Below are 223,899 nucleotides of genomic sequence, written 5' to 3' on the forward strand. Positions count from 1 at the left end.
CCCTTTACTATTCTGAAGTGCTAAGATCTTCAGCATGTTTCTTTCCTCTGTGTGCTGGATTTTATTGGGTAACGCTGAGAGGAACAAAACCTTGGATCAGGTTGTTGTGAAAAAGTAAAAAGAAGAAAGAAAAGAAACAACATTCCCCAACCTTCCCCAACACCCCGCAAATGAAAAACCTCATGGCTTTATTGTTCCATTGAGGATTTATTGTCACATTCCATTTTAGTGATTCCAGACGTCATGATTAAAAAGTGGACATGGACATCCCATTTTACTTTTAGTCAGCTGCTAACACAAAAGTCCTCTGATAGGAAAGTCAATACAACTCCATGAGTGAGTGCTGCTGGGATCTCTGAATGGGACATTACGGCACTGCAGGTGAATCTCATCCTACTAGCTCAAAGAGTAAGTGTGGCTTGTTTCCTAAAGGTTGGAGTTGGGACTGTGGCTGAGCAAAAAGGTCAGTGAATCAGTGAATAATCCTTGCATCTTCATGGAATATTATATTGATGGTCTTTCCTGACTGACCATTGATTCTACAGATTTTAACAAATTCAGACTTGTAGGGTGGAATTCATTCAGTTCAACACTACATATCGTCAAAGCAAAGGACTCATCTAACCTCTTTGGACATCTATTTGAGAATGAGATGCCTCAAATCCTAAATCTGTGATTAAAAGGGGAGTCTGAGCATATTGTTCAAACACAAATTCCTACTCCGTTATGTTTTGCATATGCCCAGGTGAATCTTATTCTGAAAGATTTCTCTTTGTTTAACATTTTATGTTTTCCTATTTCCAGTGAAAAAATGGAAGAGGGAACTTCAGAACAATACAGAAATACAAGTAAAGAAGTTTTGTAACGTCAAAGATAATGGACATACTTTAGAAGAAAACCTTCTTCATTGGCAAGTAGGTAATATTCTAAATGACTTCACTTATTTAGACCCATTTATACAGCCATGGTAGCATATAATCATGGCACTTCAGTTTTAGTCCTTGGAGTTTTAGGAAATAAAGCCAAATTGGCTAAATGTACAGAGGGCCTATTAACTTTAGCTCTAGATGAAACTCTTGTATCAAAGTTCCTGACTGAAAACAAAGAACTTTTTGATGCTGATTTTAATGGCACCATAGTTTCAGCCAAAAAGATTCTAATGTATCATACATAATTTTTTTGATGTAAGAGAACAACATTTTAGGAACCATATCCTAAGAGGACTGTAGAAAACAAAACCTTAACAACTTACTTTTATATGCGTCTTCCCCAGAGTAACATGCAGGATAAGATTGTTGTTCAAGCCAGCACATGTTGTGCCAGCCATCAGTTGATGTCTATCACAAATCCTTAGCAGTAATGTTCAGTTTATAGAAGACTGGAGATTGTTACTTCTGGGAGCATGTATGAGCTTTAATTTTCCCTTCATGTCCATCCATGGATGAGTTATGGTCTCACGCATTTTCTCTGGTACAACAAATTTCATATTCTTCTGGCACAGTTTCCAAGGTTCCTCAGGGGGATCTAGAGTTGTCTGGTAGCTAGTTGGCTACTTGGGGAACACAAAGGTCTGAAAGCAGCTCCCACCATCTGGCTTGAGTGCTAGAGAGAATGTGAGTGTGACAGGACAGAAACTTTTCCCCTGGACATCATTTAAAAGAGCATTATTCCTGCAGCTGAATTATACCTCAATCTAGTTCTGCCAGTTTGAAACAATGGTAAAGGTCTCCACTCAAGGAAATTGCTTAAAATATTTATAAGCAATATCAGAATGGTTCTGTAAACATGGAAGTTTTGGAGACCCAGTAGTGGCCACTTCAGAAGTCTGAAGTCAAAGAGCATGGTACACGTTTTTCTCATGACCAGCTGCTTGAACATGTTTAAAGCTACTCCTGAAGATGAAGACAGGACTTACTGGAACTGATGAAAACAGCCAGTGCCTCAGATTCAGAGGTTTGGTGTACTTTAGAAACCTACATCATGTCTCCACGAGTATCACTGGGCATCTTAAAAGCCCCTTGCATCTCAAACCATTCTATGATTCTATGATCTTCATAACTTTAAAGCAATCTACTCCCTGCTGTTTACTTTCTGTCAGCTGCCTGGGCCAGCAGGTCCCTGGGAGTAAGGACTGTGGGGCATCCCCACCTGGGACAGCCAGGAATGTCCTGGCAGCCCGGTGCCTGTCACAGTTGCAGCCAAAAGCAAGGTAGCTGGTGCACTGAGAGAGACCCAGTGCTGAGCACCAAGTACTTCCCGTGAGGTTTGGGCCTGTGATTGAGCCCAGATTTGTGTTTGTGATGATTCTGCTATGAGTGGTGTGATAGCTATGTGGACATACCACGTGGCGAGCTCAAATCTCAACATGACTTAAATGTTATCTTCAGACAAATAAACTCATCAAAAACACAAATAAAGACATTTATTGCAAAAAAAAAATTCACATTCACATCATTAAATCTTACAAAGTGTAAGGAGGTCATTTTGCAAACTGTGATGTATCTGTGTGTACAGTGGGTACCATTTTCATCAGAACAGCTGCCTGGGACATGCATATATTTATAAGAAGGTGCCAAGGCAAATATCTCTGTATCTACAAAGGTTTTGAATTGGCTGATGACATTGTTCTGACACTTCCACATTTTCATTTTCTCTGGATCTGGCAGTAGAGGCACATAGAAAACACCAAACCGAGAACCTGGAAAAGAAAAACATTTCTGGTATTACTTGGCAGTCCTAAAAATCCCAAGATACAACTGATACACAGAGGGAACATTTTGTTTGCAAATGTCTTGGATTCACATGCAGGCTAAATCTGCTATGCAGAAGATCTTTTCCAACGTAATTCTTTAAGAACGTGATTGTAGCATATTGCCATTTAAGTGAAATTGTTATGTACCACAGGTAAGACTGAAGATAAAATGGGAAATGTTCATTTGTTTGAAAGATGGATTGACTGTGTGAATGGGGAGTGAGTTTCACCCAAGTGAAACTGAGCCATTTTTTCTCAAAATTATTTCCTCTAACAGAATGACCTGAAACTATCAGAGGTCCACAAGAGGTATGATGGAGCAGGCAGAGAGGGAAAGCTAGGGAAGAGCACTTTCCCTTGTCCATTTCTTCTTATTTGATGTTTTCAAGAGGGCAGAGATGGCTAAGCATGTGGCCTTTTATTTGCTGTTACTTGATATGTATAATTTAATATCTTTGGAAAGGCTAAATCTTCAGCGAGTGCGAATTGCCAGCTGACAATTTGTGCCAGCTGAGGCTGTTCTCATATTGTTTACTCTTTCTGTTTTCTAATCTTTTTATGATTGAGTGAGGCAATCACCACAGCAAAATGATAACTAGAGGAAAGGGAAGAATTATAGTCAATGAACCAAAGGCTCTAACAAATGTGACTGCAGTAACGAGAGCAAAGTGACTTATGACTTTCTGGATGGATATATAATTTTATACTTGTTACATTTTTAAAGACCTTCCTTTAATTGTTGTTATATTTATTTCATCTATTTCCCCTCAAACTCTACATACGGGCAGGAGACCTGATCCCTCACATACAGCAACTCAAATAACGTGAAGTCTGTTCAGTCTTCTGTCCTCCTGTCATCTCATAGTGCTGCAGCTGTGTAACTGTTCCTTACTTATAATTATTTTCCTGGAAGTGTATATCAGAGCTGGAGCTTGAGCCCACTCTCATAACATGAGTAACAGCTCTCTGCCAATGATGTTAAGAAGTTTTCACTCAGAATAACAAACTGAACTCTGCACAGCAATCTTCGTCATTCTGCTTTTCCCTCAAACATCCATCTGCAGAAGGGGGGCAGGGGAAAAGGGAAACCACAAAGGAATAGTGAAAAGAATGAAAATGACCAAAGAAAGCAACATGATGAAATCCCCTGCTTCTTTGCCATTTTATCCTAATCAAAGCTTATCATTCATCAAGTAGCTGATTGTATCACCTCATTGTTTTTCGTCCTCTTTCTGGAGGAAATTTTGCATGTTAGTCTCCAATGAATGATAAAGAAATCCAAGTGCTCACGTTCCACATTTTTTTACACACTTGGATATATGGAGCAGTGCAGGTGTGCACTCAGGCACATTCACACATCATCTTGACGGTTAAATTATGCCCTCAGAATAATAATTTCATATTGTAATTCTCCATAATGAGAGTTTGTATTTTACAGACTGCAACGTTTTTGTACAGTTTATCTTTTTCCTCCAGTGAAGAAGGGAAAGAGAAGAACAAGTACTTTGCCTCTTGTGCATCTGAGGCTGGGACTCTGCACATCCCTCTGTCCACTGGTCTTGCTGTCAAGCCACTGCCTGGCTCCAGGCCTGTCTGATCTTTGCAGAAAAGCAGTGTGGTGACATATTTTTATACAGACAACAGGGTGGTCTGGTCCCATTCCAGTTTCTCAGCTCAGCAGCCATATGCAGTTTATAGGAAATAACAGTAAAATCATAGGTAAGATTAGAAATGGTTGTCCCTTGTCTATTGATTGAGCAAACCAAGTGCTCTAATCCAGCTGCTGATGTATTTCTAAGTAGAACATATTGCTTGCCAACCACTAAATATTTTAATAGTATATACTGGTACCTCAATGACTGCCATTCCAAATGCAATTCCCATAATTATGTCCATATTTTTCTTAAGGAAATCGAGAAGCAGTGTTTTACAAGACTGAAAAATAAAATAAAACAGTTAATTGTAGGTAAACAAGATTATCCTGAGGTTATTAGGAGCATATCCTCTAAAATATCTTCTTTCTTCTCTCTGTGTGAAAGAAAAACAATTTGAATTTAATTTGTTGTTAACAACAACGGAGCTGTATGTACCATGTGTTATGAGACAAATATCTAGCTCTCGCCTTCCCAAATATAAAGATGAATTTGACATTATTTTCTCACCAATCTGGTCTTTTAGTTTGAGACCTCAAAACCTGTTAGTAAGATCAGCCTCAACTAACTATAGTTGAGTTTGGATATGAACCCAAGCTTAAATATCATTTTTGACAAATGATTGATGGTTTTGGACTGACTGAAGAGAATGATCATACCTGAAGTATATATATGTATATATATGTGTGTGTGTATATATATATATTTATTAATATATAATTATTAATAATTGCGTGCTTCTGTTCTTGTAAGGCCTACATGCCCTTCAGATGTTGACAATACTCCTTTTGCAAACAGTGAAGCCAAGTGCAGCTTAAATCCATCACAACTGCAGTACTGTTCCAATACTACATATACTACCACAAAACATAATGCAGTTATACACCTTCGCCATATTTCCTCCACAATAAACACATAGGTACTTTCTTTCCAATCCTTCTAAAAATCTCTTATTTAGGCTGACTCAGAACTGCACTTTCTTCCTGGATGACAAGAGTTGAATTTCTTTACTAGAATCCAACACCACTGTGAAATCTGCGTGTTCAAGTGAGCAATATCTTGCACCTGCAATAATTTCACTGATGGTTTCTTATGTGTTCTTTGAGGGTTTGCCTGAGGCCCAGAAGACATAAAATTGTGGCCCAAACACCCTCTTTTCATACATTATTTCCAGATTGGGTTTTGGCATTCTCTACTTAACCAGAGTTTTCCCATGCTTTAAAATAGAATTTGCTTATGTGAGACTACATGGTGAAGAAATCCATGTTCAGGCAAGACTTTAAAAATAGAATACAATTAGCTTTGTACATTTGCTAAAATTTGCTTTGCATTAGATGCAGATCAGTGAGCTTCATGTCACCAGCATTTTAAAATTGCAGCTATCTGGCCTAGTCTTCCACTGTTTTTTCCCTGCTTTTCTTTGCATACACAGAGTTACATTTCCATGTAGAGAGACAGATAATGTGAAAGAAAATGAGATTTCTGCTGCCTACCCACCAATTTTTGAGTATACTTTTTTGTTACACAGCACCAGGCATTTTTTCCTTATTATTATATTAATTGCCACAAGCCTTTCAAAATACCATAGTTGTTGCAGATTACACTTTTAGTGCGCTTCCAGGAAGCCTACAACATATAAAGTGTCCTTCCAGTCAATTATGCAAAATGAGCATGTTTTTTAGTAAAGGGCTAAAAAACCCCAAGGTCCTGTATTTAATGTGGTTGCTTTTCAATATCCCTTAACCTCTGAGTCAACATGTCTAGCACCAATATGAGCTCTGGTGGGAGAATCACCTTCCAAGGGAGAAGTGAGATCCAAAGAGTAGCTGACGCATTGCTCTGATCCAGAGGTATACACTGACCCTGAAGCCATAGTAGCAGTTATAACCACACATAATTCTGGTGTCCTATAGGTAGTGGAGTGCACAGCTGAAACAGAGACATCTCAGTAAGAGGAATAAGCCGTGTGTTTCAGATATGCAAAGTAATTAAACAAAGTTGGTGTAGAGGTAATCCTGTCTGAAAAAGAGAAGTCTTTTGGGGAAGAGACAGAACGGTTGTCTATGCCAGTCACAACTCTCTTAAAGCCTCTTTCTGGAAGGAAAAGTGGGAGGTTGTACTTTACTTACCTGTTTAAAAATATATCTGTCTTGATAAAGGTAGCAGAGGTTTTCTTCTTGATACTTTTTTTCACATTCACAGACTTTTTTGCCATCAAAAACACTATTACTATTTGTTCCCCAGTCATTAATCCCATTGTCCAAACCACAGCATTGACCCTGTAAGAATAGAGGAAATGGGAAGATAAAGAAAAACATGTCGGTTTGCCGTGAGGGGAGGGGAAGAGGGGGAGCTGTGAGGAACAAAAGTTTCCTTTCATCTTTTCCCATATGGACATTTTCCAGATTGATATCTGTGTCAAACATCCCTTATGTTTCCAAACTGGTTATGATAATGTGGAAGTACGAGTTCAAATAAATAAATAACAAGAAGAAGAAAAGAAAAAAAACATCAGGTTGTCAATATTGTCCTGGAGCACCACCCTTATGAGGTAAGCCTGAGTAACTTGGGTCTTTTCATTATGGGGAAAAGAAGACTGAGGAGGGCCTGATAAATGTTTCAAAATATCCAAATGGAGGTGAGAGGTAAATGGATGAGGCTAGGCACTTCTTGGTAGTGTGTAGTGACAGGACAAGGAGTAATGGCTTTTAAGTTGAACATAGGAAGTTCCGTACAAACATTTGGAAGAACTTTCTTATGGTAGGGGTGGAGGAGCACTGGAACAGGCTGCCCAGGGTGGTTGTGGAGCCTCCTTCTATGGAGATATTCAAGACCTATGTGACTTATTGTAGGGTACCTGCTTTAGCAGGAGGGTTGGACTTGATGATCTTGAAGTCCCTTCCAACCTCCACAGTTCTGTGATTCTATGTGTAATGTGCAGTGATCAAAAAACAGTAAGATAATGTAAAGCAAGTAATTATTAATGCTAGAGTACAGCATGGGTCAACTCTAGGTATTTTATGTTCTCAGAATCAAGCCTCCTCTCTCAGCATTTGGTAAGTAACATCTGCAGTAAAACACATCTGGACAAGCCAGGCTGAAAAAAGTAATATTCAGATACAAAAACACCCTGCGAAATCTAGAAAAACAACCACTTTTAATGATAATTAGCCCTTAAAATTAGAAATGGACTGAGGAGACCAGGGCTCTGTGTGGGGTTTGTGAAACTTAAACCAGGTGCAGTTTCACTTCATGTTTCACTTTATTCAAGCCACTGAAGCTCAGGGGCGCAGACTTGTATTTGTGTTTTCCCTCTTTTAAAAACCAGCTGGAAATGCTCATGTTATTTTGTATTAAAACAAAGGCTGTTGGGCATAATAAAGGAAACCTATTCTATTTAAACATTAATAGAGTAATTATGAGATTTTTCATCTTGTTCACCTTTCAGCCATTCCTCTAGGAAGGTGATTATTATATCAGGAGAAATAAATTGGCTCCAAAGCAGAGAAAAGAGCTGGAGATGAAATGGAAAAGAAGCAAGTGTAATATAAGCTGACTAAATATTGCTTCCCAGTTACTTTCCTTTCACACCAGCAGTCTTTAAAAATGCAGGAATCTTTTAAGCCTACAAATAGAATTAATCTCTCATTAGGGAGTAAGAAAAAAGCAACAGACATTTTTCAGTGTATAGAAACAGGTAACAGTAGGAGCATGGTGGGGACATACACCATAAATGATAACTGTGAAATTATCATTTACTCTCTGTGTGATGCCTAGCACCAGGGTGGTACAAAGCATTCACCTTCTGACATCGTGCAGGTGGGAGAAATCCAAATACATATAAACACAGGGAAAATAAATAAGTCAAAACAAAACCTCCGCATGAGATGCACTGCTGGAGTTTTCCTTGCCTAATTTTCTTGCCTAAAGAGTATTGGATAGTTCTTAGCTGGGGTACACTGAAGGAACAGCTTCCCTTCAAAAGGGAGATCTGTAGCAAAGGAGAAAGAAGCCTTCTCATTTAGAAGCTTATCTGACTGTCAGTCTCATTTCCTGGGGACAACTGTAAAGGGAAAGCAGGGCTTTCAGCACTGCAGTGATGAGACAGGCTCCATGTGTGTCCCAGATGCAGAGATGGCCTTGTCCTGGAGGAGAATAAAACCCTCCCCTGGAGCAGGAGCCATCTAGCTCTGAAGTAACACCTCAGTGAGGGCTTGTGGAGGGTTGATTTCAGGCTAGGAGAGAAAGTGATGCTGGGGATTAGCAGAGTTTGCTCAAATCTTATCACCATTAGTTTAGGAATGTCATCATTAAAGGCTCTGTAAATAAGAAGGCTAATTTCTTTAGGTACTAAGTAACTTCATCTTCCTTAACCAGCTGAAAGGAAACAAAAACATGGTAGCTTGAGCAGGAAAGGAAGATCTTCTGGAGGTCAAGAAATGCTGCTGAGACCATTCAGACATTAGAACAGACCATCACCAGTCCAAACCAAAGCAAATGCCATTTTATTGGAGCTAAAATGATCTTTGGAGACTGAAAAATTTCTGCAGTACTTCCAAGAAGAAACAAGTGGTGTACATTTTTTTCCCAATGTGAGCAGAATTCTTTAACTTAAATCTTTAACTGAACTAACTTTATTTAAGTAATAAATACTTCTTAATTAAATTAATCTTCTAAGTTAATCAATCTGGTTGAAGCTCTTGTAGCTCTTCACGCAGATACCTTTTGAACACTGCCAGGGATGGTGACTCCATCACCTCCCTGGGCAGCCATTCCAGTGCCTGATCACTCTCTGAGAGAGTCCAGGTACAGTCTGGAATAAGAGAATAAAACCAGCACTCCAACCCTCCAACCTACCCTTACAATAGCACCTTGCTTCAAATAGATGATTCAGATTGTACCTTGTAGGTAACTACGACTAGAACAAAATTATAAAATGCATAACTTTTACTGTCCCAATCAAAAGTGTGGAAGAAGGACAATGCTAGCATCAAACAACAGACTCATATCTGTAGATTTGTGACCAAGATGCAAATCTGATTACTTGGATATTAATTGCTATCTGAGTCTATGAATTTGATCTATCCCACTCCACGGAGAATTACAGGTTTTAAACTACACTTCCTCTAATATAAACACAAAATTTATCTAGTGAACCGCATTCAGTCTGCTAGAATGACAAAATATGCAAAAAAAAAACCAAACCAACCCACCAACACACCACAAAGAACAAACGCATAGACATGCCAAGTTTTAAACATCCATTACTGATTATGCAGCTCCCGGATCCAGTAGGCATGCTCTACACACTCTGAGTGCTGTAGTATAACCACCAGTGTAATGAGCACCTAACTTAGAAGAAGGAACTGATAACCTCTTATAGTGATGTTACAAACTAAGGGGGATGTTTTATTGGCAGTATTGATTCATGTAAGCAATCTGTAATTTCTGTGAGCACGCTGACAAGTTTATAATCACCAGTGTGAACTTACGAGGTTTAAGACTAAGAAATATTTAGCTACCAATTTATTTTCCCCAGACTTTCAGAAAATTTCAATTAGAGTCACTGAGAATGTCTTCCTCTGTGAGTAATAGGGAAATGGGCTTTTAAAATTCTCCTCAGCAGATCTGCCTTCGTGTTATTTGTCCTGCCTCCAACCCTCTTATAAACATTTTTGCCTAAAAACATCATGGAAAGCCCATGCCAGATTGACAGAAAAGAAACCCCTTGTGCAATGCTATAATTTTTGTTTAAGTCAGAATCTCTCCTATCGCCACAGAATGAAATTCAAATTTATGGCAGAATAGCCAATAAGAATGAAGCTTAGAGACAGAACAGATGATAGCAACAAACCCCACTTTACTTACTACATTTTACTTACCTGTAGCTGAAACTTCTGCCATGACTCTTGAACTTGTTTTGCATTTTCGGAATTACCTTTCAGTAAATCAGCAGCCTCCTTAAGTGTCAGGTTAAGGCCCTCCTCAAGCTGCAAGTCCAAATAACTTGTTAGTTTTCTATGGAGAAACAAAACTTTGGGAAGACTTCAGTGAAAACGCAGAATAATACTGTACCTGAGGTTTGTACACTGCTCCTAAAATACCCCCTGTGACCTGAAGGATCAGGATCAGCAGCAGTCCAATAAAAAACTAGGAAGGAAACAAAACGGAGATAGAACTATAATAATTTTGACTGACTTGCTCTCATTTCTTTTAGGTGAAAACTACTCTTTCATGTGCCTCAACAAACATTTTGGTAGAAGGAATGGAAGTTTCAGTCAGTTCCTTATTTGGATATGAGAAAAGGGGATTCTTGAGACCAGGTTTGTGCCTCACCACCAGGTGGTCATCAAAACAAAGCACACTGTGGAGCAGTGGCATGACGATCAGCATGTAGCTGGAGATGCTGAGTAGGACAAGGAAAAATGTTCCAGGAGGAGTAGTGGGAGATTAACTGACAAGAAATGCAATAGATATTGAGGGTGACTGGTGGAGGGAAAAAAAAACTAGTGATGTGATCAGGCCTCTCTGGACTCTGTCTTCTATTTCATGAGAATACCCACTATTTTTTCTTCACTTGAAATCAGAAAGGGCTCAAGCATAGGGTATGCAATGAAAATACATGTGCATAGGTAAGTGTTTCATTAAATAAAAATGACCCCATTCTCATTTTGGTACTAACAGTGACCTTAATTATCAAATGTACCTGTGGCCTGGTTAAGATAAATAATTGTTTTCCATTCCTACCAAGAGAAGCATGCACCGGCTTTCCTTATGGCACCACAGCAACCAAGAAATCCTAGGATCATAATGATGGAGCCCACAGCTATCAGCACATCAACCCCGACAAACATATTGCTGCTGCTTATGTCCAGAGCCTGAAAAGAGAAAGAAAAAATCTTTCATTGGCAAGAAATTCCTCCTAAAAATGTCTGTTTCATCCAGAAACAAGACAATAAATAAAAAATTCATTTTTAAAGTATCTTTTAGTTTTATTTCTGTTGATGAATCTTTGCTTTTTTTTTTTTTTTTTTTTCTGCAAGTGGAAAAGTCTGATTATCTTGAAATCTCCTACATTAGCCAGCAGTTAAATAAACAAAATCTCTGTTCGTCATTAGAAGAAGTACACTCCTATGGCTTTTCCTGAGAGAACATTTCTAAGAGTAATGTTGGATATATCAGGGAAAGAGTTAGATAATACATTTTCCAAAGCAGTTTGCTTTCCTTCCTTCCTTTCCTTTCACTTTCCTTTCCTTTCTTTCCTTTCCTTTCTTACTTACCTTTGCTTTCCTTTCTTTTCTTTTCCTTTCCTTTCCTTTCCTTTCCTTTCCTTTCCTTTCCTTTCCTTTCCTTTCCTTTCCTTTCCTTTCCTTTCCTTTCCTTTCCTTTCTCTCTCTCTTTCTCTCTCTCTTTCTCTCTCTCTCTCTCTCTCTTTTTTTTTTTTTAGGTATGATCTTTAATAATAGACTCAGAAATGAGGCCTATTTTGATGTCTGAGACATTCTACTAAACAATTCATATACCTCCATAATATTAAATATCAAACTATTGAGTTCCCACAGGACTAACTAAGTCCAAAGGCCAAAACAGAGAGAAATGTTCAAAGAATATTTTCCAGCGTGGCTGGTGCCAAGATTAGAAAAAATATCTGGAAGTTTTCACATACATCTTCTGATGGAAATTGCAAACATATATAGACAAGTATAATCCTCCTCCAAGTTGGACAGTACCTCCTGTTATTTATTCCTAGAAAGATCTGCTCATCTACAGCCAAATCCTTATGGTCTTTTCAATTATTATTCAGGCAAAATGTAACACTAGTTTTGAATGGGAACTTTGCCTGCAGAGAGGCAAAATGTAAGAAAATGCTTTAAATTTTAGTGCCTATTCTTAATCCACGGTTTTTGTAGAGTAACTGTTGTTACTTCAGGAAACCATCTTAGGACACATTTAAGAAAGCTTTTCTGAATAGGAAATTTCTTCAAAATTAAAATAATCTATACTGTCATGGTTCTCAAGCTCCATGGCATTGTCTGAGCCATCATATTAGAGATGGTCATTTAGTAAGCATGGAAACTTTACCTTCTGTAAAATGTGGACTAGGGAGGGAAATCTGTCATTCTGCAGAAAAGGGTGGCTAAGCTGTCCACAATTACCTAATTTACCCAAAATCACAACATTGTTATGAATCAAATCTTCTTGTATCCATCCTCTGAGAGACATGAGGCATCTTGGACAGGCTGAAATCAGTAGTGTCATCAGTCAAATGGAAGAAATACATAAAGCTCTCTTCTCATCCCCAACATCTTTTGATTTCACAGAATCACAGAATCACAGAATGACCCGGGTTGGAATGGATATACTGAAAGAAAAATTACTGTTCATAACTGATGTGCTGTTGTAGAGCAGCACAGGCGTGACTTGCTTACTATATCTTAAAGGCTCAAGATGCAATCTGGAAAAAAATATCTTGTGTAACAACTGATAATTTTTCTCATTATTACAGAGAGGGGATAGAAAACTTGCTAGCAATTAAGATACCAGTGCCAATGAGTGCGTATTTTGCAGAAGGCTGGCAGGGCCCACAAGACTAAAGAGGAGCCCTTGCGCCAACTGGAGCAGCTCCTGGTGCATTTCTTCAAGATGAAGGGACTCCTCAAGGCTGTATTTCTATAGCTTCGCAGGGAAGTAAAGTCATAACATCTGAGGCAATTTAATGCCCAAAATAAAATCCAGGAGGGGGACTCCAGGATTGCTTTCTCCCCTTTAGGAGTCCCACTGGTACATTTCAATCCTATGTTATTTTGAAATATTTCAATGTAAATATGAGCGAAAAGGGTAAAATATTTTTAGGGAGACACTGAAAACAAATGAGAAAAATCCTTGCTCCCTTTCAAAACTACATTTAATGGAGAAATAAGTATTATGTTATTGAAGATAATGATAAAGGTAAAAATATTCCCTAAAAACACATAAATGCAACCTTAGAAATATATGGCTATACTATTCTAATGGAGAAGGACACTGAAAGGTCTAAGATTAAGTTTTTCTCTCAGAGGGTGGTGACGCATTGGAACAAGTTGCCCAAGGAGGTTGTGGATGCCCCATCCCTGGAGGCATTCAAGGCCAGGCTGGATGTGGCTTTGAGCAGCCTGGTCTGGTGGGTGGCAGCCCTGCATATAGCAGGGGATTGGAGTTCAATGATCACTGTGGCCCTTTTTAACCCAGGCCATTCTATGTTTCTGTGATTCTATGATATGCTCATGACATCTTATTCTTTTCTCTAACGCTGAAGTCAGTAACAAAACCATCATTATTTGTCTTTTGAAGAAACAGAGATCCACATTTTCCAACAGAAATCAGTGTGAAACTGCAAGAAATTAGATTAGTAACGCTAGAAAGCCCTCTTTTGTCATCACGTCTGTGCTTACATCAACCACTTTTCTGAGTACCTGCATAATCTTTTTTTCATTAATTTTATAAAATGCATTTATCTTTACCCTCACAAATCATCTCAATGAAAGCACCACACATTTGTGGAAATGCAATTGGGAAATTAGGGTCTACACAGTAGCTTCCATGTTTTTACACAGGTCAGGCATGATTGCGTATGTTTACCTCTTGAGCATCTTTGCTAACGCGTATCCATATAGAGACTCCCAAAATAATGCAACCACACACCTGTGGGAGAAAATAAACAATATTTAGAAAGATCAACAGTTTTTGATTCAAGTCCAACATCCAAATTGCACCAGGAGATGGCCAAAATTCTGAAGTAATTTCTTCAACAAGGTGAAAGAAACATGAATTGCTAGAGCTTAGAAAACTGATTCATATCCAAGAAACTTCATAAGGATAGTTAAAACTTCAGTTATGCACCAAATCCCTGATGTTTTCACCCCAGAGGAACCATCATTTCCTTGATGATTTATGCATGTGGTTGGGAAGCACACAGAAATGCTGTTAGATGAGAGAAGGCTATAAATTGCTATAGTATGTATATAACATGACTGTAAAGAACATTGTTTCTTGTATAATGAAAACAAGAGATTTGATAAGGAATGCTGGTACAACTGCTATTGCTAGAGTTATTCAGGACATATATCTTTAGATGTGTGCTCTATGGTAAAACTATCAGGAGCAATTGTAACAGTCTCCCTGCTTTCTATATTGCAAAAATATCTGGCCATCTTTAACTCTTAGACTATTGCTTGCATAAATTGCACAGCGTGGTAGCTATTATTTTCATTTTTACATAGAAAATAACCTTACTCTGTCTCATACCTGTGAAAGTTAGACATCTAAGTATAAACTTTCTGGCTTGTCATGGGCCCATATCCTCTAATGAGTTGAATCACCCATTGGTGCTACCAATTTCTTTCCTCTGGCTATAAAAGAAACCTGTACTGAATTGCTTTAAGATGTTGAAATCAAGGCAGATGAAACCCAGATCCAGTCATATTCCCTAAACATCAATCGTTCTCCAATTCTGCTGATCTTTGAGGTACTGTTCTACCTTGTGCCAGCCACACCATTGCTTGCTCTGTCTGTGGTAATTCTCTCAAAGAATTTCTCTTTATTAGCAAGAGCTGGAGAAGTGTATTAAGGATCTAATTGTATATGAAGACTGTACCACTTGAGAGGACTAGTAGGAAAGATAAATTATGGGGGATCAGAGTCTAGCAAGATTCAGAACCTGTATGGATTTGATACTTGAGTGAGAAATGGCTCTGAAATGTGGTTATGAGATTCCCATGAAAACTGGGACTATTTCTAACCTTTTAAAATTAAAAAAGCTATTTTAAAATGTTTAAAATAATTCTTCTTAGGAAATGTTTTCCCTCAACAAGACTCATATAATATTCAGCATCAAAAAAACATAACGACTTTAGCAGATTATTTAATATGGAACATTGCCAGCCCTCAGACATGAGTATCACACATTTTCTTGCTCAAAGTAAAGCTCCTACAAGTATGTTTTAAACATGAAAAGGAAAGTTGTACAATCGATGACAGCTATATCATGTTATCAAATTTAACTAGAACTCCCCACTGAAATCATCTGAATCCCACTGAATCCGCCTAGAAAGTGATGGTATCATGTGACTCTGTATTTGGGTCTTGTTCAGCAGCATTATGTGAACCATGTAGCCATGCATCAAACAACATGCTCCTGCTAATGTGAAAAATTTCCACTGAAGCAGCTATTACTGCAAATCCAAACAAAATTTGGCCCACTGCCTTATTCATTATACAATACCTCCCATAAAAAATGCAGCACAGCAGTAGAAGCAAATAAAGCTAAATGTACAGGAGCTTACCAATATTTATTTCCGACATTCAAAAAAATTATATAATTTTAATTTTTTCAGTAATGCATATGTTTTTTAATTATAAAAAAAACTTATTATAGACTTGTAAAAATGTTAAATTTCAGTAAAATTCTAATGCCTTGCATATTTTCAACATTGTATACACAAGGTGTACAAGAACACACAAACAATAAAACTCAGATTCCAAATCAAATAGTTCTCTTCCCAATGATCCAAAATAAAACACTTTGCATTTGTTGCAATACTCCCTCCTAATTATTAGTTTTTTTAAAAAGATAAATTTTCAACTAAAGAATCTTTCACTTTTAGTGATCCAGTATTTTTGTCCAGAATAAAAAGATTCTCATTTTCCCAATGCTGGAAGGGATGTATCAGGCCACAGTTTTGGTATTTTTTCTGATGTAAGATATGGAGAAGGAGTCACTTTGGCTACAGTACGATCTCAAGTGATCAAAAGTTGCTCAGCTGTCAATCAGGTTGCCTCAAACTAGGGATTTCATTTTGCACACTTGGTGTCAAAAATGGAAATTCAACATTTGTGCACAGTGTGGAGTAGCAGAGGCTTTACAGATGAGGGTGCCAGGTGAGGCTGTACAGACTGCAAATGCTGAAGAAAAGAGAGAGGAAAAATCTGACCTAATGGTCAGGTTTAATGTCAGGACTGTTAAACTGTCAGGACTAGTCCAGGTTCAAGGCCAAGCTGGATGGAGCCCCAGGCAGCCTGATGGGTGGCAAACAACCCACAGCAAGGGGCTGAGACTTGCTGGTTTTTAAGGCCCCATCCAACCTAAGCCATTCTATGATTAATTCTACAATTCTATCACTATTAAAAACTTCAGATATGCACACAACTTCAAAACAAAAATCTCCAGAACACACCCTCAGATTCCTTTCCCTGTGATGGGAAAGATGCAAAACTCCTATCTGCAGGGACACACAGTGCACAATGTTTGGCGCCAAGGAGAGCTAGAACAAAGCCACTTTGCAGCTTTGATATTACCGTTTCCAGGGCTTTGACACTCCAGAGTACATTGTAAGAACTACTGCAGAAAAAGGCACAGGAAGGCTGGAAAGCCTGTTCCCGAGCTCCCAGGGTGGGGACACTCCCAGAGAGATCACACAAGGTTTAAAACAAAAGGACACCAGATAAACATGTGACCGTTGCTGTTATCTAGTTAAAGTCACCTTCATTTCTCCCTGTCAGTTTAATTTTCCACCTGCCCAACTTCCTTGTGCACCTGGGTGAGCAGCTGTGAGAGCAGTGGAAATTGCTGTTCCCTGTGCTCCACCACAGCAATTTAATGATTTCCAGGGATTAGAGACAGGAGTGTAATTCAAAGAATTCAGTTTCATTGTACTCTAACCGCATTCCTGTTTGCACCGTGCCTATTCTCCTCTCTCTTGGTAGTGCTGACCCCTCCCTTTAAAGCTGAAGTTAGCTGCATTTGGTGTCCTCCTTGCCCCCATTCAGGCTGCCCAGGCACAGAAAATTCTCCCCAGCATGTCTCACTCTTTTTAATTGTATCACCTTTTTACACAGGAAATGTTCCTCAGGTCAGCAACCAGACTGTGGCTGATAGTTTCACTTCTGATTTTGGTGAAACTCAGGTGAACTTGACAAGCTGGTGGGAAAGCTAACAGTGAGGTGGAACCATGACAGAAATGTTCTTTAACTCAAAACTTCTCAGAATTCCAGGAGCAGAAACTCTTGCAAACTGGCTGAGAAGTGGCAAATAGGCAAATGTGATTTAATCTACCCTGTGAAAGATGCCTGCCATCCTGTGTCAGGCACAGGGAGAAGCTCCCTTTCCTCGTATGCTGGAGGAAGACAATCATTTCAGTATGGCCCCCATCCATACTGCCAGCCCATACCATTTCCCAGAAATTTATTGCCCACCATCAGAAACTAATTATGACACTAAGCAGAAAGCAAAGAACCGCAAAGAAGGATATGAAAACCATTTATCAATTAGGAGGCTAAAAATATAAGTGCATTTTCCTATCTTCTGTTGCAACTATGCTTTCAGCATCGTGTACTTTGTTTGCAAAGAGCAGACAAACAAACAAAAAAATAGCAAGCAAGCAAACAAGCACAAGAGAACAATGTATGTTAAGATAATGGAGAGCCTGTTATCTTCTGACTCAAGTGAGTGATGTCCCTTGAGATGAGGGGCACATTTCAGACAGGGAGACAGAATTCTGGCTGTTCTCCTTTTCAAAGCAGAGGGAAGGTATTTTTTTATAAGAAAAAGAGAAAGGAAGGGAAAAAATAATTAAACATTCTCCCCTCTCTAATTTAGAATCATGCTCTGGTTTCACTTATGCTCTATTTTCTTTATAATTTTTTTCAACTTTAGACTTCATATAATACCAAATGCATTTAATGTGTCACTAATAACAATTTAAACACCAACTTACCCAAAATAAGAAGTTGAAGATGAACATGGAGTACTTCAAGCATTTGCTTACGCCTGCCATTTTCAAGAAGCTGAGACAAAATTGAGAAGTGCTGATGAAACTTTCCTAGCAGTTTGACCTCGATAGAAAGACTGTTCCTGTTTCTTTAGGAAACCTCTCAGACCACATCAAATGCACAGTGCTCTGCTTCTAAAGGCAAAAATTGTGACCAAGGCTTCTACAGTTATTTAAACAGTTTTCCACAGCTAAACATTAACCAGAATGCTGGGGAAGCACTACCAGGTGTTATCACTAAACCTAAGACTCTCAATGTGTCATTGTGTGTTGTACTTTTTAATGGTTCTGCTAGTCTTGTCCTACACCCTGAAAGTAAATAGATGGAGCAGCAAAAGGAGAAGTTGCGAGAGAAAGGAAATTTTAACGATGTGCTTCCTTTATAACATGGAAATGATCACATTTCTTAATGCTTTTAAGATTCAAGACATTCCAGAAAAAAAAAAAAAAAGGAGGAAGTCTGTGTTATACCTGCAGAAGGTATACTTTTGCTGTTCACATTTCCTCTTCCTTATCAAATCAGGACCTTGGGAAACTGAGGTCTGTGGTGCTCAAATTCTCCTGCCATGCAGTATTGTGAACCCCAGCACAGAGATCACAGTTCTGGTGTGAGATTCAGGATGCCTCTTGACAAAAGAAGCTTGATTTGTCTCAGAAAGTGAGGCAATAAGCCTGCTTCATTAGTGTTGTTTTATGTCTTGCTAGTTTGCTTCTGTACTCCTCAAACAAATATCTTGATGGGAGTATAAGTCTGCAATTACTCTGTCTTTTCTATCTGGAGGAGTCTGACATACCAGTTCTTGGAAGGCTAAGCATCAGATACTGGTTCATCAGAAAAAGAAAGGAAGAAAGAAAGAAAGAAAGAAAGAAAGAAAGAAAGAAAGAAAGAAAGAAAGAAAGAAGAAAGAAAGAAAGAAGAAAGAAGAAAGAAAGAAAGAAAGAGAAGAAAGAAAGAAAGAAAGAAGAAAGAAAGAAAGAAAGAAAGAAAGAAAGAAAGAAGAAGAAAGAAAGAAAGAAAGAGAAAGAAAGAGAGAGAGAAGAGAGAGAAAGAGAGAGAGAAAGAGAGAAAGAAAGAGAGAAAGAAAGAGAGAAAGAAAGAGAGAAAGGGAGGAAGAGAGAGAGGAAGAGAGAGAGGAAGAGAGGGAGGAGAGAGGAGGAAGAGGGAGGAAGAGAGGGAGGAAGAGAGAGGGAGGAACAGAGAGGAAGAGAGAGGAGGAAAGAGAGAGGAAGGAAGGAAGGAGGAAGGAAGGAAGGAAGGAAGGAAGGAAGGAAGGAAGGAAGGAAGGAAGGGAAGGAAGGAAGGAAGGAAGGAAGGAAGGAAGGAAGGAAGGAAGGAAGGAAGGAAGGAAGGAAGGAAGGAAGGAAGGAAGGAAGGAAGGAAGGAAGGAAGGAAGGAAGGAAGGAAGGAAGGAAGGAAGGAAGAGAGGAAGGAAGAGAAGGGGAAGAAGGAAAGAGGGAAGGAAAATAGGGAGGAGGAAGGAAGGAAGGAAGGAAGGAAGGAAGGAAGGAAGGAAGGAAGGAAGGAAGAAAAGAAGCTTTATTTTGCAGGTGAGCACAAAGGATTTAAATGAGAGAGATTAAAGACAATCTGGGCTGAAGTGATTTATGAAGCCCAAGCCCAGATTTAGTCTTTTACTGTTAGTTCACTTTCTTCAATTCTGTTCTCTGTATTCCAAAAAATGAAGCACTATTGCATAACGCACCTGTAGATGGTGACAAAAAAATGTTGCTTAGACCTGGATACTTAGGATTTACAGAAAGGAATATAATAAGAAATATTTCCTCTGTCTGCTTTTTAACATAGTTTTTAATGAAGGTGTGATGCTGAAATCCCTTCAGTTGCTTTCTCTAATTACATGACCATTCCCCCTTCTAAGATGGCTCTATACCACCCTTCAGCTTGCTGGGCCCTTTCTGGAGTAATATGCTTTAGTCTAACCCTAGGTGATTGACTCTCTTACTAGTTTCTTTCGCAATAACCACATCCACTCTGAATTTGAGAATGTTCCTAAAAATAATTGCACTCATGAAATACAGATTTTGTAAGGATTAGGAGAAACAACTGCGTGGTATGGTTTAGATCTAAAGCAGTCAACAAATAAGTAAGTTGAGAAATGCGGGTGTCTTTATGGAGAGATGCCATAGCCACAGATGAATCATGAAAGAATATTAAAGGGCCATATAAAATTGTATACAAAGAGCCATGAAGGGTAATAAGAGAATCACAGATGATGCAGGACATGGGCAGATAATCTGCAGTCAGACCATGCAATTGTAATAAAACAACATTTTTACAAGAGTTCAGAAAGAGCATTTGTACCCCAAACTACACAGCTATAAATTGTTACACACAGTATATGTCCTTTAAGGCAGGACTGAGATGTAGCACTTTTTCTCTGTGAAATGTTCAGCCCAGGCATTCAGTAAGGCATCTTGGAGCTAAATCATCCAAGATTTTCAGTGCTATAGGAAGTATGCATAAACATGCATAGACCAGCCCTTCATGAAATGTCAGTGTTCTGGTAAGATCCTAGTTCCTCTGAAACCATGAAGAATGTATCTACATTGTTCACTTTTACTTATCTGTTTGGAAAAGGCAAAAATAGACCTTCTTAGTACCTGCCTATTAATCCTCTGTAAGATGGAAAATAAGAAATAATGTCAAAGTTGACTGTATTTCTTAGTGGGTTCCCAGTGTGGCTGCTGAAAAAGAACCCTGTATCTGAAGTTACTACAAATCCTACATGTTTCATGTTTATATTTTATGGTATTTTAAGTAAAAATGTGTCATCTAAGATTAAAAGCAAACATTGCATTTAGTGACAACTGTTCAAGGTGAATGTTCTGTACGAGTGACTACTTCTTTTTTCCTATCTGCAACATGATTTTCTGTATGTCTTGGAGAAGTGAAGAAGGAGGCAAACTACAGCTTCATCAAGGGAAGAAGTGTTGCGTAAACCTTAACCACTACTTAAGCAAAATGGCTCCTGCTGCCTCTCCACCAGCTGCTGGAACAATCAGATATGCCCTGCTAAAAATAAATCCTGTGTGACAATTTGATCAATGGCAAAGAGTTTGTGAGCTCCCAGTGACTTATCTCCCCACCCCAGAGCTGAGCACAACCTGGGTGCAGTTTGGGTGGGAACCTCTGACGCAGCACTGGCACTCCTTGTCACCACGTGGGAGTTGTGATGACACATGGACTTTGCCTTGTGTGTCATACCAGAAACCAGATAGGGACAGAAATATCTGGGAGGGGAAAAAAAAAAAAAAAAAAAAAAGAAAACTTTAATCTCATCTGATTGAAAAATATCACATGCCATGAGCGTTATAGTCACATAAAAAAAAAAAAAAAAAAAAAAAGCACAGTATTGCTGTCATTGACTTAGAGGAAAACATCTCCTCTTTGACGCTTACCAACAAGGTACGGCTGGTTTTATGTTTTCATCTTCCTTCTTATCCAAGCTTTTAGCCACTTTGAGCCATGTTTCCTAGGCCTGGCAATCCAAGAGCAGCTTCTCTAGACCTCATACACCTCCAGGCTCTCTTCTATGCAATTATTTTCCTGTGATACCATCCTTACAACTTCCTGGGTATTCAAAAATTCCCATTTTCTTCTCAAAAATATTTTGCAAAACCATATGCATATGTAAGCATCCCATTGTCCCATATGTTTTTCCTCCTTCTCTCCAGCCTTAAATGCAATACTCTGCCTTTTACTTCTTCTTCTTTCTTTTTTGTCTTTTTCTTTTTTTTTCTTTTTTTTTCTTTTTTTTTCTTTCTTTTTTTTTTTCTTTTTTTTTTTTTCTTTTTTTCTTACAGCCTGCATCCCCTTGTGAAACATTCCTCCACAGTCAGGTGAGGTGACCAAAGTCTCTATCAGCTGATTCACTGTGTAGTCAGCTATCCCTTGATGTCCAGACTTGAAATAACAGTTTGCACTCAATATCAGTGAGCTTTTCAAACAGTGGGTTTGCAGTTTGTTTGCTGCTGGAATTCCTGTTCATCTTATTGATAGGTCAGAACAGAGAGCTTTACTTGGCACAGAGCTTGAAGCCTGAAATAGATCAGTTGAACTCTAGTTCTACTGTGCAGACAGAGCTCGCTCTATTGCAGCATTCCTTTTTTGGCAGAAGGGAAAGCTTATCTCTAGCAACCTCACCTGCTGCCCTGAGATGCACACTTCCTTTCTGTTCCTTCACAGTAAGTTGTTCACACACACCAAGTGAAACAGTGGATATGATGAGCCTTGACAGTCTTTCAACTGGGGAGCACTGGAAAAAGAAGACTTCTTCAGTCCAAAAGGTAGGGCAAACACCTTTAAAACAATGGAAATGGGAGCTTCTATTTTGGTCATGGGAGGCATTTACAGTAGTGGGTCTGGTTGAGACTGCAATCGATCTACAGCACCTCATGCCTTGAGTTTAGATATAACAAATATGTTATCTTAATGCAATAGCATAACATCCAGTAATACCTCAGTTATAAAACTGAAGTACAGTCCCATGTCTGACTCTTTGTAAAATACTACAGCACTGTAACAGATCATATTTATGGTGAATTATTTTATGTTGGAATATATGTAGGACTGATCAAGACAGTGAATTTATACACAGCTTCCAGAGTCAAAGAGTCAAAGACTAAGACAGAGAAAACCAAAAGCAGATGAATTTTTCGCAAATTTCTTCATCTCTGATGGGCCAAATAACTTGACTGAGTTCCAGGCTGATCCTTCAGTTGACCACATGATAAGGGGAAATGTATCAGAATATTTTCAAACAGTGCTAGGCACACACATGGCTGACTAAGTCAGTTGTGTAGAGTGCCTTTGCAGCTTCTAAGGGGTGATGCAGCTTAACCAAAAATAGGCATGAAAATAAGCCAGCTAAACTATGCTCTTAAACTATTTGAACTATTTCTTTCTTCACTGATCAAAAACTTTTCCCAGATAACTCCACTGAGCTTAGAAAACAGCAGCTCCATTATATGGATCCCACCCAGGAGCCTCCTCAGAGGGAGAGCATCTCTGCTGCCTGGCAGACCCTTTCTGTTGTTAGAACACTCTAGAGGACCTCTTTACTGTCTTTGAGTGATGTAAAAATTCTCTCAGACCTGAGATTTCTTGTAACTCAGCAATGCATAAACCTCACCTACCTGAGCTCCAGTTCAGAACAATTTAGCATCCACTTGGAAAGCGACCTCTGCTGTCCTTCAGTGCTAAATATTGCTACTGCCTTCTCTCAGATCTTCTCCCACTAGTGCACCCTAAACTACTATGAGGATGAACAGAATTGTTGCTCGTAGCAGGATCTGAGGCTTCTCATTTTCCAAGGGTCTGTAAGAGTGAACTGGGCACCCGTTAGTGGCATAGTGGGATCTGGTTTCTTGATGTTACTCCTTTTCCTTTTAAGTAAATAGTGTTCAGTCAGTAACAATGTAACCCCTAATTTTACAACTTGTGTGTTCCTCTGCACCCCAGTCATTGCAGAGGAGTTGGGTTAGATAACCTTCAGATATCTTTCCCAACTCAAACAATTATATGAGTTTATGATCCTTTAAAAATGTGAACTGTTTATGTAAAGATACAGCCCAGTACGAGTTGGTGAGAAACACAGCTCAGAAGAGTCAATGACTTTAAAGCAAACCAAGATGTCCAATTAATATCTGCATATGCAGGGGCAAATCTTGCTGTGATCCCAGCTCTGATCTGGAAAATGAATAACTGGGTTAACCTGGTGCTCCCCCTTCTGTGTATGACCTGGTGAACAGCTGTGTGGAGATAAAATATCCCTCAACCATGAAAGGCTCTCCAGACCAGTACTCCTGTGACCCAAGTGAGTGTGCTGGTGATTGCAGTGTTGATCAAGGGTGCTTCACTTTCTTCTCATGACCAGATTTCTCTTATTAGCATTGGAAATGTTGTTCCCAGCAGGGAGAGAAAACAAGTTTAAATGAGGATATGTCTCCACAAACGTTTTCTATTTCGACAAAACAGTTTCATCAGAAAATCTCTGGGCAGCTCAGCACTGGTGATGCAGGCACTCTGCAGCCTGGTGCCAGCATCATTCACATATCTCTGCTTCAGAAGGCTCAGGTATCTTGAATGTTCTCACTTCTCCTAAAGTAGCAACTCATTGACCAGAAAACAAACCTCATGCAGCACGTCTGCTTCTTATTGACTTTCCTCCCATAGGATACAGCCTCCTCTTCTCTTATGTTGCCAGTTTTCTTCTAAGCCCTTCATCTGAAAACTCCCTGAAAGACATGTTTTTAAGCTTTCATTGATATTTGGCTCATATTAAAATGAGATAAAGACCATAAGTACGAAAAAACTCACATGCCTAACCCACACATTTCTGTTTTTGTGTTCTCCCCTGCCCAGATCTTTTCATTCACTGCTAGCTTTCTTGGCTGTTAGACATCCTTTTTGCTCATTTACATTCCTCATGAACTAAGCTGTTCTTTTACGTAAGGCTCATGTCAGGGATTTCCTATTTCCCAGGGCCTGGTCAGAATTAGTTTAAGCTAAACACCACTGGGTTTAAAGCATTTTGTTGCTTTCAAAATGAGTTTGTCATGAATTAACATTCTAATCAGTGTCAGTAAGGGTTTCACTATCTATCCTGTAAGTATATTATTAGATCTAACTCTGTTAAGATTTTTTTTTTTCCTAAGGAATCAATAATGAATACAGTTTAGAAGATTTGTATTATATAGGCAATGTCCAACATATGAGAGCTGTCACTAATACAAGAAGTTATATCTTCTATCATTAACACTTTCAGTATATCTTGAAATTGTCTATGTCATCAAGTACTGATGGCTAGGGGAAAAGAAAAAAAAAAAAAAAAAGATGCATTAAAAATAGAGAGAACAGCCTTTGTCAAAGATTAAAATGTTTCAAATACATCTTTTAAAGCATCACCTTATTTTCAAGAGGGATGGAGGAGCTTTTCCTGAGCATTTCTCCTGGAAAAAGACATATATATCTTGTATTCGGGTCTAAACACCAGGAACTTGATCCTGATTTTGTTTACACTCATGTAAATCACAAGTTGTTTATAACACAAGTCATTGCCAGCACGGATTAGAGCTTTTATATCCAACTTTTCTCCATGCCCTTATCTTTACTAGGGGAAAGGAATAAAACTACCAGAAAAATGTGACTCTTCCTCTCTGAATTTTCTGCATTCCAGCCATGGATGGAAAGAGTCTCAGACCCAAATGATATGAGACCCAGACAGGTATGCCACTATTGTATGATTCAAAAGCCAGATACTTATATGTTTGAAAATGAGAACTAGTTTATTCTCTTGTTGTCTTATAGACACCAGTTATACAATGCAATGATACAATACATATGCTATATGATTCTGTACTTTTGTACTTCTAATGACATTTGTCCTGCCAGTACTATAACTGTGAAGATGCTTAAGATCATCATGAAGTTCCTTAACATCTTAGATGAAAACCCTACATGGGCAAGCAGACCATGTGGTCACCAGTTATGTTTAGAATTAGTACATGGGAAGTACATTAACATCTGTCATGAAATTTTGCTCTAAAAACAAAAATTTGATATTTTATTTTGACAAGTATATTTCTTCTATCCCAGGATAATGTGACACTCAATCCCCACTCTCACTGAGGCATACCTCTGTTTGGCAAAGTAAGTAAACACATACAAAAATTAAAAAACAAATGTAAGTAAGCAAGTTTTAGCTTTCAACATTATTTATCCCTTAAGTCTTGTTTGGAATAAAACATCCGTGCTGTGAAGGTTGAATGGGAGCTTCTTTATTTTTCTATGGTAGACAGAGCAGTGCTATCAAAATAATGCTACACAACAAGTGAGCTGTAGGCTTCACATCCCACTAAAACTCAGAGATCCTCTGGGACTGCTCTAACAGATGTGTATAGTCTTTTTACGGTGGAGAGAGGCATTTCCATCAAACCTCATCTGCTCACTGACCTTCACGATCCTGCTGACATTAAACTCTGCTGGTCTGCAGTGCTCTGTGGACGCTGGAGTCTCTTCTGATTCAGATAGCTGCATTGCTTTTTTAGTTTAATCGTCTGATACACAAACCTTTCATTTCTACCCTTGAGTACTGTTTTTTTTACTAAGCATGAGTATGAAAATTCTATCATTTGCAGACTATAAGCATTTGCAGAAAAACTCATATTTTCATTCCCACTCATCTTTGTCCCACAAGTGCTATTCATTTATCCCCTATATACATAAAAAAGCTCTTTTCATTCTTTTTCTTTTTTCTTGTTTCTTTTTTCTTTTTCTTTTTTTCCTGTAGCTGAAAGGACAGGAAAAGAACTGAAGGGTATTACTGAAACCTTTATGGTAACTACCAAATAGCAGAGTTAGTGACTATACCTACTGGCAGTGATCCAGATTTGTAACTTGCACATGTGCAATTCACATTCGTACTAAAAACTAATTTCCTACCAAAGCCATTGAAGAAAGATGCTGTAAAGAGTGCAGTCCTCAAAAAAGCTGAGAAGCCCATGCTGAGGGACTGTTGGCCTCTCAAGACTGCAACCATGGCTGAGTGCTGAGCTACGTTCAGAAGAATTTTGGTACTATGCAGCACTAAGATCCAAATGTAAACCACTACCACGTACCTGCTTCTGAACAGACAAGCACATGCAGATAGAATGTCACAGCAGCAGATAACTCTTGGCTGTTGAATAAAGATGATTCACTTCTTTAATGCTACAAGAAGTGTCCAGTGTACTCCTTTACTGAGATAGAAAGAAGAAAGATGCACACTGGGAGAAACAGTGTGGTTTTGTACCTGTAGAAATTCTGAGAGACCAGCTCAGGCTTTCTGAGAGTCCAACATAAATCCTCACTTGCTCACTGATCCCCTTGACTCATTCTGTGTCAAGCAGCGCAATACCAGATGGGCTGAGCTTCTGCAGTCAGTCTCTGATTGCCACTACCCCTAAAGGTCTGTGCACAGTTGTTCTTGGAGATGACTCTGAAACTTCTCTACAGGGGTAGGGAAGAGAGCCTTTATGGAACAACTGTACCTCAGAGCAAACATCCTGCATGGGCAACTAGAGTGGCAAAGGAGGTCTCTGTTAGCTTTCTGGTTAAAAACTTGGGCAGAATTCCAGAGCAATTAAGTTATAAAGTGTATTCTGTTATCAGAATTGTTATGAGAAATACTCATACCTGAGAAAGTATTTGGTTAAGCCAAAACCAAATCTTGAGCAACCACGTTTATAACCAAGGCATCAACTGCAGAAACTTACAGGAAGTATGAATCAAAATCAACACATACTCCGTAATTTAAAATAATCTATGTGGTAGGAGACATCTAAATCAGAGATAGGAATACCAAGAGGAATAAGAGTGAAATTTTCACAGCTAAAAGTGGAACGGGATAATTTTCAGATCATGCCTCCTTTGATCACAATTGCTGTAGTTCTTAGCTGTTAAAATTACCAAAAAAAAAAAAAAAAAAAAGAAAAAAGCTGAAGTCTTCATCAGCATGTGGTTAGGCTTTCTGTCTTCTCTTTGCTAAGCCATCTACCGTCTCAAAATGACATATTTCTTCCTTTGTCATGTCTATAGATGAGTTTAGCAAGCACACAGACATTATACACTTCATTAATCCTTGTGATGATTCATGCGCGTGAGGATCATACTCTAATCCAAGTCAGACCACTAAAAATATTTGACCTCCAGATGGCTGTGCCTGTACTGATTGCTGAAGCTAAGAGTAGTTTGGTCACACCATCTTTCTTTTCATATCAGTGTAGTACAGATTAAACATACTCAGGTTACTTTTATGAAGAGTGTATCTGGCAGTATGCTTCCTATGCATCAAAGGAATCCATTAGGCAAGGATACTGACTAGTTGGAGATTGAGTTCAAAGTCCAGCACCATCAAAATTTGCTCTTGAAAGAGTCTTTGGACACTAGAAAGAAGGCACAACCACACAGTGGCAAGCAGTAAAGTTGTCAGAAGATGCTAAATATAGTGAGAGTATCCTCCTGGATACACACTGTAGATTGCATGGGACCGTGCTTCAAACATACCTGAGATCCTCTGGAAGGTGTGCCACTGAAGTACTACAACCAAATACAAATGTTGCAAGAGAAGATTAACGATGAATCTAATGACTAGCTATGTGTTTGAGTTCATCTTCATACTAGATTTTCATAGTCCAGAGCTCTTCATAAGAAGTCAAAGTCATACCCAGGTCTGAATGGCTTCCTCTAAATGCTCTTTTCCCTGCCACACAGAAGTCAGACCTATGCTTCCATGAGTACTGCCATTTAGTTTTATCTGGACTTATCACTACACTGCTCCAAATTTGTTCCATGAGAGCCACATAAAATATTCTATAAAGAAGGTATTTCTTTTCCAGAACTGACATACAGGATTTCAGCCACCTAAAAAGTAGGTCTGTAATTTTAATGTATTTTCATAAGCGGAAGGAGAGCCATCCCAAGTATATGAAGCAGGTGAGGTGGCTTATCACTGGTAAGTTTTCCCCTCTTTTCTGACTATTGAGGAAACTTAAAGGATGAGCTCACATTCTGTGCCAGATTTAGGAAGCTAATGCTAAAGGAAGTACATACTATCCTAAGAGTATACCATAAGACAAAGTCTGATGGTTTTACCCAGAGGTAAGATATATAGCTGTTTTCCAGCCTGCTGGATTACTTAGAAAATATTTATTCATCCCAGAAAGTCTCTTAATCATATGCATAAAGGATCAGATTCCCACCTGGTGAAAACTGAAGTAACTTCACTGGTTTCAAAGTTGGGCTCAGCAGCTGAAAAAACGTACTACAGGCCACTAACTCCTCCTGAGGCTATTGAAAAGGAATTCATCAGATCAGAATAAATGTAGGAAGTTTAATATCTTCCACTATGATCTGTCTGATGTATTTCCTCATAAAGCCTGTCAACAATGGCAAAAAAAAATATCAGAATCTCAAAGGTCAAAAGCTGTTCTCTGAAACCGCATCTGCACTGCAGTTTCAATAGATGTGCTGTTCAGTGTGGTGGATTCTACTTCACTTCAAGCTTTTAAATTAAATCTGGATACCTTTCTGAAACTATATGCTATAGATCAAAGAAAAGCTTGGGCCTGAAGCAAAAATGAATGAGTGGGTTTCCATGGGCTGCATTACATTAGTGTTCAGAATGGATGATCTTAATGCTCTCTCCTCACCTAAACATGTGAATCCAGTCTCACTTAGACAGACAGTAATTCACTGCCATAGGTATGCTGATTATGTTGAACTATAAAAATGCATCTAATTGAAGAGTCTCACCCTTGAGTTCAGCAAGTCCTCCTGAGATGTGGAAACTAGTCCCTATTTATTGCAGACATCATATTATATCCTTTTTTATAAAAACATGTTTAGTAGCTTGAGATTTGACTTCCTCTGCTTCCATTGCCATATTGGTTAAGTTATTTGAATATAGGTTATTTGAATTTTCAGTCTGAATTAGCACGTGGGTAGTTTACACTTACTCAGTTTATTTCTGTCTTTACTGACAACCCTGTCTTTTAGCTTAAATAGTTGTTTTCTTTCTGCAACATCTCTGTCAAACAAAAGACTGCTTTGCTAAGAAGATACCCCATTCTTCTAGTTTTTCCTCACAAGGTTCATCTGTTCCACTGCTCAGCTTCACCATGTTTATCTGCTCCTGTTTGAGTTAGCTTTCCTGAACACTGGACCCCTAGTACTGGCTGTATCACACTGGCTGTACATGCTTATGCTGGTAAATAATATGCCGAGTTCATAACCTCAGTTTATCTTAACTATTTAATTTCTGGTTTGTAGCAGAAGTGTTTTTTCTATCCTCAGTCAAGCTAAATGTGCAATATTTTGTTTTGCAAAAATCTTCCCCACTCCAATTATCTACTTTCTGTAACTTGGTTATTCATATTCTCAACAATCTCTCAAACCTTTGTGTCACCAGTGCTGTCCAGATAGTTACCCTTAATTTTCACACTGCATGTGAAAATATTAACAAACATGATCCCAGCTCTGCTCCTTTGGTACTCCTACTTTCCTCCTCTGCTTGATAACATTTCTATTTTATGTATCTCCTTGCCCATCACGGACCACTTCTATCTATCACCACTCGTTTAAGTGATAACAACTCATGAGGCATCCTGAGCTATCAGTTTCCATTGTCTACAAAAGTATTTGTCTTATCATGCAGATTTCACTTTCTTCAGAATAAGACCAGTGATTTTCTACATTTTAGATAAAGTACTTATCAGAGAAGCATAAGTCTTAGCATCAAAGAAAGTCTCAGTCTTAAATGAGGGGAAGAATTCCCACTATCATGGGATGAGTTTGGTCTACAGGCAGAGTGTGCAGGCATAATCCACTCATCCCCTAGAAATCAGGTCCCTGTAGAGATAAGAAAGACGGATTCGGGTGACTAAGAAAATAAAGCTAGGTCTGTGTGAGTTTACTCTCTAGGACAATAAACAAACCATGGATTACTTGTGGGATTCAACTACCCTCAGTGTTTGTGCACACTGCTTTAAACCGGTGCTTTAAATTATTTTACAGAAACAGAAGATCCCTGAATTTCTACCATTAAGTATTCAGCTTTGCCCAGCAAACTGACTTCCAATCTGTTCCAGTAATGATCTTGCTCTGTAGATGTGAGCAATTACCCAAATCCCACCAAGACTATCTGATCTTCCCAAGTCCTTCACTCACACTTCCTTTTCAGACAGACAGCAAACATTTAACTGCTATAGACCTACTCAGGTCTTAAACAGAAGTCCCAAATACAAAGACTGGTCTCTTCCAGATGCTGGATTTGAACTTCTCTCCTTATGCTGCATATTATCCTGCCTTCTCTTTTTCTTCATAGTCCTCTGTATTCTTTTTTCTCTTCTTCCCAAGACAGTGGTTGTCAGATGACTATTCTTCTTCCTGTCTTTTTAGAATCTGACTGTTCTATTCCAAATTCCCCTCTCCCACCTTGTCTCCCTTCCTGTTTTTCATGTCACAGCACAGAAAACTCATGCCTCAATTACTTCTGTGTCATCCAGTTGGCTCTGTTCCTTTACATTTATTTCTTACATTTCCCTGAGTCAACTTATCTAGAACAGCACTGACATTTTCATGTCCAGTAGATAGTTGCAAATTGTTTTCTGTGAAGCCTGTTCTTCTACACCCACCTGTACTCCTATTCCTGCAACTGCTGATTCTACAGTCTGCTTATCTCCTTATCTTGAAGTTCTGGAAGGTCATACTTTATGCACATACTATTCTGATCAGAGGTGCTCTGAATGCAATATATGTAGTTCTTCCCCAACTAGTACTGAATCTACAGTTACTTGGATTTCTTCTTCTCCAGCTATAACTGACATCATTGTCCTGTCCTAGTAGTCTCTGCTTTTGAAAACAAAAATAAATTAAGATTTTTCAGACAAAGAAACAAGAGCTATATAAAGTTAACTTTTCACTACTTTCTATTTTTTCCTGCAATAACTTAATTTTGATTACTGGAATGAAACATCTGGCTGAGATCTCTCAGCATCTAACCAGACTTTTGTATCCAACTATTGTGTTCCCAGGCAATGTGTCTCCCAAATTATGACAACATACCAATACAGACATAAAATGTGTTTATGAGTCTTCAACTGCTGTGGAGGATGTGAGATCATTGGGCTGAATACTTAACCACATTAGGCTTGTTTGGGCTCTATTGCAGCTTTCAAGAGAAAACTTCAAGGTAGTTAAACAGCAAACCGTGTGTCCTCTGGGCACAGAGGAATCCTGTCCTTTCACCAAACTGGCACAACTGTTCTGGCATCAGCTCTGCTTATAGAAAGCCGTTGGGAGCATGGCCAAGCAAGAGCAAGTGGACTGCTGAAGCACTGCAGCACTTCATGCTGATGTTTGCAGCCCTGACACTGCTCCAAGCCAGATGCTCTGCTCCAGCATCCGGAATGGGGAGGAGAACAGGAAAACAGAAACAAGGCAGAGAATCAATGACTGAGAAACAACCAGGAACACCAGGGGAAGAATGGATAACGCAGGCTACTTAGGGTAAGAGAAATTAGGGAGGACAGGGGCTAAACATGGGCAATTCTATGGCACTTAGTCAATGAGTCATGGAACAGGAGTTCAGCAGTGGAAACCCTGCTCTGAAACTGCACCCAGCTGTTCCCCTCCCCTCTTCTGTTAAAAAGTAATTTTGCTTGATAACAATTACTATGTGGAACGGTGTAATGGTGGAGTTTTCACTCATATTTACATTAAACATTATCTACAAACACACCTGGGGAGTTGATAAGAATGAGTATGTGATGCTGTGTGTCTTATGGTGACTGGTACTGATTAAGCAAAACATGGGGCATGTACTGTAGCGCACACCTTTGTGGGAGAATCAGGAAGGAAAATGAATACAGCGACAAATAAAATACTCTCCAACAAAATTCTCCTTTTTTTCAGCTTGTGCCCTGCTCTTTATTAGGGTGCAACTGATACACGACATTTCAGCAAGTTTTAGTAAGATAATATTGTACCAGAGACTGTAAACTAAACAGGTTTATCACAGCTCTGGCCACCTTCAAAGGCTTTTAACTCAGTTCTTGGAGGCTTTCTGTCTGTGGGTTATCCAGATCTCTGTACTTCTTACTCTTGAAAAACACAAATAACCTCTCCCTGCTGCTGGCGGCAGTATCTGCATTGCTTCGGACTTTAGTCCCTGGAAACATCCTGTATTTGTGCAGCTCCAGAGCCCAGCTGAGCCCCACTGAGAAACTTTGTGCCCCTGTTCTGCTTGGGAAGGCTCCTTGTCCCTGGGCTGCCTCTGCAGCTCCACACCTTAACCCCTGCTTCTCACTCAGGGCTGCACAGAGACCCCTCCAACTCCACAAACTCCACAAATAATTGATGTAGTAAATGTTTATGTTCAGGAGTGAGGAAGGAAACCTTACAGGTTAAAAACATCCATAAAGGTTTGGTGGAGTATGTTGTTTTCTGTTAAAATGAATTATTGCACAACCACCAGAAACAGCCTTCTCCGTGTTTTGAGAACTTATCACAAGGATTATTTAGCTGGTATTTTCTCTACTTTTATGTCAAAATTATTGCGTCAATTGTAATTAGATGTGCTTAATGACACATAAAAGTAACCCCGAGCAGAAATGGGGGGGAAAAAAAAAACAACGTCAATTTCTTCCTTAACCAAACAACTGTGGTAAGAGGAATTTTATTGAAAACCTCAGCACAGCAAAATCACACACAGAGAGAGGCAGCACTCTACAAAAGGCACAATCATTCATAAAATGTAACACAGAAGGCTGTGGGAAGCAGCTAAGAGAAAGGCCTCTCTATTCCAAAACAAATTTACAGTGTCAGAAATGAAATAAAGATGAGTGGAAGGTAAGAGCAGGCAGAACAGAAAGCATTAATTATGCTGTGCAGGGACAAAAACGTAACAAAAGAAAGGAAATGAGAAGCAGCATTTTGCCAGCAAAGCCATCATATGAACTTTTAGATCGAGTTGTTAATAGAAATTGGCAAGAAAAGGATATTCTGTGCCCATATGTCCAACACGGAGGTGGATGGGGTGACCACTATTTTATCCTCATACAACATTTGTAAATAGAGACAAGAGAGACACATCCAGGGCCAAAATGAGATGAAGAAAAACATATGAGAAACCATAAACTAACTTCTAATGAAAAGTGGAAAATAGCTGAACTCCTTCCACCTTCTCATGTAGTGCTGTAGCTTAGACTCAAATAGCAGGAACAAAAATTGGTAGCTGTCACTGTTTTTGTTGTTCAAATGCCAGCAGCAAATACCTCACAGAATATGTATGTATATATACAACTTGGAGATGAAATTTTCTCAAAAGCTCAAAATGTTATTTACAAACACAAAAATAAACACAACCAAACACCAGTACAGATCCTGGGCTCTCTGAGATGGCTGGCAATGTGATGGATGCATGCAGCTTGGTAGAAATAATGCCACATTTACTTTTCCAGTTATCTTTATCCAGCTTGAAACTGCAGGGACTGGTGTGCGGTGAGATGGGGCAGGCATCCAGAAGGCTGCCTCGTTGAGGGTGTAGGGGTAGCGGCAATAGCAGCAGCAGGGACCCTTCAGAAGGCAATTAGTTCTCCTATCATACACAGCTCTGTCCTTAGGAGGAGTCCGGCTGACATCTCTTGAGAGAGGGCTACCCTTCATTCTGGAAGCTTGAAATAAAGAGGGGGAAAGGAAGGTCCTTCACAGTCCTGCATCCCAGCTGATCAGAGATGTTAACTGTTACTGTGTGCAGTTCTCCTACAGTCCATATCTAAAATGCAGGCATAAGGCAGTTTTCAGTGTCACTGTTAACTGGTCAGAGCAAATTAACGTTACAAGTGAAACCAGGCTTGTCAGACTACCAAAACTGTCTTGAGACATTGAACCATTAATGCTGCAAAAGACCTCTAAAAGCAAGTCCAACTGTCAACTCATTACCACTAACCGTATACATCAGTGCCACATCTACTTGGTTCCTGAACATCTGCAGGGACAGTGACTCCAGCACCTCCCTGAGCAGTCTGTTCCAATGCCTCATCATTCCTTCTGAGAAGTTCTTCCTAGTACCCAACCTGAACCTCCCACTGGTGGAGGTTCCACCATTCCTTCTTGTCCTATCACTGTTACCCGGGAGAGGAGGCTGAGCCCTACCTTGATACATCCTCCTTTTAGTTTGTTGTAGAGAGCAATGAGGGCCTGCATGGTATAAAGTTAACTAGATGAGTAGATGAGTGCATTTTGTTTGGAAGTAGCAAAGCTCCTCAGCATCTCTGGGAATGATCATCTACACAGTCTAACTGAGAAGTAGTTGTTTTCTCACTTCCTTCTCTGTCTGCTTTCTCACTTGTCTCAAAGGATGTGCAGCACAGAGCTTTGAGCGGGGCTTCTGGGTCTGTTGGATGCCTTGTGTCTGACTGGTAGGCAAAGCTCTTGAAGAGCCTCAGCAGGAGGGGTGTGCAGACAGAAAGACAAGATCAGGGTGGGAAGCCCTCAGGGAGAAAATAGTCTCTGACTTTTGTCAGCTGTTCTCTGTCTTCATGTGTGTGCACTGAGAGCAGATGTTTAGACAGGCTTGCCTGTGTAAGCACTTTAATGCGTAATTTAAATAAATATTAATTACTATTGTAAACAATTATTTTCAGTTATTCCCCAGTGAATGACTCGGATCAGGTCTGCTGTTGGGCAAAAGCCAAGGTCCTGCAGTGACCAAAGAGCTGCGTGGAGGCTGGGGCCTTGCTGCCAGGCAGCAGTGATGCAGGTACTAGACATGGCAGGAGAAAGCCCTACAATGGCACCATCCCACCTGCAGAAGCAGGGACCCTGCAGAAGCTCCTTTGCAAGGAGGAGGAAGTCTCTGCGCCTCAGTGTGAGGCTGTCTTTTCAACTGGGCATTTTACAGTGCCTGCTTGGCCCTGGTGCATTATATTTCTCAGACCAGTATAGAGCTGAAGAATAGCTGAGCACTGTCTGAGGACACTAAACGTTTAATCCAGTAATGGACTGGGTGTGAATTTCTCTTTTCACCTTTTTAGTTCATACTGCTTTTGTTGCCACGGCTATTGCTGAGTTTGGATTCTGGTCTTCTATGTCAACCTTTGAAGAGTCACTTTCCAAAAGGATAGAAATCCTGTGAACTCTCAAAACAGATGAAACACTTGGTCTTTTATATGATGAGGCTTTTGTATGACTTATTTTGTATGCTTTAGCCTGGTGCTTTCCTTAATATGACCTTTCTTTGCTTTCTGCTTGCCAGAGTTCATTCGCAAGTTGGTTCCGCAGCATCAGGGAGAGGAAACAACAGCACAGTGCCAGTGGTAGTCCCACTCACTTCCATTCAGTGTAATCCAGGCTTCCAAAGGCTCCTTCCTTTTGAGTGAAACTGATGAAGTTACAAAATCCTTTTATCCACATGATACTTTAGAGAGGAGTTGTTTGATTTTGACAGTGCCTGCAAGGCTGAAGACAGAAGAAGGATTTGATCCTTGAACATCTATTGCTTTCTCTCTGTCCTCCTCGCTTGATTAGGTCTTTAAAAACAAAAGTCAGAACTAATCTGTTCTGCAACAGGTCCTAAAGGCAGTTGTTGAGGGAGGAGATAATACAGTTAAATCTCCTAAGGCAGCTGAAGCCCCCACAGCAAAACTACTGCACGGTGGATTGAATATGAACCTCCTCCCCAGCTCTCTCTTTATTTCCTCCTCAGTTCAGTCTACACTCTCCAGCATCACCGTGTTTCTGGTAAGCTTCTCTTTGCATCCTTTCCCCTACATAATAGGGAGCAGGGTATTTCCCTGCATGTTTCCAGCACCCAGCAGAGTTCCTCACTGTGCTCTACACCACTGCAAGCAGACCTGTGCTCACAACAGTCCTGGGTGACCACAGACAGGAGCTGGGTTGCTTTGGCGTTCCCCCAAAGCCCAGTCTGAGCTCCCACACCATGCCACCCTGTATGTTGCCCGTTGATGCACTCACCCTTGCTAGTGTGGGCCTGGTAATGCAAGATACAAATGGAAGTTGTTTGGGCTGTTAATTAAGACCAGCTGTGTTAATTTTATCTCCACTCAAAATAAAGCAAAGCAAACATGCAGAGAAAGTGTTTGACAAGGGGAAAGAGAAGAAGGAAATCAATAGGGAAATAAATAATGTTTTTAAAGCTTCTAAGAAGGGTACTAAAATAATGCAGATTAAAGAGCAAACAAAAGCTCTGAACCAAGCTGATGGTGTCCTTTTAAATGAACATGTGTACATTTATACATTCACATATGCCCTACAGGTGCACTTGCCAGCTATCCAACCAGACTTTATAAAGAACACGCGTGATTTTCTCTGCTTTCTCTCCACCCCACCAGACGTTTTTGCTCTAAAAGAACCTAAACACGTTTGGCCTCTTCCTAATTAAAACTGTTAATAATTATTTCAAGTATACAAAGACTTGCTGCTTTTCTGTTTCTCAGTAAGATGTTCCGTCTCTTACTCTCGTTGCTACAGCCAGCCCCCCTGACTTTTGGATATTGGCATAGTATATTCAGTAGGAAAATAGAATTACTAATATATCTTCAAATAATTTCCTTGGCTTTTAGACTCTGCTTCTCAACACAAATCAGTGAGAATGTTGTTGATACTGCTTGACAGACATAAAACCTGCTGGGAGATGAGTCTTGGAGCAAATCTGAAGTCCAGCTCATCTTGATGTCTCACCACAGAGGACAAATATTCCACCCTTGGAGTGAGAGTGAGAAGCTGATCATAAGTGCTTACTGACCTTCCCTTCTCCAGGGAGGGTGTCATGACCATCAACCTGATTTGACCGGAGGTGGGCTGGGAACTTCAGAAGAGCTGAACAATGGCCTACTGATGGGATTTAAGCCAACCTGGCTAGAAAGTCATTGGTTTTGATAAGAATTATGTGTCCATCCTTCTGACCAAAGCACAGGATTACATCACTGTGAGCATTATGGAAGCCACAGAAAGCTGCTTTAAGAATACCCAGAACTTTGTCATATGTTCATAGTACTTTGATATCAAACCCACAGATGACTGTCATTGTGCATCATCATACTTTGGCATGACTCTCATCACTGCACTGAAACTCTCATCTCAACATGCAAAACTCACATGTTCCATTATGTCTGGTATTGATAGTAGCCCCCATCAGTATCTTGAGCTTCTGGAGCCACTGCCATTGGATCTGCACTCTTGCAGAAGCATGAAAAACTTTAAATAAAGAAAATAAATATTTTAGAAAGCAAAGCAAGGAAGAACTGCTACAGATGATGCCTATGCCTTTTTCACCTACACGGACATCAAGAGGAGAGGTGGAAAGGGGCAGAAAAAAATTATTTAAGGATCTTCTAGCTCTCTTCCATCTGTAGGTGTCCTCCTTCTAAAAATGAGTCTTTGAAAATGCTCCCAAATTTCTCTTTCTACTTTCTCCATGTAATTCTTATTTTACCATTTCACTTCTATATCTCTGATAATCAATATTGGCTAAAATGGATTTTTCTGTCCACTTTTCCTGTTTTTTCCACTGCACTTTAGCTCACACTTCCTCCAGTTCATGATTAGAAAAGATTTTAGATGCAACTCCCTCTTTCAATCACTGCATGATCCAAGTCTAGCTGCTTCCTCCTACATAATAGCTCACAGACCCAGCCTTTCTCTCAGCAGCCTGCTAAGGCTTATAGCAGGATCCTATAATTTTGCACTTTGTCTGTAATAATCCAGTCTCCATGTTCCAGCCCTCCTGATGCCTTTACTTCCATTCAAAGCACAGATCAGAACCACATTCCTGGCCCATTGCTTTGGCTGCATCACTACGCTCCTTCTGTCCTTTCAGTGGCTTCACATTCCCAAACACAAGCATCTTTGCCTTTGTCAGTTCCACTCCATGATCTGGCAAAGATGACAGCCTTGCTCAGCACATTTGCTTCTTTCTCAGAAGAAAAGAAAGCTACCTCTATGCTTATATCTGCCCATTCCCCTATGCATAAAGAAAAATACCATGGAAAATTTTTATCATCTCCCAATTTGTCTGCAAGCTTCTCTTTCTGTGGACAGACAAATTCTATAATTGCTCTCCTGTACTGGCCAAGCAAATGCAAAGCTGAGATTTTAACACAACTAAGCTGCATTCACTTGATACTTCCTCATCTTTTCATCTGACTCCCACTGTGCACACCCACCATGACTGACAGATAGGAATTGTATCCTCTGCTCATAGAGGATACAATTAGAAATTCACATAGAAATGGTATTAGTGACTGCAAGGAGTCTTCCTCTGGAACTGTTACTAGAGACTCCCAGATCACTTTATTTTTATAGGAGTAAGAAGCCTGGTCCAAAAAAAATGCCTAACTTTTATTTAGATGCCTAATCTCTTCCTAGAAAAGGAAGATCAGTTAATGGGCAGTGTTATATTAATCCCAGATTGCCTTGTCTTGCCTCTTCATCTACTTTCTCTGTCTCATACCAAGTGATCCATTTTCTCTCCTCATTTCTTCTGGCATCCAGTGAATGGCACTCTTGGATAGTAGTATCCCATAGCCATAGTGTTATTCCTGCTTACACAAGTAAATGGTGGCCAATTCTAACTCAGCTTGTACCTCACAAAGTCTTGCTCCATTGATCCAGTTACAAGTTACAAAAAACTTCTTTATTCCCTATACATAGAGGCTTTCCCATTATGGTTGCTCAGCTGTCAAAACCAAGACCTGCCTTTAAAGTAATGACCTGGTCACAGACTTTAGAATGGCAGAGATTAATTTTACTGAACAAAGGTGTTTATTCCCAGCTATCATTATTATTCTGCCTGCCTAGGTCTTGGGAACCTCTTTAGGTTGTTGGCTTGTTGCACTCTGGTAGGGGTTATGATGCTGGATTGCTCAGGACTTTGAGGCAGGCAGTGGTTATTAATGACAAGACTCATTGTTATATAATTGCAGAATATGGGGAGGCTGTTATACTCAAGTAGCTTTGGCCAGCTCTCCTTCTTTCATAGTAGCCAAATTCTTGTACCTGAATTGTTTTGCTTAATAAACCTGTGGTCTTTCTGACCATTCCTCATCTGCTTCTTCTACTGCTATGAATTCTTGGCAATGAACATAGTGTAACAAGAACTGTGATATGGATTTAAATGACAGAGTATGGCAGAGGTTTTAACTTTATTAACTCTTAGCCACCAAAGTGGAATGATACTATATTTGAATTTTTTTTTTCTTTTGATGTTTCTAGAAATCCTGCTGAAACACTGCTGTCTAAAGTTCAGTCACTCATAAAGCTTAATAGATCATTAAACGTTCTGTTTATTCCAGCTCTGATGGAGCTGTAGGTTACACTGTTTTACATGCTGCTAACTTTTATTCCTTAAGGACCAACAAAACTCAGACTTGAACTAAATCCCATAGTTTAGAGTTTAGTTTTGCCAGTGAACAGCCTAGAAAATTAAATTTTACCCCAAAGAAATCACAACCATTCATGTTTAATTTTATTTCCTGTGTGCAGAAGATGAACCAAAAGTGAGATAGAACTGAATCCTTGCGGGTTTTTAAAGTTTTTTCTCCATCTCTTATAGGAGGTGAGAGTGTTATAAACACTTGAAGTTACACTGTCAATTTAGCATTACACGTTTCACTGAGCCTTGTACCCTGACAGCTCACATTTATTCCAGCCCCATTCAGGATGAACAAAGTCCCTGAAATATAAAACCTTATAAAACCTTTGAAATTTCAGACTTGCAAGTGTTACATAAATAAACGGGTAAAACACTTTGTAATTCTGTGACTAAAATCCCACAAAAACCTCTTGTGCTTTGCGGGTGCCTTAGACAACCCAACAAAGCATGTCCACAAGGAGGCAAATCTGCTTTAGACAAAGGGATCCATCATAAGACAGCAAACATAACTGTAATGACTTCTCTTCCACTATGCTGTCGCTATTTGCTTTTTCACTCCGCGTCCATAGACACAAAAACTGTTAGGTTTTTTTCCTGTTCCCCAGTACTGTTCCTGTATACTGGCTTCCATAGACACACAGACCTGCCCCAGGGCAGCGTTTAAGTACAGTCTTCAGCTATGAACAGTGAACAGCTTCAGGAAACTTTAGCTTGCTCTTAACTCTAATGAGCTTTTACAATCAGTGCATTTAAATACTGAAATGCTGGCAGTTCTTCAGATAGTAGCACCAGATAATTTTCTTTGGACTCCCTCCATCTCAGCAGAAGTTTTGCACGGTTGCTATTTTCAGGTGGTCTCTGTGTATAAGAGTGAAAGCTGTCACTGATTTCTCAAGCTAAATTATCTTCATCACCGGTGCACTTCTTTGCTGCTTCAGGTTTCAGTAGTGACTAAAATCACAGAGAAATCTTCAGCTGTTCTGAGGTCCAAAAGATCATCACTGGAATCACTCTAACATTCAGCATGCCCTGCTGATGCTGCTGTTCTCTATAGAAACTTGTTTTAAAAGCCTCATGCTGTAAATTCGCGATTCACTCGCAATCTATAACTCACCAATTTCAAAGGATCTGCTTTCTGTCCAAAAGCTGCATAAATACACTGCGGGGTTTTTTTATATATATATTTTAAAAGGATTACTTTAGAACAAACACTTTGTGTTATGACTGGTAATTAAATCAATAAATCTCTGAAACAATTCACAGCTTTCTGATTTATTAGAGTGGTCAGCGCAACATTTTGTGTTCACATTGTGCTCTTTGAAAATTATATATAGCTATGTTGACAAGTTAATTTTTTCCATGCCATCTCTTTGTCACTTCCTAATGAGCCTGAAGACTGCATCTAGCTCAAATATTTTTCATAATGTACTTTCTGGAGTACTTAGCACTTACATTATGTATCAGATTATATTCCCAGCAATTAATCAGCACTTCAGACCAGAAAGTCCTCTGACACTTGTACACATATTTTCCCAAGATTCACAAGTAATGCATGTAAATAAGCCTACAATATACACACATTCATCAATGAGAGGAAGAAGGGAATATCAACACATTTGGATCTTCAGTTAAGGCAAGCATGCAAAGAGTTGGATGTTTATTCAAAGTCTATCCAAACGTATCTGAATCTCTTGGCTCTGGAAAACAATCGGAAATCTTGCAAGGTCAAACTTTCTCATGAGATTACCTCTAATACCTCCTCAGCTTCAGTCAGGCCAGTAAAAATACCACAAACTCCTCACCTGTCCACTTCTTCTTCCTAACTGAAAATGGAAAAGATGAGGAATGTGAAAATTAAACAATTAATCAAATTTTTTCCGACCCTCAGGAAAAGGCTTGGTTCAGTTCAAGTTTTTTTCAGAAGGTTTCAGGTTTGCTCTTGTTTTATGCAAACTTGTTCACTTAGCTCAAATCTGTACGTGAATTGCACTCATTCTCGTGATCAGAACTATCTCAGTTAGATGTAATGGTCTTAATAACAGGCCCATAGACTTTCAGTCTCTGAGTACAATGTGTACTAGGGGTTCCTATCCTTACATGCAACCACATTCCAACTTTATTTCCACTTCCTGCTATTATGGGGTCCTTTTTCCAACAGCTCTCCTGACAAGTAAAGAAAACATTGCTGTATAAATCTACTTTAGCTGTGCACAAGCCCACTCAAGCCTATGCCTTACACAAATTATACTGGACTAAGTGGGATTTAGTATGATGCAGAGATATTTTGCAGGAATTTTGAGTATCAATGTATCATGCATGGCTTTTTTCCCCATAGATGATTCCTTGAAACATTATATTCTATAGAGAAGGGACTCTAGCAACAATTTTGCCCTGAACTCTATTCTGTAAAGATGTTCTTCAGAACAAGTGACTTTCTGACTTTCTCATTTACCAGAGCCTAATTTTCATGCAGTTTAGGAGCAGTTTTAGATTATTTATCAAACCATACTTTTAAAAATCAATGCAAACCATTACCTCAGCTGTGCATGAAAGCAAACCGCTTCCTTTGCAATAAATAAAATAAAACAATATGAAACAAAATATGTATTAGTATGCAAGTAGTGTTCACTGCCTGTATCTGAAGGAGGTTTTGAATAGCTTCTGATTACAACAGAATACACAGTAACTCCAAATGGAAAGATTCAGAATGGAAATTCTGCTTTATCTTTCTTCATTCTCCCTTGCACTGCTAAGTCAAATGTCAAGAAAACTATTCCAAAATTAAGATTTTTCCAAAATGCACTGTAACCAAAATAGAATAAACATATCATTGTAGAAGAAAGGAAATTAGAGCCATGAAATTGCACAGATTATATTATTGGGTTGTTTTTCTCTGTAGAGAAGCTCATAAAAAAGGTCTGAAATAAAGAACAAGATAATACAGATGCAAGTACAGATCTGAACTTTGCTTCAGCAGATTTGAGAATGCCAAGTTTTCATTTCCAAAGGTGTTTATATAGCAATTAGCAAAACAGAAGCACTTCTTTATGATTTTAATGACGTCTCTGTATATTTGCCCACTTTGAACAGGACTCTTAAAGTCTTATGTATTTGTCAGCCACCCTGCTTTGTTCAGAACACACTATATTTATTTTGTCTGGAGTTGGATAATTCTGTTCTTTATAGTCCTCTATGTCTGATTAGACAGAAAAAAAAACAAAACAAAAAAAAAAAGCAAACAAACAAAAAACACTCACATACACTCTAGCAAGAAAAGAAATGAAAATGACTTATATCAACAACAAGCCTTCACTTTTCTAAGAGGTCAGTAAAACAAAAGGTGTTTTGGACACTCATGATGAAATTGAAATGACTCATTGTACTGAAGTCATTGGTTGGCATGAGGCAACTAGACTGGGACTGGTCCCAGTTGCATTTTATTTCAGCTCCCAGACTTCAGCTGCCCTGAATTATTCATGGTCAGACAACAGAATAAAGTTGTGGAAAAGAAAATGGAGGGATAAAGTTATTTCAGCAATGAACAGAGATGTCCATCATTAATTTAGAAAGTTATACAGCAATGTTTATTTAACATTTTGAAAGACCTTAACATTTTGCTTAATGGTATGCTTACTTTTTCTTCAGTATTTTTTCTCTGCTCCCAAATTACCATTAAATGAGAATATTCTTTTCATTCTCTGAAGCAGACAATATTCAGTGCGATTTCAATTTAAGTTAGAAAGACCACTGAGAAATCATTGCACACTCTCGTGTTTCCCATGCAAAACAATTTAAGCTCACTCCTTGGTGTTCTAAGCTCAAGGGGTTTGATTTTAGGTATTTTTTACAATGTTTACACTTGTAAAATGTTTACAGTCAGACAGCATGAACTTCCCAGAATCATCTGTTAAATAAAATTATTAGAATGCATCCTAAGTTTAGTAAGAGACAACTAATATTCTAACAGATAATGCTAAGGCGTGCCACACTCGGCACAGATCAGTGTCTTTTCCCATGAGAAACATGCACAGGGCTGTCCTGCTGTGAGGAGGAAGTACATTTGGTAATCACAGTTATGCCAAGTGCTATGCCATGGTACTTATCCTGGAGATCGAGATCAGCTGCACATATAGAGGTCAGGGAGTCAGATGTGATTGTTGGGGATGCAGTGGTCAACACAGCCAAAGATGGAACAGGAGTGAATTGCCATGAATGGTACCTGATCTTGAACAACTGCATTTTTTACTATCAAGGACCAAGATATATCTGTTGGACATGCTGGAAAAGTAATGCCAAGGTCTCTGCATGTCAATTGTTTGAAAAGCAAGCTACATATCTTTCTTCATGTACAAGAAAACAAATTCAGTCATGGTAGATGAATCTTAAACAGTGGAAACAAGATGTCTTGCAGATGAAAAATAAATCTGATAATTGTTTTATGTTTAGTAACATCCTCACAGATGACAATGCAATTACATGAGACAGCAAATAACAGGCTGAATTCCTCATGAGACTGGCATTACCTCTCTGTTATGTTGTTTTAAGCAGTTCTAAAATTCGTCTTCCAATAGTTTGTGTATTACTGAGCCACAACAAAATAATTTTCCATTTTCTTTTCTTTTCTTTTCTTTTCTTTTCTTTTCTTTTCTTTTCTTTTCTTTTCTTTTCTTTTCTTTTCTTTTCTTTTCTTTTCTCTCCGCTCTCTCCTTCCCCCCCCTCCCCCCTCCCCTCCCTTCTTCCCTTTCCTCTTTCCCCCCCCCCTTTTTTCTTTCTTTCTTTTTTTTTTTTTTCCCCTTTTTTTTCCCTTTTTTTTTCTTTTTCTTTCTTTTTTTTTTTTCCTTTTCTTTTCTTTTTTCTTTTTTCCTTTTCATATTTTTTTTTTTTTTTCTTTTCTTTTCTTTTCTTTTCTTTTCTTTTCTTTTCTTTTCTTTTCTTTTCTTTTCTTTTCTTTTCTTTTCTTTTCTTTTCTCTTCTTTTCTTTTCTCTTCTTTTCTTTTCCTTTCTTTTCCTTTCTTTTTCTTTCTTTTCCTTTCTTTTCTTTTTTCTTCCCTTCCCTTCCCTTCCCTTCCCTTCCCTTCCCTTCCCTTTCTTTCTTTCTCCTTTCCCTCCCCTTTCCCTCCCTTCCTCTAGTTACAATGATTGGCATTGGTCCTAGTGAAGGATGCTACCAGACGGCATCCTGTCTTTTTTCCCTGGAACTTTGCTTCTTTCCTGTTCCAACAAATCTGCATCATAAAAGTGGGAGGCAACTCTATTAACTATTAATTATTTTAGTCACAAATAATCTCAGCATTTATCAGCTACCAAGAATTTAAACATTTGCCACAATCGACCACAATTCTGTATTTCACACTCTTCTATCCTCAAACCCCAGCCTCAGAAGGTCAGGCTTTCTGGGTCAGGAAAGAGAGTCAGAGTTGGAGACTTAGAACAAAACTTCAGAGCTAGGATTTTTATCTCTGCACCTGTGGTACAGCATGCCTGGTAAACTGGATCCTATATTGGCAGCTTCATGGAGTTGCATTAGGGGCAATGAAGTTTCTGTGATGGGAACAAATTACACAAATAGGAACTGGACTGAAACCAACTACATATTTCATTGGGTAATGTCAATGATAAATTACTAAATTTGGTCACTAGATTTTACAGAAGTATGAATTTTGTATGTGCTGAGAAGATTTAAAGTGAAATGAGATACATTGTGGTAGGAAAGAATTTCACATGGCTGCCACTAGTAAAAATATAGTTTGATTCTGTTGTCTAAGAACAAACATGAAGTTTTCCAGGGTATAAATAGAGTCAGTGGAGTCCTATGTTTATAAAAGGGGAAAAGAAAAAAAAAATGTTCTAAGGTTAGTTAATATAAAGTCCATAAGTTCACTGTCAATCAAATCAGCTTCTTCTGACTGTGTATCGAATGTATGCAGACTGCTCCAGTTTCAGGCTTATTGGTTTGGGATTTTCCAGTGCTCTGTGCTGCTTGATCAGGAACACATGAGACCATAGAAGTGTCAAAGGATATCACTGGCAATAACCCAGTAGCAAATCTTTCCTCTTTTCTTGCACGGTCCATTTAATTGAACACTCATATCAGTGGCAGATTCATTGCAAAACACATTTTTCATTTTTATGTCCTTTTTATGAAAGCTGTAAGGTTATATGCTTTAATGACTTTGGCTAAAAAAATCATGTGAAAACAAATAACATTTGCTTTTCCTAAGCTTAAGGTGAAGTAAGCGATTAGCATTGTGGATATTCCCAAATCTGATGCATTTTTATTAACAGTTCTATTTACAAGCTATTACCAGATGTCTGATGTAAAATGCATTTCTGAAAGATTAAATTCAAAATACCTGCTACGTTTATGAAATTGGGAGAGTCCAACTATTCTTATAGGGCACACTGGAGAATACTGAAGAAAAAGCTGGCTGGTGAATTGTTTTTCTTAATTTTTCTCTTTTTATGCCAACCTGAGTATTTTGTAAATGCAGTACAGAACCAGGAGCTTTCTGTCCACTAATAAGTTCTTAGAACACCAGAACTATTTGAAGTGGTCCAAGCTGATAAAAAAATCGGGGCCAAACCTGAGTCCTCATTTTTTATGGGAGAAAAGCTCCCACTGATGTCAGTGAGAGTTTTGCCTGACAACAAAATAAAGGAGTTGGCCCCAGATAATATCTCCAAAGGGGGCTTCGCTTGCAGCACACAGATGGCTCTTGTGAGCCAGATCTCCAGAATTACATTATTCTTCCCCCACTCCATGGACTTACTGAGAGAGCCAAATCAAGAATAATACCTTTGCTCCAGGAAGTGGGGTTAAATGTGTGCCACACGTTCTGAAGTGTGTGCACAGATTACAATCATGTCATTGTTCTCAGAAGAAAAGGCCACCATGCTCGCTACAGTAAAAATAAGGAAATTCACAACAGGGTTGTCAATGAAATATAGAGGCATAAAAGTCAGCAATGAAAGGACCTATTGGTAGATCCAAAAAGACTTAGGCCCCTTGTTCAGTTCAGTTCACTTTATCCAGCAACTTCTTCATACAATGTACAGAAACAGTTCTCAGAATGTAAAGGACAAGGGTTCAGGAAATTGCCTGCATCTCCCTCTTTCTCTCTGTCCCAGTGGGTCCCTTTTGGCTCCCTTTTTTGCATTTCCTGGGTCAAAATGGACTCAGATCACTTCTCCTTGCTGTCCCCCAGCCAAGGATTAAGGCATTCTAGTGAGAGATCTGAATCTGCCCAAATATAGGTTCTTCACATGTACAGTCTGCAGGAGAATCCTCTCCCCAAATGGAAAGTGCTGAGCCACTAAGCCACTTGTTTTTGTTAATGCTAAGCCCTACAAGATGCTGCAAACTTTGCCAATGGGAGTAACTTCACTTTTTTTATCATTTATGCTTTCTTCTAGAGTTTATTTAATTTGGATGGGTTTTCATCAGGTCTTTGCTGTGCAATGACTGCAGTGTGACAGAGCTAGAACGAAATATGAATTTGGGTCTATGCAATCTTCACAGTGGTGTTTCAGGAAGCGAAATGCAGAGTGTATGTTGTACAGAATGCAGCCTTCTTTGATTAATGAGACTGATGAGTAATTACATATTTTTCTCTCTGATCTTCTTCTGACATCAGCTAGAATATTATTAGAGAATCTGTGGAAGAGTATAGGTCAAACTATGAAAGGAAAGGAGAAGTGAGAACTCTTTTTAAAGGTCACTGAGAACCCACCTTGAAATTTGGATGACTTAAATATTAGAATGTGCATCAGAAATAGCTTATCACTGTGAGTCAGAAATGCTGCTAGGAACAGAACCTTAGATATTCAGCCATGTGCCAATGAGCTACATGGGAACTTCCACTTTTAGGGCCCCTTAGTCTTCTTCTTAGTGCTCAGGCTGTGTCACTGTGGATTAAAGCAAAGCACTGTATTTATTTCAGCAATTGAATGGACTGCTATCACAGTAACACTAATATCTTCCAGGTCAGGAAGAGGGTCATATAGGCAGTCCAAAGAGTAAACACAACACAGCATCACTGTGAGGCCATTCTTGTAGAGACGTCCACAAAGCTTCTCTGGTGTGTGAGTCCTTCCTTCCAATTTTGTGCCTCCCTTCATCCAAATGGATGAGGGTGTTCTCTGCCCTATCATCCAGATCATTAATGAAGAGGCTAAAGTCTTCTTTCTACAGAGTTTACGGAGAGATGCAACTCTTCTCCCCATAACCCTAGAAATGCTTGCTCTTTTCTATACTACAACATGATTCTCAGGATCTATTGATGAATTCTCAACAAGTGGGCAGGTTTAAAATTAGTTCCTAGTTAAGATTAGGTATCTTCCGGGGAGAAAAAAAAAAAATTAGTATATAGAGTTACATTTTGAAAACAAATGCAGAAATTTCCCTGACATCGAAATGGTTGTCAGAAGAGCTGACATATTGGTCTCCTAAAGCTGAAGCAATAGCACATGATTCGACTTTGCCAGGCTTCCTTCACAGTGTACTCCTTGTAGGAAAAAAACTCTTGTCAGCCTTCTGGAGCTGGTGAGCCTATACTGCAGCATGGTTGGGTGACAGCCAGAAAATGATTGTCTTCAGAGGATTGTGGGTAATGCCTTGCTAATTAACTATAATGGTAACCTGGTAATGGTTAATAGTGGGTTCGGCATTGCTTTCCCATCTGTCAGATGTTATCCTTTCAAGGAGAAAAATATTTGTAAGGTGATTTCACTTATGGTTTCAACATATTCTAAATGAACAATCTGTGTTCTCCCACAAATGGTACTGTGTTGGATAGCACAGTTGACAAGGTTTCATAAATCCTTTTCCAAGTTCAGTTTAATTGCCATTCAATATTCTTTTGTTTCTATTAACCCTGGTAAATAAATAGAGTGAACAGGCAATTTTGAACTGTGATCTATGGCATGGTCCCTTATATACTGGCACACATGGAATTCTTGCAGATCACAAATCTGTGAGAAACATCTTTGTGTCTTCCAACAAAATGTCATCAAACCTCTGAAGGAATCTGTATTTATACTTTCCATGGTGCACTATGGCTTCACATTAGGAGCAGGCAAAATCTAAAGCAGCAGTCTCAAAACAGAGGGAGTGGGAAGAGGAAGACTTAGAGAGTCCTCCTCTTTCCAAGTACTACCATCGCAATATATTTAAATTAATATATTGTATGATGAAAGTGATTCTCTTCCCTCTACCCCCCCTCCCCAAAATCATTCTCTTTTCTATGGAAGCACTATATTTGTTATTTATTATAAAATGATTTTCTATTCTTCTGGTTTACTACCTAATACCCCATAACCCTGCTAATGAAATACATACTTCACAATTCACTTTCTCTGTGACGAAAATCCCTTCTAGCTATCTGTGTTGTCCAGTGCTGGGCTGTGCTCTGATCTGTCCATTTAACATGTTTATAGAGGAGTTGGATGAGCAAAAAGGCAGCAATGCTTGCAGATCATACAAAATAAGTCACAGTGACCATAACAAAGATGAATGAAAAGAATTACAGAAGAATTTCAGATTATCCAAGGGCTAAGAGAGGAAGTATATTTTGAAGTTTAGTATTGACAAGTGTAAAACAATTCACATAGGAGAAAGCACCTTATTATTCATTCGTTGATTAGTTCTCAGTGTTAAAGAAATCAGTTCTGGAGTGACAGTGAGTAGCTACCTACAAAAGCAGAGTAATGCTCAGTAATGGTCAAAAAGACTGTTATGCTAGAATGCTAGAGAAATTTTTTAAGAATGAAATATATCAATATGTGTTCAGTGCAACATGTGGTTCTGGTTCCTGGAACGTATCATATGAAATAAAGAAATTAGAGAGAAAATTATAAGAATGGTTAGATAGCAGCAGTTTCCATGCATGGGCAGATCAGGAACAGTAGGGCATTCTAAATCCACAACAGAATCCCAGAGCTTCAGAGGAAAGTATTGTGGGGAGGTTTAGTGGAGTACAATGAGTTACTGGTCCAGAGAAAAGCACATCACTGATAGCGACAATAAGCAGTGATCCACAAAGAGACCTCTTTCTCATGGCGACTGTAATCTACTGAATGTCAGAGGCTGGGAGAGTATAATGGGGAAAGATAACAATACTTGCCTTGTTCTTGCATTTTTCTTAAAGTATGTTCTCAGGCATCAGTTGTTGGTGATGGTCCGGACTAATGTGGTAGTTTATCTACTCTCAGGATCTCCTAAGAAGAAAATCTATTCATCTCCCTTAGGATGAGGGTTTCTACAGTGCAGTAAACTGTCTCTGAAGTTGTCACCAGAGGTTCTCATTATGTAGAGAATTAGGCATTTTTACAACATGATTCACCCAAACTAGTTTAGACACCTACTTTGGAATGAGGTGAGTCACACTCCACAAACATTTGTTTCTTTCCATTGACTACAAAGAGCATCAAGAGTGATTACTTTTATTGTAGATGTTTTTATTTAGTCAGAGGAATTTCATCCACTATATTCATTATTTTTCTCTACTACAAGTGAAATAAAAATGGTTGGGAATACAGCAGAACAGCAGCAAGGCCAAACAGAACAGCAGACATACATTCACAATGAGTACCCAAAATATATTTTGTAGTATGATTTCCAGGGACTGGAAGTGAAGCAGATGGGCTCCTGTGGCAAATCAAATCTATATATGGAAGAATTCCAAAAGATAATCTGTTACTACTGCCTCTACTACGCAATGGAGAACTTTTTGCTGCCCTCCTGGTCAGAATATCTGTGGTACAATGAAACAGTTTCCAGCTATCATGAAAAGCGTGAGAGCTATTCATTTTGATGGAGGTCACCCGATAGCACCTGTTACAAGTTTTACTGGGTTTTATTCACATGTTAAATGTAAAATGCAGTGATGATGGAAGAGTGTCTTGCTATCAGTATATGCAGTAGATCTCCCAGGATTTCTTTTTCCCACAGTAACTAGAGATAACGTTACCTGCAAGTACATTGCCAACACACAGGCTGTAGCTAAATTTTATGATACAAACAAAGCATCAAAAATGGAAGCCTAACTTCTGTTTTAACCAAAACTTTCTACTTAAAATCACTGGGGCTCTGCTTAAAACTGTGACAATAAGGTCAGGTTCACAGAATTTCCACTTTCATTGGAGGTTAATATTTCTCTCATGCCTGAGTTAAAGACAAACAGGGCGTCACTCTCTTTAGGTTTAAAAGAGAGTAGGTTTAGATTAGATGTTATAAATAAATTCTTTACTATGAAGGTTGTAAGGCACTTGAACAGGCTGCCTGGAGAAGCTGTGAATGCCCCATCTCTGGATGTGTTTGAGGCTGGGTTGGATGGAGCTCTGACAGTCTGGTCTAGAGGGAGGTCCCCTTACTGATCGCAAGGCAATGGAATTAGATGATCATTCAGATCCCTTCCAACTCAAGACATTCTATAATCACATGTTCTATTTCTTAAATTTCTGTTCATGTTCTATTGTCTTAAAAAGTTGAAAACTAAGTACTTTTTATATGCTCTTGCAAGGTTTTTGGCCTTCTGGAATCACACTCTGGAATTCTCCACCCTTTTGTTTGGGTGGGAGACCCAAGTGGAACTACCTTTGGCATCCCTGAAGCTTTGGCAATCTGTTTAGGCTAAATAGATCAACAGGGTGGAGATAGCCCAATGTCCAAAGAGGTCAGTGACACTAAAATGGAGAGAGGTGGGGAAAGATTTTGTCTGTTGCTGCCAAAAAACAAACCTTCAAAGGAGGAATTAGTAATGATAAGGAGTGTGTTCTGGACTATTGTGTTGGCTGCTCCACCAGTGGCAGGGAGTCTGAGGCAAATGCAGAAGAGATGTGGCCGAGCCTTGTAGACATGTATGATGTGACTCCAATGTTTATGGAAAGAGTACCGCAGCCAGACATTTGGAATTTGGTGAGCATACTCAGCTGCAAATAGCAGTTCTTTCAACTGGAAAATAGGTTTCATACTAGACATTCTGGACCTTAACTTTCTCCCTAGGCTTCTCTGTGCTCTGTCTTTCTAATTCAGATCTTCTTCCACTACTTAAATTTTGTAAAACACATGCCTCAAATGCTTTCAAGATAGGAAAACTAAGAAACTGCCAGATGCAGTAGGAAGCACACCAGATAACTTATTTCATTCTCTGTCTATAACATGCTTCTTAAGTTAATGTTATTAGAAAAATGTATTTTTATGCAAATTACAGTTCCAGTACTTACATAATACAAGGTAATGATGACTCACTTGGGGATAAATTGCATCAGATATTCTTGGTCATTCATCCCAAATTCCTTCTCATTTCTTTAATAGCTTTAATGAATAGAATGAGGACTGTAAGGTCCTTCTCCAAGTTTATTCTAATCTAATCATGTCATATCAGAAATATCACAAAAATTCTTTGTTCATCAAGCCCACAGTCTTTGTTCATCAAGCATCAAATGTGGCTACATGGTGTTTAATTTGCATTTAGTTATTTAAAAACTACAACGTTCATATATTCAAGTAGCAAATATCTTTTATTAACAAGGCAGACACATCACAGATGCCTATCTAAATATAAAGTATTCATTTGAGAACACATTCACAGTTAAAAGGAAGTCTTATGGAAGAGGTGGTTTGCTTAAAAACGTGACAAGGTGGGATATTAATAGGGATTATGGAAAGACCACAGTGACTATGGAAAAGAGAAACTGACATTCCTGCTACTTTTATATACTTTCAAGGTCATCCAACATAACCATTTCCTTTTTTATTTTAAAGTCTCTAGTGCTTTCTGTCTAGAATCCTGCTGAGCTTATAGAATATGAGACTAACTTTGTTCATCCAACTTGGTTCATTAATAATTTCAGCACTGAAACATAAAATAAAAATGTTAAAAATAAATTGTACTGGCTGCACATCTATATAAATGGATTTATATTTTAAACCTAGCAGTATAGCTTGCATACCCCTAAATTATGTCAGAATTTCTGTCCCATAAACAGCTGTCTGAGTATCTTCATCTCAAAGACCCAATTCAGTGAACAGATTGGTTAACCTACCAATATACGAGCACATACCAATTTTGTGTACCAGTTACATTTGCACTAAAAGTTAGATTTTCCATTCTATCTGGTCTGTATTTTAGATAGTGGAGAAAAAGGCTGAAAATAAAACCCTAACACACCAACAAAGCTGAACAATCAAACCATTGTTTTCACCTCCTTAATCCCAAGAAAGCAGTATTTAGAAACAGATCTTTTTATTTTCCAACTGAATGAAGAGTCTCAGTGTCACCAGTGTCAGGCTGCTCCATTGACCCCCACCCCACTCACTGTCCACATGTGACAAATGAGTTCAGTTTATTTCATGGATGGAAATTTGACCAATGCACAAGACACGTCGATACCTTCATGATCTTTCAGGAGGCATGCAGGTAAAAAACTTGTTGCGAGAAAATCTGATGGTCATTTTAAATTCACTGGTTATTTACATTCACAGATTGTGACTAGTTATAAGTTCTCTGGTTATTTTAAATTTCTTTTATATCAGATAGCAGTCAGAAGGATCTAACTCAAACCAATTCTAGGTGAGGCATGCCACACATTTGAAGAAGTTGACCTGGATATATATTGCAATACAAAGACCTCTATACAAAGACCTCTCTTTTTTTTCTTACAATTTTATTCAGTCTTATAAAAGTAACTATGCATTTGAAGGCTTGGTCAACAGTTCTATGTATAAATGCTGGTTTTCTGAGGTTTAAAGATCAACCAGAAGAATTATCCCCTTCAAGTATGGCACTTGTCTGGCATAACTGAATGTTAGGAAGAGAATACTTTTTATTTACTTCCAAGTTAATAATATTTGCAAGTAACTAAACCATAACAGGTTTTTTTTAAATGGAAGGTCTACGAACTCAGTCTTGATACAGTCAAAAAGAGCTTCATCTTAGAAACAAAATATAGCAGTTGGTTAATCCAAATGTGTACTATAATAATAGGCCACAACTCTTAAAAGCTGGTTGGATATTTGCCTCACTGATGGCTGAAAGAACATTTTGAAAAGCAGAGCAAAGTCAGGTTGGAAGATATGAGGAGAGACAGAGACATGCTCAAGTGCTCATTAAAATTACCAGCTGATCTCAGATTTTGTCTATTAAAAAATTCATTAGCATAATCTAGTCAATCTTTGCAGTTTCTTGTGATTAGATTTTTTTTTAATAGTACAGTTCAGGGGATGTGCCTGGCATCAGCAGTCATGAACAGACACAGCTCTTGCTTTTAATCACATACAAGGCAGAGATGATATGTCACGTTGCTCAGCAGGAGAGATGCCTGCTGCCAGCCACAGGATCTGACGTAGGGTTTCAGATAGTGTGTCTGTTTCACAGTCTTCCACAGCAACACTGGAAAAGAGTTAATTTCCATAGTGGTAGAGAAAGAGAAAAACATTGCCTTGGTGAAGATGCAAGACAAATGAGCATTCGAAAGATCTGCAAACAAATACAGAGTCTAAGTTCTTCAATTGGGAGCATCCAGACCAATTTGGCTATTAGAGCAATGACCAATTGCCCTGAAGTTCTTAAAATGTGTTTACAGTTGTTTACCCAGTGAAACTATTCTTGATCTTCCATTCTAGTTATTGTAATAAAAAATGAGCATATGTTAAACATGATGTTACCAACAGCTTATGTATCATTTTACATACTTGGCATAGTGTCAGCCTGTTTCAAATACTGAGGTCCTTAAGAAAGACCATGAAGTCACTGAGGAAATTACAGACAGACAGTGCATTACAGAAAACAAAATACTTAGCAAATATCATTTTCTTAGGGTACCAAGACCTGTATCAATACTATCATGGGTTCTTTAACAGTTTAAGCATTACACGATAATTATGTTTTTTCCTTGCTATAGGAAGATGCACCTAAAAATAGGAAGAGAATGGTCAGGGTGGGACTACCACCTTTGGAATACACCAGGAGCCGCAGGCTGTCCCTGTTCAAGCCAAGCAGTGGCTTTCTGGCAGGCACTGACACATGCACTGTCAGTGACAGTGCTATCAACCCCTTAGCCATCTTTTGGTGATAATAAGGGAAGGCAATAGGGTTTGTCCAGGCAGACCCAATAAACCCAGTGAGAATGGGCTGACAGTGACATGGTCACCATGAAGCCTAAGGTACAATCTGAGCCTACCCTGTGCTCCTGGGCATGCAGGTAGGATGATGTCCTGGCCAAGCTGCTTGGGGCACACACTGCTATTTGATCTGAACACATTGTGATCTGAAACAGCACATTTCCTTTCAGTCTTCTCCTAGAGAATTTATTTTAAAATCTGTCACAATTTTGTCTCTGATCCTGCATGAAACAAGCTGTTCTCTGTATCACTGCAACATACATTTCCAAATACAGGTGAATGTAACTGTCCAGTGAGCACCAAGGATGTCTTCCCAGTCCCGGAATAGTAGCTCACCTGACCTATCATACCGGCACTTATGTCTTCTTAAACTTCTGCATTGTCATAGAATCATAGAATGGTTTGGGTTGGAAGGGACCCTTAAGATCAGTTATTTCCACCTCCCCCCTGCTATAGGCAGGAACACCTCCCCATAGACAAGGTTGCTCCATGTCCTTCTTGTACTGGGGGCTTCAGAACTGGATGCAGTACTCCAGGTGGGGTCCTAAAGAGCAGAGTAGAGGCGCAGAACCACCTCCCTTGACCTGATGCTCACGCTGCTCTTGATGAAAACTAGGATACGGTTGGCCTTATTATTATATGGCGGTCCTGTGATCAGACAATCTTTCTGCATCTGCTCAGCCATAGTTTGGCACATATACATCTTTCAATGACTCTGTTGTCTCCAGCTACTGAATTCCTAGTTTATAGAATTCATCCATTTTCATCTAGCAGAATAAGTCCAAAGTAATCCTATACAACCTGTACAATATTCCAATCCTGCAGTTATTGGCAATACCTTTCAATTCTATGGCATCATGAAACTTCATGACACTTCCAGTCTTTGTACCAATTTCAAGTACTAAATAAAATCTGTCCCTAAGCACTGTTCTCAGCATTATGTGCTGCTGGGGGCTGCCTAGCACATTTTTAAATACCTTAGAAATATCAACATTTGCTCTGTGAATGTATCAGGGCATGTCTGGTAAAATTATTTCAACATAAATGTTGAGGGATCACACTCAATATATAAATTCGATCTTCAAAATCCTTTCGCAGAATAACGTCTCTGTCATTTCTTACCCACCTTGAATATTTTTACTACTCTCTTCTAGTCATACTACATTTTTGTATTGTTTTACGGCACTTAGAATCTAAACATTCATTTATCTTTCTTTTCCCTTCAACAAACATTTCTCTGTGCATTTGACTCCACTATTCCTCTTTTATTCCCCATAATAAATAAAGTTGTGTAATGCACCATTTGTTCATATTCCTTCACTTTCTTTTTGAGGCTCTTTAGCTGACATATTCCAATTTTTACCCATTTTGTTTCTTCCTGACTGCATTCAATTTCCTAGCAAGATTATGTGATTAAGATTAATCCTTCTAACTTTTTTAATGCATCACCCACTTGACTGTGAGTCTTTTCAATATTAATACTTTTTTAAATTTTTTTTTTTTTACAATAACTTTCAATATCTCAACTGCAGTTTTGCAACTCTTTCCCAAATCTCACTGTTGCTGTGGAACTAAAACCAAAATCAGAGATCATGAGCGTCTCTCAATCTTCTCTCTGCAAATATTTGTTTAAAAGTCTGTTTGTGAATTTACAGTTTAGTTCCAAAAATTAGAACCTATAGAACTTGAGAGCAGCTCAATACTTCATGTTATCATAAACTCTTCTTATTTCACTAGAAAAGACAGCAGTTCTACTGATGTTCTCTGCTTTACTTCTATAAGCTACGATAGAATTATAGCTGGAATAGTGGCAACATAACAGTGCTGTTTTTGTTTCTCTCCATCAAGAGTTTTTGCCAATTTATCTCTACTTCTTTCTGGCTTAGAGCTTAAGAAACAACACGTCTTCTAGACCTCTGGGCCTGTCCTGGTGACAAGTCTATTGATTCTTCTCAGTGAAGAATGCCAGTCGCTTAAAACAGTTCATTTTCCATGAAGGTCGTTCTTCATCTTTTTTGAAACTTGTTTTGTCTCCTCCATGTTTCTTTTTCAAGTCATGACTATTGTCTATTGTCTACTTCTGGCTCTAAACTACATCTATTCTACATACCTTATTTTCTCATACCAGCACTGTCTTCCTCTCTTCCTTCTTCTTCCTTCTGTTTTCTCTCAAGTGACATCCCTCCCACTTCTCTTCTGCATCTTCTTCAACTCTTTTTATATATTGATCTATCCTATTAATTAGCACAGAGAGGATCAAGAGTGGTCTGCGTAAGTGTATAAATAATGGTTTTCAAAAACTGTTTTCCATTTTTTTCTTGTCCTAGTGAAGCAAAAGTTATAATGACTTGGGGAGAAATCATAACTGTGATTTGTTAGTTTTTGTTGGCATCACACCCAAGCAGCACAACATTTTTTCTCACCTGCTCTGTAGAATAGCTAGCATCACAGAACCACAGAATTTTAGAGCTGGAAGGGACCTCTGGAGATCCCTCGGTCCAACTCACTGCTAAAGCAGGGTCCCTACAGTAGGTTACACAGGAATGTGTCCACTTGGGTTTTGAATACCTCCGGAGAAGAAAACTCTGTAGCCTCGCTGGGCAACCTTCCCCAGTGCTGTCACATTAAAAGAAGCTTTTCCTCATGTTCATATGGAAATTTCTGTGTTCCAGCTGGTGTACATTGCCCCTTTGTTCTGTCATCAGGCACCACTGAAAAGAGCCTGGCCCCACCCACTTGACTGTTGACTTTTATATATTTGCAAGAATTGATAAGATGTTCCCTCAGTTTTCCTTTCTCAAGGCTGAGCAGTCCCAGGTTTCTCACCCTTTCCTAATAAGAGAGATGCTCCAGGGCCCTAACCATATTTGTCACTCTCCACTGAACCCTCTCTAGAAGTTCCCTGTCATTCTTGATCTGAGGAGCCCAAAACTGGACACTGCTCCAGTTTTGCCCTCACCAGTGCAGAGTAGAGGAGGAGGATCTTGACCTGCTGGCCACGCTCTTTTTAATGCATCCCCGGATACCACAGGCCTTCTTGGCCACAAGGGCTGTTATGTGCCAGGACACTTAGGTCTTTCTTAGTGGTTTGCTAATTAATAATAATCTGCTAAGAAATAGGTACTAAGTCAATACTTAGAGAAGTCTGGGACACTCTACTGCTAATACTGAGAGATGAGTACCTATGTTGAACCAAGAGAAATCAAGAAAGGTCTGCATAAGTAAGTGTGAGAATCAATCATCTTTGTCATTTCTCTTCCTTAGCTCAGAGCAGATATTGACTCCTGACTTCTACTGTGAGCAGAAAACTCCAATCTAAAGTTTATATTCTAGTAGAATGAGCCACAGACACTTAAAATAATAATAATTAAAAAATAAAATTAGTATAGTGTCTTCGTCTTTTTTGCTTTCAAGCCTTTTATGCCTTTTTCTTTTAACACACCCAGAATCTCCTCTTTTCAAATTTTGAGAAATTAGTATACAATGCTACTTAACAAGGAAGGCATGAAGATTTTTTTCTTCTCTCAAAAGGAGCTGGTTTTGAATATAGCACAATAATAATAATGCATCCATCAGCCTGCTGTGTGACTAAAATAACTGCATCCTTATAACTCTTGTCATAGGAACTGACATAGGAACTGAGCAGATAGCTTTCTAAAAAGAGTGAAAGAATGAAAATTCCTTGTTTGTTAGAGAAATTGGAACTATTTAAATCCTTGTATTGATTTATCATAAGCATCATAAGCAGATGAAACTGCTTATAACAGTAATGATCATGGAAAATGAATTCATTGCAAAATTGAATGTGCAGGTCTCCTATTAAAAATAAGTGAGATTAATCATAACAAGGGGCTTGTGTAAATCAGGAACTGGTTGCTCACATATTAACACAGTCTTACTGCGTAAATATGCAAACAGCTACACTGATTAGCAGGAAGTAGGGACCCAGACCCAGAATTTAAATAGAGGGACTGTGGGAGGTTGTGTGTAATCTGAAATGACTTAACATTTTCTGTCATTTAATGAATTCGGATAATTATGGAATTGGGGAAAGTATCTGTCTATTTTGTATGAAAAGACAATTACATCAAGACAAACTTGGAGCCCCATGCTGAGTAATAAACCACCCATACAGTTTCCATTTTTGACTGCTTGCTTTTGGGGGATGTGTGAAATAAGCTGCAGATGACAGCGAACTGCACAGACTTTGGTAGCTTCTTTCCAATGAATACATTTTCCTGGACACTCACTGCTCTGAATTCTTACAGTGTGAAAATAAAAAGAAACAGTTGTGCAGTTTCACTGAGGTTTCGTTTGAAAGAACTGCATGATGGATTCATTACTGAGATGGCAAGTACAGCTCAATTTAGTCAATATGGAATTTTCTTTTTCCATTCTCGAGATATAACAGGATACAACAGGCAGAGAAATAGGCACTTAGTCACTGGTTTTTTACAAATCTTTTTAATTCTCTTATTGCCCAATCTTGCAGTTGTGAACATGCCAAAATTTCTGTTGCCATAATTCCTGTAAGAGCAGGCATGTGAAATATAACGAAACATGGAACTTGTGAAATATAATGAAAATGACCTTTAGCTGCCTTCCACGGGGTTGCCATCTATGAAACTAGAAATCAAGAAAAACAGTAACAAAAATAATGTGAAATTTGTTTAAAGACACTATCTAGTGTCTCCATGTGTTAATGATTGGTCTGATTCACAGCACTATTGCATCATTTTATTTTCCAAAACAGTTACCACAGCACAGAAATTGCCACTAGCAGAATAGGCTTTCCTATATACAACCCTTGCTTTAAGGAACTAAATTCTGAGTACTTTTCTGAATGGTTCTCAGCATTCAAGTCTAAGCTCCCCACAAAACATAGAATGTTTAGAAGCAAGAGGCTTCTGCCTGGATTCGGAGCCTTGGAGTTATCTTTTTAATGACTGAAAATTTCCTCTATACAGTCTGGTCCATGCACCTGTGCCCTAAGAGTGGATAACTGCCTCACCTTTCCCCTTCTGTGAAGGAATGCCATATTTTTCCCCATGGATCTTTTTCTTTATGTTGCTCTATGAGATGTTTACGGATGTCCAGAATGTCCTCTAACCTTATACCTTCCCCCAGGAAAATTTCCCTACCTTTATATTCCAGAGTCATGGTTTTTCATTCACATCTCTCTTCAGTGCTAAGACTACACAGGTTATGTCTTGCAATAGCCTTATTTATGTGAACATACATTTGGATGAACTCCAAGTACTCTTATGCAATAAGACACACTGATGATGAGTAACAGGATGAAAGAGAAATACAAGAACTTACAAAAGGAATGTAAAATTACTATTGAGAAACTTTCTATTGGTCATCCTGGTCATTTTCAAATACAGCAGAAACAGGTCCAAAGCCAACTATATAAAAAATAAAGCTACTTTCTCCAAGTGAAACCAGGGTCCAAAACTGAACACAGTACTCGAGGTGCAGCCCCACCAGAGCTGAATGCAGAGGGATGGTCACGTCCCTGCTCCTACTGGCAACGCTAGTTCTGATACAAGCTGGGATGCCATTTGCCTTCTTGGCCACCTGGAGACACTGCTGGCTCACGTTCAGCCAGCTGTTGACTAGCACTTCCAGATCATTTTCTTCCTTACAGCTTGCCAGCCATACTGCCCCAAGCCTGTAGCACTGCATGGGGTTGTTAAGACCAAAGATCAGTACGCAGCACATGACCTGGTTGAACACCGTAAAATTGGCCTTATCCTATTTCTCAAGAAACAGGGTAAAGAAAACTCACACACAAAAAAGAGCTTTTCTCTGGTTCTCCTTGATGGCCCCCTGTCTTTGCTGTCCTGGGAACTGTCCTTGTGAACTATCTTTGTGTTAGTACACTTCATAGACAATTAAAGCCTGCACATTAAAAACTGTAAAAACACCACTTTTAATATTTATGATAATGACTACTAAACCTTGAAAGACTTTCATCGGGCTTGCAGAAGTATTGATCCATTTTCTAAATCAAAGGCTCTTTTCATCTTCTCCTATACTTTTCAGAGCATTATTTTTCCTGAGAGTAAGTTGTTCTATGTTTGATTTTAAAGACCCATAATGTATGTAAGTGTTCAGATATGTTTTGCACACTCCAAATACATTCTGAAAAAACTTGGCTGCAGCTTTTTCTTCTCAATCTCTTGCCTTCATACATTTTTTATTAGTGTTGTAATCTAAATATAAAATGAGTATACCATTCACCTAGGCTAATCAGATCTGACTACATCTAAATGATATTTGGGATTTTGCCCTGCATGAGGACACTGACTGCCTCCCTGAGGATATAATTTTACTGTTGAGGTTTATGATCAGGAAGACTAATCAGTCTTGTGATGCATTCTTCAGTATTTCATTATTATAAGATTAATTCATTTATTTTTTTCTAACTGATGAAAGAAACTGGAAGTACAGCTCAATGTTTTGTAAACGTGTGATGGATAATTTCAAGTATTTGCTTTTCCTCATTTTACTTCAGGGACTAAAATTGTGTCCTAAGCAAAGACAGAAGAAAAGCATAAGTTATTTTATGAAGTGAATAAACAGTTTTATTGACTGTGTGACGCCAGTGAGGGGAGTGCACAAATCCACAGTAATTCATGATGGTAGCATGGAAAAAAATCACAATACATAATGTGTTGTGGTCACTTGCCTCACTCCTTCCTCAGGTGACCTACACTGAGAAATATCTGAGGAATCAAATTCCTTTCAAGATCCGCACAAATTTGTTCCGCATGGATGTGTGGAAGAACTTCTTTACAGTGAGGGTGACGGAGCACTGCAACAGGCTGCCCAGGGGAGTGGTGGAGTCTCCTCTGGAGATATTCAAGACCCGACTGGACGCCTACCTGTGTGATGTGGTGTAGGGAGCCTGCTTTGGCAGGGGGGTTGGACTCGATGATCTCTAGAGGTCCCTTCCAACCCCTACAATTCTGTGATTCTGTGATTCTGTGATCCTTGAAGTACACACAGCACTCTTAGACAGTTTCTGATAGAGTAAGAAAAACGTCTGTAGTTTGTTTTCATGTTCTGTAGACTCTAGAAAAGGAAAAGAGAATTATACTGTGAGTTGATCTTATTTTTCTTTGTTACTCAAAAGTCAGTGTTGTCGTCATCCATCCTGACCAATGAAAAATATACCTACGCAGAATCTATTGCACAAGGTCCTGTGAGTAAAGGGCCTGAATTAACAGCACACTTTCACATCCTAGGATTTTTATTTATTTTAAGAGCAGAAAGAGTTCGGGGCAGATAATCCTTTAGCTCGCCCTTAATTTTAACCGAAGATCTGTTATCACTGCTTAGCACAGTACATAACTATGCTCTGAAGCCTCGTATTGGACTGGTTCCTAACAGTGATATGGTTTAAATGTTTGAAGCTGAGTCTGTTTACGCACTTCGCAGAATCACAGTTCCTTATCTTTTGGGAAAATAAAATATTACTTCAGTACACCACCTGAAGCATCACTGGCAAAGAAAAATAAGAAATATAGCTTATGTGAAAAGAGCAGTACGTGCTGAGGGAACGATGTGTTCAGAAGGGCTGAAAGATTATTATTAATTCACTCACATTTCCTTTGCAAGTCAGTCTTCACCATGGGAGCATGGCTGTGGACCGCAGAGCAGAAAGACAGTCTCTCATCCAAAAAACTTACTCCAAAAGAATGATAAAAAGTTAGAGATGACAAAAATCCAGACAGTGTTTCAGAGTTGATAAAAGTGAAACCTCTGTCTGCTCAGCAGTTAAGCATCCTGTCCACTTTTCACAGACATCAGCAAGCGCAAGCTTTGAAGAAATATGTGAAAGATAAAAAATAGACTGCTTTTTCAAGTTTTACAAGGGATCCCTTCCCAGTTGTATGGAGCAACTTCACCTAACAAACATTCATTAAAAAACATTAACAACTGTAAAAGCACATTGCAGTCAAATTTTGTTGGATGACCACCAAAGACTGCAGCTCCCTTCCTTGGTTAACATAAAATGTTGGTAGGTAGCGCTACACAAGACTTTAATAAATTCTTTGCAGTCATTTGGGAAACCATCAGAGAGGAAGATATAAATTATAATATCCACTTATTGAATAGTTTTTCTTCTTCTCCAGTATATTTCAATAACTTCCTTAATATTTTCATCATTTGATCATCTTTATGTAAGCTTCTTTTGCTCTGTTGTCTCAAGTGAAAAATCCAAGATTCTACTCTACTGGTAATCACATAAGTGCAACAGCATCACTTTTGTTTTCAGTATTTGTAGGTGTAAGTCAGGATCAGGTTTCTCGTATTAGAATTTACAAAAGTTGTACGTATAACCTGTGCTCTTCACTGTTCAAATAATTTAGCTGGAAAAAGTTTTTGTTGCTGGGCCTGCTCATACAATTTGAAGTCAGAGGTGGAAAGCAAACAGATAGAGTTGATTTCAAGTTTTCAAATGAAATATTTGCCGTGAAAAAAAAAAAATTGCACATTGTTAGTTCCAGGAATAATAAGAACAGCTTACATGAGAATCTTACTCTTAAAAAAACTCCATCTGTTTAAAAAGAGCAGACACACTACTTTGAATTACGTCTGCAGTCATATTATTGACAGCTTGACAGTTATTCTTTGATACATGTAATTTACAAACAGTGCCCACCAGCTCAGTGTTCCATATTGTTGTTTTCATTTTATTTTCTCGCCTTACAGTCTGTACTTAAAAGTTGTGCCAGCAGGAGTGACTTTTGCCAAAGGAATTAACCCTCTCATGCTGTAGTGTAGAAGTCACATGAAGACAAAACTGCTCCATGGTTCTTTTAGCATCCCCCCTTCACGTTTTTTTTTTTTTTTTTTAAGCATTGAATAAGCACAAGTTCTTCTAATGAAAAATGTTGTTGCATAAAAATGTTGACAGAAATGCCGTCCAGCATGTCTCCAGGTCTGACCCTCAGTAAGATGTGAGCAGCTTGCGGTGTTGGGTCCAGCTGCTCTATTTGATACACCGTGATTTGTGTGCATTTAAACATGAAGTTTGAAACTGCCAGAGCTTATTCTGAAATGTTCAGTTGGATTTGGCTCCAATTAGAAAGATGGAGAAAAAAATCAGGAATATCAAGAGCTGGCACAAGAAGAAATGCATATACAAAATTACAAGTATAATTTAAAAGACAGATTTAAGCTCTTTAGAGCAGCAAAGCAGTTTAATCTGTTAGTCTTGATCACATAATGGCAACTAACTCAAAATACTCTCTCACTCCTAAGGATTATAATAAAGGAAGTGATTCCTGGCCAAAGGATCTTAGGGTGGGTGAGATTTTATCACCATTAGTGCACATTATCCTCAGTAAGAACAGCAGAATTTAGCCAGATACAAAGAATCTGTCCAGAAGAATCTATCCAGTGTTTTTTTTTTAGCAAAATGTGGTATTTCTTAAAGAAAAAAATAAATAAACAAAAAGAAAGCTCTACATACCCGGCGGTTTTGGTGATACTGATCCCCATTCTAACCTCAACTTTTAAAGTGCATGGAAAGATGGAACACAGCAGCTGACAGAAAAAAAACTTACAAGCTCAAACAGGAAGCTGAGAGAAGCAAGAAAAGCAAGGCAATTTCTATTGACTGATCACCATAGTGATCAGCATTGTGTGATCAGCAACAGCATTGTGTCCACTTTCCTCACCTTGAAGCTACTGAACCATGATGACATAAAAGAAATCATCAAAGAAGTAGGAAAAGAATGTACAGTGGAAAGTTCCATGAAGTTTTCTCAGTGCAGATAGACTTTTTACAGAGATGTTCAGAAGTGAACATTTCACATGTATTTTGCCATAAGTACATCCCTCAGGAGATTTACATTAGACTCAAGGATGTCTGTGTTGAATGATTGACAGTAAAAAACTACTTAGCAATTTTATGTTTAATCACAGTAAATACTTTCCTAAGTACTTTTTGGGCACCAATGTGCATTTTGTAGTGACTGACTAATGTCTAACCCTCATAATGTATAATGTCAGCAAACCTGTTGTTGTGGAGTAAAGTCTTTGTTGTATCTTACTTTAATCGCTCAGAAAGCTTGTATTGTTTTTCCACAGTCAATTGCTTGGGATCAGAAACTTTCCAGAGGAGAGCCACAAAAATGACCTAAGGGATGGAATACCTCCCCTGTGAGGGCAAACCAAGAGACTTAAGGCTATTCAGCCTGGAGAAGAGAAGGCTCCAGGGAAACCTCATGGTTGCCTTTTGGTATCTAAAGGGGTGCGGATATAGGGAAGGAGATCCTCCTCCTTGTCAGGGTCTGTTGTGATAGGACAAGGGGAATTAGTTTTAAACCAACTGAGAGATTTAGACTGGATATAAGAAAGAAGCTTTCTATAGTAAGGTTGGTAGGGCACTAGAACAGGTTGCCCAGGGAGACAGATGGTGGGTGACCTGTCCCAAGAGACACCCAAGGCCAGACTGGATCAGATTATGAGCAACCTGACAGCTGTAGATGTCCCTGTTCATTACAGACGAGTAGGACTAGATGACCTTTATAAGTCCCTTCCAAATCAGATGATTCTATGACTTGATTGAGTCTATGACTGAGTCCCTCAATCATGCATCACATTCCTACAAGTAAAGAGACTAATTCATGCCTTATAGCCCTAGTTTGTTGTCCATAGGATACCATATTTTATTTATCTAACCATTTCACTGTTTTTCCATGGCAATAGGAAGCAATGTGTTTATGCTAAACCACATAGGCAATACAGTGGCACTTGGCTGGCAGTAAGCTGATGGATTAGCAACTCCTCCTTGTCCAGTGTGGAATGTAAGCCCTCCCTGATTTCTAATTGACAGTTTTCTATTCTTCAGATGACCTTGGTTATTTTCACTCTTTCTGTGTAAACCATCACAATATTTATTATTTTTTTCAGTAATGTTACTTATCTAGAAAAAGCATTGGTTTTAGGCACAGATAAAGCGGACTGCCATTTTCCATCACTTGCAGGGAGTGGTAGAATAGCCCCAACTTTATTTCTTATGTTCTTTTTATAAGGAGTTGGGGTATTGGCAAACATCTGGGCAGAGAAAATCTCTTTGTTTCTTCAATCAGCAAGGACACCCTTACACTCTCCATTATTGCAGCTCATCATACACAGTAGTAGGCATCTACTAATAAACAAGATCAAATTCACTTATTCTTCATTCATTATTACAGGATAACTATATGAAGATACACTCATTCAATACCAATCTTTTAATAACGTATACATAAAATTAGAAGGCGTGTCCATATATGTTCCATATAGAGTGAGGCACACACATACAAAAGATATTCGTAAATATAGATAACTACTTTTAATTGCTACATAAATATGTAAACAATTTCTTATTTAATGTATTTGTTAGATTAAAAAAAAAAAAAAAAAAAAAAAAGATAATCCACACAGCAAGCTCCATAAAGAGGAATCATCACTTTGTTACTTATAAAGTTGTTTTCTAACAAACCCAAGAAAATTTCTCCTTCATTTAAGGTGGTATTTATCATATCTACTGTCAGGTAACTTTTTACTAATTAAGGGAATAACAGGCAGAAAGTTCAAGTCCACCTATACAGGTTGATTGCTACTGCTTGGTAAAAAATCAATCTTTTTAATACACCCAAACACGAGGATAGAGATACTTAGAACTCACAGCATCATAGAATGGTTTGGATTGTAATCAGCCTTTAAGATCCTCTAGTTCTTTCTTTCGGCTATAGTCAGGGACACCTCCCTCCAGGCCTGGTTGCTCACAGCCACATCCAGCCTGACCTTGAGAGCTTCCAGTGAGGGGGCATCCACAGCCTCACTGGGCAACCTGTTCAGTGTCTCACCACCATGACAGTAAAGAATTTCTTCCCAGTATCTAGTCTAAGTCTACCCTTTTCCAGTTTAAAGCCACTTCCCCTTGTCCTGTCCCTACAAGCCCTTCTAAAAAGTCCCTCCCCAGCTTTCCTTCAGGTACTGGAAGGCTCCTATAAGACTCCCCCAGAGTCATCTCTTTTCTAGGCTGAAGATCCCCAGCTCTCTCAGCCTGTCAAGACCATAAGCCAAATTCAGAAGAGGGATAGTATTCTACAACACAATGTAACTGGAAAACTTTTTAAAATCATAATTATTAACTAACATCTGTTTCCAATATGGTACTAGCAGAACATAATCCTTGAATAGAGGGATGTGCAACAATGTCAGGAGTGGTAATTACTTAGTAATATGGTATTAATGAGATCATTGCTGAAACTCTCTGCTGTCTGCACTTTCAAAAGGATGTGGACAGCAGGAACTCAGAAAGAAGATACAAAAATAGCTATTGTTCTGGAAATAATTATTTTGCAGTGAAAGAGAGTGACAAATTCTATTCATTTCATTAATACAGTGAATGGATCATATTCTACCAGTAGCCATGTGGGAAAAAAGATATTTTTGATAACAAATTCATATTTAGCATAGCAGAGGAAGACATGATAAGACCCAAAAGACATATTTAAAACAGTGAATTGAGTTTCCTGGTTCTCCTGTGTATTGGTAGGCAGAAATCAGACCTTTCATAATCTCTATTTCCAGCATATGAGTTCTCAATTCATGACAAGAATTAACATTTATCTGTTACACCTTACTGTAATATTTTGCAGTTCATGCTGCTGAATCTCATGTCTAATTCCCCAGTCCTTGAAGCGATGCAACCCTTTTAATTTGATATCCTGAGTCTTCTCCATTTTCTGTTTCACAATGCTATCAACAAGTTTGAATCTAATTTCCTCTATGTCTTCCTGTGAAAATATTTCTCCAAATACATATTCTTAAAAATCAGCCTTGAGTACCTCCCCCCAGCCTAATCATTTATATTTCAATATTGCCCTAAATTTGTTACCTTGGTCACCTTACATTTGCACTCTTAAACTCCACTTTCTCCAAGCAAGTGATTTTCTTTTCAGCAGCATAATGACTGCATTGTAGAAAGACAGACAGAATATATCCCCTTCATTTCCTTTCTCTAGAACATGAAGTCATGCTATTTAAAGGGGAAAAAAAGTCAGAATCAAGTTAGTTTGGCACATCCTGCTTTGGTAAACCAATATTTTACTTCCCTTTTATCTGCAGCTTTAGTAGTCTTTCCCTTCAAAACCTGTTTTAAAACTACATGTACTATTGAGCCAGACTTAAAATCCACAGTTGCCTGCACTGATTTCCCCTCCTAACATAACTACACACAATGTTCTTGTGTTCAAATCTAGTACAATCGCTAACGTGGTGGGTTTGATTTGAAATAGTTGCTTTTGGACCTATGTTTTAGTGCTGGTTCTAAAAGGAATTGGTCACTGTTGAGTCTGTTGCACCTTGGCAGAAACAACTCAAAAGTTTCTTTTCACTTCTCTTATAGTTATTTCCCACTGCCTCATTCAAATTTACCCTTCAGTTTTCTCCTAAATCTTCAACTTACCAAAAAGCACAGCAAACAATTTTATTTTATTTTGTGCTAATAGTTAAGGTTTGTTTATCTTCTCTACCGTACATCTTTTATCTTCTTCAGCCTCTGTCTTCATTCCTACATATCCTTTGTGTTTATTGCATCAACACAGTGATGAATTGCTGTAGAGGAATCATTATCTTAACTGGTTGTTTGTCAGCTGTTCCTCTGTGGCTGCCTGTGCTCATTCTGTGGTCCAAGGCAAGGCAGCTCACTGCTTTCAGGGAGATACAAACCAATGTGTTTTTTTATAATTCCTGAGCCTCAACTTCTATCTGGACACTTGTAAAGCTGTTGTTATTTATCAAATGGCAAGTATCTACATGCCTAAATTGGTTATATCCAGCATTCCGAAAGCCAAAATCCAGTTAGAGACCTATGTCTGTACATCATTTCACTTAATTCTAACTGATCTTCTAATTGCCAAAGCCAAGGCAACTTTCTCTATCTTCCTTAAATGCAGTCTGCCCTAAATTTGTCAAATTCTATTGTGCTTAGAATTTGTCTCAGAAATTTTTGGTGAAGAAATGAGTGACATAATTCTATATTCAGGATAGCATTGCCTGAAATAATTATACAAAATAAGAATATCTTAATGACACATTTACATCAGTATTTCTTTCTCTCATATAAGCAATGGACCAAATGACATTAAATTAAAGCAATTAAATTTTATTTTCTGTAAGAGTGGGGGAAAAATTCCTTTCACTTTTATTTAAAACTGTGGGAAATATGAAAATAATCCTGGCTGTTGAGGAGTTGGTTGACTTTCCTTCAACTGTTAAAGCTTTCTGATTCCAGTGGTGTCCAGGAAATATCACATTGCATGAAATAAAGAGGTATGTGTCTAATCCATGCCCCAGCTTAGAAACTGCCTCCTGTCAGCAATTAGACTCTTTAGCTGCCTTTGAATGCTTGTTTCTGAGGCCTGTGGAACCTAAAACTTAAAGATTTTGGACAAATATTCCTGTTTACAATGTGATCTATCTCTTCCTTCCATTTAATAGAGGCAGTTTCAGCCTAAGAGCTGATTTTACCTTCTCCACTTCTGTTTGAGTATGGAAGGTGAAATACGTTTTAGGCCATAATGACTAAGCTCAACCTTGATGCTGATTTGTGGGCTTTTTTCATAGCTAAAAGGGCTTTCCAAAAAAATAACAATAATTTTTTAACACTCGACTCTCAGTTATTAACTAATATTCTCCATAGGATTATGGTTTGTTTGTATTTGACAGAACTACCTACCGGAGTGAAACTATGGCCCTTTGGACATCAAAAGTATGATTCAGTTCCATGAGTGGATTTTACTCTCTGGCTTATGTTTTCAAGGTATGCATTTCAACAGTATATAATGTCCTGTAAGCCCTCTGTCAACATCACCAGCACCACACAGGATAGGACATTTTTTATTGGCATGAAAATCCTGGTACCTCTCTTCCTGTGGTTTTGCTTTTTCATACGTATGCATTTAGATTTAAGTTTGAGGAGAAAAAGATATTTATACATCTACATGTATAACATCTACATCACTACTGTTGCAATACGAATAATGTTGTTAATAAATAACAAGAAAATTATCCTTGTTTTCTAATATTTTACCTTCTCTTTATATTAATTCTAACTGACTCAGTATTGATTTTATCTTTCATAAATGATTTTCTATTTTAAAGTCCTTAGTAGTGTAGGACATTATTAAAGAGAAGTAGTTTCTGATCCTCGTCACAATAGGCATGTTGTCAGTATCAGCAGCCTTTCTGGCACTCTCATTTAAGTACTTATGCTGCATTTAACATAGAGTGGTGAGTTTTACACATTTAGAATGTGTAAGAAAAAAAAAGATCACCATAATATGCATGTCATATTAACAGAATATTTGTTTTGGCCATGATACAGTTTCTATAATGTGTTTTTTTTCTTGGGGTTAAACTATTTTTTTACACCACTGATAAAAGTGCTCATTTTAATCAGAATCTGTTCTTGATTTGCTAGGAAAGAGACCCATAGTTACAAAAAATCCCCACTGGCTTAGCTTACCAAGATGATGGAATATAAAAACATTCTCCAATGCATTAGAGAGGTAGTAATACAAAGAATTTTCAAATGTAATTGAGAAGGGAAAAAAATATGTGGTTTAGCACAAAATTGCAGTTCTCTTTCTCTGGTCTTTTTTTTTTCTTTTTTCTTTTTATTTTTTTTTATTTTTAATAGAATCCTCAATTTAGTAATACCTATTTGTATTTTATGAAATAATACAATTTTATTCTATCAGAATGGCTACATTTTCATACATATAAGCTGAGTCACAGGAAACTGCTTCTTTAAGGAAATAATTATTTGAATTTTTTCTAAAATAGCCTAATCCCTCTCTAAAGTGGAGAAACCACAATGGATAAAGTATTGGATAGATAGTCATACTTAAGAACTTGAGATCAATGGCTCAATAACCGTTGCTGAGTGATCTTCCTCAGGAGTCAGCATAGGAACCAGCACCATTTAATATCTTTATTGGTGACACGGACAGTGGGACTGAGCGTACCCTCTGTAAATTTGCAGATGACACCAACCTCTATGGTGTGGTTGACACACTGGAGGGAAGGGATGCCATCCAGAGGGACCTTGACAGCCTTGAGAGGTGGGCCTGTGCAAATTTCATGCAGTTCAACAAGGCCAAGTGTGAGGTCCTGCACCTTGGTGGTGTCAGATGATTAAAGAAAACTCAGCATGACCCAGCAATGTGCACTTGAATCTCAGGAAGTCAGCCATATCCTGGACTCTCTCAAAAGAAGTGTAGCCAGCAAGGCAAGGAAGGGGATTCTCCTCCTCTGCTCTCAAGAGACTTTACCTGCAGAACTGGGTTCAGTTCTGGGACACCCAACAAAAGGACATAGTCCTGTTGGATTGAGACTAGAGAAAGGCCATGAGGATGCTCAGAGGGCTGAAGCACCTCTCCTGGGGAGACAGACAAAGAGTAATGGCTTTATGCTGAAAGAGGTAGATTTAGATCAGACATAAAGAAGAAATTCTTCACTATGAGCTCTGTGAGGCACTGGAAATTGTCCAGAGAAGCTGTCCTATCCTTGGAAGTGTTCAAGGCTGGGCTGGGTGGGGGTCTGGGCAACTTGCTAAGTGGAATGCGTCCCTGCATTCTACATCCTCTGATTACTGACCTTGTATCTACTGACTTTCTTGATAATTTGCTTAAACTTTATTTCTATATGCCCAACAGAATCATTACTAAAAAGCAGTTATGACTAGACTAATTCCTATTTGTGCAAAACTGCTGAGTTGATTGCTAATTCTAATCAAAATTATTTTTTCAACCCTACTGAAGAAAACACAATTGCATGGAAATCACCAAGAGCACAGTTCACCCTCCACAAACTTATAACTGGTGGGAAAATGTAGTTGCAGTTTCATTATTTGCTCTCAGGAGCAAATAATACAGTACAGCAGTTCCCACAAGTATTTCCCCTAGAAATTGAGCTCTTTCATACTTTTTGCTTGTTGAGGCTCAGGTGAACCTTGTGATATCAGATTTATTCCCTTGTCAGATGAAAATTAAGCTTTAACTATTCTTTAAAATCCCTTCCCAATCCTGTGGTTTGTGAAGCACAAAACACCCCACCATGCAAGCTGCGCCTTCATGTACACCTGACCTACTACAGTTTCCTGCCCTGTCTTCAGAGCTCAAAGAGAATGACAAAAGATAAGTTCTGATACAGTCGAGTGGCTACAGAATACTGAAAGCAACATTAAATAAATGAACTATTGTTAGCTATCAGTCTGACTCTCTGCCAAGCAGCTAAATGAATCACTTTGAAAAATTAAACAAAAAGAGTTTAATTTGACATGACTGTTGTTTGACTTTCCACTTTTTTGTTTTAGTGCAGACCCAATGCTGATTCTATGCAGTGCCAGCCAGAGAATAAAGCACCACATATCTGTCCATTGCCAACCCATAACCAATGCATTAAACCCTTTTATTTTTCACTTGCACTGTTTGCTATTAGAAATGCATGATGCAGACTCAGAGATCTACAATAAAGCCCCTGATATTTCACAGATAAAACCTCTCTGTTCTCTTAAAATGTGTAGCTGTTTGCCTTTGCTCTTTATATAGTAAATAAGCCTGGAAGGACAATGAACACAAGTAGCTAAACAATTTCAGTTCATTTAGCAGTTCATATGTGCCCTTAATCTGGTGGAAAAGGCAAAGGGCCAGGTAGGCAGGGCCATTGCAATAAAGTGTTTTATACAGTGAACTTGGCTTGGCTGAATAAAGCATTAATACAGGAATAAATCATCAGTTTGGAAAGTTAGCTGGAGTCCTGTTGCCTGTCCATTTACAGTTTTGCGCTTCTCCTCCTCAACAGGTTTCTTTTCTTTATAATGCTGTTAATAAACACTCTGTGCCAATATTTCCACCCTCTTACGGCATGCAGCCACACTGGCACTAATTTGGTAATACTGGTTTAACCAGGCAAAAGAATTTGCCCTTCACATTCACAGGCCACCTTTCATCCGAGGATATCAAAGAACAAGTCTGACCAAAAACAAGGTCCAAGGTCTGAAAGCTCCCAAACTTTAGGAAAGTATAGAACCAGCCTTTGCAGACAGATATATTTCAGATCCATGTTTAAGGCACTTTTGTCTTGAATCAAGAGATGATCTGATCACAACAGCAGAAAACCTCCTTTGTTTCTTACGTCAGTCAATCAGTTTAGTCAATGTGATCTATATTCTGCAGCATTCATAAGATGAAAATAAGAAAATGTTCATCACTACAGAAATGAGGAAAAAATCATTGTCTCGAGGCCAAGTGGCTTCCATTACAAGTCTCTTCAAAACATGCCCTTACCTGCTTATGGACCCCAGTTCTGCAAGATGCCCTAGCTGGGCAGAGACCCTTTGGTGATGCCATAGCCTGGTTCAGGTTGTGGTGATGGAAATAACAGGTTCTACTCTTCTAATCTCCTCATAGAGGAAGCAGTGAAGCTTCTTGTGACCTTGTTCATGAGCATACGTGAAAAGCACACATCTTCAAGTTACTAGTAATAGCATTTGTTCTTAAAAAGAAAGTAGAGATGAACACAGGCTTGGGATTGGCTTGGTAGAAGTGAATCTGGAACTGAATTAATTGTCTTTAATTTTACTTTTCAATTTCTCATGGTGAGGAGTGGGGGAAAGGATGATTAAATAGAAAATACCCAAGCAGGGAAATTAAAATTCCCCAGCCTTGGCATCTAACATCACACCCCTCTTCCCTTCCTCGCCCCAACAGACATACACAGCTCAGCTGTGGGGCAGATTTCTTTCCTGAAAGCTCTAAGTCTGCTAATGTCGTCCTAAAATATGACCAGAATGCTAATGGGACAGAGTCAGACTCTTGTTTCATGGACCTCCCACTGAGTTCATGCTTCACCCGCCGCACAAAAAGAAATGTTTTGCACTTAGGCTAAAATTAACTCTTCCTGTTCTTTCCTCCAAATGAAGAAATGGGGCACTCTGCATGATATTGCTGTGTGCCTTGGAGTCCAGTTCCCTCAGCTGCTTCCAACACCAGTGGTCGGGCTGTGGGGAGCAGTACTGCGCACCAGCAGCTGCTCTGCTATCAGCATCACCAGATAGGCAGCTCTGCCAGCTGGAATGTCAGCCACAGAGGTTCCTTCTCTCTAGACTGCCATCCACAAGCTGTTGGAAAGCTGCATCAGAGCTGGCTTCTCTGGCACGTGGTTTTACGGATTTCCATCTGAGGGTCTGAGGGATCTTTTTGAGAGGCTGACCTCCATCCTCAAGTGAATTTTAATTTAATGATGGAAATGAATGGATGGTGAACAGTGTAAACATCTGGCACACTCAACCTGAACCTCTAAAAACAAGACACAGTCTCTTCTCTGTCTCAGAGAGCAATTGCTTTATTATTTCTGTTTTACAGGCTGAAATTATTCATTGAAAATTTACCAATAGACTACATCAATTTTTATTTTTTTTTTGCTTTCTTTGGCCAAGCATTTTAGAAAATGTATGTGAGCTGTAAGCTCTTAAACTCAAAATTGGCTCCTTTCATGTTTTCTAAAGTGTTCAGCAATTGAGAGCAACCAAAGAAGATCAATCATAGACCTTTTAATGCTTTAATGCACTTGACAGACTTACTGTATGTTCTCTGGTTGGAAAGAAGGGAGAGATTTATGAGATGTTTTAAAAGCAAGAATAGTATTTGCAAGCTACTGAATATATTTCTTTTCATTTTAAAATATATGCATGTAATTTTCAATAGTGGTAAAATAATTGTATTTGAAGCTTTCCCAGAGAAAATATAGAACTATTGTATTCACCTTTTAGAACATTTCTTCTAACAAAAGAAATATGTGTACTCAGCTTCTAGGTCAACATCATTCAGAAGAAAGTCTCTGTGTAGTTTTAGAACAACCGCCCTTTCTTTCCCTTGCATTCCCGCTTCCCCAAATCTTAGATTAGCATGTGCTAAGAAGTGGGCATTTTGTGGTGTTTGAGATCACATTAATTAGCTTTACAAAATCTAGTTAACAAGAGCAGTCAGACGCTACAAGCTAACTTCTACTTTACCTCACAAAAGCAATAACAAGACCTCAACAAAATAATTCCAAAGAAACTGAAAACCTGCAAACTCTTGGTAGTCTCTGAGCTATAAGAGCAGAGAAAAAAAAGATTTCAGATCTCAGTAGACCACAACGAACCTATGCTGTTTGCTAAAAAGCATACCTAACACGCACCTAAACATACCCTAACACACCACCTTTTCAAAGACCTCAGTTCATTAGTCCTCAGAGAAACAGAAGGCTGTCACATACTGTCAGCAAATGTGGTATAAGAGCAATACAGTGAGCTCTGGTCTCTGCTTTCAAATAGCTGGAGGATGTCCAATTAAGAAGTTTCTAGATCAGATATCTCAAGTAGAAGGACATAGGTTTTGAAGCTGTAAGTTGGATTCACTACTTCAGCAGGCAGCTAATGATTCCACCATGACCCTCTGGCCATCTCCAGGAAGTTGCCTGTACAGGCTGCAAGCAGATGGTTTGGTTCACTGTCTTTCCCAGTGCTCAGCACAGGTAACACTAGCACTTAGCTAGGGACATGGGATCTAGCCTAGGGGCTGGTACCTAATATTAAAATGGTTTAGCAGGGTTCTGAGCTGAACACATTTATAAAGTTACAAGGGTTTGTAGCTTGCTGTGTTCAAAGACAGACTCTTTAAATAACAGTCTGGGAATAAATTCTATGTTCTTCTCTTCTAGGATCAAACTTGGTAGTGTCTACAGTATTTTGTGAGGCTCCTGTTAGAAAAACCACTGCAAACATTGCTATTCCAGGTCAGTCAGAAACCAACCTAAGGGATCAACTTCCTCACAGAATGTAAACTAAGTTTTTTTCAAAATGTAAGTAAAATGAATGCAACCAAGCAGGAAAAGCCCAGGGTATGTTGCCCTGCATTTAGTCTGCATTTGCAGACTCCTCCAAGGGGAGTACAAGGCATAAGCTCCCAGGAGTGAGAACAGCTCATTCCATATAACCTTGAATCAACTTGCAAGAAGGCCAACCTGTGTTGCTTATTGCCATTTTGGCTATGAGTATAGAACAAACTGTTCCTTCAAATACTCTCATTTCTCCAGATTCTTATTCCACTTGAGCATTGTGCATGCCCGTGTTTGGTGCAATACTTGTATTTCACCAATCAGAATTTCTCATGGTATCAGCAGCAGACCTACCAGGAGATCCAGCATCAATACATCCTTTATAATAAGCTCTAAGAAAGGATGTCTCCATTTATTGCTCTCCCTAAGAAAATCTTTCCACTTAAAGCCAGTTCATGCTAGAGAATTGGAACAAAGTTGACTGTTTCTTATAGCTTCTAAATAACAAAGATTTAGGTTGCCATATAAGATGGGATGTGAACTAAGGTAGATTTGGCAAAAGCTGCATGCCCTCTTCTATGTGTCAACAGTTATTAGTGCTTCCATGAGCTGAAATCCAGTTTTTAAGAAAAATGAATATTTAGGAATGAAAACTTTGGTGGTTTTCTAGCTAAAAGGTAACTCATTTTTCATATTTGGAATTGGGAGACTTTCATGAAACCTCTTCTCTGCTCTTGGATGATTCTGAGGTATTTTTGTTGGGCCTCAAGCCCTATAAACTAGCCACCACTAACAGCTTGTTTCTGTGAAAGTCTGTTTCAAACTACAGCAGAACAAAAAGGTTAAGTGCAAAATAAATCATTCTGGTGAAAATAAATAGATAAATAGCTCCCCTGTAATCACATAATTAGCGGTACAATGCATTAACCACTTTTGTAAAAGCAGTTTAAATGCTAACCATTCACATTGTCAAAAACATCACTGACCCAGTTACTTAAAAGCAATTGCTGAAATGAATGATGGTCTTTATCATAGTATTAATGCTGAGGCAGATTTTGCTATGTGCAGACAGGACCAGACCCTTCATCAATGCACATCCCCTGACATGATTTTTTACTCCCCCAAGAAAATGAAGTTGGGGCAGGATGGCAAGGTTCCATATTTAGCCTAATCACTTTTTCACTAGCCAAACTTCCCACATTCTGAGCATTGGTAGTCATTAAGGAAAATCCTATTGCAGTGGACTCAAAACATGTGGCCCCTAAAGTTTTACTAACGCAATCATACTTTGCAGAACAGAAATGCCCACCATTGAGTGGTTCACTCCCTTTCACATCAGAGAACAACTGAACAAATTATGGGGTTAGATTCTCATGTTTGCAAACCAAATAATATCCAGGGTAGCAAAGGGATTTTTAGGAAATTTTCCACCCTTCATTGGAAAACAGAGATCAAGATGATTAGATCTAAGGATGATTAGGTCTAATTTGATGTGGGAATTCAAACAATGGAAGAAAATACTTTCATTTTAATTTAATCCAAAATCATCACCATTACTGAAAATTTTCTACAGCTTGCAAAATATTTTGTCTTCATAAAAGATCTAGCCCTTATACATGACAGGAGTTTTCCATTTGCCTGCTGCTGAGCTGTTAATTATAGAATAACATTTCTCAGTATATAGAACATTCCTTGGGATATATGAAGGAAGGGATATGGACTAATTTCAGTGGGTAACTCTCTTACAGAAGCTGAGCTTTTGTTACCAAAAATTGAAACTATTAAGCTTGTGAAAGGTGCTTGCAAAAAAAAATGGAGTAATTGGTTCAGAAGCATCTATCTGCAGCTATAAACCTGAGATGTGCACCAAATCTACTGGTAACAAGAGACACTAATGTCTGTACTGCTCACTTTTTCGCTGATGCATGTATAAAAGAAAAAGTACTTTAGTAGGAATCTTTACCACAGTGTTTTTGAGAGTAAGCAGTAAAAAAGGCATGTAATAAGGATAAAGTAGCTGTTTGACCTTAAAAGCTAACAGAAATACTATGGGCTTGATTGATTTCATTTTGAGAGTGAGTTCAGCTTTTAAAAGACTGGGAAGCAACATTACAGGAAACTGTAATGATTTTACAATAACATCAGATAACAGACAACAACAAACAACTGCACCCAAAATACCTGACTTGCTAGTAAATAGCTCTGCAGCCCATGTCTACCGTTCTGCATTTTCATTTTCAGTTCCTTGTCTCTTGAGTTTAAAACAAGATCTTTTTTAAAGTCAGTTGATGGCAGAACTCAGAGAAGAATGAACAGAACTTTCAGAAGTAAATGTCTACTTAATTATACACGTTTCATTCTGCATTTTCCATAAAAACAGAGAGCTCTCTCATAATCGTTCACATAGGTACCATTTCAGGCAAGCAACAAACTAATCAAGACATTTTCTCTACAACCTGGACAAAAAAAAAAAAAAAAGAGAGAACAATAAGAGCAGCTTGTATTATTACAGTTATTCCTATTTTAAAATACTTAGGAAGAACTTAGAGACCTCAGTGATGGGCTGGTTCCTAGGTGGACTGTACAAGTAATTGTGCAGAGAATCACAGCCAGGGCAATGGCATCAGGGTTTGATGTCCACATAAAGCAGTCTGGCACATATAGCTCCTGTGATAGACTTGGAAGCAAGCAAACCAATTTTCCAGGAAAAAACAAGGAATAGTTATTAAATAATAGACTCAACGTTGAAGCCAGTCATTAGGTCTCCAGTGGTTCAAATGTTCTGCCATACTGACCGGGCTTGGAACTCATCCAAGTCATACCGAAGCATTCCATTTAGAATCAGTAGTGAAGATCATGAAAACTTAGACTGGAGCTGCAAGGGCAAATGGAAGAATGTGGTGTAGGATCAGGATTGCCGTGTGCTGTTCTTTTGTGGAAAATAACCTATAGGGTGAGTCTGTCTTGTTATGCAAAGCAGATAATATTTCTGCTCATTTGCTTTCCACTCTTTTTCTTGCCTTAAGTGTTCACCTCCTTTTAGAAAAGTAGAATCAGAATCTACTCAGTGTTCATATTTTTTTTTTAATTACTTAAAACAAACATACAAACAAAGAAAAAAAAACCCAAAAGTTAAGTCCTTCCATAACACTACCATGTAGAACAGAGTGCTTCAATGTGTTGGGGGAGCACAGGGAGAAGGGGAGGCAAGAGACTCATTGTGTTGTTCCGGGCAGGCAGGAAGAAAGATAAGATGCAAGGGATGTGGTTTATTTTAGCTGCAGCTTTATTAACTCAACTCCCCTGGGAACTACTATCAATAACTTGTACAGTGCAGGTCGTCATTCTTTTCATAATTATTCCCACCTGCTGGAGAGCTGTAGTTGGCCTCCTTTCTCCCATCACTCCTCTCCTCCCCACACACACCTCCACAGCTGGTCACCAGCCTGCTACTGACCAGCAGACCCCATCAAAAAGGGTAACAGGGCTGGAAGAGAGAGTTATCTCCTTGCTGTTACAGCAGTTCCTACTCCCTCTCAGTTTCCCTCTCAGCTTTCTCTAAGTCCTCTTGCAGTTCCAGTTTACCAAACATTTGGGTATTCAGGGAAGAAATACCTGTGCTGTGCATCTGCTGCTGGGAGAAGACAGCAATTAGCTTGGCTGAGTTTCTCCACCCTCCTCCCTGTTCCCCAGAGTTAACCATTCACATTTACAGTTATGCATAAAGCTCTGTGTGTACAGACTTAGTAAAGTGCCTCAACTAGAAATAGATGTCATTTAGCCAAAATGCTGATTATCATGACATTTAAGATTGCTGTAACTTTTACTTAGATCAATATTTGAAATTACTATTTTAGAATAGTAAAGGAATTGTTTCTTTGTATTAGTCAGAGAAAGTAAGAAGCAAAGAACATTCCAATTCCCATAGATGTTGTATATACATAAGATGATCTGTTGACCTCACATTCTTGACTTTGTTCTTTAGCAGCTCTAGGAATGAGCATGGTACCAGCAGGAAGAGAGAACTGAGAGCTTGGAATAAGAAGAATGGTGTGTTTCATAAGATCCTGAAAGGAGGTTGTGGTGAGGTGCAGGTCTACCTCTTCTGCATAGCTAGCTATAGGGCCAGAGGGAATGGCATCAGGTTGTGCCAGAAGTTCAGGCTGGTTATCAGGAAAAAAAATCTCCAAAAGAGCAGTCAGGAGCTGAAACAGGCTACCTAGGGAGGTGGTTGAATCACCATCTCTGGAGGTGCTGGAGAGATGTTTAGAAGTTGCACTGAGGGGCATGGTTTATTGGGGAAATATTTGTGCTAAGTGGATGGTTGGACTAGATGATCTTGGAGGTCTTTTCCAACCTTGGTGACTGTATGATTCTATGATTGCATCACACATATGAGAATCAGATGCACCTACTCTCTGCATGCAAGTCAGCCCCTTGGGTTACTTAAACATAAAGTTTATATGAGATGCATGTGTGAATGTGTGATATATAAGTGCATGCATGTACTACTTGAGCCCTTGAGAATGACTTTGGGGTCCTGGTAGACAAGAAGCTGGACATGAGCCAGCAGTGTGCACTTGCAGTCTGGAAGGCCGACTGTGTTCTGGGCTGCATTATAAGAGGAGTAGCCAGCAGAGAGAGGTAGGTGATTGTCCCCCTCTACTTAGCTCTTGTGAGGCCCCATCTGGAGTACTGCGTCCAGGCCTGGGGCCTCCAGCACAAGAAAGATGTGGAATTCTCAGAAGAGGTCCAGAGAAGGACCATTAAGATGATCAGAGGGCTGGATAATCTCTCGTATGAAGAAAGGTTGAGGGAATTGGGCTTGTTTAGCTTGGGGAAGAGAAGGCTCCAGGGAGACCTCATTGTAGCCTTCCAGTACTTGAAGGGAACATATAAAACAAGAGGGGGAACAGTTGATTATGAGGGTGGACAATGGTAGGACAAGGGGGAATGGTTTCAAACTAAGACATGGAAGATTTAGGTTAGATACTAGAAGGAAGTTTTTCACACAGAGGGTGGTGATACACAGGCACAGGTTGCCCAAGAAGGTTGTGGATGCCCCATCCCTGGAGGCATTCAAGGCCAGGATGGATTTGGCTTTGGACAGCCTGGTCTAGTGGTTGGAGACCCTACACATGACAGAGGGGTTGAAACTAGATGATCATTGTGGTCCTTTTCAATCCAGGCCATTCGATGATTCTATGATTCTATGTATTCACTGGCAAGAACATGAATCTGTGTGTGCAGACCGTGTTGGAAGGGACAAAGGATGGGCAATGGGAAAAGATAAGAAAATTCCATTTAATAATCAAAATATTATGGCTATTGCATCTTAAAGAGTAAACAGTCTATTGTTATGCATCTGATCTGCTAAGAATTTTTATTTATTTTGGCAATATGTTCACATGTTCTATGAATTATCAGTGAATGTAGGAAAGGCTTTCTAGGATCCTCAATGCAACAAATTTGATTGAAAATACATATATATTTTAAAGCCACTACAACATGGTTATATGCAGTAGTTCTGCTATCACTTCTATGTCATTTTAGATAAGTATATCCCTTCTGCACACAAGTAACTGTTAATGCAGATTCTAACCACCCCTTCTTCCAAACTGTCTCTTTTTTCCACTCCTAGTGCGGCAGTAACTGAATTAAAATAATTTAAAAATATACTAGTTTTTGATTCAGTATGAGACCAGAAATGAGTCTGTTCACTTTGACTTCAGAGAAAATGGCCAGTGATTCTGGCTCCAAGAATACATAAGTAAAAGTATTTTGCATTTCTTTTTGGTATTTATTTATTTCTTCACACCCAATTAATATATGAAATCAGTTGCATAAAGGAAAAAAATGTATAAATCAAAATAGAACACATTTTCATCCTTTTTTTATATTTTCTGAAATTATTCCCTTAAAAATGAAGCATCGAAACACAAATTATATATTTATTGCTTGTAAAAATATGTCATGGGCAAGATGTTGAATGCTGAACTGCTTAGAGAAATTTACTCCTCTCCATTTTTCACAAGAAGTTCCACTATGGATTCTTTCTGGAACTGAAGATATTTGTCTCTGTTCCTGAATGCAAAATAATGGAAATATGGTATTCTATCATTTTTCTGTACTTGGTCCAGGTCCATTTGATTTTTTTCCTAATGTTTTGGAAATATACAGACATGAAAACCAATGTCTGGCCCAGTAGGAGATAGTAAAATACTTCACAAACACCAGATGGGATTTTAACAATGCTTGTAAAAACATAAAATGCTCAAAGCCTTCTCTGCAAGCCTAAACCCAAACATGTTCCATCTCATTATAAGCCTTTTTTTCACCTAGTGAATTCCTTTCAATTTTTTGTTTGATGACTGATGGTGTAATAGACCCCTGCTGAACAGAAAAGGAACCTCAAAATCAACCTCTTTAGAAACCAGTGTTGATACATGCGATGAAATTCTTGTGTGATGTCACCAGAGTAACTTCTATGTAATCATAATAGCATGATTGCGTGGTCTCAAAAAACAAAAAACAAACAAACAAACAAAAAAAAAAAGCATAATGGTCTTTTTTGTTCCATTATTCTGTTAGATAACAGAGGCATAATATACATTATTATATTTATGTTTTAACAATCAGATAATATTTTAAATGTAAAAAAGCAGACTACTTATCCATCATCACATCAAAAGAAATAATGAGTCCCTACTCCTCCAGGATTAGGAATGCAGCAGAATGGAAAAATTTAAGAAATCTACTATTTCCACAAGGTATACAATGACTTAAACTGAAATTGTCTGGAGGGTGATGAGTCAGTTCAACCAAATTTCTCCCTTAGAAAAAAAATATTGACAAGAGTTATTTAGATGACTTTCCAGTTCATTTTCTGTTTGATGCATTACTTTCAAAGCCTTAGTCTCATAATGTAAGGCAGTTATAGTTGAAATAATACACATTGGAATGGAATTATATATTTAGAAATGATCAAAAAAGAACCATTCATGTCACAACAATAGGTAAGCTCACAGTCATCTCAAATTTCAACATGCTGCATTGACAAAGGATGAACAGAATCATCAAAATCTTGTAAGTTTTCCCTGAAAGGAAAAATAAATCGTATGAAACAATGCAGTTAATTTAAATGCAACATAATATATCTCTTTAGAAGTATTTTATTTTTCTATCAGACCTTTCTTTTTCATGGAGTGGCTTCACCTTCCTGAGCAACAGATGCACAACTCTCATACAAGCTCATGTTTTTCTGCCTTCGTGAGACAAAGAAGTTCTTTCAAGGCAAGATTCATCAATAGGCATAAGTATGTGTTTTGCTGATCCAGGAGCCGAAGACTCCTTTATTCTCTAAGTGGCAAAGCCAAACTTTCTGCTTTCCCTTTGACAGCAGACCCTTATGATCACAGTTTAGCACTCTTCTCATCGTGCTCTGCACTGGGAGCTAACAGCATCAGGAGAAGGGAAAAACAGTGCCTGAAGATAGCTGGGAGTTTCAGCTTCATGGTCAGCCAGGGTCATGCCCAAGGACCTTTAGGCAATACCAGAAGAAAATAACGTTGGGAATTAGCTTTACTGGAATCTTCTTTAGGAATCAGATACCTTATTTCAATGCAGATTCACCAATCATCAACTTTTTAGACATTCTAAGGAAGGAAAGGGGAGATAAACAATAATACAAAATAGATGAGATTAGTAAGATTTAGTTCCAGAAATGCCTGTTTCCATTTGAAGGTACTTAATGGAGTGTGCCATTGTAAGTGTTTTTGCAACACGTTCAGCAGATTTTCTCGTTTGCAATTTATGTTCATTATTTCATTCGAAAGAGGTGACAGTACATGCAGTTTCTAGTTGTGAATCTTAGATGAATTTGTTTTCAAAAGTACAGGGTGACAATTGAAGTAAAGCCACAAATGAGTTATCTTTAAATAAGGAAACTGTTAAGTGTCTTGGAGTTTCATATCCATATGTTCTATGAGCCTAAATTCTGCACCAAGTGTCACAATCACATCTTCAATCATAGATTTAGCTTGAGAAAACAGATGGATATTTGGGTGATTGAAAGCTCAGTGATGACTAATTGAATCCAGTGTGAACATTTCCATCAGTTTAATTGGTATTTATGTTCACATCAGGACTACGTTTTTATTATGAAAGTAAAGATTTCTGTAGGCAGGTACATAAGGCAAGCAGTAAAAGCATGGAGTCAGAAACATCATGACCTCTGGTTTGGTGTGTGAGAATCCCACGCTGAAGATTGTCCAATGAAGGATGATTTCAGCAGGGTCAGCACTGAAACAATCTTTTTTGTTACACATTTTTGTAAAGTTTCTTGTTCTATGACTTGTTCTATAACTGAGATCAGCTACAGATACTGAAATACTGTGCGTTATTTATTGATGGCATTTATTCTCTTCTCCTGTGGTATATTATTGTAGTTCCTGAGAGTTTGATGTGAAATGTAGTTTCTGGGTTTTTTGGTTAAGTGTTTTTAAAGCCCTAATGCTATCAAGGTAAAGAAAAGGAAAAGCCGTAATAGATTCTACTCATGAAAATTTTATTTTGGTTAAGTAATGTATGTGCATCAACTGCACATTTGGCTGCATCCACTTGCAGACAAAATCTGCCTTTGTGGAAATTTATGTGCAAAAACTAGAGACAAACTTTAAAAGTCAGAGCAATTTAGTGGAGATCTTTTTTAAAGGGTCCTACAATTCAAGTTTATCAGTTCCACTCATGGTACCTCCTGGAAACCCACCCTAATTTTGAGTATACAGTCGCAAAAGAACCAGGCATTGTATACATCCCTTAGTGAGAAAGATAGATATAAGCAGCCATCATCCTCAGGGAATTCACAGAATATAACCTATTTCACTATTTAGCTGTGTACTAAAACATATATTTGTAAAATTGTGGTCTTGTCAGTTTTTTTATTTCTCTGTGATCCCATGTAATTTCTATCTTAACTTCAAAGTTAAGGTACGCACAGGGTTCCTTTTAAACATCAGCCTTCCACACCATGCTTGAAATGTACAAGTCAAAGTAGGTTTTCTCAAATTTGTACACATCAGCATCTCCACTAAAAGAAGCTCTGCAGCTGGGCCTCTATTAACAATGCTATTGTGCAAGACTGATAATAAACCAAATCATTCTCATTGTATTTTCTGGCTCTTGAGCTAGAGAAAAGGAACTAAAACATACTGGCAAAAGCAACACCACCTTTGGAAGATCTGCGAGCACCACATGTTCCAGTTGTTGTCTCCCGGCTGCCCACTCGTAACTGCTGAAGGACAGGCTGCAGGCTGCCTGGTGGTGTATCACGTTGGATGTGGGCCTGCGCTGCCTTCCCTTTGCTTGATTTTATGCTTCGGATTTCTTTAGCCTGTACTTGAGAGACTTGGTCTGTCCTGAAGGAGCTGGTAGCTCTGCAGGCCACGAGTTCTGTGGTTCTCTGAATTACGAGAGCTTTGTCATCAGACTATACTCATCCTTAGAGTCAGCTCAGTGAGCCAGCAGGACTCAGCACACAATGAGAGCATGCAAGAAAAAAACTGTACCATCTTTATTGTGCACCTTTGCTTTAATTTACAGTAATTGCCTTCAGAGCTGCATGCTAAGGAATGGCCTCTGAATTTCATTATTTCCCTTTCCCTCTTTCAAATATGGCTATCTGTATGTTACTGAGGCTGCCACAAGAATAAAACAAAAAACAAGTCATATTGAGAGAATATTTTTCCACTTTCTTTTTGGCTATGGAACACAACTGTCAGTTATTTGCACTGGTGTGTCTATGTGTCCAGATGCTGCTTTTCAAGTAACACATCCTACCCAAGCTCCACATAATGGCTCCATCCACATCTACAGCCTTCAACTGCCCTGGGTTTCCACTCCTACCTCCTCTTTCTCATCCAAGAGCAAATCTATGAGGCTGAATGAGTCCTGAGTTATAATCCTTTTAATGGACCCAAATAGTAACTGCCTTTTGTGTGTTTGAAAATTTACATCTGGAAACAATAATAAAGCCACTTTGCCTGTAAGTAACTTTATCCATTTTACTTACAATTTACTGAGCATTTTCTTTGTATTTCTATTTCAACAATTTGGCGAAGAGATCTCTCAGATCCTGGCTAATTCTCCTTGTCTTGGCTAAAGGGCGCAGTGCACCCTTTCAACCTCTGAATGTGATCTTTCAGGCTCTTCTGAAAAGAAAGTTTTTCTTTGAAGTGCTGAGGCAAGACAGTGATGATGGTTCACCCTCCTGCTTCCAGAAAACATTCATAAATTGGAACACCTACTTGACTGTAAAGGACCGAGCTATGGGCTTCAATACAGCATATTTCAGCAACGTTAGCCCTTGTTATTTCAGTAGAAAATCATAAAATGGGATAAATTATTAAAAAAAAAGAAGAAGAATTTATTCTTGTATAAAAGCAGATATATTGAATATAAAAAGAGGTTAGGAAAAATAAAACAGATTTCATAGAATATACTCTGTATTTTAATGAACAGTGCATGCTTCTCCTAGGATTTTTAGGCAGCATATGGAAGACTTTCTTTTTTTCTTTTTCTTTTTTTCCCTTTCATACTAGAATCAAACAGGCTAAAACCCAGATGTCAATGAGGGTAGTACGATCATGGTCATATTTTTTAATTAAATGGCACTGATACTAATTACATAATTGGTTCTCCCGTACTTTGCAAATGTGCTAGAAAATCAAAAAAGAATGCATAAATCTAGCACCTAAAGCCATGCCCCTTATTTTTGTTTTAGAAAGCAGTTACTGTTCAGCAGTGGCCTCAATTCTTCAAGCATATCAGTGTTGTGCAGCATCATCTAATGCAGCCCCTCAGTCATTCATGTGAATTGAGCCAGCTCTGTGACCTGAGGCATTTGGCCTAAAAGACTTGTCAGTCTGTCAAAGGAAATTTGGGTATATTGATATACAAATACACAGGCAGGTAAACAGCCATGCACTGTGACATAATATATCCCATCTGACTCAAAATTTCTACTAAATTTAATTAAAAAAAAATAGCAAAACAATGTGTGAGCTGAAAGATTGATCCCTGCAGCTGAGGAGTCAAGATAATTGTGGAGGGGAATGGGTCCCTGAAACTACACTGTACTCAATGTGAGCTGATCCCTCTACCTCTACTAACTACATCCTAGCTCAGTTAACTGAAATATTTTGGTCACAGAAAAACCAAGTCTTGAACATCATCACTCAAATCCAAATGTGTGGCATCAAGGCATTAAATCATATATAAACAACACAAATTGTTTATTATAGGTTCTCACATCGCTTATATACATGCACAAGTTTTCCTTCTTTATGTTTCCTATCTGCCTTTACAATTTTCCCATCCACTTTTACATGTCAACTAAGTATCCCACAAACACTCTTTATCCGTGCATACAGGTGCTTATACAATTAGAGCCATAGGCCATTTCTTTTGCTTTTCTCTTCTTCTAGAGATGCCCTTGGTTCTCAGCCTTGCTTTCTCATGGTGTTCATCTTGCTTCACAACTCCTGCTCTGAACAGGCTTTCTTGTATTCCCACACAAGTATCCAGACAGAGACAAGTTTCCAATTTGAGGATGCTTTCAAAGCAAGCTCTTTTCCTACAGCTCCAAAAGTAATGCCTCCTGTTTATTTCACAGAATCACAGAATTGTAGGGGTTGGAAGACACCTCTTGAGATCATCTAGTCCAGCCCTCTGCAAGGGTGACCCACAGTTTCACAGCTGTTATGACTGAGTCATTGCTGGGAAAATGTTGCCCACTCAGTCCACTTCTTACCAGTATGAAGAGACAAAAATCTGAAAAGCGTCAAATCTAGACTCAGCGGTGGTTGTGGTAGGACAGTCCAACCAAGACTGGCAATGTGCTCCTCAGTTTTATAATTGGTGTGGGCCCAAGAGTTATTGTGTTGCACCAGAAAAGTTGTCATCTTATCTGATCTGACTTTGAAAGTTCAAGCCTTCAACACAGCATCACGATGTAGTTGTCAGAGTTGATGGTTTGTCCAAGTTCCAGAATGAGCACTTATTTGCTGTCCCAAAAAAGTGTACACCACTTTACCCTCTGAGGGCTGTGTCTTAAACTTCTTTTTCCTCAGTGGGGAATTCAAATGTCACCACTCCATGGAGTTCCATTTTGGCTCCAGCTCATAGTGGTGACACTAGATCTCGGCACCAGTAATGATGCAATTCAGGAAGCCGTAACCTTCAGCCTTGTATCTGTTCAACAGGTTCTAAACTTGCATATGGGGTTCTTTCTGTTCCTGTGTGAATATTCATAGGATTCACCTGGCACAAACTCAGTGATATTTAAATGATGCCACTTCCAACACATTTAAGCCAATATTCAGCTCTGTACACAGTTCCCCAGTTGCAATCTACTGATTCATGTGGATGAGCTGATCAAGACTTTCCTAGTTTCTTGATGTGACGGCTGTGCATGACCATCTGGAACGTGGCTTGTCTTTCACGTCACTGTCACCACTGCTGAAATACACCACCCACCACCTCATTGTGCTCCCACCGTCTGTTTGGTCTCCATAAACATTCAGTAAGCATCAAGGAATGTCAATGGGTACCATTTTTTCCGCATGAAGAAATTCAGTGACACATCTTTGCTTCATACGTATTTCCCTGTAAGATACTGTTTTGTCAGACTGCCCCTTTGCTACCAGCTGTTACACAGCAATAAAATATAACAGGATCTTGGTGGGAAGGTTCAACCTCTACTGCCATGCTACCAACATCTGCCTCTTATGTCATGGACCAACAGAATGAAATACAAGGCATTAGTTTCAGAGCAATCTTCATAATTTAGCGCGGCGAATGGTGTCCACTGGCAGCGTCTTCATGGGCTGAATGCAAGTGAGTTGTGCAGATCTATCTAACATGTGCTGTCAATACAGGGCACCTCTGAAGTAGTCACATTATTACAGCGTGTTCTAAAAATATCCAGTTTATTAGTCTATATGTCATACAAAGCCTTAACAATAAATGTATTCAGTTGCCTTTTACATACCTGAAGGAATACTGCTGTTTCTATGTACTTTTATCATGCCTATGTATGTATCAAAAGGATTTAAAAAGTTACAGTTGTGTTAATATAGCTAAAAATATTTTAAATGTATGTACATTATGCTACAAAGTAAAATGAAGAAGGATTGAGTCTTCTCTGTAGATAACATCTGGTAGGTGTTACAACAGAATAGACTCAATTAGGGGCACATGCCAGTACTATCATTAATCCCTTGGACTGCATTGTAAGTTCAACATTTCGGCAAGTATCACTGATACAAAACAACCTGTAAAACATAAAGCAACTTCAAAGCCAGTTTTGTCCATGACATATTCAATACCAATTCCTTCTGGTAAAACAGACCAGCAACATATTAAGGATCACATGAGGCTTTTCTGGCTTATCTTTGTGCCTTCCCATTATGATATTTTTCTATTTCCTTGAAATTTGTCTAGTGAATCGAGTACTTTGACCAGTGAAAACTAGTTAGTCATGAGGACTTTTGCCATAAAATTGACAGTATGTTTTATATCACCTTCATTATCCTGTTATTTACATTATAGCTGGGTTCATCACTGCTAGCAAGGGATTGAATTGGTCACCCTGTTTCTTAAAGATTTCAAACTAAGGTTCCTTTAGAACTGACCTTCGTGGATTAGGTGATAGTCATTCAAAACAAAAACACGCAAACAAAAACAAACAAACAAACAAAAAATACAACAAAAAACCAACAACTTTGAAATACATTTCATAATAATTCTGATAGCATATTTATGAAAACGACTTCCCTGAAGATTAGTAGGAAAAGCATGATCCTTCTTTTGAGGGTTAGCTTTAGCTGAGATCACAACACGGGCTCAAATAAACTTCATCTGATACATTAATGGCAGGATGATACGGAATCTGTTGTGGTAAGCTGATCTCTCTATTTTCATATCTAATTCAAGCTCATCAGATAAGAACCGCAATCCATTTCAATCCATGGCCTGAAGAAGCAAGAAAATCACATTGGACTCCTGAGTAAAGGAAGGGAAAGAAGTATTTGCAAAAGCTAAGTTTAGCCTTCAAAGAGCAGACTTGCTAGACTACCTTTAGTGTTGATAGAAGAAAACTGTACTGAAGGGCAAAAAAATCAAGAACACCTAGAGCATGGATTTTGCTCTGAATCATCTTCTAAAGAAGCCTCTCTCTTCTGTGAATACTGTATGTGTTTTTCTCCTTCCTTCTGGTAATATAAATTTTCATATAACCTGTGTACTGTTGTTCAGTACTTTGAGGATGGGTGGTGAGCTCACATTCATATATTCTCTCTCCTGTTCAGTGAATGGTTGTAGAAAGCAGCTCTGTGGTAACAGCTGGTCACAACACAGGGTGTTAAAAGTATTCCTTTGCTTTCATACAGAATGTGTATCTTTCTCTCATTGCACAGACATGTTGGAGACCATCAGATGAACCCTCAGTCTAAAACCCAGAGTCTAGGATTCCTTTCCAAACAAGCCATATGGGATTTTCCACAGATTTATTAATAGTTATCAGTTGGTGCAGGGGACAGGAGAGCACTTTCACTAATGACTGAGGAACTCACCAGCCTGCAGCCCTGTACTCTGCACCTGTATTATACTTACCCTTTCTCCTTGCTAAGGTCTGCTGTAAAGCAAAGACATGAAGTGCAAAAAGTGGATCCAGGACTCTCTCTTTACACAGACAGAATGACATTTTCTACCTTGGAATATAAAAGACCATTCAAAATGAACATTGTGTTAAAGGCTGTATTATACAAACCCTTTTTCATAACTTTAATGTTCCTTTCATATGCTACATGTGTTTAGTATTGAAATATGCAACACTGTATGTCAGAGAGAGGAGAGGCTCACAGAAGATATCTGGTTCAATCTTCAGCTCATGGCAGGACCAATTTCAGCTCAGGTTGCTTACGGGCTTATCCAGCTGAGATCTGAAAAGAAATCAAAAGATCCTGATGTAAATTATGCTTGAGAGCATGGGAATGGCTAAAAATAAGTTACAGATGGGATATTCATTTTCTGCCTAGTTTTACACAAGTTCGGGTTATTATACAGCATCCTCTCTTCTCTGCTCTTCCCATCTCTTTTAGTACCTCAGAATTTAACTTTTTAAAACAGACTACAACTCATTTATTTTCAACTGTGACGTTTGAAGCCGTGTTCTGGAGAAAGGCTCAGAACACCACCAGCAGCCAGCAGAGGGGGCCCACGTTTTTAACTTGGCCTGGTCTCATTGAAATAAAGAGCATAAAGCTTCTGCTCAAAAACACGAGTGTTGATTAGAAATGGTAGCCAAGTTACTCCTAATTTGAGCAGAAATCTCTCATGTGCGTGTGCTTTTGGCAAAACAACAAATAAAATTCCCACCTTCCTGTAATCAGTAGTAAGAAATTATTTGCTATGAATATATAATTGTATGGGAATCTATTCAACTTCTTCAAAGATCAACTTATAGATACGGTTGGAATCTTTTAATTAACCCGGAGGTTAATTAAAAAGGCCTCATGTGCCTTTTTGCCTGTCACTACTTTTGAAAAAGTCAAAATAACATCTTCACCTTCTTCACTTTGCTTACCACATTAGACTCCAGCCTTCCCAACATGCAGTGACTTTGTACACACAAGCAGTCCCAAAGAACTTTTGTGGCATACAAAAAAAAAGTGTATTTATAATATTTACATGTAACTTTTCCAGAGAGTTGTTTGTCATTTCACTGTCTTTCTGTAATACTCTTTTCTTGATAGCTCCATCACAGATCTTGTTAATTACCCTCTGTGTGAAAGTTTTAATAAAAAGTACTATATTTTCCATGTTAGGTAAATTTTTTGCAGTATTTTTTCTGCAATTCACCTGAAGGTAATTCTAAGCTTCAGATTTTACTCTGGTGATGTGCTGAGATAAATGGACACCAGCAAAATTGAAGAAAATTCCAACTACTACAAGTCTGAATTAAAACGTACCATAGATGATCTTTTTCTCAGTACCACAGTTAGTCTAACATCTCAAATTGTTCTCAGTTAATAACTCAGTCCTGCAAGGTGAAGACTGTGAAAAATAGTAAAGCCTCAAAAACGAGCAGTTGCATTTTGATAATATAAGTACACAGAAATACATCATTCTGAAGATTTTGGGGGTACAATGGAGCATTACTAAAGAGTAGTAGTAACTCAAATTGATCTGTGAATGATATGCTCGCGACCTAAAAAGAAATTGAATATCATGTTGAAGTATAGATGCGTATTCATAACATAATATATAATCTGACAATTTATCCCAAAACTCTAATGCCGTATGGAAGGCGTAGATTTTGCTCTCCACTACAATGGAATGGGTTGGGCTGCAAGTTGTTGAGAATATATAAAATCTGAAGCAAAAGTGGGTGTCTGAATTCAGTATGGCCACCCACAAACAATACAGCAGCCTTTACGAAGCCTTCCTCTCTTCCCAAGTCATTGAAATTGTGCTAAATTTCCATGTTCAAGGAAACAGTCCCTAAAATCATCAGCCAACAGACCTGGTACTTATGACTTCTTTCCATAATAACATTTGCTAAAATTCAACATTAAACATTATTGTTCTTAATATAAAATGCATTAAGCACATATTTCTTCTACAGATGAAGATGTGTTCCCTGAAAAGGAAAATGTATCATGGAATTGAAAAAGTAGAAATGAAATGCTTTTGACTTGGTGCTTTTGAAACACATTCCAAGTGGTCAAACTTAAAGTAATTATTTTTCAGTACAATGCATTTCTTTCTTCTTTTGTCATTTTCTTCCACTTAGTATATTTTAGATTCCATCTGTTTTTACCATAGTTCACAGAAATATTTCAGAGAAAAATTAAAGCTGACCAAAGGCTGCTTCCTATTCCACTGCTCCCTCTGACAGATTCCAAGTTGCATTAGACCAAAATTATTAGTACTGATTTGCTTTCAACCTTCAGTTTCACCTATCTCAGGGGCCCGTGCTTTGAGCCAAATGTAGACAAAAAAATGTACGTAATCAGAATACTAAGCCTGAGTTTTTTATATTGGCCTTTATTTCTCAAAGTTTCCTCTCTCCTGAGTATAACATCTCAGAGCTCGGCTCTACTGTAACGTTAACTCTAATCACAATCAATGCAAGCTTGCTTTTTCTTGGCAACCTTGGTTTAACTATCCACAAATACATAAAATAATTAATATAAGTGCTTTGAACTACATTCTGGAAGAATCTATAGCTCTTAATCAGCTTCAGAGAGATGCCTAGGAGATTAAATTTGGGTGGTATGAACACTCTCTCCTCATCTACTATCTCCATTAATTACTAAAGAAAAGTAGCCAAACGCTTAGAGGCCTGATTTATTAACAGAAATAAATGCATTGGCTTCCCTGAAACCGTGCTAACACTGTATTGCTCTGAATCTTGCCCTTTCAGCTCTACTATGAAATGAACTTTACTTGGGATTTACAAGAGCTTAACTGAGGTCTGAACCAAGTCCATAGACCATAAATCTGAACTTCTTTTAAATACTTATTTTCTTTAAAAGTCCTGCAGCAGCCATGCATTTGGACATTTCAGTGCCAATGACAGTAGTCTGAGTAATTTCCAGCACTGAAAATCTTGTTAGCCTTGTAAGAGGCTCTAAGGTTTCCTGCACAATCAGTGAACGTTGATAGAGTTTTCTCAGCTTAAGACAGAGCTGGCAAGTGCCACTCAGGAACGCCTTTGATTTCAAAAGTGACAAAGGAAGTTCAGTGATACTGTATCCTGGTCCATGCTTTTGTGGAGTTGTTGCATGTCATGGCTCCATGCTGATACTCCGTTAAGCAGGGTTTATAAATAGAAAGGTAGTTCAAATAAGCTGATTGCCACAGCTCGATACAGCCCTGCCAAGGAACAGAAGAGAAGCAACCTAAGGCATGTTAAAAACATATTAATGTTATATAAGGCTCCGATCCTAACGTTCAAACCAGAAATGTATCTCCATCTTTCAAAAACTTTTAATGCAAATATATAGCAATTACTGGACTATTAACACTATTAAGGGCACAGTTTGTAGAAGAAAGGCCACTAAAAATTGATAGTTGTGTACTTAATAACGACTGCAGGTTCCAAGCCTTTTTAGCTTTTTCCCTTGCAAGTCCTTTGTGAGCCACCTTCCTAGTTCTTCTCTGTAATGACCTTCCTGTGATTCTCATTCCAAATTTCCTCTTATTTCTTAATGTCCCAGAATTCTTCTTTCAAACTCAAGGCTCCTCTAATGCATCCACTCTCCTCTTCCTATAAATATCTGGGCTGTAATCACTCTCCTTCCCTTTATGCTTCTCTCCATAAGGCTCCTTAAGTCTTCAGCTCTGCAGCAGCTGCAGGAACACAACTCCAATTTTTCTTCTTTCTGAATGCATTGCTGTGGTTTGGGGCTAGTCCCCTTTCTCCAGCTGCAGCAGGAGCATTGCACAAGTGTCAGCCATAAAGAATAAGCTATTTTTCTTACACGTCTAAGTACAACACTCAATTTTTCCTGCATCGCTGATAGGCTCTGGTGGAGTCTTTGTGTATCTTTTAGGGGAATAGACCTAAGCTTTAACCTTCCTACTCCTTGTGTCATTTTGCATTACTGTATATGGGACTACATTAACACAGAAGAGTTAAGGGGTGGGTAATGTATCCTTTCTGTTTCTCATAATGGTGTTAAACTTAATGAAGTGAAGATGAAGCATAGGGGCCACAGAAAGATGGATTCTTCAACATCTGCTCTGATTAATTATGTACCTTAAAGCTTTGTTGCTTACTTTTGCACTGGACAATATGCCAACAGTTCTCCAAAACTTCTTAAAAAATAAAACCTTGTAGAGTACCTCCTGTTTGATTGTTCTGAAGACCAGTTCAAGAATGGGGAAAGCACTGCTATCACTGTGATATAGCATGTCTGAAATACTTTGGTCTTATTTGTGACCAAAAAATAGTTGGCATCCCTTTCTGCAAAGAAATCCTCTGTGCTTACAGCTCGGAAGCCAGATATTCAGACAAAAATAAAAAATACGCAACTCATCCTTTTAGAGAGGGATTTACAGGAGCACAAAGTATTAGAGCACATCTAAAGTTAATTTGTCACCATTAAGTGCTTCTTAGATGCATTTCTTCCTTTGGTACAACTGCTGATCCCCAAATACTAAAACTATTACAACTACCAGTGTATAGTGTGTGTGTGTTTGGGGGGGGGGTGGGGGTGGGGGTTTGAAGAAAAGAAAGGAAAAAAAGAGAGGAGGGGGAAAAAAATGGAAAAAGAAGGAAAAAAGAAGAAAAAATCCATTATTGTGAACCCCTTCAAACGACTGCAAAACAATGTATTTGCTCTTTACACAGTATCATGCAAATACACTTCAAAAACCACAGGAACCCCAGGGTGTTTGCCACACAGACACAGCGAAAGAAGGAAGGATGAAAAGAATTGGACAGAATTTCTGTATGAGTTGCTAAATTAAGAAATGACTCTATGCATGCACATGGTATATATCAACTCTCATCTCTACCCAAAGAAGAATGCAGATCTCCACAGCACGTACAGGACACAGAAATACATCATACATCTCCACACACCCACATATTCAAGGGTTTTATGTTTAAAAAATGTAAGGGAAAAAAAATCTCTGCAACTCTTTATGAACTGTAGTTAACTTCCTCACAGATGTGGATGTATTGACTTTCTATTGAAATATGGAGCTTTTGTTGCATCAATTGAGCAATACTTTGTAGAGCTTCCTCCAACTCCCACTAACAAACGTTACTAGATATGGCACTTTCAGGACTCACTATTGTGCTATAACGCAAATCATTTAGTGTTTGACTTCAATATTTGCTGTTAAACTGAATGACTGGCTACACCAGAATGACTATTCTGGTGTAGTGGTAGAGCCCAGAATCTGTGCAATTGAGAAAACATTCACAGTGATTCATCCATTACAACATATCTTTCCAGTGTCACATTTGTTTTCACATTTTTTCATTCTTTTTTGAGCAAAATTTGATACCATTTGTTATTTGGGGTTCAAATCTATCACATGCTTTCCTGCACAATGTAAAAACAGACAAATGCATGTGAAACCATGACAGACCACCTCACTCATAGACCTGAGCAATGGCACTATCAGAAGCATGGTTCAGAAAACCATATAAATTTGGTTTATAGAGGAAGGACACAGGAAATTTGACTTGCCTTGGTGCTCATGTCTCGTGGTTCTTAGAAAGCTTTGTCATGTCTGATGATGATTCTCTAGGGCTATTGTAAGGCAAACTTTGAATGGACAGTTAGATATAGCTTGAGAAAAAAAGACATGAGCAAAGAAGAGAGTTGATGTTTTCAAATATTAGTTGTGCTAATAAGAAATATTACTCCTCTTGTATTGTCTTACCATTATTCATGTACATTTACACACAACATACGTGTTCTCCTCTTGCAGCCTTATATGATATACAGACATACAAAGATACAGTAGCAGACCAATTACTGCTAGAGTTTAAAAGCATCATTGAAAGTGTTATTTAAAACACGTCCTTCCAATTTTGGTGAAATATCCACTTAATGCTTCTGCAGCCTGGCTTTAATTCCCTAAATGATGTCACATCTACCTCAACTCAAAGTAATAGTTTTTCTTTATATAGCTTATTTCCACGTCTTCACTCTAACACATGGATTTTATTTCCTATACAGAGTATTACTGTAATGATCAGCTTTCGTTCTCCCCAAACAAATATTCAGTAAATCTGCCTCCTATGTATTTACATTTCTTCCTCATTTATTTTCCCAAATCACAACCTATTAAATTGTGCCTGGAAAAACATCACTTTTTCACTTTCCGTGTGTGCTTTGCAATCATTTTTTTTTTTTCAGAGTGAAAATAATGTCAGCACATCCCAATTTGCTTCCAAATTATACCAAGTCAACTGTCACAGTACAAATTGTAATAATAATTCTGTTCTTCTATTTTAGTCCCCTCTTCCCATCAGCAGTTTCTCTACTGAAGAATATTTCAGGTGAATCCAAGTAAGCTTCACTTGTCAAATGTGCCATCTTGCTTCTAAAGTAACTTCAGAACTGTTGAGCACAGACTGCAGCTAGATGGCAGTGTGCCAAACAGAAGAATCAACATAAAAAGATGGTTTCTCAAGATTCATGACTGAGCATGACCTAAATAGGACGAAAATCTGAACGCAAACAAGTTAATGGCACATAATCCATAGTATCATTGCAACTGACATGTTGCGGCCATGTGGTTAATAGGGCGATGGTAATTACAGTTTTGTATTTCTTCTAGGTTCTAGGAGCAACTCTGCCCTAACCATTCTCCATTTATTATGGAAAACAAAAATGGTGCCATCTGCCTTGGTCTGAAGAGCACTGCAAATACATGTTTTAACTTAAGATTCTGACTGAAACAAGAAAGGTACATAACGTGAGTGTGAATGTTTACTGACAGGTAAATATGAAACTCAACATAGTATACAGCCTTCTTTTGTACATATAAGAACACCACATAGTGATGGTTAATGGCATACGCAGTCTCTTGAGGCTGGCTAGAACAAAAGGATAAGTCAGGTGTCCTGCAAAGTGAAAAGATGCACAAATAACCATGTAGCTCTAGCACTGCTCTGCAGTAGCACAGCCTAAGGGCCAGTGGAGCTTCGCACTTGCTTAATGAACCATTTCAGTCCAAGGACTACAGCATGCCCAATGAAGATTTGCTCCACCAGTGGTCAGAAAAAGAAATCCCACTGTACAACAGCTTCGTTCTTTCCATGGCCTAACTACATGGTTGAACTTATGTCCTTACCATGGTCAACAAAGGAAGAAACAGGGTATGTTCAGCTGTAAACTACCCTGACCTTCCCAACTGTATTGTTTTTACTTTGGCTCTGTAGTGGACTTGCCTTAATACCTAAGCACTGGCTGCTACCTTTGCTAGCACAGGATCTGTTACCATTTCTGCTTTAAACTCCATTTTGGCTGGGAAAACCAATCATTGCAGAATGAGGTATAACTTTCCATTGTTAAATGCTTTAGCCACACTACCTTTTTTTTTAATCAGTTAATCCAGTTTAAGCTTCCAAAGCAGAAATAGCAGTTAGTTTTATATGTCTGTACTTTAAAACCAACTTTCGCAAGAAATCTAAAGTCTGTCCTGCTGTAATCAATGATCTGCCCAAAGGACACATGTTAAATATATTTATCTACTGTATGAATTGGTGTGATTTTAGTGTGTGTGTAACAAATAACATGTTTTGTTTCTTAGTATACAAGCAATCCAGGAACATATCTTTTCTGTTGAAAAGCCTTAAGCTGGAGGGTCATTACATTATCACAATCAGAAGACAGATTATTTGCTCGAGTATTAGGAAGATGGGAAGAGATTCAGGACAATGTTTTGCTAAGAACCCTTTGGGTTTTGTTTACTACCTTGATAAAACCCAAAGATGGCTGCAGGATAAGTCACTAGGACAGTATGCCAAGACGTGAGAACCCACAGGAAGTCTTGGGGTCCCAACAGCCATTTGGAACAACAGCACCTCCCTAAAACATTGCCAAATTGACAGATGTTTTTTTCCTTTTCTCTTTGTGGAGAATCAGAGACCTGTAAGAAACATAAAAAGAAAATAACTGTGAAGTCTAATTTAAAAGCGCAAAAGTGAGAACTATCCATATCCAATCCTATCACATCCTTTTTCTAGTCCTCCAGCCACTCTTCTTCCAAAAAGCACATTTTCTGTTTCAAAGAAAGTAAGTAACTAGCAGAACAAATGTATTCATGAAAAATAAACCATCAAAGGAGGATTTTTAAAGTTAAATTCTCACTACAAATTAATCCATCTGTCGCACTTTTAGATATCTTGTGCAACTGGATCAGATCCTCAACAGAAAAGGAACAAACAGCATATGCCTTGCTTTCTAGAACAAACAAAACGTTTGTGTAATGGCCTCAGGTTATACTAACAATATTTCCCTACACTTGTGAGAAATATTTACTTCTTTGTTAACTAAAACTGTTCTGATACCTTTGGCAGAGAATGTTTGTGACGTCATGAAGTACAGATGTCTAAAAAAGACTATTTTGCTCCCAGAATAAAGTAAAATATTCAGAGTATCAAGGCATTAGCACTTCTCCATTCAGCAGAACACAGGATCATAAGAATGATTTGGGTTGGAAGGGACCTTCAAGATCATCCATTTCTAACCCGTTGTCAGGGGCAGAGTTGCCATGCAGTTCTGAAACAGAACTAGTGCTACTTTGCAGAAATGAGGGAAGACTGCAATTTGGGGTGGAAAAGATCAGCCCACTGCACACTGATTCATGCATAATTTTTCTACTTGGCCATTTCTTCCTGTAAATCTGTGCTTTCAATGACTGCTCTCATTAGCTGAGAATAAGGTGATGCTCAGGGAAAGCTTCCCACCAGCCCATAGGCCTAAACTGACAAAGCATTCAGTCTAAAAATCAAGATAGTATATTCCTTCTTTATTAGCTTAAATAGATCACTTGAGCTCCAGTGCAAAGTCCTTCTGCTGTTCAGGTTGCATCCAGTGATTGTCTAGAGGTGGGAAAAGGGATTATAACCTGGGTGGTATGTAGGAAACAGTATTTTGCCAGCCTTTTCAGACTTAACTGTAGATTCAGAATCAGCATAGCTGAAAACCTTTGACTAATCCTCCACAGTGCACAGCAAGCAGCTTGACCAACCATCCAGCCACCAGTTTAAACAAGACTTGGGCTGGAACTCGGTTATTAATCCGGTTGCGAGTCCTAAGCGTGATTAGGAAGGGGACAAAAAAAAAGAACAACCACAACACCGATGTGGCACAACAAAAAAAAAAGGCTCAAAATGTTGCCATCCTCGCCACTCCCTCGGTTTTGACGTTAAAGAAAAGAGGGAAAGAAGGGGGGCAACCGCCATTTCACGACCGCTGCCCCGAGTGGAGCCGCTGCCCTGAGGGAGCTCCCGCCCTGAGCCCTGAGGCGCCGCGGCCGCCCCGCCCCGGGTACCCCCCGCCTCCCGCCTCTCCCCGCCCGCCCGCTCTCTCGCACGGCGACGCGGGCAGGGCCGCCGCGCTACGGCGGGCAAGGCTGGGGCGGCGTCAGCGGGCGCGCGGTGCCGGCCGCAGGGCTTTAAAGCAGCGTGTAAGCTGAGATGCTACCACAGACAGCGGCGCGGCGGCCGCAGCTGCTACACGAGCCCAGCCGGGACCCATGGCGACGTCCCGCGCTGCCCGCGCCCTCCTCCTCCTCCTGCTCCTGCTTTGCCTGCCCGCGCTGAGGCGGGGGGCGCGGGGCAGCGGGCAGCGCCTTCGGGGTTGTCCTGCGCCGTGCCGCTGCGAGCAGGAGGGCATGCTGCTCCGAGCAGACTGCTCCGACATGGGGCTGACGGCCGTGCCCGCCAACCTCAGCGCCTTCACCTCCTACCTGTAAGTGCGGGACGGGAGGGGGCGACTTCCATAAGTGCCAGGCGGGCCGTAAAGCGTTTATGGGCGCTCCGGTGTCCGTAGGGGATCGCAGTGCGATGTGCCATTCGGAGGGTAATTAAAAGCGAAAACTCGATTAGATCCGCGGGGATATTATCTCCACCTTCGCTTTTTGGGACGGCGCTTTGAGCTGCGGCTGCTGCCGGTGTGACAGCGGTTAGCGGCTGAGAGCGGCGGGCAGGTGGCACTCGGCTAGAAATGAAAGACGTGACAACATAGGCAAGGTAGAAATGAAATGCAACCAATATAGCTTGAATAGTGTGTTAGGGGAGAGCTTGATTGAGAGAACTTTGGCTACAGACAACTGAACTGCAGTCTTTAAGATGGGCGCATCATTTTTCACTGGTTTCTCAAGCAGCAGGTGAGGATTTGGGGCATGCACAGGACTCAATGCTTTCTCGTGCTTTGGAAAGTCATTACAAGAAAGATAAGTAATGAACGTATAACAGCGTACGTATTTAAGCTGTACATGTCCTGTGTCAAGAAGTAGATCCTCTAAACTCAGTACTGCTTGTAGGAATGCTAAAACAGGGAAATAATAATAATAATAATAAACTTCTGAGATCCTACTGTTTGACTGTTTTATGAAGAAAAGGAGAACATAAATATGCGTGATGATGTCAAACCACCACTGCTGTGGATGTCTGCTGTTCAAAAGCTGTGTGTCTCCAGCAACCTGCTTCTAAGCTGCTTTATGACCTGCTCCACACTTTTGTTTTTTCAACCCTCTTGTCCTTTAGTGGGGAATGTCTTTCTCCAGTCAAGGATTCTGTTCTGCTCAGTAGCGTGTACCCTGAAGTGTAAAAATTCCACTGCGGGGCAGACAGGCTTCTAAATGACCCAGGCTGTTTGCATGCAGTGCAGTAGTCAAGTGGGCAAAAGACTGGCACATGCACTGGTGCACCCACACTTACAAGGCTGTTATTCTTGGATTGATTAATTATTGCCTAATTATGCAGAGCTGTAGCTCCTGCCTGCCTTCTGTACAGAGCTGCCAAGACTCATTTTCTTTAGATGGCTAAGCAATGGTAAATTTTAAAACATGCCTGCTCGTTATAGAGATGTTTCCCTCCTTAAGTTTCATGGTGCCCAACTGATTGCTTCTTGATTTATTCTTTTGCCTTTGGTTTTGTGTCCTGAACACAACAGAAATGTCCTTTTGGGCTGTGACATTTTTTGCTTTAGGAGAGTTTAAAGCTTCATGTTCAAATTAACTCTCTTTCCAGCAAAGAACATCTTCTGTGGCAGATTCCCCTATAGGAACTGCCTGTGGTAATACTACCTTATACTAAGGTTGTGTTTTTGTAGGGTTTTTGTTTGTTTGTTTGGAGTTTTTTCCCTGAATTTCTATCGTTAATGTCTCATCGAAGGCACTTGCATAGGGAAAAAACAAAGAAGATAATGATATCTTGTTGTATGCTGGATATTGTGCTGGGACAATATGTGTACAGATGACGATATGTCATGGTGGCTAGATTCCATTTCTTGTATGAAGGTGCTCTTTGCATTAAAGCCAAATGTAGTCTACAGCTGTACCTGTTTCCGTGTTCTCATACAAAGTTTCAATCCTTGTTTCCCCATCAAAAATCATTTCATTGATGGTTTTGTATCTGCTGCCATGAACTGTTAGACTTTTTAAGTACAGACCAGGAGAATCCAGGAGTTTCTTGCCATTTCTTCATTTGCTTCTAGGCTAAATAATGTACTCAGTGTATGTAACGCAATTCCTGTTGACATTAATGTGAATTCCATGTGCTGGTGAAGGGCAGCACCGAGTCTCTGTTTCAAATTAAGAACATGTCACTTTCCTATCAGTACGCAGTGAAAAGATGAAGCCAGGATCTACAAGTCCGTGGCACATGGGACCTCATTAATTCTCAATCCAAGCCTGTGAGTTAGTGAAGTATTATTACCGTTTATTGTGATGTGGAAAACTGAGGCAAAGAAGGGTTTGCTCAAAGTTAAAGTTTATGACAAAGTCAGTAATTAAAGCCAGAATGCCTTATCCTAACTCCATTCTTTAACCACAGGCTCAGCCTATTTCTCCTACATAACTGCTCATTAAAAATAGCGTATGATTTGCCTACTCCTGCTTAAGAATATTTAATATGACAAGTATATTAAGAAAAAAAAAACTGTTTCATATCTCTTGTAATGACAGTCCAGAATATAGTATTTAATGATTCTAAGGGTCTTTGTTATGTGGTTGGGTAGCACAGAAAAGAAAATCAATCATAAATGCCAGTGCTGTCTGTCAGTTCAGCTGCTGTGTTCTTCAAGATCAGAAACTTTCCATGAGGCCCTTAACAAGAGGAACAATTCTTAAGTGGAATATCTTCATAATGTTAAAATCTTGGATTGATATAGATGTACGTGCATACAGGTGTAACTAGCACAGGATATGGTGTGTTACCTTTTCCATCATGGTTTACTCAATACGTTATTTTAGGATAAGTGTTCATCGCATTTTAAATATGCTAATTTTGAGTACACTGTAAATCTGCATAGTAACATTTAGAAAAATCTGGTTCTCATCATTGTTAATCCCTTATAGGAATCACTCATTAAAAAGATATTCTTTTTAAAAACTATGTTAACACTGACAGTATTGCAGTCAAACCTATGAATATAATAAGGTTTATAATGTATTCCTCGGATAAACTTTGGCCTCCTGTTTCATTCATTTCCATAACGTTGTATTTAATAGTAACTGTTTCTGTAAAGCCCACTCAAAGCTTTTGAGGGTCTTTGAAAGTTTCTAAGAGAACCCCAAAAAAATAAAAGAGACAATTCTAGGAGAAAAAATATTTATCTTTAAATGTTAAAAAGTACATTTGCATAAATTATCTGCACTTTTGAAATGAGACAGTGGCTTCTGTGTTGGGAATATAGAAAAGGTGAAGCCAGACTCTTTGGGGTAATTTTGCCCTGGTTTATTATCACATTCTAATACTGCAGTGCAAACTCAAGTTCTGTGTGCCTGGTCATGTAGCGTTCTATGGGAATGACTACAGTGTTTCAGGGAAACCAATGCCTGCCTTTCCTTAGCAAGTGTTTCTTTACATAGCTACAAACTTGCTAAACCAATTTTTCTCCTTTCTAGTTGAAATGTTTGGCACGTGGTTTCAGGTCATAATCTCAGCCTCGTCCTAGATAAAGATGAAGGTAAATCCAGATTCTGGGTTTAGAATTTAGTGTTACATTCCCTTTTTGTGACAAAAACAAGACGTTTCCTCTCTACTCGTGTCAATGGTCTGTATAGAGACATAAAATATATGCATAGGTAAACCAGAGATGCATGAAAACCAGGGAAATAACAACCTATTTAACGTTCCTGTTCATCAGCTTCCAAGGGGCTTGCTTTAAATTTCAAAACCTAACGTGTCAACTCAAAGTTAGTTTCTTTATGAAGTAATTTAGATTGAGTTTGACAGTGTCGCTCTTCACACTTGAGAATACAGTGCTCAAATTAACTCTTTACACTGCTCTCAGTATAAAGGTTGAACAGCCTTGTGCTGCTCAGAGGGGGAAAAAGGCGCTCGTGCTACCTCTCTCCTTCTTAGCATTTACTGTGTGGAAATGCTGCATAAATTGACAGAGAAAAGGAAGCTGTCTTTAAGCTGGTAGAATACAAGGAGCTGGCAGGGTGGAGGCACCTTCAGTTCGGTTTGGTGTCTGAAGTGCACAGGACAATTGGCCGAGCAGAGGGGGCCCGACTCCAGATGGGAACGCGTGCTCCAGGCTGACCTTCCCAGCCAGCATGCCAGCAGAGATTAGACTTCCCTCAAGTGCTCCCTTGTTAACCCAGTCTTTGCTCCAACATGATTTGTCTTCCAAATGTGTAAAATTGCTACTAGTTTTGCTGTCTAAATTGCTTTCTTTTCTTCTGTGTTTGCTGGCCAAAGATAATATTTCATCCACATGCACTGCTTTCCTAATTCTCTGTTGGTCATTTAAGTGCTCTCGATTAATGCAATTTATGGTATTTTCCTTCGCTTACTTCCTTGAACTGTCCAGCAGATCTGATTCTTTTCTCAGTAAAAATCATGGTAAATAAGGTGTGGTTCCTTTGGCTCTGAGTAAACTGACTGAGGGCAGAACATGATGTGGTGTTTTTGACATACCAAAACAGCTTTAGACTTCAGCTCAAAGCAAATACCCTAACGTCTTTAAAAAAGAACGAGATGTGATCAAAGCATGCTTGCTCCTCAGAGATTTAGCAATTCAAGTGGCAAATCCTTATGCTACACGCTCTGTACTGTTTGCTGAGGAGGCCTGAGTAATGTCTGTGCTCTTCTGCTGATCAGGTGTGAGAAGGTTAATGACTGGAGAACCGTAAAAGAAATAAATGTAGCTGGAGAGGGGTAGGGTCTGAAGTGGTATCACTGTTGCGCACTGAAGGAGTACAGTCCTCTTGTCTCTCTTGGAATGGAGATTTAGATGAAAACTGTACAAAGATCTATCAGCTGCTGCTCGGAAAGAAGCAAGTATTCAAGCTGGGAGAGCATGAGCCCACTGGTACAATGTACAACCACCATAATTAGGTACAACTACCACCTGTTACTCTGAACAGTAAAGGAATGGGATAGCAGTGCAGACCCCTAGGAACTAATACAGGATGTCCCCATCTTGATATGGCCTTTTCAGAGCCAGCACATTCTGTATCACCTTTAGACTGATGATTTTGCTATGCTTTATTACACTTTTTTAGCTATGAGCTTTAGGTTTTGGGATCAGTGGCCACAGCAATAATGTCCACCTTTAGGAAAGAGCAGTGTCCTATCTAGATAATGCTGCAAAAGTAATCTATTCTAAAGCTTAGTGTAATCCAGCAGTGATAATTGTCATAATCAACCACTCCCAAAATAAGACTTTATTGGTAACAAATGGACTCTTAGTTTGGGCCCAATTGTATAATTTGGCTTCAGTCCTGCAAATACTTATCCAGATACTTAACTGTAGTGTCAGGAGTGGTTCCACTGAAATCACACGTGAACGTGATTGTAGGAGCAAAGCCTTGTGTAATTTTAAAGCAGTTCTCACCTTCATTTGCGTGCATAGTTTTATTGCAGTGTTCTTCCACACTGTCTCATTGCACAACCTAAAGCATTAGGTGTATTATAAATAAACAAAAAGCCTGCATTTTCTCTCCCTCCTTCCCTCCTTCCCTCCTTCCCTCCTTCCCTCCTTCCCTCCTTCCCTCCTTCCCTCCTTCCCTCCTTCCTTCCTTCCCTCCTTCCCTCCTTCCCTCCTTCCCTCCTTCCCTCCTTCCCTTCTTCCTCTCCTTTTTCCCTTCCCTCCTTCCTCTCCTTTTCTCTTCCCTCCTTCCGCTCCTTCCCTCCTTCCCTCCTTCCCTCNCCTTCCCTCCCTCTCTCCTTCCCTCCCTCCCTCCTTCCCTCCTTCCCTCCTTCCCTCCTTCCCTCCTTCCCTCCTTCCCTCCTTCCCTCCCTCTCTTTAATAAGTTTTATGTAAAATGTGTACGTAATTTAATGAGAAGAGAACTATTTTGTTGCAAGTAAGCAATTTTATGGATAGATTTTTTATAAATATTGTTGAAATACTTTATGTGGTATATTTCAAGAGAGGCAGGAATCACTTTGGCTGTGGATAAGACACTTTTGCATGTAGGGCTGTGTGTGGGTAGGCAGGCAAATGTGTAGATACTTTTTTACCAGTGTGCCCAAAGCATTTCGGCACCTTACAGTACAAAGAAATGCTGCTTCCGTCACACAAAGTCTCTTGCAGAAGCTTGAATAAATGTTTCTTTTTCTATTAAGTGTACTTAATAATGCTTACTAATGTCACTTAAGTATTAAGTGTTTGAGTAAGGCAGAAGTATTTGTGGAATTTAGACTTAATCTGTATAATGACTGTGTATAAATTGAACCCTTTTCATCTTAAGAATTTTTGTTGTGCTTATAGATACAGTAAAACCTGTTCAGTAGTTTCTTGGTGCTGTTCATGAAGGGAGTGTAAAGATGGTGTTCAGTTCTGCTTGTTTAGTGCTAATACTATTAGTGCTATTTTGGTTATGTTTTTTGCTACAAATTTTGCTACAAATTCATTTACCAAAGACTTCAATGCATTTTGTTGGAGGATTAAACAGTTACAGCACCAGTGTTTGACGGAAATAAAACTTCCCTAGTTCTTGTTTCTGCAGCAGTAAGCATCTTATGATGCCAGTTACACCATGTCTACTGGATCCTGCGATAATATAAATGCTAGTCTTAGTGAATGAGAGAGCAGATGTGAGATGATGTCAGCACTAAGAGAAGTGTAACTGCACTGATTTGGCATTCACTGAGTTTGTAAATGAGTCTCTGTGTACTCTGTGGGGAAAAGTAGGTCATAGCTGGCAAAGGAAACAAGATAAGACAAAGCTCTCTCTCACCCATCTCTGAAATTTACCTGTTGTAAACTACCTTGATGAGTAACTTGCCTTTCGGTCTCTTAGCCCAAAAAGTTTAGCATTTCTTTAATGCCCTGCTTCACAGAGGTTGCCATTTTGGAAGCATGAGGAAAGAGAAGGAACTGCTCCTGCAAACAGGGAATGTGATCAGATAGATATAGCCAGGATCCAGGTAGCAAGACCTTTAGGTTCTGCTGCTGAATATGGTCATAAGTAATTTACAACTTCGAGCAAGTCATACAGCAGTTCAGTAATCTTACTTTATGGGTGAGACAACTATCTACATCTGAGTTTAACTAATTTGGTAGTGACTGATAAATGCTGGAGATCTATAGATTAAAAACATGTAATGAAGTGCTAATTATGAGTATGACATGGTAAAATAAGGTGAAATCCCAGAGGATTTTTGTGTGTGTGTATGTACATCTCCCTTTCAGTTTTGCTCATGGTTGCTTATGTGGTCTCAAATCAGTGATATATATGATTCTTATTGGAACAAGTAAAATCTACGCAGGCATCTGAAAGCAATATTTGACCTGCTGACAAAAAAAATGCAGGATCCATATGTTTGGAAGTATTGCCTGCACTCATGCTGAAGTTGTACAAAGACAAGGATTTGGAAAAAGGCCAAAAGAAGTGCAGGTTCAACCCTGTGACCTGACAAAGGTCTCAGGTAGTAAATTGCAGTCCTGTGGTGTCCCTGGATAAAGCTTCAGTATATGGAATTTAACCTGCAACAGGCACACACTATTTCAGAGGGATTAACAGAGGCGTTAAATGTGCGCTGTGAAGAGAGAAGCAGCAGGTAGCCCAGGAATCTGTCTGTATTGGAGCCGTGGAGCAGTGAAATGTGCCTCTCATCAGGCAGCTCAACCAACTTTAAACCACTGGGAGAAGTGGCAGGAATGGAGATCACAGTTTTCATTTGTCCCAGGTGTCAGCAATAAGATTTTGTAGGGCACAGTTACCTTGGCATAATTATTACCTGAAAAGTGTGTGACTACCTGGACCTACTGGAAGTAACACATAAGTATGGTTGTGGTGGGGTGAAAAGTCTTTGTGCTGCTGTTTGTTTTGAGTATGGGGCACTGTGAAAGTGCAATTGGGAACAAGATTAGGTGTCCACATGGTCAATACTGAGAAATGACAGTGAAAGCTCGTAGTGCTGAGAACAGCATATGGAAAAGCTGTTTCACAGCATATAGTCTACTCATCTGACCTGTTCTCTGTACATACAGAGAGTAGTGTGAACTGCTGAGTGCCAGAACATTTCTGGTTAAGACAGAAGATGTGAAAATAAAGGGCACAATAAACATCATGGAACATCCTGTCTGCCTAAAGGCCAGAGATGGTAAGGAGGGTAGCAGAGGATGCTTACATCGCACTACAATGCTTTCATTATATTTCTTATGGACAGATATTATCCCACCAGTTAGAGTTATCAAATCACATTTGTCCACATATCGGGGCCTCAGTCTTTAATGGCTATCTCCAGTCATCTGTGAAGAATCCTGTAAACCTGAAGCCAGATGTGCTCTGTTTTCTACATTTATCATCTATCACAACTATAGCATCTTGCAGGCATGTAGCTCTGTGTTCCTGCCTGTCTGACCATAGGGCACTGCTGTAAGAGCATCAGATTTCATAAAGAATTTGCAATATCCAAATTCGCTGGATAGTATTATTTTCAGTTTTATATCTCTGTGTGGGAAGCATATAGGGGAAATGCTGCATGCTGTCAACATGCCACTAGTTTAATCTGCTCTGATTAGGGCTTGTGAAAACTAATTATGAACCAGTTCAGTTCCCGATGAAGCTAAAACAGCATCTCCTTGTGAATATATGAATTGAGCTCCCGGAATGTCAGTTAGCTCTACTGTAGTACACTCTATTGGGTCACAGTGAGTCTAATCTTTATCCAAATATCACTGTGTGTTGAGTATGCAAACAGATTTGTTTTTCATATTTGGTGAATGAATAATTGCCTGAGAACACAACGAGAGTAATTAATTGTAAAGTATATTCATTAGTGGTTTTGTTTATCACAGCATTGAGGGCTTCCATTAAAAACGTTCCCAGCTTTTATAAGATAGCATTAAGGTGGTTGTTCTGATCAAGATTAGACCGTAAGGAAATAAGTGTATCATCATGTAATGGTATGAATTCAGTAATGGCTGGCTGTCCTAGCTGAAAGAGAACAATAACAGGAAGACATAAAAGAAAAACTTCTTAGCAGCACAGCACTGTGCCTCTGTTCATTCAGTCAGTAAAACCATTACTAACATTAAAGATAAACAAAATACATATCAAGCTGCAACAGTGTGAAACAAAATCAGAGGTGCACCATGCCTTCTATTTGCTGTTTGCTGACAGCAACATAGTGTTGTTCATCAGAAGCAATTCAAGAATATAAAACATTTGGTAATCTAACATTTACTGCCAAGTTTAGGCACTAATCTGAGTGCGCCTCCATGCCACAAAGTCCATCACAATAAAATGCCTCAGACCATTACTCTCAAGTGTGACTCTGTCTGACAAACACCTGGTATGTTTGCAGACTTTTTGACTCATGGAGCAGCTCCTGGCTTATTAGACAGGCTGAGGTGTTCAGCAGTGTGACAGGCAAACTCCTGCATTGGTCCCCTTGGGTGCAATTAGAGCAGGCCTGTTGCTACTGCAGTGACCTCGGGTGCACTTTGGGAACACGTGGCTCACTGCTGCGTAAGCTGACCTGAAAGAAACAGCCCAGGGCTGCTCCAGGTGGGGAGGATGACACAGAACAAAGGGAACTCAGAATTTTTCTTTATGTACTACGGCAGAATTATTGATGTAGTTGAAATTGATGGAGGTGGAACTTCTCAGTAGTGACAGTGAAAAAATAGGCTTTGAAGTTGTGTACTATGGTGATTCTACAATGGTGTTTCAGAGTGTATCATTCTTTAGTATGTTAATGATGTAATACATATATGTTTCTCACTTCTAATTAAAAGAGTTTTGAATAGTTTCTAAAACATCAGGGCAATTAAGAAGAAATAGTTGAGGCCGAGGTTTTTTATTATACAAGTAGTGAAACACTGAAATAGTTTGCCCAGAGAGGTGGTGGATGCCCTGTCTCTGGTGACATTCAAGGTCAGGCTGGACAGGGCTCTGAGCAACCTGATCTAACTGTGTGTCCCTGTTCACTGCAGGGGATTTGGACTAGATGGCCTTTAAAGGTCCCTTCCAATTCAAAAGATTCTGAGGCTCTATGATTTCAGTGCATGAGGATCTAAGTGTGGAGAAAGGAGTCCTTTCAACATTCATGAATTCGAACTCAATCCTATATCAAGATGTATCTGAATAGATAAAACAGCTCGTGTAAAAACATGAATCCTATTTCCTGACAACATTTTTATTTATTTAATATTAACTATAATCTTGCTGACAAGGTTGTCTCTGACCATTGGATTTAGTAAAAATGGGATCATACACTAATGTAAAATTGCTATAAAGCACTCAGAGCACAAATTGCATTTGTATAATATATTCGAGTATTAACATAAGACATGTAATTGGTGGATTAAAAATTCTAACTAGAGAAACGAAAGAACAAGATTGACCATGAAATACTGTTGATAAACCATTATCAAAAAAAGGAAAAAAAAAAAAAAAAAAAAAAAAAAAAAAAAAAAAAGAGAGAGAGAAAATGAATACAGGCTTATTTCCTACCCAATGTAGGTTACTTAGGACAGCAATACAATTTACAGAGAAAATAGAATATGCTTAAAGGCAGCTTATCCCATTGCTATCCTAGGAGCAGCTCCACGTTTCAGAACTGTCAGGCAGGAACATGAATTTGTTCCATCAGCTTCTGAAGGTGTTTGTCATGTACCACTGCCAGCCTGGTGCTGACAGGTGCGTTAGCTGCATTCACGCTGATCCACAGCTGGGAGAAGTCAGTGATTCATAGTTCCTAAGTTCTGTTAAAAATGAACATTATCTGCCAGATCTATTGATTTAGTTCTGTAGTTGAAATCCTTGGCTTTCCTTGAATCTTAACAGACTTGAATCTATGCTCTTAAACCACCATAAGTAGAAGACCCAACAAGGTTTGCTTGTTTCTAGACAAAGGTCTCTGTTAAAATGGTTGGACTTATTACACATAGTATTGTCTGTTTTCAGGAGACAAACAAATGCAGGCCAATGTAAATTCTTGTATCTTCTTGTTAATTACTTCAGCTGCAATGTACAGAAGCTTATAAATTCTTATCCTCAATATGAAATGTAAAATATATAAAGAGATAGAAGTCATCGTAATTTTTCTCAGTATCTGAATATTTCCTTTTGACAAAGGAAAATTACTTTTGTTGTTCTATTAGATAGATTAGTTCTGTTAGATTAATTAGACGCCAATGTATCATGTATTCTAATATGTTAGGCAATGGTGTCATTTTGAACACAGATACAGACCTACTTATTTTGTGTTAGGAAGGAATGACAGATTATGGTGTAACTTGTGTGACATCAAGTAATACAAATGTGGGGACTATTACCTCCATACTATCTACCCAGTACCAGATCCATTCCCAGTGTTTGCTGTTTGCATCTGTAAGTGCCAGTACTGCTTTTAAGATCTTTATCCCTTCAATCTTGAAACTATTAAAATAGGAAGGAGATGCCTTACAATGGAAAGCTAATAGCTTACTCAAGCTTCTCAGCTTACAATTCCAGATCTAGGAAGAGATTGTTTATAAGAAGTTTCTAGCTATTCTGTCTGAATTTAACCTCCCTTTTATGATGTTAGCAGATAAGACGAAGAATGGATATCAGAAGATTGCCTTTGCAAGTTGAATTTGGTAGAACACAAATATATTTGTGTGCTGGCATGCAGATCGGGAAAGAAGTTCTGACAAATATTTGGGACTTTGAATATTTATTTTTACATTACTTTTTATAATTTATATTGTTTAAATGTGACTGGTGCTTTCTTTGAAGACCTGCTGATGTGGACACATTCTGGCACCTTGGGAGGCCCTTTTTCTTGGAGCACCTCTCCATCTATATTGTTCTTCTTCATAGGAAACTTGTCTTTCTAGGAAATCCTAAATCTGTAACTCTTCACAGCTTACAAAAAAAGTATTTTGTTTTTTTCTGCTTTTGTATGAGGAGATTCTGTGCTGATGGAACCAGAAGAGAATGTGCATAGCTATATCAGGAAACAAAGAGTATAAATCAAGCTTGTACCAAATATATTTTGTAATCACATTTTATATATATTTTATATATATAACATGATAAGGATTTGCATTAAAAGTCTAACAATATGCGCAAAGCTGTATTTTGTAGCTTTGGCTCTCCTACATGGTGTTTAAAGCAAAGAAAACTGCTATATATTCTGTTACAAAAAGTATTTCTTAAAATTGACTTTATTTGTTTTGCCATTCAGAAGACTGCAGGTAGTCTTAAAAGCACGTACATTTCATTAGTATTAAACCAACAAGCAGAACTTCTTTCTGCCATTCTCTGGCAGGATTAATGGATTTTGGCACGATTTTGGCAAGAGTGAAAGCTCTTGCTGCGTAAGCTAGCAAGCTTGACTAATTCTCAGTTGTGCTAACTTCATAAACCTATTTTAAGGTTTTAACTTTGACTAAAGATTAAAGGTAATGACTTCATGCTGCTGCCTTTGAATATATGATACTCTAATACGATTACAGTTAGTAAGTGTAAATAAAATATAGCATATGTATGTCTTATGGTACACATGAAAAAAAAAAAGCATGTAATGGATACTTTACAACTTCCAGCAAACTCTCATGTTTGAGAATTTAAAATGAGATTCCACAAAATAATTGATACATTAATGTTAAACGCATACAACCATTAAAGTGCTTGAAATACTACATGACAGATGGAACTAGTAAGCTTTATAATATGAACAGATGATCTGTGTTTCAAAACAATTTACACTTGAATCAAAAAAATGAACAGTTTTGATTTGATTTGCTCTGATTTAAGGCTGGCTTGCTAAGCAAAGCCATTTTAACCTGTAGAGCATTCCAGAGCCTATCGGGTTTTTCACCTTGCCAGACAACCCTAGAATCAGTATTCAGAAAAGCCTAAAGAAAGGAGAAAAGAGAGGAAAAAAATATTTTCAGCCTGTCTGACAAGACTACATAAAAAGCTCATGATCAAAGGGTCTTAAATACACGTTACTGGTGTGACAAACAACATTTTTGTCCCTTTATTAGATTTATTTTTCTTCTGAAAACTGCAGTGGCCAGTGCATAGCTTGTGAAAGAAAGCTGGCAGGGTTGTATTCTTTGATTCCTAATTAACACCTTCAGTCTCAAAAGAGAACTAACAGAAATACCATAAAATGTTGCAGCTGCATTGTTATTCCGCTTGGTTGGTTTGTTAAAAGTCGGCTGGGCATTGGCAGCTGCAATAAAGGAATAGCTCAATGGATGTTTTGTATTGTGCCCACTGAAGTGAAAGAAGGCAACCATTTTATTTTCAAATGGGCAGCTGCATAGTGATGTTTAAATGGAGCTAAATGTGAGATTTACTGTTAATTTATAGTAATTGGTTATAAATAAAGTAGCGGTATAGCTTGGCTTTCATGTGTTAAAGCCGTAGAACACAAGTTGAAGGGAAACTAGTTATGAAAGGCAAAAAGTGAATCGTAAGATTCTTGAATGGTAGGAAGTGCTGCTTAAAGCAATTACTTAGAAGGAGTAACATCCAGTTTTGCAATGTAATGTAGCAGGCACCTTGAAAGCATCCAGCCAAGTCATTCTTTAGGTTGTGCTATGAGAAGTAAAGGTAGACGGTGCTTTGTCCCACTATAGCGAAAACCAAAATTGAAGTGATGGGATCAGAAGTAAATGCAACTCTGCCTGCAGTGTGTAGATTTGTATTTTGGGTGGTAGAATAAAGGAAGCATTTAACTCTGGTCAGATAAATCTCACTCACATTCAAAAAATGCAATTAGGGAAATATGTAAATCTAGATGTTTCATCAAATGCTAACTGAGGGGTTACCAGTTCTTTCCGTGCACAATGACTGAACTAAAGAACTTCAGTGTCTGTGTAAGAACCATTGTCCCAGCCTCAGGGCCTGTTGGAAACAGAGTCCAGACCGGCCGTGGGAAATACCTACATATTTGACACAGGCCCCATTTCTGAGAGAAAAGGGGGTGGAATAGAAAGTATGGAGATTTTACTGTTGCATTCTAATCAGCCATGATCTGCCTAATTTGCTTTGATCGGGAAGATAAACTAATTTTCCTATAGGCTGGATAAAAGTAATTAGCAATCCAATGCTTTCATGCTTTTGAAAAGGGTGAAGAAAGGAAGAGCAGAAATTGTAATGGTGGGAGCAAAGTACATCTTTTCGGCTCATTTGAAAGCATTGTTCCTTGAAAATAGGATGGTGCCATAAGAGAGAGGCCCTGATTAAGGTGGTTTTGTGGGCCAGGGTATCATTGTACACTGTGATCTGTAACGCTGTGCAGCTAATAGTTTCTGAAGATCAGTTTAACTTGAGTTTTGGAATATTTAGATTCTGTTCTCCTTTATGGGAAAGAATTATCCCTCATAAACAGTGTGTCTGTCATTCTGTAACGATGCTGTTTGATTTCCCAAGGTATTTTGGTGTTTTTCTCCATAGTCATTGTAGAATAATTCAGTGGTTAATTAAAGGTTGGATCTGCTGCTGACATAAGACTTATAAATGAGAGTTTTTAATCCCACAAAGTGAAAGCAAAAAAGCCATAGCCTAACCCAAATTACTGGACACCTTGACTCCTGATTCATGTAGGTGGCAGCTCTGCAGGCCTAGCTGTGGCTGTCAACCCAGTGCACGCATATGGTGTGGTAGAACTCAGCTAGGTTTTCTGGAAGATGTTATTCTTCTTCTCCTTCGCTTCAACTATTCGATTTAAGAATAAATCAAGATGCCCTGAAAAGAGATTAACTTTTACTCTAAAACCATTAACATGCAATCAGCATGAAATGCCAGGGTACAGTCCTGCAGTATTAACCCAAACAGTTCTCACTCATACAATCTTACTGAAGTCCATGGGTTACAGAATCTTCCACTTTTAAGCCCTGTCTTTAAAATGAAGATTGTTCTGGAAATGCCTACTAACCAGCCTAACTAGTACTATACTAAGAAGCCTTCAAAGAATATATGTGCCTGTCACTTTGGAAGCTTACTGCCAATCAACAGTCTGACATTCTGTCTGTCTACTATTGTAAGCAGATCTCTAAATTGTCCATCACATGTGACTTAGAAGAAATTATTGAACTGCTTTGTTCAGTGCTCAGCTATCTCACTTTCACTAATGTGTCTTACAAGTGTATAGAAGGTATTTTGTGGAGGTTATTGGAGTTTAAAACACCCTTTCATTGCAGGTCCAAGATGAACCTTAGGGCCTCACCTTTACACATATACTTTTGTGCTATGTAATAATAATGCAGAGAAATATTATATAACTGTACTAAAGGAAGGTTAGGGATCACATCTTCCCCCAGGCTTCCCTGTTTTTCAGAATCGAGTAGTTCAGCAGGCAACTACAGCCAGTCTGCTTAATAATTCCATCCACCTACATCTTTATACACTGAAAGTTACATTTAAAAGTCAGATAAGCATAAGGATTCTATTTATCATTTGTGTCTCAGTTATATTGCAGTCCACAGTCATAATCAGGATTGTGGATCCACTGTGTCAGGTACAGTTAAAATACAGAGGTAGGCTCTATAAAAGCTTTTCCAGGGAAAGAAAAAAAACCAAAAACAGCTATTTGTGATGAATGGGAAACCATTTTATGGTGTGGGTAGAAAAAAATGGGGCATATGTTCTGTCTCAAAGACGCTCCTATTAAAAAAAATAATATCCTTTAAAGACTGAGTTTGGAAAATTAATTTCCCCTGCCAGCAAGATGTACTGAATAGTGTTTGTGAGGGGGGGGAAAAAAAGTATATTTCTGTATGATGTCATTCATACACTGGTTGACTTTTTATCTCTACAAAATGTTGGCATTGTAAACATCTGCAGTACTTGTATCCTGACCCATGTGATGTCAGCCGCAAAAGCTATGTTAGTTTGAATGTGAGAACATGGTCACAACAATAAAAATTGATGGAAGAATTGCAACAAAATGTGGATTCTTTCATTGAAGCACTACTGGCCCTTCCAGGAGAAGAGGTAGCAATTGTGTCTCAGAACTTTAAATTACATCACATTTTCTGTACAGTGGAAGTTAGAATGCAGATACCTACAGCTCTTTATCCACAAATCAGAGGAAGGATGAGGTTGCCTTTTCCCTTTTTCTGAGCTGCACAGATGTTAGCTTCCTCAGCCGTGGGCCTATTTGGAATAAAAACTGTGAGGAAATAAAAGGATCTGTGACTCCTACAAGAGGAAAACACTGGCCTTTGTTCTGAAAGTCATCCTTCTCCCATTAAAAAGCCAAGTTTTTTTTAAATAACATTCTCATGGCAGTCTGGAAATCCAGCTCTTGTAGTGGTACAGGCAAAGTTTTACAAGGAACACTTTACTCTTCTGTGATACCACTCATTTCTAATCCCAAAGGATTCAATGTGCATTTGGAATAACATCTACACAGATTTTTTCAGAAAGAGGTGTGAACTCTGCCTGTGTTCTGACCACCTGGAAGCCATCAGCAAAACACTGTATCTAACCTTACCTGGCAGGACAGTGTGAATCCCAGTCTCAGAATTCAGTGCAGTTGCCAAAGCATAAGTAACTATAGCACTTAATTTGCCTTAGGGTATTCTGCCTGATCTTCAACTGTGTCTTCAATAGGTAGTGGGTCTTGCTGTAGATCGTAATGTTCTGTTTGCCAGGCCATCATGGATATCTCACATAACTTAGACTATTTCAGATGGCTCTATATTTAGCCAACTAGATTGTTTCTCTGTTCTTTAGTGCAGTATTTAGCTGCTCACACATACTTAACTCATGCAAGTTAAGGTACTTCGGGTTGTCTGACATATCCCCATTGGGTAAAAAAGAAATAATCTGTGCAGGAAGCACATCCCCTATGGTGTGGAAAGTATTTGGAAGACAGACAGGATACCCTAAGGCACCTCACAGAGGAGCCCAGAGATAAAAATCTGTCCCAGTTTACATTCAGTCAGCCAAGAGACCAGTGGCATAGTTCCTCCAGAAATCTTCAAGATACCTTATTGTGATATTATTAACACAGTAACCTGGAGTATGGAGAGGTGCAATTTTTGTTTTGGAAAAACTCTGCTGCTTAGGCGGTGTGGCACACGTCAGGTTAGTTTTGCAGTAAGTTGGGCTGAGCATGGATGATCTGCTCAGCCACATTCATGCTGCAGCTCATACTTAAAAGTATGAAGTCTCTTCAGCTGATAGCAAAAAAAGTGGGGGGCACTTGTCTGCATAGGTTGATAATAAGGTAAACAAAAGAAGATCATATAAGAACTGGCCTTCAGGTATAGTTCATGTAGATGTAAATTTGATTTTACATGCATATGTAAATTTGATTATGATTTTCCCTTATCAGAGAGTGATGATCTCTGTGTATCCTTGTAAGGGCTGTCCACCGAATTCCACTGATTTCTAGTTTGAGTATTCTTGTCACTCACAGTAAATGATCCATTATGGTGAAAAAGTCTATTTGTTCAGGTGCTGAGATCTATCTGGACCAGAAGAAACTTGGCAGGGATGTGTTTTCTCTTTTGTTTTTTAATTTAATATTAAGCAATCTGCCTAGCATTATGTCATTGGCCAATTTTGTTTCTGTTTTTCTTATTTTCTGTGATGCAAAAATATTTTATCTTGATTATTTTAATAGTAATAATAATTAGATGCTTTGTACCATTCAGACTGGAATCACTTACTGGTTGCAAAATGCAAAAAATAAAAAAAAAAATAAAAATCAGAAATGATATAACACCAACATTAATAGGTCATACAACAGCTTAAATAGAAGTGTGTGTGTTATTAAACTTTGCAAATGCATAAAGCTTTTATTAAATATTAGGAAGTAAAAATGTTGAGCTACAATTATTACAGAGTTCTATCTTTACTTTTACTTTAAACAAACAAAAAATCTTCTGATTAAGGGAAAAGTTAAACTGTTGCATTAGATGAAGCAAATCAGGTTGTGCTTTAATCTGTTTCATTGTTGAATTAGAAGAAACATACCTTCCACTCTTAAAATAGTAATGTAATTGTAAAGTTGTCAGTGTGGGGTTACTATTTGAACTGATTACACTTGATAAAAATAACAAGCCATGACAAATAGAGGGGCTAGGTTTCAGTAATTCACTAAAGAATGTCTCTACCAAGTCTTTGTGGCAAAATGTCTTGTTTGCAGGACAAATGCAGAGTTGAAATAACAACCCATGAATACCACTGGTGAAATGGCTATGTACACAAGGTGAATGCTAAAGTTTTCCCTTCTGAATGGACCTTTTAATCCAGGCATTATCTAGGCTCTGAAAAAGTCTTCAGTGGCCTTATGTACAGATTAATGGGAAAAGCTGAGACTCAGAGTTGGGCTATTTGCAGAAACAGTTTTCAAGATTTACTGATGGTTGACAAATGCCATTTAAGCTTTCAAAGCCATCAATATGCTATTGAAAGGGATTTAGAGGGAAATCTTCCCACTATAGAAGACGAGGACTTTGAAGGATCTCGGTGGAAGGCCTTGGTCTCCCCACCCCTCCAAACCTTTCACTGCCTTCCTTCAGCATATAGAGCCTGAAACGCGTGGCTATGGGAAAGGGGGGGAAGGTCCCTTTCAAGGGCGTTTGTATATAACCAAATGTGCCAATCTGCTTTTGTTCAGCCATGAGAACTGAATAGGAGTGTTTCTAGAAAAAGTCTCTTGTGCTCACGGTTAGCTTTTCAATAGGCTTTCTGCTAATAGATTTTTAATATGTGAGCTGCAAATGGTGAAATACAAGTTTGAAAATTTTATTGAATTGAAAATTCCCCAGAAAAGACTGTCTGCTATATAGCATTGGCTATTGATGGTAGCATTGGCTACCATTTCACCATTTCCTTCTCTAATGCTGACTTTTAAATAAAAGTATCCTCATACATTATACATGTGACAAGACAAATCATCAGAGCTTTGATTTTAATTACTTAAAATAATGCCCTGTCTTCTTTTTCCACAGACATTTTAAAACACATTTCTATGTCTGTTCTTTTCTCTGGTTATTTAAAAGCTCATTTACAAACCACATGTCTTTATTAAAAAATGTTCATTATGGGACCAGGTTAGTAAGGAAAAAAAAAGTAAAAAAAGACCTTTGGCTACCATGTTTTTGTTAAAGGGGTTTTAATTTAAGATCTGAATAGTGTGAAGTCTTGGGTTGTTGTTTTTCATGCATTGTGCTGGATCCTCGGGATGAAAATTCTGAAGATTCTGAAAACTGCGAATAACTTAATAAAGCTACAAAAGAAAAAAGAACTTGCCAGAGCCTGTGGTCCTCTTAATAGCAATGGTGTTAATGCATGTAGAGCCATGCACTGCCATCATCTTCAGTCTACTGCAAGTGTGTGAAAGTGTTGCCATCCAAATACCAAAACCATGACTGAGAGGGGAATCCCTCACCTAGCAAGTCTTTGCACCAGCCTGTGGGCTGGGGTAGTCTCTTTGTGTACCAGGTCTGTGGGACACAGACCTGTCTGCACCAGTCCAAGTCCCACCAACCCTAAACACTCATTGGAGAGAAGGCCAGGCTGACTGGGTTCGAGAGAATGCGGGCAATAGGATAGCATCTGTGTTTCAAGATCTGCTTCTGCTTTGCAAATGCTTTGATTTTATTGCTGTCCTATATTTCATTACCACCTGTGTCATCCTCAAGCTGGCATCCTTTTTCTCACCGTGTAAGGAAGAGTTGCTGCCACTTAGGAGATAGGCAGTGTTGTCGTCACTTGTGCAATTTGGCCATCAGAGGGTAAATTAAGCCTTGAGAACATCTCCCAGAGCGTCATAGAGGCTGAGCCTTTAGTTCCAAAATGTTAATTCTTCACACATAAAAGACTATCACAGTGTAGATCATTGTGAGTGGACTTTCTGTGCTCCTGGTAGAGCTGACGGGAAAGCTGAACCTTACATGAGACAAAAGTCAAGCAAAGGCTTGTGAGGAGAAGGAAAGGAAAGGCAACCAGAACCAAAAGATTGCTTTGGAAATAGATGAAGAATTAAAATATAAGTACCCAAATATCTGAAGCAGCCATTACAAGGAGAATAAATAAATGAAGGAGATAAAGACTTTATTGGTGAACAGTATGGAAGTAAAATAAACTGAGATAAACCACATCCTTACATTTTCTGAATCCTCATACTTGGAGAAAACAATAATATTGATTTTCAGCAGCTATTACTGTACCTGTCTCTGCTTACCATTCCATCTTTAATTCAACAGATTTTAGGCATGATAAAATAAAAGGGCTAGAAAAAGAAATGTAAAAAAGGAAAGAAAAGAGAAAAAGGTAGCAATCTTCCCAGTGAACTCAGCAGTGCTCCTATCACTACTCCAGTCAGAGATGTGCTGTTGCATTACTTCCATGACAATGCAGTACTGCCTGTTGATAGAAGCTGGCACGAGGCACTGCAGGAAGATGTCCTGCTCTCATGAGTGTCAGTGGGAGCTCTGCTCCCAGCATCAGTGGAGCCAGGTGTTTGCCCCCAGGCTCTGCTGCAGTGCTGACATTGATTTGCTGTGCTGTAAGTTGTAAGTCATGTAAATAATAGGACAACTGATTCTTTACAGCATTTTTGTGGCATTTGGAATTGCTGGAAAAAAGAACTGAGATCTTGGAAAGTTCATTTTGTGTTCAGAAAAAAAGCAGGACAGGTGCAGTATAGGGAACACACTTATGTCATATACACACCTGTGTGCTTATATATGGCTTTGCTGTCAGCTGCTGCTAGCAAACTCTTGCTGGTTTACATTTGTTAAAGGTTTGTTTTGCTTATTGATGTCTTATAATATTGCTTTGTGTTATCTTCAGGAAGACCCCAGACTGGTATTTGATACTTGAAACTAAGACATAGCGGTGGCTGTGGCTGAACAGTGCCCATTATCCTGAAGAGATTTGCTGCAGATCATTGTAACAATCACAAGAAGTGGTGGGTCACTGGCCTTGAAATGAGGTTGCCAAACAGTAGATTGTATAAACACTGCAAATAAAAGGAAGGAAACAGGAATCATTTAGTCTGAATCACAGTCTGCTAGCTCCACTCAAACTAGGTGTTAGTCCAGCTGATCTCAGTAGAAAGAGTTGTGAAGTATTTTGCCTGCATCCATTTTGCATGTACAGCTCTGGCACTTGTTGTGGTGTGGAACTTTTGGTGTTCGGTTTGCTAGTGACAAATCTGACAGTTCTGTCATTGCACAGAGCTCTGCGGAAGGTGTTGTAAGAGGCTGTCAGACAGCCAGGAGAATGTTCTGTTAGAAAGGGAAAATGTGTGCATAAAAAATGCACGGCTTTGTATACTGGAAGAATATTGAGAGTATTTACATCCAAGGTATAAGACCACCCCTAAGCCAACATGGTCAAATGAGAAAATGTTCCGCTTCAGCTCCCTCATTTGTTTCTCCTCTGCACTTTTTCTTGTGGTGGCATGAGCAGCAATGCAATGAACCAGATCAGAGAATTGATTTGCGTTAAAAGTGTTTATTTCCCTGCTGGATTTGTTTTAATCTAGATCAGATGCAACTTTGATTCAAAAACGTTCTTAAAAGGAAAGGGCAGCGATGGGATGGGAAGAGATCAGGAGTGATTATTCTGGTAAGAAAGTCAACTGAAAGAGTGGGATGTGATTATTCTGGTAAGAAAGTCAAATGAAAGAGTGTGCAGGTAATATGGCACCCACTGGATTGTCCACACAATAAAGAGAAGCTTCTGTAAATAATTATTTCAGCTAAGCAACAGTGCAAATATAGTCATGTGAATAATTCAGACTAGTAGTTGTGATATGGCATAGCATCATTTACTCTGATGAAACTTTTAGATAACTCATCAAATACACAAATTTTAACTGAAGTATAGTAAAAGTAACAGTGCAATTAGGATGAAAGAAAACCCTTGGCATGGTTGAATATACATTTGGCTATTTCCTTTACCAAGCTAAAACCAATTAAGGAATACCAAGTTTATATCAAATACATCTGCTATTGTACCTCACAGAAAATAATGTTGTGTAGAGCCCCCTCCTTGTGAAATTAATACATCCATAGCAGTAGCCTGCTCTATCAGGAATAATTAGCCTGTTTGAGAGCACCCCCCATGATTAAAATAGCTTCCAGCTCCAGACCTAGCTCACTCACCTGTACCTGGGGCTCTCAGCACTGGATAATGTAGCATGTGTATTTCCTGCTCCAAATGCAGCACACATTTCTGGATACTCAGGCTCACAGCGAAATGCATTTGCAGTGGGTGCTGTCAGAGCTGTTTAATGGTTAAATCTTCAGACCTGTGCTATGGAATTGAGTTGGGGCAAATTAACACCAGCAGAAGTTATTTAGCATGTATCTTGTCATAAGTGAAATCAGGCTGACCCTAATTCATTTCTACTCTCAGCAACCTCACTGAAGTTGTACTGGATGTTTTGATGAAAATGAGTTTTACAATTGATTTGTATATTATGATCTATGCTGTGTGTTACACTCCTCTTGGTCAGGAGTCCAATTGGCTGTGTGGCCTATGGCCTCCTTTATGGCTTTAGACCTGTATTTTGAGTCTGTCTATATTCAGGTATCTTTTGAATTCCTTTCTGATGTTGACAAGGTGTAGTGGGCCAGTAAGTGAAGTATTATGTGCTTAGTAGACCCTCTCATATCAGTAGTTGAAAGTTAGGAATAACTTGATTGAATTCTGAGGGGTGAAGTGACAAACTGAGAATTAAAAGGAAGTTGTGCCTAATTTTTCTGAAATAAATGAATGTGTCACGTTAGGGGAAAGAAAAAAAAATCTAAATTTTGGCATTGTTGTATCAAATAGTTGTAAAAATAAGCAAAACGCAGAGTTGCAAAAAATATTATGGAACTAAGAGAGACCCCAGTACTTTTTCCTAGACTTGGTCACTTCTAACACATAACTTTTCTGAAGTTAACTGTGCTGTCCTTCATCAAAAACAAGATAAACAGTACCTGATAAACAAATAGGTAATGACAAAAAACAGAACAAACACTGTAGTAGTCTTCTTCATAAATTGCAATAAAACCTGTTGTGTATTGTCTTCAGCATTTGAACAAGATAAATAGTGTCTGCAGAACTCATATAATCTATTTGAATTAGTGCAGCACAAACAAGTAATAACTCACAAAGTAAAATCATGCTAATGCAATCTGTGGGCATGGGAGGAAGAGGAATTCTATTCAAGCCTCTTTTAATTGCTCCTGCTGGCTCCTGCGCTATAAAATATTCCTTTAGATATTTAAGCTGTAAATTATATGAGTTAAGTACAGTATATGATTGACACGTTGGAATGTTCTTGTAACTTATCCTGCTAATTATTACTTACCAGACTGAGTCTTCAATGCCAAGCGAAGAGCCATGAATCAGCTTTGAAAGTACATGGGTAATTTCACCTAGGGAGCTTTGTGAATTTGATACACAAGAAAAGCACAGCACCAGAATCGTTGTACCTAAAATAAAATGTCAGGTACTTGTCAGATTAATTCAGCACTGTGTTTGTTTGATCTGATCTTTGATCTTTACTTTCTTTTTGACCTTAATTGTTTGCTCTGCCCTGCTCCCTCTGCTGGAGTCTTGGATAAACTGAATGGCAAAATTGTTTCCTGAAAAGATTAATCATGCACGTACTGTTTGCTTTACAAATGTTCTGCAGTCTAGATTTAAGCAAGCCTTTGATGGCTGTTTATATGACAGAATTGCCTACCACATTCAGGAATAATGCATGCTGGTTAAAATGAGGTTGGTACAGAGCTGCTTTGGTGATAAACAATTTTACTTTCTATGATATTAGAGGAATCCAGTGACAGGTGTCAGGAAGTTCAGATTCTGACCACAGAGTTTCATCAGTTCTGTTAGTTTGTGTTGAATCCAGCCACGGCCTATCAACATGATTTGCCAGGATCTGTTACTCAGCATTCACCAGCAACAGAGAAGAGGTGCAAACAGAGCACTCCTGACCTTCCCTTTGATGCTTCTGTAAGTTCAAGCCCTCTATGGGATCCTTCCCATAGGTATCTATTTAAAATTGAAGAGGTTCCATCATCTTTAAGCAAAATGCACTGCTGGAAGTCATACCACTGGTGTGCAGAAGAAAGGGAAGCTAAGTGCCAAGGGTCAGAGGAAAAACTGGCCCCATACATTAGCACAAAGCTCATGGAGGGGTGCCAACACACACACTGTCACTGCAAGCTCTGTTCCGATATGATCTGGAAGATTTTTCTGAATAAAATGTTTGCTGCTTCAAATGTAAACCATGTGGTGGAAATTCACGTCTTAATCATAGTTTCACAATGGAGGTCTTCAAAGATCCACAGGTGCAATTAGCAGCTCGTTTTGAGAAGAAATGTCATACTTTAACTGCTAGAAAGTGCTAGGGCTCCTCCCTGTGCTTCCATCCATGGGTGTGTTAAACATGGAAACACATGCATACCAGTTTGCAAGTTGATTTTGGAAGACTGTGTAATCCAGAACCATCAGACTGAAAATATGGTCATGGTCTTGTGTAGCCATTTTGTGAAGCTGTTGACAGCTCATGCATCCCCATTTGGAAGAGTACTATGGGAATGCTTTGGGGCACATTGGGGATCTAATGGAAAGGGCACTGCACAAATCATTTTGGGGTTAGGTTCCTCGGTGGCATACAACTGCATTTGTCTGACAGCACATCACTTCACCATTAGATGTCTTAGTTTCCCTTCTGTAAAGCAATGATAATTATTCACCTATTTATATATGGAGACCCTTGAATGAAGAAGTACTAAGGAATATATTTTAAGAAATGGAAACTACTAGTGCGGTGTTTGCAAGATTTATCTGCTTTTAGTAACTACAGCGGATAGAGTTGTTTTTAATCTACATAAAGAAGCAATTGTGGCAACAGACAGACAGCAAGCACTTAATAGCTAGCATATTCCTCCATCAAACAGCAGAGCTGGTAAAGTGTTCTGCCAACAGTGAAACCAAGTACACTGCAGTAAAAAAGATAGGCATAGCAAGGGAAAAGAGATAGTAATTCTCACTCCTTTTCATTTTGTATTGAATCACTACTTATATGATAGTGTCCAATTTAGCTGTAAATGGATTAAGGAAATGGCCTAACTTTAGAAGCTGTTCTCAGCTGGTAGGAACTTGATATATTCAGTCTATTGTCAGTATTTTTATGTGAGTGCTTTCTCTTTCAAAGATTGCCATAAAAACAATTATTAATACATCTTGTTGGGGCAAGGCGGGCCTAGAGAAAAGCATAACTAGCAATCATAATAGTAAGGCTTGACCATTTTTTAAAAATTAAACTGCAGCTGTTAAAAAATTATAGACTACAAAATTCATTGTCTTTCATCCTGGATTATTATATTAGCCCTGTGATGGGTAGAGAAGTTTGTACCACTTAGTATAATAGAAGTGTAACCTAGTAATAGATGAATAGGTTGGTGGGAGCCAATAGAAACCTCGCCTATGTCCGAAGATGGATTTTTGTTCTCCTTTAAAGAGCAGAAGAACAATGTGTAAAACTGATTCCAAGGTGAATAGTCCCTGAAACATCTCTTGTAATAATAGCTAATAACAGGTTAGTAACTTGGCCTCCAGACCCTACTGTTATATGTTAACAACTAGTTCACTTAACTTGTTTTACTGGCTTTGGAGAGTTTACTGTGAACTACTCACTTTAAGATGATAACTCCATATTTTTTTCCAGCTTATGTATGTGTGGACAACAAAACTGGGTGGGGGAAAAGACCTGTGTATTTACCCTTCTGAGCTCTGTTTTGCAAATGCTCGTAGTTTGTTCATAGCATCACCAAGAAAAGAAAAAAAAAATAAAAGAAAAAGATGTGGGTTGCAGATTGCACTATTTTCTGTTCTTCAAAAAAATAATCTGCTGCAGAATCACCTGACAATTAAATGACAGGTAGGATTCCTTTCTCAAGTCACCAGAGACACAGCTGATGATTGATTGGTATGAGGTATAATTAAGATATCATTATAATGAGCCATGTTGCCAATGCAGTCATTGAAGTGAATCTTTTTATCTTCTGAAAAGATGGAATTATCAATTGCTGGTATGCTGCTTTTAGAATCAGCAGTTGGCAATAGGCTGCTGGAATACTAATGGGAAAAGTGACAGTATGCTCATTTGACTATTCAAAATAACCTACTGTCTTTCTAGCGCAGTTCTTAAGCTCCTGCTAAGCTTAATTTTCACATATGTTGATCTGATACTATTGATATACAATAGGGGCATTTTAAAACTCAGCATGCATTTTAAACGGTGCAGTTCCTTACCAGCATCAGTGTAGTTTTCAGGTATTTTGATAGTGGAATATTGGAAAGTTTGTGTCCATCAACTCATACAGATTTTTCAATACGTTAATAATTTTAAGTTTTTTGTCACAGTAGCTTGTAAGACTACTGAGTTGGATAAGAATTCTTTGCAGTTTCAACTGTTTCACTTCTTCCGAGTATGTATGCACAAGCACACACGGCAAATTGGGAAATGGATCTGATACAGAAACAGAATAGTTCCACTGGGAATGGTTAAGAGACTTAGTACCTTGATTTTAGTATTTTCTCAACATTACAATGCAAACCCCAATGTACAAGCCATGTTTAATCTCCTTCTGTTTACTAGTAAGAGCAAATTACTGATTTTGACAGGCTAGCCCTGAAAGGAGAAATGAGAAAATCTATTTGATGTGCTTTTTGAAAAGAACTCATTGCATTTGAAGGGCACCTTTTATAGTCATAATCTGTAAGCCTCCAATTTACCAGCTTGCTTTTCCTGGTGGTTAGCTGTGCTTGATCTATCTAGTGGCCATAAACCTCATCGTAGATAGGTCTTTTTGGCAGTATGGTCCAAAGGCTGGCAAGTGAGCTGAAAACCTCCTTTCTTTGTCTTTGGAACACTATGAAGAATTTCTGCTCAGCAGCCAAGACTTTATGGTGTGATCCTCACATGAGATATGATTGGTCGCATTGCATTAGTTCTTTGTGCTTGTCTTGCTTCTCTTAGAATCACTTCAGAAGTAGCTTCAGAGCATGAGACTTCTAAGTCCCGTAGTTCCTTCAGCAAATGAAATGGGATGAAATGCATCCATGGTGATTCTGACCCAAAAGAGTACTCTGAATCTAGGAACTATAAGTGCAGATAAATGACTGCAGTGCCAGTGCAAGTGATGTAAGGTTTTTATGGGTGAAATAATATCATCTAATCAGTCAGTTGGTAAGTTGGGAAAAGCAGAGGTTTTTTATTCTTGTGTTTGAAAGTTTATAAGTATTTCCAGCTGTATCAGCATAATCAGAAGATATTACCTCTCCCTGTAGTAGTCTTTCTGAGATTCTGAAACCATTAAAGCTGCAATAATTACACACTGACAGCACGAACTGCAGCAGTATATTAGTTAGCAGTGTGTAAAAATTAGCTTGGAAAGGCATTACTGATAAAATCTGGAAATAATTTTTGTTTGTAAGAAAAATGTTAAAAATATACATACTTATACAGAAACATGATGTCTGCTCTGAAAGTAATGCCTCCTATTTTATTATGTTGGCCCCTGACATCAGAGGTAAATATTAGTGGCATGGAAATACAGGTTGAATCTTCCCACTGATATCCCACTACATGTTGTGCTGTGTGACAGAAGGCAGCAGAGGGGCAGTCTGACACAATAGTATATGATATGGATGTGCATATGAAGCAATGGCGTGTCACTGAAATCCTCTTTGCAGAAATAATTGACCCCATTGATATTCATCAATGCTTGATGAACTTGTCTGGAGACCAAGCAGTAGGTATGAGTGGTGCTTTGTGTAAATCCACCTATAGGATTTAAAGATGCTTTTAATTAAATTGTGTATTTTTCTTCTGATTTTGCATCAAAGTGTGTAATCAAAGTGGTCTTTTGTTCTTATCCTCTACAGATAATAGAGTGAGTCTGGTCTTCAGACTGCATATGAAAGGTGTTATCAAGTGTAGATCAGGAGTTAAGAGATATGGGGTCCTGGGGATATCACACAAGTCCGGCTTACTACTAATATAAATTAATGTACTATAAAAATAAACTTCATATTTTCCTGATCAGTCATCCTGAACACTGATTAATGCTGCTTGTAGAGTGCCCTATATACTTGCCAGTTTGAAGAAGAATCACTCTCACTTTCAATCTCTGGCTCTTTGGATCTAAAATGTGTTTTGGTACGTTTACAAAAAACCATTAGAACAAACATTGAAATCCCTTTATGAAAAACAGGTTAAAATGCCATTGTTGTCTTCATACTCAGTAATATATAATTCACTGAGCGAGTTTTGCTTTTGCCGAATAAATCCGTGTATTTGTTCCTCTGCCAGAATAAATCCTTTGAGCATTTATCAAAACGAAAGGCTAATAACCTGCTAAACTGTATGGAAGAATTAGGTGATAAAGTACTACAGTAAAGAATAGATTTTGTAAGTACATTTCTGAAATTATAATTTTGAAGTGGATGCAGAGAGACCTCACCCAATAGTGATTTGACAACTGTTGTGAAGTATTAACACATTTCCTTTATTTCTTAAACTCAACATGAAGTATTTCTAAATTACATGTTTTTAGATTCAGTAAAAGATCAAACATCAAAATTAACAATGCTGACTAAAAACATGTATTCTATAATATGAAACAGAGTGAATAATAGAAAGTGGATAGAAAAGGAATAGGAATAGGAATAGGAATAGGAATAGGAATAGGAATAGGAATAGGAATAGGAATAGGAATAGGAATAGGAATAGGAATAGGAATAGGAATAGGAATAGGAATAGGAATAGGAATGGGAATGGGAATAGGAATAGGTGTAGGAATTAGTATGCCTACCCACAGAAGTACAGATAACTTATCTACCTTATGAGCTCTCAACAGCTGGAAGAAATAAAGTTATTCAAATACTATCCAAGGCCACTAGAACCTGTAAGTGTGCTTTCAAGTATATATGTTTATACTGTTTTATTAAAATGATCACATAACATTGCATAAAATATGCCATCCTCTGATATTTTTATTTTAACAGCATCTATAGTAATTTTGACATAGTTGTGTAAGTTTTATCTTCCATGTAGAATTTTATAATGCAGTCTGTTTGCAGTTTTTATTCCTAACGTAATTCAATTGTAATGATAGTATTGGGCATGGGGAAGACAATGGAAAAAATTGAGGAACACCTACAGAATAAGCACTTATTGTATGAAATGTAGCCTGAACCATAGCCTGAATGAGCTCTGACAGAGCTGATATGGCCGGTTGTTTCCTGTGCCAGGAACTACTGTGGAACCCCACCAGGAAGTGTGCTACAGAGAAGGATCACATTACACCCTTGTTTTATGGTTCATTTCATTTATTTAATGCAATTTGAGAACCTGCAAAAAAAGAGCATTCTAGAAGGGGGATGTTTATTTTTTGAAAATATGTCCTTTCTTTAACACAAGGGAATTGGGTTTTGGGGACGCCTAATGTGACACAGGGAAAATCAGTAGGCTCATACAGCAAGTTGTACAGCAAAAGCACACAAATAGTCTGCACCTGTGCAGCTTTGCTTGTCTGCTTTAGTAAACCTACGGTATGCTACAGTGCAACGACAATGAATATCAGAGTAGCTTTCCTTTATTACTCCAAATAAATTTTAATATAGTACAGCGGTTTATTAAAATTATGTAGCCTAGAAGGGTTGTTTAGTATTCTAGCTGATTTATGGAGAGTGATAAAACATTCCAAATTTTTTGGAAATAAGGAACATGCCATAGCTTGTATTGCTTTGACAAAGCCTATTTCATACAAAAGCAGAATGTTTAAAGTGCTAACTAGATAATGATTCATCAGTTCTGGCAGAGGAACTAATTTTTGTTAAGGTATTACTTAAAAATGTGTGGAATGAACAGCTGGATACCACAGTTGTGACATGCCATATTAAGTCTCTGTCTGTTTTCCCCTACAGTGATCTCAGTATGAACAACATTACTAAGCTGCCCTCGAACCCCGTGCACAATCTCCGCTTCCTGGAAGAGCTGTAAGTATCATTGTATCCTTGATGGGCATGGTCAGCGCTAGACACATTCCTGTGTTTGTCTCTCGTACTTACTGTGGGAACCAGATAAAACAGTGCAGGAAAGCTGTCAGCCTGACACTTTTGGCACATGCGGAAACACTTAGTTGGAAAAAAAAAAAAATAGATTGCTTGTGATTCTGGAAGTGAACTTATAAAAGAGTTACCGAGAGGCTACAACTTCGCTAGGCAGGGACAGAGCCAAACAAATTAAAATTTTCAAACAAGGGCTGTTTAAAATAACTGGATTGCTTTTTGGAAATAGTTAAGCAGCAGGATATTAAAAGTTTGAATACTGGCTCATGTTTATTAAAATCGCAAGTAAAGCTATAATCAAAACCAAATCTTGCTGCTTCGTTCTGCCTGTGTCAAGGACAATTGAGTCCACATTTCGTAGTATCAAGGCTTCTTGTCCCAATCACTTTTAATTACTGTTTCCTTACTCTTAAGTTTAGCATCCCTGAAGGCTGACTGTAAAATGCTGAATCCTACACAGCGCTTAGTTAGGCTATCTAGTACATTCACTGAGGGGGAAAAGCACACTGCAAAAACCAGCTGACCAAACACTACATCAAAAGAGGAATGCTGGTTTGAAGTGATGGTGACTAACCAAAAGTGAAATGTATTGTGCATTCTTGAGACCTGGATTTAGCAGTGACCCTAGTTACAATGACCCAAGCTTAAAAGAAAATTTAGGTTCCTGAGGAGTGACTGAGACTCTGTAAATGATGCACCAGAGCTCTTGTGGGAAAAAGCTGGCACCTACATCTGCATCTGCATGAATACCTCTAAAAGTTGATTAAAAGGCATCAACCCCTCCTATGAATCGTGCTTTATAAGCTTCTAAAACAAAAGGCCTTTTTTTTAATAGCGAGTTTAGCTACTAACACACCATAAAACCTACATAAGAAATGCAAAGTCATGATTGTGCACTTCTTGCAAAGCCACGGTATATTTTAAGCTGTGAAATGTGCACAGTCCTCTGCAATTTAAATCACCTTTGGTTGTGTATTGCACTGATGACTTCTGGTGTCCTTGCTAACACTCATTAGAATTCAGACACCTGGTATTTGCTATTGGCTTCTATGAAGGCAAAAAAAAAAAAAAAAGAAAGAAAAAAAAATAAAAAATAACCATTTTGGTGATGCTGAGAAAAAAAAAAAAAAAAAGAAAGAAAAAAAAATAAAAAATAACCATTTTGGTGATGCTGAGTTTGAACAATGCTTTTTTTTGTTGTTGTTGTTCTGTTTCCTTTTCATCTTATATATTTTTGTCTCAATTTTATTACTGGTAGCATTTACATTTACAAAGCATTATTTCTTTTAATTCTGTCTTTTCCTTTGCTTTCTTCCTCAATTTGGTATTTATTGCTCCTGGTGCAGGTTTCAACTAAAGCAGGCGCATAACAAGGAAAGATGTCAAACAACAAGTGTTACAATTTCATGTCCATGTGAAGGGAATCGTGCCGCAAAGACTTTGTGGATGTTTTTTATGTTCATGTTTGCTCACTCCTTCTCAAGGAGAAAAAATCAAAAGTTTGGGCTTTTCCTGGAATGGAGTTTTCATGCATCAAGCCAAGTTACCTTCCCTCTCAAAATTAAATGACCCAAATAGTGAGACTTATATCAATGCTTGAGAGACTATTCAGCAATCATTTCTCTGGTCAAGAAATATGGAAGTATTTAGAAGTGTTATTCTTGTTCTGGACCCTTATGTTCCACCTTAAATATGAAACCACGGTCCCTGTAACCCTTTCTTCCAAATTGTGTAATTTCAGTTTCTCATCACTGATAGCACCAGGAAAATATTTCATTGCTACATCTTGCTTTCCATGCACATAGTCCACTCTTCATTTGTTTCACACAGTCCAGTCATTCTGATGTTGCTTTATAACAACCATCAAATTTATATTCACTTTTCAAGTAAGTGTAGACAAATGAACCCTTTGAAGATGTGAGGTAACTGATTACCTCTTCTTAAGGCAAATTCAAGCTCATTATGCTGGGAGCGTCTTTGGTGTTCAGAGCCGTGTATAATACAGTTCAGTCTAGAATTACTTAGAAAGAAGTGTAGACAATGGAAGAGGAGCTGGATATTAAGTTCTGAAGCAGACAGTAAGAGCCATTGTAGTTTCTGTGCTCCTTTTATACTCATTTCTGAGTACTGATTGCGTGCATTAAAATTATTTCAGCCATCCAAGCATTGCCATTGTCTCCATGAGATTAAAATGCATCTTTAAAATGCCTATCCACTCTTTGAAACACAGCAACAGCAGGAGCTTAAAAATGCAATTTCTAGGGCTTTTTAACATTGAAAAATGTATTCATAATCCCCTTATCATAGTCCTGGTTCAAAAATCTGATAAAGGTTAACGATTGATCGACTATGATTTAGCTTAAATGCTACATGCTTGATGTGTGGTTTGGCAATACTAGGATCTCATTACCCTCAAAGAACTGGTCAGGTCTGCTCTACTAATTCTGACCTCCTAAGCTGACTGATCCACTGCTCCTGCCGAGGTTCAACACCTTTGCAAGCAGCATTCTTGAGGTCCTGATGACTGTGCCTGGTATTCATCTTTCACCAAAGCCTTTGATCACTGAAATGCAACAACATACTGAAACTGTGCCATATTTTTGAGGTGCCTTTTCCTCCAAAAATTTTGGAAAATATTGTGGTACACAGAATTGTTTTAGCTCCTGAAAAGCTTAGTTTTGAGCAATATTTTTTCTTGCAAAATCATTTCAAAATGATTTTTTTTCCAGGACTTGGAGACCCATCATCACTTTTTCTTAAAGTGCACATGATGGAACTCCCACCAAGAAAAAAAATCTATGCTTCAGCTGCTAGATTATCAGCAAGTTGCTCTGCATGGACTTGTACAACACCTTTAAGTAGAGTTCTTCATTATAAATTCAAAATAACTGCAGATATTTATCAGTATTACTGAACCCAAGACTTAATCCTCTGTGGAGTCTTTCTAGATATATGTCATTCTACAATATATTTAGCACACTTGTATTAATAAAGCAGTGAGTTAGAGCAATGAATTTAAAAAAGAACTTTTTAGAAAGTGTAAGGAATTACCTACATTAGGACTTTTTAAGATAACAACATCTGAACGTAAGCATATCTTTTTGAGATCACTAACACTTCAAAGCAGTGCCTGAAAGTGTTTTATTTTATAAATTGACATATCTGTGAAGAGTGAGGAAGAAAGCCAATAATCATTTAAAGTGATATGATTCAGATCTAGCTTCAAACATCTCCAGCTAGTTATCCCCACACATGAATGGATACATACATATATGCATATATATTTATGCACACAACCATGCACACATGTATATGAGACTTTTATTTCAGTTTAAAACACAGGAACTCTCTACAGAAGATCAAATCTCCAAGTGATTCTTATAGTACCTTGCTGTTTTTCTGCAGCTCAGAATAAATGTTTTAGCAAAATGGTAACAAAAACAAAAACAAAAACAGGACTGTTTTATTACATTTATTTGACCTACAGAGTAAGACAGATTCACAAAATCAAGTGATGAAGACACCTTCAATTAATTGCATACTACATACAGGTACAAGAAAGCATACCAAAACATCTGACCACGTTGTTTTCACATTGCCCACAGTATTACTGTATCAGTTATTCAGGTAGAAGTGACTTTAATCATTCATTTTAATACTATACTACAGGCAGGATTACAGATACAGTGAAAAACAGATAACAAATGTGAAACTCACTATCACATTTATTATGTGGAACTTCCTTTGCACTGCAGAAGTAGTTAAAAGACCACTCTATGCATGAAAAAGAAGTTCTGAATGACCAGGCATGACCCATTATCATCTGTTCTTACATATTATTTTCCATTTACTTCCCTTTCTGTTTGCTCTGTTTTCCTACAAAGAAGTTTTCAAAGCTGTTGGTGGGAGTCAGGTGTTATTTTCTCTTCCAGCTTTTGAGTGGTGGGACTGAGCTCTTCAGTCATTTATGTCTTTGAAAACTGAGAGCATGGCTTCTGGGGTTATGTACCATCCTTCTTTTTGTGTTGGTACAGACACTTCGGGGCTAGCACCACAAACTCATTCTACAGTTTTTACTATTGTATAAGCTAGCAGTAAACATTACAGAGCTGCAGCTATAGTTCAAAACATTTGGGGGAAAGTGAGGAAATCTCTTAATCTACTTGAACACGCTTTGGACAGGATGCTGAAAGTCTTTCCCAAAGATGAATCTGTTTAGTCTTGGAAACCTCTGAAGAAAGAAAAGTAAAAATACCTACAACAGATGTGCACAGCAAAAGTAAAACTAGTTATTATCTAGTGTCTCAGACTGTCTTTCTAATGTCAGCTAAACAATAGTTTTATGGGTTTTGCATGCCAGGTTTTATAGCTGCTGTTCCTGATGGAAATCAGCTTATGCCATCTCCATCAGCGAATGTTTCAAGGACTTTGTTGATAACTCAGAGTTGTGGCTTCACGCCTTTGCAAGGAGGCACTGGAAGTCCTGACAGAGGGAAGTGCACCATTCATGTGGAAACTGACTGTGCGCTAGTAAAAACAGTGGGAAGATATTGATCAAGTTAATCAATTGGAAGCAATTGTAATAATTTTCACGCCTAGCTTTTACACAGTTGCTTTGATTTACTATGAAAAAAGAAAAAGAAAAAAAAAAGATCAGAATGCTGAAACTTTCTAATGTACAAGATGACAGCCCTGGTGCTTTTGGAGCTGTCGCTGCCTTTGTCTCTGTCCCTTTGATGCCACCAAGCTGAAGCACAACAAAGAACTTCCCTGTGGCTGGGTCATCCTGGCACCCCCCTTGCTCTGTTATCAGTGACGACAAGATGAGGAACAAAAAGAAGAAAAACAATAGTGCAAATGCCTTACTAAATTAGAGCAGCTTGCATTGCTTGTAGAATGGATTGTGCTGACAAATATTCTTGAAATGTTAACACAAATTTCAGAGAGCAGCCTTGACAGTGCTGTGCATGTGTGGTGTGAAGGGGCAGTAGGGAAGGAGGTGAGGGGATCAAGATGATAAAGAGAAGTAAAAGTAGGGAGACTTGTACAGGTAGGAACAATGAAGGTTCTATATTGATAGCCAAGAAACTCTATCAGTGCTGCTGCATTGCTCTTACTGAATGCAAGATAAAGTGAATTTTCAGCTTGTAACTTGCAAGTACTGATTGGAACTTGTAATTTATTTCCAGCAGTATTCAGTAGGAACTGGTTTATGCTATCAAATAGTCACAGGAAGAGCTTTTTGTGTTTTGCGATTGATACAGATAGTAAAATTATACTTAATTAACTTAGATGAAGCTATGCTTTATTAAATGTGTTATATTTATATAGATCCTGAGGCAGGGTTTTAATTTAAGTCTTACACATTCTGCATGTACTGCAGCAGCAAGTATGCAGAAATTATTTTGTCAGTGGAAAAGCAGCCTGTTTGTTCACTGCTTCGTTTCAGTGCAGTGCACAGTTCTGATACACACTTCCATTTTTCACTTGCTTAGGATTATAGGCACTGAATTCAGCCTATATTACACTTACATCTCTTTAAGCTCACAAACACAGTTCTTAAGTTTGGGTCTGTTTGTTGTTGTTGTTTTTATTATTTCCAAACAGGAGTAATTTCTCCTTTGTTCTTTAGCATCGCTTCATTGTACTACTTGGATATAAGCTGTAACAACAAAATTTGGAACTGCACAATTTGTGTCCTTTGCCAATGACACAGGAAGGACAAAACAGTGAGGAGAGTTTGTTACTGATTGTTGATTGTGGTGCTTCATTTCACAGTGCAAATCAACCAGTTCCTGTTATCAGTGATGATAATTTATCCCGACGACACTGGCGCTATGGGGATGAAACCAAAATCAGTATCAGAAGTGTAAGCAACGCTTTGAAGGCTAAAACTAGGCCTTGTTGTTTCATCTTGCTGCAAAACTGTAACACAGAGGAAGGAAATTTAACAAATTTAAGACTACTCTGAGACCAGTGGTTTGGTGACAGCATTCTTCAAAAGTGGAAGTGAAATTCTCTCTCTTACTGCAAGTAACTTTGGAATCTGATCCTGTGAATCAACACAGGATTTCCTGGCTAATATTGGCACGTACCCTAAGAGTTCACTGTGCTGTAAGTCAGAGGGCAGGTACCTGGCCATGTGGTAAAAGGACACTGCTGGAGCCCTCTGGTAGGACACTGGCCTCTGCCATGCTGAGAGCGAAGCAGCTTGTTCCTAGCACAGGCCATAGGCAGCCGCATTAGTGGAGCAGTCAGTTGTCCTTAGAAATTGTAGGGTCACAGCACTGAATTGTGCAAGGTGCAGATAGAATCTTTCCCTTTTATAAGTGGAAAGAGAAATAGTAAGTCTTAGACCACATCCTTAACTGACAGCAATCTAAGATCTCTGTTATGAAAGCCAGCTCAAGATCAAATACACACTGATTTCATTCCAACTGCTTAAGGTCAGTTGGAGTTATTCCAGTTTACACCCTCTGAGAATTTGGCACACACGTTTTATAAGGCAATTAGGCCCTAAAGCAGGGGCACACTGTGAATTTCCAACAAAATTGTAAGTAGCAATAAATGTAATATACAGCACAATTATGATTTGCACACTTCCCTCCTCCTTTCTTAAGGAAAGCATCTTTATGTTTTCTTCTTTGATCTCTCTGATCATCAGATTTTTTTACTATATCATTTGACCCACTTTTTATATTACTGTGATTACAGTTTTAATTAACATGACAGATTGAAATATAAAAAGGTAATTAAAATACACAATAACATTTAAATTCTTAGTCTAACAAAGTCCACAAAAACATTCTGAAAAATATAAGCTGATATCATCCATTAATTAATTAATAATTAACACAGTAATTACCCACCAATTATTTCATAAATTTCTGTTGCATTGGCCCAAGAATAGTCATTAATACATATCAAACTCTTATTTCAAATTTTAATTCACTTTGTGTAAGTTCTTGATGAGTATCCAGCTTGTCAGAACTATTTTAATGAGTAAAAATACTTTGTTTTATCTACATATAGATTAATATGGAAACTGAGGAAAGCTATTACAGTAGAAATATATTATATATTGACTGTACATTCATATAAACTAAAGGTGTATAGAGTGTATGTGTTGTGTACATGTCTGTCTTTGGTTAGTTTGACAGGAAACAAAATTGAAGCAAGCAATTTAAAGTGAGTAATTCTTCTTTGAACAGGAGCTATATTTTTTATATTCAGAACAGGCTTTTTTAGGGAAAAAAAAAACTAATGGAAATATATATATATATTCATGTTATGCTTCCACATTGTTTCTCCAAAAAATACTCCTAGGAGAAGTGAATCACTGTCAGATATGATACTGGGACATGATTCACGTATGAATCCAATGTCGGCTTATGTCAGCACGAATTTTTTCACAGACATCAATGGGTCTGAGATTTCACCACCTATCAGTTACTGAGAACAATTATGGAAGTTGGAAAGGAGGATTGGGTCTTTAGAAATAAGTTTCAAATTACAAAAGTAAAGTTATCTGTACCCACGTTATAAAAGAGACGTTCCACAATTTCATAAATGTTAAGGAAATTTTCTATGCTTTGGCATAATAATGTTTTAGCATCACTGTGCTCATTCAGTATGAGAATTAGAAGAGATTTCTAATTTCTTAATAGAAGAGCTTTACTCTTCTAGTACTGCTTATTCCTACTATATATTGTGCCATACCAAGATCTATAGCAACATTTACTCTTCTGCATTTCTGCACCTTGCAAGACTTGCACAGTAATTTGTTCAAGAAAACTCTATTGTGCTAATCCTCTTACAACACAGCACAAGTGTTAATTAATATAAATGTACGCTGTTTCCCAATCTTCCTTTCTTATCTTTCCTACAGTTTTGATACTACAAGATTTTGAAATGCACTGTACAGGTGCTTGTTCAGCACTTCTTGGAGTAGATCTTACCTTGGACAAAGACAGGAATCAGTCCCTGCCTCTGTCTTACTGTCACTACTTGCAGCAGACTGTGAGAAGTAGCTTGGTTAGGTTTGCAACAGTTTATAGTGGCTACTGAAAAGAAGCTTTCTTCATTAAGTACCACAGTTCATTAGCTATAGAGAAGATTTTTTGTTTTGAGTTCATCTTCCTTTCCAGTAGGTAATGAGGAGAGGCTTGGTGCCAGGCAAGGTTTCTTTCAAGGCAGAAAACATACAAGCACAAAGCAGTTTTGAGTCAGTGAAAAAAAATCTTGTTCTAGAAATGTAATGGAAATACTTGACTGTGTTCAGTCACAACTTCACATCTATCTGCTTCTTTCTGATGAATGAATCTGTTCTTTTTAAACATGAGCAACAGTAGAAGGAAAACAAGAATTTTCTGATCTCTTTTAGACATTTCTGTGGATGTTTTATCAGTTGTGCTGTCTTTAGGATTGTTCTCCTGAGTTGGGGATGACCATTTCTCAGGACTGTGTTACTTCAGGAGAGGTCAGAATATACAAAAGGGATGCACGGATGAACAGAGCTCACAGGAGACACCACATATGCCTTTTCTTAGATCTGAACAAGGCCATGAACCCGACCTGAAGCACTGCAGCAATTCCAACACCAAGTAGAGATTGCCAGCTGGGCTGAACTATGTTGAAACATACTTCATAAATTGCTGCCATTTGAAAAGATAGAGGGAATGTGCTTTTCTGTCAGCTCATTTATTTTACATCTTTTAGAAAGAGATATGCAGTAGTAGAGAAATTCAGCCTACGCCACTGCCAAAAGTAGCCCAGTATCTTGTCTTCAAGAGTCTCAAATAGCAGGTGCCAAGGGAAGTATACAGTGATACATCTCCATACATTTTCCAGCTGCCATTAATTTCTGTCTTAATTAGCAAAAGAAATGAAACAGCATAAGTAAAATACAGTTATAAATAGTATAGCTATTTTATATATAGAAATATGATCCAAAGCTGACAATACTTTTTTGATTATCTTTAATTAGAGAAATTATAACTTTGAGCCTAAATTAGCTTAATGTGATATTTCTAAAATAATAAGTCTCAGAAATGCTGGAAAAGAAAAGAATTTACTCTTAAAAACTGAAATTTAGTGGTCTTCTAACAGTAGAAGCCAGCCATTTGGTTATGTAAGTGTTATGAAAAAGCTAGTTTATTCCTCCTCTTGGAAATCATTAACTAAATGCTAAACTGTAGAAACAGATAGGATGTCCATCCTCATCTATTCAGGGAAAGAGATATTTACCTATCCAGACTGAAATCACTACCCAGAGTCCATCCAAAGTTCAGTAAAAGTACTGGGCAGCTTCCCTGAAATAGCTTAGGGTAGTGGAAAACAAAATCCCTGATATGGAGATGAGTAAACCCTGACAGATGCTTGACAGATACCTGTAGATTCAACAGAGGGATTTATTTTCCCCTGTGCCAAGACTGAGAATAGAAACACAGCAATAGCAAGAAAGAAATCCAGAAGGAAGGCATTAAAATGGTTGGGAACAAATAAGCCAAATTTAATGAGCTTCGCAGTATGTCTTAAAGAACTGGTGTGCTAACTTCCATCCAAGAATATTGAAAGAATTAAACAATGAGCCCAATGAATCATTATTGCTGATTTTTTCCAAATCCCACAATGCCGGGGAATTCCAAAGGGCTGGGAAGATGCTGCTATTGCGCCAGTGTTCAGAAGTGGTCTCATGGAGCATCCTGGGAATGGATAGGTGGTTTGCCTGACTTGGATTCCATGGAAAATCATGAAAAGGATGTCATGAGAAAGAATTTACTTTGGTAACTAGAGGTCAGACAACATCATTATATAGAAAATAAGTGTTGCCAGAAGTCTGCTTTTTCTGATGTTGTCAGCTTGGTAAGAGAGCCGCACAGACATACATCTATTTTGGCACTTGTGATGTATTTGATTTAGTCCTCCACTGAAATATGATGGGCTGTGTGTGATAAACATGATCCTTTGCTACATAAGCAGAGGAGCGTCGTATAAAATAATAGTAGTAGTCACTGCCTACAAAATCAGTTAGAGCTCTTTCCAAACTGAAAAATAATCAAAGCAGAGCTAGAAGAACGACCCAAGGCTTGAAAAACTCATAAGGCTTAAACACAGAAGCTCTGCTTATGAAATAGAAGATTAACACGTGGCTTCCTCTGTCTAAAATGGACTTTTTAGTAAATGAAAAGACGTTTAATTGACGAGATATTCTGTAATTGAGAAGTTTCTAACAGGAAAAGAAACAATACAAAATGAGATTTGGAATCTGAAAAAAAAGGCCAAAAAAAAAAAATAGTGGGAAGAATTACATCTTGCTTTAACTCTGCTGGTAACTATCATTCAAATCACTCAGGAACAGCATCTTTTGCTTATAGCTTTTTGTCAACTTCAGATATTCCTCTGAATGGTGGAGCTGGGGCCACGCAGATGGGTAATATTCTTGTGATGATTGTGGTTGGCTGGATAGATCAAATGGGCATTACAATAAAAATGGCAGCAGTATGGGAAATTTTCTCCTAAAGACAAATGGTTGTTCACAGCAACTGACAACAGAAGGAAACAGGGATAAAAAGCTACGTAGAAAAGTAAATATAACTCTCTGCAGTATAATCACATTAAAACTGTGCTGAATGCCCATGAGCCATTTAGCCATATATATATGAATATCTCTGTGCATAGGTATTTCTTTCTGGCTTTATTAGTTATATATTACAGGTTCCATAAAACCATTTTAAAAATTATGACTGTCCATTAAAAAAAATAAAATAAAATAAAAAAGAATGGCCAAGCATTAATGCTAAAAAATGGCCAAGCATTAAGGCTTACCACAGAAAGACTTGTTGTTAAGCTAGAAAGAGTCAGTATTGCACATCGAACCAAAAAAAAGCTGGTTAGTGTCCCAATTACATTACCACAGTGCTGCATTTAAGGCAGGGAGGAGCAAGCTTACCATACCAGAGTGCTTAAAGAGCTCTAATTTTCTTAGCTAACTTTTTAAATAAAGAATATTCCAGTTCCGAGAAGCAATATGAACATGTAGTGTGTCTGGTAGTTTGCTTTGCAGCAACTGTGAAGTTTATTGCAACACAGACACTCTTAAGACAGGATGGTGCCCTGACAGCGCCAGCTTGAGCCTAAGACTAGAATTCAGCTACATCAGCATAATAACAGTGCAAAAGGCTGAGGGAGTTAAACATTTTGTAGCCTTTCCAGAACTCTATATAATAAACTGGGATCAGCATTAAAGAGATCTCTAACTTCTGCTGGTCTATGCTCCACAAACAGCATTTGATTTCAGGGAACCAGTGCCTACTCTAGTACACGCCTGATTTATCCAGTAGCAACCCAACAGTCATTGTGAGTCCTTTCCATCCAGAATGAAAGGTGAAGCTGCAGGAGACCTTCACACATTAAAGTCAAGTCAGCTTAGCCGTTGAGTGCCTCTTTGTCTTCACACAACTGTGTGCCAGATTCTGCTCACTGATTTGCCTGCAGGAGTGCAGGTGCACATGCCCAGGTCTCAGATACCTGAACCTCAGACCCTGGTGCATTTCATGTGAGTGATGAGCTCAGCAGCTCTATCTTGGTGAGCTCTGCAGAAGAGAACTTCACTCACTGAGCAAGGTCATACCAGTCAGCAATTGTGTGTGCACAGGGAAGATACTTTTCCAGAAATTTAAAATGCCTGAGTAGTCACCAGAATTGGCATCTAGAGTCATGTTTTCTTCCACTGTAACCAATATTTTTCTATATGGAAGAGAAGTCTAAAGAACAGGTGTGCCCAGGACCCTGTAATTATCTTGGGAGAATTAAGCTTCAAAGGAAGATGAAGTTTAAGAACAGTCAGTGCTGGCTCTTTGGGATTACAGTTCCAAGCACCTGGCACTTTCTACAAACAGGATTAGCAACTCCGGTGCCTACTTCTGTGCTATAGGTTCCCCTCTGGCAGCTCAAGGCATTTGATGGAATTCATCCTCTATTCTTTCCTAAGGGATCAAATGCCAAATCAAATGTCAGTTCTGTCACCACATCAGCTGGCCTATGCTAACTGCAATTTTGATCTACAATATCTTAGCTGATGATTCAGGTAATTCTACTTGGCTTCACTTGGTGTGCAAGTAGGGTGATCAAATCATATCAACCCACAGTTGTGGCTATCTGAGAGCAGTCAGCAAGGCTCTACTGACACACAGTAACTTGACTCTCAGCCCAACTGGTCAGTTTTCCAGTGTTGGAAGAGGTATCATGGCACATACCTGTTGAACTGCAAAGTCAGGAGGGTAAATGCAAGATGCTCAGCAGTTCCACTGCTGAAGAACATATCAATGGCATTGCACATCAAAAATATGGGGGGCTGCTCCCAAAGGCAGTGCCTTCTTCTTTATTATATTGTCCCAAGACATCAGAGGTACACATTGGTGGCATGGCAGTACTGGTTGAATCTTTCCACCAATATTCCACTACATTTTGTTGCTGTGCAACAGATGGCAGCAGAGCAGCAATCTGACACAATGGCATCTGACACAGAAGTACATATGGAGCAAAGGGGTGTCATTGAATTCCTCCATGCAGAAAGAATGGTACCCACTGACATTCATCACCACTTGCTGAACATTTATGGAGACCAAGCAGCAGTTGTGAGCAGAGTGAGATGGTGGCTGGTGCATTTCAGCAGGGGCAACAGTGACAGTGGGGCATCTCTGCTGGTGCAGATAGTTACAAGCACAGCATGCAGGCAGTTATTAATCATTGGTAAAAATGCACAGCTAATGCTGGTAACTCTGCGGAAAAATAAGGTTTTGTAGCTGAGAATTTGCTCTATCAAATAGTGCTATTGTGCTCTCTGTAGCACTTTCTGTGGAACTAAATAGAAGGCATTACTTTCAGTGCAACCTGTGAAGAGTTTCTTCCATAGGAACAAATGTTACATAGTGCTTTCTTCTATTGTTTAATTTTTTTCATCAGAATGCCATATTTTACAGAGATATTTGTTGTACTTAACCTCAGTCTGAAAAGTATTTTGAAGCATTCTCAGAAGATGGGTACAACAGAAGTAGGGGGAAAAGCCCACAGATTTTAGCAAATACACTGTGATGCCGCCAGCAGAGAAGTTTGGGGCATTGTTATTGTAAAATGAACTTTATTCTTTACTATGTGGATAGATTTTGATACTATATAGAAATGAGCTAATGCACAGCTGAGTTAAATGTGCACAGACATCATATATACACAGTGCCAAAAGTGTATGCCTGTAAGTCTCCTGATGCTAATTATTGTTAGTGTGTCTGTATTTTAGTTACTGAGGTTGTTCTAATGCTTAAAAAGAGAACTACAAAGAATTAAATGTGTGTTTTAAACCATAATCTTGATTTATAATGAACTTGCATGTTGTCTCTGCAGTCCAGCTGTCAGTAAATCAACTATACAGTTAAGGACTCCTCTTGATATTTTGCTTTTAAAAGTATATTAATGACAAAACAAGGCTCTTTTACTACTACCTCTGGCATCAGTCTTTCAAACATAGCTGTGTTACACTTTTTAGCAACCAAATTAATTCCACATGAAGGCAAGAAGTATTCACTCCTTTTTTTCTTTCCCTTTTTCAAACTTTGCAGACGTCTTGCAGGAAATGGCTTGACATACATTCCTAAGGGAGCATTTTCTGGCCTTTTCAGTCTTAAAGTGCTGTAAGTAAACTGTGTGTTGTTTGATATATTTCTGATTTCCTAAATGCTCCAGGGAACTAATTAACCAGTGAAGTTTTGATCAAGTAAATTACATATTTTGATCAGCTCATTTTGAACAATTCAGCCAAAGTGAAGATACATATGAACATCATTAAATCTTTGTTTTTTCATATAGAAAATATCCTAAACACAAAGGTTGGAAAGCATTAATCGCATTCTAAAAACAACTTGCTCATCAAGTAGATGTCTCTGTACAATATCAAAGGTAAAAATTGGTTCAGTTCATAGTTTCTTTAATTGTCTCAAAAGTTCTGGGTTCAGGACTAAAAACCTTTGGACTTTTCATGATCACACAAAAGTGGGGGTATATTGCCTTTTCCTTTTCTTGAGGAATGGGAGGGAAATCATTCTAGTGGTGCAATTTAAAATCTAGTTCTTATTTTGTATCTTGTTTTTTGTAATCTAATTAAGATAAGTCATTAAGAAAATGACTAAAATGAATCAATGAAATCATATGTACAGTTACTAAAACTATTAGCAGGCCAAAAGTTACTGTATATCTGTAAAAGGGGATCTTTTCTTTCAGTTCAGAGGAATTCTTTTATTTGCAAGAATGCCAACCTCTTAGGCAGTGTCAAGCCAAGCCAGATGCTACTACAAAAGCGTACTGAGCTTTCCTGCAATGATATTAGGTGGGAAAGAAGTACAAAGAGTTACCCAGTCCATCTACTCTTAAGCTGGGCAGCTGTAGCTCTTGTTGGCCTAAGGAGCTTTAGGCCTTCAAAAAAGGATTTCATTTACAATGCCCCACTAAGTATACCTCATTTTGAAGACATGTACTATTCCACTATTACCCAGATAGAATCATTTTGTATATGGAGGACTTGGTCTAAACAAGGATGTTAGGCAGTTTGAATGAAAATGTATTCTAAGGTAAGAAAAGTTTATCCTGGAATTTAAAAGGATTTTTCTGTCTTTGCAAGCTGAATCATGTGACAGCTTCAGGAAATAAATTTACCAGGAGACTGCTAACAAACTGCCTTCTGAGAAAACTGATTTCACTGGGAAGTTTTCAGCAGTTCTCACTGAGACGAATTCATACAAACCAAACCATGAACTGCTCATACAGTTAAAAGTGGTGTTGGCAATAATAGCTTTTTCTTAAGTGAGAATTTCAAGAGTTGGTCCTTCAGAACTTTAACAGAATAAGAAACAGAAATACTGCTGAAGGAAAAAGAAATCAGTACACGTGGATGACAATTCCAGGATCACTGAAGGCAATTAGAAGTTCAGGCTCTATCAAAAGCAAGTAAGGTTTCATCTATTAACTTCCTCACCTGCTCTGAAAATCCTGCTTAAAGCTGGTGTGTCAACAGAGCTAATGTACTGCATGTAATTGTTTGCTTAGAAGAGAATGAGTATTTTGAAAGGAACGAGGGGAATGGAGCATCTGTGTAGACTGTTTCTTTGCTTGTTATCTTGAACTAAAACCAGTAGAAAGAAGGTAAGCTCAGAAGAAAATTTGCAGTAGAAAAAATACCTTCACTGTGTTGATTCTGTTGTTTTGGTGTTTTTTTGTGTATGTGTGTGTTACTCAAAATATAGAATGCTGCAGAATAACCAACTACGCCAGGTTCCTACTGAAGCACTCCAGAACTTGCGCAGTCTGCAGTCTCTGTAAGTATATTTGGTAAATCAACATTAGCCTATTACTTACCTGTTGTATCTCTCAATAATGTCTTGAACCTGTCTCTTCTTTTAAATCTCTCTGAAATGCTTTTCAAGAGAAGTTTACTCTCAGTTAAAAATCAAAAGTGACTGATTTCGTTCTAGTAATTTAGTGACACTGGCAGCTTCTTTGCTGTGTTATAAACCAGTTTACCACCTGAGAAGACGTTCCTTGCTTTGCAATACATTCTGTCAGTAAAGAAGAATATGGTCCCCAAGGCCTCGGTCTTTCCCATGATTTCTTGTTACAGCTCTTTACAAGGGAAAAGAAGGAATCCCAAATAACACCCTTGATTATTTTTTTTCCCCATTTATTTTTTTCTTTTTAAACAATATGGAAAATACTATTAGGTCTTGAAACAAACTGTACTAGAGGGCACAATTATATTCTGTGCTACAGGTAGGTCTCCATATTTATAGTTCTTGACTGGGTTGTGCTGACTCAGTCCACAAGCTTTAGTTTTAACAGAACTCCTGCCAGATTTCCTAGACTAGGAGTGAGGATTGGCTGCTTCATGGCATGAATGAAATTATTTTGATGTGCTTCTGCCTCAGGACTTAACAATGGCTGTACCACAACGTGCTAAAAGCTGATCTAGCCCTAGTAGACCTTCTATAGTAGATAGTGAAGGAAAACTAAAAGGTCAGGTGAAAAATAAAATAATACTCCCTTGGTAAACTGTCCCAACTGCCAAAGCTTGGTGCTCAAGGACTGGCTGAGCGGCTTCTTTGAACTTGATAGCTCTTAGAGGATTTTCTTCTGTGAGCTTGTACAATTGCTGTTTGAGCTAATGCAACACCCATTATTTTCCATAGCAGCATATCTGCTGATCAGCTCACTCTCTGATGAGGTACCTCTTTGTATTTGCTTGGAATTTACTATCACATTTGATGATAATAGATGCTAATAGGTGCAGGCTCGAGAAGGTATAAACAGCTGTTCCTTACTGAGGTACCCTAGATTTTATGTACCTCTGTCCTATATCCAGTGGAGTCTGTGCTTTAGTTGGTCACCATATATTTTTACAGAATTACTATTAATTAACATTATTTTCAAGTTTCTAATGTGAAAATCATTAGAGAAGTTCAAGTGAGTATTGCAAAAACTGTTGCTGCAGTGTGCAGTGATTACTGACATCATTGGTAAAAATCTTAATAGTGACAAGAGCAGCATATATACCAATCTATCTAATCTGGTTAGAGCTGAGATCTATTGATTGGGAAGCATACTGTGCTATAGATGTTCTCTTATTTTTTTGTGTGTTCTACCATAAAATTCACATCTTTTGCACACATTCGATTCAGATGAAATTTGAAGGCCCAAATAATGAATCAATTTCTAGCAAATTTTTGTCATTGGTGTATAAATTACCCATATACAGGCACATGTTATACTACCTTAGCTTCCAGGTTCTTATGTCTGTCTTGAATACTTACCTCCTTAATATACAAAGCATTCGTTAAGGTTTGTAAAGCTAAAAGAGCCTTAAGAATTAATTATCTTCTAAATTGTTATTTGGTCTGTACCTTTTTTTTTCTTTATTGACCAGGCAGACTGAAATATCTTAGCCATATACTTTTGAGGTTACAGTTCTTTCCTTTGATCTTCTGAAAAAAAAAAGAAAAAAGTCATGAGAAAATGCTGCTCTACTGACTATATTAGATTTTCTTTCTGCTAAACAAACAAAAAAGAAAATATTGCTGAGATCACATCATTCTATACACATTCTGGACCAAAACACGATAAGCCAAGCAAACAAGGGTTCCTTTGTTGCTCTGAAAGAGACTGTTGAATTTCCAGCACAGTTTCTAAACAAAATGACAGTCTCGCTCATTCTTGTTTGCAGATATTCTTTTCCATAGGTGAAGAAGCTAAAGAAGAGAACCAAACATAGTTGCAGTGTGTAGTCTGTGTGAAGGACTGATATTTTGTGACAAAACTGAGACAGACAAGAGAATAGGGGTGATCAGAAGAAACTTTCAGACAGCTGCGAGGCAGTCCTAAGATGGAACGATACGGGTTTGTACAGAAAAGCTACTATCAGCTGAAAGACGATCACTGGCAAAAGAGACCTCTTTGAGGGAAAGAAAACTATTATTCTTTTGTTTGCTTAAACTGGGTTGTGCTTGTCAGATAAAGGTGTGCATAGATTCAATTTCTTGTTTCTTACAGTCTAGGAATTTTCTGCTCACAAGGTGGTTCTTGCATCGGTTTCTGATTTACAATAGGAAGTATTTCTTGAAACCTTTGAAATAGCAGCAGTCTTTTCAAGAGTGTAATTAAGAGGTTAAAAGCCTTCACAAAGGCAAGTTCTATAAGATAACAACTTCTTGTGTTTATTATGTTTAACTAAACAGGTGGCATGGTTTTCAAAAGCCTCATTAACCCTTTTCTTTAGGTTAGCATAGCTGCAAAAAACTGAAATCTGATGACAGGGCTTAGAACTGCCTTTTGTGTTTTCACCCAAGAAGGGCAGTCATGTAGAGAGGCAATGCATACTAACCACCTTGATACCTCAATTAATGTGAAGAGGATTATGGTAAAATCATCTTTATATAAGTATGTATGTAATTGTGTGTGTACGCTCATTAGATGTATACAAAGGCTGCTCTGAAAGTAATGCCTCTCATTTTATTATGCTGGCCCACAGCTGTGTTTATCTCCATGTTCAGCATGTTCTGTGGGCTATAATTTCCTTTTGAAATTTGTCATGAATACAGATGGTTACCGGTTTACTAGCCTGAACAATTCAGGTGATGTTTGCTTCTGCTAAGCCAAGAAGAGAAAAGTAAGTTCTCAAATTCCATGACTGAAAACAGCCAACACACAATGACTGCTGTCACAACTTACATCTTGGCAACTGGGTTTGAAGTGTCAGTTGGATGCTGTCTCCCTTGTTATTCGCATTTCTGTAGAACTGACAGTAAGCAGACGGTCTCTGGATTTTATATTTCCCAAAGCTCCAATATCTCCACTCTGCTTTTAAATCAAGAAGGCTTTTAATAATTTTGAACATATCTGTGTAATCCAGAAGCCGCCTATGTAGGTCTACTGACTTATTTTTGTAACACAGCTATTAATTATCACCTTGCATTCTGACCAGCTGTTTTCACTGAATTTAAGTACTTGTTTAAATAGATCTATTTATTATTATTATTATTTTTAGTGAGATCACTTATGTACCAGAATTGGCTTTTCAGTATTTTGTGAACAGGAGGGGATTGGTAAAGCAAGTAATGATGCACAAATTATTTTTTTAAGATTTGTTCCCTGAGCATGTTAAAACAAATGTTATTAGCAACTGATAAGTTGCAGATTTTCACTTGCAGATTTTAGCACATGAAGGAGGCAAGTCTAATTGGCATGGCTGATGGAGAAGCGAAGCTTCTGCTGCTCTTCTATTGGGACTATTGTAATACAACATCTTGTATTGAATGCCACAGATTAATTCAGTTTATTTTCTTGTTTAGAAATCATTGTTTGTTAATAAGAAGCTTTTCCTATTGCATTTTCAGAGAGAAATGATGATCAAGAATAGATCAAGTGTTATGTCACTGCCCATGCTAAACACTTTTTTTTTTAAGATGCGTTGATATGTGCAGACCACTTGATGGTGATGCATTTTTACAAGAAAGATAAGCTAGGAATCATCTCAGGTGTTCTTAGAAATATTCTTGGCTGGAACAGGTCAGAAAATGGACTTTTCATCTCTTTCTACCTGCTTCTCTAAATATTTGACATTTCAAAAGGAGTTCTTATTCTAAAAAAGGAGTTAAAGACTTTGATGGTACAGAGTTCTGAGATGCCTCCAGTTAGCCTTGAAACAAACAAGCCTTTTTTCCAGAAGTATTAACATTATAACAGGGTGTGTTTTTTTTCTAGCATGATGCTTGTGTTAATAATCCTGATTTTTAGTTAAAAGACCGACCAACTTTGATGAAATCACATTCTCCCAGGAGACCTGTTTTCATGAAAAGACAGGAGCTTCAGCTGTGGTTTTTCATCTCACACCCAATGATAATGAAGCCCACAGAAGGCTTTATCCTTCTTAGGAAACCCAGTACCTCAACCACTACCCTCTACCTCCCTAAGGAGGAATTTCCCACAGTTTGAATCAAGGTAGTATGTACTCGTGCATACAACTGTACACATACACAAAGATATCTCAAAACTCACAGCTGCAGTCGCATTTTACTTCATGTTTTATCTACGTGAGCTTCTAGAACCCTAGGGCACTAGATAATGGAAGAGGGACTGAATCATGAAGTACCAGGGCAGTGTCAGAGCACCCTTCTCAGTCACATGCTTTTCCAGCTTGATAAACAGCCAAGAGGGGGACAGACATGCAAGGATCCCCAAACTGTTTGTGCTAATATTTGAGTCCAGTCTCTACACAACCAGCTGCAGGCTCAGATTGCTTTCCAAGTGGGGTACGATTATTGAAACTGGGTCAGCAGTTCCAGGCTGCTGAGTGGTATTTTCTTGCATCCAGTAGAAGCTCCTCAGTGTCTGACTCCTTTCTGTCTGCTGAACAATCTCTTAAATGAGCACTGTTGTTTTTGTTTGTTTGTTTGTTTTTTAATCACACCTGTAAAGAGATGCATTTCCCAACCTCAGAGCTGCTAATGAGAAATCTTTCTGTGTGGCTGAATCCTACCAGGACATACACTGCCTGTGGGAGGAGAAAACAGCTAAGTGCTGAAATGATCAGCCATGTGAGGTTCAAATCAGATACACACGAAGGTCCACGTGGGCATCATGTGGTGAAATAGTATTTCTGGAGCCAGTCTAGCAGGGCAAACAAGGCATAGGACTGCTCCAAAGCACTGGTCATGACCATCTGCCCTGCTGTCCTGTGAGTGGAGTCCTTGGCTCACTTCTGACTGCTGGCAGATGGGGTTTGGCTGAGCGGCTACCTGGGGCCACTTGGCAGCTCCTACAGGCCTGGGCCATCCTGTCAGCACCCTGCATGCAGCCACCTGCTCTGGGAGGCCAGCAGAGGTTACTGGCAGCATTCCCAGACACACAAGATGTCTGGTCTTGGACCTCTGTTCTGCAGCCAGGCTCCTAGCATGACCCAACAATTCCTGCTGGCCCCACTTCTTCCCACTTTTGGGGCTTTGAGGCCAGTTTCAATATGAAAATAGTTTTGGAACTAGATATTTGTGCTATATACGACATGCTAGTGTCCTGACATACCATCCAGGATACATCTGAACAACATATTTGGATATACAGTGCTAAGGATCAAAACTCTCAGAGTTGTTGAGATCTTCTCATGTTTTACGTGCAGATGGAGTTTAACTAAGCAGCAGGGCAGAAACAAATGCTCCTAAACGATAACTTGTGACTTTTTTCCTTTCAGTCTTGCCGTTGGTGTGCAGGGTTTCTTGTATCAGTCTTGTACAAGCTCATACAAGGGCTGAAATCTGTGGGAACTGCTGTGCTGGCGCATTGTAATTAAGCTTTCACAATAGTCCTAGCATTTTCCCCTGAGGATTGAAGGGGGGTATCCTGCTTAAAGGGACATGTTGGAGAAACCTTGCTTACAGTAGCCAGCTTTATTTTCATTGCATTCACTTTTCAAAGCCAGTTCTGATGTCACTCTTGCCATTCCTTGTGGCCTTAGCCTAACTACTGTGAACAAACCCATGAGAGGGTCTATGTCACCACAGTCTGACCTGTGATACCACCCCAGATCTGCCCTCTCCCCAGTCCTCATTCATCATGGCTCCATGCCTTCAGCAATGTCTGTGTGATGTGGAACCTAGCATTTGATTTAACCTTAAATGAAGGAGAAAGACTCACTAACAAGACTTTAAGTATCTTCCTGGGCACTAGGTATTTCACTAGGTTGTACCTGGTCTTACTTTTGGGATAAAACTCGGAGAAAGGAAAAATGTATCTATTCATGTGGAGACATAACAATGGCATAAAGTGGGTGTCTGTATTGAATTGACCCAAAAATATGAACCAAAACTTTAAAAAAAAATCTGCCTTCACCCTCTTTAGAGTAACAGCAAATTAGTCATGCTTTCAATCCTATATGAATAATATCTTTTCATCATTTATAACGGATATGGTCCTAGCATTCACAGCATGCCACAGGAAACACCGGTGGGATACAGTCCACATAGCTCAAGCATTTTCATTGAAAGGTTTGGACATTTTAAGTGAGCTCATGGTGAATTTCGTACTGTCTACTTTATTTACATGCCGCCTATCAGAAGAGATCAAGCTTTTCCTTTTCCCTAAATTGGCTTTCTCTGGAATATAATAGCAGCTTTCAAACTCACCACGTTATCTATATATTTTCAGTTATAAATAGGGTCATGTTTGTGAGTTAATGGGTTTATTTTTGAAAGTGCCAAAACTTTGATCAACGTATGTAAAACAATTGGCTGAAAACAATGATTTTGATCAATGCTTTATACATCAGTGTGCATTACCTACAGCATGACAGGAAACATAACCACTACAGAAATGTTTCATTATCTGCAAGAGGGGAAAATGGTACTTGGAAATTCTAAAAAGATTAGATAACAAAAGAGCACTTGAGGCAGTGCTTATGAGAACTGGTAGGGTATATAATCCAGCAATAGGACTTGCAGTACAAATCATTATAGTTTCAATTTTTTTCTTACAAAGTTTATTTAAGGAATAAGCCAGCTACCTAGAATCTCATTTATATTACAGCAGTCCTATGTTGTCTATTTTGCTTACATAGTAGTAGTGTGTTTATATTTGGAAACTTAAGTAATAAACAGAATTGGTTCTTTGATTTGCTGCTGAACGTTGGTAAGGTAGAAACCCTGACCTCTCTGAGGACAGCAGAAATACTTCCTCTGCAGCCACAGGATCACACAAACAGCTGACTTCTGGCTTTGCCACACGAGCAGGAGTTCTGTGAGTAACTCCTCTGGAGTCTCTCCTCCTCTGGGCGGTCAGAGCTGCACAGTCAGCCTTGGCACTGAGCAAGAAGCTGACTGTCCCACAGTAACACATTTAGGTTGAATAAAGCCTCCATTCTTTAATCAGTGTAACTGTCAAACTAATACAACTGTAAGTTCTTAGTTTACATACCAGCATCACACAGGGAAGAAATTTACTTCTGACCAAACACAAAGAAACCTCATTCACTCATTCAAATTATACCTTATTTGAAAACATAGGCATGGCACAGTTGTTGCCTGGGGAATGGGGGAGGTACAGCATGACTATTTCTAAACACTTCCAGCCTCACCCATTTGTTGACCGACCCTTGAGTTATTTTGAAGGTTCTGTCTCTGCTGCCTGCCATGTCAGTTATTATATTGAAAATTTAATTGTACAGGGGCTTTGACACTGAACTTTATAAATTTGTTCCAACTGACCTTGTCTCAGTTATTTGCCAGCCTGGCACGAAGCCTTCGCATTCATTATTTGTTCTCATGCAGAAGGTAGAAGGAGCACAGAGCAGGAGATAGAATGGACCTGACATTTTACATGGCTATAAATGAGGAAGCAGCTTTAAATAAAGAGATTATCATGCCCATCACAGAGTGTATTACATTTCTCTTAAGCGAAACAAATTTAGGTTGTACAGAATTACTGATTTGTACCTTGGATATGTCTGTTTGTTTTATGGTGTTTTCAAAACTTCTATTTAAATTTGGTTTTGTTTCATCTCTGTACTCTTCTGAACAGACATCTGCAAGAAAAGTTTTAGAGATTGGCTTCTATGATGTAGTATTTCTAGTGCCGTATCTGCAGAAAGTTAAGTAGATTTAATCCTTACTTGCAGAAGTGTGAAAGCAAGGTATCACCTGCCGCTCTGGAAAGGTGCAATGTAGTTGAGCTCCCTCTATTGGCTCTGCGGCAGCTGAAGTGCATCAAGTAACTTCAAAGCAAATCAACTGCATTAGCAACACTAATCTCTGTATAAAACCATTTTGCTCTACTTTTAATGTTCGTTGCTCATTAGAATAATTGAACTGTTCAGCTCTTAAGGAGTAAAACATGAGCGGAAACCCAGAAATGATTTTTATTTTTAGCTCTTAAAATGGATGGGTAGCATCTGGAAACTCAAAACAGCTTTCAGCACTACAAGTCAGTGATTTATAGATTCTGAAAGAGACCATCATGCTGAGTTTCTTATACTTCTTTATTTCATACTTTCAAATAATTGGGAAAGTAAGCAAATTTGTGACCGGTCCATAGAGAGGCTCTGTTCAAAAGTGATTAGTCTATGCTCTCAGTGAACCAATGACCCCAAAGCAGAGCTGTGAGCAGTGAGCCAGCTGCCTAGGAGATCTGTGAACACCATGTGAGGTCCCAGAGATAATGTAGCAAACAAGATGGGAATATAGAATCTCCGGGAAGTGAAAAATTGATGTGACAGATGCTGCCTATCCTTGTTGTGTTCTTGATGATAGTTTCTTGTGAAAGTCCACTGTTCTTTTCTCAGAATCAATTTCCTTTATTTCTTTTTCTTCTAGACGCCTGGATGCCAACCACATCAACTATGTGCCCCCCAACTGCTTCAATGGTTTGGTCTCCCTCAGACACCTGTGGCTAGATGATAATTCTTTGACAGAAATACCCATCCAAGCTTTTAGAAGTTTACCAGCACTTCAGGCAATGACACTGGCACTGAATAAAATTCATTACATACCGGACTATGCTTTTGGAAACCTCTCCAGTTTGGTAGTACTGTAAGTTCTATCAATTGCTTTTTAGCCAGAATCTTTGCTTCTTTGCAGGGCTTTGACCTCCTTGTGATTAATTACTTGAAGATACAATGTTTAATTTAGATGTTACTTGAGACAACCCTAGTTTCTCCCAAGTAGTAAATGAGAGATAAATATCTGTATACATGGATTAGCTAAGCCTCTGTTTTTTCTGTCAGTGCTGATATTAAACTTACGTTAACTTGGACTACAAAGCGGTAATTCCCTTCTACTTTTGCACTAGGCCTAGTGATGATACTCTGTATGTGTTTGGTCCTTGTTGTTATGGAAAATGTTATTTTTTAAATACAAAATATTTTTTGTTTGTTTGTATAAGTACTATAAATGTTTATTATTATTATTATCTTAGAGAAACAGAATCTCCACATCATCTTAAAGTCACATTTGCTAAAGTGCTTGATTGATCTAGCTTAGAAGTTTTGTCTCCAGTATAAGCTATGTAAGGGAATTTTTATATAGTCACCATATCTGGTCAGCAAAAGTCACAGGGGTAGGTGAACTGTATGCTTTCTAAGGCAGTACTGCATGGAGAAAGATTAGAAAAAGGAAATGAACTGAAAGCTTTCTGAGTGACTTGGAAAGAACGATGCCCAGTTAGAAATTATGTATAGTTTCTTCTTCAGACCTATGTATAGTTCTACTTCATGGGCAGTATATGTTGCTCTATATTTTGATTTGCTTACACACCAGTACGAGTAAATGAATCAGATGCAAAACCGACACTGAAATCTGGAAGGAATACTGTGGAACGTGGTTTCAGTTTTGTCTTCTGGGAGTGAACTGAGTGGAAAAAAAAATCTAGAAAGGCTGGATAAACTAAAGAGGAAACTGAGGAGGAGAAGTTATTTTAGGATCCTTTGGAAAATGTTAGTATTATTAAGGAGAAAATAATATAGTCAAGACTTAAAAGCTAGCAGAAACTGTAGTCTGTAAGAGATTTAGCATATTTTAGCATATTTTAACCCTACTGTAATCACTGAACCTGGCAAATTTCAAGGTTCTTTACTGAGTATTGTAGTCACTGTCTCTGCCTAGTGCTTAATATATTCATTTAAATGGATAGAGTACCAATTATAGGTATGCAGTATCTGCCTTGTAGTTAGTACACAATCCTTGGCCTATGTTTACATTGAGTATAAGTCTCATTCCATTTAAAGTGGATAGAGGAGTAGATAGGCTTGTTATTTAACCAAGCTTCTAAGCATCTCAGTAATGCTGAGAAGGTAGAGAATGTCTTGAATGTCATTTTCTAGATCCATACCAGATATGCAGAGATAGGAGAGCATAGAAGAAAGCCAGGAGAAAATGACTTCTGCTGGCTTGCTTACTTCTGGTCTTCTGGTTTCATGTTGTTTAATAATTAAACTATTCCTCATTATCTGCAACATCTGATACTGAGCTGGGGCTTTTCAGCCTGAAGAAGAGATGGCTGCAAGGTGACCTTAGAGCAACCTTTCAGTACCTGAAGGGAAGCTACAGGAAAGAAGGGGACAGACTCTTTAGAAGGGTCTGTGGTGATAGAATGAGGGGAAATGGTTTCAGGCTCAAATGGGGTAGATTTAGGTTGGACACAAGGAAGAAGGCTTTTACAGTGAGAGTGGTGAGGTTACCTAGAGAGGGAGTTGATGCCTCATCCCTGGAGACTTTCAAGGCAAGGCTGGATCAGGCTCTGAGCAGCCTGATCTAGCTGTGTTGTCCCTGTTCATTGCATAGGAGCTGGACTAGATGGCCTTTAAACGTCCCTTCCAATTCTAAGCTTTCTGTGATTCTATGATTCTATGATTTTTGGCTCATCAAAATATTTGTGTGTGGTTCTGCTTTCTTTTGTTTTCTACTCTATTCAGTCTGGAAAATTTACAGCTCTGTGTGAATATGTATGTTCAGCTGGCACAGGTCTGAAGCTCCTTCACTAGCAATCCAAACTGAATTGGAATTTGTAGACATTCTTCATGCTAAATCGAACAGGACATTTAAAATGTAGCCATTTTAAAAAATGATTAATTTTTTTTCCTAGGGAGGGGGGAACCAACAAAACATTTGTATTTTGCCATCCGGAACCGTGGTTTTTATGGACAGAGATACTCAATGTCTCTATGTTCTGTGATGTTTAGAATTATTTTTAGAGCAGAATGGATCATTAAAGGGTATGTAACTGGCAGCTCCTCAATCACAACCCATCTTTTCTTTTGAAGTGTTACTCCCATAGTTTTCCTCCACTATGAGAGTGAAGTGTGAAGAATAAAATAAAAGTCTACTGGGAAAAATGCATCTTCTTCAAAAGCCAACTTATATAGCACTAAGTTGTACTTACTTCCATTAATGAGATTTACACAGATTGATTTTTTCTGTGTCAGTATAAAAATCTTAGAAGTAGGTAGCATTATGATCCTTCACTTGGGAGGGTTTGACTGAAATGAAACAAGCAGCAGTTACTAATGGTGGCTGAACATTTGAGAAGTAGGTGTTGACCTACAGGTGTTTACAGTCTCAAAGGAGAGCAAATTAAAGCACTCTAAAAATTGATTAGTTTACTCATCTCAGTGAAGCTATGACTCCTTGTCTTATGGCTTTGTGTCTTCTTTCATTCTGCAAGGCTAATGGCTGTTTCTGACTTATTAGCGTTCTGTTCACCTGCTATTCTGTGCCATCCCTTCTAACAGCCTCTGAGTATACATCATCTAAGTAAACACCTCCCACAGTACTAAAGGCAACATGTTAAGCAATAATGTGTGAGAGTATATATAAAATTTCACAACATTTAATGCTTAAAACCCACCCTAGAATTCCAGGTTATGCCCTTTTTAAGCCATGTAGATGGTTGTAAAACAAATCCCTTCTATGGAAACAAATTGAATGCCGCATGGGTGGAGTGATGTCAGGAGAAAGCAGGGAGGGCAATGAAAGTGCCTCCTCTACACACTCTTGCGAAAGCATGACTTGCATATAATTGGTGCATGCCTGAAAATAAGTTTATTTTGATTTAAGCATCAAAATGTTTTGCTTGAGTCCACCGTGGGCAATGTGCTTTCCTGACTGTGCGCTTAATGTTCCCCTGCAGACATCTCCATAACAATAGAATCTACTCCCTGGGAAAGAAATGCTTTGATGGGCTCCACAGCCTGGAGACTTTGTGAGTTGACCTCTTATTTGTTTCCATTTTTTTTTTCTTTTTTTTCTTTTTTTTTTTTTCCCCTCCAGTGTTTTCATTAATATTCTGAAAGAATAAAAATAGCCTAAGAGCTAAATGTGTTTTTTGGCTTGCCTAATCACTACTGGATCTAAGTGATAGTTTACAATGACTCTATGTGGCAAATCCTATTTTTGACTATAAAAATAGCTTGACTTTTTAATAAGCATCATCCATTGATAAATTGTTTAAAGGACATTTGAGAACTGTACTGGGCATTGAAAAAGAAGTGGCTATTCACAAGCAGTTGTGTTTGCCTAGTTTAGTACTATTTATTTGTCTTGTTTAATCAATAAACCTAATGACTAGATTGGGAAACTGTCAGGGTGAAAAGATTTACCACCAAGATATTGTCTCGCCATAAAAGAGAGCTGTGAAATCAAATAACTTTCTTATTTATATCCTGGAAAAAGAGAAAGTGCCAAATACCCAAATCATGTACATTTTACAAGGAAAGAGATGAGATAACTCAGTTGAATCCAAGATTTTGCCTTTAAAGAGCTTTGCTGAAGAATAGCACTGATAAAGATTCAAACTGCCTCAAGTTTTTGTCAAAGTTCTGTTCATATCTGCTAGAGTAAGCAATAGAACCCAGAAACGCGGCAGGAAAGGTAAAACCTTGCACATCTTCTGCTCTGACGCCTGCCACAGTCAGCTAAATCCTTCTCAGAGATCTTAGAGGGCAGAGGATGGAGATTTGAGGAGCAAGGACAAAATATCAAATCCAAATAACAGTAGTCTGAAAGTAACTATTTTCTTTCTCATCCACAGATGTACGTACTGCTCACATTCATGTTGCAGTAAGATCAGATAGCAAGAAATCTTGAGCTTTTTTTTTTTCCTTTTCATTCCCCAGTTTGAGTTGCATTGATCCTTTCAAACTGAAATGTAGTTTTACAGTTTTGACTTTGAGTCTGCTGTGAGTTGAAAGGAAGTCCCTTAGTGTAGCTCCGGAAAGGGGGGACAGGAAAGAGAGAGGGAAAATGTAAGTTTGTTGTATTTTTTTAAGTGAGATTCACATGGCACTTAGTCAAAAATGGGGGTGAAATAAAAGAACAATGGAATAAGTAATTGCAAACCCAGTCCCAGCCACCTGGTATGAAAGAGATGAAAACTCAGAGTATAATCATGAACCTGGGAATAAATATAGGTGCAGTCCCTTCACTGCAGTAGGGAAGTGTAGCACTTGCATCAAACTCACTACTTGCATATTGTATAGACCAGTTTCAAGATAGTTTCAAGACAATATAAAGAGATCTCAGAATAAACAACAGAGGTCAGCTTTAAGATCATTTGTTTGCATTGATGCATAGGTCTGGAAATCACATATCACTGGAGGGCAAAGCAAAACTGTGCTTGTCTGTAATCTCTTTCTGTCAGTGAGCGGGAGAGAGAGATTTGCAAGCAGGAAGGAAAGCCTCGTTGAGTTCAGACAGCAGTTTCCTGCCTGAATTACTTCAGCCTAATACTGTTTCAATTTCCATCTATTGTAAACTGTGATTTCTGTTTTGCCCATTCCATAAGCCTGCTTCTCAGTTTTTTTCAGACGATATTCTTCACAAAGCAGTGCTCAGGGAGCATCACGCAGGCGCATCTCAATTTTAATTTCAGGTGTCTCCTGAATACTAAAGGATGCACATGTCTTGCTCAGGGCAGAAGTATGCTTATAGTTCTTTCACTTTACCATAATGAAGCCTAATTGCCACTGCAGCATGAGCAGTTCTTAATGCAAAGGTCACTACCCTAGCTAAACTACTGCTTTTGCAATTTGTATGGTTAGAAACATTTTCCATGTGAGTACTGCCAAAGCTTAAATTGAACAACACAGATAATGATAAAGTTGGGCTTATTGTATGTTTTCCCACTTGATAAAATAATAGGAATGAGAATGTGCCCTAAATAGATTTTTCACTGAACATCCATGCACTTTAAAGGTTTCCTGGATTTGGGCTATACGTTACTCATTCAATGCATGAAAAATGATATGATGCCAATAATTCTGTTATTCCTGATGCAACACAAAACCTAAATAACACAATCTATTTTCACACAGAGATTTAAATTACAACAGTCTGGACGAGTTCCCCACTGCTATCAGGACACTAACAAACCTAAAAGAACTGTAAGTCAAGCATTTGTATTAGGATGGAGGATGTTTTGTCTACTGTGTGACTGATTATTTTCTTAATGCTGGTGATTTTGTCAGTAATCCCTAAAAACTGATATCCTAGGAAAAGCTAATAAATGTGCCAACATGTATAAAAGTTAATTTTCAACATGCAGTTTAGGGCATTCAAGTTCTGATGACTTTTATACTGCATAGTGTAGTGATTTTTTTTCATGAACTTCATCTTTGGAACCCAGCTAATTTGTTTTGAGTCCCAAACACAACAGTTGTTCTTTCCAAGCAGTCCAAAATATCACAGTCTTCTGGACTAAGGAAAAACATGGCCCTCTTACTAGCTAATCAAGTTTAAATGTTTCCTCCCATCCCTTCTCCCCCACTAAATTAAAGCATTCTCTTTTCAACTTTTGTTGTCTTTCGTAGTATTGTAAACAAAACACTTGTGGATGCACAGACACAGTTTCTGTAAAATAATGTCAACGCTGAAATGAAGCCGGCCAAGTTTATTGTGAGAAACAGCTGAGTTATAAAAGAATGAATGAAGTATTCACACATTGTAAACATGATGTGTACAACATTGTATACATACATAGTTCTTTCCGTTTGAAGTAATTGCCATCTACATGTGCCATCGGTGTAGATTTTACAAAACCTAGGTAAAAACTGGACACTGGTGTAGTATTAGTGCATCATAAACCATCAATAAAGCCACTTTATGTGGCTGGGATTTTTTTGGAAGTGGGGAATCCCCAAGTAGTGTTGGCTCCAGCTCAGTGCCTCCTGTGCTACCCAAAAGTGTGGCTCTGTGGGGCTGTGAGTTTCTCAGTCCAGCTACTCTCAGCTGCTGTTCTGCCTCTTGAGGCCTAAAATAATTGGCTTGAAAACCAGTGGCCTTGAATTACTGCCTTTTTGCTGACCTTTGGAGTCAGTAGCCAAACATGGACAACCTAGGTTTGCAGTAAATGCACCTTGCCCAGTCCAGCAAACTGCCTGATGTGCTTGAGATTTCTGGACCCCATAAGATCTCACGTCTAGGTATCAAACTGCTTGTGGCAGCTGATCTCCCCTGCTCAGAAAATCTTTGGAGTGTGAAATTGTAACCTGAATTCCTAAATCCAGCACAGAACTTGACCATGTACAGCAGTGTTTTGCTTGGGCCCTGGAAGCAGATCATAAAAGCATGAGGTATCTCCCACAGGATTCCTTCTGTTCTCGCCAAAAGGAACCAGGGTCCACAAAGGTTCACTTTATTGCAGGGCTACATTACTAAGACGTTTCTGGGTCAGAGCTCTTCTCTCAGAATTTGTGTTTGGACTGAAAACACAGAATATGGCTTTTTTTTTCTCTCTCTTTTTTTTTTTTTTTCTTGTCTTAGAGACAGTGAGCCATCATGTCAGAGCTATACCAGTCCCAGATGCTCTGCCCTTGGTTATCTCAGCTGTAGGGGCTGTTCTCTCTCCACAGTGAATATAGATGTTAGGTTTTGAAGATGCCTTTGAAGCATTTTTCCCAGTGTGACCTTACTATAGTGTCCTTACCCAGGAGTACAGATAGATTTAAACTCTTTTTCTCAGTATGTGAACTGACAGGCAGTAACTTACCTTTGGTTCATATGAGGTGCAGTGCACAGGGCACAGCCATGATCACACTCCCAGTCACCTCAGAAGTGCTGTAGACTCTGTTGTACAGAAATGCACTGCAATTTCCTTTTGGCTGATGATGGAACTGCTCCCACACTCTGACCATGTCAGTGGTGAGGAGAGTCCAGACACTGCCCCAGGAAGCAGTTGTGCCATTTCCTTTGCTTTTCTCCATACAAGGAATCCCATTCAATACATCCACAAAACCAGTCTGTTCACTGCTTCTAGATGAAACGGGATCCTCATATTGCTTGGAATCTGTGTCTGCATGGATGCAGTTTTTATGGCGTGCAGAAGAACAAGGGATTTAGAGCCTTGTTCTGTCTCATCAGCAGTAGCACAGTGACTAAACAAGTGAAACCAGTAATGTGGAACCTGTTGAAGTAATGACCAAGTGTGCTTGCATCAGTGAACAATTTGAGGCTTTCTAAATATATAAATTTAATCTGGGAAGCCGTTTTCATACCCGACTGAACTAATGGGAGTTTCCCACACAAATCATCATTGTTCTTTTGAAACCTTGGTTGTTTCTTTTGTTTTTCACAATGGAGAAGTACTCATATGAATAAAATCCAGTAATTAATGACGAGACCAAGTTTTGGCCCCCTATCCAGCGGGCACATTGGACAGTTTGTTCATGTCTACATCTAAAATATTTCAACAACAATGTAGTTGTGGGAGACTCATACATTATACATATATAATGTGTAAAATCAGTTACCTTATAAATTTATGTAATTCATTATTATCACAGCAAATGAAATTGCTGCAAATGAATAAATGGATTGGGGGGTACATACAATATGTGCTAATATGTGCTAAATATGTGCTATTTAATGTCTATATTTACATTACATTCTTATTCCTTTTCTTTACTGTGTAAACCATTTTTTTTGCTTTGTAGAGGATTTCATAGCAACAACATCAAGTCAATACCTGAGCGTGCGTTTGTAGGTAATCCATCACTTATTACAATGTAAGTGGTAATAGTTTATTCAGTGACACTTTGTGTTAGAGAATATGGTCTTGAGTTCATGTTTGTTGCTATCTGTCTAATAGATCTGCTTGTGAATGCACATAATAATGTGGGTGAACAAGCTTATATCTTTCTAGCCTTATGAAAAGTGTAGCAATTTGCGTACCCTATTTAAAGGGAGTGAGTACCACTACTTCATTGTTGAACTTTCAGTTGAACTACCAATCCTTCATGGGTCTCTTATTGTTGCTGGTAACATAGATGATAGAAAAATTATTCATGATGGATTCCGTTATTTTACATGAGAATACATTTAGCTGACAAACCTCAATATAAGAAATTGTAAAATAAATGTAAGAAAAACAGCCACACGTTTTGAGCAGTATATTTTTGTAATCAAAAGTTGTACTCCTTTACAAGTGCAATGGTACTCAACTGCTGTGGATGGACAACGTCCTCCACATATGTGAAGTTCTGATTTCTTCATCCATCAACTTTGCCATATGTCATAGCAAAGTTCTTCATCTTTGAGTTTTAATCTTTCTGGGAGAAAGAGGGAATGGCAGGCTTCTTCTTTTAAATACAGGGAAAATGAATACTTCAGGATTAAAAACATACTTGATGGACATAGGCTAGCAGGTGAGAAAAGGCCCACAGGTGCACAAAATGTCTATGAGCATACAGAGATTACTCATTTGTATGTAGTATAATCATAGAGTGTTTTGAATCATTTAAAATATTCCATGTAGTATTTTGTGTATGTGTTATCTGTATATCAGTGTTTGTGTGTGTTATTTGTATATCAATGTGTATATAACACTGTATATAAAATGTCTTTTTTGCTCTCTTTTTGCAGACATTTTTATGATAACCCCATCCAGCTTGTTGGAAAATCTGCTTTTCAAAACTTACCAGAACTCAGAACTCTGTATGTGTTTAATTTATTTTATCTGTCTTTAGTTGCCACTTTAGAGGTGTCCCTCAAATTCCTTATTGCAGTTGTATTGAAATGATGTTTTAAATTCTAGGACTTTAAATGGTGCCTCACAGATAACAGAGTTTCCTGATCTGACTGGGACTACAAGTCTGGAGAGTTTGTAAGTAGTAGAGGAGTATTTTGATTTGGTTTATATTTTTGATATTTACTCTAAATAATGTCCCAAAAATAAGCATTTGTTTTGCAGTCTTTTAAAATTATTATTGTTTTATGAATTCTCTCAACAGGACACTCACAGGAGCACAGATCACCTCTCTCCCCAGATCAGCTTGTGACCAGTTGCCTAATCTCCAAGTGCTGTACGTTTCAGTATGATAAGCAATTTACATTAATAAAAAAGATTAATGAACTAATGAAATCATTATGATTTCAGAATTACCCCACTGCTGCTATTTTTGTGTATCACATAGAAATCAGAGCAGGGAGCAAATCCCAAGTGTTACTCAAAAATGCCATCCTCCAACAGTTCGTATTCCACATAGGAGTTAGTATTTCGAGTTCATTACTGAAAAAGGTCATTAATTCTCACGTTTTTAGGAGATGCTAAAATGGTTCATGATTGTGTTTTAAAAAATCAGAGCTACATTCATTGACTTCATTTTCATTAATTCTGTTTCTCCTATAGCACTTCTGTTTCCTTTATGAGGCAGATAACTCAGTGAAGTGAATGGAAATTATATCTGTGTAAGGAGTTTAGCTTTGAGCGCTTTTCGTGTTTCTCTTTTAGATTCTCCTCCAGACAGACTTAAGTAGTTGACTGAAATTTTGATAGACTGTTACTTGGCATTGTTGGGGCATAGTTCTAAATATCCAATATTATTTTAGCTTGGAAATGTCCTTGGGGTTTGCTTAATCACTAACGAAAGTAATCACTGTGTCTGCTTCTTTGAGAATCAGCCAACGCTTTCCTCTATGTATTACATCACTAGGAATGTATTTTGTATTGCTTCTCTGGCCAACATCGAAATAGGACTAATTATAGCACACGATTTGAATACCAGTGTGGATGTCATTAACAATTCCAGAAAAATTAATATGTAGTTGATGGACTCAGTAGAATCCCACACTGTCATTACTTGCACCATTTTCACAAGTCAAACATAGAATCTACAAAACAGTCAGAATAGTAAAGGGGAAGATAATTTTTTTTCCAGGAAAGCATTGGTCAATATGATTCAGTTTTAAAGGACTGGAAGTAGGGATGAAAGTAGATTACTCTTTTACTTATTAAATAACTACGGGGAAAAGACATTTTTTGTAATTATACGTGTAAGTTTAATTCTGTATTCTTTCCACCAGCAAAATTCAGATTCAGTTTTCCCCAAACAAGATGTGTATATATATATCTATACATACATATATACATATATATATATGTGATGAGACTATTGAGAATGGGTAGGAGAGGGGTGTTTAGTTCTTTTCTTCCTTTTTTTTCCCCCCTCCAATTTCTGTAAATTGCCTGGGCTTGTTTTTGATTAGTTAGATTATACTATAAATCAGTCCAGATGTTTCAGTTATTCTGTAATTTGTTGAGTTTTGGCTCAGGTCTTTTTAAGAGCTTTTTTTCCTCGTGTAGTGATTGATTTCAAAGTTAGTTCTCATATCTTTAACCACAGCACTCAGTTATAAGATGTAACAGTTCTAAGAATCCGAGGCAATACTGCTTAAACACATAGAACTGAAAGCTAATTGCAGTCCATTGTCATTGCTGCCAGAAAAATATAGGGTATTCTCAGACAAAATATAAATATACGTTTAACATATTTGTAAATATATACTTATCATGCATTTTAAATGGATTAAATATTTATCAGAAGTTTAATATGATGAAGATGAAGTCTGTGATGCAAAGCCAGTGCTCCCTATAAGCAGACAGCCAACACTGTTACTGTAAAACACTCAGAAGTCTGCACTTCAGCAGGAAACTGACAGACAATGCAAGGAATTTGCAAAAGCAGTATCTGGAGTTAATATATCTTTCCTTATCCCCTCAGTTAGAAATTAAAAGCTGACAGATGAGAGATAATAACTGAGTCTGCTCATTTCTATTCTCCTGTAAAGTAAGTTATTTTTGCTTGAGCATGAAGAGAGTGTTACATTGAATGTTAATCTTTTCTTTTCTTGTATATTACAGAGATTTGTCTTATAATCTGCTGGAAGATTTACCCTGCTTTACTGCATGTAGAAAGCTACAAAAAATGTAAGCTTCAAACTATCCTAAAATGCCTAAAAAGAGGCATCTAGATAGAATTTGCTTAAGCATCATTAATTCAATTACTGCTGACCAGTTTCACATACCCAAATACGTACCCTTATAATGTACTGAAGTGGATCATAAGTGGTCTACAATACTGCCTAGTGTCTTCTGGGTACCTTTCAAACTGACAGAATTTTTATTACTGTTTCAGTGACTTGCATCATAATGAAATTGATGAAATCAAAGCAGATACATTCCGGCAGCTGGCTTCTCTTCGTTCTCTGTGAGTACAACACTAATGGTGGTTCACCTTGGTGCTCAAACACATGGGGTATATTCGCTATCTATTCACTGTCTTTCCACTGTCTGCCACAAGAAATCCTTATTTCTACTTCACCTTACTTTGACCTTTCATCCGTTAAGCTGTAATTTTGAAAGCAGAATAAACACTGTTTAGTATATGAACAACGAATTCAAACATGCAAACTTACAGATATAAAAGCTGTTGCTTCTAAATATTTATGATAGAGGCTGTCACACAGCAGCAAAATGTAATGGAATATTGGTGGGAAGGTTCAACCTCTACTGCTGTACCACCAACATCCACTTCTGATTGCATGGGCCAAATTAATAAAATAGGAGGTATTAATTTCAGAGCAGCCATCGTAAATTCCAAACTTACATATGTTTCCAGTGTTCATACAGACACTGAAGAATAATTCTGTAGAGCAATTACTAATGAGTATTTGCAGGATCGAGCCAGTACATACATAATACATTATGTAGCTACTTTTATTCATTTCAGTTTTTCCTGCATAGTGACGTTTGTGACTAGAAAGTTAAATCTAGTGACAATGGATTTGCTGTTTCTAGCCATATCATAAGGGCCTCTTAGAAGTAGTCTGTATACCCCACTCCTCTTTCTGCTGCCTTGGGAAACTGAAGCAGACTGAAAACAACTGAGTTAGACTGTAAGGGGCATTAAGAAGTCTTAGAGAATGTTGTCATGTTAGTAACTAACACCATTAGCTGACTAACATAATGTTTAAAATTTCAATAAGATTTTGCAGCATGGGATTTGCAGTTTATTGAAAATATTTGCATGTAATTAATACCTTTTTTATATTTAGGCACCCTAATCAAGTGTATGAAAACTTCCATATTCACTCAGTGGGTATGTAATTTTCCACTCACTTTTCTTATAGGGATTTAGCTTGGAACAAAATTAAAATTATTCACCCCAGTGCCTTCTCCTCTTTACCATCTCTGATCAAACTGTAAGTATTTATATATCTTCTACATTTAAATGTTAACATTTTTCTTGCAAGAGCATACAAAGCACTGGTAACTTGTTAGTTGCCCCACTCGGCAGAAATAGAGGCTGTCTCTGTTCTAATCTTCTGGTCTCTCAGATCTGTATCTAAATGTCTGCTTTCTTGTACTTCACCAACTCCCATAGGTATTATGGCAAAGCTGCATGTACCACTGAGTGTAATCATGGTGATTAGGGCTCCATGAAACATATCAGTGTATCTATCTGTCATTCTTCTTTCAATTTATTAGTCCTTTACTGCCTTTTAACAGTGGGGCGGATGCCTTATTATTCACATATCAAAACTAAGGAAATTGATTTAAAATTAAATTACAAACATTGTTTCTCATTGCATGGAATAGTTTTTCTTCTTTAGTTCCTTCAGTCAGAGTAGTTCATGGACAAAACACCAAAAATCCAATTTTGCAGGTCTTATAAGCACTTCTGTCTTTACTTTTTCCTTCTTCTCACTATAATTGCAATACCTCTATAAGGTGAATCCCTAGGGTGTATCCTTGGGGACAACATGAAAGAGAATTCCTCTGGAGTTACCTTGCTCTGCAGTTGTTCACAAATGCATGCTGACGGGTGTCTGATCACAGATAATCCAGGAGTTTGATTGGGGAGTTACAGGAAAGAAACATTTGAAAAGAGGCATTAATTTCTTTTGATGGACTAAGCCACCCCTCTGAATGGTGGACTGGAAAATGTCCATGAGGAGAATATTGCCTATGGCATCCTTTTTGAGGGATCCTCCTTAGTGCTTTCTTGCAGGAGTATGGGAACGTCATGCTGCCAGCAATAAATTCTGCCTTTGTTCAGTAGCACAGAAAAACCCTTTGAACATAAACCACACACATAAACCATTGTACCAAGTGTTACCTGAAATGCCACTTCTGTAGCCCTCATCTGAATGAAGTCATGGTAGAGTTCAGCAATTCAGTTGGACCAGAATTTCACCTTTGGTATTTAACTATGTTGTGAGCAGTAGGACATATGCATGCAAAAGTACACGCACATTAAACATAAAAATGCTGAAGACCAGTACATCAACAAGTCTCCTATTTTATGACTAGCCCTTTAGATTTAGATGTCCAAGGGACAAGAACTATAGTCCACCCATAAAAACATGCCAGTGGCATCAGACTCTCTTTTCTTCTTCTCAAGCACTGACCGTCTTAAGTATTGCAGTGTAGACTGCTACATGAAGAGGACTGAAACAGCTTACTGACTAAGTGGAAGGGAGAGGGAGTTATAGAAAACAGAATGCATCTGAACTTCTGCCTTTGCTTACTTTACCATCTTCCCTTGATCACTGTTAGGTTTCTGCTGTAAATATAGGTGTACACTCCCGAGTGCTGTTGTGGTTTTGCTCTGTTGACTGAGACTTGTGTATAACATGGTTGTTTTTGATCGGTTTGGAAAACTACATCCTGTTTTTCCAACATGACACTTCTAGTACTGAATTAAAAGAGAACCCATAAGCTGATTTTTATTTGCTGTTATGCAGGGATGTGTCATCCAACCTTTTGTCCTCTTTTCCTGTGACGGGGCTACATGGTTTAACTCATTTAAAATTAACAGGAAATCATGCACTACAAAGTTTGATATCATCTGACAATTTTCCTGAACTCAAGTGAGTATGTCATTAAAACTAATAAGCTACATTTGTGTTCATGTGCAGTGGAAGGTGTGTCAGTGTGTAACGCATGTTGTTTCATATTGTCAGTCTTTGATCTGTGCTATTAAAACCAAAGCAAATATGATAAAAATGATAGTCTTATTTTATTGTGCTCACTTTTAACTGAAGAAACTGAAGTGTTTTGAAATATTAACCCCAGTACTTGGTTAATATGAGCCACATCTGCTTCCTGGTGATATGTTTCAAAAGCTGTTAAAGCAATATTGCTAGCACCTTAGTGATATGTCTTTCTCTTGGCCTGTGCTTACAGAATTTCCCTTGTGTTTAGAGAGAACTCAGTAAATACCAAAAATACGCTACTGAAGTTTCAAGATATTTGGCCATTTTTTTTTTCTGTAGTATTTTGTTTAAGATTCAGACAACACAGAGCCATAGAATGACACAATTGCAGGTCTTAGAGGGGACCTCAAGAGATCATTGAGTCCAACCACCCCCCAAAATTTTGCCATATTACTTAAACATTTTGATGCTAATAATTTTCTACTCGTTTTGTGAAACGAGAAGGTAATGTTGTCTAGAGATTATTCACAGCGCTGCCAGTCACTGCATGACCACAGAGAAGTCACAGTAAATAATTTTGCCTCTGATTTCAGGAATCTGTGGGGTGTCCCTTAACTTTCCCTTGATTTTCATGTTTTAATTGGAGGATACAAACTGAAAAATATTTTTTTCTTCACTTTAATATAAAATTTTTGATACCATAAAATTGAAAACAGTTCAACAGTATGAATGTAATTACAGAATTACAGAGTGGTACAGATGAGAAGGGAACTCTGGATGTCATTTAGCCCAACCTCCTGCTCAAGCAGAGCCACCTGGCGCCAATTGCCCAGGCCTGTGTCCATACAGATTTGAAAGTCTGCAAGGAAGGCTCCATTCTTATATCCTCACTAGATTTGCATTTTGCGCTGGAAGAGTTCCATAAGTCATTATGTACAGACAACTCAAGAAGATGTGCTACTGATGGAAAGGACTGGAGTTTGTGTAGTTATAAATAAAGGTGTCATGAGCAGAAGTAGGGAGATGATTAAATGTTTGAATAAAGCACTGGATAGAACCACACTGGAGTACTTCTATGATGGTATTTTAATATAAATAGAGAGAAGAGCTGCAAAAATGATTCAAGGGTCATGTGCTTTAAAAGACTTAATATACTCAGTATTTGTAGTCTGTCACAGAGGAGATTGGCCAGTGTGTGAAACTACTTTATAACATAAATGTTCAAAGTACTAGAGGCCTTATGTAAGTCTTCAAATGAGTCTCAGAGGTCAAGAAGCAAGTATCATATAAAGTTGTGAATGTCTGAGCCTGAGCTTCTGCCTGTTTTTCTTCTTGCACTGACCTTGCCAACATGTTGAGGCAGGTGATAATTCCAAAATAGAAAACATATAGTCCATAGATATGGACATATAAACATATGAAAACATAGAGACCATGTATATACTTGCAGTGGTCCTAGAACCATTTGCTGTTTAACTGAATTGTACAGCTAAGATTTTTTGAATTCTTTTATCAATACTATACTTATTGTGTTTGGTTTTTTTCACTAGATAAATTACATATATATTGCTAAAATGCAACTACAGTGTGTTTAGTTGGAATGAGTAATTAAAAATGAAGTGTCAGGCAATGGCTTAATTCTTTAAAAAGATATAAGAAGTATGTCTGATATATCTAGAGCTGATTAACATCTGTAAGAGCAAAGTATATCCATTCAGGATAGAATAGGGTAAAATCCTATCCTGGATCCTTTAGGACTTGTACCATACATTAAAACGAGGCTAGGACTTCATGCGGGATCATTGCAGACAGTGCATGAAGCACCAACTTAAACAGAGATCTGAAACAAAATGAAATTTCACCCTTTCTAATTGTTGGAACTAGGCACTGGTTACAACATTAAAGACAAATTCCTGTATAAAAGCTTCTTGCTCATCTAAATGGATCATTGCTGTTCAATACACAAACACATCAAAGAGCTGAGCATCATCTGCCCCACCTTCAGCAATGGCTCAAGAATGCTCAAAGAGCCGAGCCCAGCTTGCCTTAGCAAGCTATGAGGAAGTAAAATCACACTGCCAACCACTCCTTCGCTCTTTATCTGATGCTTTGATTCAGTGCTGTAAAGAGCTCAGAAACTAGCTCCATCTGTCATAACTGTGCATTCCCATTCACCATCAACCAACCCTGCACCTTTGTGAGGTGGAAAACAACCTTGTGTTCCCTGCTGTTTGATCTAAAATCAGGAAGCGTTAGTACAGCCCCTTCTTGAGTACTGTGCACAGCTCTGGGCTCCACAATACAAGGACATTAAAGTCCTTGGAAACATCCAGAATAGAGTAACAAAGCAGGTAGCAGGGCTGGAGAGTATGTCCCATGAGGAGAAGCTGAGGGCACTGGGCTGCCCAGCTTGGAGAAGAGGAGGCTGACCTCACTGCTCTCTGCAGCTCCTTGCTTTCACTTCTTGAACCTAAAACACCCACTAGCTATTTCCACAGCTCTATTAATGACTTCAAAAGGTTTAACACCAATTGTTGCAGTGATCACCCCATAGGAATTTCAGCGTTTCCTTTTCTGAAGTGTTTTGTGTTGGTTTTTATTTGTTTTTGTTTTTGTTTAATTTACATGACTGATTTCTTGAAAGTAACCTGGTAGTAAGGTACAATTTTATTTTGTTCTTCTTAATTTAAGTCAGAATAACATTTAGTCACATCTTTGCCTCTGAAGGTTTATTGCTCTCTTGAAATTAAGTTGAATTGTTCGGTTTCTCTATGTTACTACTGGGGATCTGCAGATTAAATGTCTTTAATTCCAGTGCATAAAGTATACATCAAGAACAGAAGGAGTAGCCTTTAGAAGTTGTATATATGTAGTTCTTCCATACTACCCCAGAAATTGCACATCCACAAAGAAATGGATTTGAAAACATACTGGAAGTCAGTAATTTTCTGGCAATAGAAAACCTCACCATCTTTGAAAAACGCCAGTACCCATTTTTGTGTTAGGAATTCCAGTTTTACTAAAGAAATGAGGAATGACCATCCAGTGTCCTTCAACGTCTGTGCTCATTCCTGTGACAATTAATAAATATGCTGCATTTGTGATTCATTCACCTTTCAGTTCAGAACACTACTTTCTCGGTCTGAATACAAAAGGCAATCTTCTTGTTGCCATTTTACTATGAAAAGTATTTGATGTGGAGACATAAAATATGAATCCAAAAATAGATCTTATTTCCCAAAACTGGAGAAATTCCATTTGGGAAATGAGATTTTTGTTCTGCCTGTTAGAGAGGTTAGGCACAGTCATGATTCGAAACTCTTCGAAAAGGCTGATAATAGCAGGACTAGGGGAAATGGTTTTAAGTTAAAAGAGGGAAGATTTAGGTTGGACGTTAGGGGGAAGTTCTTTAATAAGAGAGTGGTTAGGTCCTGGAACAGGCTGCCCAGGGAGGTTGTGGATGCCCCGTCCTTGGAGGTGTTCAAGACCAGGTTGGACAGGGCTCTGGGCAACATGATCTAGTAAATGTGTATGTTTGGTGGCCCTGCCAGGCAGGGGGGTTGGAACTACATGATCCTTGAGGTCCCTTCCAACCCGGGTCATTCTGTGATTCTGTGTGATTCTGTGATTCTGTGATGATCTTTTGGTTTTTTAAAAGAAACCATTAAGAAAGTAACACGGAGAGAGCGCTGAGTTACACTGAAAAACTATTAAAAGACAAAGTAGAAATGGAACTCTCAGAGTAACATTCACTCAAGAGTAAAAGTCATGTCTTCTACTTCAATATCTCCCGTGAAAACATGTAAGAAATTTCTCTGGGCCTTTACTACAAGGCCTTTACTACAAGTACCCTAGAAATCATCTACATTTCTGGTGGGGAATTCTATCTGTGAATCTTCAGTTTGCATCATCATGATTGATTTTTTACCCATAAATATTTTTACTTTCAATTCTGGCTATTTAACCAAGTTAATTTGCACTAACATTAGAGAGAAGTACAATGAAGTATCTGGTGCTCTATGCCAATATCATTCAATGGTATATTTCAATGTTCTTCTACAGGGTCATGGAAATGCCATATGCTTATCAGTGTTGTGCCTTCGGAGCTTGTGAGAGCCACTACAAAATCTCCAGCCAATGGAACAAAGATGAGAATAGCAGCACTGATGATTTTCCCAGGAAGGATATTGGGTTGTTACAAATTCAAGGTAACTGTTACCTTTCATTTTTGAATCTCCCTGAAGGTTGTGGTTTTTCACGTGAGCAGCCTGCAATTTTAATCTTATCCAATACTCTTTCACAGTCACAGAGGCAGCCTCTTCCTCTCTTGCCTGACAATATATTATTTGAGCGTTCCTATGCTCAGGGAACTCATTTTGTCAGGTACCAAGAGTGCATCTGTTCTCCAGAGCAGAAATTTATTTTTCTCCCCCTTCATCAGAAGTTCTGTTATTTGACTTGTCATATAAATGCATGCATACATGTTATACCAACCTACTGTGCTGTCTCCACTCCTGAAGACTAGTAGGTCTCAGAGTTCAGGGCTAGTTCCAACAAGAACAGAGCCAAGAGTACATGCTGGATCAATGACACACAAAGAAACGCAAGAACCTGGGTTAAATCTTAATAGAGGGGCACAGCAGTGGAATTTGTATTTTTAACTCCTTCCTACACAGTTGTCACACTGCAAATAAAGGAGAAAGCACCTTTCTGAAAGTGATTGCTTTCAGAGAAGTGATGATGCCAGCTTTTTAAATAATCCTGTGTAGAACCAAGGAAGCATAATGCATCTGCTTCTGCTTACAGTTTGGCAGGCAGAGAGATGAGAATAGGCCTTAAATACCCAGGACTTTTCTGCAGCTTGCACAAAAAGAAATATTCCTGAAAAATGCAGTGTCAAATCTGAGTATTTTTCTCCCCCACAGACGAGCGTGACTTTGAAGATTTTCTTCTCGACTTTGAAGAAGATTTGAAAGCTCATCATTCAGTGCAATGTTCGCCTTCTCCAGGTATAGAACTGCCAAAAGATGGGAATCTAAGAGCAATGTTACTGGATATTTTAGATGCAGTAACAGGGAATCTAAGAGCAATATTACCGGATATTTTAAATTCAATACCGAACTCTGAATCTGAAACTAGGATGGGTACAATGTATGTGCAGTAATGTGTTGTACAATAATACAAAATTCTGCACAAAAGTCTGGAAAACTCTGCAGATACTGAATTCATCTATGAATGTACTAGAAATTTCACACAGTTCTATGGCAGATCCTCTCTCTTTTCCTTTTCAGAGGTACTGGTCCCCTTATGACAGGTTTATAAATACCTGAGGTGTGGGAGCCATAGTGGTGAGGCTGGTCTCTTTTCAGTAGTGCGTGGAGACAGGACTAGGAGTAATGGGATGAAAGTACAGCATAGGAAGTTCCGCACGAATGTGCGGAAGAACTTTACAGTGAGGGTGACGGAGCACTGGAACAGGCTGCCCGGGGAGGTGGTGGAGTCTCCTTCTCTGGAGATATTTAAGACCCGCCTGGACGCCGACCTGTGTGACGTGGTGTAGGGAGCCTGCTTTGGCAGGGGGGTTGGACTCGATGATCTCTAGAGGTCCCTTCCAACCCCTAAAATTCCGTGATTCTGTGATTCTGTAATAGTAGAACAGAATCTTTGCTTTCTCTTACCTTTGCAAAGCTGAAGTAATTCTTCTTTTCTTCCTTTTTTTCTTCTTTTTTTTTCATTCTTTTTTTCTTCTAAATGGAATTTTCCCAGATCTCATAGGATCTCAGTCCAAACTAGTAGATTACAGTTCATTTGTCTTTTGAAGATGGGATATTTAGTATGCATTACTTCAGTGAGAATGATGGAGATGATGACAGACTTAAAGATGGCACCCACATTTTTCATTCTCAAAAACTTGCCTTTAAGGATCCATGCCAGATTCTTGACAAAAGATTAAAAAAATCATCCTGAATTTATTCAGAATTTATTTGTTCAAAGAGAGATTTTCTATTCTTTCTAACTCTCCATGTATTAAAGTTTTCTTCCTCTTGCGTTGGATGTTGAAAAGTAAGTCTGGCCTTTAGCTTTAAAAGGTCAAAGTCATTTGAGTCACCTCATACAATCAGTGAGGATAAGAAAATGAAGAGCAAAGCACTTCTCTGAAAAGACACTGCAAAGGGGTCTGGGTGTGTGTAATGACATGCTGTTAGGCAGCCAAAGTGTATCTGTCTATATCCATTACATCAAACTTCACCAGGACTCATTAGCAACTTGTTCTAGTTTAGCAAGAGAGATCTTTTTCAGCTTCACATCACAGCATTCATTGAAACTATGAACTGGATGTTCCATTCACTAAGTAAGAAATCCAGTCAGTAGTTTCAGAGGAAAGTTTGGCTTCCAGCTACTAGTTTAACAACAGTAAAATATGTATCCAGTTACTAATGGAAGAGGCAAGCCTTCAGGATTTTTCTGGGAAGCTTCCTGTTGCCCCACCTGGTGTTCTGCATAAATATAAGCCCATAGTCAGTGCAAAAGGAAGGTGTAGCTGTCCTTTTCTTTCTTGAAGAATTTTTCATGGCAATCACACTGTACTTGTACTAGTAGATTAAAAACAAACATCAAAAAAAAGAAAACAAAAATGGAATATTCAGGTTGAGGGACAGACTCATGCAACGTGCATATAAGCAGTGTGTTATTGAGATTTGTTATTACACAGAAGAAAGATAAAACATCCAGATCTCCTTTTGGAGTAAAATTCTCTGCTTGGCTACACTAAGAACAAAGTGAAAAATTAAGTTTTACTTTACATGAGTTTTCCTTTCTCCTTTTTTTTTTTCCCCTTGTCTTTTCAGGTCCCTTCAAACCATGCGATCATCTGTTTGGTAGCTGGCTGATCAGAATTGGAGTATGGACCATCGTTGGTTTGACCTTTGTTTGCAATGCGCTGGTGACAGCTACAGTTTTCAGATCTCCATTGTATATGTCCTCCATAAAGCTTTTGATTGGTCTAATAGGTATTGTAAATGCCTTGATGGGTCTTTCCAGTGGAGTACTGGCTAGTGTGGATGCATCAACTTTTGGTAGCTTTGCTCAGTATGGAGCACAGTGGGAAAGTGGAATTGGTTGCCAAATGACTGGTCTTCTCTCCATTTTTGCTTCAGAAGCTTCCATTTTCCTCCTTACCCTGGCTGCGCTTGAGCGTGCCTTCTCGATAAAGCATGCTACAAAGTTTGAAACAAAATCCTCTATTGCTAGTGTAAAAATTGCCATTTTCTTTTGTTTTATGTTGGCATTAGTCATTGCAGTGATACCTCTCCTCACTGGTAGTGAGTATGGGGTTTCTCCACTTTGTTTGCCATTACCATTTGGAGAACCCACTGCTATGGGCTACATGGTAGCGCTAGTATTGCTGAACTCACTTTGTTTCCTGGTAATGACTATTGCTTATACAAAGCTCTACTGCAGTTTAGAAAAGGGAGAACTAGACAATATTTGGGATTGTTCTATGGTCAAACATATAGCCTTGCTGCTTTTTACTAATTGCATTCTTTATTGCCCTGTAGCCTTCTTATCTTTTTCCTCCTTACTAAATCTTACCTTTATCAGCCCAGAAGTGATAAAGTCCATCCTGCTGGTGATTGTCCCACTGCCTGCGTGTCTAAACCCACTCCTTTATATATTGTTCAATCCACACTTCAAGGAAGACTTGGGAAGTTTGCGAAAGCAAACTCTCTTATGGAGGAGACCAAAACATGCTAGTCTGATCTCTGTGAATTCAGAAGACATAGAAAAACAATCTTGTGACTCAACACAAGCACTGGTAACCTTCACAAGTGCTAGCATATCATACGACATGCCTACCAGCAATTCACTCATGCCATCGTCTTATCAAATGACGGAAAGCTGCAATATTTCATCCGTAGCATTTGTTCCATGTCGCTAGTTTCAGCGGCAATGCAGAAAATATTTATGTTTACAAAATTTTTTAACCCAAAAGTAAGTATGGGTGTGTGTTTTCAAGCTAGAGATTGCCTCTGAATTACTGTCACATGCATCACAAAACAGATGATGACTAAAATCACAGCAGGCTGAAAATCCAATAGTTTAGCCTTCTGTTTCAGAGCTACTGGAATGAAGAGCAGGTGGATGGTCAAGAGCAAAAATACTGTGCTGAATCAGTAATGTTTTTCTTCAACACACCACCTGGCACAGTTTGTTTCGTGTTATGGCTTTTTTGTTATTTTTTCCTACTTAATATAATTTGATCTTAATAATAGATATTCAGTGCCAAGTCTGTTTTTATAAATGCCTGCATGTGGCCCTTGTTCAGCAAGGTATCTAAGTGAAAGAGTAGTCCTGTTGGAAAACCTAAAGGTTTTTGCAGAATATACTTCAATGAAGCTCCTTGTTCAACTGATAAAGTCCATTTAATAGTTTACCTGCTGCTGGGTTTGGTTTTTCAGAAGTTGTCTGACATGACAAAGTATTTGAATTGCCAGCAAAATCTACAGAATTAATATACAATATAAAAGCAATTAATCAAAATCCTGATAAGCACTTAGAATGAAATCATAAATGGCAAGCCATTGCTACATGAGTATTTTTTTTACTAAGCTTCTGCACAATCTGGTCATGAATTACCAGCATGCCAGTAGAATTACTGTTGGTAATACTGACAGATTAGACATTCATAGAATTTGAGGGTAGGAAATACTACGCAGAAGGTCACGAATACAGGCAGACTGGCGTGTTGAGTACAAATAAATGGTATGAAAGGCACTCATACAAAAACACTGATGTAAGGTCAGTCGTCTAGGAATGAAAATGATAGTCCTGCTCCAGGCATTTCTAGAAAGCCTCTCCAGGTCATTAGTTGAAGATGTGGAGGTCTCTGTGTCTTTTCAACTAATAGTTAGGTACAGGAATACAAGAAGGAGCGAAGGTTTTGTGATCCGTGTTCTTAGCACTGATGCAAGCACCACAGGAATATTTCAGACAGTTTTTGTATTCACATGCTATAAAGAACATTGGGAAAGTAAAACATTTGAATGCCACAAATATATATATATATATATGTATTTTTTTAAAAAAAAGAAAAGCTTATCAAATAAGCAGCTTGACCACAGTTTGTAAGTAGCTACTTCTGGGAAACAGAAGTTTGAAAGAAAGGACTAAGTCAGGAGGAGAAGAATCTGGTAAGATCCCATGGAGGTTGATGGTAGGTGTGTATACACAGCATAAAAATAAAGGTGTGAATTGCTGACAGTAACGGTCATTGCCAAGTAGAACAATTCGCCACGGCTTGGAACGAAAACTCTGTCACTGAGGAAGTTCAAATTGGATACATTGCCAAAAAAGGTTTTGGAGCAGCTATTGGAATTCAGGGATGCCTGATGGCATTAGTTTAGGAGTCGGTTAGATTAGATGAACATAGAGTTACCTCTCTTGATTGTAATATGTTAATACTTTGCTGAATCATGATGTGTACATTTACACATCAAGCAATTAGGTGAGAAGACTTCAGACCTTTTCCAAGTGTACAGAGCTCCCTTCCTTTGCCCAGAAGACAAGCAGTCTTTGACCTTGGCTGAGCCATCAGAGGCTTCCAATCATCTTTTCTTAGAGCTGGCATATTTTGCTCAAGTGAGCTGATCATTTACGACACGGAAGTGCACAGTTTTGTTAAAAATAGCTCCCAGAGGAGTAACCTTTAATAGCCCAGTAATCACTTCACAGTTAATGGCCACTCAACTTCTAGGTGAATGAGACTAATTTTTGAACATTACCACAGTTAGGCTAGCCCAGTAATTAAGGAAATCAGTTACAGATGGTCGCTGTTGTTCATGTGTTACTGTATATGCAACTTTCTGGGACCCGCAGGATGGATTTTCACAGTGAAGACTCTATTGCCAGCAATGGATATGCCTTGGCTTTCTTGTCCACTCACACTGGCATATTTGCAGTTTTGCAGTTACAGATGGCATCAGTTGACTTTGGCTGACAGGAAAAAAAAAAAAAATGAACCAATGCTGAAATTATGTATGATAAAGTCAGCTGAGAACTTATCGGAATCCTTTATCTCTTGTGGGTTTTGAAGCAGTGCAGCATACAGCTGGGGAATGATGCCTGAAACCACTTTGAATTAAACAGAGGGTCAGTCAACCATTGCACAATACCTATTATCATGTTTACTTAGCTTTAATTTAACTGGGGTCTGTCTGTGCTGCGCTGCTTAATGTCAGTGAAATTCCTTTCAGCTCGCTATATTTAAGAAGTCTGTGAAGTGATTTGAGAATCAAAGTAATGTTATAATTCTAAAGACTGGTTAAAGAAAGCTTCTTTTATCAAAACTTTTTTAGCTTGCAGAAAGTCCTAAAGGCTCCATGTCTTATTTTTATAAGCATGTTTGAAATATTTTGATCAAATATTTTAAACTTGAAATTGTTAAAATTCATTTCATAGATTTTAAAGTAAAAATTTGTAAATATAGAACTGTATTTATTATTACAGTGAAATGCAACTCCACTATAGGACATGAGATTAAGCCCTGTACAGTTTCGTATTGATATTTGCTATATTTTCTGCTCAAATATATTACTAAAGTCATTATCTGTAAATAATATAATGTAAATGTGTAGTGATTGTAAATAGATGATGTGCTTTCTTTTCTACCGGTGTTCCAAACATATGTCAGTTGTAATAAAATGTGTCTACACAGTAAAGAGCATTTAATCAGGGCTTGACACCTCACAACACCATGTGTATCACCAATGAATCCTTCCCAAGATATTCTAATATTGATGCAAACATCTCCAGGTGTCCAAAATTCTTGGCCAAGTATAACTGAAGGGTTGTGTGCTCTCACTGTGTGCCCTGGGGAGCAAAACAACATTGGAAAACAGTGTTTCATTTCAGCATGGACTGAATCTTCTACGAAAAAAAAAACAGGTTCTGGTCCCTGCTGTCTGTATTTCAGTGACAACCACTGATGGCTGCCATCTCAGCTCAGACTGTGTGACACAGGCATCCACCAAGTCACACAATGAAGGTACATGCTGTTGCTTGGTAGACATCCGACCTCTGTGGGCCACACGGGACGTGAGAGGCTGCTGTACTGGCTGCTGGTGTGTGCAGGACAGCAAATTCTTCCATATACATCTTCATTTTCTCCCCAGTGCCGTACGTAGCAGGCAGAGCTGGTCATTCATCTGGCAAAGCTAAGATTGTTGTGCAAGTAGTTTGATTGTGCACATATGGTCCCTTAGACACAAACCATTGACCAAGTCTGGGATTAGGAGTGGATCCAGCCACACCTGGGCTCCTTACCTCTGCGGTTCAAGGAGATGAGAAAGCAAGGGGGTCCACTCTGAGCCTTGTGACTCAATGGGAGGGCCTCCTGTATGTGCGTGTTTAACACTCCCCTCTATGCAGTAAATAGACAATTGTATCCAGCCATCTCAAATCTTGCTAAGTTGCTGTTAAATCACTACATAATATTATATCAATAAATATATTCCTGCTTCTCTCTTACGAGTGAAGTGCATAGTGCAGATGTTCCCATTTGCAGCACCTACAAGAAAAGCAGAAGTGGATAAAGATCATGCTTTAGCTTTTAGTGGAGGAGAAGCCTTTGGTAACCTCGTAGTTGTTCTTGGTCTCAAATTAAGACCTGCTCTTTGTGCAGTCCTTGCTGCTTCTGCTCTAGGCTCGCATTCTGGCCCATTGACCTTCATATAGAAGCCAGCAAGAAAGCTGCTGCTGCACCAAGTCAAACCGTCTCCTATCTGTATCCTCTGTAATAGGAATTACAGCATTGGGCACCAGTTATTTCCTGTGGCTGCTGAATGAAACACTGCCCCAACAACAATCTCATTATCAGGCATTTCTCTCTCATCAGTTTAGGTCACTGTATGAAAGTTAAGTTAAAGACTTGCTGAAAACCTCATTAGCCAACCACTGTAAGGAAAATCTTAAATTGTTTGGCAGCAAAATTAACATGCATCCTCCAGGAAAGCACGGGAAGTCACAAAAGCAGAGATAAAGGAGTAAGAACATGAATACGGGAAGGCAGACAATGAAAGACCTGAACTAGGATCACAGCAGCAACAACACTGTTAGGAAATCTTTTGCTGATCTGTGGGGCATAATAATGGCACGAAAGCTCATGTGCTGCAGGAGAACACAGCCCACAGCCTCCAGGAGAGCTGCACCCTCCCACCAGCAAAGGATTGGAACAACATCTTCACCAACCACAATAATCAACCCGTGTTCTCTTTCAGTAGCGTGCCAACAATAATTCTGCAAGGGATGAATTTATCATTCTCCAACAATGTTATTGTTAAAAGTAATGGGATGTTATTGCGTAATATTGAAACTAAGCTCAGGAAGTTGATTCAACACATACCTGTCTTTGCTAGAAAAGAATCCCAGTGCTAAGAGACTTGAATTTTTAGAGGAGAATGCAGATTTACCCATGCTAATAAATAAGTAAAGAAGGAGTCCCATCTCTGTACCTAACACAAACATGCTGGAAAGGAAAGCCAGTATCAACATTAAGAACATCTTGTTAACATAACGAGAATCACAGACTTCTGCTCCAGTGAGTCCAGAGACAGAGGAAACATGAGGATATTCCTCCCATAAAACAATTTGTTGTGGCACTGATAAAATTATCTAAGGATCCAATCTCAGCCACAGTTAAAAACAAACATTAGAAATATTCCTCTTGAGAGCTGGCCCAAAGTCAGGAATCCTGAAAAGCTCAGTCACAGACAAAGGGTCCACTCAGAATCCCCATTTCATCTTTTCACAGGTGGCAACATTTTCCACTTGTCAAGCAAAAAAAGAAATGCCTTCATTAGCAAGGGGGGAAAAAACTGCCCATCTGTGGGGACTAAAAACTTCCACTAAGTATTATACATGCATATATCAGGGGTCTTCAACTGGCTTTGAAAGTCTCAGGACTGCAAAACTAATACTTGAAGGAAGTTCCAAACATCTCCTTTTTCATCTGGAGCCATTCTTGATATGTAATCATTGTTTTGACAGGTGTCCACACTTATTAATTTTGTTCCATGCATAATGAGAAAGTCTCTCTATCTATAGATTTCACTGCAGTTATCATCAGCATTTCCAATTAACGACCTTTTTCCTTGAGGAAGAAGCTCTCCCAGTCTTCTCCTGTAGGAAGAAACACAGTCTATTGTGGAATCCTCCCAGGCCTCTTTTTCTTGTAAGCTATGAATGTGAAATCCAGAAGGTTTCATGTAGTCAAGGAATGAATTCTGGGATCTGAAATTGATCTGAAGTCTGCAATGGTCACAAGTGCCTCAGCACTTCCTTCCTTGAACACAGTCATCGATCAGCAAACAGAAGGGGAGCTAAAAACATTGCTCCAGGGAGTACACGAGAGAGACTGGTAAGGGATATGTAAACCATGACATTCCAACCAAGGGGAAGAGACGGCCATCAGCATCTTCGTTCCTCAAGTGAGAAGATAATTATTTGATTTGATTAAATGAATCATAGAGTCATAAAAACGCTAAGTTTGGAAAAGATGTCTAAGATAGTTTAGTCCAGCCATCAGCCCAGCACCACCATGCCCACTAACCATGTCCCTCAGTGCCTTCTCTTTGCCAACAGAGCTGGAGCACCTACACAGAAGGCACAAACTCCCTGCCCCCTCCTTGCTGTCCTCATGGGCTGTGAGCACAGAGCCCAGCACCATCTCTGGCCTTGCAGCTGTGACCACAGCTGACTCCATTCCAAGGACGTGTCCTGCTAACAGCACCAGCCGAGACGCCGAGAGGGAGCTCTTTGTGTCTGGGGGACAGCGACATTCTCGCTGGGGTGATGTAAGGCAATAACATGCGTGCGGTGGAAGCACACCTAGGAACACCTGCAGCAGAGCCGGAGTGTACCCCTTATCAAAAAGACAAAGAGGCAGTATGCTCTGCTAGAGAAAAACACCATTTCACTGTAATAATTGGCCAGGAGGTGAAGTCAAAACAGACTGGAACCTCTGTAATATCACCAAGGGTCAGAAAGTTCATGTGATTACCTTAGGGCCCCTTCCAACCTAAACCATTCTGTGATTCTGTAAGAAATATTGGCCCAACTCTAAGAAGGCAAAGACAGAGGTGCAATATAAAGGTTGGAAGGTGGCATTCGACTCTGGGAAGAAACAGAGGAAAAGTTAACACTTGCAGAATACGAAGCTAAAGCAGTTAAAAATCTCATAAAGAGCTTCATTCCCAAAAGCAGCAAAGAGAAAGTGAAATGGCGGGGGCAGTTGCATGTGTTGCACTCACACCAGGCACAAGGGAAGACTGACAGTACTCCACTGCTTTTGCTGGGGAGAGAAAGATCTTTGGCCTTAAACACAGAGAGGTGTCTTCATCACAGGTACTGACAGGCATCAGAAAGAATATGAACAGCCAATACAGGAACACTTGAAATGAGAAATGCCTTAAAAATACTTCAGCTTTACGCAGGCATCAAAACAATAAATCGTTGCGGTTTGTTGGGTTCATCGGGTGTTACGAGCTGTTCAAAACCCAAATATTTTCCTTCTATTCACTTGGATAGGACTTGATGTGTGTGCTTGTATAGAACTGACACATTTCACAGTTTTTGTGTCTCTTTTTGTTCGAGGAACATTCAGAAGTTGTATTGATGAACATGGTTTAGTGGGGAAATACTGGTGACAGCTGGACGATTGGGCTGAATGATCTTCGAGGTCTTTGCCAACCTTGGTGATCCTGGGATTCTATGCAGGGCTCAAGAAATTACCAGCGTTCATAGTTTAGTTCTATCTCTGAGGATTCTTTTTCCACCACCAAGAGCCAACAGGTGCTTTTGTTTGTAAAACATTCTCTCTCCATTCCCCATATTCCTGCCACAGCGCTCTACACGACGCTGCTGATGTAGGGAGGGCTTTCCAGGCCCTTAAGCCCTTGTTCCATTCTTGGAGGAATTTACAGCTCTAAGAAATCCATTTTGTAAGCTGTAAGTGAACTGTTCACAGTATTGATTGTTCTCTACATCCATTATCATCTGTGTCAGGAGGGCACTCAGGAGCTTCAGACACGGAACACATCCCTCCGCTCTAAGCGCTGTATAAAGACAGTAGGAAAAATATTGCTGGGAGCTCGATGCTAACTCTCAGCACAAATCAGCATAAACAGATAGGGAAAATGGAAGAGAAAGCCCACAGGCTTTTCCAGTGTGGAATGTGGAGGCTTTGTGAGAACCTTCTGCACTTCAGTGATTTTCAGCAAGCTTCTATTTCCGCACCAAAGCTTCTCACGTTTGTAGGCAGCAAACAGCACGGCCTTAAAAGTTGTTGCTTTATGGCAAGTGAAGAATTTCACATCAAACCTGGGACCTCATAAATGGATACCCTGGGTCTGATTATTTTTTATTTTATTTTTTTAAGGTAAATAAGTGATAAACAATAGTGCCATTGTCCAGAAAGTACAATTCTTACACCGAGGGCCTTTCATAATGAGAGCAGCATCATAAAAGTGCTTTGATCTATGAAGGATCAAATATCTTTGTTCTCTATTAACATAACTTTCTTTCCCAATGGAACACAGAGAATTCCTGATAATGGCACTCCATTAGGATAATTAGAAAAAGATTGTTCAGCTCTATTTCCCCTCTTAGAGCTCCCTGGCAAATTTCTCTTTCGTGTCATTCAGATTTTCTACCCCAAATATTTCTGTCATAAGGAAAAAATTTAGAACTTTCACGTTTATGACTCAGAAGTTGCGGCTGCCAATGTGATATTAAGCAGCCATTAGGGGATTCTGAAGAGGGAGCCATGCTGAAAATTAAGCCATCACCTTTTAAAAACCTAATAATTTCTTTTAATGTGACCAAGATTTTAGATAAGTGTGACATGGATCTTTTAACAAGGTAGCGGGAATGTGCCTGGCTTTATTCGCAAGGGAGTAACGAGACAGCGGTCCAGGAAAGGTTGGCCCCAAGGGACTGGTGGGTGTAGCACGACCAGAAGCAGGACTGTATGGCAGATGACAGACAGAGGAAGACACTTGTTAAGAGAGTATTTCCAGACATCCCAGCAGAAACCCCGATGTCTTGCTCTGTCCTGCAGTGGCGTTGCCTCACCCATCAGGGATACAGACATGAGGCCGCAGACAGAGGGGCCCAACCAGAGAAGCCTTGTTTGGCCCCACAACCTGTGCCACCGTGCCCACACTCACTGCTGTGAAACATCTACCACTCACCTTCCCAGGTTCTGGTTCAGTGAGTGACCCCTCATCCAGAACCTGCAGAAGGGAAGTTTGAGGGGACTGCCTATGCAGATTTGGGGAATTCTGGTCGAGGGGACACTCGCAGCCTCTCCTAATCTGGTGGTGAAGCAGACGGGCACAGGGCTGGAGATGGGATCCTCACAGGCTTTGGTGGATTTCCACCTGAAACATGGCATCCTTGATCAGCAAGATGGATGCCAGTCATGGTAAAACACTCCAACCTGCAGAAAGGAAGTAATCCATGAAGAGATCAACTGATAATGCTGATCAAAGGGTGCTAACATCATAGGAGAAAAGCATCTCATCAGTCTCTCTGCAATACTGTAGCCCACAATGGCGTGTGCTTGGTGCCTACCTCTGAGCCCACTTGTGCCACCCAAACCCTGAAGCCTTGCAGGTGAGGAATTACAGCAGGGACATGAAAAGAGACTTCAAAAGTGAAAATGTCCTGGAAATATCTTGCAGCCTGTTTGCATTTGACATTTCGTGCAAGCCGGGGCACTAATCACCATCACCACCACAGTTTCCATAAAGCCGTATGGAAATACAATTGCTTTACTGAGTGAGCATTCCCTCTTTCACCCTGCATTAATTATTTACTTGTTCTTATTCACTGCAGCCCTGAGGCCAACATTTCATGCTGGCTTGGGGGACCTGAGGGAAAAGCAATGAGTGGAGCACCACAGTGGGAGTGAACCCCATGTGAGAGATAGGCCCATAAGCCCAGCTTGCTGTCCCTAGACAGAAAAGTTGGGCCCTGTTGGCAGCACCTGGGGCACTCAGGGCCTCCAGCACCTCAGTTCCATGCAGCAAGAAGCCAGCAGGCTCTGGATCCAGCTGGCTGTGCTCCCCACAGCACAGGGCCTAGTGAGTGTTTCTGTGCACAGAGGCCTGTGCTGTGAATTCCATAGAGTGGGGCTATCCTCTGCCCTCAGTCCATAATCCAGGCCCATGTGCTCATGCTCCCTCCGGTCTTTCTTTTCTTCTAAATAGAATGGTCTTGACCATAAAACATATGAAGAACATTGTCTGGTCCACATCAATTCACCAAATAACAGAACAAATACTGCTTGGGCTAAAACCATGCTGGGGAGTCTGTTAATAGCGTGCTGGTTGGTCGGTCTGTGCTTGAGGCCATATCCTGCCCCATCTCATTGATCCAACCAATGTTTCTGGAGTTTCTGGCACAAATCTGATGCTCTGGACTGATCAAGTCCAGGTTCAGGGTTAGCCCATCAGTGTCCATGGCAGATCTGGAAGTACTGTATCCCAGACAGATGGGTGGATTTCTGCCTTTTCTTGGAAGTTTTCCAGCCACTCCAGTATCTGATTCCCCTGAGATCCAGCTGATGCAAAATCCAGTTGCCCATCAGTACTTTGCGACTGGGATGGAGCTTCCTGATTCAAAGTTTCTCCAGGCAATTCTCCATGCAGCCACTCACCCCAGTTGTGGCCTAGGACTCCTACCACAGCAGAACCCAAGGCTGAGCAACGCAGGAGCCTCCCTGCTCTCCACCCAGCAACACGTTGGGTAAGAGGAGGCTGCAATGAAACAGATGTTTCCATCGCTCTGTTTCAACAAAAGCTTTTCATGGCTTAAAGGCTCCGGATTGCTCAGTGGAATTGGACAGAGAAAAAAAAAAAAAGAATAAAAAAAAAGAGCAGAAAGATAAACAAATATAATAATCAAGCCTAACCTTTGATCTATGTTGATCTGATAAAGCTCTGGCACAGGGCCTACAGAAACGACTCAACATAGCACTCGAGGATTGTGCTGAATTAAGCGGTACAAACACAGGCTTTGTGTTCATTGGCACTTTATAGACATTGACCCACTCACATGCTGATCTCAGGCAAAAACATTGACTTTTTAGCTTCCAGAGGAATTATACTGGCCGTATTATTATCTCCTCTCATGCAATTATATACCCACTAATGTTATTTATGGTGCAATATCTTTGTGTCTCCCCACTATTCAGCAGACAGTGCCTCAGATCATAATGGGGCTTTACAACCAGGAAGCACACAAAGCAGGACTTTCTATTCTCCAAGACAAAACAACTCTGCTGTTGGGGTACAAGTGCCGCATGCCTGTCCCCATGGACATTCCCACAGGGAATATATCACCACTCTTCCTCTTCTTCCAATAAGAGATTAGTCAAAGCTTGGCTTTTCTTGACTCTCCTGAGATTTGAACTGTGCAGGTCCTGCTGGTGACCTTCCAAGCAATGCAATTCGTATCAAATATCTAACCAACCTGTTCTGGAAGAAAATAGCAGGATAGCAACTTGTTTAGATGAGAAAAAAAACTTCACATCATCACAGAACCATAGGGTTCGGAAGGGACCTCTAGAGATCATTGAGTCCAACCCACTGCTAAAGCAGCTCCTCCCAGTAGGTCACACAGATGTGTTTTGTAGATCTCCAGACACGGAGACTCCGCAACCTCTCTGAACAACCTGTTCCACACCACATCATTGTAACTAAAACTTCTTCATGCAAACTCTTAAGAGCAGCCATTTTGCCATTTCACTCAACGCTGCATGAACTCTTCTCTGTACAAGAGCTGTTTGAACCAAATCATTTTACAACAGCACCACTGCATCTTCTGTGATGTTTTCTTCCAGATCAGACCCTGCTGCCCGCACTGAAAGGCTCACTTCTGTTTAGTCTTCGTTAGCGTTTCACTGAGTGATGTTTACTACCACTCAGTCACTCCTGCCAGTACCCCCAGGTGCAGCACTGCAAAGTTTATGACAGGTTTTTATGCTCCCATTGGCAAACAGTCACACAGATAGATCACTGCCAACGATTTCACAAGGTTAACTTTCAATCACAAGCCACGCTCTGTCTCATTATCTGCTACTCAGGCAGGGCAACAAATTGTAGTAGGCAATAAAAAGAAAGAAAAACAGCAGTTAACAGCTACATCCTCTCTTAGGTCAAATTTAGATCTTGTTTTACTTGGAAACATTAAGCCACCTTGCCAATAGAGATACAACAACACTCCTGTTCTGTTCTTCAGAGCAACAGAAACCCCTGACATGAAATCCAGACATACTCTGGAAAGATGCCTTCTTAGCTCTCCTCTCATTCCTAAGCCCACAGGGAGGACAGTCCCCCACTCTCATGTGAAGAGGCAGGGCACATATGGGCATCTGTTGGCTTCAGATGAGATGTCCGTCCCATCTACTTCTGTGCAATCTGCCTCTGTAACCTGCTACAAATTTCCAATGGATTTAAATGTTGCTGTAAAAACATGAAGTTGCTGCTGCTGCATCTTCATTTGTATTGTTCTCTACTGAAGATACCTTGGAGCACCTCCACATCCACAATCTACTCCCACTGTAAAGCAAGGCACAAAAGGTAACAGGGGAACAGTCCCATGTAAAAGAAAAGCTGAGGTGTCAGAATGTGCATGATAGTGCTGAAATGCTATAACCTTTAATAGCATTATTCAGCAGAACAGGTAAAATGGCATAATGCTACAAACCTGCCTGCAGTTAGATGTTGCTGAAGAAAACTCATAAGGTGTTTGTGCTTGAGTTTGAAAACAATATGGGCAATACGTGTAAGACAACATTTAATAGACAAGAAGGCTTTTTATTAAACACTACATGTTTATAGTCTACTTCTTCATTCTGAGCTGTAGCATTGAAGTGCAGTCTGAAGAAATCAGTACGACTGTACCACAATGAATGGGATTGAACCAGCTTTCTTGATACTGGTTTTGTAGTCTGCAGGAAAAGCTGGCCAGGAACCCAGGTATTTAAAGTTTTACTTCTTTAGTAATTCATTCTTAGGTCTTTTTATATATCTTTGTTATTAATGGTGTGTAATCATCCTCCACTCCCTTGCATGAAAAGCAGTACTTCCCACTTGTCACTCCTTTCATAGAGCTGCTTCGTGAGTAACTTCAGATACAAGTTTTGAAAACTACTAAAATTTTTATGTCAGGAGCCACTTCTCCCTTATTTGTAAATCATTAAAGCTGAAAATGGTAAATACAGAGTGTACTTTGTTACTGATGTGATGTTATTGAAAGGAAAATGGGACAAATACATCTGTGTAACTGAGGTAAAAGTAAGAAAGCTAAAGATATGTAGTTATCTTACATCCACAATACATAACTCAAACACACGTGCTTATATTTTGATCAAAATGTAAGCAACGGAATCCTCTTCATAACATCAATTGAAACTGAAAATGTCCCTAAAAATGACCAATGCAACATGGGTGTGCCAATACAAAACAGATCAACGTCAGCTTTCTTTAAACTGTTAAACTTTATTATAAATTAAATTTTCTTTACAAAAAATTGCACATAATTGACCACTCTTAGGTTCTGATGCACTGGCATTTGCAATAGTTTCTTTAATCTTCAAGTTTAATAGTCTCTGCCATGAGTCCAATGCAGAAAAGGGCAGTAAGCAACCCTCTTAGAGCCTTCAAGTGCAACAAGCATACTTGTGGCCACGGCAGTTACACTTTCCTTAAGAGCGGCTGCTTTTGTTTTAAATCCTGTAATGAAAAAGTCTCAAAAAAAAGGTTTAAAAAAGGAAAAACCCAAAGTGGACTACTTGCTTTTTACTGTAAACACAGCCCAGTAAATTAATCCCAAACACAGATCTCTCAGGCATCAGTGAGAGTGTCAAGTGAATCAGGAACAGCAAAACAAAGAAAAACACGAAAAGAAAAGAAAAACATGGAAAAATAATGTCTGTCATTTTGATTAACTATACTTACGTACATGATGCTATGACAATCTGGCAGAACCCAGAAGCGAGGCCAGACAGGAGTTCATTTTTCCAGAGGAGGGTCATGTTAATTGTTTCCAGCTTCATGGAAAGCAGACCGGAGGTTCGATATGCTCAGCAATACTCATCTGCCTTATGCAGATCTTAGGCATAAGTCAGCCTGAAGAATCATTCAACTGATTTTGGCATTTAACAGAACTTATGGCTGACTGTACCCAGCGTTCAGAGATTCTTGCATTCTGTTCTGCAAGTGTTTAAACTTAAAAGCTCATCTAGGCTGACTCCAACCTCTTGGCACTTGGATACTAGTTTTCTCAGGTTATCAGTTTTACCTCCTCCTGACGCTTCAAACAAGAGTTGCTGCAAGAGATGGGGAAGCAGATATAAGATTTAGCCAAAGCTTGAGCATCACCACATCTAAGGATATGGGATATGCAGAAAATTTATAGGAAACCTCAAACTGAATCATAAGGAGAAAACATTACATCTTTCCATAGTGTTGCACATAGAGGTAACTTATGAAGAGCTCTCTGATATAAATGATGGACCTGTAAAATAAAAACAAATATTAAGTCAGCAGAAAGCTGTGCACTCAAATTCACTGCTTTAAAGCTCAACAGTCAAATGTAATACTTTTTATTTAATCAGAGTTTTTCAAGCACTACATTGCTACCAAATGAAAAGGCAAGTTCACGTCTGACCTTAATTCTGACCCTTGTATGTACACGATTAATCACATGAAGACAACTAGTTTTCTTCACAAGACTCTTGCCTTGTTCATTGCACAGGATGGAACACGCTCAGAGAATAAAGCAGATTACTATGTCCCTTTCACCTTTTAATTCCGTAGGTTTTCTCCTATGACATCTATCATCTACCCATGCTTTAACACAGCCTGGCGTTAGCTTATGTGCCTGCAACTCTAGCAAAACAAAATGGCTTTTTTTTTTTTTTTTGTTCCTTGTTTTTTTTATTATTATTATTTTTTAAAAAAACATTTTACATCTGGAAAGAAGAGAATCAAGAAGGTTTAACGCAAACCTCCTTCAACTACTGCTATTTCAGGTACCGACCCTAATCAGAGTGTAATTGGTGGAGGGGTTTGTTAGCATTTAAAACTTCCATAACCATTTGTATACCCTCACAGCAATCCTATAAATGAACTGCTGAAGGGAATGACAGGTTCTCCACGGACAGTAAATCCAGAATCTGAAGCATAACCCACTCTTCAAACAATATTTTACTTGTTTACAATAAATTACAGTTATCTGTAACTGTCACTGGTTTGTGCAGTTGTCAATGTGCTCACTACATCCCTAACTGGGCATTTCTCCCCTCTTTTCCACTCTCCCATCCCTAAAAATAAAAGCAAATAACTGCGCTTTCTGTGCCTGTTTAAGAGATTTTCCTTCACAGTGCAAGGTTAGTCAGGTAGTTGCAGAAGAAAGCCATATGATTTCTTCTGGGTGTAATCCAACTACAATATTTTACATATGCTTTATTTCTAATTGGTTCATCTTTTTTGAGAGCCCTCTTTGGAATTCATTTGAAGTATTTTGCCAACTGAATAACTAAATAAAGCAGTGACCTTCTAAGTCAGTCTGACTGTATGTACATAGTGCCTGAAAATGTAGTCCTCCTAATACAATGACTGAAGCAGGGATCTGTGACTAATTGCAGATGACACAAAATCAATACAGAGACAGAATTAAGGTTGAGTATGCAACCATGCCTTTGATGTCTCCTTACTGAACTATTTGATCTTACCAACCAAATAACTGCCTACTTGGGAGTATTCTTTTTTAATGATGCTAAAAGACAGTAAAAAAAGAAAAAGACTTCATAACTGAAAGTAACAGGAGCCACACTACCCATTATGTATCAGTTCAAGCTTTGTTTTAAAAGAAAAACTACTGGCAGAAGAGAAGGATGCTGAGAAGCAGGCTCTACAAGAATGACACGTAATGTGAAACCACAGAGAAGCAGCTCAGAAATGCCACAACCAAGTGGTGAGTCACAAGCCCAGGGCCTCCCGGATCCCCTTAATACACAGCATCTTTCCACAAGCAGAACATTTTGAGCGACAGCACCAGTATCAGGAAGATCCATGCTGTTTGAGCTGAAAAATGACTCTGTTGCTGTGCCAAAAAACACTTATTTGTGTACAGAGGGATAAAAACACTCTCCACACAAATACTATATATTAATAAACTCATTTTAGGAGGAAAAAAGCAGATGGCTTTCAGGGAGATCGCTACTTCAGCCCTCTACATTTGCTTGGCAGAACCACCATTCCAACTCCTGTAAACAGTAGTTGTTAACATCTTCCAGCACAAGAAACCCTCCATTGTATTTGAAATACTAGTCATCCTAACCAGGTTAAACTAAAGAAAGTGGAATACAGTCTCCCCAGTTAAGAAAAGATACAAATAGCATACAGAAATACTAAAATATAATCCTTTCTACTCCAATTGCTAAAGGTATTTCTCACGCTTGAAGCAAATGCTTCTGTGTTTATAAACAGAATATTTCAAATATCAAATAATCTTGAGTTTAAGAGGACTGCTGCTTTACATAAAGCAAAGGAACAAAGAAATCTACACAACTTTATAATTATTCATTTTAGTAAAGTGCACTGACTTACTTCTCTTTGTCCCATTAGAAAGCACTCGGCAGCAATGGCTCTGAGAAAAAGAAACAAAAATATTTATTCTTGAATTATTTTAAGCGCCATTATCGGCAAAATACTGATGTGGAATGGATCTACGAATTCCTTGTGAAGAAACTGACTAACTTCCAATGATATTAATCTACAGTGAAAAGATAGGAATAGCCATTTTTTAAAAACAATCTTACATGAGCAAGACATTTCAGTGGTTCCCCATTACGGACAAACACTGAAGAAAAAGATCAGTTCAGCATCACTGGATAATGGAGATTACTGCTATTGTGATATATAAAGGGGAGGGTAGAGAGGAGGAGACAGAAGTCAATAGTTAAATTTAAAAAGGCAACTTGTAAATACATCATTCATCTTTATCTGCGTAATATCCATTCACACAAGCTTCTCCAAGAGTGAAATTCCATTCACTTGTAACTGTAAAGACATGACGGTACCTTGTCTGTTGCAACAAAGTAACTGTTTAAATAAAGTAATGAGACTTCCAGCACAAGCCCAATTTGAAGGATGTTTCAGATTTACCTTTGTGATGTAAATCTTATAAACAAAAGTAATATCTATGAAAACAGATGTATGACTGTAGCATTACATTTTCCAGATGGCCAGGCATGTTGGGATATTATATGTAAACATCTTGGCTTGCAGTTTCAGAATTTGAACATTGCTCTCCTCCCAGTACTGCAGAAGTAGTCTGTAAAAGGCATTCGTGAGAAAGGAACACTGCTCTAATCACTGGAAGCAGAAAAGCAATGCAAAGATAAAAAACACATTATACCAAATATATTATACCTAATCTAAACCAAGAGCTGCAAGTAAGAAGAAAAGGCAAGACAACACACCAAGTACTGACTGCGAATGTTTTCAGAAAAAGATGCACGTTCATACAGTAACTACACACTATAAAATCAGAGAGATAATACGATCTTGGCACAGTACAAGACTCGTTTTTAGCAACTGTACATTTGAAGAGAAATTACTTTTGCAGTCATGCGAATACAAGCTACTGTGCAGTCAGTTCTGCTCACCCATTTCATGGTATCAACTAAGGAAGCTGTAAGCTCCACCTAGACAGAGTTACAACTTGGTATAAAGTGCACCCGTTCACCTTCCGACACCAAAAGGTAGGTGTGTCACATTCCCTCCCTGAGCCCAAACAAACTTTCTTTAACACCTAGCTTTGAAATCTCAGCAGCCCCTACTGATGACAAGCAGTATGTATGCAGGGTCTTTTCAAACTTATTCAACAGAATGGTTGTGAGTTCACGGCAGCTGAATGCACTGATATGAGTTTTCTAACCCTTGAAGAATACATATCGAAATATTGTTCAGTAACAGTCAGCAAGATGTTTCCTTTAATTGCTTTTGTTTCCCTTAAGATCTTTCCAAAATGATTTGGAAATCACTTGCTAAAGTGATTTCTCTTTGCTATAAAGCACCAAGCCTAAAGGTAACATTGTTATATACAGGTATATCCATTTAATCTTGCTCGACATTGAAGCTACACTTACAATAAACACAAGATTTTAATATACCACTAACATCTCTCTATACACTTGAAATTTGGACATTTGGACTCGTGCAAAATTGATAATTTATTAACAGTTCTTCTGTCATTATAAACTCTGTAAAAAACTAGAAAGAAATGCAGTATGAGGAAGAATTATCACTTTTCTAGTAGAAATCAAACCACACACATCTTGTAATCTTGTACAAAAAAGCAGTAATTGTACTAACCAGGTGTTCATCTTGATTACGCGTATTTCTACGTACCTCAGTGCAAGTCCAGGATTAGCAGGCATAGTAGAACAAAACCTTTCCAAAGTTTTGGAATGTTGAGATTTTGGAATACAGCTCAAGTAGAAGAAAACTACCTGTAAAATTAGAATTATAGGTATTAGTCCGCTTTATAGATGTCAAATTTTTGCTAAGAATAATGGAGAAGTAAACGACAAACTTTGTGACCAAAATAATTTAATGCCTGTAAGTCTTATCCCCTCTGTGGTACAGAAATCAATTCATACAGAAGCTAACACAACTAATACTTTAGTCCTTCCAGCTCATATTTAGTAAGCAAAAAAAAAAAAAAAAAAAAAAAAAAAAAGCACTGGGTGATAGCAAAACAGGAGAAAGGATTTAAAGATCCAGAATAAAACTAACTGAAGTGCTCACTTTGATCTTTCCCTTACTATCCTACTTGTCAACCACTGTAACCAAAATTGCCAGCCTAAATACTCTTTCAATCCTCCAGTATTAGAGCTCTACATACCCCTCTCACTTAACCATCTCTTCTCACCTTTGCAGTTTCTTTTTTCATAAGGAAAGAATAGTTCGCCATTAATATCTGTATTCACACAATATTGAAACGTGTCACTTATTTAAGCTTCTCTTATCCTCTATTCAAGAAGTCACTGCTGGATACTTCCTTGCTTGGAGCACTATACTCTCCTCAGATATATTTTTTATTAATTCTTAGCTGGCAGAGCACATACAGCAACAACTCTGTATTTTGACAATTAGAAATACTTGACCAAAGGGTATCTATCCTTCTGATTAAAAATGCCCACATAAATGTTTTTACCTTGTTGTGAAACTCGTAATTGGTCCAATAATCAGCAGCACTAAAAGGAATTGGGTATCGTGTGGGGACTGTAACCAGACATCTGTTCACTAAGTCAGTAAAAACCTTGAATTCCTGAACTTTGTTGCTGGATCCAACAACCTTGTTATTCATAAAAACAAGGTAACTGGAAGAAAAGAAAAAAAAATAGACAGTTCTGGTGGCCTTCACTGAATAGTTTGGAGATTAAACTACTTTCCCCCCCCAGCAACTTACTCCAGCCAGATGTTCTGAACAATTTCCTGCTGCATCACTGCACCAAGAGCTGCTTCATAAGCATCCAGAGCTTCACTAACAGTTGCATGAAGAGACTGGCACAAACTGTTTATATTAGAAGTTTAAAAAAAAGTTATATGTTATTAACACAAAGCACACACTTGTATACTAAAATGTTAGAAACAAAGAGCTTCCCCCATTCTGAGATAAAAATGAAAACTGCTTTTTGGTTCAACTGCACAATGGACTAATTTTATCAGACAGCATATTAAAACAGCTAAATCTCAACTGCTTATGAGGAATAACACAACCTATACAGTTTAAAATGCAACTCTCAAACTATCTTCTATTCTTGTAATGTATCTCATATTAGTTCTTTTAGACAGTAAGAGTGCTCTGACAAATCCTGAAGCAACGCGCCCTCAGTTAATGATTAATGTTCTGCAACTGAAAACTCCATTCACCCAGAGCCACTAGCTGTTTTTCAGAGATATCTTAGAAAGCCTCACCAGTAGATCTGCCAAAGATATGGGATTTGCTGGTTTACAATGTCATCTGTAAGATGCTCTTTATAAAGAGGTGCTGTAAATTCAATCGGCATTGGAAAATTCAAGAGATATCTAAAAGAAAAAAAGAGGTAATAAATGGTAACATCCCTTTACACTGAAGATTCCTGCATGGACATATCATTTAGTGTAGAATCTCAATTCAGGAAATGTATTAAAAAGATGCATCTACTGTTAGAGATTAGCTTAGTGCTGCCCAAAAAGATTTATGTAAGAAAGTATTAGATAAAATTATAGAAATAATTTATATAGAAAGCACTTTATTCCATTATGTGATGATACGATAAATGTTTCTTTCTCTGGCACAACTATCCCATAAAATACATCAAAACCCAGGATGCAATTACCTACCTACCGTCAGCTACACTGCACTGCCAATATTAAATTCAATGCAAACAAACTCAACCAGGAATAAAACCTAACACCCAACTTGGAGATAAAAACATTTCACGGCCTTATCTACATTTAAGCTTCAGCAAATAAGTTATTCCTTTGAAAGCCTTCAAAGGCAGCTAACTTTCTTTTACAGACTTCCTGAAGTTTTCAAGTATGCAAGCTTCCTATAGTTAAGTAGGTGCCCAAATTTCAACAACAATGAAAAGCATGGACCTCTGGACAGAGGCCTTTTGAAAATGCTCTAAATATCAAGTTTAAGGAATGAAGTTTGATGCTTCCAGCTTTGAAAAAAACAACTTAGGCATACAACACATTTGACTGATGCCCATTTTCCCCACATTCAGATATTAAACTTGCTGTTTCGTCTTTCTTCATCTTATGTCTTTGCAATTTAGTTATGAAAGCACAAACAACTTACACAAACCTTAGAAAATATCAAAGCATAATTCACTGAAGGTTACCAAGGTTTGCCAAGCTAAATGCAAAAGAATTCCATACTATCCCGTTTTTCAAGGAAATGTCACTATTACTAAAGCTTGCACAGAAAATAATATCATGAACATACCTTAAGAGATCCATGCACTCATGCTGTTGGTAGGTATCCTCAAAGAAAGCTGCCACAAATTCTTGCAACAGTGGAAGAACACTGCCTGACCTTTCCTGTTTATTGTTGGATTTTTAAATCAGAAAAATTAAATCAGACATTAACCTGAAGCTGACAAGAAAAACTTAAGCACAATAAATAGTAAGTGCTATCTATCTCTGGGCTCTTTTGCCTTCAATCTCGCAATAATGTTTAAGTCAGTCAGCAAGTAGAAGGGAAAAAAGTAAAACTTATTATGGGACTTTACTATTACTGTCTATTACTCTTGCATAAGGATACTAACAATGGATTAGAACAAATAGGTTGAGGTATAAGTTTATCAATGCATACAATTCCTTTGGTTACATAAAATCTTGTCACTAATTTTGGCAGTTCTATATTAAATTTATATAAAGATGAACAAGACATTACAAAACTATCATGAAGGTTAATCAATTTGATTAAGTGTATGAAATGACATACAACCCCCAAAACTTCCATAAAACCAATAGAAACGGTTTTGGGGTGGGGTATTACCTGTGAAATAAGGAATTTACACAACTGATAAAAAATTTCTGCATTCTGAGGATTCTTCTCAAATGCTCCAATCCACACTCCATAGGCACTTTCACTCTGTTCCATCTGCAAATATAAGGTGGCCAAACTCTCCAAGAGCAGACAGTTGTTAGGGCAGAGCTCCAATAAAGATCTACAAAGTTCTGCTGCAGACTCCCACCTAAAATAAAAGGTAAAGGTTTAAGTTTAAGAAAGTAGAGTTGAGCACCCCTAACTGGAAGTGCCTGGAAATATCTTACCTCTCAAGAAGCTTCAACAACGCTATCATGTTCCTATAGAGAGGAAAACATACAGCTATTCTTTTGTCAGCTTCAAGGCTTTCATCAGTACATGTTTTGACAGCATCTTCAAAACAAAAAGAGTAGAATTAAGACCTTAGACCTCAAGTAATATCAAGCGTTACTTAAAGCTTTAACATCCCAGAAATCATCCCCTAATCACAAAAATACAAAAGCATGGGAAGTGAGAGCAGTGCTATCATGAGTTGTTATACCAGGAAGATGACTATTGTTGGGAAAGTTCAGCTTTTTTCATTAACATATCACAATGAAGAACGTTAAAAAAGTCTTTCAGGAGTTTCATCCCTCATTCATTTAAGGACAACAAAACAAACTCAAACGGAATAGCAAACATTCTACCAGTGAACTACTCAAGCTGACAGTGTATCATCACCTACTTAAAACTACACAGCAGTAACCCCAGTATAGTTGCTGAAATCAGTTTTATTGAGGCAAGAACTAATATGGGTATAATTTTTAACATTAAGAAAAAGCAAGTTACTAAATTCCAATACTAAACAGTACTAAACAATGACTACCTCCACTCCTACAGGAGTTGTATCTACAAGGATTATGCTTGAATATTTACTTGCACACTGTATTATCATCTGCAGCAGTTCAATATTAGCTTTACTAACACACCAAGTACTGTCATTCAAGCAATACCAGTATCAAGTCTCCCTTTGGTAGCACCTAAGGCAATGCCATTTTTTCTAGTATCTTCATTAGACATCTTTTAAAAAATTATTACTATTTACGTAAATCCCAAACGAAGACAAACAGAGGCTTTGCTCTGCACCTTCTAAGGAAGCATACTAACCTCCCAGTAAAATAGCTTCCCAACTGATACACCCCACTAGGGATGGGGGGGGACATAGAAAGGTTAATAAGCACAGAAGCCTGACATTTCTAAGTCTACAAGAAGAAGCAATGACATGCTGTCACAAGCTACTGTTCCCTATCTTGGTAGAATATCATAGTTCAGAGAAGAAAAGCTGCAGCTTTTAACTGCAGATGAAAAAGTGCATGTATTAAGTATCTAAACCATGGAGTTTCCTTATTGTTCTGTTCAAACCAAGATGAAATATGCACCGAACTTAATCCCAGTGGTTTAACATATCAGCAATATCACACCACCAAAGAAATTTCAGAAGTTGTATAATATTTTTTCATCTGTAAAAAGTGAGTAATGTATTGAGTAGTTTACCTCCTTAATCTTACCTTCAAACACAGCTAACAGTGTATCAGGATCAGTCTTCACATCTTGAACTGTTTGCCATGGTATTAGAAATGGCTCTTTGTTCATTATCCTTGAGGGACAGACGTTAGCTGGATCATAGAACTTGACTGGGAGAATGCTGAATTCCATTAAATGTATGTAAGACAGCCAAGCCAAGCAACGGTCACTTAAAGTAAGGCGTTCTGATATTATCTTTTCATTTGCTGATTTTAAAGCATTCTGTAAAGGTTAGAAGAAATACAGTGTATGTTTATACCAGAAAATCTTTTAGATATTAGAATTTTTCCTGTTTCCTTTCCTCATTCTTATGTTCCAAATCTTTCCTGTGGTGAACAGGAAATAATTCATGCCCAATCAAGATTAAATTTAGCTTAGCAAATGTATGACTATATTCAAGAAATATACAACTATATAATTTCTGCTGTTCCAGAGAAACCAATGAAGATCTTTGTTTTTTGCAAAGGCAACTAAAAATGATTTTGAAACGCTGCATCTCCCAATGCATTTTCAAGCAGCATTCTGCTTCGCACTAGCATTCCCAATACACCTTTTTAAGCAGTCACGTGCAAAACTAAAACAGCCCAGTTACACTGTGAGATCTCAAAATCATTACAGCAAGCAATGAGACGAGATCTGAACACAGCTGCTCCTGAAATAGAAGTGAATGTCATGGCTAGTGATAGGCCAACCTTTTTTTCTGGAAAAATGTAGTACAAGCAAAGAATGTACTTTCAAAGGAAATAAAAGTACTTAAAAACATAGGCAAAAATCCAAAGTATTTCTTGAAAGAGGTGAAAACTAGAGTTTCAACAACATTTCATTTAGCCACTCTTCAAAATATTTTAGAAAATTTTCTTCCCAGTTTCTGAAGAGAATTATCACCACTCAATTTCAAGTAGTATTTTCACTTACAATTTTTCCTCTTACTTAATGAGGTTAAATAATCTCTCCTCACTGTAGCCTTTTTGAGTGACACATTACAGATGAACATCTACAAAAATGTGCTTTGGTGTAATACTTTGAGCAAAGGTAAAAGAAACCAATCCATGTGCTCTCCTTGTGTTCTCTAGATTTCCATTTCAGCACAACTCAAACCAAACTACCAATAATACTGCCTTCAGAATAGCTGGTGGAGTGAGTCAACGTAGTATTATACTTTTCTATTTAAAACTGAACAGCCTTAAAACAATCAAGAAAAATGTTATAAGATATAGCAGGCAATAAATGCCCCCTGCTGGCAGGAATGAAAACCTCCTAGTTGAAATTACCACAGCTCCAACTTTTAGAACCGATTCTCAACTTTCTCTCCTGGTCTGTGAGCTACACGTCAGCAACAGCAACCTGAATTCTCTCTATAGTAATAATAAAAGCCTGTGATAAAACTTTACAGTTCACAGGATCTCCAGCACCTGAGATAACAGTCCCCAATTTTTGATGCAGGGGTATAAATGCAAAACATGACACTATGATCTTCCAAAAAAAAACCAAAACTAATTGATTTGACCATTTCTGCAGCAACAAGAAACATCTGAATATCTGAGGCAAGACACAATTCACAGGTCCCTAAAGAAGCACCCTACTGCTAACCAAAAATTAGAAACTAAAGCAATTCCATATAAGTACGATGAAGCATAATGCACACTGCAAGCTATCAGCAACCCGATGCAACAGAAAACAAGCAAGAAACATATATGCAAACCTGCAATTATATTGTATTTTAAAAGACAAGTCCCTAGGAGACTTCTTCTAACCAATATAAGATCCAACAGCTCTTCTCAAGTTAATACTAACAGTCACAGGCATTAGAAAGATGAAGGTATAAAGTTACCTGCAGCAGCAGAAGAGCATTCTGGTATCTTCCTGTAAACAAGCTTAAGTGAACTCTGTACAGAAGAGTCTCCAGAAGCTGGAACGATAAGAGATTGGGATTTTCCTCTCCCTCAGTCATTTCCATCAGGAACTGCAGCATCCTCCCACATACGTAGTCTTTTCCATCAAAGGAACTCTCCAAATTCAAGAACTAGAGAAAAATAATTTATATTAAAAAAAATAAAAAAAAATACGTGCAGAGCTTCAAGGTTAAAGTTTAAAACAACATGAACAACATACTTCGAATAACTTATCTTACCACTTTATGAACAATTTTTCACCCTCCCCACAAACCTCAGAGAACACTTAAAATGTTAATGCTCAACTTCCAATGTCCTTCTGAACATTTACATTTAGCAAACTTACGTACAGAAAACCCAGCAAATTAAACATCTTGATTTTAAATGATTGATTTTCCTGAGGAAAGGGTGACTATTTCCACAAAAATTCTGCAAACAGAACTTTGAATTACCTCATTGTGAACAGTGCAGAACTTCCACGAAGCCGCTCTATTGGCTTATTTAAGATGATTTTTTCCTTTTGCACTTCCCTACTTCACATACACATTTTCTACAGTAGGAAATCCATACAAGTGACATTTTTTACTTACTGTCCACCAGATCTGATAGGACGGGGCATATTCCACTGCTGTTTCACACATTTCCTGTATCTCCTCCTTTGTGCCTCTTTTGGAGAAGAGTCTGAGGTAATGACACCAAATCTCAGGATTTTCTTTGTTGTTCTCAAGAGCTCGAGACAAAACATTTAGAGTAGAATCCAAACACTCTGACGATGAGCTGTGAAAATTGAAATTATAACATTTAACTAACAGACCTACTGTAGGTATAGTTTTTCCTTAACGTTATTTTCCCTTAGATTTTCTCCCTTTTTTTTTTTTGTTTGTTTGTTTGTTTTGCTCTTTTTCTTACAATGGTTATCATTTAGAGTGTTCTATTCAGACTAGTAGCATTTCCTTTGTAGACAGGCCATTCCATTTCTATCCTATACATTTCAGGTGTCCCACTCCAATTTTCACCACTGCTGAAATGCACCACCCACCATTTCACTGTGATCACATCCTCTGTTTGGTCCCTGTGAAATCTGCTTTTAAGTAATGAATAATTTGTATCTTCATTGAAGAAAGCTCCTCAGCACCAGAAAAGAAGTTTGATTACAGTTTTATGGGTAAAGTATAAAACTAAAATGTAAAAAGCAGACCTACCCTTCATTCTGGTTCAAGTATTTATATGCAAGTTTAATCCAAAGCTGTACATTGCAGGGGTTTTCTTGGACGCTTGCCTCCAAGTTGGAAATGTCATCAGTCTCACTTGTAAAATATCGGATATCATCTGGAGTCACAACAGTATCAAGAGCTGGAATTCTTTTTTTATGTTCTGCAGGGTGGGCTGCAAATGAAAAAAAACAATCTTCTCAAAACAGAAGTGACTTGTCACTGTACAATTCATACGAGGAGTGACACTTATATATACACTAAGCGTAGCCATAGCCGAGAGCAAAATACAGTTACTTCAGCATCTTTAAACTGTTTAACATGTAGAAAATTGGTTATATGTAACACATGAAGACAGTAAATAAATAGCAATAGAGACTGCTTCTTTGGTGAAAAGGTACCAACTAAGTGTCAGTTTCTTAATGACATCTATGTCAAATAAAGAACTATCTCAAAAAACATTTATACAGGAATACAGAGAATGCCAAGAAATCCCAAAGCTCCCACTTGAATAATTAGTCATATTTCAGGATACTGATGCTCAAAGAAACTTCCAAGTCCCAAATTATGTTTAAAAGCAGTTTTGCTTTTTACCTCCAGATCTCAACACTTATGATTCACGCTGTCCAATTTAAGCTAACACACAGTGCGCTACTTTCTACAGGTCTGGGGAATAAAACCCACCAATATCTTTTGGTGAAGCTGTAACATTTCAGGGATCTCTATGTTCCTTTTCATGAAAAGACAGGTAGGAATCCCATCTAAGCTTCCAGTTACACCTTATACTATAGTTTGTTGACAGGTTTTTTTGTGTGTGTTTTGTTGTTTATGTTTGTGACTTTTTTGGGTTTTTGTTTTTGTTTTTGTTTTTTAATCCCATACATTAAGGTCTACTTTTTGAGAAAAGTTACATGAAGGAACTTAAGAATATATGCACACAGAGAAAAGGAAGAAGCCAAAACATAGATTTTAAGAATCACTTTAAATACGGGGTGTTGGGAAGCGATTGCTATGTTTTTCTCCCAAGTATTCTTTTTTAATGGCTGCCATGCTTCTCAGTTACCATATTTAATAGGTCCAGACTGCTCCTCCTCACTACTGCTGCTATCTAAAAGAGGTTTTCTCCAGTACTTTGGTCTCCATTTCCTTTTATCTTTCCATGTTGTAAACGGAGGTGCTGTAAACAAGCAAAGCAGAAGAAATTATCTTTTACCTGTTTCTAGTCAAGATTGAAATATCTTGCCCAGTTTCTGATAAAAAGCACTCTACAACTGCAATACAAATGTACAAGTGTTATAGTACTTAGAGTACTAATAGTATTTAGTTTCTCGAGTGCTTAAGTCAAGTTTTTGACATGGAAAAAAAATTCTAACAAAATTAATAAAACTAAAAAACTAATAGAACTTAGACTATTATATTATGGCCTTAAAACAAGTTCTATTCATTATCTATCAGAAGTATAATTTACCTGAACAAACTGACACACAAAAGGGAGTACTGTTGGTTGAGAAAGTCATAGTGTACCAAATGTAATTAAAAAAAAAACAAAAACACACAAAACATTTTATTTAATTTATCAAGAAAGTTACTTACTATGACTTTTACTCTCGTTGACATTGCTGGCCAGAAGAACAGCCATTTGATCTACTGACATACGGTCTCTGTTTATACCAAAAAGTTTTTCAACATATTTTTCTGAAACAAGAACAATCACATCTTAGGTAGGTAAGCAAATAGATAGGTAACTTACCAACAATTTAACACAGTCTATGCTTAACTAATGAAATATGACTGCTTCAAGAGGTAAACTAATTTAACACGTGAAGAAGACGACAGGGCAAGATTTCACCCTAAGTTCTGCCCTCATCCATTGAACCACAGCAATATTTTAAGCAAATCATTCCACAGGCCACTATTGTAATAAGCCTCTACTGAGGACTGAACTGGACAACTAGAGAAGTGTTTTCCACGTTGTATTACATAATAAGTAGTTGCTCCCAGAACTTTTAATGGAAACTATCTTCAGAAATAAATCTTTAAATACAAAAGTAAGCAAAAATTTCTTAAAAACCTGTGGCAGTGCTGATTTCTTCATCAGTGCTTTTTTCTGAACAGCCAATCAGTTCTAAATTGTAAGACAGAATGTCCTGAAACAGCTGCTTTCGGCTAAGAGTGCAATCTTTCATGTGCTGCCTAAAATAAACCAAAAAGGAATTAAAACATTTATCACAGCAACAATTTAATAATGTCCACAATTAGAAAGCTGACACTGGTACACACAAGGGTGAAATATAAAAAAAGGATATCCGTGATTAATAATATAGCCTGATTTGAAATTTCCCTTAAATGTTTCTCTGGGCCTTCTCTGAACTTAAGTCCACATCAGTAACTTAATCCTAGTCTTCATTATTTCAATACAGGCATGCTTATTAGAATAAGATTCTATACACTTGCTTTGCACTAATAGAGCATCACCGTGTTTAAAACTTTCCAGTTCAAATAGGTTAGTCATAACAATATCACTTTGCTTTTGTAGGATCTGTGGTATGAGTTGATGATAACAGCTGTGAGTTGATCCAAAAAAGCTTTTTTTAACTGCAAAAAGAGTATACTCCTATTGTATTTTTCCAGTTTTCAAATCAAAATGGTCAATACATATCCAGTTGTTCTATCAATTTCTTACACCACACAGTGTAATGCTGCTTAACAAAGTATTTTTCAAATGACTTAACACCAAGCTTCAAAGGAGCCAAATAACTTAGTATTTTACCAGAAAACCAGAATTTCTCTACCACAATGTTATTTTCTTGTATAATTACTTAATATTTGCTATGTACTTTATGTCCATTTGCAGCATGATACATTTGTAACATGATTAACACTATCCATTGCCACTTCAGATTCATGATGGTCTAGAGTTAACACCAAAGCACTAGGTAAGAGACCTCTATCTGAATTGCAAAGTAATCAAAAAGTAAAACATTCTCTAATAGTCTATGCAGCTCTTTTTAATATAAAAACTTGTACCTAAAAAGCTGTTTTTACTCATGGTTCAGATGCAAGTTTTCAAATTATTTTTACTGCAAACCAGGTATTCGCAATAGGATATCTAAAACTTTCTTCTCTAAGACTTGCCCTTAAAATCATAAATGGAGACCTTCTGAAAGAAACCTTGCCTATTTTGGTCTGAAATCAGACATCTCTATGGATCAAATGAAAGAGAACTCACCACTGGCAGTCGTCATCATTACATGTGCCTGTTAAATCAAAGCGGCAGAAACACTGTTTTGGCTCAATCATATTGCTATAGGTTACCGAACTGAGGTACAGTTTTTCCTTGGTTCGAAAATACGGACTGAACCTAAAATGAAATAATGAATTATTGTGAGAAAGCATAAAAACAAAGACATCAATTTTATTACATAAGACATTAAAAAGAGATGAAACATTAAAAAACCAAGCTATTTTTTAGTACTAAATCTCAGAATGTCCAGAACTCTACCACCAAAGATAGCTATGACCTACAGTATAAGAGGTAGGTGGAAAACAGATGGACAGAAAGGGAATGGAACAGTATTTCTATAGATTCTGCTCTACTATTCTCTTCTCCCCAACATGGTAAATTTCAATCATGAAGTTCCCTAGCTAGAGAACACTGCTTCAGGAGATTCAAGTTTCTCATCACAATTCACCTTTCTGTACATGCATGGGTTACCAATGAAAAGCAATGTAGACTTCTTTAAAAATATGTGCATAAGTTAAAGTACCTGTAGGACTTAAATACTAGAAGAGGACTACGATATGGTCCAAACGGAAATGGTTTTGCTTCAGTTTGCTTATTCTGTGACGTAACAAAATCCATATCCACTGAAATTTCCTAGAAAACAGATGAAAAGGGATGTAGAAATTGCTGCATGACCCAAAATAAAAGCCACATTCATATTTAAAGCATTTACCTGACCACATAAGAGATCTTCCTTAGGTGCTACTAAGGCAGTACTTTTCACTAACAGTTCTTTCAAACTGTCAGCTTTAGCATAAAGTTTTTTCAGTTCATCAATGTTCAACCCAAGGAAAAGCTCAGGCTCCTCTGCTGCCTTTTTAGAAAGTTTGTTTATAGGTTCTTGTTTTGGAGTGTCCATGTGTTTAAGATTTGGCTTAGTGTAAGAACTAGATTCTCTGAAAGATCTCCTTCGTTCCCGGTTTGAATTAGACAGCACCTCATCATCAAAGTAGTTTTCTTCACTGTCCAAAGACAATTTATCCTGTGTAAGATCATGAAGTGATGGCTGAGGTAATGCAAATTCAGCTTCCTCTTCTGCCTGAGGTGCAATATCGGATTGTTCCTTGGTTTGAAGTGCACGAGCCTCCTTCAGTTTCTGAATCTTCAGAGCATACTCATACTCCAGTTGCTGCAGCCGTTTTTTTTCTAGTGCAATCAGTTCTGCTGAATGCTTTTTTGGACTCGATGCAGGGGAGTTCTCCAATTTCAACATTTTGCTTGGCTGAAAAGAAAAAAAAAAAAATCCCTTTATTTCATTTTCACATTTACTGATGTATTGACAGGAGGCAAATTAAACATGGGCAAGTTATTTAACTTAAGAGTTTATAAAAGTATTTTCAAACTCTTGCCAAGAAAATGTCAAAAAAAAAAAAACAGCAGGAAAACCAGCAAAAAGTCTCCTACAAATCAACTGGCATATATGCAGATTTTTCCAATACAGATTACCCTACACTGTGCGTAAGACTCGAACAGAAGCTCTGAGCGTATTTAAAAGGTGAACTACAAGACAAGCATCCACAGGAAAAATAAAAGCAAAAATGCACAGAAGTAGACAGGCAAACATATAGGCCCGGTTCTTTCATAATTAGTAAAGTAACAAAAACCCAATTTCTGTGCCTTTAGTAGATAGTTTAATGAGATAGTTAATGTCTTATAGACAGCAATTTCCTATCTTCAAAGACATAAAGATAGCAGAACCTATTTCCTAATGACATTCCTTTGGCAAATACACATAGGCTATGAACAAATTTTTTTTAATGCTTTTTCCTCTATTGAACTCTCAAAAACAGAAGAAACAGATTAGGAAGATTCCTCCAGTGCTTTTGAAATGCTCTCCTGTTTTTCCTGAAATCCCATCTGAAAGAGGTTTCCTAATCAAAATTGCTACTGCTTTTCAAGAACAACATTGTTTAAGAGCACCGCTCAGCAGCAGACTTACTCCAAGATGTTCTTGTTCCAGTTTTCGTTTCCCAATTTCCTTACTTGCTACCGCTTTTGCTCGAGCAAGTTCCTCCCCATATTTTAATGCCAGAGCTTTTTTGACTGTAACTCGTTGTTGAACCTTATGAATCTGGAAAACAAAATAATATGCAAGTTTTCAGATACGATAATAAAATACTGTCAGAAAGCATATGGGAATGAATTAATCATTCCTCCAAAGCAAGCCTACTGTCTCCAAACAATAAAGTTTCCTACTCCAAGTTTTCTAGTTACAATTAACAGAAATTCAGAATTTACTTGTTCCTGAAGCTTCTTGAGAAACATCTTATTAGCATTTAAGATCTTCTCTGTTGCCTGCAGCTGTTCAGCCAGTTTGTTAATTTTATTTTCAGCAATTCGAACGTTCTCTCTTTTCTTGGCTTCTTGTTGCAACAAATGTTTCAAGACAGATTCATCCTTCATCAACAGAAGTCTAGAGAAAGATAAGACATGTAACCATTATTTTCCAGAGAAATCTCTTGGAGATATCACCGCTCTATTTAGAAACTAAATTGTGTTTAGAGTGATGCATACTGACACTTCTAGCAAAAAACTAAGTGTCTCCAAATAGTCTTAACATCCATGACACATTAAGCATTGGTATTACATAAAATAATTAAGTGTCCAAGTTTTCACCTAATTAGTACTGCTAAAACAAGGAAAGGTAAGCAAATGGCTTATCTTCGATACTCTTTTTGACATTTAGACATCCAAAACCCACATCTTGTTGCCTTGTGTTTCACAGCATTAGAGTTTTAACTGTTCTAAGCAAACAAGGAAGGGCATGTGACAAAGAAAGAGACTCACTTGTTTCTCTTTAGCTTTGCTTCTGCTTCAGTTACTTGTTTCGTTGCTACTGCTATTCTCCCAATTCCATCAACTTCACCATCAGAATTTGCAGGAGATGAACTGTTCTTCAGTGGATCAGACTTAATTAAACGTTGCTTCTCACGACTAAAACAGACATTAAAAACAAAGACTTTCAGTAGCTTCAACATTAATTCCTAAATGCTCTAAAAGCTTCAAAATAAAAAGCAGCAGTGCAAGATCTTCAATTTAAAGAAAAAACCTTCCACAACTCAGACATCTACTGCAAGTCAGTTTGAATCTAATGACTTCCTTCAGACTCCTACAGTTGTCCTGTCAAAACCTGATAGTGGAAAGACTGTAGGCGATAGTAATGTTTTCAAAACCCATTTTTCTTTTAATCATAAAAACACATTGCCAAAGACCTACAAAGAACATACGTTTTACTTTAACAACAATCAAACCATTCTGTACCTTGCAATCTCTTCTTTTAGGAGCCTGTATTCTATCTTCTTATCTTCTGGTAGAGCCTCTGGAGTTCTCATTGGATCATTTTCTTTTTCTGATTTTGGAGGGGCCTTGATTCTTGAAGCCTTTTAAAAAAAGAAAAGTCATTACTTCTCATGCAAGTTTCAAATACAGCTATTATCTGTTTCTCAGCACAATCTTAAAGCTGTTCAAGATCAACAAGACTTTTAACCATCTGCTTATTCTACCATTCATTAAACAGACTTTAAATTTAAACTGAAAAAATGGAATCAAAATATTCCAAGTTGTAAACAGCATGATGCTCCTTTAATCAAAAAAGATTGTAGTTAGTTTATGCAAATTACAATTTGATGATTCAGATAGGAGTAATTTATATACTCTTGCCCTTTTCTGATGTAACCCAATTGATCTTGATTCAACTCTAGAAGTTTAAATTCTGTAAACAAAGCAAGATAATTACCAAATAAACCTATTAAATATTGATAGTTTACCTCAACATTTCTCCTTGCTTCTTTTATCATGGATTCTAGTCCACCAAATACACTGTTCGTTGAGTTAGATGGCTCTCCATCAGACTCACTGTCATCTGAATCATTTAATGTCACCACAACAGATTTGTGTTTTGGAAGCTGTATGGAAGAAAAATATATATATGAAAAAGAAAAAACTACAAAGAAATAATTGAACACATTTACAAGAAAAGGAAGTTAAAATCCTTTATCATGGCATGGGATAGTATACTAATCCTACACTACATGAAGAACTTGTGCATCTCCCCTAGCCTCCATCCTTGATAATGTAACATGAAATGTACATCAACATTTTCATCCTTCTCCCAAGTACCTAGAGCACATTTGTAGCTTCATGGTCATTATTTCCATTTATAAGGAGAACTACCTGACACTTTAAGTGTCGCTTCAGTGAACAAACTGAAAAGTAACAAGGAATTCAATCCCAGAAATGCTGCAAAAAGACATTCAAGACCAGGATTTTGTCACACACTTGGAACGCCTCTCGTCCCACCCAGAGTTAGAGTTAGTTGAGCTCACAGTGAGCTGCTCAGGCAGTTAAACTGGCAGAACACAACAGTACATGGAGAAGGCAGGCTCCAAGATTAATCACTTTTTGACAGCATTACTAATTGAATCAGCACAAAGAATGATGTAGAAACAAGGAGATTAGATTAGCCTCAGATGTTCCGAAGCTACAGTTGGAAAATAAGAAACTTCAGTTCACATTTCCAGGACTTACTTTCCTATTTCCCAGTACAGGTCAAGTGAACTAAATACAGATTTAAGTTTAAATTTTACATCAGTACAAGACGCGTCTTAAGTTTTACATGCCTTGTAAAGCACACTACAAAGCAGTCCTCTACTTTTAAGGGGAAAACAAAGTCCTTTCTTTCTGATATTCTCACAGTAAGGATCATATCCACTACTTCTGAATGTACTACAGTTGCAGTATCCGCACCACCACAGCAGAGTGGTGCAATTCCAATTTTTACCAGTGCAGTAAAACAGAACAAATCACTCATTTTCCCCCTCTGAATTATTCTCTGACTAGATTTCCACATAAATCTAACTTGATCAAATTGAGCTTTCCACCTTTCACCACGTCTTCAAATGCCCAATATATCACTTCCCTATCACTGGCTTTCTGGTATTCACAGACCAAAGCTGCCAAAATGGATTTGGCACAGTAGGGCAGCATAAACCGTCTCTAAATCTCCCCTTCGTTCTTCTTCTAGGGAAAAGTTAACAGTGGGGGAGGGTCAAATCCAGGTTCTTTCCAGGTGTTAAAGCATTGCCTTTCATCACGGCAACTTACGTGAGACATTTATTATGTTACTCAAAGTGCCTGACAGCTCCCCAGTGACATGCACTCCCTCATTTTTGCACCTTCATTTAAACACCTCTCATTTGTGATATAATGCAGGACAACAGAATATACAGTTACTTAAACATGGATAAGAACACTTAAAAATGCAAGGAGTGAAATGACTGTAATAAGGAATAACAGGCTCAAAGATCACGTGTTCCTCCAAATTTAGTAAAAATAAAATAAATACAAAGATACCAAACACTGATAGAATCACACTGCTCATTACAGATATCCTGCATGTGAAAGAGTATATGAAGCCAAGTTTCCTAAGATGCATTTTTCAAGGAATTGCTAACTTCTGTTCACTGCCAAAAACAGAACAGCATATTACATGGACTTCAATTTGGCACAACACAGGCAAACACTTTTTTATAACATGCTTCCAGCAATCCAAGATGTTTGCAGACACCACAAATGAAATGCTAACTGAAGTTAGACATACTATTCAAATGAAGTAGACTGGAGCTAACATAATGAAGGCTGCTGCTGTTAAAAGAGGAAAACACCCTCTTCTCCACCTTAAACTTGCACTGACAAACATGTCACCTGAAACATAGAATCACAAGGTTGGAAAGGACCTATAAGATCATCTAGTCCAACCGTCCTCCCTTTACCACACCTACAGAAAACCCCTAAACCGTATCTCCTAGCTCCCTATCCAGATGCTTCTAGAACACTGCCAAGGATGGTGATTCCACCACCTCCCTGGGCAGCCTATTCCAGTGCCTGTCACCAGTTCTGTGCTGATGCTCACATAGTTCACTGAAAAAATAAAAAAATAAGCACACTACCCAACCCCACCACCACCTCTGCAGAAGAAGAAGTTCTTTTCATCCCTTACAAAGTTTAGTTTTCTCATTAATGCAGAATGTTAAATAAGAAATAGGGATGACACTCCAGACAGTCTACAAGGAGAGATACCATCAGACCAGAAGCAAGAGAAAGACCAGCTTTTGAGGGGAAAGAGCAACTGAGGGATTACTCTGACTCAGCTACCACTGAAGGGCACACAGTTTCAGTCTGTGTTAATCTGAAAAAGGAATTAACTGAACTACATCTGGAGTCTTAGAAATTCAAGCTTCATAAACCTGAAATTTATGCAGCTTTAGTAGAGATCAGCTATATCTACAGTAGCAAGAGGCACCAAACTGTATCTATTTCAAGCATCTTAATGTGAACTGACGCTATCCTGGTTCCATGTAATAAACAGTGCAGCTAGAGTTCACTAGTACAGTCTCAGAACTTATTTGTTTGGTTTAACAGAAATGATGTTCCTTTCTAGAGTGAAAAGAGAAAGGCATTTTCCAGTTCAGATAAACATGAGTGTGTTTTGACGCTCCCTCAAGCTGTTAAATTCTTAATTCAGCATCTAATTATTTTTAGAAAAGAACATGGATTAAAGTGACTAATGATTCAAATGTTTAACTGCAGCTCCACCATTCCATCCTGTATCCCTAGTAAAAATGAAATAAGCCTTATCTATTTGCTCTTCACCCAAACTGAACTCAAACCCCATTTGTAGTCCTGCTAAGAGAAAGCACCAATATTTCCTTACTGTGATCACTGCTCGTGGAGGCCTTGGTACTCTAACAAACTTTGTATTTTGTACCCGTGGCTGAGATACAGTATTAATACTGACAGCAGACAAATTGCTTCTTGGCACAGATTGCAAATTATCCAGAACAGGAGGGGAAGGAGGACCACTGTTACTTGAAGTTTCCTATCAAAATAAAATAAAAATAGTCATAAAAATAGGCATAACCCACAGGTATTTTACAAGACAAATGTAAGCATAAATATTATTGCCTAAATCATTATTTCAAGTTTGAAGACATGCGTGAAATGGAGTATCCAACTATATTAGATAAAACTTGTATCTGCAATAATACCAAAATGCAGTGATGTTAAAACAATCACAACCTCCAAAACCATAAAACTTGTTTCTCAAAAAGGATCCCACACACCAATCATATTAACCTCTAGAAGTTGCAGGCCTCCCAACTTCTCTCTCTGCAAGTTTGAAATGAAGTTAAACAATAAACAGTTTTGCGGAAAATCCCCATTTCCTCCAGCATATTCAAGTTTTTGGTGCTTAAGAGTTTCATAATCCCCTCATAAATAAACAGTAAGCTGCAAGTTACAATTCAAAGGCAATCCCTGGAGTTGGTTTTACTTTCATTTCTTATCAAGTGGCAGAAATTGACTTTTAAGAAATTAGAAAAGCAGCTTTCAAACTCCAGCAGGTCACATCTAAGTTTTGGTCAAGATTGCCACCTAGAGGTTTACATTTAAAAACCACGGAGTACCTCAGATCTGAAAGCCCGTTTGTTAGCTAAGGACTTGAGTAATTCTTCTCTTAAGAGCATCTCCTCTTCTTCTTCCTCATCTGCAAATGGAGGTTTTGGTGGCTGCTCAGGTTCTTCAGGTGGAAGAGGTGGAAGGGGTGGGGGTGGCTCAAGAGAAACACAAGAAATACCCTCCATATAAAGTTGGCTCAAGGACGGGAGAGGCTGAATGAAAAATGAAAATAAAGAGTTTCAGGCTTCAGAAGCTTACTATTTTTTACAGTTATTCAGCAGAGGTTATTCCATATAAACTATTTCATGGTTTAACATTAAACTGCAGTGAATTTAGACTAATGTCAAAGGCTGTAGCTAAACACCTGTAATAACCCCATAAAAGATGGAAACAACATAGTCACATTTGGAAGATGAAAGCAGCGATGACATACAACTATAAACGAAAATTCAGAACCAGAGATAGTCTAGCCACAGAAATATAGCTGATCCAACAGGTTAGGCCAATGGATTGTATCAAACTGCTTAAAAAGCAGTCCCAAAAGGGTTGTACAAGTTTATCTTGCCAGCAGAATTCCACACTTCTTCACTCAAAACAATTTAGAGGGCATCAGGACAGGGAAAAATAAGTGCCTCCTTTCCTCTTGCTTTCCCAAGAAGAATAAAAAATGTTCACTGAAGAAAAGAGATGGGGAACAACTTTTATTCTCATGGTACTCTGTGGTACAAAGACTGATAGAAACAGCCAAAAGGCACAAAGTGTGAAAGGACTGTGACAAACTACACAGCTTTTTTCCCCCTAGGTAACAAACTTATTTGCTAAGAAACCACGTAGCACCACTAAACAGTCAAGAGGAAAATTTTATTCAATACAGAAAACTACAACTGAACAGGAACTATCATTTCTAAACGAATCAAAAAGCCATCAAATAATTCATGATTAAATGCACGTTTGATAAAACTCCAGCATTAGAAATAAGAGAAAATGCAAATATTTTCAGAAACGCATTCCTTTTAAGGTTACTTACTGGAATTGGAGGTGGCAGTGGCAGGGAAATGGGTGGTATTGTTGGAGGTGGATAATATCCTACTGGACATTCAAAGTAAGGAGGTTGTGCTGGAGAGGAAGCTGTAATAATAAAAACCAGTTGAGCTTAAGAAATACTAAACTCATACTTTCACTGAAACAGATTTAATACAGCAGCACATTATTTCCTTTTAAATAATCAGTGCTTTGTACGTCAGCATGAAATGCAGACAGTGCATTTAATTCATAGACACACAAAAAAGTTACATATGAAATGCAACTCCCAAACAGTACTGCTGAGGTAGTAAGAGATAAATCATCCCAAATCATATTTTCTTTACTAAGTCAGAATCTGCATTCTTAAACTACGTATCTCAGTAGAGCAACTCCTAGCTGCTGCACACTAAAACCTCAGTACAAATAAGGACCGATACAGAACAGAAGTAGAGTTCACACTGAATTCTGAAGTGCATCATTAGAATTTGAGATGCTTTATCAAGCAATGAGTCATGTAGCAGAGCACTGCTTTAGCAAATTAACATATAATGCAGATTAACAAGAATGGGAAAATAAAGAGAAAATAAAGAAGATGAAAAGCAGATGAATAAAAATTACTAATATAGCATTTTGATAAATTGAGCTCTTGCAACACTACACCTTTTTCAGCATTTTCACATGGAATAAGAAAGCCTGAACAACCTAAAAGCACCTCAGAGTCATTAAATATTTCAGGTTCTAATAGATTGTTGAAGTCATTTGCCCTAACACAGTGGTTCAACACAGTGCTAAAGTTTGCTAAGTGATGCATCCACTATTTAAAGGACTGAGTTCTCACATTTCAAGGCAACCCATTTCAGCATTCAATTGTTCTCTTTGTGAAAACATTTGCCCCTATATCTAAAATTTCTTTTGTTACAATTTAAGCATTTTCCCTTATCCTTCTGCTGCCCAGTCCACAGACAAGTAGGCTCTATCTTCCTTATAACTGCCCACAAGGTAGTGGAACACAGCAATAAAGAGCTGCCTCAGTCTTCTTAACACAATCTCTGCTCTTTTGGTCTCTCTTCATAAATGTTTCAGTTCCCAAAAAATTTTGAGGTCCTCTGCTAGACTCATTCCAATATGTCATTAGTTTCCAACTATATGCAAGATAAGGACAAATCAGTCTCCTAAATTCTTAAGAGAGGAGAATAAGCACTTCCCTCAATCTTTGACCACTCTGTTCAGCCATTATAGCCTCAGTGCTCAAAACCTGAGGCTGCAGCTTTGTCACCCAATGCTGCACTGCTGACTCATGTTTCATTTAGCATTCATAGTGAGCCCAGGCCCCTTTCTGTTTACTCACAGACCTCAGCTTTCTATAGACACTGCTTTGGAATGTTAAAAACATGTATATCTCACAGTACTGCCAGGAGAACAGCATAACCTTGCACACCTTCAAGTGATCACTACAGCAGAAATAGAAATGAAGTAAGAGTCAATCTTAGCATGTTAGTGCCCTTTTTTTTTTATGTAAGCTGGTATTGTACATCATAATCCAAAATAACTGCTCATTTCCTACCTTTTAATCAATCATGTTATAAATAACTGTAAGTCTTACCTGGAGAGTTAGTTTCACTATCTGTATCCATAGCAACTTCATCGTAATTATCATACTGATATATGCCTCCTGCACTATCCGTAGACGGTTTATCCAAAGACCATCTCAAGTCCGTATCTGAAGACTGAAAGCAAGAACTGTATTTTATTTAGCTGTTCTCATGCTATTATTTTAGAGCAAACATGTTTATAAAAAAATCTTACAGACAGGCCCTTATAATAGTCTTCTAATTACTTTATAAATACAACTTATTCAGCTTACTGGAAAAAACTGAATACTAACTTCCAATCACATCTATTGCACGTAGTGACTTTAAACAGACATACTGGTGGTACAGCAGTAGGGGTTGAACCTTCCCACCAATATCCTGCTCCATGTTGTTGCCATACAACAGATGGCAGCAGAGGAGCAGTCAGAGAGATTGATGCCTGACATCAAAGTATGTATGAAGCAACGGTGCATCATTAAATTCCCCCATGCAGAATAATGGCAACCACTGACATCCTTCACCACTTGCTGAATGCTTATGGAGACCAAACAGTGTGTGTGAGCGTAACGAGACAGTAGGTGGTACATTTCAGCAGTGGCAACAGTGGAACACCTCCACTGGTGCAGATTTTGATGAATGAGGCAGAAAGGCTCTTGTTCATCACTTAAGGTGGTGACTATGCTAAGAAAGTGTTTAGTAACTGAGAATTTGCTCTATCAAACAGTGCCATTGTGCTCTTGCATCTGTTGTAGTTTCCATAGAAAGAGTACTTGGACTTTTAAAGGGATAAGGAAGGGTTAGTGAGAGTGAAATCAGAAGGAACATAAAGACAGGAATCAGTCATGAATCCCAAACATACCACTACATATGACACTACAAATTCATTACCCTGCTTCTTGATCTCCTTTTTCCTCCAACTAGCTTCATAAACCGATTGTACTGCTCTTCCTGATTTGAGAGGTCCCTGATTTTTCTGATTTCTTCTTCTCTTTTTCTTCTCTCCTCTTCCTCTTCTTGTTTCCTCTGGTCTTCCTCTTTCTGACGCCTATCTTGCTCCTTTTGTTGCTGTAACTTCTTTGATGTCTTTGTCTGTTGTTTCCGCAAAGTTTGTTTGCCTTCAAGTAAAAAAAGATAAGTGATTAACTCAACTTTAAATAGTTTCCCAAACCCTAGAATCTTCAGGAGCTTTGAGTAGATGAAGACCACACCAGAAGGATTAATGGCTCATTACTCACTGGTTCACACAACAACATACTATGTCCTTTTTCAAAGCACCTGTTATAGTCTCTCATTTCAGTAACATTAACTTATTACCTGTAGAACTTGTCTTCTTTGTTGAATGCGCTTTTGCACTGGCTTTGACCTTCTGTGTTACAGTTTTCGTTTTTGTTAATTTTTCCTTGCTTTCCTTCATCACCTGTTGTTCCTTCTGTTGCCATTTTTTACTAGCAGACTGAAGTGCAAGAAGCCTAAGCTGCAATTCAGACATCTCCTCTTCCTCCTCAAGCAGTTTCTTGAGGAAAAAAAAAAAAGGATGACACAAAATCAAGAAGCGTCACTTAAGTCATTTAATAAGTGAATCTTTTTTGAGAGTCTATTTTAAGTCTGCCTCTACATTTCTTACAAAAAGACAAATACTCATCTAATGGTAAAGTGCTGCTCCCGCAGGAGGAATTACTTCTATCACTGAAATGTTTCTGGACTACAGTTTGGAAAAAATAGTAAGAAATACCATAAATCAGTGATATCTTATTTACAGGGGACTACTTTCTTACCTTTTCAGATGTTACATCTGAACTGCTAGGCTTCCGCGTTGATGTTTGTTCTTTGTCTTCTGTACCTTACACAAGAAAATGGTTTTAAGCAAGATGTTTCTCATGAAACAACAGAAATATATTAGAACTACATACAGAAAAGAATCTGTACAAGTATTTTATAAATATCATTGGTAGACTGCATGAAACAGAATTGCAATTTTAAGTATATATGCACTAATGGTGCATCTGATGAAATTTGCATCATCAAGATAGCATAAACTTAAGGCATGTTTTGACTCTTCAAATAATCCTCTGGCTGATACATACTTCCCCAGGAAGCAGAGCAGAACATATCAAGAAACAAGATGAGAGTAAGGCTTCTCGCTATCTGTTATATCCAGCATCTTGTATCAGTTACTGCTCTGAGCACTGCAGATTCCACTGGCAGATATTTTGAGTAATGGGTCAGTTGTTTGCAGAATGAAATAAAGTCTCAACACTGCAGTAAGAATGTACTTGGTTCATTTCACACCAAATATAGAATCAATCTATGAAAGTGAAGAGCAAATAGTAATGCTTTCCCCATAAACATAAGTATACTGACAAATCGATTTGTTAGACTGCCCAAAAGCCATGAACCTGTTTATTATATGTTTTAAATATTTACATCTAGCATACACAGTGCTATATCATTTAATAAATCTAACTGATCTGAATTAACATGATCAGTAGTACTATTATAGTATATTATAGTAGCATTATATACACACTATTTGTATATATATATATATATATATACACACACACACACACAAATAGTATATTTAACATATCCATTAGCACATCCTCCAACACAGTAAGCATCATGCAGCAGATCTACATGGAGGCTCAAGTTAGGAAATTTAAGCTAACTACCTCAGTTTGCTCAACTTAAAAGTAACTTCAAGGACCTTTACCAGAGGTCTTTATCTGTCAAAAAAATAAACAACACACCACAACCATGCTTCCAAGCAGTTTTGATTAATTACATAGAAGGGGAAGGCAATACAGCAAGTCTTACTGTACTTACCGTATCACTTAAAACTAACATACTAAAACGTCTCAATTACAATGTTATTTAGTACAATACTTTCAAACAATAAATATGATAAACCAAGGCGTGCAAAAAGAAATACAAAACGAACAAGCTACAACAACTTTGTAGGTATTTACCTTGAGTGGATTCTGTGACTTCAGATTTCTGTGACGACTGCTTTGTTCCTTCTTTGACTTTTTTTAACTTGCTCCTCTCAGCCGGAGTGGGCAGTTTTTGTCTGAGAGGTTTCAGTTCAAATGCCTGAAAGGCCATAACCGGATTTTTCTCCTCAGGAGAAACTTCTTTTATAGCATCTGTTTTAATACTGTCGCTTTCTACAGTTATTTGGTCCTCAGCGTCTGCTGATTTACTATCATCTTGCTGTTCATTTTCTTCCCTGTTGCTCAGAGCCAATCTTTCATCTTTGTTAATGTACTCAAGCTCCAACTGTATCTGCTTATACTTCAGGAGTAGATCCTCGAAACTTTCTTCCACAGAGTTCTCACTTTTAGAAGAGTAGTTCTGTTTTCTAGATGGAGACCTTCCAAAAGTTTTGGCTGAATTACCGGTTAAGAAAAGTAAGATGAGCACAGATAACATTCACATAGCAAAGTCGTGACCAATGACAAACAGAACATTAATTCTGATTGAGTTCTCTCTTAAAGATAGCTTGAAAAATATCAACAGCAGCACATAAAAGATGTGTCACTGTCAAACATGGACCACTACAATAAACACTTATATCATCAACTTAAAAGAATATTCCTGAGAAGCCTTCTCTATCTTGGAATAAATGCTGTAAAGCTGAGAAGGCTCCATATTACAAAGAGTAAGTTGAACTTCTAGAGGTCCTAACTCTAGTTCTGGCTACCCAGCTGATCACCTGAAAAATACGGGTTTAATTCCTTCTCAATTATTTTATCCTTCCATAAAATAACATCTACCCACAGCACAATTAAAGACTGCAGAAACTGTAGCTCAACAAGGGAGGTAAAGTATCACATAACCAACAGCTGTGGGGAAAGAAAAAATGTTGGCTGAAGACCTGCAATCAAAACACCCAACAACAAGAGAGGATTTGGAAGTTTAATTAGTCAGAAAAAGTTGTCAAGAAAACTTGTATCTGCTGGGCACAGGTAGTCATGTTGTTAGTGGCAGGCAGCGGAAACATTCTTAATGAGAGTCTTATGATGAAAATCTATTCTGCACACAGCTGCCCTTCATAGAAAGTCCCAAGTTGGACAAACACCCGTAAGTACCATTGAGTTTAATTACAGTTCCTCCTACCACGGAAAACTTTCTCTTAAAGTTGAAAGCTAAACGATTTAGTAAAATAATTACCCCCAGGAAAAAAATTATATAGGATACTAAGTCAAGTTTGACTCATTCAATTTATAATATTAGCCTTGACTCAAAGAAAGTTATGGGAAATACTTTTTCACCAACGTGTCGTCGATATTTTGAGTAAAACTAAAAGCTAAAACAGGTAACGTTTATCTAAGAAATCCCAAGAAGCAAGCAACTATATTTCCAGCTGACAGAATACATCAACAACTTGGGATATTTCACTACGTTTCAAGTCTAAAGACTCTTGCTGTTTATCCTACATAAACAAATCTGTACAACAAAATGTTTCCTGCTCTAACAATGCTCTCCTAAGTGTCAGCACATAAATCCACAAGGCAATCAAAAATTGGAGGAGTTCTACAAACACATTGGAAATACATCCAAAATGAAAGAGCCTTGTGAAAAATAGCCACAAATTAAGTAAGAGTTGCGTCAAACTCACAGGGTTTCTACTTCTAACAAAACATTTGTAATTTCATAAGTCACAGGAAAATCTGAAGCTAATTAACCTATTAAACACAACTTATAAAAATAAATCTAAAAATGATTTGATAATTTCAATACCGACACAGTTTCTGGAGACATCTGGGGTTGGGTAACAGAAGACAAAGTTCAGAGGAATATTTTTAAGCTTGGATTAATGAAGTTGCTAGAACTTCCAATAAGGTATTTATAAGAAATGTGGCGTTTGCTGTAGTTTTGGATTTCAGCTGCGATAGTTAATTTTCTTCATAATCATTGGTATAGTGTTTATTTTGGATTTAGGATGAAATTAGCAGTGATAACACACTGATGTGCTTACACAGAGACAAGGACATTCCAGTTTCTCAGTCTGTCCTGACAATGAGAAGGTGGGAGAGGACAGGACTGACCTACATGTCCAAAGGGATGCTCTGTGCTACCTGCCATTGTGCTCAGCAATAAAACTGGGGGCAAACAGCCTGGGTTAGGGGGGGAGTTACTGCTGCTCCAGGGCTAGCCAGCCATCAGTCAGTGGCAAGCAATCATGTTTCGCACCACTTTCTTTTGTATTTATTTTTTTTTCCTCTTCCACTTCCCTCTGAGTTTATTAAACCTTCTTGATCTCAACCCTCAAGTTCCGGCCTTTTTACCTCTCTCAGTTCTCTATGTCATCCCATTGGGTCACATTCCACTGGTACTTAGCCACCTGCAAACTTAAACCACAACAGTGTTTCATGGATGTAGGTTTGCTGGGTTCTTTTCTGCATACAGCTCTAGATAGAGTGCAAAAGTAGGTGAGTGATATTAGAGGCAGACAGAAGTGCATTAGAACAACAGTTCTATCAACACTGAAGAACCTACAAACTACAACCAAAAAGAGACCGACTGATGAGATAAAAAAATTGTGAGGTCAGAATTCAACAGTAAACTAAGTCACACTGTGGCCCCTTGTTTCAGACCCAGAACTCCGCAATCCTCTATGTAAGAATTTCTCCAGAAGGCCCATTCAACAGCTCCACACTAAAGTAGCTAGGAATTAGAAAGACCTATTAAAAGCTAATATTGAAAGAAAAATAAAAAATAACTCTTTAACTGTAGCTGATTTACTCCTATCCATTTACATTTCTGCTCCTACAGAGTGCACACAAAGTAATGGTTATATGGGTAAAGAAAAAAAGCCACTGCTTGTTAGCAGACCTTCACGTTTCTCACTTGCCCTGTGAAATTCCAAATATCACCCCATGCACTGAACCTCCCTGTACAGTCCGTGTGAAGGTTTCTTCTGAAATTACTTGCTAATTGGAAACCTCCTCCACTCACGTCAGCAATATGGAAGTACTTCTATATGCAGGGATACTGTAAAACCAATTCATATAAACAGCAAAGACATGAAAAATACAGCATTTATATTTTAGAGAGAAAATCACGAATCTTCCTTAACTAACCCACTAGAACCAAATGTGACTTAAGGGGCATTAGAAAATCATCTAAAATACTTAAACAGAGACTGCATCGTAATAATAGTGATAAAATGCTTCCTTCATTTGCTCATTTTGTTTGAAAACTGAATTATCAGTTTCTGAATGGTCTCTTAAAGTGTCCAAGAAGACTGTATCTGCATCAAGCACTGTAAGGTCAGCTGAGAATGACTAACACACACCTGCCCTGCAAATTACACATTACACAGAAAGTAACTATTTTCTGGTACTTTGAGTAACACTGCAAATATCATCTATTTTCAGCACTGGCGCGCTGTGCAACCTTGGGCAGATCACATCTTCATTCCCTGCCTCCAAGATAAGAAACAATCCTTGAAGGAAGAGTTACCAAGACTTAAGGAACGCTCTTAACATCACGAGATGAGATTAGGAACAGCTCTTTACCAGTAATTTACATATTCCCTCTGCATACCAAAAAAGAACAGCTGACACAGATACATAATCTTGGCTCTAAAGTAGCACAGGGACCCAATGAGCAGCTTTCGAAGCCTTATGTCCTAGCACAAGTAGGGAAAATAAACCCTATTCTTGGAGATGAGCAGCTCAACCAAAAAACAAGTTGCAGCCTTTGACTATGGCCACAGTGGACAAAAAAGCAGCGTAAGATTCTTGAAAGCAACTTTTAACCACTAATTCTTTCACCCAAGTTTTGTTGGGTGGTTTGTTTGTTTTTAATATCTGTGTTCTCAGGTAACTATGCAGCTGTATTAAGTCGCAGTGCCAGGCTGCCCCAAAGTTACAGCTGCTATCAAAATTGTTTTTTCCTACAGTTAATAGCTCTAGAAAACGTGAAGAGCTTTTTCCACTGGTTTTGCTATTTCTGCTCTTAATGGGAGAAAACGTTAAAACTGATTAAAATGACCTCACAAAACTTATCCGGGAGCAACTGGTAGAGAACATCTTCAAGAAACACTGGGTGTGGCTTTACATAGAAACGGGGCATTCCACGTTACCCAGACTCCCATGTAATGCACATTCCGTGCACAGAGGCCCAAGTGACATTTAAATTGATGTTGGCTTTGGCTACACATAACCTTGTTAGAGCTATAAGGGAGCCTGCTTTGGCAAGGGGGTTGGACTCGATGATCTCTAGAGGTCCCTTCCAACCCCTACAATTCTGTGATTCTGTGATAAGTGAAAATGAAAGAAGAACAGATCCTTCATTGCCCAATAAGGAAAATTAACCAGCTTAGCGTTTGTTACAACTAGGACACTTCAATCACATAGTGTCGCACCGACGCCGCTTCTCGAGGCTCACTTCAGCAGCACCTAAAATCCAACAGAACAAGGCTTTGTTTCAGGCTATGTTTTTCTCTATCCCTGATCGGGCAGGGCAGGCTGCAGCGCCGTCCCAGCCTCCCACTACGAGAGGCAGAGCCTAATGAGCCGCGACCCACCCAGCGCCTGGGCCACGTAGCACCACCCGGCAGTGCTGTCCACCGTCCCCCTGCTATAAAAGGATACATTTCCGAGGCGAGGGCTCCCTCCAGCCCTGGCCGCCGCTGAATCCAGCGCAGTTTCCCCCTCCGGGCGGCCTTCCCGGCGGGTTACCGCCCCGTTCGCCACCGCCCCGGCTCCTACCCCAGCGCCATCCGCCCCTGTAGGGCCGGCCTCGGAAACGGAATCGGTCCAGGGCGTTGTGGCTGCGCTCCCAGAAGGAGAGCCGGGGGCCCGTGTCCGAGTGCGGGCCAGACGGCATCCGAGGAGCGGGCAGAGGAGGCGGGTGTGAGCGGAACGAGTCCTTGGGCCGGTAACCGCCGTGGCCGTGTAAATGGCCCATCTCGGGCGGGGGCTGGTGCCGGGACCGAGGGAAGCGCCGAGAGGACGAGAGGGAGATGCCGCCGCGGAGGCCGGGAGGCGGCCTGCGCCTCGAGTACGGCCTATTGCCCGCCACGACACCGCCGGGCTCGGAGCCGCCGCCGCACGGCCCGGAGCCGTTGTTGTCATCGTCGCTGATCTCACCGTCTTCCAGCTCCCCTTCTTCTTTAGGGGAAAGCCCGCTAGAATCCAGCGCTGCCTCTGCGGGTGCGGCCTCCGCGGCCGCCATGGAGCCCAAAGTGTCGGCGAGGCGCAGCCGGTTTCGCTCCGTGCGCAAGGCGGCCCCACGCCTCCCCCCAACACAGCCGCCCACCCAGCGCAGCCCCGACCCGCGAGGAACTCTCGCGAGACCACGCCCTGCCCCCCCGCTGCCCTGTTACGCAACGACGCAAAGAACGCGAGGGTTGGAGACGGCTTCTCCAAACTTGGGGCATTCTGGGTAGCGTAGTTCCCAGCGTGGCGGCGGGGTGTGCGGGCGCCAATAGAAAGTCGAGCCGCCATGTTGGTGGAGGGGCCGCCATCTTGTTGAGGGGAAGCGGGCTCCTTGGAGAAGTAAAGTGGTGAAAGAG

At 38.5% G+C, this 223,899-nt stretch overlaps 3 protein-coding genes and 2 long non-coding RNA genes across 12 annotated transcripts; 2 read left to right on the forward strand and 3 right to left on the reverse strand.

Moving 5' to 3' along the window:
- Nucleotides 1–2,400: 2,400 nt before the first annotated feature.
- TSPAN8 (tetraspanin 8) lies at nucleotides 2,401–18,478 on the reverse strand. Its single transcript, XM_015855927.2, is given in 9 exon segments — nucleotides 2,401–2,698; nucleotides 4,604–4,687; nucleotides 6,534–6,683; nucleotides 10,287–10,394; nucleotides 10,480–10,554; nucleotides 11,152–11,180; nucleotides 11,183–11,282; nucleotides 14,023–14,085; nucleotides 18,156–18,478. Coding segments are annotated over 9 exon segments (723 nt in total). The 5' UTR covers nucleotides 18,216–18,478; the 3' UTR covers nucleotides 2,401–2,644.
- Nucleotides 18,479–21,582: 3,104 nt separating this feature from the next.
- Nucleotides 21,583–70,288, forward strand: LOC107310351. 5 transcript variants are annotated; one of them, XR_001553575.2, is made up of 5 exons: nucleotides 21,583–21,633; nucleotides 22,414–22,514; nucleotides 25,344–25,453; nucleotides 25,825–25,878; nucleotides 70,023–70,288. It is a non-coding gene; the product is annotated as an uncharacterized LOC107310351 (long non-coding RNA). The 5 variants fall into 5 exon arrangements; XR_001553572.2 differs by lacking the exon at nucleotides 70,023–70,288 and adding an exon at nucleotides 31,800–32,766; XR_001553569.2 differs by lacking the exon at nucleotides 70,023–70,288 and adding an exon at nucleotides 31,937–32,764.
- Nucleotides 70,289–100,469: 30,181 nt separating this feature from the next.
- Nucleotides 100,470–179,482, forward strand: LGR5 (leucine rich repeat containing G protein-coupled receptor 5). Its single transcript, XM_015855892.1, has 18 exons — nucleotides 100,470–100,684; nucleotides 130,308–130,379; nucleotides 144,068–144,139; nucleotides 145,745–145,816; nucleotides 154,346–154,561; nucleotides 157,656–157,727; nucleotides 159,838–159,906; nucleotides 162,454–162,525; nucleotides 163,382–163,453; nucleotides 163,554–163,622; nucleotides 163,750–163,821; nucleotides 165,660–165,725; nucleotides 165,934–166,005; nucleotides 166,928–166,999; nucleotides 168,545–168,670; nucleotides 172,799–172,944; nucleotides 173,662–173,745; nucleotides 175,585–179,482. Exons 1-18 carry the CDS (start codon nucleotides 100,470–100,472, stop codon nucleotides 176,673–176,675), a joined length of 2,730 nt encoding a protein of 909 aa, XP_015711378.1. The 3' UTR covers nucleotides 176,676–179,482.
- Nucleotides 120,396–123,831, reverse strand: LOC107310343. Its single transcript, XR_001553564.2, has 3 exons — nucleotides 123,673–123,831; nucleotides 122,477–122,627; nucleotides 120,396–121,326 (listed from the first exon to the last, which is right to left on the reverse strand). It is a non-coding gene; the product is annotated as an uncharacterized LOC107310343 (long non-coding RNA).
- Nucleotides 179,483–189,277: 9,795 nt separating the features above from the next.
- ZFC3H1 (zinc finger C3H1-type containing) lies at nucleotides 189,278–223,663 on the reverse strand. 4 transcript variants are annotated; one of them, XM_015855866.2, is made up of 35 exons: nucleotides 222,977–223,663; nucleotides 218,342–218,761; nucleotides 217,148–217,206; nucleotides 216,687–216,885; nucleotides 216,261–216,487; nucleotides 215,384–215,507; nucleotides 213,785–213,885; nucleotides 212,766–212,969; nucleotides 212,015–212,179; nucleotides 209,070–209,207; nucleotides 208,564–208,682; nucleotides 208,090–208,236; nucleotides 207,541–207,715; nucleotides 207,242–207,373; nucleotides 205,976–206,524; nucleotides 205,787–205,896; nucleotides 205,249–205,380; nucleotides 204,091–204,212; nucleotides 203,613–203,714; nucleotides 203,083–203,196; nucleotides 202,011–202,194; nucleotides 201,399–201,585; nucleotides 200,748–200,939; nucleotides 198,901–199,138; nucleotides 197,641–197,746; nucleotides 197,363–197,561; nucleotides 196,808–196,902; nucleotides 195,790–195,900; nucleotides 195,281–195,385; nucleotides 195,026–195,191; nucleotides 194,218–194,318; nucleotides 193,037–193,138; nucleotides 192,412–192,451; nucleotides 190,253–190,315; nucleotides 189,278–190,127 (listed from the first exon to the last, which is right to left on the reverse strand). In XM_015855866.2, the coding sequence occupies exons 1-35, from the start codon at nucleotides 223,557–223,559 to the stop codon at nucleotides 189,990–189,992; spliced, it is 5,949 nt and encodes a 1,982-aa protein (XP_015711352.1). In that variant the 5' UTR covers nucleotides 223,560–223,663; the 3' UTR covers nucleotides 189,278–189,989. The 4 variants fall into 4 exon arrangements, with proteins under 4 accessions (XP_015711352.1, XP_015711341.1, XP_015711360.1 ...); XM_015855855.2 differs by having other exon boundaries at nucleotides 217,148–217,212; XM_015855874.2 differs by having other exon boundaries at nucleotides 190,013–190,127; nucleotides 190,222–190,315; nucleotides 217,148–217,212.
- Between the last annotated feature and the right edge of the window lie 236 nt (nucleotides 223,664–223,899).

The sequence above is a fragment of the Coturnix japonica genome, chromosome 1 (assembly GCF_001577835.2).
Source record: "Coturnix japonica isolate 7356 chromosome 1, Coturnix japonica 2.1, whole genome shotgun sequence".
Lineage (NCBI taxonomy): Eukaryota > Metazoa > Chordata > Aves > Galliformes > Phasianidae > Coturnix > Coturnix japonica.

Coding starts and splice junctions, on each gene's coding strand:
- LGR5 (XM_015855892.1), top strand. CDS start 100,470: ATGGCGACGTCCCGCGCTGCCCGCGCCCTCCTCCTCCTCCTGCTCCTG. Junction 130,380..144,067: donor CTCCGCTTCCTGGAAGAGCT/GTAAGTATCATT, acceptor CAAACTTTGCAG/ACGTCTTGCAGGAAATGGCT. Junction 165,726..165,933: donor TGTAGAAAGCTACAAAAAAT/GTAAGCTTCAAA, acceptor TTACTGTTTCAG/TGACTTGCATCATAATGAAA.
- ZFC3H1 (XM_015855855.2), bottom strand. CDS start 223,559: ATGGCGGCCGCGGAGGCCGCACCCGCAGAGGCAGCGCTGGATTCTAGC. Junction 202,195..203,082: donor GTCTGGACCTATTAAATATG/GTAACTGAGAAG, acceptor TTTCATTTGCAG/CCCACCCTGCAGAACATAAA. Junction 195,386..195,789: donor TATCTTTGGCAGATCTACTG/GTGAGGCTTTCT, acceptor TAATATAAACAG/TTTGTGCCAGTCTCTTCATG.